The sequence below is a fragment of the Leiobunum rupestre genome, chromosome 8, assembly GCF_980474605.1.
Source record: "Leiobunum rupestre chromosome 8, qqLeiRupe1.1.hap1, whole genome shotgun sequence".
Classification (NCBI taxonomy): domain Eukaryota; kingdom Metazoa; phylum Arthropoda; class Arachnida; order Opiliones; family Sclerosomatidae; genus Leiobunum; species Leiobunum rupestre.
Window position 1 is genome coordinate 21833963 of NC_143391.1, and position 288358 is coordinate 22122320.

The 288358-nt window shown below is 39.2% G+C and overlaps 1 protein-coding gene across 5 annotated transcripts; it reads right to left on the minus strand.

Moving 5' to 3' along the window:
- Nucleotides 1-69957: 69957 nt before the first annotated feature.
- Nucleotides 69958-223398, minus strand: LOC149932749 (nephrin-like). Of its 5 annotated transcripts, none has more exons than XM_090155266.1 (23): nucleotides 223052-223398; nucleotides 132616-132759; nucleotides 99879-100000; nucleotides 96459-96522; nucleotides 92257-92409; nucleotides 89335-89499; nucleotides 87286-87576; nucleotides 85887-86101; nucleotides 84473-84560; nucleotides 84257-84393; nucleotides 82958-83114; nucleotides 82815-82873; nucleotides 82072-82315; nucleotides 79223-79528; nucleotides 78817-79095; nucleotides 77296-77604; nucleotides 76774-77061; nucleotides 75685-75861; nucleotides 75153-75182; nucleotides 74442-74587; nucleotides 73818-73929; nucleotides 73471-73649; nucleotides 69958-73136 (listed from the first exon to the last, which is right to left on the minus strand). In XM_090155266.1, exons 1-23 carry the CDS (start codon nucleotides 223113-223115, stop codon nucleotides 72846-72848), a joined length of 4020 nt encoding a protein of 1339 aa, XP_090011392.1. In that variant the 5' UTR covers nucleotides 223116-223398; the 3' UTR covers nucleotides 69958-72845. The 5 variants fall into 5 exon arrangements, with proteins under 5 accessions (XP_090011392.1, XP_090011395.1, XP_090011391.1 ...); XM_090155269.1 differs by having other exon boundaries at nucleotides 73471-73613; nucleotides 74430-74587; XM_090155265.1 differs by having other exon boundaries at nucleotides 74430-74587.
- Between the last annotated feature and the right edge of the window lie 64960 nt (nucleotides 223399-288358).

Here is a 288358-nt window from a genome sequence, read left to right on the forward strand (position 1 = left end):
ACCTATTTGTTACTACTAGTCAGCCGTTGAGTGCCACACTTATTTCTTCTGGTTAATAATAATAATAATAATAATCAGCTAGGCTAATACCCAAGGCACCACCTTAGGCAAAGACTAGTCCGATCAGTGTCATACTTAATTGTTACTTCTGGTCATAAGTTGAAAGCGCGGCGCACTCTGAACGGCCTTGAAAAACGCCAGAGGGAAACGGGCGCGTAAACCTCTATAAACAAGCGGATTTACAATGTTGGAAATTGCGTGGCTCCGTATACGCTGCCCAAAAAACCTTACTTAGAATTGAAATTAATTTGCAACTCTTGGTTATATGTAAACCACAGCTATTCAAAAATATAACTTTCATGAAAATCGGACTTAAATTAAGGAACGTTATGCCGACTTTCAGGCGGAAATATAAGTGTCACACTTATTTGTTACTTTTGGTCATATTAGAACGGCCTCCGATAAGTGGCACACTTATTTGTTACTTCAGGTCATACGTTGTAAGCATCGCGTATTACTCCGATAAGTGTCACACTTATTTGTTACTTCAGGTCATACGTTGTAAGCATCGCGTATTACTCCGATAAGTGTCACACTTATTTGTTACTTCAGGTCATACGTTGTAAGCATCGCGTATTACTCCGATAAGTGTCACACTTATTTGTTACTTTGGGTCATATTAGAACGGCCTTGGAAAATGCCAGAGAGAAATTCGCGTAAAGTCTCTATAATCACACGTATTTCCAATGTTGGAAGTTGCTGGGGGTACTTATACGCTGTCCAAAAACCTTACTAAGAATTAAAATTAAGCAACGAAATTGCAATTCTAGGATATATGGAAACCACTTAAATTAAGGAACGTTATGTCGACTTTCAGACGGAAATATAAAACCACGAACATTGAGGTCCCGTAAATAACCCAGAAAACTATACTTAAATTTAATATTTACTGATATAACCGAAGTTGTAGTTCAAATGAATCCTAACCTATCCAATAATATTTTTTTAACGTTACCGGACTTAATTTTTAACAAAATATCAACCACACAAAGCCAAACTACCGAAAATTGGGCAAATGCCCAACTTCTTGGGCTTCGATTTCAAAACTTTATGAAAGGCTATCAATGGCGATGCATGTACATTCGAACGAGATATCATTGACTCTTCTAGCCCTAACCGTTGAAGAGGTATGCACGACACGGCGGCATCGGCATCGGCATCGGCTTCACTGTACGTGAGACTAATACACAAAAATCCTTAGGATTGTGTGTAAAAAGGGGGAAGACTACAGTGGCCATTGTCTACTTTCGAGCTATTTCAAGCTGAAATCTTTTAATTTTGTATTTTAACTTATAAAATTAATATTTATGTGCAAAACATCCTCTTGTTTAGTGCCTAAAATAATTTTGACAATTTTAAATTTAAAAGTAATTAAGTTATTACGTTTTAATTCGGACCCCTGAGCTAAGCAAGTTGGGAAAGCGCCCAAACTACCCTTGAGTTAGGACCTTATATCTCGTTAACTATTAATATTATAATTATCAAAATTATTTTAAGCACTAGAGGAAGGTTCAGCCTAATAAGAAAAATATAATTCAATTGTGTCATTGTTAAAACAGAAACGCTCAGCTTGAACGAAAAAGAGGATTTTACTATATTCTTCCCCCTTAAGAGCTTGAAAGTTCTTGTAAAAAAAATTGTATTTGCATAAAAATATTTTCCCACTTAATAATTGAATTTAAAGTACCTCAACCACCGTACATCATTCTTAATAACATCCGCTTCTACATTAAAGAGATCATGTCCGTCTTGTTTTAAAAATATTTTACAACTTTAGAAAAAACGATTGGTCAGAAAATGGCTAAATTATCACGATTATTTAATTTGAAAATTGCGCCTCTAAAAAACGGAAGAGAACTAAGGTCATCTATTGATCAGATAATGAAGCTACTCGGATGATTATTGATGTTAAATGCCGACCGATTTAGTTGTCTCAGGTAACATTGATTCCGAGTATATTATTACGCTTTTATCAAAGGGGCGCTCAAACATGTCCCACTAATTAGCAGTTAATTAAAGGGGAACGGCCAAGCTTTTCCAAATATAGCCCTATTTGCTTATCAAAAGATCAACAAGACGTTCAATATATTTACACTTACCTTATTTTGTCTTGTAAAAATAGTTTTTGGCCTAAAAAGTTGAAACGCAAAATAACGCCAACTATTTGTTTTTGAATTTTCGCCGCCATCTTAAGGTGTATCGCCTGCGCCTGCAGAACCTTAGTGAGCGATTTGCGAACTATAATAACTTTTATAAACTCGCGCAATTTAGGCTTAGGTCTCGTATAACTGGAACGCGCCACGCGTGCAAAACAAATCTTTCGCGTCTTCAGCAGCGCGCGCTTTTATGTTGTTTTTCTGTTTTTTAAAATTCCACTAATTTCTTTATTTTATTAAAATTTAACCACTTAATATTTTTTTATGCGGTTTTCACCATAAATTTTAGTTTTTAACGGGCTATTTAACTGGTTAAAGCTTGACCGTTCCCCTTTAAGCAGTGTCAACCTCAAACGTTGGTCCACCTACACGTAACTTTTTTCGGTTCGGTGACTTTTGGGTGTACAATTTGTTTGAGATCCAACCAATGAAATTAGGCCATTCCGTAACGTCATTGCATAATCTGAACGGTACTCTTAAGAGAGTAGGACGAAATTATTTTTCCGAATCTTCCGCTTACGCAATCACTCAGTGACAGAGTGCCATTAAGCGATGTCGTTTTGCGCCATACTTAAAGCTATTACGTTCCTGGCGTTAGATACACTTCGTACTCTGGCGGTAATGGAGCACTCGTCAAATAGAATGGATCATTGCCAGTGAAGAAACACACCACGAAATATAAACGATTGAAATTCCCATAACACTCGATAAATAACGAGAAATAACGTAAGCCTTCGAAATATAGCAAATGTATGTAACGGAAAAATATTCCTAGTTTCGTCCAACAACAAAAAGAGAAATTTATATATTTTTTTTTGGTCCTTTTCGTTTTCGAAGGGTTAACGGCGGTTACCCGCCCCCCACTGCGAGAAAGAGAGAAGGGTCCAAGTTGGATCGAGGTCATTCGTCTTGCTTTAGAATAGGGAGTTCTTTGTCAAGAATATCTGTAAACTTTTCTGTTTTTCAGGTGTTTCCTTCGATATATATTCGCCGAATAGAAGGGTCCACCCTGAGAAAATGTTGCGAGCTATAAATGATTTCCAACCAAATCGTTCGGCTTCCTTAAAAATAAAACGCCCGGGACGGCCGAGAATATCATAGTAAATGGTGTTTCCGTCGTTTTATCATCGGATAACTTATATACATCCTCCCATCCTCCCATCTCGCGGGAGGAGCCGAAGGAAATAATATCTGAAACAAGCTATGGATCAAATGGCCAATACCGACACTGCTCTTTATAGTTCTACTGCAAACCTCTCTTTCTTCTTTTTAGCCTCGAACTTGACGACGGAGAGCGTGGATTAGAGTGAATTATGGTGTACGGTACGAACTTAAACCGCTTTCGTAATTTTTAGGTTATCGCTGAAAGGTAACTACAATATTTATACCCAAAATCTCAATTTATATCTATGGCTTAAAATATTTTCGGTGTTTCTTATTGTTAGTTGATTACGTTCTTTCTAAGAATTATTATTATTACTATTTTAAGCGCTAGAGGGTAGCTTATTTTTGCGATGGTAAAGAGTGGTACTGTAAATTGAGCTAAAGAAGACCCTTCCCAGTGAACCATTAGCGATCCTGAATCAGAATGTCCATCATTCAAGAAATCAAAATTTAAGGACAATTAATTTTGACTAGATCAAATTGATTCCCCACCACGATTTGGAAAGACGAGTGAGAGAGGGTAACAAACTTTCTGAAGCGTAATCCATAATTTAGTTTTCATATCTGCCCTCCGCCTTGGAGCGTAACGGCGAGTTTCTTTGTTTTTTTTTTGGTTCGAAGTCGTTCAGGTACAAAGAAGTGTTTGTTGGGAATGGAAAGGCGCGGAATTTGACAACCGTTTGACAGAACTTTTGATTACCAAAATTTCCTTTTTTGACAAACGATACCAACCATTTATTACGGGGCTACAGTTCTCGGTGCGAGATGAAAAGGGGAGCGCTGGACTAAACTAGACTACTTTCAAAGAACGAACATCTTCTAACGCCCACGACGCCCAAAAATGGAAAGCGAGTATAAAAAGAATCACTTTGGATAGTTGGCACCCGGCCCGAACAGCTCGCGGAAAATACAATGAACGCTACTCCTTGGAACTTGAAAGGTGGGGACTTCTCGGAAAGATGGTTTTTAGACAGATGTGTAGAAACGCGTCGGTTGCGCGCGGGGAAGATTTGACAATTCGGGCCTGTCACTGCGAATAGGGACAGCCCAGAGGTGAGCCCAGACCCCCTTCGGAATAAATCGCACTCTCCATAAATCTTCTTCCGAACAGACTGAACTAGTAAATACGGCGCGAGGACATCACGCGATAAATACATTTCGCAGTTATAGATTTAGCTTAAAATATCAAGAAACCATACGCGTGTTCTAAAATATTCAAACGGACGATTCAGATTTTCATTTCGATTTCGTTCAAATAACATTAATAACGAAACGTTGAATTTCAGAATAAATTTATAGTGTTGTAAGTCGGAAAATGTTCCGCGGAAAATTTCCCGCTCGGAAAATTTTAAAAAAAGTTTTCATTCCATGATTAGTCTAATATATTGTTTGCAAATTTAAATAAAGCGGCATTTTCGCCTCATTTTTTCAAATCTAAAAGTAAAACTAAACCTCTAGACTAGTTTAAACTGGTTAAAAATGTAACACTATCAATGTTTTTTAGTATGTTAACTGATATTAGACATTTTACATCGATAAAAAGTTAAAAACATTAAAAACCCTTAAAAAGTAATTTGTTTCAATATTTGATTTTTCCGATTTGCGGAAAATTTTCCGAGAGATTTTCTGGAAATTTTTCCGCATTTTATTTTTCCGGAAAATTAACAACACTATAAATTTATATTGCGAATTTAATCCGTTTTTTACGTCTCATTATTAATTTGGTTTCGATTCAACAATAATTTATTTATAGTTAGCCAACATGGCTCATGGTCGAATTTTGCCACGGCAAGAGAGGGGGGGGGGGAGGAAAAACGTCACCGGTGTACGTCAGTTTCTGTGAACCACTGAGATACGCGACTGATTTGATTTTGTTTATGGGGATACGGCTTACTATTCGAGCATGAGGGGGATCAGCTAGTCTAATACTCAAGGCAACACCTTAGGCCTACGTCATCTAGCGACTTATAATGCTTTTAAACAGGTGTCCGGGTTACAATGCGTAGGAGGGTGGTGGCTAGCCCTTAATGCCAGGCGAACCAGCAACTCCCTACACTCACTATTACCGCAAACCTCTACAAGTTTTTATGGAAATGGAAATTGAAGAACCCGGGGGGGGGAAACCCCTTCATTCAGTGGGTAGAGAATTGGCAAACTCAACGCGGAAGGAGTAGTTCCAAGTTTTCACCCAGTGCCACAAGCTGGGATCGAACCCGGCTTCTCTTGCTGCGAGGCGAAAGCGCTAACCACTCCGTGGAGCGATGCTAAAACGCGTCTCAGCATAGTCATACATAACTTAATACATTCTAGCTTGGTTTCACAATGGGCTTCTCACTTTATCCGTTCGTCCAAGTACACTGGGGAGTGGGTTACCCCTGGTAGTGGGCTTGAGTGAACACAGCGGAGCGCGGCGCTTAGAACACTTCTACAGGCGTCTGATCTATTTTTGACGACAATTTCGTTGCTATTGAAATATCAACGCCGATTCTCTCGTTTACGGACAACTCGAATGACGCGTTGCCTATAAACAATCCTAAGATTCTTCACGAGCTGACTTCTCAGGGTTCCATCGCGCCTTTCCATTGCTAAGAGGAAAATTTCATTAATCACTTCGGCTAGCAGACTCGCGCCTCCTAATATTTATTTCCATCGATCAGCAACCCGGTTTTCTCTATACATAACCGTATAGTACCGTATCTTATATCGGCTATATATAGCGTAGTCGGTCTCCTCAAAGAATCCCGCTTTCTCTATTAACCTTTGCTGCCGAACGCCTTTGTTTAAGCCTTGATCGATAAGCTCACGTCGCACCTAGGCGACTCACTGAAAATCGCTCGCCGCCGACGAATCGAGATTTTTTGCTTTTGCCCCGACAGAACCCCTTTTTCGCCCACTGGAAGTCCATTCCCTTTTTATACCTAGGATTTATTATTTCCCTACACGGGTCCAGTGATCTTCAGCAAGGTCATTCTCTTCCATATGCGCACGATATTTTCACGTTCCATACGTATACTGGTACCCAGCTAGTCACCAATATACATTTTTGAGATAGGTGATGTGTTCGTTACTTTATGGATTTAAATTCAACTAATTAAGTTTGAGTATAAATTACGGGAATTTTTGGTATCAAGGAAAGTTACAGAATATAACTTAAAAGGGTTTCAAACTTTGTATACATAAACGAAACCATTGAGTTGGGAATATTAATCTAGAGATCCAATCAAATCTGCTCCCCACGAAGCAAGTTTTTGAAAATTACGAATGTGCCGTCTCCTTCTAAAATGACGAGAAAACGTTATCATATGACCCGTGGCGCCATCCATTATTTTTGAAGAAAAATTTTTTGCTGGAAAACGCGTCTTATTTGAACGAACCATTGAGAAATAGACGGCGCCACGGGTAGAATGATAAAGTTTTCTCGTAATTGGGGAGCAGACGGCAGTATTCTTATTTGTTAAGAACTTGTTTCGCGAAATACTGAAATCCGACGTTTTGATTGGACCTCTAGATTAATATTCCCAACTCAATGAACGAAACAACTTGAACGTTACTAAGCTACTAGGAACAAGGCTTACTTCATTTGGTTGGCAGAATGAATTTTACTTTTCGCCCTTCCAAAGTGGTTCTTTACCGCGTTTATACATATAAATTTTACTTTTCCCCCTCCAATGTTGTTTTATCTCTTAAGATCAACGGTGTTTACATTGATGGCGATAATTAAGAGGGTTTATAATAGCCAAATTGATGATGCGATTCGTTAATTGATCATTATTTCCCCGAAGTAAACGAAGTACCATCGTTCCCTGGAAATTACAAGCAGCGTCAAGTTTGTGTATATGAACTTCATAATCACGTCGATAATGAGCGAGTTCCAATTACTGCACCACCATCTATAGGCTTTAAAAATAACTATTAGGATGGTACTTGATACAACAAAGGGAAGCCTAAACTGACGTCATACGTCACCATGGTCACGGTAATGTATGACGTCAAAGTACCATCCTCATCCGCTTTTTGATCTAACAGCGCTTCTTGTTTATAGTTCCTTTAAATATAAACGTCGTATTATACCTCCGGTCAAATGCGACAAATACTCAAGCAATAAACCGTCGCAAACGTTCACCAGAGATAACAATTACTCACAAGGAGACATCCCGAAGTGTAACCCACCGATTTTGTTCAAACTCGGGGGATTGGTAGACCTTCATGTAACTTGAGAAATCCTAAAGGGAATTTATTCAATGGGCAACCGTTTTGCCATGGCAACGAAAAATGTTTTTGACAACAACAAATGGAAATTTTCCCATTGAAAATAACATGAGATTCTGACCGATTCCTAGGACCCCCCTGTGAAAAATTTTAACAAATTTCAAAATTTCGAAAATGCCAAAAATATAAAAAATAGATAAAAATTTACAAAAAAAACCATCAAAACTGATCAACTTTGGATCAATGTGAGGTCAAAATCCCATGCTATTTTCAACGGGAAAATTTAATATTTTGTGTTGTCAAAAACATTTTTCGTTGCCATGGCAAAACGGTTGCCCATTGAATAAATTCCCTTTAGGATTTTTCAAGTTACATGAAGGTCTACCAATCCCCCGAGTTTGAACCAAATCGGTGGGTTACACTCCGGGATGTCTCCTTGTCAGTACTCCGAAATAACGACCAAGCATCGGACAACATGGACCGAGATTTCGGCTTAAAGCTACAAAAGGCAAACAAAATGAGCAAAAACGTTTTAAAGTTTGCGAAATTTAATTCATAGCAATGCTCTCGAAAGCCACAACAAACAGCGGGAGGTGGAAGTAAGGCGGAAGGGTGCGCTCTGGTCAGGAGGACCCTGCGCACTTTCTAGGGAGAATCCCTAAGCTATTAAATTAATTGATGAACACTTGCCGAGTTTCAGTGTAGGAAGTTGCCAGATAAAATGGGTTGTCCATTGTTAACGGTTTTCTTTTCATCCCGGGGGACACAAAAGGGTCCTCAAGATCCGCTGCAAAACCATCACTCACTCGTTCCTTTTTCGTGGGACCTCTCTTCCGAATACGGCCCGCCACAGCAAGGGCCGCTCTTCTTGCCTCATCTGTTTTGCTACACAGTTTAGAAAAGGTCCCCCTCCTCCAAAACGCGAGTGAAAAAAAGTCAAACCTTTTCTATTTCCATTGCTTTAGCCTATAGGCGCGATGGTTTCCTTCCCTCTCCCTACTCTCCTCCGTTTCCCCAAACAAGCTTTGCCTCTTTTTTCGTACCGAGAAAACATTTCAAAGATTGCTGGCAGCTAATGGAGTTAGCCAAGGCTTCTCTTTCACTCGCACCCGAAGGCTTCGAAGCGCTATCTCACCTCTTCCTCCTCCTCCTCCTTGTCCTCCTCCTCGCTACTTCTCTCTTTTTGGCGACTCACGCGGTATAAGTTCAGTATAACTTTCTTCTCTTTTCTATTTTCTATTTCACGGGTTATATCGAAATGGCCACCACTCTGATAGGGGGGGGGGGGAATTATTTTTCGTGAAAAATAGTCGCGAGCCATCCTTTTGGTCAGCTTGCCGGAAAATGACCGCAACACCAATGATAGATGGACCAAAGTTATATTCTTATAAAATGAGATGCCTCTGGTCATCATCTATTCGCGGATAACGGCTTTTTAAAAAAATAGAGTTGTGAAGAAAATTTCGAGCGGATATTTTTAAAGAGTTGAATGGATACTGTTCGTGGTGATAAGCTGGGAAACATTGCCAATAGCCTAGGGGTCATTCGTGAACCGAAGAAGTTAAGCAAATTTTTTGTCGATTCTAGTGAAACGCAAACATGAAACTGTTTATTTGGGATAGCGTTAATTCGGTTCCATCGCGTGACAGAAATTGAAACTAAGCAACTCTCTTTTCCGTTTCCGGGAAAGGCTTTTTTTATTTTCACAAAAAGTATTTTTCATTTAGAAGTTAAGTTGAGAAAAACAATAACACGTTCGAACGGCGCGGGCTTAAAGCGATAAACTATAACCTTTCAAGCGATATAAACAGCTTTAAAACGTAGAAACGGCAAATTTAATAAATCGTGGTCAAGAAAAAGAGACGGGAAAGCCGAACTTGACTGCCGGATTTGGTGTATTTGGCGGGAGGGCGAAATCCAATTTCGGGACCTCCCCGCGAATGTACGTGTCAGTTTTAAAGGTGATTCCAAATTGACCATTCTCGAGTAGATTCTCGTTTTTACATTTACTTTTCGTTTTGTTTCGGTCGTCCATCCCTTCGATCCTTCCTCCGAGCATCCCAGTTAAGTTTGGACCAACCCATTTCTCTTTTATGCTCGAAGTAAACTAAATCTTTCGTCAAGCCAAACGGAGAAAATTCTTCGCGGACCTGTATACGTATATACTATATAAAAAGAGAGACCCTGGTCGTTCTTTTTGGTCAATCAATAAGCCTTAGCGGGCTTTCAAATCCGATAGTTTTAGCTCTCCCTTTCCTATACCGCTCTCTCGCTCTCTATGGGTGCAATTCGTTTAAGCCGTAAGGGGATAGCGCCCCGAAACAAAATCTGAGGATCAGCCTTTTCGAGATCGATAAAACCCACTTACAGACAGAGAAAAGGAAAAAAATATATTGGTTACTATTTGGGGTCCCTTTTAGATCCGACAAAAGAGACTCATTGCAAATCATTAACGAATCGCGGGAACCGCTTGAAGCTAGGATGGCGACGACGTTTAGGAATCGCGTCGAACGACACTTTCGTCTCCGAAATCCATCATCCATACAGCTCCGTCGGTGATAAAATAGCGAAGCGGCAACGGAAATAATTAGGTCTATTAAGTAAGTCTCCCTCCCAAAAGAAGCTTCCGAACAAAATACGACAAAGAACTCTATCGCGGTGATCAAAAATTTAACGTTTATCTTTCGATCCAACAAAGAGAAAAGAGACAATATTCTCTTTCAAGATGGTATTGAGTTTCCTAGTTCTTTAAATGACAAGTATAATACTGATATTAACTTAAAAGCCTCTTTAATTTCCATAAAACTACCTAAATGTTATTTTTAATTAAACAGTAAAATTTCATCTATAATTCCGTTTTCTAAAATAAAATCTAGTTTGATCTTAGGAATAATTATTTCTCGTCGAATTAACTTAATTGATTTTGGGTAAAGTGGTTTAATTTCCATTAATGAAACTACTTACGAGTAATTTTCAATTAAGCTCTAAAATTTCACCGACGATTTCGTTTTCTAAAATTAAAAATATTTTGATCCTTTGAATAATTATTTCGCTTCGAATATTTCAAATTTTTTTAAATAAGCTCTGATTAAAGTCACTTCCTTTCGCATTAGCTTTTACACGGAGTACTCGCCATTTAATTCTTAAACTCCAAAAGTATCCTAGATCCTCCCCGCGAAAGGACATGGCACGAGAGCTTCGACTTTCTTCGAAAAAGTGACTAATTTGCATATATTTACAATTTCCGAAATCCCAAATGTCAATTAGTGGGAAAACACGACTTAAAATCTTACGGAAAATTAAGCGGGAAGAAGTAAGCCTTCCCCCCGGTAAACATGTTTTGGAAGAAAACCGGACTCTGGAAAAGTGGCAAATTTTTACGACCCGAGTTATAAGGCTCGGCGTAGGACGCGACTAGAGGAAGCAAAATGATATCGCGTACATCCCCCCGTTACAGCTGGAAAATTGTAGTTATTTAATTAGGAAATCCGCCAGCATTAAGGAGTCCTTTTCCCCGACCTTTCAACGCGTCCGCGCTATCAGCTCGAGGGTCGCCATTACGCTTTGCCACCCCGATTATACTAATGACGCTAAGTTTGTCTCGCTCGGGTCTCTCTCCGAAACCCGAAACGCGTCCGAAGCATTTCAACTATGCGAATTTAACCCGGACCTTTGGGGGTTTTTTTTTTACTATTTCTATCCAAGAACACCCACTAGTATAACTGTATACCCTGACTCATCTCGGTGATAAAACGCGGAGCTAGGAAGGGAATGAAGCGAAGGTGACGTGAAGCCTTCCACCGCAGTGTCTATTAGCACCTTCCAGCGACTACCGTCCCGAATGGCTCGTCCATCGCGGATTTCAGCGTATAATAATGGCGGCATTATTTGACCCTCGGAATAAGAGATCGCGAGGAGTGGCAATTTCAAACCGCCAAAGCCGCCGGACCAAACGAATCCGCTCGCGTCCTAAGTCGCCTCTTTAGTTTTCGACGACGATACGCATTAGCATATTTATAAATCACTCGCGGCACGACTAATGTTTCTGGGTCGCGTCTAAAATCAGTTCCTAAGAGAGGGAGCTTAGAGACACCGAGAAAGAGCGGCGCGGATAATATGCAAATTGCGGAAATAGAAGGAGACGAGCGAGGTTAATTCGGCCAACGTAGGAATTACGATTATACCCGAATAAGCGGCGAGGACCGTTGATGCTTCGGCGACGACGATTTAGAGTTCCTAGGCCTAATTTCGGGGACTCGGAATTCGCACTCGACAAAATACATATTGGTCTACGACTATAATTATGGCAGTCATAGCGAACGACGGTATTAAAATGTAAAATTGAAGAAGGATTACCATTACGAAGAGAATGAGAGAGTCTAGGCCATCTACGGTCTAGCTAAATCGCGGTTATGAAAAAAATTAGCATTTCCCGGACGCGACCATCCGCGAGGAATCAAGATTTAATAGGCGGAAAATCGGGGAGCCCAAATTCTCTAAAGAGATTTCAAATCTACCCGTGTCGTTTAAAATCCGCGCCCCGGTATTAAATCCGAGGATCATTTTTCGGCGGAATTAAATAAAGCGACCATCGTGGACGAATATAATTTAGTTCGACTAATGTTGTTGTTTTCGAATAGAGCTAGCTATCAACCTCGCGTTTATGACACCCTATAATGGGATTATTCTATAATACAATGGAATTTTGTAAAAGAACGTATTCTTCATCACTTTTCAATTTACTAAACTTTAAAAACTTTCGGTATTTTTTATTCTTAAGAATAAATATCCAGGCTTATTTCATGACGAGTTTGTAGAGGGTTGAGTTTGAGCCCGAAGGAAGAAATTGGACAAAAAAGGGGGGGGGGGGTAAATTTGCAACGGAACATTCTGATCATAAAATTAATCTTTTTACAGCCACGGATTTTCCAAATTAAAAACGAAGGCGCAATTTCGTTAGGAGATTTTTCTTTCCCCTTCCTCGCCATAATGAAAGAAATGGCCGCTAGAGGGAGAAGGGGAGAGCCTTTTGAAAACATTGCGCCGCTGTTGAGCTTGTTGCGTAGTGGGGTGCTTAAAGACCAGACAGTTTTGTTCGAAGCTATCCGGTAGAAACTCCGAGTCGTCTAGCCCGCGAAGGCGCTGTTCGGTATCTTCGGCATGATCTTTAGGCGCCGTAAGCCGCTCCGTCTGGGAGAAGGGCTGGAAACCAGCTGCGCCTCTCTCAGAAGACTCGCGAATTGAAATTAATATGGATGAACAACCCCATTTCTCGTAATAGAACGAAAGATAAAAATATTCGGCGAGCTTTTATTGAAATGAATTCTTTCAAAGTCCCATTATTGATTTGAATTTGCGGGGAAACGCCAATACACTACCAAAAACAATTAGTCCATAATTCATTAAAAATTAATCCCCAAAAGGTTACTCCGGTTCAAATCTACGTTTAATTTGTCTAAATTGCGGTTTTTAAATCGTACTTAAGAAGGGCATAGCGGTCAACTCCAATATTTAACCCTACACGAGTAACAGTGCGATGATCGAATAATTAATAAACGATATTTTGAAATATAACACTCCCTGTTGTTTTAATTATAATTTTCTGATCAAACCTTTTTTTCGCCAAGCTCTGACTCGCACTAAAAACCGAACCGAGTAGCATGTTTCACCTTGAGCATATTTGGACACTAGGGCGCTCTGAGCTTAACAAAACCTTAATTGAGCAATAATTCAGTTCAGTGATAATTTTTTCTAATTGTCATACTTATGTTTGTTACGCAACTTTTTACGTTATGGTTTTATCGTAATATTTCGTTAAAATATCAAACGTAAGATTGGCTAATACCCACTTCAAAGAGTAGAAGTAGGAGTTTATAGCGATAGTAGAAAGAAAATATAGGTGGCTCTATATTATTATAGGAGTTCGACGACCAATCAAACGATTGTCTACTTTTTTTTTTCAAAAATCTTATCGAAGGTGAGCGCGCGCTCTCTCTCCCTTCCATAGTCATATCCGTTGTATATAGGAAGGAATGGAATGGTCTTGTTGACAATTTGACAGTCCTCTTGACAGGGCTTTCAATTGAGAATGAAATCAAATATGTCTCCTCGTTGACAAACGATACGAAACCGTCCTCACCGCCTTAATTTGGCTGAACGCTTTTTCTCCAGCCGTATATCCCCGGTACCGTCCCTCTTTTTCTGACTGGGGAACTCCAGGAGCAAAGAGAGAGAGAGAGAGAGAGAGAGAGAGAGAGAGAGAGAGAGAGAGAGAAGATATAGAGGTAGAGAGAGAGAGAGAGAGAAGGAATGGAAGAATTTAGGCTGGGGGGATTTGGCCTCTTGTCGCGAAATATCACCCCACGCGCGCGATAAAAGAAATGACGAACGCCAACGATTCATTTCTGAAGCCATTTTCCTGACAAAGACTCGCGGTGCCGAAAGGGGCCTGGCACGCTATGGACGACGCAAAAGGGAGGAAAAACCTTGAACCGAGATTGGCAGCGAACCATTAATCAGAAAGAGGAAGCTATAGCACCCCCACACCCCTTTCAACCCGGAGGAAGCGACGACCCTGTTTATATTAAACATGACGGCCGATTCTCACTATCACTCCCCATTAAGAAAGAACATTAGGATAACAGACCCTCCCCAACACACATTTCCGTCGCGTTAATTCACCGAATTTATAGAATTTATCCCCCATTCCGACGGGTCTAACCAAACATACGCGGTTATAGTATGGTCACTTTTAAAGTGACATAGATTTGGAAATATCAGGCAAAGAGAAAGAGTTACTAAAAAGTATAAGAACAAACATGGGAGAGAAAGGATGGAGCAGTATGGTTTGGCGAAATGATTATAGCACTGTCACCTCGCAGCGAGAGGAGCCGGGTTTAATCCCAGCTTGTGGTACTGGGTGAAAACTCGGAACCACTCCTTCCGTGTTGGGTTTGTAGGTTATCTCCCTGCTAGTTAGAGGGGTTTTCTCTTCGGTTTCCCCTTTCCATAATGAGGTTAACGGTAATAGTAAGTGTAGGAAGCTGTTGGCTCGCGTGGCTTGAACGGCTTGCCACCATCCTCCTACGCAATTTCACCCCGCCACCGGTAATTGACTTAGACCTGTGTGCTTTCTTGGGTATTAGCTTAGTTCATTATTATTATTATTGAACCCGTAATCGGAGGAATGGTGACTGACAAATAAGGGTCAACGTTAGGTCCTTCTTCTGCGTGAAGTAGCTTGTGAACTTCAAAGGGAGAGCGCCACCAGAAATCCTTCAAGGGAGTGTCTCAAACTATGTTAAGTACCTGAGAGGGGTCGAGAAGGGGGCGAAATTTTAGTGCAACCAAAGTTACGAGGAAGGGGTTTAGACACTTAAACCCTCACCTTGTCTGCGCCACTGCCAAGCGTATCTGTGGTCTTGATGTCATCACGAAGGTGTTATAGGCCCTTCATTGTCATTGCCCATTCTACCACTGCCATCACGATGCCGATTTAAAATTTGTTGTATAGATCGAGTCCTTACTTTTTCGACATGTTTGTGCTTGCACTTCTTTAATAACTCCTTTTTCTTGCCTGAGTTTTTCAAAATTATGTCACTTTAAACGTGGCTATATTTTAACTGCGTGTGTTGGTTAGATCCCTTTGTAGAAAACCTAATTATGTCACTGGTATTACAATACGACTCCTTACTTTTTATCCGTATAACGACGAAATAGCATTGAAATAAATGAAACATACAACAAAGTGGCTCAACTTCATACACTAGGCAAGGAATAATAATAATAATAAATCATATTATAGACTCACGTTAGTCAAGCAAAGATTTTCTGTAACGAAAGTTCCATCCTCTCACTGTAGAGACCTCCATACACCATCATACAGATTGCCACATGGTCTCAGCTGGAAATTTCAAACAGTATTTTAAGTTTTGTGCAAACGCGACCATATTGGAAGAAGCATTTCGTATCAACAAATAACGCCTAATAAATATGGATATTTAGGTTACACAGTAAACTATAAGAATAATATTTAGAGCCACGAGGGAACTAAAAGAGAGGGTTGACCTTTAGATTTATTCATTTCTGTCACAACATCCTTTTCGTCTGCAAAGTCACGTGTACCCCAAAAACAGCTAGCTTCGCATTAAACTTTAAAAATTTAGTTGGTTTTGCTCGTGGATTTTTTATCAATACATTTCGAGTAATTCTTGAAATAAAAAGTGCAAGTTGGTTGAAGGAAAGGCACAGTTGACTAAGTAAACTAATAAATGTTAAGAATATGACGCATTTCGAGAAAAAATATCGAACGCTTAATCGAAAAGATTGTCGATAAACTCGATTTCTCTCACGATCTTGACAGAAGGGATTAATTTAAAAACTGTCAAGATTCCAAACCCGGCACCACACTCTATATTTTTTCCTCTGGCACAATCGAAATACTACGCTTTTTAGTCCCCCGCCTATCGCCATCTAGGTTAACCTCTGGACTAATAAACGGAGGTTATAAAGGCCCATTTCATCGCTTACTTGATGCCACTACAATTATATATTTTTTATTACCTGACGCCACAAGCATAAATATTATCTATAATTATAAATATTTTCTTTTATGACCATGGTTGACTAAATTAATAATTATTAAAAACAAAATATTATCTTTCTAATATTATTCTTTCTAAATTACGCGACTGAAGAGGGAAAGATAGGGGGGATAGGAGAAAGCAACTCGGCTTTCGTCCATCTTGGGGGAAAATGGCACTGATTAGTAATCACTGACAAAGGTTTCTTACTATAAGCTTTTTAGCATTTCCGGTTTTGACATACTTTACTCATTGGTTGCCAGGGGCGTAGGAACGTTCTAGAAATTGGAGGGGGCAAAGACAAACCAAAAGGGGTCTGGAGAATGGTTTTTAATTTTTAATCGAGTGTAGCTTCTCCGAATGCATGTGTACCTTTTACTACTAATTAGCGGGAAAAGTCGGAAATTTAAACACAGTTGAGGTTCTATAAGCTTTTTATGCTTTTAAAATGAGAATTTGAGACTTGTGAAGATTTCTACTGACCAAAAAGTTGGAGGGGGCAATAACATTAGTTGCCCCTCCCAGCAAAATTCTAGGGAGGGGCATTGCCCTCCTTGCCCCCCTGGTTCCTACGCCCCGGTTGGTTGCTAGTCGAAGTCATAGGCTGACGGAGTCAGTTTTTCCAATAATTGACGACGGTGTGACGTATCGCAACGTGTGTTTTTTGTATTGTTCTAGGTTTAGTATTTTTTTACAATTGATTAGAGAAATTATTTTATATTGTACAATTTTTTTCCTAGTCTAATACCACTTAATTGCATAATATCATCATTATTAATTCCATGAAATAGTAAAAATTTAAATATTTTAATTATCTGGATTACCGAATGAACCCCATGCAACCGAAATTCGTTGTCCATCTGTCAAAGACGTATTTTCTTCTCAAACTGGGAATTCACCACTCTTCTTAGGGTTCGTCTCACGTATTTTTGAATAAACCCTTAAGCCGTTTCCACACGATGCCTTTAGCGCGGGTTCAGAGCGGGTCGAACCCGGGATAGTCGTGTTCACACGTCAAAAAGTAGCGCGGGCCGAAACCGGACCGAGACTAGCGAAAAGTGGTGGTCTCGGCCCGGGTTCGGTGCGGCTCTCTTCGAATTTACGTGTGGACAGGAATTAGAGCGGTTTCGGCTCAGTTCTATTTCGCAGTACGTGTGGAAGCAAAACCGGGCTAGATAGAATGAAATTATGCCTTATTTAAAAATAATGAGTAAAATCAGAAGAAAATATTTTCTTCTGGTAATTATTTATTAGGCTGATTGAATAATAGTCCACAGTAAATTCCACTGTAACTTCTTAGAATTAGAAATCGTCAATCAATTTATTTTGATTAAAACTTTTAACTTAAATATTAATTTGGTATTAGTCGTTTTAAGGTAAATTAAGGTAAGACCATTTATAAGCGCCGGACTGTTTAAAGCCTTTAAGCAGCTTGTTTATTTCCCCTCCCACACCACCTTTTTTTCCACTCTATTTTTCTCGTCTCGCGTCTTTTGCGACTTTCAACCATTTCGAAAATGGCTATTAATAGCACTTTTAATGGGTCATTTTTTTGTACGACGCCATCACGTCAATGCGCTTAGCTTTAATACTTATACGTCGAACCGAAATTTACGATAACCGTCAGGTTTCTTTGCATAATGACAGTAGCTACTTTCGTCCGCCGATCAATCGTAACGGGTCGAATTACTACCTTTCACAGAACACACCGCTGACTATTGCCTCTGACACGAAGATTTTTTTGGAGCGTAGAGCCGCGAATGGAGACAATATTAGGTGGACATCTGAGGAGACTCGGATTTTAATTTCAAATTAAAACGGTTTAGGCTTACGTAAAAAAAACGAGAAAGATTGTTCGTTCCACTCAAACAAAATCACGCTCCACTTGGCCCCAATGAGATTTTAATAAGAATTTTGGAGTTTGACTATTTGCCCAAAAGAAAAGAGACCGGAATCTTTTTAATCAAGAGAATTGTATGAAATCAAATAGGCCAACAACGTAACCCATAATCGCGGTCGCATACAAAACAAACTTCTAAAATTAACAAAACGGATTTGCTTATTTTTTTCTTCATTCGCTGTATATATCCTTTTTGGCATTTCCGTGGAAACTAATTTCGCTATATTCTTTTTCGCTAAAACTTTCCGAATAAGCGTTTCTAGTTCGAAGGCTACTTTGGATTTCGGAAAGAAAAATTACCGCGGGATTACACTGTCAGCCTCTAAGGAATGAACCAAAATCACCATCGACCGCGCGCTGCGAAAGTGGGGGAAACGGAGGGGTATCATTCTCTTACCCCTGCTTTTGAGATACGCTACGTTCCAAAAGAATTATACACGTTCTTTTACCGAAACGCGCACTGATTTCACATGATTGTGATGACTTTGAGAGATGTATCTTGTTTTCATTGTGGTCCACTTACGGAGTCGCTGGGGAAAATAATTTGTGACTATTTATAAAATTACCGTCGATTAATTGAAAACAAACACTCTTGTAATGTGGAATTTGGGATTTAGTCACAAATTATTAATTTTTAATCAAATTACAATTTCTTATCTATTTCGATCCAAGAATTCCACATTCCCTAGAAATTTGGGGGTCCGTCCGCGATTCTCAAATATTAGAAATATTTAGAATGTAAAAAAAAATTAATAAATTTCAATTGGAATAAAACCAATAAACATAAATTGGATTGAAACAAATAAACTATAAGTGGAATACAAATTTATAAATATTAATTGAAATAAATATTAATAAATTTTCGCTAAATCCAAAACTCTACTTTACAGCCTATACTTTTCGACTTTCATTTTTTAATTAAACTGGACTAGGATTAGATTTATTACTCGTCGTTAGATTAACGCCTACAATTTACCAAAATAAAAGTTTAAATCTTTGTCAAAATCACCGTTGAAATTTACCATAAATAAAAGTTTCGTTTCAAATAACAATATTGTAGTTTCTATGAATTTGAGCAACGACCAAAAATTTCAATGGTTTTCGGGCGAAATAACGAAGAGCCTGGAAATTTCCAAGAAACTTCTCTTTAAAACGGTCTTTAAACTTATTATAATTCATATATATTTACATAGACGTTATACGCGGAGCAAAGCGGTATGTATATAAGCGAGTCATCGTCGCCGAAGGGTCGGGCTATATTGGGGAGGGGGGTCCTCGTTATTTGGAAATTTTACGCGCTGTCGATAAAAGTAAACCAGCATCTACTTACGGGCAAAAAACTTTTTATCAGTATTTTTCAGAGCACAAGCAAAAAATAGCGAAATATTTAAATTGAAGAAAAGCGAGTCGAAAGCCTTATACAGTCGGAATATAGGCGTTGCCCCCGCCCCCCGCCCCCGAAGAACGTTATAAAGGTCGAAGGCTGCTTTGCATTTTATAGCCGCGCTAGAGATATTTCGCCGTCGTTTTTTCAACGGGGTCCAGACTCCAGAGCGAGAAGAACATTTTGGGGCCCGGGAATGGGCGAAAGGGGGGCCCGGACGAGATTTAAAAGAAGAGGTCGCCCGATAAACGTAGGCTATTTACCAGAATTTACATTTAAAGCAAGTTTTGGAGCTCCCCTCTCCTCCCACCGCTATTATAAGGCATTGTTTGTTTCAAACGCGTACCGAAAAGTCAGATAAAAAGTTTCTTTTGGAATGGAGATAGACTGTCAATATTCTCTCCCCAAGTTAGTTTATTACCGCATCGAAAACCTTCAATAAGGCGGCTATATATTAAGAAGATACTACAATTCCAAATGGACCCGAGAAGGCCTAAAAATACAATCTACAGAGTGCCATGGACGATATTAATCTACACTAGAAACGGTACCTTTCTTTTTTTCGATTTGAATACGTTTCGTTTATTTCATTTAGGTCCGCTTAATGAGAGGTCGGGGCTGGTTAACTTTTATGCAATAGATAAAGCTCTCAAAATTATTCGTAAAATGCTTTGATCAAGTAATTTATATTTCTGTATTATCCGATTAATTTTTTGAAAAATTTGTAAAATTAATCGCAAAAACGACGTTTTTTTCGATAAAAAGCTAAAATTTTCCGAATAATACATGTTTTTTAATCATTTTCCGAAATATTAACCGGTAAATTTCTTTGTTTACATTTTTTTCCCGAAAAAAAATCAATTTAAACATGGATAATGATTAACCGTCCCCGACCTCTACGCTTAATTGAAAGATAATTTTAATGACCCACTAGCGGACACAAAATTTCCACTTTCTATTTCTCAAAAAGAACCGGGCTAATAGTTATTCGATTCGTATTATTTTAACCGTCATAATCATTTGTCACAACAATAAAGTTAAGCCTCGCACTATTTCTTTTTCGCAAGTTGCGTAAATATTTCTTAAAAGTAATGTTCGAAAAAAAAAAAATAAAGCTCGAACAATCTCCGACGCTTTTCTCTGTATAAAATAGCCACCTGACTTTCAACGCTAAAAAGGAAAACGGTATCGTTTGCGCGGACCAACACGATAAAATGAAATACAAGCGCGTCCTAACAATATCTATACCGAGGAGCAGGGGCTGGAGCGTACTTACCCCCCTTAGAAGAAAAAGCTTGTAGTAAGCGATGTGTCGGTGGTTTGTCTTTGTTTTTATTTTTTTTCTCACGAGGAGAGGGGAGGGGGGGGGTGGAAGGGAGGAGGGCCAACTGAAGACGTAAAGCCAAGCATTAGCATTTCCGAAATGAAAAATCGTGTCAGGCCCTTTTCGGAGAGACGCCGCGGCAGAGGATGAAAAAGAAGGGAAGAAGAGCTAGCAGACGAAAAAATATTGATGAATTCTGATGAGGCTTCCGCAAAAGAGCTTTGGGGGGATTTAATTCGCGAAACCTCGGGGCACACAATACAAAAGTTCCCCACGCCTTCCACAACCGCGCGACGGAAAAGAAAAATACGAGAGAATTCGCTGTTAAGGGGGTAGGGTGCGCGCAGGGTTAAAAAAAAAAATATTGTATAAATCGTATCTAGCAAGCGATTGTTCAAAATCGCCCGTATTCTATACGCGCCCGGGTTGTGGAAAAAATAATCAGTACGGGGAAAAAACGGCCAGTCTTTTGAAAGATGACAAATTAAAGTAGGAAATTAAACAAAAGAGCGGCTTGGGTAAACATTTACGAGCCATAAGTAAGTCGGAGAAACTTTATTAGCGGCGGGCCAGTGACTTAAACGCGCGAACGAAAAGGCCTCTGAGAATTATACAACACCCGCCCGCCGAGAAAAAGATAAAGAAAGAATCGTTGGAATAATAGAAAAAAACCTGAATATTTTAGCGAGGAATAATTTTAGAGCTAAAACCGAGAAGCGCCAGCTGCGATTAATATATAAATATAACATCCTCTCTTTTGTATAGACTTTGTTTCGCCGCCATTGACGCCTTTACTGCACACTATGTCTCTCTTAAAGTAGCAGTGATTGTAGGTGGTGATTTTTGTAAAATTCAGTTGAGGAGACAGGATTTCGTAGACTTCTATCTTCTATTTGGTGTTGGTCCATTTGATCGAAAAATATGTGATCGACAGTCGATCTTTATACGTTGCAATTGATCGAAATTCCATTTGATCGAATCCCATTTGTCATTTGTTTCATAAGATCGAACCTTCAAATGATCGAATACTATTTGATCGAATTCAAAAGTATTTATAGTACCAGTTAGTATGTTTTTATTTTACCGAATGTCAATATGAAGTGCAGAAGGAATAATTATGGAATAATTCATTGCTTTAACTGTATTAAGCCACAAAGATGAAGAGATTTTTACTTTATACACTATATGATGGAATTTTTTATGACATCGACGATAACGGCCCGTTGTTTTTGATATATATAAATAGGGTCAGGTTAGGTTAGGTTAGGTTGATGTACGCGGGCCGCAGGCGCGTATGCACCGTTGTATATGAGGGGTCTGACCACGTTCACGGCCCTTCTATTACTAAAAATTAGGTACAGAGTTCGTTTTTTTAATAGGTCTTTCTATTAATTATGTCCGAGATAATATTTTGTTTTCTACGTCACTGCGTTCAGGTTTTTTTCTGTATATTATTTTTCTTTAGTACAGTTTAAAGAAATAATTATTATTCATAGAGTCTACTGTATCTCATTCTGACTAGATGTTGCCTTTTCGATTTACTCCCAAAAACTAGTAGTTTTACCCTACAGTAGCTTTCGATCAAATTTCGTTCGATCAAATGCCATTCGATCAAATGCAATTCGATCAAATGGAAATTCGATCAAATGGGACCCGTTCGATCATTGGGAATCGATCAAATAGACTCAAACCTTCTATTTACAAGAAGAGCAAATTTGTCCGTAGACAATATTTAGTTCGTCTGTGTTATGATATTATCGTTGCAATTACTTTTACAAAGACGAAATAGTAAACTTAAATCGGTGTATGGCTGTACTTTTGTCGAAACAGCTAGCGTATTACCAAACCAGCTTGAACTGTGGTTGGGAATAAGTTGCTCAAAATCTTATATTTTCAGAGATTGTTTGGTTCATGGATCCTTCATTTGGAAGGCCTTTATTAGAACTGTTGGAGGCCTATTACTTTACATTAAATAGGCCCTTTCTCTAACTCAAGTAGGCCACTGCCTTTTATGTTTCTACTGTCATCTTGCAGACTTATGCTAGAGTGATTTATAAATTTTGAGTACGAAGGTAGAGGTTTTAAATCCTGGGACCATGAAGTTATACTTCTCAACCTGAGAAAATTAACTGGTGCCCTCTAGTGTCTACATTTTTATATCGTCGTGGAAAATAGAGTTATTTTTTAATTTATTATTATAATTATTTATTGTAAATGCAAATTGAAAAGATGATCTTCCCATTTTTTAATCTTTAATCAGAGCGGGGGGAAATATCCTACTTTTGTATTTTCCAGATGGCGCTACCGACAGATTTTTAGGGCGTTTCCATTTTGAAAAGTATAAGATCATGGCAACAGTGGACAATGTTATCGTACATAGTTCGTAGCTTCTTCTATGCGTTCTTAAAGGGGAACGGTCAAGCTTTAACCAGTTAGATAGCCCTATAGCCCATTAAAAACTAAAATTTATGGCGAAAACCGCTAATACATTCCTCTTATAATATATTCACATATAACATTAAGTCTTACAAACTTAAGACTGCATTGAAATCAGGTAGAAAAAATTGTCATACTGTTCTAAATAGAAAATGTTGGCGTCGAAACGGCCGTAGCGGTGTTTTTTTGTAATAAAACCTCTTAATTGTACAACAGTGGTTTTTAATTATTTTAATCTCTTGTCTATTTTTGTTGAATCTTTTAGTATGGCATTTTGGCATTTGTTACAATGTGGGTGAGTTTCAATCATTTTTCCCCCTAAATAATCAGAAACATGGGTTAGAACATGTGGAAGATGGGTAACTGATTTAGGTGGAGGCATTACATTTAAACTGTCGCAGAAATTTATTTATTCATTTTCAACTGGAGCTTCATTTAAATTGATGCTCATCAATTCTGTCAATTTTACAATGTATTTCTCTTCTACATTTTTGCAATTAGACTTGTCTGATTTTGAGAATAGTGACGAACACAAGAGCTTTCGGATTGTGTAACGAAATTGCTGGCAAGTTTTCAATAAACATGAGATTGCAATTCGCCAACCTTTAATACATGGTGGTTCTCTTTTGCAATCCAATACTTTTATCTTTGTAAACCATTTTTGTTTTTCTTTCAAAAATGATAATCCTGCACAGTCTTTTACCAGGGGATTTCTTGAATATTTGTCTGATTTAAAATTGCTGGAGTTAAATATATCGAAAAGTTCATCCATAAGTTTTATAAAATTTGCTGTTGCCAAGCACTCTTCTTTAATTTTTTTGGTCAATACGTACATGTATATTCCCATACCAACGGAATGACTAAAAACATGGCAAGCCCGTTTCACAGACATCTTCTGAAAGTTGGTTGGATTTAAATCCCTTTCTGTTAATTTTGGAGCCATTCGAAATTCTTCTACTGAATCCAGACCGTGAAAGGTTTCAATACCGTCCTAAGAAACTTGTTCCCCTTCAACTTCAAAGTCATATTTCAAAAGCATACTTCTGATAGATTTAAATAGGTGAGGAACATCTGGCATAAAAAACACTTGACTATTTTTTATTATAGCATATGGGGTCTCTTCAGAGATGTTAAGTCTTTTGAATACTGCCTGATTGTTCGCACCCTGGTCACATATCACTATTTTTACTTTAAAGCCAATTTCAATTAACATTTCTACTGTTTCAACCAAAATGTCATGAAGCGTGTCTTTTTTCATAGAGTCTTTCACAAAATAATACGAGATGGGTTGTTTCCGGTTGTTTCCAAAAATGAGTTAAACCTGACAACATGAAAACTGCAGCATGGTTGGCATATTCTGAAGTTCTACATTTATCGAAATCTTCATAGCAGGCACCACCACAGGCCCAAGTCAGCTTGAAAACCCCTAGTTGAAAAAACAAATTTTTGTTTTGAATCAACAATTATGTCAATAGTAAACTAAAGTGAAAGTACAGGAAAATAAGGTTAAAAATGAAGTATCGAGTTAGCCTAATGTAAAGACTAGAAGATTATTATTTATAATTTATTTCAAAAGTCACGTAACTCGACTCGCGAAATAGCACCGTAAATGTAGTGATGTAGTTAGATAAATACGTATATGATAATGGCGCGAGGAAAATGTATAGGAGTATGAACTCGTCAGAAATACAAATATAGCGAGTACAGCGGTACAATGGAATACGCGGAGGTTTCCAGTGTCACCAAAAGCAAACCCCTCACGAATGCCAGTCTTGGTATTGCTCAAATGAGCGTACAGTGCCCGGACGGGGAAATTATTCGTAGAAATAGAGAGAGGGGGAGCTAGGGAGTTCTTACATCGGGAACGGGCTGAAGTGGGGCGCTGATGGAAGCGCGGGGTTAGATATATTGGGAAAGGAGTGCTTTGTAAATGTTTGTCTTCGCCTATTAGATCGTCCGTGCCTTACCAGGACAGACATTTCCTACAAATAACCGCGTAGTGTCGAATTGCCCCTCGCTATATCGAGAACCTTTAAAAGGCGTTATACGTCTTCGAACGAATTAGACGATAGCGTCTTTATTTTCCCAAATCTCGTATTTTATTCGTGAAAAACGATTGGTTTTGGTTGGAAATTGAGCGGCTTATTTTCGACGGAAAAATAAAGCATTTAAGACGAGTCTCTTTAGTGGCCGAGGTATTATTAATGAGATTTTATTCGCAATTTTTCGGTCGACTTGTCCTTTCGCGTCTCGTATACGCAAACTGGCGACTTTTCATCGAAGCTTCGGGTCATGAACCGCGTAGAGGGCGCCACTTCGGAATTCGCGAGCTTCGAAGAAAAGGAAAAGGCGGAAAGGCGGTCGTCGCGGTGAAAGGGAGGAATAACTGGGTGGGTACATGGACGAAGAAAGACCCCAGAACAAACAGGAAAAGGCCAAGCGTGAAATTTCGTCTCCCAAAAGATTTAATCAACTAGGGTAAAATCTCTCTCTTTGGCTTAGAAAAAGACCGGCTGAGAGAAGAGAGAGGTCTTGTTTGAAATTGCTTCGAAGCTAGCTATAGTCGAAAATGCTGCCGATGCCCTTTTACGACGTATTCGATCAGCTGGTTCCGAAAATACAGACGGAAAGAGAGAGAGGGTATCACGAAAAAGCGGCTCATCGCCGCTAACCAGCTTCGAGTCGTTTCTTCCCCCTTTTTATCCCAAAGTTCAATACGCTAATTATGAATGAGATGTGTTCGGAAAACCAATATACTACCCCGTCTCCTACTTATAACGAAAGTTCCCATCTGTCAGCTAGAAAGAGATTCAATCTCCGTTTTAAATTCTAAATTCCACAAAAAATACCAGTCACCACCCCGAAAAACTAAAAAGCCCCATTTCTTAATAGAAATTTTAAAATATTTACCAAAAAAATAATTCTTAATATAAATTGACGTGTAAAAGTGTTCCTCGAGTGTCCTAGTGAATAAAATAATTTTTCTAAGGGCAGATCACTCTGTTACGGTTTGCCCTAATAAATAAGATTAGGAATGTAATTATGATTTAATAATTTTTAGCTTTTATACAGTCAAAGCAACAAATTTGATTTTAATCAGATTTAACCCGTCCACCTGAATTAAACGTTTATTCCCATTCGACCGAAATCCCATTCGACCAAATCCCATTCGACCGAAAGAATTTTAAAATGTAGCCCAATTGGCGGGGTGATTTGGTATTTTATTTATAAGGTATGTACTATCGAAGATCCATGTTTAGGTTAGGTTAGGTTAGGTTAGGTTAGGTTAGGTTAGGTTAGAGTTGGTTAAGTTTACTATTTCAGTTTTTTGTTCAGTTACTTTTCTTGACTAGGTGAAGATAAAAATATAATTCATGCTCATTCCATTTTATTTTCCGCTCCATTGCAAACGACTTCAGTAACTAAATTGAAAACATAGCAAAAGCCAATTTATATAGCAGCGTTCGGTCGAATGGGACACATAAAAGCGTTCGGTCGAATGGGACACATAAAAACCGCACGTTTCGGCGGAATTCGGTCGAATGGGACACCTCAAAAACCGCACGTTTCGGCGGAATTCGGTCGAATGGGACACCTCAAAAACCGCCTTCGGTCGAATGGGATATCGGTCGAATGGGACTAAAGCGAATTAAAGGCTCCAAAATCCGCTTGATTACTTAGGCCTAAGGTGGTGCCTTGGGTATTAGCCTCGATGATTATTATTATTATTATTATTATTATTATTAATCATGATTAAATGATACCAGGGTACCCTAATAATCGGAATTTTTATTCAAGCCTATTTTAGAATGTTTAGTGATGTGAGTTTTCCGGTAAAAATAAAAACAGTAAATTTACCATGATTTTTTTTAGTCAATCAAAATAATGGTTTGATGTCACAATAATGATTAAAATAGTATTTTTATTTTAACATAGCCCTAGGTTACGTTAAACCTCCTGGATAACCCCTTAGAAATACATTTAAATGATTTGATTTTCTGGTCGAATGTAAAATGTAATTGTTTCTTCTTTTATTTGAAGTTTAACAACATATTTCTGGGTGGTTTTTGCTTTATAAAAAAATTGGTTAATTTACCGGTAAAACCACTCGGTAAATTTACCGTAATATTTCCATTACCGGTAAATTTACCTGCTGACATCTCTAATAATGTTCCTTTTAAAATAGAGAGAAGGGAAGGCTACAAAAATAAATAATATTTACAGGTTTTAGTGATAATTTTGCATTTTATGTCATCGGTATAAAATAATCTTTCTTATATTAATAATATATTATAGTTTCGATCATTTGAAAAGCTTAACACGGTAATAATCCAACGGCGGTGTTCAGGGACTACCTTACCGTATACTACGATGGCGGAATTTTACGCTCTGAGGGAAGAAAGGGACATCAAAGAAGGTATAATTCAGAGTTGGGTTTTCAATTAAATACTTTAATTAAGGCCTTACATTATTCAACAAAAATATCCGGCATCACCTCGGGGGAGCTTCTTTTCTGTCGCTAGTCGTGGAGGAGCTCTCGCTGCAGTTTGCGCTTTCCGCGAATGGGATGAGCAAACACAGACTACTATATACGGAACCCTTTTTTTATATTTCGTGGCGTGGACTCCCTTTTTCCTCATCCCAGGGCGCTAAACAAATATGCGGAGTAAGCCGCGTTCCCTATAAAAGCTACTACTTTAAATACCGCGCGCCAAGTTAAGGAAAGTGGAAAACAATGTATCCCGAGTTTCACAGATAATCGATTATTTAAACAAGATCCCGTGCATCCCCACCCTCAAAAATCCCAAAGCGATTTATGTCAATTTCACGTCTCCCCTCTTCAAATTTGCTACGATGTAGAAACAAAACCGAGGAAGTGACACCTTTTATTAGCCCCCAACCTGATTAAAATATTATCCGTATCTTTCCGTTCGCTAATAAAGAGCTCACCTAATTATATGTCGCTTAAAAACTACGACGCGTTATTGATTAGCTGAATTAAAAACTAAAGATATATATTCCTTACCGGAATCATCACTTTAATCTTGGGGTGGAGAAAATGAGAGCCAACTTAAGATTATCAAGGTTCTACATAGTGTTGTAAGTCGGAAAATTTTCTGCGGAAAATGACCGAAGCCTTTTCCGTATTTTTCGAAAAAAATAAAAAAAGTTTTCATTCCATGATTAGTCTAATATATTGTTTGCAAATTTAAATAAAGCGGCATTTTCGCCTAATTTTTTCGAATCTAAAAGTAAAACTAAACCTCTAGACTAGTTTAAACTGATTAACAATGTAACACTATTAATTTTTTGTAGTATGCTTACTGATATTAGACATTTTATATCTAAAAAGTTAAAAACATTAAAAACCCTTAAAAAGTAATTTATGTTGAAATTTTTTATTTTTCCAAATTTGCGGAGAATTTTCCGCAATTCGGAAAATTTTCTAGAAATTTCTCCGCATTTTATTTTTTTGGAAAATTAACAACACTAACAATGTAAGTTCTACAGAACCGTTGCTTGAGATTATGTCTAAAAACCCCTGGAATAATCCTACGAATGAACTATATGACGACCTAAAGGTACTTCCTCTTAAAGGCCTAGGATTTCTTCTGCCTGTTTTCCTTTAAGTTTACTTCCCGCCGCGCAAATATCCTGGTGGTAGGCAACCGTGTTCTGCGGTTGGCCTACCACCAGGATATTTGCGCGGCGGGAAGAAAACTTAAGGGAAAACAGGCAGAAGAAATCCTAGGCCTTTAACTATTTATTCTATAAAATTAGATGGTTAAACTTCTTTAAAACTAGGATGGTCCGAAATGGTTGTCATCAAAATTGTGCTTATATAATACCCACTAGATATAACACCACCCAAAATATAAGAGTACCCTTGTGTAAAAAGTCAACGACTCAAAGGTACCCAGAATATTTAGGACCTAAACTTTATAACTATTAAACCATAAATTTAAAAAACGCTACAGCTTACAATGAATTCTATAGCATTGTTAATAATTGGTTTAAAACTGTTGAGTTCTAAAAATTTCTCAAAAGTCTAAATTGAATTATGTAGGTTACATTTTTATCCTCGTGGTTATCAAGGTTTAATCTAAAGCTATAAATTACAGAAAAAAAATGGGAAACCTTAACATTGTAAAATATTTTGTAACTTACGCCCCCCTCCTAAACACAAGCAAAGCTTAGCTCGGAGGGGTTGCATATTAGCAGTGTACAAAAATAATGTATTTCTCTAAATAAATCTTGGTTTTCACGTTTCCCGGATTGAAAATATTCCGCAAATCGGAAAAAAAAAATGAAACATAAATTATTTTTTAAAGGTTTTTAATGTTTTTAAATTTTATCGGTATAAAATGTCTAATATCAATGTACATACTACAAAATATTAATAGTGTCACATTGTTAATCAGTTTAAACTAGCCTAGAGGTTTAGTTTTACTTCGAAAAAATTAAGCAAAAATTCCGCTTTATTAAACAATATATTAGACTAATCATGGAATGAAAAGCTTTTATTATTTTCCGGAAAAAAGGCTCGGAAAATTTTCCGACTTACAGCACTATATTCTACGCTCACCTAAATGTATTGTTGATGTAATTAAGCAAATAACTACGAACGAGGCTTGGAATCGTAACCGTCACCGTGTTGTACCCAGCACGGTAATACTAGTTACGTAACATTGGTGGCTATGAAATATGGCACGCTAGATGTTTAATTATATTCTTATCTATCTACGGTTTAGTAGTCATCATACCGCGGCTTTAAACCAAGTCCCCCCAGGGCGAAGTTTTCCCCATCTCCTTTCTTCTCTTTTCCTCTTAGATCTTTAACGGCGTCAAAGACCCGCTCTCGGTCTCAGGCGGGCTGTCCTTCATTTATTTTAATCTCCATCTTCTTCAAATCCTTGAGTGGCGCGTGCTTCTTATGACAACTTAAACCGATCGGATTAAGTTTTCTTCCGAGTCCAGATTAATTAGGGGAGCCTCTTTCCGTTTCCCTCCCTCATCCTTCCACCCTCCCCACCCTCCAGTGTTCTTGTTAGAACCATACCACCGTCCTCCCCAAATTTACCGAGAGCCTCCCCCCTTCAGATTCTGATAATACCTAGACGCGGATAAAAAAAATCTGCAACCTCTAAAAATAGCATTAGCTCGAATAATTAAACACGTACTCATACGTGTACTAATTAAAGGGTATTATTTGATACATATTAAATTCTTATTTGGGGTGGGTACTTCCCGGTGAAGCAAACTAGAAAACTAGTGGCGTAAGCAGGGGGGACCCGTCGCTGCGATAGTTTCCCTCTTGAAAGTCAATTCAAGAAAGACGTCGTACCGTTTTAGGGAGAAAAATCACATTAAAAAATATTGTAAATTTATATTAGGAGACCCTCGCGTCAAATATCCCGATAAGATACTAAAATTTTGCACGCACCAGAAGGCTTTCATTAACGAGAGACTAGCTTTTGAAGCTTAGCTCAGCAAATTTTCTCTTCAAAAATGTCCAAGACTAAAACCCGATTTATCAATTTCCTAGTCTACGCCACGAACCAGAAAAAAATCCGTCGACTTCGTTTATCGATTGCGCCAGAGGAGCTTTGCCCTTTTTCTAACCTTGGATGCAGGCCTTGGCTGGCCGCTGGGAGAAGGACCGGATTTTTTATCCTCCTCCTATTCTCTTTCTTTCCTTCATTCCGAGCCACCCTCTCTCCTCCCGAGCCTCTCTTTCCCACGCGCGGCTAAATTTTTACCCGGCAATCTCCGGCAAAAGAAAATACAGATTCCTAAGCATCCTACATTTCTCAAATGTCATTTAAATAATTCCCAAAACTGTTATATCAACATAATCTTTGTTACACAAAATGCAGTTTCGTAACGTCTGGGGTGACATTCTCCACGTTAAATTAATTTCGTTGATAAATTAGCCGTTGTTTATTGGATAAATGAAATAGTTAACACTTGACTAAATACATCAACTGATAATTGAAACGAAAACGCGTTAATAAATGACGTATTGGTGGGAATTTAGACCACGGAAAAAACGCCTATATTAAAATCACGAAAGTTAGACTTTATATAAAGGTTAGAAATAAAAAATAAAAGAAAGTAGATCGATGGTCCAACGAGGACCGGTTCGTGAAAAAATCGACCTTTCGCGCTGTGTAAGAATTGCAAAGGCGACTGGATCTCGCTACTCTATTCGTAATCGTTTCAATAAAATCTATTTTCAGGTCACGGTCCCATCGAGGGGGGAAGGGGACGAACCAGGGACTTTCCGGGCCGCACCTTACCACATTTATAGTATTCGCGTATCGAGTTTTTTTCGGTGAGCACTTAAAGTTTCTATAAGTAGGCAGTGTTCAGGAATGCAGACCACGACTAACAAACTCGACGGAGCTATTTTTTTAAAGCGACGGGGTAAAGAAACCCGGGAAAAGGGCCTGTCGAAAAAAGGGTTACCCTCTTTTTAAAGGTTAGCGGAACTCCCAATAGAGAGCGTCACTGTTGGACCCAGTATGCCTCCTTTACAAAAAAGGAAAAATAAATTTCTGCTTATTTTAGCTGTTTTTTGGGCATATATCCTACTCCGGGGCATTAGAGTATCACTTACCCAAATAAACGCGCTCTAAAATTCGTAATAGGGAAAACACGCGGGATATACGGCATCAGTCTTCATTGCCATGAATGATATGCCTGAGTCAATCCATACATTGTTCCCTACCGATGCTACTGGCCTTGACTATAAGACGTATACCATTCACAATTGGTGGAAGCCCGGCCATTTGGATGTTCAGACGTTTCTTGTAACCTTCAACACTCGGTCCGTTTTTAACGTCAAAAAACAGTTACTATCAACACCCCAACACAACAAAAACAGACGCACAATACAAACACCCCCAACACCGCACAAACACACACCAATGCTAACACCCCCAACACAACACAAACATACGCACGATACAAACATCCCCAATACAACACAAACACACGCACAATACAAACCAAACCCCAACACACCCTCCCCAATACAGCACAAACACACACCAACACAAACACCCCAACACAGCACAAACACATGCCAATGCTAACACCTCCAACACAACGCAAACATACGCACAATAATAACACCCCAACACAACAGAAACACACGCACAATACAAACACCCCCCACACAACACAATCCTACGCACAATACAAACACCCCAACACAACAGAAACACACGCACAATACAAACACTCCCAACACAATACAAACATCCCCAACACAACAAAATCACACACCAACACAAACACCCACAACACAACACAAACATACGCACAATACAAACACCCCAACACAACAGAAACACACGCACAATACAAACCAAACGCCAACACACCCTCCCCAACACAGCACAAACACACACCAACACAAACACCCACAACACAACACAAACATACGAACGATACAAACATTCCCAATACAACACAAACACACGCACAATACAAACACTAAAACACAAACACACGCACAATACAAACACCCCAACACAACACAAACACCCCAACACAACAGAAACACACGCACAATACAAACACTCCCAACACAATACAAACATCCTCAACACAACACAAACATACGCACGATACAAACATCCTCAACACAACACAAACACACGCACAATTCAAACGCCCCCAATACAATACAATCACACGCACAATACAAACACCCCAACACAATACAAACATCCCCAGCACAACACAATCCTACGCACAATACAAACACCCCAACACAACACAAACACACGCACAATACAAACATCCCCAACACAACAAAATCACACACCAACACAAACACCCACAACACAACACAAACATACGCACGATACAAACATCCCCAATACAACACAAACACACGCACAATACAAACACTAAAACACAAACACCCCAACACAACACAAACACACGCACAATACAAATACCCTTAACACAATACAAACATCCCCAACACAACACAAACTCCCGCACAACACAAATACCCCCAACACAACACAAACACACGCACAATACAAACACCCCCAACACAACACAATCCTACGCACAATACAAACACCCCCACGCAACACAAACACACGCACAATACAAACATCCCTAACACACGCAACACTACCCGCGAATACAGCCAAGGCGACTACCGCTTCTCGTATCTCAGATCACGTAATTGGAGCGGTAATAAAAGTTGACTTTTCTAAGTCTCTCGAAACTGCGAACACAATGATAACAAACACTTTTCCCGGGTTGCCAACTGCGAACACCGTTCCAACACTTTACCCTGTGACGTCAACTGTGAATATTGTGAGTGGTTAGCACTTTCGTCTCACAGCAACAGGAGCCGGGTTTGTGGCACTGGGTGAAAGCTCGGAACAACTCCTTTTGCGTTGAGCTTGCAAGCTCTCTCTCCACTGGTGTAACACTTTTAAATATTATGCTAAAGTAATGGGGATTTTAAATTAGGGTTAAGTTGTCTAGGGTTAATTAATTAGAATAATTGAGATTAGGATTAAGTGTTACATTAAATAAATAAAATAGGGAGTTAAATGGTTACTATAATAAAATAATGAATAAATAAGAAGCAAATCAAAAGTATATACAACAAAGAAATATATTTACACGAACACAAAGAAAGTATATTTACAAAATCATGTCCGTCTCGCGGAAGATTGTCCGAGAGGGCCAAAGTCACGGCGCGCACACACATCTAAAAACCGCATCGCATCTTCTTGGTCGCGTTCTCAATTCTGTCTTTTCCTCGCTCGGGTCGGAGGTTTAACCCCTACGATGGCTATTTTCGAAATTGGTGGAAGCCTCCTTCCCGGAGCGAGGAAAGTTTTTGGCGACACCAATATAAGTTCAGGGAGTATAAAAGAATGTTACACTGGTTAAAGGGATTTCCCCCGAGCTCTTCGGTTTCCACTTCCATAAAAACGTTTTGAGGTTAACGATAATAGTTAGTGTAGAGAGCTATTGGCTCGCGTGGCATGAATGACTTGTCACCACCCTCCTACGCATTGTAACCCGGCCACCTGAATTAATGGCTTTAAAAGTCGCTTGATGACTTAGACCTAAGGTGGTGCCTTGGGTATTAGCTTAGCTGATTAGTATTATTATTATTAATTCACTAACATCCAATTTACCGAAAGTTACAATACCATCGGAAACGATGGGCATTTACCCTTAAAATTACAATGGGCAGATAAATACTTGACAACCTCAATATTGGTTTTAAAAACAAAGCGAATAGTGTATAATAAAACGGAAGTAACCCACTACTCCCAAAAAAAGAAAGCGAGAGTATTTCCAGAAAGCGAAACTCTAAGGCCCTGACCATCGCTAAACGTAAACAATGGCAATGACAATGGGAACGCCGTGCCTTATCCAGGCCTACGCCAGAGCCTGAACGGATTGTGGATACTCCGTGAAAAATCCGATCCGTCCAATCCGTACGGTTACGGTTAAGTAATCCGTAGCAATGGAAAAATTGGTAGGTTGTGGATTTTTACATCTTAAAATTTTACGGATTGGATTTTGCTTGGATTAATCTGATCCTAAACGGATTTAGATTTTCAAAACCCAATCCGTCCGTGATCCGTACACTTCGGATCCAATTCGTCCGCGGCCTTTTTTCTTCGGATATAATCCGTAAGCGTTCAAACCGTAAGAAATTTAATCCGAACCGTCCGATCCCACAATTTATATAATACAGTTTGTGAAAAATCCAATCCGTAGTATTACGGATGAATGTATCCGAATAATTGGACGGAGTGGTCGGTTACGGTTTTTCACCTCTTAAAAATTAACGCAAGAACAGAAAAATTGAAACAATAGTTACAATTTTTTCTTATCACACTCCAAGCCAGGTTCGTATAAAGGGTTGAAAAGGGGTAATTGTCGCCAAGCGCCATAAAACTAAAACGGGAGGGGGCATACTTTTAATTTAAAATAAAAATTCTGAAATTGAAAATAAAGGTATTTTAACCTCTTTTAAATTACGGAAATGTTTTTGAAGCGAGGTATTATTGAACGCGAGACATTTCTGGGCTGGCGGAGTGGTTATAGTTTTCACCTCGCAGCAAGAGAAACTGGGTTCGATCTCAACTTGTGGAACTGACAATTGTGAGTGAAAACTCGGAACAACTCCTTCTGCGTTGAGTTTGCAAGTTATCTCCTCTCTTCGGTTTCCCGTTCTATAAAAACCTGTTGGGGTTAACGGTAATAGTGAGTGTAGGGAGCTGTTTGCTGGCGTGTCACGAAGGGCTTGCCACCACCCTCCTATACGCTGAGAGGGGAGCGCGAAATGTTTTTACATTGGTCTTTTTTCGGGTTATAGTGTCTCAATGAGGTCATCAGGCAATTGTCTGCTACCCGCGGCAACATTCCCAGTAAACGACGTTGCAGTTACGTTGCCGGTGTGATTAATAATGAAATATCGTGCCTCGAATAGGAGAGTTTTGTTAAAAGTCATCAATAGTTTAGTTGATTACCGTTTGTCGTAATTTGTAAAAGTAAGTAAGTAACTGTAAATTATAATTCGCAAAGCTTTCATTTTACTGTTAGGAAGTAGAGGCTTTTTTAAGATCGAATTTTCGATTGTTGTTATTGTTTTTTGCCTATTTGCAAAATTTGTGATGGTCATTGCGACGAGTAATAACATGAGAAACATGAGTAACTATGGGAAAATATTTAAGTAGGTCCTTTCTTCACGGTGATGCCAAAAAAATACCGAAATAGCGCTTCTCGGTAGCGGCACCTTGAACTAATAATCTATATAGCAACTTCCGGGAATTTGACGTCCAATTTTGAATAACGCTATTTTAAAGCTTAATGCGTATTTAGCCACCTTAACTTCACAGATGGAATATTAACTTCAATTATTATTATTTTTTAAACTAATAGCTATTGTTATTAAAAAAACGATTACTCTTAGTTACGAGGGGAAGGGGGAGTTCAAAAAGTGTATTTTTTGCGTTACGTAATTTATGAACAGCCCCAAAGTGGGAAAAACAAAACCCAAGTATTTCAATTAGCTAGTATAAAACTGAGGTAATTCTGACCCTCTATGAATGCAAAAGGAAAAGCAACATTTTTACAATTAAATGTTACCATTCACTTTTGTGATGCGCAATATTAAAACTGTGGTGCATAATTGTGCGTAATTTGTGCGTTTGACTGGTTAACACGTTAATGTGAAAAGTACAAAGTAGGGTGGCTAGGGTAAAGTTACTCCCTTTAAAGTTGTTAATTCCTTCCGAGCCCCATGGGTGCATAATGGGGGTATTAGTGGTGCGTAGTGAGTGTTAAACTGAAAAGTGAAAATCGTACAATCATAAGTTGTATTTAATGTAATATATTAGATTTAAACGTTTATCTCATCGTCAACGTATTCACAGATAAGCCTTACTCTTAACACCTTGAATCCGCAGCCGCTGAATTTGTTGACACTTCAATCCGTTTAAGAAAATTCAATATGTGGAAGGATAAGTAAAATGCAAAACTCTCCAATTCGTAGCCATTGTCCACGGATGGATTACATTTTTTAAAACCCAAATCCGTTCAGTGATCGTCATGATTTCATTCAACCAAATCCAAACCGTCAAATTGTAATCCGTAACTGACTAATCTATCCAATTATTCGGATGTATTCATACCTAATCCTACGGATTATATTTTTTCACAGATTGTATTATTTTAAATTACGGATTGGATCCGAAGAGACCGAACCACGAACGGATTGAATCCGAAGTGTACATACCACGGACGGATTGGATCCGACTTGAATGGACCACGGACGGATCGGATTTGGAAAACCCGAATTCGTTCAGTATCGGATTCATCCAATTAAAATCCAATCCGTACATTTTTAAGAGGTGAAAATCCATAACTGATTGGATTTTTTTCCAGGTTGGATTATTTTGATAGTCGGATTGGACAGTTCGGATTAAATTACTTACGGATGGGACGCATACGAATTGTATCCAACGTAAACAGTTCACGGACGGATTGAATCCGAACCAAGTGATCACAGACGGATTGAACTTTTAAAAACAACGATCCGTTCAGGCTCTAGCCTACGCGACCAACGCACAGAATCAAAGCTACCAAAACTCAATAGTAAACTTATTAAGAAAGTGTTAATATTTTCAGTTACACCCTTACTCGGGACCTCCCATTTTGGGGACCTCTTTGAATCGGGAACCCCATTGTTTTTGACATCCCTCGGGAAGTCTCTTGCTCAGGATCTTTCTTACTCGGAACACCTCTTACTAATTACATCACTTACTAGTGACCTCCCTCACTACTTAGATCGTACATATAATGGCACAGCCTTAGTTAATTTTTAGTTAATAACATCGCACTTACTGAACCGCTCCCTAGGGATGTCATTCCTGATAGTGTTCTTTCCCCATGCCGTTTGCGTAAATATAATGAAGAAAGATCAGGTGAACAAATTTGTTATGACATTAAAATGTTTAGAGACCGTTCAAAAATTACTTTGTTCATGGAGAGGTATTGCATTCTCCGAGTCTGAGTGTGTGTGGGGGGGGGGGTGTGTTGGTGTATGGGGGGGGGGGGGTGAGTGCGTTCGAGGCTCGAGAAGCTGATGATGCATACGCCCATAGGGCTTGTGCATAGATAGATTGGACCCAAAACATGAGAGCGACTCTCGAGAAGACTCAGAGGAGAACGACATTCGACCTAGAGTTGCCTTGTGATGAATAACTAAGCTAGTTAATTGACCGAGTCTAAATAACTCCACGTAATGCTATATGCCCTCGGCTCGTATTCCAAATAAAGAAAACAATCATGTCTTCTGAAGTATTCGCGGTCCATGACCAGTCCGGACCAGCGTAAACCTAGCCATCGCCTATTGGCACGGCGTCCTCAACGGTGTCGTCAATTTAGCCTTAACCATCACTGTCAACCATCACGGAGGAGCCGACTCCGTCACCACCCTGCTCCGGGACATCAGCCAGCAATCATGATCGTCGCCGATACGAATCATAAACTCTAAACTTTAACCTGCAACTACGCTCTATCCGTGTAGATAATATTTACAAAGAAAGAACTTTACTTTAACCCCTTATGGGTCAATTTGGTTTAGTTTAATGTCAAACCGTTTATAAAAGTTTCTATTTTTTGGATTACCCATGATTCGTGTAAAATATTAGTTGATCCACTTAATCATTTTAACCTTAAATTTAGTGTGCACACGCTTACTATTAATCTCCAGTTAGTATGTTTTTCTATTGGGGTTTATGACTTCATTAAATTATAAATATTTTGGCAATCCTCTAAACTATGTTTTTATTATAAATTTATCAATTCCCCTAGACAAATTTTTCCTTCAATTTTATTACCGCTAACCCCGAATGTTAAGCCATCAGATCCAGAACCATTTTTTAAATGTGGAGTTTAAGATATGCTGATAAGCTTATTGAGACTAACGTACTCTTCTTTACGAACCCAATGTTTTATTTTTAATTGTTAATTATTACCTCTATAGCTTAGGCTTGTCTGTAAAGAACGTCACTGGTAAGGAACGTCATGTGTAAGGATCGTCACTTGTAAGGAACGCCACTTGTAAGGAACGTCACTTGTAAGGAACGTCATTGGTAAGGAACGTCTCTTGTAAAGAACGTCACTGGTAAGGAACGTCACTGGTAAGGAACGTCACTGGTAAGGAACGTCATGTGTAAGGATCGTCACTTGTAAGGATCGTCACTTGTAAGGAACGTCATGTGTAAGGATCGTCACTTGTAAGGAACGTCATGTGTAAGGATCGTCACTTGTAAGGAACGTCATGTGTAAGGATCGTCACTTGTAAGGAACGTCATGTGTAAGGATCGTCACTTGTAAGGAACGTCATGTGTAAGGATCGTCACTTGTAAGGAACGTCATGTGTAAGGATCGTCACTTGTAAGGAACGTCACTTGTAAAGAACTTCACTTGTAAGGAACGTAACTTGTAAAGAACGTCCCTTGCTAGTATCGTCCGTTGTGAGGAATGTTATTTGTAAGAAAAGTTTTTTGTAAGGAACGTCACCTGTAAAAACGTCATTTGTAAGGAATGTCACTTGTAAGAATGTCACTTGTATAAAATGTAACTTGTAAAGAACGTCATTTTTAAGGAACTTCACTTGTAAAGAACGTCAGTTGTAAAGATCGTCATGTGTAAGGATCGTCACTTGTAAGGATCGTCACTTGTAAGGAACGTCATGTGTAAGGATCGTCACTTGTAAAGAACGTCATGTGTAAGGATCGTCACTTGTAAAGAACGTCATGTGTAAGGATCGTCACTTGTAAGGATCGTCACTTGTAAGGAACGTCATGTGTAAGGATCGTCACTTGTAAAGAACGTCATGTGTAAGGATCGTCACTTGTAAGGATCGTCACTTGTAAGGAACGTCATGTGTAAGGATCGTCACTTGTAAAGAACGTCATGTGTAAGGATCGTCACTTGTAAGGAACGTCATGTGTAAGGATCGTCACTTGTAAGGATCGTCACTTGTAAGGAACGTCATTTAAAAGGAACGTCATTTGTAAAGAACGTCACTTGTAAAGAACTTCACTTGTAAGGAACTTTACTTGTAAAAAACGTCCCTTGCTAGTATCGTCCGTTGTGAGGAACGTTATTTGTAAGAAATGTTTTTTGTAAGGAACGTCACATGTGAAAACGTCATTTGTAAGGAATGTCACTTGTAAATAGAGGTCGGCGTTTGGATAAGAATTAATCCCTTTATCTTTTTTTATCCACAACCGACGATTATCCAAAAAAAAATTATTTTTTGCATGTTAAATCCCTTTCTACCCGTGGATAATATCTATAAATAAACAGCTAACCGCAATTTTTATGGTTAATCGATATTTTGGCAGTTAATTTATCTGTTTTGCCAACCTCTACTTGTAAAGAACGTCAGTTGTAAAGATCGTCGCTTGTAAAGAATGTCATTTGTAAGGAACGTCATGTGTAAGGATCGTCACTTGTAAGGAACGTCACTTGTAAAGAACGTCACTTGTAAGGAACGTCATGTGTAAGGATCGTCACTTGTAAGGAACGCCACTTGTAAAGGACGTCACTTGTAAAGAACGTCATGTGTAAGGATCGTCACTTGTAAGGAACGTCATGTGTAAGGATCGTCACTTGTAAGGAACGTCACTTGTAAAGAACGTCACTTGTAAGGAACGTCGCTTGTAAGGAACGTCCTTTGTTAGGAACGTCCCTAAGGGTCGTCTCTTGAAAGGAACGATTAATTTATTAGTATTACTTAATACAAATTTAATCATGCCTGAAAACAAGAGACAATTTTAACTTTAAATCATTTACCTTTTAATTTATATTGTTCTGAAACTAAAGCGCTGAGGAAATGCGCTCCAGACGTTTTAACGAATAACGAAACGTTATGAAGAGCTAGACGTTCACGGAGAATTACAATTTCATTTTGACGTCTATAGAAAACGTTTAATGCTTCAACTCTTGTTTTTAAAATGATACCACACATTGAAATATATAACACTGCAGTTATAAAGGAAAAAGGGGATATATAAGTAACCATATGTCAGTTTCCTACGGCCAAAAAGGGACAGGTATTTGAGAGTTTAATAAATAATTTTAAGAGGAAATATAGTCGGATGTATTTTATTTTTACCTCTCCGAGGGGACTTTGTACCCTAGGAGGGGTTATACAACCACCGTGTCAGTCTGTCTGTCTATCTGTCTATCTGTCTGTGGGTCTGTGAGTCTGCCTGTAAGGCCTGCGAACGCGTTCGCATTTTCGGGGCAAAGGGTAATCATTGCGTACGCAGTTTCTTGGATCACTGCGGTATTCGTCTTCGTATCAATTTGCGAACGCATCGGCCGGTTTTCGAACCCGAGACCGCTTGCTTGACAGGCGTACGTTCTACCACAGAACCACCGACGCTTATTACGCTTCATTGAAAAGTAGACCTTCAGCTTTATCGGAAGCGTATTTAATAGAGTATGGAATTTTGGTTTAATTGAAATAGAGCAAGATTTCGTGTAAGATTTAAATTATTGCATCGAAGAAATTATAATTTAGCGTTTTCTCTATTGATTAAAAACAAATGCGCCATCCAGGTTTCGAACCCAGGCCGTTCGGCTTGGCAGTCGAACGCTCTACCACAGAACCACCGACGCTTATTACGCTTCGTTGAAAATTAGACCTTCAGCTTTATCGGAAGCGTATTTAATAGAGTATGAAATTTTGGTTTAATTGAAATAGAACAAGATTTCGTGTAAGATTTAAATTATTTTAATATAATATGTATTTGGGTTTTAGGCAAAGGAAGGGTCGTATGTTATTTTTACTGATCGAGATAATGTTGTTTTTTGTCTATTCTTTGATCTTATATTTTTATCTTTGGTTTTTTGAGATTATTTTGTTTCCACGAAAACGTCCAGTTTTGGAGGAGACTTTATAGTGTGTAGGTCGTGTTGTTTAGCTTATCCGGTTTCATGATAATAACGTCGAAAATTCCTGTTTGTTAATGGTAAGGTGTCGCACTAACTATCCCGTCTACGGTCATTTATTGATATACGAGCTGTGGTTTAGTCAAGTGGCTTTCTGTGCTTTGTGAGGGTAAGTTTTTCGCTTCTTGTTAATACATTTTTTATTGGTGTGGATATTTGGACATCTACGATTCCTAATGCAGTCATTGCTTTCCTGGGTGTGCGAGTCATTATATGATATTGGAAATTGGATGGTATTGGTCTTTTTCATGCGGTATGTGCCACAACGTCAACAGGAAGTCTACGAGTCGTCCACTACCATCTTCATCAAGGGCGAGTGTTGAAATAAAATGAGCGTTAAAGATGCGGCAAGTATTTCGTAAGCGAGAAAAATACAAATACCCTCTATAGATATTTCTTTCATTAAAATTTGCTTCGTATTATTTACTGATAAACTTGTTCTGTAAATAGGGTAAAATTCAATTGCGCATTGTTTTAGTAAGTCTAACTCGCTGTTGTAACTACTTAATTTATAATATTCTGAATAAATTAAACTCGGTTGTTTCGTCTCAACTATTTAAATTAAAATTAAAATTTTATACCGGGCAGGGATTGAACCGAGATTACGTTTTTAGTAAATAACTCTGAATTGCGGAGATATCTTTAAGGATCGTCTCGAGAAATTGATACCACTAGGGACCATTCTTCCGAGGAGAGGTATATTTTGGCTTGCCAACTTGTTTCTAACACTTGTACGCAATTTACGAGGTTAGCGCATGCTTTTTTTTAAGTTGTGTCGTTTTTGACTGTCACCATCTAGTGACCGACGCGGTATGTATATATCAGAGCATACTAAAAACTGCATAACCATTATGAAAACCACAATTGATTTCCACCCCTAAGCCGCGTTTTGATTTAAAAAAATACATCGAAGTTTAACCAAGTGTACAAGACCAATGTACAAAAATGATCCTATGTAATACTGTTTATATTCTCAGCCTATATATAGCGGCCTATTATTACCTTTCTTTACTGATAATTGTAAACGATGTGCGGTAAAATTTTAAAACACTACATTATTAGTTACAGGTATATCGTACACGGATAGAGCGTAGTTGCAGGTTAAAGTTTAGAGTCTATGATTCGTATCGGCAAACGATCATGATTACATGTAGGAAAAGTTAAGTTAGAAGAAACCACCTATGAACTGTGCAAAGGATGATAAAATACGCGAATAAGTAGATTAGTCCATAATTAAAAAGGATAAAATAGCTAAACCCTAAACAAATTTGAAGAAATTAAAAAAACTTGCAAATAACTCGTAAAAATAGGTCTTCGAGCAAACAAAAAGACGCGAATCTCGGATCAAATAGATCTTTGAGTAAAAAACTACATAAAAACTAAATAAAATAGCCAGAAATTCTAACGGTAGACCGGTTTCGTTCTATTTGGAACTCATCAGTACCGTGCGGAAATCTGGCTGGCGACTGTTATATCGAAAAGAGAAACTAAGCCTAAACATTAAAAATTTCAAAACGCGTTGCATAGCAACGGAAAGCCGAAAAGGGGGGATGTGGTGGAGAATAGTATATATGAAAAGTTATAATAATAATAATAATTTTATTTATCAGGAGAGAAAGTGCTAAGCACTTATTGAGTCCCGAATACATACACAAGGATTATACTGTAGTAAATCCAAATAAAACTGGAAACCCAAAAACCAGAAATTAAAAAAAAAAACAAAAACAAAAGAAAATTAAAACAAAACTAAAATAAAACAAATGAAAAGAAAAATACTCAAGTGTTAGTACCAGCCACGAAACTTGTCAAGACGCGACTTAAACGCATGAACAGACGAGTTGACCTTTACTATCGATGGCAGGTCATTCCAATGGTTAACTACCCTTTGTGTAAAAAAACATCTTCGAGAGAGGCTACCACATCTCTTTTTAAAGATGGTAGGAGCTTTACGCCCTGACCATTTAACATAAAAAAACGTTTCAGTTGAGATGACATAATGACCATAAATAATTTTAAATGCTTCAATGAAATCAGTACGCAGTCTTCTGTCCTCGAGTGATAGTAGCCCCAGCCGCTTAAGGCGAGTTGAGTATGGTAAGTTTCTCAAACCCGTGACAAGCTTCGTGGCTCGCCTCTGCATGAACTCTCTCTAAATTGTCAATATCACGCGCAAGGTGAGGGGACCAAATACTGGAGCAGTAGTCGAGATGAGGGCGTATATACGAACTGTAAAGAATTTTAAAGGATTTGACACTAAAGTGTGAAAAAGATTTACGTAGCATATACAGTGCTTTCATCCCACGAGCGGCTGCAACACGACTATGAGTGTCTCCCAACATATGACCAGAGAGCATAATTCCATTACTACAGAATGTGCCTCTATTATCCATCCCCGCAACATATATTGGTGGCATGGGCTCCTGTCACCACAGTGTAAAACCATAGATTTAGTTGGATTAAAACTCATGAAATTGGAAGACACCCAAAAGTCGAGTGCGTCAATATCACTTTGTAGCGCTTGAGCATCAGTTTGACCAGAAATGCCACGACCAATTTTATTATCATCCGCAAATAGCTTCAGAAAAGAGTTCTTAATTTCAAGTGGCAGGTCATTAATAAAGATAATAAATAGTGTAGGTCCCAACACCGAACCCTGCGGTACACCACTGGTCACATTACACCATGACGAAAAGATACCGAAGTTAGAAGAAACCACCTATGGACTGTGCAAAGGATGATAAAATAAGCGAATAAGTAGATTAGTTCATAATTAATTTATGTAGTTTTTTACTCGAAGATCTATTTTATCCGAGATTCGCGTCTTTTTGTTTGCTCGAAGACCTATTGCTTCGAGTTATTTGTAAGTTTTTTAAATTCTTCAAATTTGTTTATTGTTTAACTAAATTTTATCCCTTTTAATTATGAACTAATCTATTTATTCGCGTATTTTATCATATATTACAATGTAATTAATGTAAAACTTAGTCGAAATTTCACATAAAAAGACAATGTACTTTTCATCTAATATTTAAGTAACCATAAACCCAGTAATAATTTAAATTAATATTTAATCATACATTTATTTCACACACTCACTTCAAAAGGCCGCTACACATGGTGTTTCAAAAGGTTATGCAAAAATGTTAAGGAGTTGTAGGGGGTGAGTTGAGAAGTATGCCTGTTATTTTCTCAACTCGCCCCCTACAACTCCTTGACATTTTGCAGTAATACATAGCATAATTTTTGTAAATTTGTCTTGTATTTTTTTAAATCGAAACGTGGCTTACGGGTGGAAATTTAATTAATTTACGGTGTCACTGTCAATTTCGAGGTCCACTGTTGTTCAATGTGTAGATTCGAAAGTTTTTCAATTGATGGCTTTTAAAATTCATTTTGCTCGTGAAAATACATCTACATGTTATGGTCAAAAAAGCACGCAAAGAAGGCTGTGTGCCCAAGACATGTACCTGTAGTGTCGCGCGCTAAAACGTCATTTCAAAATCCGTCAATTGGTGACCACAAGTTGCCTAATATAATAAATTCTACCTCGGATTGATTAGCAGCACGATATGATCTTCTGAATTTGGACAACTGGTGTAATAAAATAACATACCCCAAAGAGGACAAAACTGTTGTTGTCACATTTAATTGTAAAAGTGAAAACTACAAAGGGATCCTTTCTTTTTCGAAAACGTGTGTTTTGATGATGAATGCACTTTCTTTGTGATTGAAATGATGAAATCGTGATTAAAATGATGAAATCGTGATAGAAATAATTAAATGTTGATTGAAACATCTATTTACGATAACCAACGAAATAACAAAGACGAGAATGACCACTTGGGCTTCGACTCGTGCAACTAAGATATTGTAACGAGTGGATTGTGGAACGACCACTTCTCCGAGAGCCGCACTCCGCCATTAAATACAGAGATGCCAGCCGACGAAGAGCAGACCAGCCGCAGTCCCAGACCAGCTCAGATAGCTCCAAGACTTCTACAAGATCTCTCGAACACCAACGAACTCGTACCGCTGATCATTCCCGAACCGTTGACGCTGACCGTTCCTGACTCGCTCCAGCCGCCAGTTTCAGAACCAACTCAGCCAAGCACCCCCTCATCAAGTACACGTCCAATAATTCAAAGTCCGCGATATCCCCTTCGTGCACGCACTTGTAAACCAAACTACCTTTGTTAAACAATTACCGCAAGGAAGATCATTTTACTTATCAACGCAAAACCTGTCGTCGCAATATAGGTATTACAATAAACGTTTTTCGGTACAACATTTGTCGTTAAGTTGTGATAAAAATTGTATATTTTCTCGATATTTACCTGATAAATTATTATTGAACCCTTAGAAAAACAGTACTTGTCTTAGTATTTTACGAGGTATTTTATTAAAAATCAAGACTACTAATTAATTAAAATATGAAATAGAGATTATATTGATTAAATCGTGATTATATTGATTAAATCGTGATTATATTGATTAAATCGTATTTTTATTGATTTAATCGTGATTATATTGATTAAATCGTATTTTTATTGATTTAATCGTGATTATATTGATTTAATCGTGATTATATTAATTTAATCGTGATTAAAATGATTAAATCGTTATTAAAATGATTTAATCATGATTAAATTTTTAATCATTTAATCATGATTATTAGGCCACTCTTAAGCTTAATGATCTGCCCCTCGTCTTTTACACCATCTCAATCAGTTTCTTCACCGGGAAATTTTATTAAATTATAATTTTCATTGTGAGACTAAAACTAACAAAGAACGTAACAAATACAGCAGTCAAATTTTTACTCGTCTCGTGAATAATTTTAATAATCATGGATCTAATGTCGATTTTTTCTGAACAGCAACACTTAAAAATAAGAATATAATTTTAAATAACATCTAATAAGTCAATGTATAAAATGTGTGCAGATTTGTCATTTTATTTTATTTGTGGAATCTTTATTAAGACAAAATTCTGTATTATCTTGAGAATTTTTGAAATTACATGTTTTTGTTATTTATGAATTGTGCGATTATGTATTGTAAATCCATATATCTTTAACTTTAACAAACCTACAAATAACATAATAGATTTTTTTAATTTAATCAATGTTTTGTTGCTATACTGTACATGTACAATCTCCGTTGTATATTATTATATTATTAGTATGTTATAAACTCCACCGCAAGATCTACTAGATGGCTTTGATAACTAAAATTTAATCTTAAACTTCGTGTCTCAAGTTCCTACTCCGAACAAAAGCTATCTGGATAAATTACATATACGTTGCGAGTTCCTTAGTAACTAAACAATTGACAATTAATATATCTGTAATCAAGCTGAACCAAGTACAATTTGTGTGATGAAACTGTGGAAATTTGAATAATAATGTTATTTAAAGTAATATACAGGGTGTTAACTAAAAAACGATACAGAGCCAATTACTCAAAATGTGTTTTATTTAAGAATTTGAAATTTGCAGGTTTAATCGAGGGTGCAAGGGGACAAATGACAATGAAAATTTCAATGACCTTGAACCAGGTCTTCAAGGTCATTCAAATTTTATCTCAAGAACCATTATGATTAGAAGAATGGTTCCAATTAGAAATGTGTTCTACGTTTAATTTTAAGTCTAAACAGCTTTGAACTGATCTAATTTGACCAATTTATTTGTAACCTGCAAATTTAAAATTCTTACATAAAACACATTTTGAGTAATTGGCTCTGTATCGTTATTTAGTTAACACCCTGTATGTCCCTGGGTGTGTAGTAAAGTCAGAGTTCCCACACAGTACTGATGAGCCCCAAAATAGCGAAACCGGTCTACTGTTTGAATCTCTGACTGAAATTTTGACTTTTGATTTTAAATAATTATTATTAATATAATCAAGCTAACATTCATACTTAATATTTTAATTACCTTTTATACATATTTTATTGCTTTAACTTTTGAAAGCAGGTTATATAACTAGAAGCGCATACATTTGGTATTTTGCGAGGATTGGATCGTCTGAGATAAATCAAAGGCTATTTCCCGGGCCTTCTCATTTTAAAACGCTCACGTTCAAGGTACGCATGAGCTGTTTTTGCTAAAAAATAATGGTCCTTTTCAAAAAATGTGACTAGGTACTGCTTGATGGGGGAAATCGATAAAAAGGGGCCGAAGCTAAAAGAGACGGCCGGAAAGTTGAGCCTTCATAAGGAGAAAAATCTCCTCTTAGCTCTAGTTCTTTCTATACTAATGCTCGCTTCTTTCATGATGGCTGCCACATAGTGTTGCCCTATATTACTGATCACGGTAGTCCAGCCCTATTTTACTCCTTTTCACTGCGCATCTCCAGTAGCGGCGCTAAGGTTTTTTCACAGGTGGGGCTAATTATTTTGTGGCCCTTAGCGGGAACCTTGGATCTTGGATTAATGAAACACAGGGATATCACACAGAAGCAAAAACGCGGAAACGATTGCTATGAAACCTCTATTGGTGAAACCGGCGCCTAAACGGAAATGACTCTAGCGCATGCGCGATAAGTGGATCAAGGGGAGAGAGGGAGGTAAATGTAGGCATGGCGATTCTCCATCATAGCAATTGAAACGAAAAATGTGTAGCGATCATACATTTGAGTTGCTAGGGATTACATCATCAATACCAAGAAATATAAACAAACCGAGAATTTGTAGTCTGAGAGTAATTACCAAATTATTTAGGTGAAAAGAAAGGGGTGTCACTAAGCCTTGGCTCAAAATGTGAAGATGATAACGTTTGACTATTTGGCCCATGGTTTGACACACATTTCGTGCATGCGCAATGGGGACTTCCGTTTATTCGCCGATTTCCTCTGATAGAGGGTTTATAATAATCTTTTCTGCTACATAATGCAGTTTTAAGCTGAAGCGGTATATCCCTGTGTTTAATTAATCCAAGCTTGGATTGACCATATTTCGCAAAATATGGGAAATCTAAAAAAAAAATCCAGGAAGCGAGAAGAGCAAGGTCGTTTTATTGTTGCGGCTCTCGTCGTGTTTACTGGACAACCTACTGGTCTTTTATCCGACCTGGGGGGAACACGTGCGTGCCCGGGGTATTTCCCTAAATTCCCTTAAGCACCTTTGTTTCCCTTCTATTGTCCATTCAACTTTATCTCAATTTCTGCTCCCTTCCTCCCTTCCTCTATCTGTTTATAGTCTACTATTTTCTTTAATAAACGAATTTATTTTAAAAGATTATTTTTCCAGAAAAACGTTTCTTGGCCATAAAACAAATTTCTAGAGATAAAGAAAATTCATAAATTCAAATATGTGGCCTCTTAATTATAAATATGTGGCCCCTCTCAGAAATGCAGAGGGGCTAATGCCCACTTCAGCCCACCCTTAGCGCCGCTACTGCGCATCTCAGTACGTATTCAAATTAAATGTCCAAATATTCTACCGAGCGAGCGTAAACATTTACCAAGAAATTGCTAAATTAAATATTGCTTAATTTATGTATAATCCTAAAGATGTTTTTTAAAATAGTTGTGTTTAAAATGTAGATATCATTCCCTTACGAGAATGACTTAAAGGTTCAAATTTGGATACAACTGGAATCAAGACACATCCAGTTAAAGGCCGACTACATAAATCTTCGGTTTACTCTGTCTTTCACTGGAAGTAGGCCAACTGCAGTACACGTGTGCCATGCAGTCGGCCTTTAAATCAAATTCTGTTTGGATGGTATTATTTCGATCAATTCGGAAAATATTTGAAATTTCATACATAATAATTGGACCAAAATAAAAGTCATTGTATATTGTATTTTTTTATCAAAGTCAAAATTGTATCTGCCTAATGTTGGATATAGTTTAGGAATAAAATTTGATCGACAAATTTCATAAGGATTTTTCGGGAAAGTATTTCCCAGAAACTCCAAACAGCTTAAAATAATATCATTTTGTAAAGAAACTTTGTCGTTGATGTTAGCGAACTCGTTTCCTTTTCCGAGAACTAAGACATTCAGGTGAGGGTTATTTCCAGATCGAGAGAGCAAGGTTTTGATGACATCGACAGGCATTCTGATTTCTAAGGGTCTAGAAACACAAAACTCGCGTTCCATTTTGAAATAAAACTCTTCTTGCCAAAAGCGTAAAAACAATTTAATTTGCTCACCAAATGAGCCATTCCTCGCCAAAAACGAGATAAAAAATTGTAATACAATATTGGACTTCCAAAAATTTACAACTTCATTCAGCATTAATTAAGATAACCAACATAAATTTTATTAGAGGATACATTCATTATAACTCATCAGTAACCAAAACGTGATTAGTAATAGTAATGGTAATAGTTTGATATCCAAGAAATCAAATACTTAAATGGTAATTAATTAATAAAGGTTCACGATGATCTGAAGAAGAAGGTGCTGAGCAAAACGCAGGTAAGCAAGTTGGTGTGAAGAAGAAGGCGTTGAGCAAAACAAAGGTAATCACGTCTTAGTTTGCAAATGCTTGGTTTGTCACAGCTTTGATCGAAGAAGCTAATATTCATTTATCCGCAATACCAAGATATAAGTATCAGTCTTAATTAGCTTGGGTAATGACCGGCAATTGCAAAATTTTGTATTTTTAAATGAAACAACTATAATAATAATAATAATAATATTAATAATCAGCTAGGCTAATACCCAAGGCACCACCTTAGGCCCAAGTCCTCTAGCTCAGAGGTCCCCAAAAGGGTCACAGCGGTTCCGAGAACTCGCAGCGCGGTCATCTTTGTTTGTGTCAAGAGTCTTTCAAGATAAGTAAAAAAATGAGTTAGGGTTCCGCCAGAATTAGGTCGATAATTTAGGGTTCTATAGCAAACAAAAAAGGGAACCGCTGATCTAGCGACACATAATGCCTTTAAACAGGTGGCCGGGTTACAATGTGTAGGAGGGTGGTGGCAAGCCCTTCATCAAAGGTATGTAATATATCTCTTATAAGAAAAGTATTTATGTTACCAAAAGTGACATAATTACCAAAAATGTGACAATCCCTGTACTTTCGTCTATGGTATTATATCGTAGGTATATGACGATAACATCTCTACAGAACGACGAAAAATCAAAAAATACACTAGCTTTGACCAGTGCTGCTTAGTTCCTCCGTTCCTCACTACGAGGCGTTATTTGTTGGTTTTAACTTCCTTCCGTCCCCAAGGCATACTTTCCCTTATCCCCTCCCAACTTGTATTTCGCTCGTAACATTCATTAGGAAATAGGTTCGATTGACACACTTTTGGTAATTATGTCACTTTTGATGTTACTAATCAGTTAATATCATTCGTTTGACGAATTACGTCAAAAAAACTATTTTTTAATCGAGAAAATATGGTTTATAAATAAATACATATTCTTACGTAGTGTAAATTTGGCATTTTACATAGATAGTTGAAATAATACACGAGGTAAATTTTGTGCCGTGATTAGGTTGGGGGAATCTGCGTCCAGCCTGCAAAGGTAAATGTTTCATTTTAACATACTTTTATCGTAAGAGAGGTGATACACATTCTGCTATAATTAACTACATTTATAAAGTTTCCTTTAAATGAAAAAGAGGAGCTAGGGGATTTGCTGTAACGTTCGCCAGCCATTGCAGCCAATTTTCACTTATTTAAAATGATTTCCAAAGAAAAAATAAGGTGAAATAGTGACCAAATCTGGACATAAACTTGACAATTTCAAAGATTCGCTACTTTTCTGAACATAGTTATTTTATAGTTATGTTTTTTCGGGTCACTGACGTGGTCCAAATAAATGTGCACATACCCCATTTGAAATAAAATATATTAAAACACGTTAATTTACGCTTAATTAGACCAAAAACGTCCGTGGAAGACGAATCGAGATTTCATAAATCCGTTTTCGCGTTACGTCTTACATTGCACGTAATTTACGCGTGTTAGTGGAAATGGAGCCTTAGAGTACGCTCTTTTCTTTCGTTTGAAATGACTAGTAAGAGGCGAAAGACCTTCAATCTTTAAAGTACTTTGGCCGAATCCTTTTATTCTGGCTTGGTAATTGTTTTTACCCGGATTAGAATGGAGAAGAGTAAGTTTCCGTCGAGACAGTTGTCAATTTCTTTTTGCTTCTTTTACTTCCTAGACTTTCATTTTATCTTGTCACGACAGCCTCTCGAGTCTGGGGGGGGGGGGGGGGGGTAAGCGCGTCGTCGGAAATGGCCCCCCAAAATGGGTTAGAGCGCCAAAAACGCAATAAGGTTTTGACGAATTGTCCTCTAACGTTGATTGGTACGAAGGAAACAATGGAGAGAAGCGATTCCGGGCTCCAAACCCTCGATAAAACCCCGAACTCCCGGCCTGTCAATCCGTATAATTCACGGCTAGATCTGACGATCATCCCGACTTTAAAATAGAGAAGAAAAGGGCTGAGAGATACCCGAAAGAGAACAGTAACGTTCACTCTTAAATATGGGAAATATATGGAGTTTTTCTTAGAGGAAGCGCGAGAGCGGAGATGTGAGATGGCGGAGGGGTAAAAGATGGGAGAGTGGGAGTGTGGATATTTTGATAAAGAGACACTGCCGGAGAGAGAGAGAGATCGAGTAAACGAGCCAAAAGCCTTAAGGGAAAGGAGGACATTTTCCTATAGGCCATAAGATTTAACTACGAGCGCGATAAAGTACGAGGAACAAAAGCGACTTGCATGGAGTTGACTGTACGTAGGCGCAGGGCCTAGACCGCCGTTTCATCAGTTTCCTTCTGGCCAAGTGGAAAGTTTGGATATAACTAGCATCTAGGGTGAAATAAAAACATTTTTCCTCTCTTTATTTTTTGGTCTCTTCCGCGTCCCGTCATATTTAAGGCTTTTCCTCGCCATTTTTTACCTAGTCCTACAATATTTTGAAAGGGACTTTTTCGGGGAAGGGCAACTCCCAGACGACAAAAAAGAAAGATTCACGCATTTTATTATATCGGATAAATATTATAAAGTTTTCACCTATACTCAGTTTATGGTTTCCCCAAGGACCGACGAAAAACGTTGTTTTCGAAAATTGCCTTTTCAAAAATATGTTTTATTTTAGCTTCCGCGATGACGAGGAACTTAAGCGCGCGTGACAGCCCACACAAGCACCGGAATAAAATACAACGTAGTAAACACGACCGTCATTGAGGGCGATAAGAAGTGGCGCATCCAGATAGAGGAACCAAGGGCTCCGGACGCCTCTGCATAACGATTTTTTAATATTATTTTTAATCGAGCTTTGCGCAATTAATATGTAGAAAGGTATTTCCAATGTTATTTGTGGTTAAAATCAATTTTACATTTTAGCGCGCTCCGTAATAATAATAATTACTGCTTGTGCGTGCTAGATAAGTTAAGTTTTACTATTCTTACTTTAAAAGACCAATTAGTTTGGCCACCAAACTTGTCCCACTAATTGGCAGCTAATTAAACAGTGTGAACAACAAACGTTGGAACACCGTTTGGTGTACATCCCTTCCAAAAATTAAATATGCTTTTATCAAAGCAGTTTAAAGGCAGATATAAGGGGAAGGGTGGACTATATTGGGGCCTATTAAGGATCAGATAATAATGATATTTTAGATTTAGAGTTTTTTTGGGGAATAATTAAAAAAATGAAGTATATTTTAGTTTATTTCATAAATGTTTGAAAATAATTGTAGTAAATTTTCGTTACTTTTTCATAAATTGATATACAGGAAGAAACCGTTACTAACACACGCACAAAATATTTCAAGCAGTAGTCTCTTGCTTCGCTCACTCGGCGAAGTAAGTACACTTAATTATTAAATCCGAGAACTCTATTATTTCCAAGAGACACTTTTACTTAAAATAAATGGAACTTTTGTTTATTTTAAAATAAATTCGAGGAAAACAAGGTTAATGCAGTTAAGTAATTTTTTATCGATTCTCAGAGTTTTTCACTGTTTCCGAGTTAGCTGATAATATTTTAGTATGAGAGAGATAGAGAATGTGGTCAAATAGAAAGTTCGCTTACATCATTCCCATGAATATAACCTTTTAATTCTAAACTCATAAATTTTCCAATTTAAAATTTGAATGAATAATGGCAAAAATATGAACTGTGGTTAGAATAAAGAGATAGATATTGAAACAAAAATGCTTTTACCAAAGCAGTGTAAAGGTAGATATAAGGGGAGGGGTGGACTAAATTGGGACCTATTAATTATCCGATATTAATGCTATTTTAGATTTAGAGATATTTTTGGGAATAATTTAAAAAATAAAGTATATTTGTAGTCAATTTTCGTAATTTTTTTGTAAATTGATATACATATTTCTCAGATGGAAATGTATATATATAAAAAAATTAGTCCTGAAACCGTACTAGTAAATTGATAAAATATTAAATAGGCCGATAAAAATATTTCCCTAACTACTAGAGGATTTCGGAAAGGGGGTAGGAAGGGGAAGTAAGTCAGTGACGTATGTTTAACAGCAGCTCCATCTTTTTACAGATATCAAAACTATAAAAAACGTTAAAAACAAATTTCGTCTGCTGCAGTATTTTTGTGGGAAACATAAGCCTTAGCAAGAATCCGTGGCCTTACGCGAACGTTTCTTATGATTAACACGTAAATTATAAGTTAAAAATATAAAATGAATCGTCTAATTGGAATTGAGGGATCTGTTTGCCATTTTATTTAAATGCTATTTAATTTACATTTATCAAAAACATTAACAAACCTTTTCTTTGGAGAATCCATCACTTCAAACTTGCCGATTCGTTAGACTGCAAAAAAAATCGTCGAAGTTGGCCGTAAATTCCGACCAATCAGAGAAATCCTCTTTTTCGTAGGTTTACGCGGGGGAAGTACTGATGGGAAGTCTCCTCGTAGGATAATATTTTTATCGGCCTATTGTAAAGGAGTACGTGTGTACGTCCAGGGAAACTATTCAAATTCAGTTTGTAGCTAGCGCGCTTTTATACCGAAAACTATCCGTACGCCCTCTATTGGTGGTCGTCGAAAACAGAAGTTATGAACACACTTCATATTTCTGTTTTGGGAAGCTTATATTTAGCCCGGTTTTTTGTGACATATCCAAAATTTACTCGCTTTTTTGTGTAATAAGAATTTATCTTTTAATGCGTTTTAATAACATAATTATCATGGGTTTTATATGTCTTAAATTAAAATGGTATATAAACATAAAATAAATTAAACGGTTAAGGAGTTTCCAACGTTATACACAAGTAAATCTCCGTCAATAAGTTTACTTGATAATTTATGTCACAGAACTAGATTGAAATTTACAAAGTTAAGCATGTTTAATTAGTAATTTATACATCGTTTCTGTGTAATTTTTATATCATTTAATTTTAAAATACATGCTACAAATTAACTTTTGTTATTCACGAATAGTGTTTTTAATTAGAAGTTATTTTTTTTATTTTAATAGTAAAAGTAACTTTAGCTTTTATTTTAAACGCAATCTATTCCTTTATGTGAAAGCTTATAGGTGATCATTAATCAATTTTCAATGAAGAGATTGCATTCGTTGATACTTTTTGATGCTTGATATTGCATAAAAATGAAGCTGCCTTACTGCGAAACCCTTGTTGCAAAACACCAATTAACTCTTTTACCAAAAATGTTGGATCACAAAACTCATAAACTGAAGGATATTAGATTTTTTCGTTGTAAATAGATTAGTTATCGTTATTAGTCAGAACAAAAACAACAGTTCAATGCTGCGAACGGGCTAAAGTTCGATCTCCATGTATGTCAAAAAAAGGGAGGAAAGAGGAAAAATTTCGATCGAATAAGTGAAAAGGACCTTGAATTATACTGTTGACAATGAAGTAATCAGTGGCGTAAATAGCGCCCCCGCAGACCCTGTTACAGCGAGAACGCGAAATTAAATATAAAACTGAATTTATCTAAAAAAAAGGGTGAAACAATCGGGAAGGGTTCGTACAATTAGTAGCCGCGATTAATTTCTACAATAAACGAGCGAATATCGTTGGTTACAATGGTCGGAGACAGGCACCAAATTAAATAACGTTCTACTCTCCTTCACAATAAAAATGCAACTGACTCTTTATTTGATTTCAAAATAAAATCGTTCACGGTTTACATGGCGCGCGTTATTTTTTTTAGCAGCTCGCGTCTTATATTTTAAGTGCATTCGCGCGCTTAATTTCGAATATACAAACGCATAAAGGGTAATTATTTAAATTAGGGGCCCCAAACGTTTATGAATAAAATCGGTGCTATTTAAAAGGGCCCCAAGTCGTTTTTCGCGGGGGGGGGGGGCGGAGTTCCTAGTTACGCTACTGGAAGTAATGGCTCAAAATGTATCAGCTAAAGGCTACCAAAAGTAAATACATTTAAAGAGTACAAAAATAAAAAAGATGCTTTTGTGATTTAACAGGCTAAATAATCAGCTAGGCTAATACCCAAGGCACCACCTTAGGCCTAAGTCATCGAGCGACTTTTAAAGCCTTCAATTTAGGTGGCCGGGTTACAATGCGTAGGAGGGTGGTGGCAAGCCCTGCAAGCCACGTGAGCCAACAGCTCCCTACACTAACTATTAACGTTAACCTCTACAAGTTTTTATGGAAGGGAAACCGAAGATCTCGGGGGAAAACCCCTTAAACCAGAGGGGCGAGAACTTGCAAACTCAACGCGGAAAGAGTTGTTCCGAGTTCTCACCCAGTGCCACAAGCTGGGATCGTACCCGGCTCCTCTTGCTGCGAGGCGAAAGTGCTAACCACTCCGCCACCACACCTATGCTTGAGTGGACCCTAAAAATCCTTACGCAATAACTATTTTATTTTATCTGTATACTGTTCTGTAAGGTACGTCTCTTCTCAATTTGTTAGATACTGCTTTACTTTTTTACCGATTAGTTATTTATCTGCTAATGTACCTTATAAAATCGCCGTCGTTTGTAACTTTTCCCTCAGAATAAAAAATGAAATAAAAATGCTTTTATGAAAGCAGATCAAAGGGATAATTGAAGGAGGAATGCGCTTGTGCCTATCTAGGCACCGATATTGAAAAGGTTTTAGAATTAAGAGATATTTTTGGAACAACTTTAAAACTTTAATATATTTTGCTAAAAATAAAAAAACAGTAATGTCGATAAATTTTTACCATCTTTTCGATAAGTGAACTTCTTATTTATCAGACGGAAATGAATATATTTTAAGTCCATTTACTTAAATTTGAGCCTTGAAAATGGAACATTAAACTCATAATATATTAAGGGAGCTAGAAAATAAATGTTTACGTGTAAAATTATAGCATATAACATATATTCTATATTAGCTGTTACATTTTTGCAACTATAAATGAAACTAAATGAAAATGAATTTAGTGTATTTAGGAAGCTTGTTGCAGCATGTGTTACAATTAATTTTTATGCAATATCAAGCACCCAAAAGTATCAACAAAAGCTGACTCATCATTGAAAATGCATATAGAGTAGTAGGAGTGAGACATCACAAGACGTCACCAATAGTTGTTCCCGTAGATAAACAAATGTATCCAAAATAGCGGCCATGGTCAAAGCTAGTACATCCTACCTTAATATTTTATCAGTTTACTGTTACAGTTTCAAGGCTCAATTTTAAGAAATGTGTTCTAAAATATATATTTCACTTATAGAAAACATAAGACAAAATTATGAAAATTATTTTAGAACATTTTTGAATTAATGCAAAATATATAAAAGTTTTTAAAGTTATTCCGAAAAATTAAAATTTTAACGGAGGAAACATGGATTTTGATTGTTAATTAAGTTTTTCTCCTTGAAGGCCTATCGGCCGAAGTACCGCATATTTTTCCCCAATAAAGCTTAGTTTTCTCCCCCACTTCTTGGTCTCTTTACTTGTTCGCGTTTTTACTCCTCACTCTCTAGACTATTGGTGGTTCTCGTGTTTTTGCTCTAGCTGTTTAATAAAAACTGCCACTCGTGACAGTCCAACTTTTGGCTGTCATGTAAAGTAAGAGAAATTTCTGTACATTCGACATATCATTTTGAGAGTATGGAAATGTACATAGCTTTTACAGTGTTTTTCTTTAAAAATTAAAAGCAGTAAAGTCGTTTTTAATATAATACAAATCACGACAGTAAATATTACTAATGCAACTGTACATTTGGGCTCCGTAAACTTGGCCCCTCCAAACCTCATAATCAAAATTTACTTATTCCATCATCTGGCTCTCATTTTGCTCTATTACGCTCCGTGTCGTAACCATTTTGCTCCGTCTCCATTAATTACTTATTAACATTTTAATTGGGGGGGGGGGCTAAGTTTACAATTAAATAGATAATTAAATTGGCTTTGTTTTGCTCCATTATGCTCCACAAAAACCAAATTTTGCTCCACATTGCTAATCGAGATAACTAATTTCTAATTGTGGGGGCTAAGTTAACGCTTTCCCCCCAGTTCACCGATCTCTTTTAAACTTGGAATATAATTTTTTGCTCTAATGCTCTAACGATTGCACTTAGTTAGAACTTTTGCTCCATATGAAATAGGGAGTTAATTGCATTTTAATTCGGGGGCCAAGTTAACATTTGCCCCCCCCCCCCCCCCCCACCTGTTCCGATTAATATCAAAATGTGAATTCTTTAACTTCTCATCTTGCTCCGACGGCCGCTTATTTCCAAAACATTTGCTCCATTTTAAAACTGAAGTTATTCAAATTTTAATTGGCGGGGCCAAAGTCACGGTCACCCCCCCCCCCCAAATCTCTTCGCAATTCAAAACGCAAATAGCCATTATTTCAGCATTATTTTGCTCCACAGTATTTTATAAAAAAATTCATTTGCTCCACAATTAATCCGGAGATATCAACCATTTAATTTTTCAAAAATTACGTTCGACCCAAATTTATTGGTAATTATTAATTATAAATTTACTTTGCTTCGTAATATTTCGCCGAAAATTTAAATTAGATTGAATTCACCTGGAAAGTGTTTATTATGGGTGGGGTCTCTGTAGAGGCTAACGGTTAATTTGAACCAACCAATAAAAATAATAAAGTGTTAAAGAATAATCTCTTAATTTATATATACGATAACGATCAATTAATTTTTCTATAAAATTACTTAATTTGATAGTTACTTTTGGTAAAGTCAGGTAATTTTTTCAGAGTAAATTAATCGATATTACTTAATATTTTCGAACCTATAAAATCACCTAATGTGATAGTTATTTTTGGTAAAGTCACTTAATGTTTTCAGAGTAAATTATTGGATATTACTTATAAAAAAAGGTTAAAACAAGACTTTTTCAATGACAAATAACTTAAAAATTCTAATGAAATTGAAAGCGTTTAATTTTAAACTCCATTCTTCATTCTGATTAATTTAATATTAATTACATTCTACAATGTTCAACAGTTTATCTATAAAAATGATACGAACGTGTTAAAAGAAGTGCATAAAAGATTAGTTTTTTTTACAATTCTAGGTAAATTTAAAGCGTTTATTATAAAATCCTTTCTTAATTCTGTGTAATTTAATTTTTAATTGGTGGGGTCTGAATCACGTTCTGCCTAACCCATAAGCCACTTCGTGATGAAAAACTCAACTGCACATTAATTTGCTACGAAATATTCCGACGAGATATTCTAAGATATTAGGCAAAAACGCATTAACTGGAGGGGCCAGAATCACGGTCAGCCCCCACAAACTACATCGCGAAGAGAAACTAAAATACCCGTTATGTTAATCTCATTTTGCTCCGCAATATTCCGATAAGATATCAAATTGCTCCATATTAAATTCTAAGATATTATTCTAAAACTCATCAATTAACTGTAGTTTGTGGGGGCTGACCGTGATTCTGGCCCCTCCAGTTAATGCGTTTTTGCCTAATATCTTAGAATATCTCGTCGGAATATTTCGTAGCAAATTAATGTGCAGTTGAGTTTTTCATCACGAAGTGGCTTATGGGTTAGGCAGAACGTGATTCAGACCCCACCAATTAAAAATTAAATTACACAGAATTAAGAAAGGATTTTATAATAAACGCTTTAAATTTACCTAGAATTGTAAAAAAAACCAATCTTTTATGCACTTCTTTTAACACGTTCGTATCATTTTTATAGATAAACTGTTGAACATTGTAGAATGTAATTGATATTAAATTAATCAGAATTAAGAATGGAGTTTAAAATTAAACGCTTTCAATTTCATTAGAATTTTTAAGTTATTTGTCATTGAAAAAAGTCTTGTTTTAACCTTTTTTTATAACTTTTTTATAGATGAACTGTTATTACATTGTAAAATGAAGCAATTCGTTTAAAACGTTTTTGATAAAATTATTAGGGAACATATTAACAAATTAAAGGTTCGAAAATAATAAGTAATATCCAATAATTTACTCTGAAAACATTAAGTGACTTTACCAAAAATAACTATCACATTAGGTGATTTTATAGGTTCGAAAATATTAAGTAATATCGATTAATTTACTCTGAAAAAATTACCTGACTTTACCAAAAGTAACTATCAAATTAAGTAATTTTATAGAAAAATTAATTGATCGTTATCGTATATATAAATTAAGAGATTATTCTTTAACACTTTATTATTTTTATTGGTTGGTTCAAATTAACCGTTAGCCTCTACAGAGACCCCACCCATAATAAACACTTTCCAGATGAATTCAATCTAATTTAAATTTTCGGCGAAATATTACGAAGCAAAGTAAATTTATAATTAATAATTACCAATAAATTTGGGTCGAACGTAATTTTTGAAAAATTAAATGGTTTATATCTCCGGATTAATTGTGGAGCAAATGAAATTTTTTATAAAATACTGTGGAGCAAAATAATGGCTATTTGCGTTTTGAATTGCGAAGAGATTGGGGGGGGCGACCGTGACTTTGGCCCCGCCAATTGAAATTTGAATAACTTCAGTTTTAAAAAGGAAATAAGCGGTCGTCGGAGCAAGATGAGAAGTTAAAGAATTCACATTTTGATATTAATCGGAACAGGTGGGGGGGGGGGCAATGTTAACTTGGCCCCCGAATTAAATTGCAATTAACTCCCTATTTCATATGGAGCAAAAGTTCTAACTAAGTGCAATCGTTAGAGCATTAGAGCAAAAAATTATATTCTAAGTTTAAAAGAGATCGGTGAACTGGGGGGAAAGTGTTAACTTAGCCCCCCCAATTAGAAATTAGTTAACAATGTAGAGCAAAATTTGATTTTTGTGGAGCATAATGGAGCAAAACAAAGCCAATTTAATTATCTATTTAATTGTTGTTTTATCATAAGTGAGGGGGCCTATTGTACACTTAGCCCCCCCCAATTAAAATGTTTATGAGGTTTGGAGGGGCCAAGTTTACGGAGCCGTAAAGTTGACTGTTTCTGTACAAATTACAGGACTATATTCCTAATCCCAGAAATGCTTTACTGATAAACTGTTTTTTAAGATAAACTGAAAAATTTACAGATCAACAATAAAAAACAATATCACGATTGAAAGTATTTCCCAAAGGTTGTTTGAAATATATATACCAATAAAATATATATATATATATATATCCTCGTTCCGCGTGGGAAAAATCCTACAAGCAGCGTTAAATGTCAAAAGTTAATTTGATAAAGACAACTTTAATTTTGTTTTTCATTTTGAATCCAAGGATAGCCAAAGTTCCTACTGATGAGCCCCTAAAGTAGAAACCGATCTAATATTGGAAGCTCTGGCTGAAATTTCGACTTTGGTATCAATGAATACCAAATCAATAAAAGCAGTAAAAATTGCACGCTTGTCTGTGAAAAGACAGAAAAGGACGTACAGAACTCTAAAACCTTGAAAGACGGTAAAATTTACATTTGGTTGAAATATTAAAACACAGTAAAGTTAACAGAACGTTTTCTGTAATTGCGTATAACGATATATCGGTTCATTTTACATTTAATTTATCAAAATCTACGAGCGGTATTATCTGTAAATCTTTCTGAAAGTGTTTTTCTCTCAGTGAAAAAAGTAATATGTACACATCTTTCGGTTAAAATTACAGGTTTTCAATGCAGAACGAAAAAAAGACCAACCAAACCAAACCCAACCGCAAATAAATCCGTTAACGCTCACCGTCACACGGTGGTTTTGCCAACCCTTTGAGAAACTGCGAACGCAGAAATTTCGAGACACTGCGTAGGCAATGATTAACCTTTGCACGGATAATGCGAACGCGTTCGCAGGACAGACAGACAGAGGACATGGTGATTGTATAACCCCTCCTAGGGGACTTTGTCCCCTCGGAGAGGTAAAAAGGGTCTGCTTTTAGAAATATATTAATTTTACCGAAAGGTTCAGGATAACCGACAGACAGAGTTTTTTGTAGAATAGACAGAGGTTTTCTGGTATCAGGGTTTGCCAGAAACTTTCTGTAACTTTTACAGAACATTTTTATCTCGGTGTTGTTAAAATCCTCTCACCCCTTGTAGGAACTACCCCTTATCACAATATTAACTCGTATGACTTTGTTTTGGAAAAATTAGAGGTAAAATTAAAAAATAATAATAATAATAATAATCAGCTAGGCTAATACCCAAGGCACCACCTTAGGCCTAAGTCATCATGCGACTTTTGAAGCCCTTAATTCAGGTGGCCGGGTTACAATGCGTAGGAGGGTGGTGGCAAGCCCTGCATGCCACGAGATCGAGCCACAAGCTCCCTACACTAACTATTACCGTTAACCTAGACAAGTTTTTATGGAAGGGGAAACCGAAGAACTCGAGGGAAAACCCCTTAAACCAGTGGGGAGAGAACTTGCAAACTCAACGCAGAAGGAGTTGTTCCGAGTTTTCACCCAGTGCCACAAGCTGGGATCGAACCCGGCTCCTCTTGCTGCGAGGCGAAAGTGCTAACCACTCCGCCACCCCACTCAGTCTAGATGTTGTTATTTTATTTACCAATATACCAATTGGTGGAGTGATTGACATTTTAAAACAGCAAGGTCCGAGAAAGAGACTAGCTAGTATTATCCCGAAGCAACTATAAGGGCCGATTTCAGCCCCTTCTATCTCCTCAACCACTCAGAGTAGCGAGACAAGCATATCACGCTACTTGACATCAAATACGCTAGACCTTGCGCGGCCATTTTTTTTTCATGATTAAAATAGATCTTGCAAATCATGAAAAAAAAAGGCCGCGCAAGGTCTTGCGTATTTGATGTCAAGTAGCGTGATATGCGGGCTTTTCTTTGCCAAGAGTTATGAACAGGCTCATATAGAACTAGTCCATATTTATAATTTAAGACCTGGGCCATGGTTTGATTTCACTACGTTCATGGGCTGAGACATTAGGACGTAGTGTTGAGCAGAGGACTTGCCGAATTTTAACCTGAAGGTTTTTGGCCAGATTAGATTTAGCAAAATTATGTTGTGTGAGTACTTATGTTTCTTTTAATGACAAATTTTATTCCCAGGCACGGGGCTTAGCAGCGAAGGGTAATCCCCTATCTCCGTTTTTAGAAAATTTATAAATGGAACATGCAGAAGAATTTTTATTTAAATGTTAGAAATAGTAGGCATATTAAACTTTCGCTAAGATACGTGGATGATAAATTTATTGTATTTAAAAACATTAGGCCGGGGGAACTGAAAAAATATTGGATTTCGCTAATTCTGTAGATAACTCAATTAAATTTGCCTTAGAAATGAAAAATGAGGGTAAACTATCATTTTTAGAGGTTTTATTAGAAGGTAATGATCAAAGTAAAAATCTTAAATAATCCTTTTATACCTAATTTTTTTCAACTATATAAGTCTTATAGTAAAAAGATAAAACCGGGTCAAAAAACCCTATATTGGCGAAACGAAGCGCCCTCGAAAAATATATGGCTGACAATATTTTGAAGTCTCGAAAAAATGATAATCACGTGATCAATTTTAACGAACCCAAAATTTTATATAGGGAATCAAATTACTTCCAAAGAAAATTTGTGGAGAGTGTTTACATACATGATATTGGTAGTCTTCATCTCGATGATTTTAAAAAACAGCGAAACTGTGGGGGTTGTTTGATATGAGGCTCCTGTACCCTACCCGTAGAAATGGCCGATACTAATTTTCGCATGCAAACTCTTTTTGAAAACTTTACGCAAGTTTTGATATTTCCAGAAATAGTCAATAGTTTGCAAATCAGATACTAATTTGCGCAAGATTTTTGCAAAATTTTATCAGACATCGATAATTTCAATTCTATTTACCTAATTCAAAAACCTTGCGAAAAATAGTATATTTTTGCAAACTATGATATCTGAGGTAAATAGAATTGAAATTATCAATATCTGATAAAATTTTGCAAAAGCTTGCGCAAATTAGTATCTGATTTGCAAACTATTGGCTATTTCTGAAAATATCAAAACTTGCGCAAAGTTTGCAAAAAGAGTTTGTTTGCGAAAATTAGTATGTCCCGTAAAAATTAGTTGTTTCATATTAATTTGTTTTAATAAAAAATCCATGTGCTTCCTCCGTTAAAATTTTAATTGTATCATTCTCTATGGATTAAAAAAATGTATTCATTCTAAAACCTTTTTAATATCTGTGCCTAGGTAGATCCAAACTCATTTCTCTTAAGTTTTCATTTGAACAAATATGGGTCTAATAAAGTAACGTGTTCTTTTCCTATTTGTTTTAACATTTGTTCTGCTTCAAAATCAAATTACATTTCGAATATTATACTGGTTACAGAAATCACATTAAAATGATTTTATTAAATATGGCAAACTTCTAAGCGATCGACCCTCAAACAAATCCGTAATATTGTCCTTTGAATGACTTCCTATGGTTCTAAGATCGTACTTATTAGGACGTAAGATTAAATTTCAATAAATAATAATTATAAATAAATTTAAAGATAAATTATCTACGGATTTAGGCAGATAAAGTCGAAGTTGTTTAATTAAACAATTAATATGATGTTTCAATTTAAGTGATCGGTCCCTAATATATTATATTTTTTACTCTGTTGATTTTTAAACAGGACTGATACTATCACATTCAATTTGCCATTGTGTATAACTAAATCATTGTCAATATTAATAAGAGTTATAGAGGAAAGCAAATACGAGGTACCGGTAAGTAATAGAGCTGTGTCGTCAGCAAACGGTATTAATTCCACGCCAATATTTATATTTTATATCATTTATACATATTAAAATTATGGTACACTGAGGTATTTCGTAAATCAGTACACATCGATCACTGCGAGTGTTCAATATTTTAACAACTATACTCGAAATCACTGTAACGTTCGAACACTACCAAAGACGGGGAAATTTTTTTGACTGCCCCTAAGGGATTGTAAAAAAATTAGAATTTTCATAAAAATATTTTGCGAAAGATCCACGGATATATATGTATATATATATGTTTATATATATGTAAATATATGTATATATATATGTATATATATATATGTATATATATGTTTATACATTTATATAAAATCCTCATTTAAGATATTCAAATAAGGGTAATCAAAAAATATATTCTCAAGTATATATTCATTGTTTTATTATATCACTTATATGAATATGATACGCAAATTATTATATTAGTATTTATATAGTTTTATCAAAAGGATATAATATCTAAGTAAAATGTATACATTTTTCTCCGTATACTACTAATGTAATTCGCGGACACCAGAGAGGCAGATAAATCGGAAGAATATATTGGTAAATACCGACGTTCATTTTAAACCCGCAATAACATCAAACAAAAAAAGGTAAATTTTTGTGAATAGGATTAATGTACAAAAAAATTCTTTTGTGAAAAAAGAAAAGAAATTTAAAGTGAAAGACCACTTGAAAAATTATATTTTTGAGGAGGGTCCTCAGAAACGTACTAAAGGAAGTGTTACTAAATGTTAATGACGTAACGCACTAAGGGAAGGGGTCAGGCCCAGACTGGCCCGGGCGGCTAACATGGGCGCTGATATTTTCCAGCATTGTTGTGATAGTGATTGCAGTTGTAATTTTGGAAACCTTCTCCTGCAACCCTAGATAAATTTTCTACTTTCGTTTATTTAAAAATAACATATAAAATGTAAATTTTATGATTATTACGAACATGATACAGTTTACTTTCAAATGTTCATAACCTGGTTTAATAATCTTCAGAGAAATATACTATTTAAGTTACAGTCAGTACTGAGTTCTCGTAAAATATATAAACTATCTAAGCTACAGTTCAATTCTGACTTATCGTAAAAGAAATAAACTATTTAAGCTAAAGTTCAGTTCTCAGTTCTTGAAAAAAAACTATTTAAGTTACAGATAAATCCTGAGATCTCGTAAAAGAAAAAACTATTTAAGCTACAGTACAGTTCTGAGTTCTCGTAAAAGAAATAAATTATTTAAAATTCAATGTCATAACCTTTAGAGAAATAAATCATTTAAAATTCAATTTAATACTCGTTAAAGAAATAAATCATTTAAAATTCAATTTAATACTCGTTAAAGAAATAAATCATTTAAAATTCAATTTAATACTCGTTAAAGAAATAAATCATTTAAAATTGTATTTAATTCTTTTAAATTTAATTGATTTAAAATAAATAAATCGTATAAAATTTAATTTTTAAAAATAAATAAAATTGTCTAAATTTAATTATTTTTAATTAAATAAATAGTATAAAATGGAATTCTTTTAAAACAAATATACTATTTAAATTTCATACTCCCCAAACCACACGAAAATTCAAGTGTACACGGGCTTTGATGAAAAGGTAGGCTCTGCGATTTTAGTGAAACAAGGTCTGCAAGCCTAATCTTACAAGAAGTCAGGATATTCATTTAGTTAATTATGGAACATTTAGATATTAACTAGTTATTTAAGTCGAAAAATCATTTTCTAAAAAGCGTTACAACATGTTTTTAACGTAACTAGCGCCAGTTACTCCAAGCTGTTCAACCTGGAGGCAGAAAGGTGAAATTAGGCGATCCACCATAAATATGGCTTTATAGCGATCAATTTATTTCTGAATGATCCCCCAAACTTTCAAAGTCTTATACAAAATATTGAAGGTCAATAAATAAATCAAAAGTCAGAAAATCAGAACCAATATAAAACTCGTTGACACCTAAAAAAAATATCCACCTGGTTGTTGTTCACACATACGCCGCGAGGGATCTGGGCGCTGTTTGTATCTTCAAGGTAACCATGTCGAAAAATCTATTCCCTGAGGACTTGTTCAAGTAATTTTTGAGATCAAAATCACGTTTTCATTGGTAGTCTGATATAGCCATTCTCTTAACATGAATCGGGAAAAAACTATTACCTAACTAACTAACTCATTAGCCTGTATACGAGGTTTTTAAGGCCTTTAACTGTTAAATATTTTAATGCATTTATTAGTTTTTGACTATAATTTGGAGATAAATAAAAACTTTGAAGTTTTGATCAAAGGCTTAGATTGATTGTTAGCTGGTTTACTTAAAACTAGTTATTACTTTTCCGTAAAAATTAAATGCAGAAAAAGTTTCCAAATTGCGGAAAATTTTTCTGCCAAACGGAAAAATAATAATGAAAAAAGAAATATAGGCCTATATTATTTTTTAAGGATTTTTATTGTAGACTAATCTAGAGATTGGGTTTTACTTTTGGATTCGACAAAATGAGGTGAAAAAGACGCCAAATTTCAATTTGCTATTCATGGAATGAAAACAATTTTTTTTTTCAGAAAAATATGGAAAAAGGTTTCGGAAAAAAGTCATCGGTAATCTTCCAGAACGTTTTTCGAGCGGGAAATTTTCCGACTTACAACTCTGCTAAAAACATATTTCACCGCGTCGAAACCACCATAATCGATATTTTGAAGAATTAACAAACAAATTAGCCCTCTAATGCTTAAATCACACCATAAATAAACCCAGAACAATTACACAGAATTATTAAACCAGTAAAATAACTTATTTCACGAGGTACACAACAATTGGATAACCAGAAATTAGTCATATGCAGAACTATAAATTTCTAAGAAACTATAATTTCTAGCTTAATACCTTATTCTGGGCGAAGATAAAGTTTGGGAATGTAAAATCTGAAATTGTGGGAGCCTTAAGACTTAAAGTTGCCTTTAGAAACACCAGTAATACAGAATAATAAACCAGCAAATGGCTTATTTATTTGCCTTCAGGGGTAGCTCGATTTCCTAGCAAGATCACCCACATAGAATTAATTAGTCAAATGCAGTACAAGAAATTTCTAAGATATTTCGATTGTTACAATTTTTAAATTTAATATTTTATTGAGAGTTAAAAACGTTTACGCGAAAAATTGCAGATTCTGTAAACTAATTTCCTTCAAAATGTTAAACGCTATAGTATGGAAATCCATCTAAAAACGAAATATAAAACAAACGACCAAAACGATATGGATTTCGCTTAAGCAATATTTAGAATTCCTCGTCTTTAGTTACACTACAGACCATCTATTCTAAGAGGGATTTGTATCGCTGGTAGTAATTTCCATATTTTTATGTCTCGAATGTAATGCAGCTTTTTTAAGAGCAAGCCATCTTACGGCAAGTAGAGGCAGTTTTGAAGGTACAAAGACAGTAAACTATACGTATTGTAAAAGCCGGCTCGCGACCACTTTTTATTTTATTTCTTAAAATAAACAATTTTCCACCGCCATTTTCTGTTTGCTGTAAAAAAGCCGCACCAATTTTGAAACACCTTTTTACCGAGATCCTTCTTCGCGTAGGTGGTCTGTGGTTACACTATGTATCAGCCAAAAACAGCAAAATATTAACCATTTTAATGAATTAGAAGCTACAAAACGCAGTTGAACTAGTTTAGCTTATCATTGTTGCCAGTCTATAGAGTAATATCACTTCGAAGCTTGGTCCTTGGCTGCCATTTTGAGCGCGTTATTTTTCTCCGTGCAAAAAAGCGTGGGTGACGTTGCTTGACATCACACTGATACTACTATTACTATTTACATTACAATAAACCTCACGATCTTGTGACTACCATTTTTACACCGACTTAAAACAATATTTCACCTAGCATCTTTTTATTCTGTGTTTGCTAGTTGAATATAACAAGCGCTAGGTGGCGTACTCAGAGTGTATGGCATTATTTAACATTTCCGCCTAATGATTTCGGTTCAAGTATTACCAAGAATGTATTGAAGTTACTAAGAATATTGGACTACAGGATTCTGATTCCCATCCTCGCAGCCTTTGTAGCTTAAATTCGTCTGCTTTCCCATTCGAGTTTGCTATATGGTATGACCTTGAATGCGCCTTAAATGCAGACGAACTTTCTCCACAAAAGCTGTGAGGATGGTACCAGGGGTTAATGCTATGCTGAAATATTCTTAGTAACTTCAATACCTTCTTGGTATTACTGACTAAAGTATTATTTTGGCTAGGAATAATTGCAATTGAACTACTCAGAATCAAGCGAAACTACTCTGAATCAAGCGAAACTATTCTGTATCAAGCGAAACTACTCTGAATCAAGCGAAACTACTCTGAATCAAGCGAAACTACTCTGAATCAAGCGGAACTACTCTGAATCAAGCGGAACTACTCTGAATTAAGCGAAACTACTCTGAATCAAGCGTAACTACTCTGAATTAAGCGAAACTACTCTGAATCAAGCGAAACTACTCTGAATCAAGCGTTACTACTCTGAATCAAGCGTAACTATTCTGAATCAAGCGAAACTACTCTGAATCAAGCGTAACTACTCTGAATCAAGCGTAACTACTCTGAATCAAGCGAAACTACTCTGAATCAAGCGAAACTACTCTGAATCAAGCGTAACTACTCTGAATCAAGCGAAAATACTCTGAATCAAGCGTAACTACTCTGAATCAAGCGTAACTACTCTGAATCAAGCGTAACTACTCTGAATCAAGCGTAACTACTCTGAATCAAGTGAAACTACTCTGAATCAAGCGTAACTACTCTGAATCAAGCGTAACTACTCTGAATCAAGCGAAACTACTCTGAATCAAGCGTAACTACTCTGAATAAAAAAAACTAACTACTAGGAATCAAGCGATACTACTACGCAAAACTCACGTATCTCGGGCAGGATTCGAACCTGGAAACCTTCATATGTACCAGCGCCATTGGACTAAACGGCACACGTAAATATATTGAAATAACTAACCTAAATGTGGAATTATTGATATAAATAAATACGCATTGAAATAAAAAATCATATTCAGACGCTTTATTGACAATATGTTTCACTGCAGGCTTTTACAGTATAAAAGAAGCAAAGTTTTCGAGGTAAAAGTACACTAAATCCGACACTGTACATTAAAGCATACACTTGGAAGGTTTAAAAAAGAAAACAAACGAATAATGATGTAGTAACGTAGGATTCCACGCGTTTCTATTTCAATCGCGCAATTTGATTAATTTTCGCGGGCTGCGTATACTTTTTACTTCGTATACGTTAGTTTACATTATGTACGTGAAAGTGTAGAAAAAATAGGTTAAGTTACACGACATAATATTTTATTTACTTTTTTTTTGGTATTTGGCGAGTCTCCAACTTACGCGATTTTAGTTTTTAACCCCTATAAATGAACACGCTTATATTTATACCACGAAAGCTCGAATTAACATCTTTTTAAATAAAAAATTAAGTACGAATCTTTGACCGCCCGGTGGAAACAAAAATATTAATGAAACAAGTGACGAAAGAAATATTCTTTGGGAACGCGGGTGACTAGAGGCGTGTTGAAATCCACCTATTTGGAGTTCGTACTCTCGTCTTTTTTATTTTAATTTGTATTTGGTCAAACACAGAGACGGTACCACTGTTTCTGTCCTGTTTTTTTTTCTTTTTCTTCACTTCTATATTTACATAATTTATTTACAAAAGAAATTTTCACTAATCTAGAATCCTTATTCGAGAATAGACTTTTCGTTAATTTAAAGCGCCGAACACAAATATTTGAAATTATATCGGGGATAATTTTGATATTTAAATTTTGTTGAGCTTTAATTTTTTGCGCGGTAAACGGTAAATGGGATTATTTTTAAAAATATATACGTATTTAACTTAATAGTGGTAAATTGTTTATTTCTACGTAAAATATTAGGTTAGAAAAGAGAAAGAGAGTAAGTTATAATAAATTGAAACTTTTGGATTTCTTGTTGAAATGGGTATTTAAAAAAAGATTCATAAGTTAAAAAGCTAAATAATATACAAATGAAATTGGGGAAAAAATAAATATATATACGGGTCTAAGTTAAATACGAAACTCGAGTAGCCTAACGGGTAAAAAATAGATTTTTCGACGTTTTTGGGTACGACTTAAAACAATATACATCAAGTTGAAATGGTCCCATTTTTTAAGTATATTCTTTAACTTTGAAGCAATTATTATATCTTTAAAGACGCGAACAAAATTCGGAATTGGCGAACATATTGGGTTTGGAACGCCGCTAACAGAAATTGATATACAAAATGGCCGTAGCAAATTAGAACGCTTGTTTTTTATTTGTTGTCGTTAAGTTCGAAGGGTAAAACCGCGGATACCCGAATGTTATGGAACAGTTTGGATCTGTAAAGCCTTCCTCCGTTTCTTCATCCTAGACTTTATATTATTTACACTCAAGAATTTACTCTGATAAAAAATGTATACCGGCCGTTAACTATCCGGTGGTAACAATAAGGCACGGTTAGAATCACCCCTATGAGCAGTCTCGCTTACAAAGCACCATTTATTTTAGTAATTAAATTAAGTTTAAATCAAGTTTTTTTCAAGTTCGGCCAGGAAGCCCACCCATCGGCGTTTCGCGTTACGAGCGGATAAACAAAGATTTATTTCCAAGTTCAAAGTTCAGTCTAATTTGGCGAAACCTTCGTACGCGGATTAAGTAAGTAGAGCCCAAGGTTGAGCGCAATCTTCCAATTACGGGGAATTCCATTTCCATCACCGGAAATGTCGGGTTTAAGACTGCTTAGAGGCACTGTGATATTTTTGTTATCCAACACAAAAACCAAAATAATTCGCGTCTCGAATATCGGATGATCTTTCGAACTTCTTTATACGTATTTATTAAAAAATGTTCGTTTTTCAAAGTTGTCTCGTTATGGGCGGACTGAATTCGCAGGCACCCGAAAAGAAACAGATCACGAAAACCTTTCAATTTTTTTCAGTGGAAAATTAAACAGAAATCTTCAATTTAAAAAAACAAACGCTTTTTCTCCAAATAGATAGTTACTCTTCTTCTACGGTATAAAACGTCTTTTCTTTGGTAGTTTTTCCGAGAAAGGTCAGGTTTTGTGTTAATGAAAGTTAAACAAGCCAGTGTGTGGAACGGTGAGCAAAGAGTGGTGAAGTAAGAACGTCGCTTTTTTTATCTTTTGTTTTTCTTGTACTTGCTGTGGATTTTATCTTTTTTTCCCTCGTCTTCTAACATCAAATAATTGGAGCGGTGAATAAAAAAATCTTCCTTTCCATTTTTTTTTGGTAATATTAAGATATGTAAAAATTGTGGCCATCTCTTTATTTTTATTATTTAGGGGTGATGATTGTTACGTTCCCTTTTCTTGGCAAAACAAAAATGACGCTGTCGTTCTTCTAGATTTTGAAATATACGGAAATGGTAACCGGGTTTTCACTCGTATAAATTCCAAACGATACTTGGTTGTTTTGGGCTCAAAAGGTTTTACTCTTAGTTTTTCGAAACTCGAACGCGACACACTTTCACTAACAGGCCAAAAAAATAACTCTTTTTTTCCCCTAACCACGAGAATAGGCGCTTTGATAAAATTCCCGTCAAAGTCAATGCCAAATTTGAGAATGTCTCTCTACAAAGACGATCGGGGAGGATTTTACCGAAGAGCATATCGTACTCCGTTAGTGTAGATAACTCCGCAATTTATATTTAGTTTGATATAAAAATCGCCAGGTTCGTCAAAATATACTCGAACGAATCACTCACGCGCGGCGGCCGTTTCGAAGGCATTTGTTTCGGTGTGTGTTTAATTTTTGGTATAATTCGAAGATTAGTTATCGGTACATTTGGTAACTTGTCGAAGCGAATATTCGCGTAATTTGGGTGGGGTGGTTCGGGGATAATTTGATTAGATAGAAACCGTCGCTAAACGAGGTGGCCGTCCATTTCTTCGGGGATGATACCGTCCGTATGAGTCATTACCATCACGTGGTTTCCGATGTTCGGCGTTTGAATCGGCGATCCGTGGTGATTGTTCGGGTTGAAAGTACTCAGCATCGGCTGCTGAGACAAATGGTTGTTTCGCGTCCCCGCGGGACTCACTGGGAAAGGGATGTACCTCGCGTCCGGAGACATGTTGTAATGAACGTCAGCCGCTCCACTGGCCGATGTCCGGCCCGGCGGAGGGGGCGGATAGCCCGACGTCTTGCCGTAAGTCTGAGAGAAAAGATTCGCCATTAAGAAAGAGACCCGCGAGAATACGGCGACTGAAACGGTCTAGGCCTGGCTAAAAATAGTACCGGAGTCCCCGGCGTTCGTTACGACTTCGCGCCGTCGACATCCCGACGGGCTATCGGGATTTACGACGAAGTCGCGATGAACGGCTACGACTAAGGTCAGGCGCTCACTACGCTTCGTAACGTCTTCGTCCTACCTTTCACGAGCCTTCGCTTCGTAACGGAGACAATGCCTCGCGGAAGGCAGGACGGATACGAAACGGTGAGCCAGTGGGCGCCTAGCCTAAGACGTGGTAAAAAGAACGGAGACTTACGGGGTAATTATTCGTCGAGCCGTTGACGTGGTTCTCTAGGCTTTGGTTGTAAGCGTTTCTTCGGACGGCGTCGACGTAGAAGCCGTCGTCGACCGGCGGAATGCCTCGGTGTTGCTTCGGGCTGCGGTTCAGTGTCGAGATCACTGCGAACGAAATGGGTTGGGCCAAGTCAATAGCTGCTGCGGAAATAGGTTTAAAAATAACGAGCCACGAATGAGCTCTCCATGCCTGCGAAGATTTCTCAAAGGAAAACTTAGAAGGAAAGACAGCGGTACTCGAGAAAAGAGTACTTGTTACGGGAAGAGAAAGATATAAAGGGGGAAATAGACTCTTCTCTAGATACTGACCTTCGTCGGGATATCTGTAAGGGGAGTACTGGCCGATGTTTCCGTCGGGGATGTAGACTCCGTCGCCCTGATCGATTAGGTAGGTCGAAGCGGCTGGTTTACTGGGCTCCTCCTGTTACGCGCGCGGGAGATAGAAACAAAAAGCACGATTTAACGTTCGGAACCGAGTCGTTGTCTCGATAATAATAACGGCGATAAATTCGTAAACCAAAATTTGATACTGGGTTAGTGTTGTTAGACAGAGTGAGAGAAAGTGCGAAAACCCTTGTTTAAAGAACCTTCGTATTTTCCACTTTTACCTGTCGCAATTATCTAATTTTAGGTTTTTGTCGTATACTATTCGTACTGGCTCTAATGTAATCTAATTAGAAACGTTTACGCGCCGAAACTATAAGGGACTGCCCCCGCACCCGGTGCTCAAGGGTAAGAAGGGTTTTGGACAAGCGCAGTGAGAAATTTAAATTTCCTATAAATCAGTGTAGGGTTAATTAGTTCAGTTAACGGTATAATAGGACTATTATTTACCCTTAACAATTAGTATTAATCTAATTATAAGACATTTATGGTAAGTTAAAAAAAAAGAGAAGAAGAGTATCAAACGCTGGTGATCACCTTCTTTCTTACCGAATAACCTCCGGTGCTGTGTCCGTCCGAATAGGCTTCGCTCTTTTCGGAAGTGGAGCTCATGGTCTCTCCATTGACAGTTTCGTTGTAGCTGCTGGGAGCGTACATTTCTATGGTGGCCGCTTTACTGCTGGACTGGTCGCTTTCTAGAGCGAGTAAGAAGCGAGCGCCAATAAGCGAAAGATCGTCTTCATTTTGTTGAAAAGGGTGACGCGGAAGGGCGAATCGTTTATTTTTAAGTATTAATAAACTCTCCTTTGACGATATTTTTCCAGCCAAACGAAATTTCTAAATGGAAGTCCCGAAGATAGGAATTAGGAGGAAAGCCTTTTACGGGACGACATCCATTATACGACGTCTAGCCTATTAGTCTTTCATCCGAAAAGTTTTCCAAAAGTTTCGGGTTTCAGACACTTCGGCTATACTTCCATCGAGCGTAAAACCGTTAAGAACAACTTCAGTATATCTCGATGTATAAATAGAAAAAAATGCCGGAGAATACATCCTCGTATAACATCGCGTTGGACAAATACGAATTAAGAGGAAAAAATCGTCAAAGGAGATATATAGAGATCGTATTGGATATAATAACGACGACGCGCTAAAAGCAAATTGCGAAAAGATGGCTAGGCTTTAAAATAAAGGGTGAAAGGACGAGACTGTGGAGCACAACAATAAAATGAGTGAGTGTTTGCCAGAAGCCTTACTTACTTGTGCAGAGTTTGGCCAGCCTGCGTAGCACTTAGCAGCGTGCGCGAAAAAAAGAACGGGGAAATGAGGATATAGAAAAAATATTGAGGTGGTACGTATAAAAAGAAGCGCTTTATAGTGAGGAGAGACGAGAGTAGCTTTCGCTAGAAATTTCCTGTCGCGGCGACCATACAGAGACCTCAGAAAAGCCCAACGCGTTAGCGCCCAGAGCTTGTTTTTAAGAACTTTTTAACAACTCCGAGGGTAAATAAAAGGAGAGAATACCGGACCTCAGTAATAACTTTTATAACTTGTCTCTGGGACGTAAAAATGACGAGAGAACGGTGAGCCAGGGTCCCTCTCTTAACAGTTGGACGTAGCAAAGGACAGTTCGGTTCCGAGTAAAGGAGGAGGTCAAGTTTGCGCCGTTGACGGTAAACCGCGACGCGAGCTCATTCGTGGTCAGCGACACTTACTTACGTCATACGTTAGAAGGCGCGTCTGAGAAAAAGCGCGTGGTCAAGCGACGGGGAATATCTCGGCTTTCGCTTACCTTCTTCGAGCCTTTTTTTCCTGCGTTTTCGGACGAAGCAGATGACCAAAATGACGTTGAGAATCAGAAGCAGGCTTCCGACAACAGAAACGCTAATGATGATGATCCGAGGAATCTCCCCTTTACCCGAGAGCACTTCCGTGATCACCCTTTCCGTTTCGGTCACTGGCCGTTCGGCTGAAAAACGAAACGGACCAAAAAAAACCATATATACATACTGGTATAGAAAAGACGCGAAAAGGGGGCTACCAACGCGCCTGGGAGGGACGCGGAAACAATAAAAAGGGTCGTCCGCGGGCGTTAATGTTAGCCCACCCCCGACTGTTGTCCTCTGGCTGTCGCCCGATTTCTCTCGGTTCTTTTTTTTCTCCGCGACGGGTTCCTTCATCACCCAAATAAGACTGAGGACAAAAAAATGGCTCCGCAAAGGAAGCGCGCGGAGAAGAAAAGGGGGAATGAGAAAAAGGAGAAATTTTTTCCACTTTTTTAGACCTTGGTAAAGGTCGGAAGCCCTTGGTAACGCCATTACTTACAACCATTGATTGCCAGCGCCCGGTTGAGCGTTGATGGGCCCGAACGACCCGAGCGCGGCCCAGGACGTTTGACAACGCCTTTAACAGAACGGAAGAGACGAATTTAAAGCTTTTTCTCTCACGAGCCATTTCGTCGTCGTCCTCCCGTTTTCCTTCGCTTTTTGTTCTAATCTTATCTTTGGATATAAAGAGCTTTAAATGATACTGGAAGGAGGGTTGACTAGACTTATCGCGGGGAGAGAGCCCGCGAGTCTAAGGAGAGCAATTTAAGCCCCTATCAAAAACGAAAAGAGTGACTGTTAGGGACGCGAAACGGAGAGGCTCGCGAAGAGACAAAACGGTTGGCCAATCGAGTTTAACGGTGGCCAACCATTACTTTCAAATTCTGGTACAGCGGGTTGACTTTTTAGTCCGAAAGGGGAACTAAAAGCAAACCGAAATGGACGGTTATTTATGACCGAGCCCGGTAATGGATTTCGGCCTTAGTTGGCGTACTCCGGAGATAAGCGGGCTGCGGGGTTGCTACGAGATAGGTGGGAAGCGAGTGGCGAGTTACCTGACGTTCTGGCTCTAATTAAGTCCGTCGTGTATTCGCCGTCGCCGACGGAATTGAAAGCCATTAGACTGAACGTGTATTCGGTATCCAGGTCGAGACCAGTCAGCGTGTACGAGGTGTCGTTCGAATTGGGGATATCCTGGTAGCTGTACGTCTCGCCGTTGACTCTCTTGAAGCGGACGCGGAAAGACTGTTCGGCTCCTCCGTCGAACCCGGCAGTCCAATTTAAAACCACTCCGTTGTAAGTCACGTTCAAAATACGCAAGGCGTACGGCGGATCAGGATGAGCTATGGGGAAAATATTTATTAGAAGAGCCGGCCCAATCAATCGCGCGACGAATGATAGATAGCGCGCCCGCAGATCATTAACCAAGCTGCCCGGCGAAACCAATTTCCGTCACGTGCCCGCCACGCCTTCCAGGACGCATTGTCCCCGGTACCGAGTCGAGCGACAGGGTGCGTTGCGTATATGATCTGGTCGCGAACGGGGATCATTAAGTAGCCGAGGGCCGTGGTACTTACTGGTGCCGGAAAGATGAATTTTCTTGCTGTCAAATCCCAGCTCGTTTCTGGCGACGCATTCGTAATCCCCATAGTCCTTCGATTTGACGTCTTTGACGGTCAGAACGCTTTCCCAGATGACCAAGTCCTTGCCCGCCGTTTCCGTGGCGTATTTCGTCGGATGGGTTTCTTCGCTAATGGTTCCTCCTTGTCGAAACCAAGTGAAACTGACGTTGGGCGCTCCAGACGCGACGCAGGTTATTTTGGCGGCTCCACCCGGATCGCTGGCCGCTTTATCAAACTGGGGCACGTTTCTAAACGATGGTTTGTCTGGATATTTTGTTTTGCCAGGAAAGGGGTGAAAAGAAAGCAAAAATGGTCCATTGGTTACCACCGATTTATTCTAGAAATCGCGCGAGTAGGATTCATTGACATAGTTTTTGATTAATTGGTGACGTTCGCCGTTTTTTATTCGCTCTTTCAGACAGGCTATACACGAACAACGCGTAAGCGAATATAGCGGAATGCGAGGTAAGGTCGTACTCTTATACATCCCAAAAAAATAGGGTTATTTTTCGCGCGACCACCCCTATCGCGCTTACTGTACAGTGAAGAAAAATAATCGCGTCATATTGATCACCGCTGGACATCCCCGAAGGAAAAATCGATTTGGAAAAGGCTCCGGAGAAATTCTGGCGCGGGTCTCACTCGCTATACGTGGCAGCCAGCGCTATAGCTACCACCAAAAAGCGATGTCCCAAACAACCCGAAGAAGGAAAACACTAAAAATGGACAATAGAGGCCCCCGCGAAAGAATTCTTATAACACGACTCATCCATCTTCCGTAGGCCTATTTGAGTTCTTCGGCCCAAATTGTGAAAAATTGTTTAAGTTTTATTGAAGTATAAATTTTCAAAGTCCGCGTTTGATAGCTTGAATAATGGGGCCTCTTTCGTCGAGTTGGCCCAAGCCGGGAATCCCCGTACGCGCGAACGCCGTAAAGGAAAGAGCCCTCATTGATGGTAGTTTTTCCTATTCGTGAATAAACAGTTTATTCGATAGGAGGTTTCTCTTCAAACAAGACGTAACAAATTTCCTGACAATGTATATCCGAGGTAGTTTTGGGCCAGAGAATCGAGCTTGGCTGATCCCGAAAGAAAATAAATTACTTCTCGGAGCTCGGGTCAACAACATTCCCCGGAAGCCTTTCTCTTTCTCCGCGCCATCTAGTGAATACTTAATAACTCGCCATCGATCAAATAATTTACTCGAAGCCGGGGCAAAGCTACGTTTGTCTCGGGCGAAAAATTCCAAGAAAAAATTAAGCTTAAAGATTAATATCAGCCGATAATTTTTGTTCGTACGCTTCCTATCGCCCCCACTAGGATCCTTCTCGTACATAAACACATTCGTCTATATACGAGGAGCGACGGGTACTTGGCGCGTTAGTAGCGCTCTAAACGTAAACACGGTGGAGCGATAAGCTGACACGGATCAACCGTTACCCGGCGGAGAACGATACGGGAAGAGTCATAAACTTACGTCTAACGACAACGAAGACTGATTTCTCATCGGCGGATCCGATTCCGTTGATGGCCCGGCATTTGAACTCTCCGGAATCGGCGGCCGTCACGTTGTGGACTGTCAAGAAGGATTTGTTGACGCCGCTGTGTTTTTGGGTGCGTGTCATGTCGAATCCTTCGCGCACCCAGGTGACCGTGTCGTCCTTAAACGGAAGGGCGTCCACCAGGCATTCCAGCGGAATGTTGTCGCCTTCCGAAACCATCCCGGGACCAGTGATTTCTTGGATCACGGCGGCGTCTGCCGAAGGGAAGAAAGAAGAAAAATTAAATTGGCGAACGGCGGTCAAGCGGGGAAAGGGAGGGGCCGCCCTGATAAATGAAAGCGGGTAAGCGATAAATAAGATTCTTTTTCTCGGGCCGCTTACAATGTACTTGTACGTAGACCGTCCGCTGGCTGATTCCCTCTTCGTTTTTGGCAGTGATGGTGTAATTCCCCGAGTCCCCTTTCTGGGCACCGCTAATGTTCAGAATCGGCCCGTTGTAGAAGACGTGATTGGAGGAAATATCGTTTTGTTCTTGCGTGCTCGTTACGGTCGGCACGTCCTTGCCGTTCCGACTCCATGTATAGACGATATCCGATGGATTGGCCTGGGCCGTTCGATTGATCGTCGAGGAATTGCCTTCCACTATAAATTCTTCGTTGGCGTAGTCCTTCAGGAATTCCGGCTTATCTACAATCGCGGCGAAGAAAGAAGAAACCAAATTATGGCAATTGTGGCGCGTACCCGTGATCGGATCCTGTTCAGCCCTCGTAACTACCACCGCGACTCCTTCGCCGAATTGATCCCTCCCTTCAACGAGGCGCCCTGAGCCCCACTTTTCCCCGTTATAAAGTCGCTCCTACCTTCGAACCATATACGTACGTATAAAGGTTCACCATCAAACTCGATTGATCTAATTTGGTATCGCGCAAATATCTCAAATATTATCCATTTATTTTTCTGATAAACCTTTCGCCTTCTTCGCCCTAAATAATATTTTACCAACTGCAAAGTTTTTTTCTTCCATCAACCGCCATTTTTTTATCCATCCCCATATTGCGGGATGTTACGGAGATAAATTACTAGCTCGGAACCAACCTGTTAAACGGATCGGTTGTCATCTAAATTACGTCGTTTGAACTCTTACTTTACCCTCAACAAGGCGCCACCACCCTAACCCAATTTCCTTCCACGAAACCCTCCAAAATGAAGGAAAGAGAGGAACCAGAGTAAAGTGGCGTCTGAGAGTAAAGTTAACGTTCCCATTAAGATTTTTTAGGCATTTTTTAGCGGGGATAGAAACGTTAAAGACGGTTGAAAATCTATCCAGCCTCGTTTCGAGGTGGACGCCAAAATAGATAAAAAAGTGGACGGCGAAAAATTTTAAAAAGCCAGCGAGCTTCGAAGACCGCTCGCCGGAGTCGCGTCAATCGAATCCGGCGAAATATAATCGAAATTCACGAACCGAAAAATTTGTCTGGAACAAAAGAAGACGAGGAGAAAGCCTCCGTTTTTCGGGCCGTCGTGACTTAACACGCGGTAGGAAGGGGCCGATGCCCCACCTTCCCCTCTTTTCAGCCTCTTCTGGAGTGGAAAACGAATACCGAGTTGAAAGTGGAGATAAGAGAGGCCGAGAAAACCAGCGTGGTTCGGGGGCGCGTGGTGAAACGCGCGCTTCCGTAAGAAATCTAATTTCACTGGCGGGAAAATGTATTTGGAAGGTCGGCAAAGGGGGCTTATCGGGGGGAGCGAACTAATACATATTTAGAAGGGAGGACGAGCCTTCGGAATTAATAGGAGCTACTTCCAAAAAGACATCTTTTCCACGTTGACGACGCGCCACTTCCAGCCAGTAAAGGGACGAGCGTTGATGTAAGAGACGAGACTGCAGCGTGGTGGTAAACAATAAGATTTATCTTCGCCCAAGCACCATTATGGCGTGATTTTTAAAGGAAATTTCGACGCTTTTTACCTCTAAAAAGCGGCTTTGAAAGGGGTCGTAAATTCATTACGAGCGCGGTGTTTTAGGAAGGCAAAATTTCTCCGCGTTACGGGCTTTTCTTCGCGTCATCCTTTACCTCAACTCTTTCTCATCTCGCGAGGCGCTGCCTTCCAAATTCAGCCTTTCTTTCCTTGGGCCGCTGATATTTACTTCGGAGCATCGCTTCTTTTGAGCTCGCGGACGCCGAGTTGACAACCTTAAGATCTTAAATCTCATTTAGAAAATTACTTTCGCACCCCAAACTAAATTAAAAACGAAATGACGGCAACGTACTGTACTTCACGTCTACGCGACTTAAGACGTAACTCGCGATGTCTTAGTATAAACGATGCCTCGAGGTCTCTGGTTAGATCCTGGCTAGAAATTAAGTATTTTCTAAGATCGTTATTCCTCTCAAAACGACGGTGCTATGGATGAAGAGTACTATCGGGATTTGGCCTACTAAGCCTAAGTGGTTAGCATTTCCACCTCGCAGCGAGAGGAGCCGGCTTCGACTCAGCTTGTGGCATTGGGTGAACACTAGGAACAGCTCCTTCCACGTAGAGTTTGCAAATTATCTCCCCACTGGTTTCCCCTTCCCATAAAAACTTGTAGAGGTTAACGTTAATAGTGAGTGTAGGGAGCTGTTGGCTCGCGTGGCATAAAGGGCTTTCCACCACCCTCCTGCGCTGAATCAATGGCGTTAAAGGGGAACGGCCAAGCTTTTCCAAATATGGCCTTATTTCCGTATCAAAAGATTAACAAGACGTTCAATATACTAACACGTACCTTTTTTGTCTTGAAAAAATAGCTTTTGGCCCTAAAAGTTTAAACGAAAAATAACGCCAGGTGTTTGGGTTTCAATTTTCGCCGCCATCTTAGGGGCTGCCGCCAGCGGCCCTACCCCGTACGAGCGATTTGCGAACTATCCTAACTTTTAAAATCGCGCAATTTAGGCTTAGGTCTCTTATAACTGGAACGCGCTGCGCGAGCAAAACATATTTTTTGCGTCTTCAGCAGCGCGCGCTTTTACGTTGTTTTTCTGTCTCACCGACGTCTCACCAGGTGTCGCGGCGGACGCTCGCTTTTCGATTTGGAAATTTCTTTATTTTATTAAAAATTAACCACTCAATATTTTTTGATGCGGTTTTCGCCATAAATTTTAGTTTTTAATGGGGTATAGGGCTATCTAACTGGTTAAAGCTTGACCGTTCCCCTTTAAAAGTCGCTAGGTGACTTGAGCGATACTTACAGTAAACGCTTAGCGTGATGGCGTCGTGGACGCTGAGTTGCAAGATGTGATTGGCCGCCTGGCAAGTATAGACCTCGCCGTCGTCATCGGCCGATATGTTAAGTTGCAAAACGTTACGGGTGATTTTTCCGCTAAAAAGTCCATTTTCGATGGTCTCTTGGGATTTGGTGAGCATAAAGCCGTCACGCCACCAAGTGATCGTGGATTGCGGGTTACTGCTGTCCGACTCGCACGTTAGCGTCACCTAGAGGAAACGGAAACGTTAAAAAGGTCGGCTAACTCTCGGGGGATGGCCAGTAATAAAAATCAGAAGGCAAATCAATCAAATCACTAACAAGTCGAGAAAACTGCCGAACACGGTGAAACGACAGTTAGATCGACCCCTCGAGCCTACGTACGCGCTCGTACTTCGCGTATTAGCCCTACGTATTCTTTCGAGCAAAATAGGCGCGAACCATTTAAGCAGCCGGGTCTAATTAAGAAAGAGCGAACGTTATAGTCATTAAAGCTCGGTTCGTAAGAAGAAAAATGATTAGTTTCTCCATTCGTAACCGCCGCGGCGTGGATTTTACGTATTTCGAGCAAATATACGGCTTCTCTCGAAACGACGCGAAATCGAGCTAGGACCAATTACGTTAGATACGTTTAACATTAAGCGCCCGAAACCCCGGGACCAAGAAGAGTTCAGGAGTCATTAAGACATTAATAGTACTCGCGAGGTGATTAAATACGAAGATACTTACGGTTTCACCCGCTTTAGGTTTCTTGGGCTCCATTTTGATGGTCACTTTCGAGGGTGGAACTGAATGAAATATGCGCCATTATTACCCCGGAAGATTAAGGAAAAATCCTTAAAATGTCGAGACTATAAAAATTAAATATTTACAATGAACGGTGAGTTTGATTCGAGCTGTCAGCGGGGCCGGGGTGGCGGCGTTAGAAGCCTCGCACACGTATTCCACCCCGTTGTCACTCTTCTCGGAGATGATGGACAATTCGTTGGTCACCACGTTGCCATTGGCAAATACCGTCGATCTATTCACCTACGAAGCCAATGAAATATCATTCAATTTTAGTTTGTCACCGGGTAATACAAAATTTCATAAATTTAATCGAAAAAATCTATCAAATAAGCCTTTGGTAGAACGTCGCGAACGCGTACAAATAAATTTAAAAACCTGTCATTTAAAAGACGGAAAATATTCTTATATATCTTATATATTAATTTTGGTCAAAAACGGCAATATCGTACGAGTATGGCGGGGAAGCCACTGATAAAAAAATCGTATCCTATTTTTGGAAATGGGAAAACTAACAATTTTTTTTTGTGTCGCCCATCTTTTTGGCATCGTGAAATTCCAAATTTTGAATTTGGCAGAAAACCGCTTCTCGACTCGGTTCGAGAGCTATAACGTCTATAAGGTCCAGCTAGTAGACCGGGATACGAGCTTTATATCTACAAGTTCGCGTAGGGGTTCCCACCCACCCTACCGTTGTATTTGCATAGCTGAACTAACATTTTACTTTACAATGGAAACTATATTTCCTTCAATAGAAAATCCGCGAATGTCGGGGAGCCATAGCAGACGGGAAGGCGGGGCAGTTCTCGCCCGCTCCGAGCGAGAAGGAGGAGCGGACATTTATATTTAAATACATCGATAGAAAGTCAACGGCGAGGAAAAGGGCGAATAAGCAAACAAATCGGAATAAGAAAAAGGAGAAAAATGTAATATCGGAACTGGGCCCACTTCCGCCTTTCCTTATTTCACGTTCTTACTTCCTTCCAGAGGCCGTTCGTACATACTGTACGGCCCAAACATACCCCAAGCGCTTTCTTTCTCGGAAAATCGATACGGCGGCCAGGGTTTAAAGTCGGGGTCAGGGCTAGCTAACAGTTCCGGGCAGCCTACGCGAAGGGGTAAAGACAACAGCCGCGTCTTACGAAGTACAATCGCCCGTTTTCTCGTCGGGCCAACCCCGGCTGAGAACGCGTCCCCGAGAAGTATTTCGACTAAGCCAGAGTTATTTATATTTCCATATTAACGCCGTTGTACCACGAACAACGGCCGGTCCTTCACGCGAACTTATTTCATCGCGCTCGTACCGTCGGACGGACTACTTTATACTTTTTCGCCACTCGCAAATTTTCCGACTGCTCGGAATCGTGTCCGACATTTTCTTTTACCTCGACGCCGTTTTTCTTCCAAACTAAACTTGGCAGGGGATTTCCGCCGTTGCTGACGCAATTTATGCGCTGGAGATTACCGGCTCGAATGGAAGTGCCTTCTTCGTAGCCGAAGATATTGGGCGGATCTGGTGGAACTGTGCAAAGTAAAAAAAAAAAAGACCAAATATTAAACGAAAATATACGGCACGAAAATATCGAAAAATATAAGCTTACACAAGATGCTCAAAACGTGCGTTTCCACAATCGTTTCACCCAAAGGTTGGTTGATGGCGTAACAAGAGAACATTTTCATATTCCGTTCCTGTACGTTACAAAAATAAAATAAAAGAAAACTGATTACTTATAATATTTTTATATATCCTACGCCGTTAATAGCAATAAAGGTTCTGGTTAATTACTCCGAGTCACGCGCATCTGCGTTTTTTCGACACCATAAATGAGTAATTAAAGGGGTCTCGTGCCTCTCGCGCCTCTAACTACCCCTGACGAGCGCCGCAACTTCTAGTACTCGCCCTTATTTCGACTCGTCAAAGGGGTCGCGTTAGGGAGATGCCGAAAACGGCTGCGGTAATTTTTGCTACCCAATCAATGGATTAAGGGGGGCTGACGAGTAAATTTTTAATTTTGAAGTAGCGGGAGGTAGTGGGACGATGCGAGAAATGCGGAACGCATAAATCATCCGCCAAACGCAGTTTTAAATTTTATTATAATTGCGGTCATAAATAATCGGATCGTAATTTCATTAGTAAAATAAGCCCGAGTCAACGCCGCGTCGGATCATTTTCGCTCTCGCGGGCTAGAAAAAGAAAGCGGGTGCATACTTCTTGTCCAGAGCGAGGGGAAAGTTCAAAAGACAACCCCTACGACGCGACTCCCGAACGCGTAACCGCCGAACTGCCGAGGCTATGTCGCAGTCGGCAAGGTTGAACGCGAACATCAGCTTCGTCAATAGTCGGGCGCCGCGGATAAAATAAAGCCGTTCGGGACTGTGGAGCCGTGAGTTATTGCGCAATTGCTGCCGTGGAAGACTATTTTTAGGATATAGCAGTTCTTAATAATATTGAGCTGGAAAACAGCGCGCGAAGCTGTTTCTACGGAGATAAACGCAACAACCAACAATATTTATCAAAGACCTAAAACTCGGCTTAAGAGAGAGAACGTAAAGCCGCCGCCGCTTTTCGAGCCTTTAATCTGGCAAAAATAAATTATAAATCCTTTATAGTGTCAATGGCGTTACCGGGGCCTCCACTTTTGATGTTGTTTCGAAGCGGGAGAACTCCGGGCAGCGTTATTATTAAAAGGACGGCACCCACTCATTTTAAAAGCTACCGTAACTCCCTTTTTAACGTCGCAGCGGCGTATGTCGCTCCGGTTCTAATAAGATATTTATCGGCGAGGCTTTATACACCTAAGACCCCCGCATTTATTTTAAATGTCGATAAAGCGAGATTTAGGTCAAAGTCTATCGCTATTTTTCTTTCGACGGAAATGAAATTCGCGACAATGTCGTAAATAATGAAAATGGGCTATCCATAAGTTAGACGACCTACTCGTAAATAGCCACGTGAGACTTTGGTAAACGTTCTATCGGAATACGATATTGATTGTTGAGAAGGAATGCGCTTACTTGACTGGTAATTGTGACGTTTATATCGGCGGAAGTGATCCAACCACCGTCCGGATCGGCGACCACCGCGGTGTTCGGCGCTTTGACCGGTCGTCCGTCCACGACCCACGAGATATCGGCGGGAGGGTTACTCCTGGCCGTCACGCATTTCATGATAACTACTTGTCCCGATTTGGCTTCTTTGGGACCGGTAATGTAGACCTTCTCTGGAGCGACTGTACGAGAATCGGACACAAATTTGACCATCAGAGGTTATATTTCTTCGATCGAGCTCGTTTTCTTTCAGCAAATGCAATTTGTTTTTAAAGAAATCCATTGGAAACGCATTAGAAAATAGTTTTTTAGCTTTTCCCCCCAGAAAACGACGAAGAAATGGCTTTGGAAAAGCGAAATTGAGGGTCTGCCCACCACGTACCCTGGAAGTTCGTTTTCTAGCGAAGAATGGCCGAAAGATTTTCAAAAAAGAATGAACGAATCCGGTCGACGTTTTGGCGAAAATATTAGATAAAGATAGTTTAAACGATCTTTAACGTCGTGGTTTAGCCGACATTACGAAGCGAAGACGAGTAAAGGGTGCGCTATATTCTTCTCGTCTATTAGGCGCGTCCTAAGTCCAAAGCCAGATGACTCTACCGCCGCGGGTGTGTAGTGATCGCGGAGGGTTTGCTCCTAAATTATAGGCTAACCATTAAGGCTAGAATCAATGACGCGAAGTAATATTATTAAGATGTTCGCGAGTTTCAACTGCGAGCCGGCTTTGTTTTTAACGAATGTAGCGCGAAGCAGTTTGGCCCATCTCCAAATCAAGGGACACGCCTTCTCCGTGGGCTTGTAGCGCTCGCTCGTCTATTGATTTAAGAGCGGAGAGAAAGTGCTCGCGGCTTTTGGAAATAGTTTAGCCATCCGGAAAGTAATCAAAAGTAATCATCATTTTTCTCTCTTCCATTCTCTTCATCCTAATCTTTATTAAGCCGCTTTCTGTATAATTGAAGATATAAGCTCTTACGAATAAGAGGAAAAAACTCGATTAGCAAATGTTTCACCGACTTCTATAAGATTACTGATTAAAATTTACGAACCGTACGTTAAGCCTTAGAAAAAATTATTTCCTTCACTAAGGATCGTTCGAAAATCTTGTTAATTTTAAGAGTCGACAATTAACTTTTGTCGAAGAGTTTTCTAATTTAAATAAGTGATGAATATATGATCAACTGTTAACTAATAACCCAGAAATGTTCGAGCATCCTGGAATCGAAACCAAGATATTTAATCGCGTTGTAGAGTTTGTTATTAAAGATGTAGCTTGTTTTCCGATCATCAATGAAAATGCCTTTCCAATGGTTTGCTTTACACTCTTAAGTTTACGACCATAAATAGAAGGCGGGAATCGCATACTTACAATTAACGGTAAGTTTGACCATGGAGAACATGGGCTGAGGACTGACCAGGTTCTTGGCCTCGCATTTGTAGATGGCGTTGTTGTCCGAAGACAAAACGTTGAATTCCAGGGTGTTGATGGATTCTTTTCCCGATTTGGTGTAGGAGAAATCAATTTCTTCTCCGTTCTTGTACCACACGAGTTGAGCCAAGGGATTTCCGCCGCGAGAAATGCAAGTGAGTGTCAACTTGTCCTTCACCGTGACCGTCTCCCCTTCTTGGTAGCCCGTTATTTCCGGAGGTCCAGGAGGAACTAACGATACGGATAGAGAAGAATTACTCGCTGGGAAAATCCCCCATTTCCTGGCTCACCGGCAAGCCACGCGCCACACGCGTTTCGCTAAGATTTTAAGCCTGGACAAACAGCGATCTTTAGAAAAGGGGATATTACCGTCGACCTCTCAATAACGACCCGTATTTCATATTTTCGTTTCTTTTTCCTTCGTCCGCGAAGGTTCGTGGTTCATTGCCGCCACCAGTGTTCCTAAAAAGTCACCTTTTTGGAGAAAAGTCTAGGCCAGTGGCAAATAATGGAAAATTGGCAAAAAGTGGGGAAATAGTGGCTAATAAAGAAAAATTTAATTCCAAAGTTTAAAAGAGTGATTGGAATAAAATTTTTAAGAAGTTGTAAAAATTGTTAGTTTACACTGAACTTACAATTTTAGAATTAATTATTCAGAAAAATTAAAAGACTATACTAAAGTTGATCAGAATTTGACAATTCCCATGCATATATATTTGCCTTAAGTAGCTCAAATCTGAAATTTCTGTGTTAAAATATTTTTTATTATTATTTTATAATTTTCTGTGGTAAAAATATTTATTAGCCACTTTTGTCCAGGCCAAAATTTTCCACTATTGTCCACCTGGAATTTTCCACCTCGGAACACTGATTGCGGCAAAGTCCCGCGTAGCAGTACATAGACCGAACCTCTTTAAATTTTATATTACGCCCGGATAGAGGTCGGCATTTGGATAACAATTAACCGTTTGTTTGGATAATATCCATTAACAAAAATTATCCAAAAATAATCAGTTATTTTTGCCTTTTTCCCATATTAAATCGTTTTTGTCCATGGATAATATCCATGGATAAACGGTTAACCGCAATTTTTATGATTAATTGAAATTTCGCCAGTTAATTTATCTGCTCCGCCGATCTCTACGCCCGGAGATGATAATTTTAAAAACGGCAAGCGTTAGAAATTGACGAGGAAATATTTTTTTTAAATAAATTAGTTGAAAAAATGCTAAAGCCTGGGGGTCAAAAAATATAAAATGATTTCGACCCGAAGCGATATTTAACCGCATTAGGAAGTGTCTGTATCTCCGACAAAATGTTATTATAAGAAAAGTCGCGGGAGCAATATGGCTGTTTTTAGTTTTGACGCCACGAAACTTTTGTTTCCCTTTTCGACGCTATATAAATAGAGAAGGAGAACGGGATGGTTCGGTCTCTCAGTCCCCCCCCCCTCCCTTCCCTCTTTTGGTTCCGGATAAAAAAGTGAATTAGCTGCGTAAGACGAATGATGTTTATTCTTAATAGGCGGCTGATGCCGACCAGCTGGTAGACCATCGGACGGTCGCGTTTCTATTTTCCCAACGGAATTCGCCAGACTGGAGCGTAATAAAAAGGAAATAACCAGGACCTTTTCCTTTCCTCTTCTATACGAAAACGTGGGCGAAAGATACATCGTCGTTTCCACGAATTATCGCGGACTGCGGCCCGCTTCCACTAATAAAGCTGATTTAAGAAGACCATTCGAAACGGGAAAAAAATGGGTCGATGGTCTGACGCGCGTAAAGACCATCAAAGGGGTCGTGGCTTCGTACCAATTTCGCGTCGATGGTATTAAGATTATATCCGATTTAAGTAGATTGGCTTAACTGACGGCAGCCTTGTCTAGCTAGAGTCAGCGAACGTCTACTTGATTTAGCGTTTAAACGCGAGGGTATAATCTTCGACTGGGGATCTAAATATACGGTATAGCGTTGCTAGGGCTTTACTTACATTGAACGCTGAGTTGAACCGTTCTCCTGATGGGTATGGCCAAGGCTGGATGCGAAACTTCGCAAGTGTAAGAAGCCCCGTTGTCGTCCGGGTTGGGATTCAGAGTCAATGTGCTCTCCTGGTCTCGACGCTCCTGCTCGCCAATCGTGTCTTTATCCACGGTATCTACGGAGATTAATCAAATAGGAAACCTTTATACTACAAAATGGATTAAAAAATGTCCACCGAATTCTAAAGGAAGCTTCCTTTATAAGATTTCAAGAATCTTAGAAGCCACGAATCTCGGAATCAATAGAAAGCGCTTTTAATACGTGTTTCACTTACCAGTAGACTACCCGAGCTGGTTATCACCGATTTTTTTTAAACTCGGGGGTTAGGTAGACCTTATGGTAGTATGAAAATTCCAAAGGGAAAAGGCGCAATGGGCTTTAGTTTTCCTATGGCAAACGAAAATGTTTTTAGCTCTCCATTTAAAAAAGCATGGTATTTTCTCCATTAACCAAATGTTAAAATTTAAACAAAATTGATCAATTTTACCCAAAATAGGTCAAATTAATCTTTTTGGGTAAGTTTTGAAAATTTAATTTTTTCAAATTTTTTTAAGTAACGATAAAATCCCATGCTTTATTAAATGGAGAGTGTTTTTTGTTTTGAGAGATCAAAATCATTTTCGGTTGCCATGAGAAAACTAAAGCCCATTGCAACTTTTCCCTTTGGCAATTTTCATACTACCATAAGGTCTACCTAACCCCGGAGTTTCAACGAAATCAGTGATAACCACCTCGGGTAGTCTCCTTGTTAGCTGTATTCTTGAAGCTATAGAGAGCACGCGCTGCAGTCGCGATACTCTTCGGAATCTAAAACTCGCGTGCAAGTAAAGCGCTTAAAAAACTGGCGTTAGTGACGCCGATAAAAACATTTTATACTTCTAATTTTTATTGCTTTATTTTATAGAAACACCTATTCATATAGAATCGCGGGTTCAATTTTAATCCATTGTCAACGGCATCGAACCACAGCGTCGCAAAAATTGATAATTTAGTATTTTATTCCGGCACGCGTTATTAAAGCGCCTTCTAGGTAACTGATTTCGGTGACGGGAATACGGAGGGGTACCCGTGGGACCATTACTTTTAAAGCAATCGAACTTCAAAGGAATTAGGACAATGACTAATTTTTCTCAAGCCGGGTAGCGCTTGATCCCGAGGAAAAAACTGTACTGGAAGGAAACCTTAATTATGGAAATTAGGAGATGATTAAATATTCATCGGATAACGGCGGCCGTAGCGGTGTGCCGCTGTTTTCCAAATCAATTAGTCCGAGAAAGAGGATGGAGAGGGAGTCGGGTTGGCAAAGGGAAAGAGAGAGAAAGATAGCGACTGATCAGATCCCCAACGGTTAATTTGTCAGAAGAAGACCGATGAGAGGATTATAAGCGATACATCCGTATATAAGGCCAAAAACCAAAACCCAGACTGTAACTAAAGCTAGAAAAAGGGAACGTAGCTAGAGGCTCGCGTGGCCGGTGCTGGTAAGCGAAGGTCGCTTATTTACTGGCGGTATAAAAGACCAGGAAAGAAACTCGAAACAAGGTCCCTGGAATAATGCGGTGCGATCGACGAGAGGCGGTTTAGTAGACCTCCGGGGCGGATGATTAGGCCTATTCGCGATGTACACTTCCTAATTGATCCGACAAGCCTCGGCCTAATAAGACGGAGACAGCGAGGTAACGAGACGCCTCTCGGACGCGCAGACTGCGGCGAGAAGGGGACAAGGTGGATGGAAACGGCCCAGTTTTCCCTCATCATCGAGTAAAAGCCAACTCCATTTAGAACGTTAATTTTAGAGTTAACAAGGTGGGACAATCCCGTTCGGGTTGGCGCCGAGGGGAAATGGTAATTTCCAGGGGATTTAGGCCTTCGCTAACTGTCCCCGTTTCTGAGCAACTTGTCAATATTTTGCAGTTTGATCCTAATCAACGGGGTAAACTAACGGAGGAGCGCGAGAAGAACCCGGAAGCGACGGCGACGCGCGATTAAACAATTGAATTAGAAATTTAAATAGAAACCTTGTCGTTATTCAACTCCGATCTATCTTCGTACATTCCAAAACTTCAAACTTAATGGTAGTTTGAAGCGTAAAGATTTTCGACGAACGGCGTACGTTGTAGCTTCAACATCACTTAGCGCGTTGATTGGAGTTTAAATAAAGTTTCGTAGAAAGCTCTAATGTCGAAAGTGGACCGTCATCGAGTTTGTCAGCGGTAAGGAGAGGAGGCGAGAAGCTAAGTGAATTGGACGCGACGGAGACGAGCATCTCGCGAGTGCAAACGGGACTATTAGCGTCAATTAAAAAGAATCCAGCCGAGTAAACAATTCTTGGGAGAAACCCTCGTTAGGGTCCGCCCGCGGTGTTCTCGGAAAGAATCCTCCAACACGAAACGGACAAAAACAAAAGACGGATAACCGGCCAAGAAAGTAAGAAGCGAGAGAGAGAAGAGGAAGCCGGGAAGTAGAAGTGGCCTTGATTGATTTAATTCGAGATATTCGGATAAGAATTTTCCCCAGGACAGAAAAAAGAAGTTTAACGAAAAGGAGGCGCGCAACTCCCTATAAATAAATAGGATTTCAATCTACAAAGAGCTATTGATTCCGGCATTTTAGCCACTAGCGCGTTAAGAATTAAAGCAACGGTGATTGCCACGCGTAATTTACGAGAAGCTTTTAGATCAATTTCAACGAGAGCCAGTTCGCTCTCGGCTCTTTTAAGCCGATTTTCTCATTCGTAATAGTCTAGTCTAGAAGAACTTTTTAAAAGCGCGTCTCAACGGTTTGCGAAGAAAAACTACCGCTTTGAAGAAAATACAAAAAAAAAAACACCTAAAGGGTGATCCACCGTTAGTGGAAGTTGAGTTTTTCTTACCTACTCTCAGCTCGATATTTTTTCGGTACCATTTGATGGTGGCGTTGGGCTTAGATCCTCTTACGGCACACGTCAACTTGACCGTGTCCTGCTGGCGAACTTCTCTGACCGAGCCATTCTCGTGTCCCACGATTTCGACGGTTTTCGGAGGAACTGCGGAAGGAAAATAGGAATTAGTTATTTTTATCGTAATTGGCGTCATAGACGGTTGAATTAATGACAATTTTAATGACGACGTTTTAATTTAAAGCGATTAATTTAGTCGGGATTAAAGTGACGCGCGACGGCCAAGAGATAAAAGTTGGAGGAAGACGTAATCCTCAACGAGTCGTCCTTGGGAGCGGACAGGCGGGCAATTAAAATCGAGATAAAAGAGGATTGGCCAATAAATAATAGAAAGCCACGTATACATCGGGAATCCTTAAATATGGCGGGCCGAGCCAATTAAGTTTACGCCGAGTGACTCTTAATTAACGTATGTCCGAGCCCCGGTATCGCGAGTCGATGTCGCGAATAAGGGAGCGCTCTCCTAATTGCTTGTTTCCCCGTATAAGTTTTAAATATCTTTAATCTGGCGGACGCGCGCGCGCGGACGCCGGAAAAAAATGCGCGAAAGGAGAATCGGGACAATAAAAGGAATTATCGTCAAATGATACTAATTGGGGACGCGCATCGGAGCCCAAATCCGGAAGCCGCGCCGTAGCAACAGTTTAAAGCGGGTGAAATTCCCCAGGCAAGAGTAAAGCCACCGCTTCTTCCAAAAGACGACGGTTGCCCCGCGCGACTAACTAGAGACAAAGACAGGATTGATTGTCTTTTTTACTCCGAGTTCGCCTCGATACGACCTAATCGAGGGCCTCGTGACGCAGTCGGTACCCGTTTCCCGCCTTTGATCGCGCCATCAACGTCGAACCATCGATTCTAACGCGGAGCGATATGAAGGTGGGCGCGTGCCATCTAGTTGGCGCTCACTCTAATGAACTCCCCGGGGATTAAAGCTCATCGATGCCGTAGAAATGCGACTAATAAGCTTTCGATAACGCGGATCGGGGCTTCTACGGCGGCGCCAGTCAAGATATATCCGATGCCCGCGTTAATAAGGGTATCATTCGACGGAGACGAGGGACTTCGTAGCCTAAGACCGAAAACTGTAAGTCCCTTCAAACACGGTTTGTCTAGGCGACGCGTCGTTGCAACGAAAACAACACGAATTCAAATAATCTGGCCAGTGGATTAAGATAACAAACTACGCTGGATAATCGCGGGACCTTTCGCGTTTTAGCCTTGAAACTTAAGAGCGTCCGAGATCTTTTGATTTGCTACGCCTAGAGGTCGGGGATGGTTCACTTTTATTCAATAGATAAAGCTCTCAAAATTATTCGTAAAACGTTTTGATCAAGTAATTTATATTTCTGTATTATCCGATTAATTTTTTGATAAATTTGTAAAATTAATCGGAAAAACGACGTTTTTTTCGATAAAAAGCTCAAATTTTACGAATAATACATATTTTTTAATCATTTTCCGAAATATTAACCGGTAAATTTCTTTCTTTACATTTTTTTCCCAAAAAAATCAATTTAATCATGGATAATGATTAACCGTTACCGACCTCTAGCTTCGCCAGTAAGCGATTGTTATTTCGGATCCTTCCTAGTTCGATACTTTGTCCTAAGCTTTTGATTATAGAAATTGCGCTTGTAAAAATAAATAGAGAATACTTAATCAACTGTCATAAAGGCGGAAATAAGGCTCGTTCTTTGGAAAGATGGTAGACTAAATAGCGTCATCTACGCCATTTATAGTTCAAATTAAAACCCAATTAGCAATAGCACTTTCTATTGTTCGCGAGGGGATTTCAAACTAGCCAAGAGGGGGGGAAGGAACTGAGCGAAACTAATCCGCTTTAACGCGAAAGTAAATCTAAAAGAGAGAGAGTTTGCCTAGGCGACGACGTATCCGGTTCCGATTAGTCGGAAATAATCAGAGGAAGTTTCCGTAAGCCCTTCCTCATCGTGAGGCCAATTTGCAAAAGAGCAATTCTGGACGGCGGCGCCAGTCGAAAAGTGCGCTCTGGCGGCGAAGGAACCATTAATCGAGATGCGTTTGCGATTAATAGGGTTCAAAGTTTACACAACAGGTTGACTCCGCGGGCTGGTGGCCGTCACTGGAGGGGGTCGAGTGAGGGGACACCAAATGGTGGAATAAAAGCCTTACGAAGTTTATAAATGGAAAAGACCGCTCCTCTTCAAACAGCGCTTCATATTAATGGCCCCCCTCCCCCCCGAAAATGGTGGGCCACGTGAGAAAGGGTCAAAACCGAAAAGATATTTTACCAAATTTCCAAAAGGACGGGATGTTTGCTCCGACGCGCTTGTCTCTTTTGCAAAGCTCATCCGAAAACCGAGAATAATATCTCGTCCCTCGTACCGAAGCCTTTTTATTTAAAAACTACCTTTTAAATATAAATGAAGGCCGCCAATCCCCCATTAATATAGCGTCTTGCGTAACATAGGATATATATAAAACACTCCACTATAGGATCTATTTTGTAAGTGGTCGCGCCCAATTCGCGCCTCTCGAAACGAATGCTCCCTTCGTATAAGCGCCAATAAGTTCGGTCGACTCCCTCTAAAGGGGCTCCCACAGAATTTTAAATTATCCAAACACGTTATTTATTATTGTATCCCTTAAAAGCGCGTATTTTAAAGAGGGATCGGGTAAATATATGGACGAACTAGCGTTGCATTAGTCTCAATTAACATATTGAATCCCATTTTTGAATTTTACTAAATTCTTTTTCCGAAAAGCTTATCGATTCCGTCTAAGTGGATATGGTCGGAGAAAGTTTAATACTTAAAAGGATCCGCGTAGTCGGTGGTAGACTCGCTGCCGGAACATCACCCTCCAATAAAGATTTATTAGTTGCGCCTCAAAAGCATCTCCATATAATCATAACTTCCGGGGAAGGGAAGAAATCGTCCAAAGGGAGAGACAGAAATACAGAAAAACGCGGGCCCGTTATCGGATAAAAAGCAATCTTGGGGAAAACGAATAAGACGATGGCGGGGGTTGGCTCTCTTCATGAGGTTGTCGTCTGCAAAGGTTTACTTGGCGGCTCGGCCAATACATATGGAAGCGAAGGACATACATATTGCATTACCTAGAACGCTACGTTAACTGTCAGATCGAGTTTTGACAATATTCGTAGGCAAAAGCGAGCGTCGTTTTTTCCCTCCGTATTAAAGTTGCATTACAAGCGTCGGGGGAGGATCCATCGCGGCTCCGGCCTTTCAACTTGTTGCATTATGCATTTCACGGATGAAGAGCGACTGTACTTTCTTATTTGACATTCCGCCCCTTTCCGAAACGACCTTGGGCTTCAATATATTCGCGTGCTAAATAAAACTAAGTCTAGTAAAGCCTAAATCTTTTCCTACATTATCAAAATTGTTTACCCAAAACGAGATTAATTCCCTCGAAAACCGACCGTACGAAAATAGGCCAAAACGCCTGTAGAAGTGTTCCACACGCGGAACACCGGTGTTCTGGGAGAAGATAACTACCAGGGGTTTCGCCTAAGACGTTTTCTACTATGTTAAATACGCTAAACCATCGTTATTTCTCATTCGAAGTATGCTTAATTAATAATTTTATCAGAAGTTAATGAACCGACGTTATCGGATAGATTCAAATTTTTAAACGGCATTTTGGTTAACGCTGACGAGAAGGGTCCAGTTTTAGCGTCACGCCGTTGTCACCCCCCACACTATCTCTCTCTCTCTCGCGAGACGTTCCCTTTGTGTGTGCTTCTCCGCGCACGGATTTTGATAGAGAGGCTCGGAGGACGTTTCACCGCCGCTGCAGCCGTTGTCAACCGCTCTCTCCCGAGGCGCGTAGAGATTACATTTTCGAGATTTAACTAGGAGGAGCGAGGGAAGTTACATTACGGCTATTGGTATCCGATGACTTCAGTTCATTAACTTCTGATTTTATTATTATTTTCAAGGGAATTCCGAGGAGTAAACTTTCGCTTTATCTCAATAACAATATGACTAGATAAGCTGATTTCTTAAGAATTAATTAATTACGGTGCATTTAAAGAGTTCTATATAAATAATATCTGGGCGTAATATACGACAGGAATTGCCAGAGCTTTAATAATAAAGAAACGACTGAGAAAATAGAAGCGCGTTACTTACGCAAAACTTTGAGATGCGCGGAGGCCCTGATTCCTTTCTGCCTTCCACTTTTGCCTGGCGTGACCTACGAGAGAAAAAGAAGCCATGAGCTCAGACAAAGAATCGTTAAACAAAGAACATCCATAAACAAATACTAGAAAAGTTACGGCGTCTACGAACAAACGTAACTTAAGGCTATAAACGAAAGAAGCTGGCACGGAGAAGATAAATAGGTCTTAATTAATTCCAATTCCAAGGAACTTCCAAAATAACGTTTATACCTTTCTCAAAGACTCAAAATCAAATTCTTCGTCGCTACACGCACACTATATTCGTTATTTTAAACCGAAAATAGATAGTAGACCGGTTGTTCCGAATAGACTTCTCAACCGTCTGTTAAATTAAGATTTATATTAATTCTTAATATCGCACCCGTCAAATACCAAAATTTAAATATAAACGCTCTCCCACAAACGAGTTAAAACATTTCTAAAAAAGCCCACAGACAGGAGAAATCTAAAAATGGTTTATGATACGGTATCATGAGTATAACAGAAGAGACTCTTACGTCTCTAGGCGATGATCCAAATAGCTTCGGCAACGAAATGCAAATAAAACAAGAAGTTCATCCTAGCCAAGTAATTTTTTTTCCTTTAAAAACAAATGTTTAGGCTAAATGACTATACGATACCGGCGACACGTTTTTCCTCGTTATGACGTGGTCGTAGGCTATTATCGGCGTACAGACTAAACAATGGCCATATAACTAGGTTGTCTTTTATTCTTTTTCCACACGCCGACATTCTCGGAGTCTAGAAACTTTGTTTCGCGTCTTTATTGGGCCAGCTGATGAGGCCTAAGTTAGTATTTCGCGCCTTCTCCTCTTTTTCGAGATATTTGCCAAGGTTCCTCGGGCTAAAAACTAAAATAGTATAAGAACTGGGAAGGCTAGATTAGAGTCTTTCGGCAAACAGCTGAAGGCGAATCAAGCGACACAGATCCCTTTCCAGTTGCCGACTTTTACTACAGATCAAGAAGGGACCCTTCCCCTCATTTCCCAAAAACATTAGGAGAGTGAAAGAGTTAAGCTCTTATGATTACATTAGGATTAGACGAAGGAACGGAAAAGAAGTCTTTTTAGCAATTAGGCTAAGTTAAATCTTTCCCCTATTTAATTAGCTTAAATCGTATAAAACGAATTAATAACAGTTAAACATTAAGTTCTGGCAAACAAACCAGTACGACTTGAGATAGAAGTATTTTTCAGCTCTTTGTTGTTTTAACCAATTAATAAAAATTTTAGTTTCTATTGTTCATCCTTTTCTGACTGTTAAGCAGCTTGAAAATAAACGCGGAACGTTTTGTATAGATAAAAATCTAAAGAAAAGATTGAACGTTTTATAAAGATATAAATGAACGTTTAGTAGAAATTAAAAATTAATGTTTAATAAATATAGAAATGTACGTTTTATCAAGATAAAAATTTATGTTTAATAAAGATAGAAATGTATGTTTTATAAAGATAAAAATTAACGTTTATTAAAAAATTATGTTTAATAAAGATAAAAAATTATGTTTAATAAAGATAAAAATTAATGTTTAATAAAGATAAAAATGAACGTTTTATCAAGATACAAATTAACGTTTAGTAAAAAATTATGTTTAATAAAGATAAAAAATTATGTTTAATAAAGATAAAAATTAACGTTTAGTAAAAATTAAAAATGAACGTTTAATAAAGAGAAAAATGATCGTGTAATAAAGATAAAAATTAACCATTTTTAAAGATAACTAAGGATACAACGAGTTAGCTCACACAAAGCCGATTATTTTGAAAATATTCGTCGCACGGATTAGACCTATTTTTAAAACGAAACCATTTCTCTTCTGGGATGATTTTTTTAGCGAAACCACGCGTAGATTGTCTTTATTTTTCCCAAGCGATTCACTTTGCACCATTAAAATTTGAAACAATTTCTCAGAGTTGTTACAAACGATATATCAGTAGTTTCTGGAGGAAATGAAAACAGCGCTGGTGGTGTGGGAAGAAGGAAAAGAGGCTAGACTAGTTCGGTTTCCGTTTAATTTTAAATCGCTAACAATTCCTAATTACCGAAATGACTCGCGCTCCCTCTTGAAATTTATTTTCTCGGCTGGTGTTGGTCTACCGCGGCGATTCCCAGCTCTACCCCTTTCGCGCCATCGGCCTCACTTCGGTTCCACGACCGATACGATCGAAGGAGTTGCAGCTTTTACTCTTCGGAAGGGAGCTGACTCTGTTTCTCCATTGATCATGTTGGATATTACACCTAGGAGCTACTCCGAGATTACACCATCTAGCATCGTCAAAATTCGCTTTTATTTTTCGCAGCCGGCTAGAAGCAAACTGAGTTTTGGGTCAGAAGAGGGTCAATGGTGCTTGGTTGGAACTCATTAGTCGTTATTAATCTTTAAATCTGACCTTTTCATTCCTCTCTCTCTCCGCCGGTTCTCGCGACTAGGAAACACCTGTTTCCAAACAATACGCTTCCCCGGCTGTAGTTTAATATAACAAGCACCCGCGAACACGGCGCCGCCGTATCCTCTCGTTACCGAAATTTTCCTAAAAGTTTATAGACGCCGAATTAATTACTGCAAGATCGATTGGACACATTTTCAGAACAGCCGCCTTTTAATCGACAAAACAAATAGAGGCCGCTCGAATTTCAGTCGAGCAAACCTCCACTATAGCAACGGGTTCCTTTTCAATGCATATACGAAGTGTTGCTCCTTTGCCGTTTATATATTAGCAGTTTCACGCGAGTACGGTCTAAACTTACGGAATGCCCTTTGGACAAGTTTGTATGACTTTCAACCTGTCTCTTTATTAATTGTGGCTTTGTATTGAAAATTTCCGACAGACTAGTATATTTTAAAATGATAGAATTCTAAACCTTTTAAAATTAAATAAATTCATCAGGTTGCTTACAATATATTGTAAGCAGCCTGATGAGAAGACATGGCTCGAAAGCTCGTTACGTTTTTATTTTTTAAATAAACTTCATCTTTTAAACCATGTATATTTAACTTTCATCATACAATTTTACCGTGGTAAAAAATATGCTTTTTAAAATTTATTATTTTTAAAAAGCAGATTCTAAAAATATGATTTTGAATAATTATCACATTCTGAAAAAATCTTTAATTATTTATATTCGGAGAAATTTTGAAACTTATGAAATTATTTTTCTCGAAATTATCACGCAGAAAAATTTGATCAATGATTATGAAATTTACAAACTAATAATTTTTTTTATCGAAATGATCAAGCTCAGATTGTTTTTAAAAATATCACGCTCGAAAATGTATTTAACAAATTCGGAATATTTTTAAAATATTTGAAAATGATCAATCTCCGAAATGAGTTCCAGGTCGCTGTACGACTGAGAACGAGGTATTTACCTGGCATTGATAATCGGCATCATCTTCAACTTGAGCACTTTCTATGACCAGCGTGTGGACACCAGCAGACGGATCACCTTCCATGTAATATCTTTTGAAACCGGTAATAGACCGATCAAAACCTGCAATACAAAACCAAATTCAATTTAATATCCAAAATTCACTTTAAATTCCTTAAGTATAGCTGTAATCCAAAATAAATAATTAATTCAAAGTAACTTTGTGGTAAAAAAGTTCCTCAATTCAACAAGTTTAGTTAATTACGCGAAATCAAAATTTTCAGGAAGGGTAGGTACCTCGTTAAAAACTCTTTAAACAATTTCCCAGCCATTTTTCCAAAATCCTCTTTTGAAAAAAAATATACTTTTCGAAAGTCTCAAAGACGTTGGTAAAAAAAAGGACTAACGTTTCCAAGAAATATACAAAACTCCCGCGAACGACCCCTAGCGGGGAAATCATTAAGGGAGTATTTGAAGAACTTTGACAAACAGATGTTTTGACTCTCTTTCAATGGCCTCCGAATCAAACGACGAAAAAATAAATCGAAAGAAAAACATATATATAAAGTCCTATCGCCCCAAACAAATAAGAAGAAACGAATACAAACTGGAAGTTCGATTTTCGAAATAATACTTCATTTATACGAAGAAACGGAAGCATTAAGGGACTAAACACCGAAAAAAGCTAGAGAGAAAATTCCGCTCAATTGAAGACGATTTCTAGAGTGCCGTTCGGAGAGGAGCGACCGAAGATAAGTATATTTACCTCTTTACGAACCCTTTTGGGAACAGGTTCCAGGCTAAGATATTAACATAACCGTTTTCGTTTCCGGCGCGCGGTGGTTTGCTCCCATTTTTCAACGACTGTCATTTTAGCCTCTTTATTTGCGGCTCGCTTTCTTAGCGAATGAAGAATGAATCGAGCCATCTTATAAAAGAACAAAAAACGCCCGATAACGTAAAAACGCCAAAAAAAATTGACTACGGAGACTCCATCTATCGAGGATGGTAGGAATGAAAGAAAAGAGTTAAAAAAAAACCAAACCATTCTAAAGATTTCGTTGGCGTACATTTCATTTTTTGATGTATAAATAACCTATAATTTAAAAACACACCCACGCGATAGAAAGCTAAAGGGATAAAGCCTCTTATAGCGCGTGGAAAAACTTCATTTTCAACCGACTTTCGTTCACGGCCGACTGCCTTCTAAGATGACAAATGACAATACTCTATCAAGTCTTTTCAGCACATCAAACTTCCGGTCATTCGTTTTCTAAAGACGATCGCCTCAAGCGTATCAGCCCGAATTTAAATATTTTTTTAAGCTTATGACGAATTATAGAAACGAGAAAAATAGTCTATTTTATCTAAAGTCGAGGAATGGCGTATCACGAACATTGATCTCGATTATGCCAATAAAAACGTAGAAATTAAAATTTAAAACGTATTTAATTTATTGTAATCCGCGCTGTACAAACTAAAGGGATTTTATCGTGACTAATTTCAGCGAACGTTGAATACTTTATCTGCATTAATAATCAATAGTGCGTAAAGATTAATTATATAATAGTGCGTAAAGATTAATTATATTATATAGCGTAAAGATTAATTATATAATAAGGCGTAAAGATTAATTATATAATAAAGCGTAAAATTAATTATATAATATAGCGTAAAGATTAATTATATAATAGTGCGTAAAGATTAATTATATAATAGTCCGTAAAGATTAATTATATAATAGTACGTAAAGATTAATTATATAATAGTACGTAAAGATTAATTATATAATAGTGCGTAAAGATTAATTATATAATAGTACGTAAAGATTAATTATATAATAGTGCGAAAAGATTAATTATATAATAGTGCGAAAAGATTAATTATATAATAGTCCGTAAAGATTAATTATATAATAGTCCGTAAAGATTAATTATATAATAGTGCGTAAAGATTAATTATATAATAGTACGTAAAGATTAATTATATAATAGTACGTAAAGATTAATTATATAATAGTGCGTAAAGAATCATTACAATTTAGAGAAAGGTTAATCTATTTATGATCTTAACTATTTCCTTATCCAAATAAATGATGTTGAATTTACTTGGTACTTTCCGACATACAATTTATCAAACGATTACCTTGAAATAAAGCATTTTATTTGCAAACCAAGTATCAACAAATTGAATTTAATAAGGAAAATGTTCGTATAAAATGGTATATATTTTTTTATTTCAGTCTCGAGTCAGACCAGCCTACTTAATTGTAAGGAAAAATGCATTTCAAACGATTTGGAGACAAATTCGCGAAGAATTTCCCCTTCAAAGGGATCAAACGTCGGGTGAAAAGGAACGGGTTTGAATCTAGCGTTAATTGAATCTGATAAAATCGACAGCTTCGTACGTCGGAAAGATTTTCCGGAAATACATTTTCGGAAAAAAAAAATGTAATTAGGTAATTTAAAAATACCTAGTTTGCTTCCCCGGAAAGGATTTTAGGCATAAATTGGTTTCAGAAACTCCCGGGTGAAGCTTTTTATTCCGCGTTAAAAGGCCAAAAAGAAACGAAGGCCCGCAGAGAGGAGTGGAGAGCGGAGTGGAGAGTGAGAGTAATAGTGAGAGTGAGAGTGATAGCGAGAGTGAGAGTAATAGTGAGAGTGAGAGTGAGAGTGATAGCGAGAGTGAGAGTGAGAAGAGGAAAAAAAAGATTGAAGAGAGCTTTTCATCTGTTTAGGTTGAGTGAGTCTGGAAGAAATGGTAACTCGCTTTTAATGTTTTCTTGGCGAGGGCCGCGATTAGCCACTGGAGTGGAGAAACACAAAGACGAGAGAGCGACCAACTCGAAGAAGCTGGCAACGTCTCGAGCGAGGCTTTCACTTCGGAGTGACGTCAACGGGGAAATCTTCCTTTAGCCGTTCGACCTCGAAGACGAAGACCTTGTTGACGTCACTACGAACTAAAAAACCTAGGCTGAGTGAAATCCCTTTAACTCGAGAGTGTATATACATTAAAGGAGCTCATATTTCCGAGATATGAGTGGCTGTAGAGAGAACTAGACTTCGGACTTGGCAACGCGAATGTTTTAGCCACGAGAAACTTCCCAGTCTAGGTAATTGGAGGGATTTACGGAGGAAAGAATCGAAAGAATAGCGAGAGAAAAAATATATATTATTCCGCGCGAAAAATAAGTTCGGTGCCAGTAATGATTCTCCGGCGAATACAAGAAAAAGAAAGCGAAATATAGGAAAATATACATCGAGCGAGACTACAAAGCGAGGGCGAAACTTATTAAGCCGAAATTTAGACTTAACACCGTTCTTAACGGGTATATACGGAGTAAAAAAAGGGCGCGAAGAATAGAACGGAAATTAGAATTTGGGCGTCTCAATCTACCAACGCGGAGAGGTTTAGATCGGAGGAGTGATATCCTAAAGCGAAAACAAGGCACACGCTTGGCCAGCCGTAATATATACGCTATATATATATGTATACGAGAAAGGACGCTCGGGTTTTTTATCCATTCTTCATCATCCCGCGGACTTTTTGTACTAAACGCGATACAATGAATAGGAAGGCTAATACAGTTGGGCGGATCGTTGGGGATGAGAAGCCAGAGAGGAAGGAGCGACCTCGACTGATAGCCCATCCGAAGTGAATGGACGCCGACTTCACCAGACTCTCTATCCGGGAGCGGAACCTCAGGTGGATAATGGCCAATGTAGAAAAAGGCTTGATTCTAAGGTCGAAGTGAATTGGATGGAAGGCGCTCTCTCTCTCTCTCTCTCTCTCTCTGGGTTCCGCGTGTATCACGAGAGGCCCTGGATGAAACTACGGGAAGTGAATTTTTGCCAGAGGAGGAAGTTCGGAACACGCGCTCATTTCCGTTTATCGAACCGACACAAAAGGAGAAAGAGAGAGAGAGAGAGAATGAGGTGGTGGGCGTATAAAAGCTAGCCTCGGAAGGACCGGGACACCATCGCCGTTCTCCCTCGCGGTTTGAGGCCAGCTTTTAATAGAGGTACACCTACGGTCTCTCGAAACGCGGCCGGCTCGTCGATACGGACGTATATTAGAGACGAGTCGGGGGTCCTCCGCGAAAGAAGAAGCCGAAATTAGCGACGTGTAAAATGATCGATTCTAAACAGGCGCTCGACAACTCGCCTCCGTCGTTTCCCTTTGTTCCGACTCTACATTTTAATTAGTAAAATTTCCTCTATATTAGAGCCTCTAATATAAAGGAAGGGGGGATATTAGGCGAGCCGTCAGTTTGTAATAGCGCGCCTAATAACCTTACATAGGCGCGTGTCTGCGGCGTCCCGAGGGAGGAACTATTAATATTCGGGCGTGTCGTTTACGCTTCGAGTAGGATAATTGACGGCCGATGCCTATACCTTTAATACTATTGTTTCGCCGAGCGACTCCGGAACGTCTTCGGCCCGCCTTCCATCAGCCGCCGATTTCGAAGCGTCACGGAAGGCGGGACTGGAACCTCAACTCCCGGACGCCATTCATATTTTACGCTTTAGAGCGGACGATTTTTGCCGTACGACGTAACGACGAAACCTTTGTCTATTCGCGTATTATCGTACGTAGGCATTATTGTATCGGCGGCGGCTAAATGGTTTCCCGCTCGCTCCATAAAACTAAGCGGTTGTTGATGCAGTCGGAGAGACGCGCATTCGGACACGCGTAGTTCGTTCGCTCCTTTTGTTCGTATCGCTTTATCGCCTGCCTATCTCGTAATACGGGGGATGGAAGGATTTCTGAAAGGAAAACAATGGATTAAGGCTCGTAATAGGACGGCGCGAGCTTCTACAATCCCGCCCAGCCGCCGTTTGTAAATAAATTACCAGCGGATCCTCCATAACTCGAGACTCCATTGCCAAACTAGAGGGTCTAAAATTCTTAATAGTATATTCGTAGAAATGGCGCCTCTTCCACTCCTTTAAATACAGGCGCTTCGGCTTAGTGATTGTATGGAGGGGGCCCGCCGGTATTATGCAAAGCGGCGTATCTCTGGCTGGCTGTCTCCTCCGCGGGCCCGCAGCCTCTCCTAATGATACGGTATCATGTTCGCGCATTAATTCGCCACCAGCTTGCCGGGACAATTTCAGTCAATTAATTACGAGAATACGCGAGAGATCTCGCAGCCGCAATTAACAGATCGTACACGGACTTCGGGTTTAGATCTAATAACAGAAAGGGCCCATTCCATACGGCTTCCGCGGGATCTTGCCTGCCAGAACCTTCTCTCTCTTCGTCTCCGTACGTTAGAAGAGCACCCTATATTGACCCACTAAAGCGACGATATTCTTTGAACGATGTAAAGCGCATTAACATTCCAGACAGCGTCTCCTTTCAAGTAACCGTTTTAGGTACGATGCCGCGAGTGACAGCCTCGATATTGAAAATTCACCATTCAAGGTCCCCGCCATTAACGATTTGATTAATTACGTTAACACCAACCAATAAAATAACAATTGCTTAATTAACGGAAAGTTTATCTCGAAATTTACCGAGACATTGTGAGGATTTCAAACTTCGCCAAACCTAGTTACGCAATTTATTGATAGTTAAAGAGAATAAATTAACGCTCGAAGTTCGTCGTATCGTTTCGATTTAACTCAAACCACCCGTAATCCTCAATTGAAACGTAACGCACTTTTATCCCTATGAACGGAATACATTTAAATTAACATTTTAAATCCATCGTATATTTTATATATTGTTATACAGGGTGTTTCAAAAGGTTATGCAAAACATTTAAGGAGTTGTAGGGGGTGAGTTGAGAAGTATGCCTGTTTTTTTCCCACTTTCCATACGATTAATTAAAAGAGCGCCAGAGAGCTTCAAAGTGTGGCCTACTTTACTATCCCCTGGAAGTAGGATGCAACAAGCGCAAAACCAAGCAGCGGTTAAAAAGGACAAATTGAACTCTTGTCATTTTGGTGTGTTGGTTGTATATATCATCCTTTTAATTTTTTTTAAAATTTTTAATTTGTTTTTAATTTTTAAATATTTTAATTTAATTTCATTGTTTTTATTTTTGGCGCATTTTATATTTGTATTTAAAGTGCTAGCGTATTTCATTTTTATGTTTTTGACCCGCGAATACCGTAAATGGTTTCCTCCCTGTTATAAAAAGGATTTGTATTTTAAAGGGAAATAAATATTCATTCATTCATTCGCAGCAGGGACTTTAAATACTGTTTAAGTTTACTTTTTTACGCTGGTTACCTCGAATTGTTTACAACGTCCTTTTTTTACTATCACACGAACCCAAACCTTAATGTTCGCATTTCCCCGCTGCTTGGTTTTGCGCTTGTTGCAGCCTACTTCCAGGGGATAGTAGGCCACATTTTGAAAAAAAAAGGCATACTTCTCAACTCACCCACTACAACTCCTTAAAAAATTTGCATAACCTTTTGAAACACCCTGTATTTGATACATATTTATATATTTGATACATATTTATACATTTTATTTGGCAGTTCCATATAAATAAAAATTGTAAACCTCAAAAATACGAGTTTTTTTTAAATGAAATATGATTTTTTTGTAGAAAAGAAATTTTGAATTCATAAATTTCTGGTCAACATTTTCAATAAATATTATCGCGAATCTAAACGTTTCTACGTCTCATTATATTAAGCTAAACTAAATAGAAAGAGCTTGTTTATACAATAATTACCAAATTAAATTTAATGAAAAGCGCGTAATAAAGATAGCCCCGTAAACATTGCTATTAAACAACTAACATAATTAACAAAAGAATTAACCACTCGCTTTAAAATTGGATAATAATTGTCTTGAAGAGAACAATAACTGAAAGAGTTTCAACAACTTAAATGTAACAAGCCCAACATTCGAACGCCCTTATAACGATTCGCGGCGCGGTAGTTAGTTAGCGAGAGCTCCGTAAAGTAAATTTAGTCATTCGCGGGACTGTTAATTGACGTAAACAAATTGATATTACACTTCTCCGTTAAATAAGCGAAACTCCTGCACGATGTCCAAATTTGCAAACGGAAGCCTTTTCTACGAATCTTGAGCGCGCTAATTAGTTCATTATAAGGAACTGTTTTATTTAAGGTCTAGACTAAATTTAAACAGATAATACTCTCAGTTTCAATTAGAATGCACTTATCCACAGCCACCCAATCCCGAATTTGAGAATTATAGAAGGTTCAACTTCGTCCGGTTTACTGACAATTCTTCAGCACCCCACACAAGGAGAGCGCAGACCTTCAAAAGTCGTGGATTTTCTCGCGTACAGTTTTCATTGGTTAGACGCTTTAGCGCCTGCTGCCGTCGGAAGGGGAAAATTCGCAAATTGTCTTCCCCCTTTCCGTAAAACATTCAGCGTAAAGGTTGGACCAATGAAATTTGTACGCAACACTGCGTTAGCGTGTTTATAGGCTAGCTGCGTTCTCCTTGTGTTTGTTGCTCTAGGTCAAGTTTAGAAACATTCATTGTCTATAGATGAAAATCGAGCGAAAGTCACCAGGTAACTCTTTAGCATCGTCGATTGATATAAGGGTATAATTCCATTCAAAATTCCTCGAAGGAACGGTAGGTTAAGCTGGTTTTAACGGATAGGGCATTCTTCCAACTACAACAAACCAATCGAATGGGGGAGACCTATTTAAGCATTCGGAATTAAGACAGAGAAATATTTGAATTAATTTACATTTCAGCACGCGACCGAACCTTTTAGGCGCGTGCTGGGAAGTTTCTAAAATTTAGGCGTATAATTTAAACGAGGAAACAAGGTGGCGCGGCCGCAATTTCGCCTACAGAGTCAATATTTATCGGCAAACGATTCAATATGGTGGAGTACACACAAACACGGGGCCGAGAAATAAACGCGAAGAGCGTGTACACGGAAGGGAACTAGCGGGGGCGAACGCCTCTTGGCCTAATGATGAGGGATGGTCCGTAGACCAACGGAAGGGCGGTGTCTCGAATGGTCGAGCACTGGCGACACACTCGCGGCCGGAACAATTAGATCATTTCTTTATTGTCAGATCGAAAAAAGGGTGTGCTTCGCTCAAAAATGATGAAGGACATCCTTCAGTTCGCCGGACTGATGCTAATGATTGTACGATTCCATATCGTTATGTCGGCCCTAATAAGACCTTAAACAGATTAGCCAAGCTTTTCTTTATATTATAAGTATTAATCATTTGGTCATATTAGTTTTTTCATAAGTGTATAATATTGTTACATAAGTGTGACACTTCCAATTCTTCACGTGCAAAACTTTTGCGTCCGCTTGCTAACGCGTCACACGTAGCCTTTGGCAGCGCCTCGCTAGGGGGAGATTTTCTCCTTGTGATAACGTCACTCCGTTACTAGCTCTCAGTAAAATATTCAGGGCCGTGCTTAGGGGGTGGCGAGCAGGGCGGTCGCCCAGGGCCGCTAAAATTTTACCATAGGGATGTATATACCTCAAAGTGACAAACTTATGGAACAATATTATAGACTTATGGTTTTGTTAAATGATTTATGCCTTTGGGGTGTGGTTCTTTTCCCCTAAGAAATAGGCCTAAAAGACTGTGCAAATGTTGCAACCATGACTAATGAATGACAATACTGCACTCTTAAAAGAAAATGGTTTTTAATGGTATATTAAGGGTCTAAAATATATTAAAAAAACACTCTTTAGGGTTAATATATACACCCTTAAGGGTTTGTTTCTTGTCCCAAATTTAAATCTGGAAAAGGTGTATAAACGGTGTTATGTTACACCGTAAATAGAGGGATTTAACATCCGGTAGAGTGTAGCTCCCTTAAGGCAGTAGTTTAGTACTACTTTAAAGCCAGTAGTTTCACACTTTAAATTGAGTAGTTTCACACTTTAAAGGGAGTATTGTAGAGCCCTCAAGGCAGTCGTTTAGTACCCTAACACTTTAAATGGAGTATTGTAAAGCCCTTAAGGCAGTAGTTTAGTACCCTTAAACTTTAAAGGGAGTATTGTAGAGCCCTAAAGGCAGTAGTTTAGTACCCTAACACTTTAAAGGGAGTCGTTTAGTACCCTAAAAGGAGTAGTCTTTTACCCTAAAGGGAGTAGCTAAGAACACTGAAGGGAGTAGATTTATACCACAAACTGTGTAATAAAGGAACCAAAACGAAGGACAAAAGCACCCCAAACAATGTAAATAAACACCCTTAAAGGAAAAATGTTATTAAAGGTATAGAATAACATCCTTTATAAACCTGTTAGTTTGTTAAATATGAGACAAGAAAAATCCCTTAAAAGGCTGAAAATAAACCTTTTTTTAAGAGTGTGTGACAAAAAATGGGTGATTTTTCCTCGAATCTATTTAGAGGAATGAAAAAATATTTCTTAGAAAGAGAAGTGGCTCTCGCTGTTGCGTTCTTTTTAGATAATAGCGTTCGGTTTACAGCCAGTATTCGGACGAAACACTGGTTTATTTCCGAAGAATTAACGTGGCAAAAACAGGGCAATGTTATTCATAACCCTTCAAAGAGATGAAGAAGGCCGGTGTAAGACTAATATCACGCCTGCCATCTTGTTTCAATAAACTAAATTTAATACAAAACAAACTAAATTGCGCGAATGTATTACGTAAGCCTTTTGAAATATCGCTAGCTCGAAGAGAAATTTCATTACGCGGGATAAATATGGAGAACAATAAAAAATTTACGAGGCAAAATAAATAAAGGGGATCGAAAAAAAGAGGATGGTTCGGAGTAATTACCGCTCATCTTTTCCAGAAGAGACGGCTATTGTTGAACGTGAGAGAAGGATTTCGGGGCCACGAAAAAAGGTCAGGATAAGAAAAGATAGTATTTATGGATGAGGGAGTAGTATTAAAATTTCTCGTCTTCGATCGCGTCGCGGAAAGTTCCCGGAGTACTTCAAAGTTTGGTCAAAACGCAACGGGGTGTTATCCGAGGGTGGGGTGGGCCGCTTTTCCTACAACGACCCTTTAAAACCCAACTCGAGACGCATCTATTTGGCGCAAATAACAGGAAACTCGGCGGGGCGCCTATTTAAAAGCGACTGCCAAACGGCTGATGCTTACTTTAAGACTGCAGTACGCCGCAACTTTAGATCTCACGTCTAATGTCTTCCGCTAGTTTGCGGCGTTAACCTAATGGAAGTAGGATCGCGTACGCTACAGAGTCACGGTGAACGCCAATAAGCGGGAGAGAACCACGTCTTCCACTGAATTATAGTTTTCTCCTTTGGTTCCTTTTTTCTCGAGGAAGAACTTTTCACTCCCCCCCCCCCCTTTATCTCCCTCGACTTTGGTTTGGCTATTCTTTCCTGCTGGGGATCGTCAGCTCGTCATTTTTCACGAGAAAGCCCCGAACCAGCCCGAAACTGTTCTCGGCTCGGGCGATATTTTTTCTACGCTTCGTTTACAGGAGCGGCCTCCCGCGGAGAATCTCGGGCCTCTCTCGCTCCCCTTTCTCCATTGATTCCTCTTCTATTCCCCACTCCGTGTTGGTCTATCTCGATCGTGGCGCGTATAACGCCGGGATGCCCAACTGGCCGAGAAGTTGTTTAAATAAACAATGCCCCACCCCGCTATATCAAGTGACGGGGGCCGATCGGAGCCGACGATGTCGAGTCAACCGCCGTAATCTCCTAACAAGACTGAATACACGTGTTAATGCGCCTTCCACTAGTCAAAATATTACGTGTTTTATTAAATGGTAAAAACAAAATTGAAATACGAGGGTTCCTTATACAATACACTTTGAACTGAAGTTCCAGTCTGGTTGGTAGCATTTTTAAGCAGAGCACTAAGAAAACAAATAGTTTCTAAGAACACTTTTTCTAGCAATCTACTATCGCGTAAATAAAACGTAAAGGAAAGCTACGCTGAATCATGGAGAAAACTAAGGAGTCGTGTTGTAAATCAATTTGAAAGGTTTCACCGTGATGACACCGGATGAATGTGAAGGTAGGGGGCTGACATAAAAGGGGGTGTGATATCTAAGCACTGAAATTTGAATAGTTTTACATTGCGTATAGAACCAGAGCTAATCGACCTATGACTACTTTATCAAAGCACAGGGTGACCAGGGAAAGGCTTGGAAAATGTTATAGGAAAAATAGGAATTTTAGAGGCGAATTATAGGGAAATATAGGAATAGAAATAAGCGAATTATAGGGAAATATAGGAAAATAAATAGGAAAATAATAAGGTTATTACTGCATATCGGTATACTTTGACTCGAATCACCTTGAATCTTGAAAATGTTTTGTACACTGCTTTCTTGCGTTATTGGATCACTTAGCGGATTCCAAGATTTTGTTCAAAACTGGCAGTTTTTTTCACTACATGTACTTAAAAAAATTATCTCATTTTCAAAAGATCATGAAATGATAGGAAAATAGTTGAAAATAAAGGAATTTATAGGAAGGCATTAAACATATAGGAAATATAGGAAGTCTGATCACCCTGAAAGCACTTTCCAGCTAACCACGGTCAAAAGTACAAAAAATAAACACAAAAATCGAAGTAACCTATTCACATCTACAAAGAATGATTATTTACCAAAATTTTATACCAGATTTTTTAGTTAAACGTTATCTGATTTAACAGGGGGTGAGGCATGGCCGCTTCACCCGGTGTTTACCCCTTTTTTGTCGACCCCCATTCTCCCGCGAGCATCATAGAAACGTGTTAAAATCGTCCTACAGAGCGACTCCTTACTTTTCATCCACGGCTGAAAGGAGCCCTAAAGAAAACTTCGGGATATGTTTATTTTGTTTTTACGAATTCGAAATTTTTTTGCGGTTATAGCAGGCAAAACAAACAGTATATAGTTAATTTCGTCGCTTTATTTTAGTTCGAGGGGTAATTAAAAGTCTAGACAAACTGTCTCGTTTAAGGGCCTATCATAAGCGACTGACAGCGAGTCAGTAACCGCGAACGAATTATCCAAGTTGGGGGCCTTCTCGCCTCCCACGCGGTACGACCTTGACAGGAAAATATAACTCGGATCTCCCGCGTAGATATTATACGGCTAGGCGAACGAGAAACGTCAGCAGTCAACAAACCCTCCTACAGCGTCATTTTACCATCACGGGATAAGAAATAAATATGATGTATAGGTCCCAATTGGGGCTGGCAGTTTAAATTATCCATCGAAATTTAGACCTGGTCGCTTAAAATTCGCAATCGATAATAGGACGAGGTCAAACCTTTCTCTGGAAAACTAAATTTAAAATTTATTACTACTAAATAGCGGAACAACGAAATTTATATTAAGTTGAGAAATAATACGGAAAACAAACTGGTTTTCTTACAAACACCGTCAGGAAAACAATCTTATAAGTATATAAGTGCTTAGTCCAATTTTGGCAAATAACGCGGAATAAAGAAAACAAAAAGAAATTAGGTCACGAGACGGAAAAGAGTGAAAGCTCAAAGAAAAAAACACTATTCTTTTCTCTCGTCATAAGGATCACCTTTAATGGACGCGGAAGCTCGAATGACGAAGGTCAGTCGCGGGTAGGTATAGGAAAAGGCACGATCATTTGACGCTATACGCCCACGCCGTTCCATTTCCTAACGCTCCCATCGAGTATAGATGCAAAATGAAGCTTCGAGAGTCAACAGTATCATCGAAAGAAAACGGCAGACTGATGCATTAGTGCGCACCCCGGACTCCCGTCGTAACTGCCACTGCTAAGGACAAAGTGGGAGGGCGGTGGAACTCCATCGATTTTCAAAAGGGTTCATAAAAACGAACGGAAATAAAGCGAAAAGAAATCATAATGACCTCGAGTTCGGATTTATCTTTCGCTCTATTTCTGGAAACAAAATACTGATAAAAAAACCATCTTTTTCTGTCCGTCGAAAAGAGAACTCGAGGAAGATCCCTCAGTAAAGAAAATCTCCAAGCTGGTTCTATATTTTCCTCGTCTCCCGGAGGAAGTTGTCGCCAATGGTGGGATTATTCCGAGGGAAAAAATAGGTCTTTATATATATATATATATATATATATATATATATGGGAGCAAAACGTTAAAAATAAAGCGTCAAGAAGACGGATCCCCACTGTCTCCTTTCGTCCGCCGTAGTGGACGATCAGGTGGTCAACAGATGAAGGCACGTGGGAAAATGCAACTCGACACCGCAACCAAACCATACCAACGGGGCACAAACGCGGGAGGGGGGGGGGCGATGCGAACAGTCTGGCTTTATCTTCCAGCCCGCCGCTAACAAAATTCTATCAAAATGAAAACCCTCGCTTTAAACTAGATCTAGGTTGAAAGATTATTCAATTGAATAGTGTTTTTCCGCGGTTTTCGTTGAAGATGACTTAGAATGTGATAGTGCCTATATTTATGATAAATGAATTCGATTTACCCCACGGAAATAGCAACAATTTGACGAATCGTTTCTTAAATCAAAACGATTCGAATAACTATAAAATATAATACAATCTTCGCTTAGGCAATTGATCATCCTTCGAACTTCGATTTGGACATTTGGAATATTGCTTCTGACCTCCCGATAAGAAACGAGTTCGTATTGAAATGACGATTACTCCTGTCGAGAAAGTTCGTAGTAATGATAGCGATGGCAGGAACTAGGGACATCTTTCGCGATTCGGAAATAGAATTTTAAAAAGTCTCTCTTCTTCCCGGCCTTAACGTGTTCGGGTCACGACACGGAGGAGTGTACAGACGGCCGCGGAAGATTAGAAAGAGGAGGAAAGCCAGCGGCAGCGGTTCGGGGTCACACGGAGAGTGCCTCGAATCCTCGATATAGGAGGCTAGCAAAAGCGGGCTTAAAAAATACATATATATATATATATATATTTCTCAGTTCAGAGGGGCGATTCAAAAGTCAGTCGCAGACGGCAGCCACATGTTACGGCGCGTCTAACGAAAAAACAAGGAGCCGAAGAGAAAGTGAACGATGAAGGGGAGGAAAAGCCAGAGATCATATTCTCCATGTATAAAAAGCGCGCCCAAAAACGCCCGTATAAAACTGTAAAACCCAGCTGCGCCGAATCTCTTCGCTTTCCCCCTAAAACCCACCGTCTCTCGATTATAACGAAACTTAGCCGACGCTTCGGTTATTATCGGACGAACATTACAGTCTGCGAATGGCGAGCTTCGACGACGGATATAGGTTAGTAGCCGACCTCAAACCCGGCACTTTACGCTAGGGCCCGAGTTATTTAGCCATTCTTTTAATCTTCCGAGATGTTGTATTAGTCCCGCGAGGCGACCCTTACACCGACCGAGAAGCGAAATTCTTAAATGGCGAATGAAAAGGAGGCCTTCGCGTAAACTTTCCATCTAAAAGTGTATCCTCGAAGTCTTCCCAATGGCCTACGTTCGTCGCCACTTAAGCCACCACCCCGACGGCCTCATTTTGCCTTAGTTGACCCGAGAACTTTAAAAGATAGCTCGGAGAGAAGAAAAAGTTTAAAACGTTTTAAGATTAAAATATTCATTCTGTAGCGTTAATTTATCAAGAAATTCCCGTCACTGTTAATTCCAACTTTATAAGAAACATTTTCCGGGACGCTATAATTATGTTCCGAGCCGAGGCTTAACAAAGAAAAACCGGAGATTACGAGCCGAAATTTAAAGAGCCATCAAGGCGACGTTTCGCGCGCTTATGAAAATGAATCATTTTCTACTTAAGAGGCGAGGTAGACGCGAAAGATTCGGCCCTATTAGATCCCATCCTAATGGGAATGTGGCGTTGAAATTATACCCAAGGTTTGACTGCGCGAGAAAAAATTCAAAAATAGCGGGCACACGGCCAAACTATTCGGATATACCGGTAAAAATAGTAAAAAGAGAAAGCTTAAAAAGACGGTTTATGTCGACGAAAGGCTTTTAGTAAGCACCTTTACTAAGTCCGGGAACATCGCAAATTTTCTCTACTTTCTCTCTTCTATTCCACTGGCGGAACGAAAATGGCCGGCCGTTTAAAAAAAGGGAACCGCGACGCCGGTCCGAAGATGGGGTTACGCTACGGCGTCGCCATTCGCAGACTTCACTTCCCGCGCCAGTTTTAACGAGAGAGTCCAGTAATCCGGGATGCGCGATCCGTTATTCTCCGGAGAAGAAAGGGATGAGATCCTTTCGCCTAGAAATTTAGTGGAAGAAAGAAGCTGATAGCGGAAGCGCCTGTTCTAAATCATTCGCAATTTCTGCGGCGAAGAAAACGTTCTCATAAATTTAGAAAGGGGTTGTAAAATATAAGAGGCGAGTTAAGTCGCGCCGCCGATAAGGGTTCTTAGACGGGCCCGAAACGCTAGGGCCCTCTCCGTCCCTGCCCTATATCACTCGTAATTTCCTTTCTCCACCCCCAATAAACGCAAAAACCTCGCTCGAACAGTGATATTAAAAGACATTGGAGGCCGCGCCGCGATGTTGAAGAAGCAATAAAAGAAATATTCCCCCCCCCCTCTCGCTCGTCATTTTTCTCGTCTCCCAAAGCAACTTCCCAAAAAGGCGGCCAAAGTGCCGTAGATTTATTAAAGGGAATATAACCTGCAAAGCAATCATTATGGGAGACCCCTTCAATTTTTAAAATTTCCCTGTACAGTGGCGTCAAACATTTCTAAAGTCAAAGGCAAGAGCGGCCGAGAGCTACAAACATTGGTGTTCCACACCAAATACCTGAGGTTATATTCCCTTTAAGTTAAAACGCAAGGAGGCCATAGATTTATTAAGTTAAAACGCTTGTAACTAGAAGAGAACCACCGTTGGACTATGACGTGACGTAAAGAGGGCGAATATTCAACGTACAACGTCAACGCTCCTGGTGGCGAAATTCAAAACTACTAAATTGTAAAACCACAATATTATACGTGTAAGTAAAAATAGAGCTTCGGTACTATATCCCCCGCGAGTTTGGAGAATTTGATTCGCCGCATCAGCAGACACGGAAGAGACCCACGCGATGTTGCGGATATTTCAACGGGTTTTGTTTGTTTTCGCCAACTTTCATTAAATTGAAGAGAGACCCGGCGACTTTTGCGAATTGTATCTGGCAAAAATTCAATTGCGGACCGCAAACGAGAGTAGACTAGGCGACAGTCAAGCTTCCTCGAAACCGTTTGGGATTTGAAAGTCGCTCAACGGTTAAACATTTTCAACTTTTTTACCGTGATGGTTTAAAAGAGGCGTAGATCGATGGTTTTAACAAGCGAATAGCTCGAAGTTCGTTTGAATTAAAATTTATTAGATTGTTAGTGTCATTTTAAGTGACGTTATTAATAGGTTACAAAAGATTTATTTATATTATTTTCCAATTCAATTTAAAATAACCTATTTTGAATGAATTATTTCTTCCACGTTTGATACCCTAAATTTTCCTCTTGCAATAATTTCATTAAACGAAAAATCCTCTTTTGACTTGGAAATTCCCATTTTTTATCCCTTGCTATATTTTGGAGCCTTCAGTACTAATTTATATTAATATTCAAATTAATTCTGAAAATAATTCCAAATATAAGGTTTTATTTATTACAAAAGTACTTACATTTGAATAATTTTGCAAAAATATATCCCCAAAAGTCGCAAATGGATTTTTAAATTTTGACTTTCATTACTATCAAAATGACAAGCATTTTAGGAACGTATTAAAAATGTTTTTTTACATCGGTAACTCATAACCTATCCATGGACTAAATGTAAAATTAGAGTAAACTAGAACAGCCAATCAGAAAAGCTAAAAAATCCCTTTCTAGCCGTTCAAAGAACAGTTTTCTCGCGTTTTCCCTCACTTTTCCCGTTTTCCCTCTTAAATTGCATTATTTTCTTTTAGCGTTTTGGAAGGTTGAAAAATCCCAGAAAAGGGAAAATATCCCCGCACGTGGAAATATAGGCAATTATTTCCTTTTTTTAAATTACTCAATAAGACTCAATAATTAAACATTAAAATGGTCAGATTAAGTTGGTTTTGGCCGGAGGGCAATAGACGAATGGTTGGTTGCAAAACGTCCAATATCATTTAAGTATTTTGGTATTTGATATTTAAAATCTGTAATCAAACTTTTCCAGGTGCTTGGAATTTCTTCGCATTGTGTTATTTTAAAGAAAATAATCAAAATGGAAATAACGTAAGTATTCAAATATTAGTCTCAAAATTGGTACATGTATTTTTTAAATCTTTTAATCGAATTAAATGGGTATTCAAAAGGACTAATTGTAAGAACATAACATTTTTTAACCCTTACCACAAGGGCTGGAAAAGGTTTAGTCCAAGGGCTACTTCCCTTTCAATACCCCAAAAAGCATTATATGAAATATTAAAGAGTAAACTGGGTCTAAAATTAGAAATAAATTAAAAGTCGAATTGAAGTCGTTTTATAAACCATTATTTTTAACAGTGTTTTGGAAGACGTCAGTTCGGCTGATTTGATATTGTTTAGTGGGAAGGAACTTACTCTTTGAACATGAATGAGATCAGGGCCCCCACTCAAATCTTCAAATGTTTTATAGGAAAAATAGGATTATATTTCTAAAAATATAGAAATTTATAGGATTATTTTTTTAATTATAGGATTTTATAGTACTATAGACTCCATTTAATTTACTAACTTTATGCATTTAAAAACTAAATCTATATTTAGTGAAATAAATAAAAATAGAACTATTTAACCATTTTATCCCAAAAATATATAAGTAGCTAACCTTGTATAGACTAGAATGACTTTGTATAGGAGCTTATCCTACAGCTAATTCTAGTAATTTAACTGAGTGGTGGGATTTTAAATGGGTAAAATATCAAAAATATAGGAATTTATAGGAATGTTTGGGGATTTTGCTAAAAATATAGGATTTTATAGGACATTTTTGAAAATATAGGATTTTATAGAACATTTTTGAAAATATAGGATGTTATAGGACATTTTTGAAAATATATTAAATTATTGGAATTATAGGACCTTTGGGGGCCCTACAAGATTATAAGCAAGGTTAAAAATTGTAGTCCGAAACATTCGACTTGAATAAAACTAAATTTTTCTAAATAGACAGAAATATAATACGGGTTTCTACACATATTCGTTACACGTACGAGAATTATATGATATATAGACGTTTAACATTCCGAACTATAATTATAATAAGGTATATATCATTCTGTATTATTAATCGACATATTTGAGTTTAAAAATATGTACGATTATTCAAAACCGTTAATACGATATTGGCCGAGGCGTTCAAAGAAAACCACCAATTCTATAATAAATGAAGCTAAAATGGTAAATGGAAACTTTTAGACACGCTAATAAGGCATGGTCCGAGACGTCTAATTATAAGACAACGCGAAAAACGGGGAATACCAAGGTCAACATTAGATCGAATTCCTTAATACCGAGAAAAAGATCCGGTTTCCAATATTATTCAAAACGAGACGCTCGCTTTTACCTTACGAGGGAGGAGCCGAAGGAAGTTGTAAGATACGAAACGGGAGATCTGGCGCGTCGTCTCCACTTACCGATTATAAGATTTTAATAAAAAAAATTCTAGTCTAAGGATTTTTTTTATGGGAATAAAACGGGGTTGAGGAAGAACGTCAAAAAGTTGGACCCCACACCTTCAGACGCGTGGCGTACATCAAAAAGAGCCGAATTTCGAGCCGGTCCTACTATCAAATTTAAGCGAAGCGTATAACCCCAGCCCTCCCAGGTGCTCAACAATGTAAACGAACCGAAAAAGGCTTTCAAGGAGCCGAGGAAAGAGGCTTCGCTTCGGTAGAACTAAATATCGATCCGGATAAATTTTAAAGCGAGGCCTTAGATGTCAATTTGATCACGAATAATTCAACGCAGACTTCGCGATATCACGGCCTACGATAAAACCGTCTACCGTCCTTAGATTCGAATAATGGCACGTCTTGTTTGTAGGCATATTCAATAAAAATCCCAATGGGGGGAGGAAGGTGTTGGGGTCTAGCCCCTTTTCCTGGGCTGGAGATAGAAACGGGAAGGAGCGAGTGTAGGAAAAAGGAGCCCCGCCAGCCCCTTATCTTTTTAGCCCATCCGAGTTTCAAAGTACTTAGGCGAGAATGGGCGCGATATTAAGCTTCGCGAGCCGTGATAGAGGAACGGCAGCGGGAGAGAAAAGTAGGCCTTCCGCGGGGTTTTCTCACCCCGCTTATACGAAAGGGCACAATGCTTGCTTTACCCTTTTTAACTAGATTACTCGCGACTGCTTTCCTATCTCTCATCTTTTTCCTGTAAGGCAAACTCACACACACCTTTTTAGGGCCTAGAGTCCCGTTATTCTTACGTAGCCCTTTCTTTGTAGTCCGAACGCAATTAAGTATAGCAAAGTAACGCGTTCGAAATATGATAAAACTATACGCCGTTTTCCCTTTGAACATTGCCACACTCTCTCTCCGCAAAACGCGGAGGCTGGGTTCGGTTTACCGCGTGTTGATGAAAAGGAGTCATTGCGGATGGCTAAGAGAAAGGGTGAGCCGCGGGGTGGCCACGAAATAGGGCTGAGATAGGCTTAGAAAGGATAAAAAGCTAGATTAAACTATACAGCCGCGTATGTTTTCTGGTATAGGATAGGGATCTGATGGAATTGAGATTGTTCATTTAAACGAATTAATGAGCTTTCTAAAAGAGAGCTAGTGGTGTTTTTTTTAAACCCCTTATCAAAATAAGCCACCCTAAATTTTTAATTAAACTACCAGATACAGCGCCACCCCGGGTCGGCTTCGGCGGGATTTATGACGTAGATAAAGAAGGAGGAAGCCCCATTTAAGGAGTCGGGAGGAAAAAGTAGCATTTTAGGCCTAATGGTTTCTTTGGATTTCTTTCGACGATCGTCAATAAAATAAATGGAGAACGAATGAATATGCTTACTTAAAAAAGCCATTCGAAGCGAGGAGGGCGGGTTTCTTATCTGTCGAATTATACTTTAACGACCATTCTAGGTTATCCCTATCTATTTTGCATTAGTCTAATGCTGAAAAGATTGAAAGACCTTTCAATAAGTGAAACGGAAATTTCCAAATACAAGTTCGAATTTATATATAGAACGAACTTTCATTGATTTTATATTATTCATAACGTGATTAGCATAATCTTTCAATTTTATACGAAAATCGTATAGTCTAGTAACGAAACGCGGAATTCGGAATAATAAGAAGAGTATGATTAAAATATCCGATACCTCGCGTTATACGCTATCTCGACTGCGCCAGTAAATATCGGATGGCCGATAAAGCCGATAAATATCAATACGACGAAAACAATACGGCGGTTTGGATATAGCCATTAGCGTGCGTTTCAGTTTCGAGTTACTTAAACCCGTACCCGTATCGGGCCTCTTTCTAAGAAAGAGGGTTTGGGTAACGTTGCTTATAATACCAACTCGAGTTACTTTTGAAGTCTGGCGCTACTTGCGGGGTAAAGTGTACGCCTTAATAACGTCTTCGCTTTCGAACGGGACCTCTACGAAGAATCGTAACTCGACTATAGCTAGCTATTATCTCGGTTTCGGGGCGGCAGCGTATCCTAACTGGCTACTCGAACGGTATCCGGACTCGAAGAAGACGGAGAGAAGAGCGAGAGTGAAGAGTATCGCGGGTTCCTCGGAGATCTCATTACTGACGGTTGCGCCAGGAAAACGTCCGAAGTGGACGCGGACAAAGACACGCCGCTGTTGGGTTTTTGGGTAAGAAATATCCCCAGAGGAAACTGAATACTCTTTTCTTTCTTCCTCGAAGAATAATCGAGCGACTCCATCTCGACGCGACGTCATTCACCGAGGGAGGAGGAGGGGGGGGGGGCAAAAATTCTACTTTGACGCGAGCTCGTCGGCGTCGGAAGGCCATTATTTAGAGCCTTTATTTTCCATTCAAGACGGCCAATTTGGGCCGCCGGCTTTCGTAGAGACATATGTCGGTATATAGCTCATCACGATGTAAACTTTAGCCGTATTTAGAAGATATCTTTATGGAAATTTTAATATCGGCTAAGCCTCGTCTTTAGACGTTAGCCATTCGCCAGTTCATTGAACTCGTAGTCCTGGCGGCGAGAAACTGACGAAGGTAACCGAATCGTGACTAGTGTATAATCTCGAGGAATACGCTTCACCGCGGGTTATAAGGGACCACCGAGGCTTAAACGGAACTCGGTGTACGCCAACAGCGACATAATGGGAACAAGGCTCTTAATCCGGGAGACCCGTCGCGCGCGTTTCAGTCGATATTATAGTTGACCGATGCTTTGCTTCGTTAAACGCCGTCATATCTTGATCCCCAACCTTGGATTGACAACGAGCGGGAGGACGGGGCTTTGCAGTTAGGAAGACTATCGGCCCGGCGCGTAATGAAACGTCGCGAAGTCTCGGCTTACGAACCGGGCGCGGATCGGTTACGAAGTCGCGAGGAACGTCCGTCTAGAGTGGCCAAAAAGCCGGAGACTGATCGAGTCACCTTTCCGATCGACACACGCGCTTACATCCTGCGCTTGTCAATCATTTCTGGCACGGTACATCGAGTGGGCGGGCGCCCGTTACTTAACCTACAACGGTGTTCCGTGTCCTGGCGAACGCTTTGATATACTTTGACGTCGGCGGGGAACGTGTTTAGACCGAACCGTCGCCCATCTAGGGCCTCCCCGCGTTAACCGGAAATGGGAGCTGTTTTACTCGTTTACTACTCTGACCTAAATTTGTAAAGTTGCTTTACGTGTAAAACACCCGCTATAGTCGTAAATATACTTTCCCCTCATCCAACCTTTTTTCACGTGGACGGTACGTCGAATATAAAACGAATTGAAGAAATCGCCAGTCGAGGACGGAGGGAGGTGGAGGGTAAAAACACTCGACTGATAAAGAGAGAAGGGAATTGGTCAAACAAGTATAAAATGCCCGATAAAAAGAGATACGTTTCTATACTTTTTCCTCTCTCCCAGGGGCAACTCGAAAATAACGAAGTTTTCCTTGCCCGCTTTTTCACCCACCTTCGCTACAAGCATCACCGGCGACTCTCTGATACTTTTCCTCCCTTTTAAGATATTTGCAGGGTTAACTTTCGAATGCCAATAACGATCGAATCATCTCCGCAAAGAGGGAGAGATCGCCTTCCTCTCATATCTATGTATTGAAAGATCGCCTATAGAGTCGCCAGCTGCCGAAATTGGCCATAGTAAACTGGCTGGCTCTCTCGCCACCGGAGATAGAGCCAACTTCTCCGTTATCCCTCGTCGGGTAGCGGCTTCCAGGGCTATAGACATACGAAATGGTCAAATGCGTTCCGTCTATAATATCAATATTGGAATTGGCCACTCGATTGAACGGAACCAAATCGTCACTGACCACGCCCGAGGGAATTAATCAGAGTGAAAAATAATGACAGCCCAATTTGATATAAAATGAAGATGACACTAAATAATTGTCATTTGAAATTTAAAGTTTGACAATTTCGTTCAATATAATGGCTTTTTATTTAAAAGTAGTCATCAGCGTTTATACGAGAGTTAAAATGGCAGTAACAATTAAAATACAGCGAGCTTCGGCCTAAAGTGTCTGTCACCTTCTGATAGGCTAATGGTGCGTGGAAGGAGAAAACGAGAATCGCTGTGAGCGGTCAACACGGAACTAACATTTAAATGGCTCGTAAATTAACACTCGGGTCGTCCATTTGATTTATAGGGGACGCGATTCGAATCGGGGGAGAGCGAGTGGAAGGCGGTATTAGAACGGGGGTGGCGACGAGGTTGGACCACAGCGGTCACACTGTTACGACGAAAATCATTACTAATTCGGAACATTCTTCATCGCGGCTTTATTGGCAGTAAAAGACCAGCTTTTATGGAAAAAAACGAGCTCTAGAGGACCCTAACTAGAGCGCCGGCCGGGGCACCCACCATTTCCCGAGGAGCGCCACCCTGGACTTTACGATGTCGTAAACTATTAAAATCAATGTCCTCTCCTTTTTCCTTCATACGTCGGATCCGATGTATTTTAAGCGCGCTACAACGGCCGTTACCAGGATTCCCCCCACTTTCTCATCCGTTGGGAGGGGACCATAAAAAATATGTAAAATAGTTCCACACTCGAACGATTTTTAATTATTGGGTGACATTTTTGCAGAGTGCGAACGCTAACGTTTTTATTTTCAGACGTTCGAGAAAATATATCGCGTATAGTCTTATACGGAAGCGAAGTCTCGTCCAAACCGGGGACGGATACGTAAGGAAATTGCGGACGACGCCTAACTATATGGCGAAGGTCGAACGGCGAACATCGAATTCGAAGAGAGCGGGGGAAGAACGGGTGGCCAGAAATCAATCGGCGGATCAGTGACCGACAATAAACGGCCCCCTCAGAGCTCTCTCCCGAGATGCACTTTCCCTTTTTTGGCCCCTTCTTCTTCCGCTGGCTGCCGTGCCTGGTCCCCCACCCCGACTCTCTCCCTCTCTCTCTCTCTCTCTCTCTCTCTCTCTCTGCAGTGTGGCCCCTCTCAGCTGCAGTCTTCCCTATTCAATTCGTCCGTGCACCGATGCTTAGTCGTTTGCTCCGCTGGACCCAAAAATTCTTCCTTCGCTCTCTCTCTCTCGCTCTTCGCCTTCCTCCATCGCTCGCTCTCTCTCTCTCCTGCGAGAGAAAAGAAAAGGAAGAAGAAGCAGCGGGAGCGAGAAGAAGGGAGGCAAGAGAAGGAGAGATGGAAAAAATGCCCCTATCGATCGTTCTCCGTATCTGCTATAGACCAGAAGGGATTACGTCCGCCGTATACCTATATAAATCTTTCGTAACTCGTACAAAGTGTCAAAACGTATATATACGAAGAGGGCCCCCGACGGCAAGCTTACAGCTCCCAACCACCCGGACCGTTCATTTTTGGGAGCCACTTTTCCAGGTTCGAATAGAGAAAAGATACCACCCCCGACGTCCCTTCGAAATTCCAAAACTTAAGAAATTTAACGAAGACGGAACTACGGGATATACGCTCAGAAGTACGACAACCGGATGTTATGTCTAGTGACGTAAAACGGAAACGCTTTACGGAAGTTACCAAATTTCGATTTAAAAGTTTTCTAAAATGTAATAGTTTCTAATTTCCGTCGCTTTAAATATAAATCGAGAATTTGGGAAATTATTAAATAAGTACATACGTAATATATATTTAATAAAGGAATTTTAATTCCTCGAATGAAATAATATAATATTTGAAAAGAATTTTTATAGGAACCAAGCGGAGAAATGTTGATGGCATAAAGGAACAGAGGAGGATACTTGCAAAATCCCCGATATCTCGGACGATTGTAACGGGTTTTCTATAGCAATATACGTACAATAATCAGGCCGCAATTCCTCCGCAGCGTCTCGGCCGTCCGCGTTTTAATTAAAGTTGACGAAAGTTTAAACAAGCCCTTATCTCTGGTGGCCAGCTAGACCCGCGGAGCAGTTCGTTGTACGAGGCCCCCTCACAGCCCCCCCCCCCCCCCACACACACTCACTTCAGCGTGTGTATATGCAAAAGCAGCCGGCCGGCGTCCCTCTAAAACAAGAGAAAAGCGTGTCCCTTTTTGTACGTACAGCTCCATGAAAACCAAAAGCGCGCTCCGCCATATTGGGGCTATCAACTAGCCATACTCCCGCTCTCCGAACACCCTCGCTTCCCGCTTTTTCTTGATCGGACCGAGAAAGGATAAATGCAAAATAATTAGCGCACCAGCTGATGCCGGGTGGTCGCTCGATATGTACGACCGATCCGTGCCGAATATCGGATGGGTGTAAAAATATACCCCGACTACCGTCATAAAATATTTTCCTATACGAAATAAAGGGTACGCTACTAATCACCTATCTACGTGCTTTTCAGCTATGGATAATGGTTAGCTGATACTTCGATCTGACCTCGAGATAAAGGTAAAGTTTTCGCGCTCCAATTGTATCGCCTGGTAGCTCGCTTCTCCCTGAACACTGGTGTGCCGCGTGTGGAACACTTCTACAGGCGGCTGGCCTAATTTTGACCTACAAGAGTTAACGCACCGCCACCGAGAGGTCATTAAACTTTCAGGTCGATGTCGAACGGCCAGACTATTAAATGGTCACATATCGTTAATTAATCTTGGAAATAAAATCGCTTTATTAGCCGAAAGCGAACTAAGATCTCGATAGAAATGGGGGCTTTGTTTGCCAGAAAAAAATCTTTAGCTTCGCGTTGCTAGAGATTAAATCGAAGCGATATATATAATTGTTGCGGGGGGGGGGGGGGAGCGTCGAGGGAAATTAGTAGAAAATTGAGGGAGAAATCCAAGCGCTAATAAGTTAAGAGCGGCACGTGTCTCTTTGGCTGGTTTTCGGGGTCTTACTCGGGACTCGAATTGTCCGTTGTCTAGACTCGAATCTTAGCTAGGCTTCGCGAGTTAGAAAACAGGGGGATGATGCGCGACAGGCGGGGAGGAATTAACTAATAAGCGCCGAATATAATAACGGTAGGCCCGTAGATGACGGCAACTAGCGTCTCTCCTACCCCGAGTCTTAAGACTTCGCGAAAGGGTGGAGGGTTTACGGATGGAACGGACGCGTCGCCCTCCTCCTCCACGCGGTTGCTATGGAAACGTTTCAAAGAGAATATCTCCGTAGTGGTTCCTTCTGGTCCTTTGTCCCGTCGCCTCCTAGTGGTACGAACGCGATCGCTTTTGGCCTTCCGAACGGGACGTCTTAATTTTATTTCGCAATCGAATCGATGGAGTAAATACGGCGAAACTTGGTCAACTCGAAATTGCTTTGGCCTACCGTGGACCGCCACCCGATCATCGTAGGCGAACCAAAAGGTACAATATATATGACATCAGCGGCGAAAGAAAAGCGATAAAATTGGGAGTCTTAAGGGAGATGGGCGGGGGTAGCCAGTAGCGTAGGCAGACAGGCGATAAAATAATGAGACTCATTCGAAGTCGGGGTAGTTTCTCATACAACGGAGGCGATAATTAAGGTCGATTGGGTGAGGTACACCAACTAAATAAAGTCAAGAAAGTTTTAAAAAGACGCGGGAACCGCTATCAAAAATGAATCAAGCGTTTCGAGGAGAATTCAAAGTTGGGTTTTCTTTGGAAGAGTCCCAGCGGGGGAACAAACGAAGGTCGAGCGCGGGATATTCTTCGAAGAAGATTTAAGAAAGGAATTCGCCGCTTCTCCGCGGGCGAAGTCGAATGGCTCTATATAATAAAAGCGATAAATAAAAGCGTCTGGGAAGAAGGCTCATTATTGGAAGCTTAAAGAAACGCGCCATCGACGTGGTTGCTGTCCATAGATCTATTTGATTCTTGAAATAGTCTTCGTCGCCGCTTCAGCCGCGCGTCGTCCCATTAGTCCGGGGATAAACTTCGCGACGAAGAGCTGGGCGGACGCTGCCCAGACGATGAATGGTTACCTTAGCAACGGCTATTTCCCTAATACGATCTTCATCCTCCCCCTCCTCGCTCTCCATCCTCTACTCTTTCAACGAGGAACGTCGGAGATGTCGATGCCAGGAAGAGAGGATGGAGAGGAGGCGCGTATTGAAGCCCACCAAAGTGGAGGAGCGGGAGAAGAAAGGGGCGGCAAGATAGAGAGAGATGTTTCCTTGACCCCTTTAAAGAGCCATGAATGCGAGTGACATGTCGTTAGGCGAAGGGTCGCTCCCTTTCTAACGCTTCTTGAAAAAATAGCCACTAAACATAAAAGGCCAAAAGGATAAAAAATGTACTCCACTTTTTTCCTTTCGTTAAATTACGTGGCTTTTCTCGAATAGTGGCGGCGCGGGCGTCCAAGCCCACCCCTTTTTTCTATATACACTCGAGGCGCGCGCGTGCTATCAGAAACACCTTACGGAGGGACGTTTGATAGCCCGGGATATAAAAGGAGGCTTCACGGAATCCTTCTCTCGGCTGACGACAAAAAAAGGGAAAACTGAAAGGCGCGAGAAAGCCCGCCATCTATCGTCGGATCCTACAATCGCGATAAAAAGCATTTAGTGGGCGAAGCAGACGCCCCTATTAATATCAATTTTTGATGGCGATAATTTACGTTCGCGGGGACTCCCCGCTTCCCTCTTGGATAACTCGCGATAGACGCTGTTTCTGTTTTGGCTGGGCGCGATTGATATGATGGCGAGGCCGAAAAGCCCAACTGGGGATTGCGCGAGGAAAAAGACTCACGCAGTCTCGATTTAAGCCTACTCTAGCGGCGCTCAGCCTACGGCTAACTACGCGTGCTTCCAGCGGCTCGTATCTTAAATGGTTTCGTTGATATAAAGTTAGTAGGTCAGTATATCTCAAAGCCTCAATAGGCCGAATTTTGTAGTAGGAAGTCGAACTTGAGTAGGACGTTTTTGTTTGACTCTTCCGACGGCGGTGACAGGGACCTTTTAGTCGGCGCAGACTGATAAATAGCGAGGATATTATTACAATATAAAAAGGAAAGCGAGACCTCTTTTCTATTTTCTCGCGGCAAACGCTGCGATATGTTTCCGCAGTTTTTCTTCAGTCCGGAACCGCGTACGATAACTCACTGGCACTGTTAGCGCTCTTAATGGCCGTATAGCTTTCTATCTTTCCCATTCCCCATCGCGACCCCTTACTTTTCAGACCTCGTATTATAGTTAACGAGTCTCTCTACAAATATCAATAACTCAACCGTCCCGTCTAAGCCTGCTACCAACCAATTTACCTAGAAACAACTTACTGGCTGGCCGGTATTGATTTCTCCTCGAAACAAAATACGCTTCGAGATGTATAATTTGAACGGAGCCTTTTCCGAAGGCGCAAATAGATGGAATACGAATGGCGCGGACGGAATGGGGAAAAAATAGCGCGAAGATATAAATATAAGAAAAGGTACTACATCACGAATCTAATTCATTCCTACAAGACGCGTCCTGCCTTATATGAAACTTCAAAGGTGAACGAACGGGGAGAGTACGCGCTGTAGGTGCTGGCGCGAGGAGGATGATTGCCCGTCCAGAATCGCCGGCGATTTAAAGTCATCAATCATTTTCAACGCGATACTCGAGCTGGGAATTCTCGCTCTCTTTCCAAGCGCAAACTGCGCCTCGAAATGACTTGTTCTTTTGACCAAAAGAAAAGACGAAGATTCCCGCGATGCCAGACTACGCTTTGTCCTTGATCCACGCGCACGTTCAAGATCAGTCCACTCTTCGCTCGTAGGAGAAACGCGAGAGGAGCGATTGGATCGGCCTTCGATGGAACAGTCGACTAAGCTCGATGTCGGACTATAGGAGTACAAATGGCAACGCGGGAATATCTCGTATATACCTTCTCTGGCCGTGTCTGCTAGGATAAATCGCTCGGATGCTAGAGGCATTTCCTAGACACTCATATCGGAGAAATTTATTCTTCGGGATCGAAGGATATATTGACTCGACCTTCCCCTTCCAGGAAATAAACAGAAAGAAGAAACAAGGATCAGAGCCATTTGGCAAAGGATAACTACGCTCTTAAGCACTCTAACGAAATGTACGCATTGCCCCCAATTTCACCCATCCACCAACATACAACGTAAATTACGATTGCCCCATTTCGGCCAAAACACAACCGAGGCAAATATTTCAATGTTGAAAGATATTTCACTCAGTCGGGTACGTTAAAACTTACGCGAACAAAATCTTTTAAAACTCAATATTTATTAGCGGTAATCATTTTTATTTCAGGGCATTTTCGCCGATGTTTCTCGAACGAAAGAACCACGCCACGTATTCGCTTCTACCCAAGAATACCAGATTATCGAAAAACATTCGGCGGAGGCGAGTGGAAAGAACTGGCAAAGGATGAACGAGGGTGGGCCTCGAGATAACTTAAAGGAGAGAGATGGAGAGACTCGCTTTTCTTACTCGTATTTTTTGCCCCTTTTAGTCGGTTTTCGCCGCGAAGCCCAGAAGAAGCCATTCCGCATACTAAACTCGTTAGGCGCTTAGGAGGGCGAACGCGATGAGCCGCCTTTCTCCGCTCCAAAGGTTTACTGGAGCAACAGGGCCATTTTCGGTTGTCTATTTATAGAATAAAAGAGCGCTCACTTTCCTAGATAATATATACTTCGAATTAAGGATCACCTCACGGTACCGGATAAGGCCGTCGACGGTGGAGTTTGTTCGGGTTTAGCGCGGCTCTCCATCGACAGCGCAAATTGAATGATTCTTACCTTTAAGAAGGCATCACCGGAACAAAAATATTCCCCGTTCCTTTTATACGAATTAGCTCGGAGCTCTTTTTATAAGCTGAACCGCGCCGAATAATATATCGAAAGACGAATTTTCTGATTTCGGGCCTTAAAGTCAAATATTGAAGGGGGAAGATAAGGGGGGGGAGAGAACGGATTGCCAAACTCCAATGGAAGAAACAACAGCGCTCGAAACTCCGAAGAGAGCAAAAATTCGAAACGGCTTCTTCAGTTAGCTTTTAAAAACATTCCGATCAAACATATTTTTGAAACCCTGATTACATACGCCCTACGGTCGTTTCGGAAAAATAATCCCCATTGAAGTCCTTCTTTATAAAAGGGGAATAAAATACCAAAAATGCGTCTAAAGTCCACAAACTATCTTTACGCGTAACAACTATTTATACTAACTTCCGTGTGTACAGAAATCAAACGAACCGGATATAACTCGTTTCGTGCCTTCGCAAAATACCGAGACTGGAGTGTTTATCTATTGATAAAATAAAGATACGTCATTTCAATATTACTTACGCAAAGTATAGAATAGCTTGTTATTTTGATTTACCTACACTCTTAAAAAAAGGGTTTTTTAATGGTATATTAAGGGTGTAATATCTGTAAAAAAAACACCCTTTAATGTTAATTTAAACGCCCTAAAGGGATTTTTATTGTCCCAAATTAAAAACTTGAAAAGGTGTATAAAGGGTGTTATATTACCTCGTAAATTGAGTGATTTAACACCTGGTAAGGGTGTAGCTCCCTTAAGGCAGTAGTTTAGAACTTTAAAGGGAGTATTGTAGAACCCTGAAGGGGGTAGTGTAACACCCTGAAGGGAGTCGTTTGGTACCCTAAAAGGAGTAGTCTTGTACCCTAGAGGGAGTAGATAATAACCCTGAAGGGAATAGTTTTATACCACAAACTGTTAACAAAGGAACCAAAACGGAGGACATAAGCACCCCAAACAGTGTAAATAAACACCCTAGCAGGAAAACTACTTTCTAAGGTGTAGAATAACATCCTTTATAAACCTGTTAAGGTGTTAAATATGGGGCAAGAAAACACCCTTAAAGAAACCCTTTTTTTAAGAGTGTAGATTTACATCCTTTATTCGAGGTATCTTGAATTCGAACAGAGATTAAACAATTTAACCATTTAGTTATTATACTTACGTAAGCCGGTCTCCGAAGACGGAATTAAGCCGATATTTAGCAATATGTTCCTTAACTTTAAACGAATTCCAAGTAGGAAGTTTACTCGATGCCAAGAGTTTCAAACGGATGACTTTCCCTATTGCGTATACCTATTGTGAATCACCGACTGATGTCGGAGGCTCGAAATCGTCGTATTAACGGGGCGCGTAAAACCTCGAGAGAGCATTAGCGTTCAAATCGATATTTAAATTCTTAGGAGGTGTATAGGAAGGGGGGACTACATAAGGAGTTGGCGAAGCTAAAACCAATAATCCGCGTAAGTAAGGTCGACTTACATCCGCGCCACCCTCTCTTTCGAGATCTGGGAGCAGCCCATAGCGCCGTTCCAACCTTATTCAGAGTCAACGGAATCGTAATGAAATTATTGGCTATTGTTCAAATTTTACGATTGGAAAATTACCCTCTCTCTAGTTCTATCTCATTCTTTTTTTTCTACGTTCAGTTCCAATTCTTCCGATCGTTTCAATCCCTTTCCAAAGACTAAGAAGAAAAAACGCGAGACGGTAGGAAATAGAGAGAGAAAGCGCTAAATCCGGTAAAAAAGAATAGAAATAAACCGGGGAGAGGGTGGTCGAGGGGTTTGAAGAACGAAAGAGCCATTAATGGTTTTTCTTTAACTAATATCTCTCTCTGGGTGCCATTTGGATTTTTTTTGCGGGTCTCAGGGAGTGTAATTCACGGTAGACGTCTTCGATTCACGCCCGATTATCCTTAATTGCTGGTCCGTAAAAAGCTATTAAAACTGTTCATTTGTACCTGAAACCCTTCTCGCTCGCTTCCAGCGAAGTTGGGGATAAGAAGAAGTTGCAACGAGCGAGGAGAAAGGCGTAAAAAACTTTTATTCGCGCGGGCCCTCATTAGTGTTCCGCCAGCGGCGGCGGGCCTTCTTTTCGGGGCTATCGCTAATATTGGGATAGATTAACATTCCTTTTTATACGCCGACTACTTTCTATTACTACCGTCACACCAAAAACAACGCAACTTCCTAACGTACGCAGATAGATATTGGCCTAGTTTCGTCGGCGTTAAGAAAACTTCGGCATTCATTTAAACGACGTCTTTCGAATTAAAAACTGTCCTATTAACCAAGAATGTACTCGTAAATATCGGAGTCCTGATGGGGCCGGAAAAATGGGTCGCGGGGATACAAAAGGGGATAAAGATGTCTTCTCGAAGCCTCTTCCGCGTGATCTTCCAAATAGACGTTCTTTCCCCACTGGGAGTTGTTTGGCGAGGTAACTGATGAACGATGAAATGAAAGATTTGAGGTTGAAGCGTGCCGTTGCGGAATTTGGGCTATTCGTCCGGCAAGCGCGATGGCCGATCATATTTCTTTGTCAAAATTCTTCAGAGCGCCAATGTGTCTTTTCCGAGTCACGTAGATGGACTCTTCCGCGTCCGGACTTGTCCCTTCACATTTGTTTCACGGGAAAGACATTTTTTTCCTTCCTACAATTCGCTTCGAACCTTGGGCTCTGACGTTCGAGTGGTTTCGATTAAACGGGGTAGTTATCAGTTTCAAATCATTGGCATTTGGATAAATTTCGCTCAAACATTCGTTATCCAGCCATTATGGTCAGTATTTTAAAAACATACGAAATTTTCCCGAATTGTAGTTTTGACCTGTTTTGACCCCGCGGTGTGTACTGGTGCCCGCCATCTTGGAAAATGGTCGCCATAATACCTTTGTAATTGAAGGGAAGCTAAAGTCTGTTTAGGTTCTCGAGACAGTCTGAAGTCTTGAAATTTTGGTGGCCACTGCTGTAGTTGCAGTGCACAGTATACCGCCATCAAAAGGTCAAAAATATATTTTCTAACTTTTTCCCGATGTTTTGTCTATAATGGCTGTACTACGTGACAGCGGAAGACAAGACCTGTCATACTATTATCATTTAAAAGCACTATCATTTGATTAAGTAAACGCGCTGCTTAAATTTAACAAAGATAAGACGTATAATTTCCACGATTGAAACTTGACATGGAATTCTCTGGTAAGACAACGAAAACACGCGAGGACCTTTCCTTATACAATCAGTTTCTATTGGCCAAGAATTGGGTCTTATATCGGAAATAAGAAAAAACAAGAAGAGGCAGGGGTGGGTGCTAGATACGACAGTGTAGCGCGATACAAGCCTCGAGGAAAGGAATGGAACGAAACACTCCATCACGAGAGACGCATTAAAAGAGTGAAATGGACTCCTTCGGCCTGATACGAGGGGACGTTGTGTTTATATATACACTCGGCGAGCTAGTCAGAGTATATACGGTCCTTGTTCTAAGGAACCACCACCACCATCAGGGGGAGCGGATACGAGGGGAGAAAACGAATGAAACACCAACGTAGCGTCGTTGAGCTAGTGGCGGAAGCTTACCGAGAACGAATCCATCTTTGCTCCACTGCACGTTGCCCGCTTGGTTTGACACTTCGCAAAAGATCCTGACGGTCTGACCCTCGATGATTTGAGCGTCTTGCGGTCGTATCCTGAATTGCTGTTGCGGCTGCTGGCTGGCCACGGCTACAAACGAAACGGATAAAAAGAAAACGTTAGAAACGACGATTCAAGAACTCCGTCGCGTTACGTACATCCCTATAGAAGCCAACCTTCATAAATACAAATTGAGTCATTAAACAACGATACTGTATGTATAAGGTAGACTACAGTCACCAGTCGCAATTTCGTGGCGCCTACCTCGAAAAGCCTTTTCGTCGCGTATATATAGAGAGAGGTACGACTGGAACCCAAACTGGACGCTCTAAATCGAATACGATTTCGGGCCCGATGATAGATCTCATCCGTGGCGTTCAAAATAACGTAATATTTTTTAACACCTAGGCGAAAGGCTAAGTGTATATGGTGCGAAGAAACGAGGGTGGAAAGAGTTCCTAACTTCCCATATTCATAATTTTTAAATAAGCTAATCCCTTGGCTATTTATTCGGAGAGTCGCGAATAGAAAAATGGCTCGTAGCTATTAATGGCGGATCACTTAATGCGAAAGTCGCGTTAGCATTCGACACCGTTGCCTAGTATCAAGGTTGGCAAGAACGAGCCAGAATGAATTAATCCACCCTGGTTTTAACCACAGAAAAAATCCATGGTTAAAACTACTTTTTTTCTATTAAAAAATATTGAGAAATGAATTAGATATATTGAAAAAACTAAAACTTAACCTTCACTTTTTGTCGTAAGTAATGAGAGCTAGATATAAGTAATTGGAGGATTTTAAAATTCATTTTGCACGTGAAAATACGCCGCCATGTTTGGGTATAAAAGCAGGTAAATTACCCTACCATACCTCACAATGTAAAGGTACTGTCACGCGCAAAAACGTTATTTTTAAATCGGTCAATTTCAGCATTTTCGAAGTAATGAGGGATAGATATAAGCAATTTGAGCATTTTTTTATAAGTTGTTTTATCCGGATCAAACCACCGGTACAGCCTGTTTTAACCATACTGGATTTTTGAATTTTTAAAAAAGCAGTTATTTTCCCCAACCCTGCCTAGTAGAGGGAGCATTTTCCTCTTGGCACGACTATAGGCAAACCGGAAGGCGACGCGGTCTTTTACCAGCATCCGTTTGACCTTGGTCGACCTTAGCATGGCGGAGATACCAGGCTATATCTAAGGCTCGTGTCCTCATTCTTTATTTACCTTAAAATCTGGGTTTAAGCATTTTTGGTATTCTTTGACAACCACATTTTTACGTTTAAAACCCAGCTCCGGGTGTGCTCCTTAAAGTTTCCCCCAAACATAGGATCTATTCTATCTCGTTGAAGAAAGCTGCTTTAGGCGTCTGGCCGTATTAAAGAAGTTTGAAGCGAGAAATATGCAAATCCGAGATGTTGAAGCGAGGTTTTAGGGTCGACCCAAACGTGGGACTGAGGGGGAAGCGGGTTAAAGGAAGAAAAAGGGCGTAAAAATGATGGAATAGCTAAAAATTAAAGGCACAAGCGAGAGAAGGAGAAAAGCTTCTTACGGGCGAGCGCCTAAAACCGATAGACCATTATATCGCGGACGAGGAGGCAAAGAGGGAAATTTCTTTCTCTATATACTTTCAGTTCGTTTCCAGATCCCAAAATTATTTCATACATTTGTAGACTCGACTCTTTTTTTTTGGACGAAAGAGAATTCCACGGAAGAGTGAAGCGTAGGGGAGGGAAGTTAGGAGTTGGAAATGGGCTTCTATACTTAAGCGGTATCGCTAAAGGAGGAAATGAAAAGGGTGAAGTTTGAACGGGATTACCCCGAAGCAAACTCGGAGGTGATGCGTGAGTTAACTCTCTACATATCTATTGTCGGTTGCCCGGGGCGACGCGGGTGTAATAACGGGAGGAGAGAAAGGGATAGAGTCGATATAGTCATAAGTCCCCCTTGGCTATCGGCCAAAGACTAAGCCCTAGCGCGCCATTTCTAGATGAAGAGCCTAGAAAAACTTTACTTAGTCGAGTCCCGTATTACGTACGACGGGCCAGCCACGGGCGAGTTTCGTTGGATTGCCCGATAAAGAGAGGCTGATATAGACGACTTACACCCATTCGCTAAAAGCGAAGGAAGGCTAAGGAATAAATAATGCTAATGTAAACTCCGCCGGTTTACGCGAGAGGGCGAGAAAAGTGTGAGTCTCTGGCGAATTTCTATCGGCTAAATCTTTCTTGAGGATGGCGAGAGCCGAACAAGAAAGCGCCTAAAAAGCGGAAGGCGAGGAAAAAAGAGAGACAAAATGAAACAAAAACTGATTCTGTAAAGTTTGTCTTCTAAAAGTTCCGTTTTTTTATCATTTTTCCGTGATAAAGGAAGGATCCGTTAGAGGTCAAACGAGGTCGTTGCTACGAATAGCCCAGGGAAATAAGGCGAAAAATGGCCCAAACAAATTAGTAACAAGCTAATTCCAACGGTTTTGTAAGGTACTTATGCGGGGGGGGGGCATTTTGTAAGTTTACGTTTTTCGCAATTTACGCTTAAACCGTAACTCGTAGAAGAAAACTGTCAATGTACAAAACAAAAGAAAGGGGCTTTACAACTAAGTCTAACGGTACTTCAATCATCTTTCTGTGACGTACCCTTCAAAAGTTACATTTGAAAGAATCGGCATTTTGAATTTTTGAACTTTCGTGCGAGATTTTACTTATTGAATATGAAAAAAATTAAATTTGTGAAAAACAACAACAGCATTTTATTTAATCTACATATTATCAAAAAGGTCATCATTTTCATCTCCAAGAACATCTTTATAAGCATTGGTGCAAGAAACCCGTTACATTCTCCACACATCGCGGAACATTTCATGTCGTATTTCCAACATGAACACGCTTTCCCACAGTTGGATGATTTACATCCACAAAAATTAGTTCCAAAATACTATCAGGTGCTCGGGCTTTCTTCGTTGAAGTTGCCATTTTATCAATTCTATTTTTTTATAATATAATATAATTTAATTTCTCTATAAAACCGAAAAAGGGCGGAATATATGTAAAAAGAAAACTAGATTTGGGGGTGCGTTAATTAAATCGCTGCGAAAACGAACCGATATAGGAAAACCGCAAACCAGTATTGGTAAAGATCGGTGATCTACGTACGTCGAATCTATACATGGCACGTCGACCTCTTTGGGCCGTGGCATTCTGGTTCTCTTCTGGGTGGCAGCGGAGGTAGCGAGGAAAATCTCTTTATCCTCGGATCCATCCTCTCTCTCTCTCTAATGAGACGAGACAAAATGAGGAAGGAACGGGCGCCGACATCGTCCTTCGAAAGCCTCTTTTCCGGGGCCTACCGCGACAGGCTAGGCTAGCAGCGCCGCGGACGAAGGCGCTAAGCCGCTTAGAATATGAATCTCAGAGGCGGCTTCTAATTTCCTCCAAGTTCCGTGATTAGGCTGTCGTTAAAAGAGCGAAATCTCGAAGCGAAACGAGGACGTTCGAAAGAACTGAGGCCGGTCGAAAAGAACTATACCGGTCGGAGGCGGGGATGATAAGCTCGCTAAATGAGAGCGAAACGGCGAATCAATTTAACCACCTTCTAGAGCGCTGTCGGTTGATTAGACTACCTTCGTCGACGTGGGTAATATGGCGGTCCATGGTGTCGGTAGTAAGGGGTGTTTTATCTTTCCCGAAAGAAAAGTCGAGAGCCCGTGAAAAGGGGTAACGTGGCAAGATTGGATACCGCGGTGGTTGCCCCTTGGCGGTCGTGATATCCGCCACACTCCGCGAGAGGAAAATCTGTTTCGAAAATCCCTCGGAGCCTCCAGCTAGGCGGCATTTCACCATTAACCGATATACCCCCCTCTCGCGGCGGCGCCGGATTGAAGGAGCTTTTTTTATCCCGGTGTTCCTCCCCACACTCGGCCCCGCAAAGTTTGGGCTTTGCGGGATCCGAACCTCATCAAGTATAAAGAAGCTCATTACTGCCGTCCAAATAGCCTTTCGAAGGGTCCGACGGGGGTCAAACTTAGTTCGCTAGGCCGAAACAAATGACTCGTATGATGTATAGTCTAGATGCGATTTTAATTATCCGCACGCGCCTTGATTATAGAGTAAACGTTTCGGCCCATTGAGAATTACGTCTAAAGCCAGGCGCTCACTGCTCTTCGTAACGTCTCCATCCTACCTTTCACGAGCCTTTGCTTCGTAACAGGGACAATAACTTTTGGAAGGCTGGACGGAGAGCCAGTGGGCACCTAGCGTAAAGGGATTCTCCTTTCAGGATGGACTCGGTTTGGACAAACGCCGCTATACCAACTCCTTATATAACGGGGAAAAATTCGTAAAATAAAAAAAACAAATGGAAAATATATTTTTTGGCCAAAGTAAAATTTTTACTCTAGCCATCGGATGACCTTTTCTTTATTATTTGGAGAAAGAGAGAGAGAGAGAAAAAGAGGGAATTTGACGTTTTGGGGTCGGGCTCCGTTTCCGCACCCGCGTATTGATCTCCGGGTGACGCTGTTTCGCGGGATTGCTGGCGATCCGTGGCCCCCCTCCGCCGTCGTATACCCCCAAACAGGAGCCATCGCTCACCGAAATAGGGAGAAAAGTTGGCCGCGATCTTAGCGAAGAAAGCGGCTTCCCCGAAGAATAGTAAAAAAGGAGCGTCAAGGGGAAGAGTGAGGAAAACGGAATACCGTCAGTGGAGAAGAGAGGCCCGGCAGCGAGGAGGAAGGAAGATGGAGAAGGATGCGGGCTGGAGAAATATAGCGGACGACGGCGATCAACTTCCGAAGAGATGCGGCGGCGGCGGCAGGAGGAAAGACCGAAAGAGCTTTTAAAGAAAAAGGACGCGAGCTACATTTATACATACATAGAGAGAGAGAGAGAGAGGGAGAGAGAGGGAGAGAGGGAGAGAGAGAGAAGCTGACTGCTCTCTCTCTCCGTGGTGCGGCCAGCCTAACCTTGTTTGGAAAACGTGACTATAGGGAAGATGAGAACGGACCGAGAAAAGGTTTAAACCCGAAGAATGTGTTTTATCCCAGACGAAGACCGATGAACAATTTTTTCCTCGACCAAGAACTCAGTTTTCTCCTATCTTTCGCTCTCTCCGAATTTTTTTATTCTTTACTTACACGCATCGCGCTATTCTTTCAGTATTTTTTTCTTATTCGTTTGTATTTCCGAAAAGCAGAAGAGAAAATTCTCGGACCACTAGTTTTAAATCTACTTTTAAGCCCCCTTGAAACGTTACCGTTCCGGGGGTTTATATCGAAAGGACGGCAGGCTGGAATCGCGGCCCCACCAACCTCTTCTTCTTCGTTATCTCGCTTCCTTTCTCTCTTTTTTAGCTTTAGCGGCAGACGTTGCGACCAATTTTTAGCAATTGCCCATCGCGCCGAGAGAGAGAGAGCGTGTGGGGGGAGGGCAAAACGAGACTTAAAAAGTCTACGCGCCACAGACCCACGAAACTATGTCTAGCGACAAGTTAGAAAGAAGCGGCTATGGGGAAAAAAACACCAAAAAGAAGACAGTGTGTGAGAGAGTGAGAGAGCCAGCTTGTGGTTTTTAAAACCTGACCGAAATATACTCATCGGAATTGAGCCGATAGCTTAGTAGAAGGTAGAGAGATTGTCGAGAGATATTCGCGTATATGAAGGTCGAATTCGGCGAGGCGGCGTTCGACTACCAACTCGGCAACTAACCCTTTGCCTCCGTTATATCCCGAGTCTCAGAAATCCGGCGCTTGCCTTTGGTCGATAAGATGAGAATTTCGTGGCGTATAGCGAAAGGTGGGAAACTGGAAAAGAGGAGACGGTGCGAGAAAGCTTCTAGGAATCGTGGCCAGCGAGAAAGCCCGGAGGTGGGAGGGACCAAACAAAAATTTAGACCCAGACTAAGTCTATCTATATACTCTACGATAAGGAAAAGTTTTTAATGGAATTTTCGATAGAGTTGTTACTGAAATAAGAAAATAACATAAACAGCGTAATCCTAGTTTATTTTTTTATTTTGCTGGCAGGCCCGAAATAAAGCGTTGCCAATTATTGCTTTTTCTCTTTCGCGTCGCAGCCAGTGACCGTTGCCAACGTCAAAGCTTATTATGGGCCGCGCGGCCTGATTTATTTGGAGAGTGATTACGCTTTCCGAGCGCCATAATTTCGGATTAAATAAGAATTCTCGACATATAACTAAGGAAGTAACCCCATTTCCGAGTCGCAAAATCAGCCTCTAAATTCCGATCCGCGTTACCAAAGATATTCCGAAATTTATTTAATTTATTTGACATGGAAGTCGGGGAAGAAATGTTTTCCCTATAGCTTAAAATTATTTTCATTGTTTTTAATATAAAACTAATAAATCCAAATTAATATCTAAATCTATGACCGGACAATGAAAAGAAACCGAACAATACAAGTTTCACGTGGATAGGCGCAAAAATGAAGTAAAATAAATAGGAAGAGGATAAAAAAAGGGTTAGTGTTCATTAGGAGAGATAGACTTTGGGGTTTTGGCGACGAAAAGCTGTTATGACACGTTCAAGCCTCCTTCCGAAGGGTTTTCGTATCTAATAGAGCTTAAAGCTGACTGCTCATCGTATAATGCTGGCGAGTGTTAAAACTTTGAAGAAAAGAGCTTCGCAAAATAAACCAAAAAAAAAGGGCTGGAGAATTGAGAGGAAGGGAGCCGGAGGGAGGGAGGTTGGGCAGGAGGCGACCGATGGAGCGGCAGAGAGCGAAGACGATCCGGGGAGGCAGTTAATGATGTGTCGTGGCATCGGTGGGATGACATTGCGGATGACGGATGATCGAGGACGCGCCTGGCCTGACACCGCCACGGCCTCAACCAGCCAGCCCACACCAGAGAGAGAGAGAAAGGGTCCCCATAAAAATAATACCACGCCCACTCCACATTCCCCCCCCCCTCAAGCCTACTAGCATTTCTTATTCCAGGGGATATAAAACCTCGCTATACGACTCAAAACGTTATCTTCCTTACATCCGTTCAAAAACCCCATTCACAAAACTTCGGACAGGTCCACTTCATAAATGTAAAGGTATTTTCAAATTTATCTTTCTGTCTAGCGCGCTAAAGTAACGCGTTCAATTCCGCATCGGAGTTGCCATATATATCAAACAAATAAACTATAAAATGTTCGTCTATTATAATAAATTTTTTAATTTATTACATTTTAAATAAAAACCGAAATATTTCCAAATAATTTACCCATCTAATAAAACCTAAATTTCCAACAAAAAAAGGTAAATTTAATATTCGCCAATTTTTGGTCAAATCAGGCGCCTGTAAAAGTGTTCCAACCGCATTCCCGTAAGCACTATGTTACGGTTTCGTAACAGGGGCACGTGCCAACTTATTATTCACGCCTGACTTTTATTCATTATTTAATATCAGAAGTAAATGAACCAAAGTTATTGAAATAGCGCTCAGAATCGGATGGCATTTTCCTCGTGAAAACGATGAGAAAATCGAGTCAAATAAAAGCTAATTTCCAACCCCGTCTTTTGACGCGATGAATTGCACTTCGGAATGGTGGGTATATTTCTATGCATAAAAAATGGTTTCATAAAAACAAAAACGTTTTATTTCCGGCCTAGGAGCGCGAAAGATTTCAAATTCGAGGTCAAAATATAACTTCATAAGGAAAACGCCTCCAACATGGGGAGTATAGCAGTCTGATAACTTCGATTCATTTACTTTTGTTAATATTAATTATTCCAACTTTAAAACAAGGAACGAACAAACGAAACTCGAGTTAAACTAGAGTTACAAAATACGCGAATAGGTGGAATAGTCCATAATGAAAAGGAATAAAAAAGCTAAACCCTAAACAAATTTGAAGAAATTAAAAAACTTACAAATAACTCGTACCAATTGGTCTTCGAGCAAACTATGACGCGAATCTCGGACCAAATAGATCTTCGAGTAAAAAACTTATTAAAACTAAAACTAGTTAATTCAAAACTCCGAAAATAATGTATTAAATAAACACGGGCCGACTTATTGTTTCCAAAAAGAAACAATGAATAAAGAGTATTGCATCCCACGAATACGCGATTGTTAGGGAGGAACGAAAATAGAGGGACAACTATTTGTTTTAGTTTCTTTTAGTCCAGTTTCGTAACACAAAAGGACTGGTAGAACGCGAGTCCTTTAACGAATGAAATCTCCGGCTGAACCGCGTCGAAGCTGGAGGCCTGGAGGTCCTCCTTCCAGCGAGATAGACGAAGAGCAATAGCTTCCTTGGGACAACAAAACGCGAGAAATTCCGACGGTTTTATTAGTTCACCCTTCCCCTCCTATCTCGGAATTAAAAAATAAATTGAGCCCCTCAACAAAGAAGCCACGCGGGGGAAAAGGGTCGCGCTTGCTAAAATAGCGTCAGTTGGTCTATTTTAATTACGTAGCTCAATGCTTAACCGTCACGGAATAATCTCGGGAGAGATACCCGAGAACGGCCGCAAAAAAAAATAAAAAATAAACACAAACTCCAATCAATGGACAAAACGAGGGGGGTGGAATGAATTACGACGGGACCAAAATCCCCCCCATACGTCACTGGGAAATGTTTACAGGGGCCAACGGAAAAAGTTTGTTCTTGGTTAACGGTTAAAAGAAACGCGCTTTTTTATACCCGCGACAGAGAGGAGCGGCCAAACCAAAGGCTTGATGTCGAGATTGAGAATCGTGCAGACTCAAATCCCCGTGAAAATAGCAGAGTGCTCCGTGATTAAAAGCTCGACTTTCCCGCCCCCCACCTTTTCCTTTAGTTCGCCTTCTCCTTCTACCCCTTCCGCTCGCTCAGCCCCGTCTCATCATCAAGAAGAGAGTTTGAACGCTTTTATAGGTGAACCGAGCCCCGATTACCTAGAAACGACGACTTAGAGAATGTAAAGTCGACTTTACCCGCGTTCACTCGTTCCTTTAGTCGTCCGGTGGAATCGCTCGGAGCGGGGTAGCGTAAAGGAAGGAATTCTTTTACACCCTCCTTGGCGCGATCTATCGCTAGAACGGGCGCTTTTACGCCGGGAAAATCTCTATTGGCAATTAAAAGGGACGATGTCCATCTACGGGTCTTTTCTCTCTTTGGCGTCGGCTGGTGGCTTCGTAGGGCCACTCTTTATAGAAAGGAAATCGAGAAAGGTACTCAGAAGGGTCCTCTCACCGGCTCTTTTCGCTCTCTCTTCCGAAGCGATGGGATGGGACGCCTGCAACCAAAAGAGGGGTAATTGAACGAGACCGGCCGAAAATGAAGCCGATTCGGGAAAAGGCCGGCATAGAGGATTCGCCTATAGGCTAGCTACACCAGGCCGGCTGGGCCGCTTACGACGGCAAAGAGGAGGCCTCCTCCACCCTCTCTCCACTAACGGCTCTTGGAAGATTTCGTTTCCCATGATCGAGCAAATGACCCGAAATTAGTATTTCGAGCCGTACCCGCCAGAGGGAACGCGCGCATTAACAATTCGCGCGCCAGTTCCAATACGTTTTCGACCAACAGACGGAAAGAGAGAAAGGTATCTTCAAAGAGCGGCAAAAATAGCGACGCTGGAGAGGAAGAAGATGCTATTAGAGCAAAATCTAATAAAGGTAATTACTCTCTTATCGTTTTAAAATAAAGCGGCGGAACGATAAGAAGGAAAAAAGAGAGAGAAGTGGGGAATTGGAAGAAGAAAGAGAATCTTAGCGCTCGTCTTGAGCGACTCCAAAAAGGCCTCTAATAGAAACAAAGCGACCCAATATTACCGGGAAATCAAACGCTGCTTAGATTATTGGCAATCCTAGTCCGCCAAACGGAGATAAAAGAAAAATCATTCCAGGGAGGAATTTAAATTGGAATTGTTGAAGACAACGCTTGGCCAAATTAAAAAGAGCAAAGATTTCATATATATATTTATACTTATAATAGGCGTTTCAATAAATTCCGCTCTTTTTCTCCCCCCTACGAGCGTAAAATGAAATAGTCACGTGTTTATGATAGTTTTATTTGTAAGGCAAAAGTTCATAGAACGTGCGCATTTTTTTTCTTTTAGTAGGCGCGTGCGAAATTGAACGAGACCTTCTACAATGAAACTTGGACCAAGAATCTTCTGAATCTAAGGGGACTCAATGTTCCTGATATTTTGACACGGTATGCGTGGCCTAAATCGATAACTTCTCAACCGTTGGTTGTAGAGGGATAATTTTTCCACTTTCTAAATATGAACCGACCATTGTGAATTCAAAAACGCGCGAGTCAGTGCCGTAGAACCAATATTTAAAAAGTTGTCAAAAATGAGTTTTGATGGTTCCCGCCAAACTATTAATTTGTGGCGGACGAAACCGATAAATAACGAAAGATATTGGAAAATAAATAAAAGTTGCAATTGGTTTCATCGAGCTATCTATTATAGTTTTCTAGCAGAATTAAAAAGAGGGCAAAAATTTCAACTGTCGAAGACTTTTCAAACAGAGTGTACATCAGCCGATTTGAAGCGCCTCAAGAATTCTGTTCAAATATCACTAGGAGAATCGTAGTCGAGGCTTAGGCGAGAGAGTTAGGTTAGGCTTAGTTCATTAAATTCTTTAGAAATGAAATGTATTCCAGTGAATTTGATTTAAAAACCTCAGCCATACGCGGCTTACTGGTTATACCATTACTTAAACTTTTAAAGAACCAATTTCTAAAATAAAAGGTCTAAAACTTACTAAGCCTAATCATTTAACCGACAACAACGGCGCCATTTTGTCAAAATTGAACGTGAACGCTCCAGCTTCGGTACGAAACTACGCCGGAAATCGACTTCAGCGACGCCAAGTTTGTCCACATTGAACTAAAATGTATCCCTGATTTTCCTATTCCCAGTATTATCGCGTGCTTTTTAAAGCCTAAACAGTGAGTCCCTTTACATTCTTGGTTTATGATTGAAAAATGTAACTTAAAATATCACGCTTTTACAATATGTCCTGGCTTTGAACATATTTTGGAACAATATTATCATTCACTTATTCATTTGAATTATTACACTTTGAAAGTAGACGGTCACCGATTTGAGATAATTTAACGACCATTAATTAACTTATTGCGTTACATCTTCTAGAATTAAACTAAATATTAAGTTGTCTAACAATATAATTCGAAAAATAATAATAATAAGATCTATCCGTATGACGTAAATTTCGAAGTTATAAGAGTCGCGAATAAAAAGATTTTAATAATTTCCAATTGAACGTCAGTCGAGTTACGCTATACAATTGAGCATACGGACAAAAGATGGATCAGGTACAACCCGCCAAAAAACAGATTACATCGGTTTCTGTAGATAACCGGCAAGACTGCCGCATTCAGAGGCGAACTTCATCATCTCACGGTATTTTGTAAAAAGAAGAGAAGCTCCCATTTAACTGGGTAAACTCAAATACTCTAGTTTAAAAATTAGCGACGCGTAAAAGCCAATTAATCGAGGAGTTGGCATCAGCTCCACCCCTCCGCCTAATAATAAGGCGAGTTACGAAGCGGGTGACGTACAATTTGTCCTTTTTCTCGCGACTCTTTACGTTTGATTATTTCGCCGCCTATTTTTGACGTTTATCGACCATTTAGCGTCTGGTCGCCACGGCTTCATTCGCCAACGGAGACAAAGCGAAACGCGATAAAAGTTTCGTCTTCGTCTAATCGAGTTTATACGTTTCGGAACGTATAAAACGATAAAAACTTCAATATATTTCAGACGTTCCGGGAGCGAATTTTCCGTACGACTAGAAAAACCAACAAACGTTTTAGATAGGCCTAAATGGTGGAGAGAAAACTAGAAGACGCGAACGGGAATGTTTGGGAAATTCTTTCGCGAGTCCAATAAGTTCCCCAAGATGCGGCGAAATTAATTTTTACTCCCGACTCTAATTCGCCGAGTGAGAGAACTTTCTTGTTTATAGCCGTGAAGCTAAAACTTTTCTCCGCGCGTACGGCTATACAATGGAGGTACCAACCCCTAAACGAGCATCGGGTCGTGGAGGAGGGATTGAAAGACGTAAATTGTCGACCTTTATCTACATAGTTTTCTCAAAAGGGCGCTGCTGCTGTGGAGGGGGGAACTCGCGAGTCTAAGAGTGAACGGTACACGGCTTTAAAGTCGTCTTTCGTAAGCGGGGTTCGCAACCCCAAAAAGGGCGCGTTGTTGGTCGTTTTCTAGCGTTTTCCGGGATGACGAAAAATCTCCGGCGCGGGTTTAACGTTTCAAAAGCGTAATATACGTCCAAGAAGAGAAAGTATTTCGTCTTCAAAATTACGCCACTAGCGCCACACCTTTTCCGCGGGGAAAAATTGTCGCCACGCTTCTACGCATATTAAACGGATTCTGGGAAGAAACCCCGCCTGGATCGCTTTCCGAACGCGTAAGGCCTTTATTTTCGGTAACACATGGCTTCTAAGACGAAATACCGTTTCGGAAACTTTGGTCACTAAAAGGACTTTCTAACGTAGGCGAGTGTAAATATATATATATATATATATATCTACCTAGGCTACACTTCACGTACGGCGGTGCAAAGGGGATTCCGGCTGCCTTGGCCGTGATTTTGGCGTATCTATAAAAACCTAAAAGGGGACGCGTGGAGAAGAATCAAGATGCTCGCGAGAAAACTTCCTTCTCTTTCGGAATACGGGCGTAAGGAATAAAATCGATGAGAAGACTCGCTAGATAAAAAAACAGTCCAACGAAAGTATAGTAAGATTGGGGACGACCAGCACTTAGACGGGAACGTGTGTCGTAAAAGAAAACAGAGATGGGAGACCTTCGGAGTATAGTTCGGGTAGATATTTCGTGTCAAAAAGGCGGATTGATGAATTGTAAACTGGAGCTTTCCTAAAGTCATTATCTGGTTGAATAAGTTGCGGAGCTGAGTGAGAGAGAAAGTGTGAGAGAGAGAGAGAGAGAGAATCCCCGCAGGCCGACGAAGAAGCGGCGGTCCTTGATCGAAGAAAAGGAGAGCAAAAAATCGAGCTGGATGGAAGAGGGGATATTAAGATCGAAACGCGCCGAGAATACCAACAGGGTAATTTCTCAATGGTTATTTCAAAAAAGAAACTATACCGCGGCGAGAGCGAGTGAAGAATAAGACGAACCCGGTAGACTATCTTAGGAACCATTTGAGGGAAAAAATATATCTCCGTTTCATTTCTCGCTTACCCAAAGCTATAACATCCCACGCCGTATTCGCCTATATATATATTTGAGAGAAAAGTGCCCTATAAAAAGACCAGTCTCTCTGTCTCTCTTTGGATATGGGAAGAACTCGCTCGGAATTTAAGATAGGCTTCTTCGGGCGCGGAATAAAAACGGCAGATACTATTCCTATATTTAGGAACTATATCTAGGCGAGGAGAGAAAATCGTATCACTTCGGTCAAGTTTGATAGCGTATACCCTCGTAAAAGAAACGTTCATTTTTTGTTCGAAAAGGCTCACTCGGAGTCTGAACACCTCCTTAAACCATTCATTCAACGACGTATACGCGACAGGTACTATCAAGTGAAGCAAAAAAATTTCGGACACTAATTTTACGAAAATACTCGCGATGAGCAGTGTGACAGCGACGAGGGGGTGGGGACTAGGTGAGGGAGGGTTTGAAATTGATGGCGTCGCCAGGGGGCGTTGGGGTAATTTGGATGGAAGGAGAAATAATGAGCTTCCCTTTTCTATCGTTTCGAACAAGCCGTGTAACGACGGAAAATAAGATTTACTCTCCCGCTTTTTCTTCTTCTTATAGTTTTCCCCAGACAAAATTATACCGAAAAGAAGCGGGAACAAGGACGATGAGGATGTAAAAAGCGCGTTAAAGCGATTCACCCAACATGTTCCAGTCTTTAGGAGAACGGCACGCGCTCGCGAATAGATCACCGAATGCCGCCGCCTACCGTTATTACCGGATTACTATGGAAGCTCGGGAAAAATCCATCGGGGTCGGGGAAGACCCCCGGAATAAAGAAATCTAAGGGGCAGCCTTTTTTCTATTCCTAGTTTAACGTGGCGCTCTTCTCCCCAAATTTTCACACTTCGTCGGTCGTTAGTTGAGTCACACCGGACCCTAGGGTCCGGTGCGCGAACTACTCCCGGAGTAAAGAGAGAGAGTTTTTCAAAGGGAATGGAAAATTGGGATCCGTGGGCGCGAGATAGAAAGGGAACGGTGGAGAGAGAGCTCGAATTGTAGGTGGGAAAAACACGTGACTCTCCGTTCCGGAAGCCAATTTTCCATCTTGATGACGGGCGGAACTTCGCGCCGTCAACGTGACGGAACGGACGGAGCCGCGTATTTGGGAGCCGGGCCAAAGGCAGGGCTTCCTTCGTTCAACGCGCCGTAATAGGAACAAGCGGCTATCCCATTACTCGAGAATTTCGGCCGCCTTCCTATTCTGGGGGACGGCGCTCAATTGACACCCGGCAACCGCCTCCGTCCCGTCGCGCGCCCGCCTTTTAACGCGCTGTTAGGTAAGGTCCCGTTTCGTTAGCTAGGACATTAGCGCCCAAAATGACAGGGTTGCCGATCGTAGCCTACCCGAAATTTAGGAAGAAGCAATTTTCCGAATATACACAGCCCATCATCTTCTTCGACTTCATTTTTGGTCACTAGACGATTGATAGACGCATTAAGAGTGGCGGGAGGGAAAGCTACCAAGCTGCAGTTTGTAGGCAAATAAACATTTTCCGTTAAGTAACGCTCGACCTCAATCTCTCAACCACGAGCCAGAAACATTCAAATGTACTTAATAATAAATCGTTAATGTTGTTTACAAGCAACGATCGAAATAGCTTTATTCCTCGAGGAAGCCTTCACCTCCTCAAACCCTCCCCAAATCGAAAATGTTATTTAAAATTCTAAATACGAAAAGCTTCTCCCACAAGACCCCTACATATTCCCTCAACTACTTCGTACAAACTCGCGCGCGTATATCACCAACTACAAAAAAATGAGTATATAAAAAATAGGCCCGCTCGTTTACCGAAGAATAATGCGTTAGGAATTGGAAATGATTTTTTCCTGGAGTCCGTGTCAGCGCGCGTCAACACGTGTTAGGGGATATGGCTGCTGCCGTCCTGCTTGGAAGGACGAGATAAAAACACTGGCCAGTCTCGAAACGGAGGGAAATTTACTCCCAGCCGCGTGGTAGACGGGGATTTAAGCCAACGGAGAGAGCGGGAATGAAAACGGATAACGCGTGCAGCCCTCCTTTCCCCGAATAACCGTAAGCCCGTGGCAACGTACCCAAATCTGGTTAACTCCGACTTAAGCGGGGACTTTCAATACAATTGGGATAAGGCTTAGCTAACAGCTAGCGCGTGTTTTTGCGCCATGATTCCCGCCTTCACGGGCTCCTTACTTTTACAACCACTCGACTTTCACGTATTTGCATAAATATAGTCGCGACATAGGGACGCTAAACAAAAGAGCGCGTATATAAAATTGGAAGCCAAAAGGTGAGAAATCCAAGCTTAAGCAACTTCGACTGCAGTTTTATCTAGGAGCAACACACGGAGAACGCGGCTAGCCTTTAAACACGCTAACGCAGTGTTATGTACAATTTTCATTGGACGAGCCTTTACGCTGAACGTTTTACGGAAAGGGGGAAGACAATTTTCCCCTTCCGACGGCAGCAGGCGCTAAAGCGACTAGCCAATGAAAATTGTACACAAGAAAATAGACGACTTTTGACGGGTTGCGTTCTCCTTGTGTGGGGTGCGGTGTTTGTTGCTCCTAGATTATTATAGATCTGCAAATTGCAACATACTTTATCGGTACTAAGAGCAAATATTCCCAGCTATTTACTTAAAATTGCGTATAGCCACGTTTCATAATTCCAAGCAAATACAGAGGCGGTTTACGGTTGATTCGGCAGAGAACTTATAAGTCACGAAAGAGCGCGGGTTAGTTTATTCTTTCGATAGGATACAAATTCTTACAGAGTTACACTCTTGGCGCTATACTCGTATCTAAAGACGAAAAAGAAAAGCTAGGCAGAGAAGCTGGCGACTGTTGAAGGATTTCCTTCCACCTCAAATTGAATTACGCGCCTCTGAAAGCGCCGCCAGAGGGAGCCCGGGAAAAAAGAAGGTTTATTCCTTTCTTTTACTGACCCGGCCCGCTTTCGTTTTTCTGGAGGGTAGAGAAAGGAGCGTAGGTGAGACGGACCTTAATTGCGAGGGACGATCGCGCATCCGTATAGACGAAGACAAGCTCGGTTTACAGCGCAAACAACTGCCGAGATAAAGGCGCAGTCTGCTTATCTACATTCCTTATTAGATAGTCAATAAGAAGGCCTTTTTTCGCGTGGAGGGGGGAGGCTACTCTCCGCTCAACCCCAAGATATTACGTATATCCGGGGTACAAGGAAATACGGGAAAAAGCTAGAACAATGTTAGGGAAATAAGAACATTATTGGGGATTATTCTATATATTCTCTTTGCGCTATTATACCATGGCGGGATTCGGGCTTACTCCCCGAATACTGCCGGTAGAGATTTGTCGATAAGAGAGCGGAGGAAACGAAAGTAGGGTAGCGGTGGAAAAAGAAAACTAAAGGAACGGGTAACGAAGTAGACCAGGGAGAGATGGTCGTGGCCAAAGAGAACTTTTCCGCGCTCCCAGAAAAAAAGTCATCCCGGTTGATTCTCTCCCTGTTTGGGAAATCCGCCTTCGAGGGCGCATTCCGATCGATATTGATCCGAAACGTCTATGAGAGATTCAGCCCTTCTCTCTTCTTTAAAATAGGGGCCGAGGGGGGCCAAGGCGAAAGGGGTATTCCCACTGGCTATACGCCGCGGGCGGTTGTACAGCTCTTTTTATACCAGTCTTTTTTATCGTATTTTATTTTTAGATCTATTGGAAAAAAAGGGTTTGGAAGTGGGTATGTTCAATTTAAAAAAACTCCAATTTGTTTAAGTTCGTCAACCATCTCGGAGAAAAAAAAAAGTTTGAAAAAGTGTTTGCCGTAAATTTCGAATCCGGGAAAGTCCTTTAAAAAAAATAAGTAAAAAATAGGCCAGTAGCCTGTAGAAGTGTTCTAACCGCGGGGCGCCGCTGTTCGGCGTGAAGCATCCGACCAGGGTGTAGAATTTATGTAGAGGGATTAAGCGGGTTTATTTTTTACCGTCCAAACAAGAAAGTACGCTAGGCAAAAAAAATATATAATGGGTAAAAAAAACTCTCCAGAGTTTGGCGCGATTTAACAACAAGGCGGAGTTTGGGAGATAATAAAAGCAACACTAGCAACGTCGGACGAAGTAGAATATCATTACAAAAGCTAATCGTTTCCACGGCGGTAAAATATACTTGGAGTCGCTTTTTCGAGTAATGGCCGGTTGAGTTTAAAAATGAGGTTTCACCGAGCATGAAAAGGAGCGGCCAGCGACGGGCTCAAAGAGTTATTCCCGGCCCACGTAGAGTGACTTCAAAATGAAATTTAAGAGTGGAAAACGAGAGGATTTCGAGGTAATTCGCGAAAATCTGAAAGGTCATTATTTAACCAGAGAAAAGGAGTTTTCTAGAGGTACATTTTTCCCAAACGAGGACTTTCGCTAGCACACGGAGAGAGAGAGCGCGCGTACGAGAGGCGAAATTAATCACAATTTCGCCGGGTTTTTTTAGGGCGGCCAAAATAACGAACGACCCGCTGGAAATGTATCAAAAATTCAGGGCGGAGAGATTCAGTCAAGGCTTATTGTGTTTTCGCAATCGTGTTGAAAAGAAAGGGCATTAGCCGTTCCGCTCACTCCAAACCCGAGCCCAGCCCGGCTCAACATTTCTTCCTCCGACAAGTATACGTAGGCTCTGGTTCGACCACTCCTTCTGCAAAAGGGCTGTTTTAATTGCATGCATAATCAATGAAAGGGGAAACGGAGCATTTTCTTCATTTACTCGAGAATCGTTTCCTGGAAATGTTGCCGCTTGTAACGAGCGTTCGCCGCTTATTTCAATATAGAAGCTTCGAAATACACAGCCGCCATCGTTGGAATAAAGGTTTTCTAGTTACCAGGTCCCTTTCGCGACAACAAACACTATACTTACAAGGAGAGTACCCGAGGTGTTTATTGCCGATTTTGTTCAAAGTCGGGCGTAATGAGATATGAAATTTCCCAAAAGGAGACGTTGCACCACCCAATCAATTTGCCATGGCAACCGAAAATGTTTTTCATCACGCCAAACCGGCTAAACAAAACTCCATTTAAAAAAGCATGCGATTTTCTCGGTTTCACCTACAATTTTTTTTAATTTCAAAATCACGAAATGGGTAATTTGGATCACATTTCGGTAAATTTCATAAAGTTTGGGTAAATTGGAACATTTTTGGTGTAAAATAAGGAAAAAATCTTATTTTTGTTTTAAGTGGTCAAAAATGTTTCGGTTGCCATGGAAAATCGAATGGGTAGTGCAATGTCTCCTTTTGGGAAATTACATATCTCATAAAGGTCTACATTACGCCCAACTTTGAACAAAATCGGTAATAAACACCTTGGTTACTATCTTGTTAGTATATATAATTATATCTATATATAGCCTCATCTATATATAGATAATCTTGGGCTTATTAATGATTACTAGTTCGATTATTTGTTTGTCCCAAATGAGAATAATTAATAGCGCGGAGCGCTTAAGGATAAACGACGTCCATTTGTTTCGAGATATGATCAAATGTACATTTTTAGATATTTATCTTACGAAATCACCCATCGCGAACAAGGGCAAAAATTGACCTCACCCCGGCAATACCGTTTAAAGGGTAAAGAGGCTAAAACTAAAATGGAAGGTCCGTCATTTTATTTTTCATTTCGAGAGTCACGCGGGAAGAAAAGGTCGCTTTTAAATTATTCAAGAGTCTTCGCCTTTTATTACCGCTGTCAGCGAGACCGGTCTGAAAGGACGTCGCCTCTACAAGTATATAGTCCACTTTAGAAATTGCTTATTTTTTCCCTTCTCATACCGGGATCCCCGCGAGGTAAAACTCTACCAAATTAGGGTAAACGAAAACTTTCACGAATAATAACACCAAATTTAAAACGAAGCGAACAAATTTTAAATAAAAAATTAATATTATAACTTTTATCCACTTTCGGGCGTTAACATTTCGTTTTTGGTCGTAATTCAATTTTATGAAATGGGAAACCAACGATTCTAAAATGTCGTTATCAGAACGATAAATTCCAAAAAAATTCTCCCACAAAAATAATAATCATAATAAGAATAAATGTATATAATCGGCGTGGTGACATGCTAAAAAAAACCTATAAAACGAGGCGAATTCTATTGGGGACTGAATTATATTCGAACTTCACACGCAAACCCTATTTTAGAGCGGAAAATTCGCGAAAGTTTTTGAAAAGTACCGAGAAAAAAGAACTGCCATAAACAGTTTCACCTCCCTAAAACCGTTGATTTAAGGGAGATTTCCCCCGAGGCGGAGACTAGGTAATTACTTTGAGCTCCGAATTGGAGTAAAATTCAAGAGCCGTATTACGTAGACGCAGACAGAAAAGAAGAAAACGAAAGAGTCGATTAAATCAAACATATTGGTGAGACGTGGCTGGGAACTAGGCACGTCTCGAAGCTCGGACACTGCAGCCAGCGTGTCCGGCCGCGTCGGGGATAACTTTATGTATTTAGACAATTTTTCTTTCTTACCGCAACTTTCGTATCTGGCTCAAGTTGGAAACTATTTTCTCACGGTGAAGAGAGCCCGACTCGTTGCGTGAGCCGACTTAATTAGCTCGTCTAAGCAGGTTGTGTGTGTGTGCGTTTCGAGATATATTTTTTAAAGGACGGCAAACCCGGGCCAAGGTGGCTATAAACACACCTGATAGTAAAGCCACAGTTGGACGAGATTTTCCGCGTATTGAAAATGACAGCGAAATCGAATAGGGGCTTTCAAGTTATCGCTTATACTCCCCGTAATTATTAACGCGTATTTTAGGTATGGGCGGGGATAGGGTGCAGTCTGTCTTAATTTAATTTAGACAGTGCCATCGGGTAATAAATGGTAGTAAAAAAAGTTGACGCCGATCAAAGCGAGGTATATTTTAAGCCCGCCTTAATCGATGCGGTTTTTCGAGAAAACTGGTCCGCTATTATACGCGTTATTTTCATTTTTTAAAGAATTGGTGGCGAGGGGGGGGGGGGGGCTAATACGATGACATTTAAGAGGGCATTGACTATACACGTTGGCTCCAAATAATAAAGTGGCCGTTTCTACGCCTCACGACTGCGGTTTCATCGATTTAAGCTCGTCGCTAAAATAAAAAGGAAGGTGAATAAAACTTGACGGAGTGAAATATAATTTATAGTCTTACGTCCGCTGTAGGCCAGGTTTCAAGTTGCCTCTGCGGCCGTCCATACCAACATCCACCTTACGTCTATTTGCTTAATATATCCACGTTTCAAATTCCATTCATGATGTAACACGATATTAAATTGATGATAAAGCTTAATAATTAGTGCTAATTAGATCATTATTTTGGGTCTAGGTAAATTCGGTGCAAGATAAAAAACTTTTATTTAAAATATCACGTGATTTGAAATGCCTCTTGGATATTGTAAACAAACTTTAACATTAAAAGCTTCCGTGATATAAGTCAGGTTTAGAAGTAATTAATCAGGCGAAGTTTACCATATTTATATATGGCAGAAAATTATTAAAGACATAAAAAATTAAAGACATAAATGTAAGATATTATTAAAAATAGAATAGTAAATAAATTAAAGACATAAATGTAAGATATCATTAAAAAATAGAATAGTAAACAAATTAAAGACATAAATGTAAGATATTATTAAAAATAGAATAGTAAATAAATTAAAGACATAAATGTAAGATATTATTAAAAAATAGAATAGTAAACAAATTAAAGATATAAATGTAAGATTAATGAAAAGTAGAATAGTAAAGGCAGAAAAAATTATATGCACCAAATTTACCATGTACCTTGTACTGAATTTACCGTGCGGCGAATATTCTACACCAAATTTACCGGCTCCCAATTATTTCAAATACCTCTCGGAGTAAGCCGTTGTGATCCTTTGACGTATAGAACTAAGTATTGACAAACATTTAGGTCAAGGTGGCCTTCGAAATTTTAGGACTTACTAGTTATTTGGAGTTTAAACGTAATCCCAAAGGACCTCATTTTAGGATTTATGAAGCATTTAATTCACGTTTTAAACTTAAGCCGTTGCACGTTGTATCTTTGGAATCCACAAGTCTATACATTCAAAATTATAAAAATTAATTTAAAACGCGATAGAAAACGGGGGGGGAATTGAACGGTTACACTGGCATCGAAATTGAAACTGAATGTAGGTGTCGTTGTTGTCGTCTCCAGAGTTAAAGGCGGTAAATTTGAGTTAGCTATAGCGTGTTCTATTTGATTTAGCGGGAAGTATTCCCACCGGATTCGGTTAAGGAGATATAAGTGTTTCGGGAACCGTAAACAGAAAAGAGGGGTTCATAGATTGCCCGTTTATAAATAATACCGAAAGAGATTAACGGCTAAAGCGATAAAGTCTGGACGATTCTTCAACTGGTTTCCGCTAAAAGAAAACAGTCGTTAAGAGTGACGCACCAAATGGCCAGAAAGGGGGTGCCGGGGGGGGGGGAGAATGAGTCTTGAAGAATGGATGAGCCACGGCCCACGCGTTAAGCGACCCACGATGCTAATAAAATATTAAAATAAATTACGCCCCCTCTAATTAGACCAATAGATTGATTTTACCATCGAGATAAAGAAGCGAGATGAGCGCGGCATCGTAGACGAGGAGGGGAGAGAGAATGGAGTGTCGGGCGGGCAAAGTGTATCACCCTTAATGACTTTTATCTTTCGTTAATTATACATCGAGGACACGACTTAAAGGTTGTAGCGCGCTTAATAATGGACAAGGCCGATTTAGCAGTAGGCATTAAAGCCCGAGGCCCAATTTTAATTCGTCAGAGGGATCTAAGCGGCGCGCGGAAATCCGATGGGGATGCCACTTAAAGGAGCGCCGGCGGACAAACAGTGGCGGCAGGGTGGGCGGCAGGGTGGGTGGCCTTCCATCTACCGCCACCGTGACGCGATTCCGCAACAACCACCACCTAACGTCAGATCAATACAAAGGCGAAACAAATATATATATATATATATATAACCAGCGCGTGTGCCTTCGCGGGCGATTCGCGATGATAAGAAAGCAGCGTCAGCCCAGAGAGACAGAGAGTATTCGGCAACCAGCCACGACGTCCCTCAAAACAATGCAAATAAGGTATAAAGGTTAATCACGGCTAAAACGTGTCTGGAAAGCTCGAACAGCTTCGACTAAAATCTGCGAAGGAAGGAAGACGGCCTTGTGACCTCGAGACCGAGTGGAGGAGTTGATGGCGGAATATAGATGAACACGCCTGGCCCGAAAACAAAACGGAATAATAATAATAAATAAAATAAGCCTTTTTCCCCGTGACTTCGCCAGGGGGCGTTCGAAAACAAATTTAAGGGCCATTCTTAAAAGTTGTTTGAGCGTGAATAACCACGTAAACCTATACCCAATTTTCTCGTTGCCTTAAAACGGAAAGAAAAATATTGGGATAAAAACTAACAATTCCTTTTCTACAGGTAAACGCAATTTTTTATTTCTTCACGCACGCTTATGTCTACTGTTAAATAGAGGATAAAATATTTAAATTCGTTTTTTTTTACTTCCGCAATAATTCGGACCCGGGGAAAAAGGAAACAGGCGAAAGAAACGAAATTGGAAAGTGAAATTCGAAAAAAATCTGGCAAGAGAAAGGTGGCCATATTAGCCGAATTTGAGAGAGAGCAGCGCCACACTCGACGATCGATGAACCGTTCTGCGCACGCGCACGTCCAAATTTTTCCGCCCCCCTCGCTCATCCCCCCCCCCTCTTCATTCTCGACCCGATTTCTCTCGGTGGTACAACGGGGAAGCTCACCTTTAGCGGCAGCAATGTAAATATCGTCTTACTAATAATACTCGTAAAGGTACCGGGCTTGTTCTAACGCAACCCCTCTTTGTATACGGATCTTATTTTGAAGATCTTAGAGAAAAGGGAACAAACAAGTAGAGGCTTAAAAAAAAATAAACCATAGGTTCGTTAGCGAAAGCCAACTCATTTTCTTTTTCTCGCTTCTATACTCTCTGAATTTTATCTCTACAAAAAATATATCCAGGGACCATTTTAGCTTGCGAGAAATAAAAAAGAAAAGTTATTTTTTCCCATAGGAAAGAGCAACTAACTTACAGACCGGAAAAAAGGTTGTCTTTTATAAAATCGGGTTACTTATTAGGGCCCGAGTACGGAATGATCTAATGACGACGTCCTAGTTTGGAGAGCTAGTTAAGTCTACGCGGTTCAAGCATCGCGATAAATAGCGGGTAACGACGAGGGTTAGTTCGACTTTAAACCGACCAACTTGGGTGAGCGGTGTTCGATCGTCTGGGTCGAAAAAGAAAAGGAACGCGTGGGGCCGAAATCGGTATTTCCTTTGGGCACTTTTTGTTTTGGTTTCTCCTTCTTGAAACCACCAGACTGCAAAGCGGCGCTGAGAAATAGCGAGGACGCCCGAATGAAAAAGAGAACAGTCGGTGACATTTTGTCATGTGACAAAAACAGGTGAAGGGGATGTCGATTTTCAGATTTTTTATATAAATATATATATAAATATCGGGAGGCACACGGCGCGCCCCGAAAGCAGCCAAACAGTTAGGGGTTTCACTCCCACCATTAAGGAGAGGAGGTCCTCTTTTTCTTACCATTTCCCTCCCCCCTAACCCTATTTGAATAATGGGTGAAATCTGTATACGCCAGAGAACGAACAAAGAAAAGAAAAAAGGGGGAAGAGAGAACCTTTATTTTACTCCCTGACAAAACCTTCTCCCCATTTGTTGCCAACTTACAAGTTAGAAAAATATTTGCCAAACGAAAAGAGCCCCATCCCCCCCCCGTGCCCAGCCCCCCTCCCTCCGCAAATCCATCCATTAAAAAAGGAAAACAGCAAAATCTTAGACAAATGCCTATATATAGCCGAGTATTTTAGTTACGTATAACTCTCATCCATTCCCGTATAGTCGACTCTGAAAAAATTTGTTTATTTATTTTTATATTAGGTTTATTTTTTAAGACTGGGAGTTTTAGGTAAAATAGGCTTTATGAAATAAAACTATTTCGTATTACACGATAGTTCATTTTGACAGAATATTTTATTTCTCGAAGAAATGAAGAGTCAGTCTTTCCGGGCAACGGTGGATGATTTAGTTCGCCGAAAATGGGGAAAACTAAAGTACCTTTTGTAAAATAATGGGACTTTCTACTCTATTAAAGTTGCCGCTATACGCGATTGAAAAATATTTGTGAAAAACGGCTCGCAACGGTTTGGCACGCGATAAAATAATTTTAACAAACGTGAGGTTTACTTTCTACTCGTATGTGAACGTATCTAACGTCAACGTATCCAATCAACTCGTTCCAATCAAATACAGTTACCTAAAATATCAAATACCTATGAATCCAAATGTTCATATACCAATGGCCAAATTTTACTGTAACGCTTAGAAATCTAGCGTATTTAAATCCTAAATTTTATAATGCTTTAAATCTTGAATTAAAACAATAGTGGCGGTAAATTCTTTCAAAGTTAACATTTAAAAAAATTTAAAAATAGTTTTAACATTTTTTAAAGAAACAAAATTTATAATTTTGTATATGAATATGATGTGCACAGTTTATTATGGGATATGTTAAAAGGGTAACATAAATAAAAAAAATTAATAAATAAATAAAAATATCTCTAGTTTAATATGTTTAAAATAGACAATTTTTAAGAAATTTTTTAATTATTGTATATGAATATGATATGCACAGTATATTATGGGATGTGTAACACTATATTTATAAAGGCACAATTAATAAATAAAAAATATTTCTAAATTAATAATTTTTAGCCTAATTAAGTTAGGCTTTATATTTACCAGATTGATATTACTTATATTTGTCTTATAAAGCTCAAAAGTGTTAAACTGAATAGTCAATCGCTCCCGGTAGGATTAAGTTCCAAACTCGTATAACAGGCACTTACGAATTTTATGGATTATCCTGGCAAAGTTAATTGGGCATAATAGCGAAGTGCTGTATATAGATTTGACCTAGTGATATGGTAAACGCAACCTTTCAAAGCGTGGTAGACCAACGAAACTTTGTAACGTGCGCTTCTATATAGGAGAGATCTCGCGCTTTGTTCCCAAGTTGGCACAATGTATGCTAAATTATGCAAATTTAACGTTATTACCAGTTAAGTAAACCTCGGGAATTAATAAGCAAACAAATTCCAAATTAACAGCAATTTGAAGCCTTAGAAATATATTCATATATTCCACGTTATATCCTTAAAATCCTGGCGTTCATTTCTGGAATATATGCTCGAAATTTCTATAGAAAACTTTTAAGGTTAAGCTCCCGAGTGTCGTATTAAAAAGGCGTCAAATTCCACAGAAACCTTTAGACCTCTACATAGCGCAACATATTAAAGAAACTCATTTCCTAGTTTTTATATTTATTTTGGAAATATAAAAAAAATTCGTAGCTAGAGGAGAAAAAAAACTTCAACCTTTTCAAATGTATTTTCTTTTTCTTTGAAGGAATCAGTTTAATAAGAGCATTGGCGGACGCGATAGGTTCTGGGACCTCCTTTATCGAGATATTTTATATAAAAAACTTTTTATATCGTTTTCCTAAGATGTAAAAAGTAAATGGCGAGTTTAAACATAAAATATTTACGAGTTTAATCTCCAACTGTATACGACTGCGTGCCAGACTTTTTAGACGCGACAAAATTTCCTTTTTGGCCACCCGATTTATGTACGGTACGGTGAAACAGGCGACTGTAGTCTAAAGTTGCATATTTCGTGGGTGTTGATACAGGCATTAAAATTTGTAACGTAAAATTTTAGTTTTTAAAATGAGTTTTTCTCACTTTAAATATGATGTTTTGTAATTTTTAATTTGAAAGGTTTTACTTGTCTTTTTATTGCGTAATTTTCTTTTATTTTAAATGATGTTTTGTATTTTAAATTGTCACCATAGAAAATGTATGAACAATATGTTATTTTTCGAATTTAATTGATCTTGAATATTAATTATTTTATCGGAAAATACAGATTCGAAAATTATTTGTACAATAATCAGCTAGGCTAATACCCAATGCACCACCTTAGGCCTAAGTCATCAAGCGACTTTTAAAGTCATTAATTCAGATGGCCAGGTTACGATGCGTAGGAGGGTGGCGGCAAGCCCTACATGCCACGCGAGCCAACAGCTCCCTACACTAACTATTACGTTTAACCTCAACGAGTTTTATGGAAGGGGAAACCGAAGAGCTTGGAGAAATCCCTTATACCAGTGGGGAGAGAACTTGCAAACTGAACGCGGAAGGAGTTGTTCCGAGTTTTCACTCAGTGCCACAAGCTGGGATCGAACCCTGCCCCTCTTGCTGCGAGGGAAAAGTGCTAGCCACTCCATCACCCCACTTTCATATTTGGTATAGTATTCACAAAATCGTAAAGGAATTTTTTTTAATAATTATAACAACTTATTATTTAGACAAAGGTTTTTTGACCACGGAGGCGTTATTATTTCAATAAAGTCTGTTTCTGTTAAGGAATTTAGTTGGAATTTTCAATTACCAATTTTATTTCCACGAGATTCGCGTTCCAAATGGCATTTTAGAATGATATGCAGAATTGGAATAGCAGACACTGGCATAAACTTAGTAAGGCGAGCTAACCAAATCTCCATAAAGAGCGCCTATAGTTTAATTGAGCCAATTGAGTTTCAAAGCTAGCGTTACGCATTTTACCACCTAATTCCCCTATTTGAAATACGCGCATTAAACCAGTTCTACCGATTTACCGGCTTCGAGCGGTTGATTTCAGTGGGTTAAAGGGAAACGTAACCTTTGGGTTTCCATCCAGATAGTGTAAAAAAAGAACGAACAAAAAAACAAACGCGATACAGTTGGCTGAAGAGTGAATGTAGCATCAGTTAACGACCTCTTGTAAATCGTCCAATACAAACGGCGTCACCTAACAGTTCGACGAAGAGATAAAGGGAGGGTGGAGTTTGCGAAGGATAGGGATCATTACCTCCGATGGATAAGCCGAGGCTTAAACCTGGTTTAGTCGTTCCGGGGATTCGTGTTTTGAGTGAATTTGGCCACGGGCCGCAGCCCGAAGGCGTCGGAGGAGTAAATGTAGCGAAAAGCATGAATATGAATCGGAGAAGGGAAAAACAACATTAATAGCGGGATGGGCCATCTTGGATAGAAGAGCCCCGGATTCGCCAAACGACCTGACGCTAAATAATTATAATTACAGCGCGCCGTCGCTGATACTGGCTTTCGTCTGGCGCGGCGTCAACGCTTATTTTCCCTGGTGGCCGCGATGCTACGGTGGTTGGCTTCTAGCTCTATTTTCTGATAAAGCGATATTTTATTCCATTGCTACTTTTTTCCCCGGTCGCGGCTCTTTCGTGCAGCCGCGTTTTGCATAATCACTTTCTCTTAACGACAAAAAACATTAAATTAGGGTCACATTTGTTATTTGCAGATTTTTTAACGGCTATTATTTTCAACGCGTTTCCACTTAACTTTGACCTCAATATTTTTGCACAGAAATTAAGATAATTCAATTTGGGATGATCCGAGCTCGATGGTACACTAATATAAATACTGGAGTTTTGTAAAATTCGTTATTTAACTGACTGGGAACTTGTCAATTACACCGTACCGTCTAAGTCGAAAGGAATCTAAAGAGGTCAAATAGAAAAGTTGATAATATAATGCTGTAATCTACTCTTGTGAAATATTTCTCACGCGTTAATGGAAACAGTGAACCTACTCCACGACTTGATCTAATATTTATTAACTAAAGCCACTTTAATACACACTTTTAAAAATATAAATGTAGCTCCATATACGTTATATAATACTCGTTTTATTACCGATAAAAATCTGATAACCAAAAAAAATCTTTATAACAATAGGTCAAAAGCATGCTGTTTACTTTTTTCTAAAATTATATAATATTCAAAGTGTCGATATCAAAAACTATAAATTTTCAGTTATTTAAAAAAATTCTAAAATGGTTATTGAATTATGGTTTAGAAAATCTAACTACTTTTTAGAAGCTCTACATTGAAAAGAATGTTTAATTCAAAAACAAAATTAACAATTCATTAGATAATACTGCTTCTTGTAAGGCTACTATTATTAAAGTAATTAAATTATATCTGCACCACGCACAATTTTCTTCTTAACTAATGTGGATTGGGGTGGTGTATTATACCTTATTTATATCTGTAAAACCTAAAAAATGCACTAATAAATTAAATTAATAATAATAATAATTAAGCAATATTCAAGGCGGTAATTTGTACCATAAATTCTACGATTATAATGTAGACTAAAAAGAATTTACAAAATAAAAAATAAAAAACACAATATTGAAGATAGAAGCAAACAAAACTCGCGCTAGAACGAGGGAGGGGATGAAGCCGATTAGGGAGGGGTGCGCTGGGGATGTAGTTGATGGCGACGGGGGTATAGGCGTATTTTGTTGACTTCATAACCAGTTGGGAAAAATAAACAGAAAAGTTATTCCGTGTCGATCGATGCGATAGAATCCCACTCAAAGCGAGGGCCCTTTTGCCTGGAAAGTGCTTCGATGCGGAGGAGGCCTGAGCTATGTACGCCAGTGTGTTCGTAGTTTTAGAAACCTCCTAATTAATCTCTCCGAGGAGGAAACGTGACAACGCGACACGTCCAATCATAACGCGCGTTTAATCCTTTTTATATTGTTTTGTCCGTCTTTGTTCCGGCCTCGAAGGAAAACGGAGCCAATGTGGGAGCTAGGCTTTTATTTGGCAATATCTTACGCTTCCTGACATTTCTTCTTCTCTATCGCGCGCCAGAGAGAGAGAGCGAGAAATATCCGCGGGGGAAATCCAGCCCCCCTCCAGCCCCCCTCTCTCGCGCAAACCCCGAAACTCTTCGAAATGAGTGTCCTATATACTCCAACCCCGAAAGGCAAGATACTCTATTATGGGGGGATGACTTTCACCGGTTGTTAGCCTCTCAATTACGAAGAAAGGGGTGAGCGAGAGAAACGCGCGATAAAAACGCGCCTAATATTCCGGATGCGAGGCCAAATATCATTAGAAGGCATCTTCCTCGGAATCAAACTGTAAAGCAGCCGCGAACACGTTTTGAAGTTGGCCTTGAAGGCGATCGAAAGCCTTTGAAAAAAGGTAAACTATAAGGTAGGGTGGTATAGCTAGCTCGCCGGTAGCGATGGGCGGAAACCCGGGGGAAAGGATGAATTACGGGAAGGAAATTCAATCTTGAGGAAATAACTACCATGAAGATAATTCCATTTAAGGAAATACGATACCGCTTAATAAGCAGATTAGAGACAAAGGAAAAGGTCCTTAACTGGAGCTTCCGCTGCTTGCCGATATATGTACGCCGCCACTTTTGATACCCACTCCCCTAACCCGGGTCAAAAGGTAGCCTTTGTTTCGTAAGGAATCGCTGCCCACCAGCTAACACATCGATTTATTAATCAAAGTACTCTATTTTGCCCAATCAAATAGCGAGCGCTACTTAGTAGTTTAAAAATAGGCCAGACGCCTGTAAAAATGTTCCAACCGCGGCACACCCGTGTTCTAGATAAAGTGGCCTACCAGGGGCAGTTTGGCAAAACAGGTTTAAAAGTGTTTTGTAATTTCACGCTTTCAATAGTTAAAATATAGCTATCGTAACTTTCTTTTTATTAAACTTTACGTTTTTTTCTGGCCCTAAATAACTAATAAATAAAGTATTTCCTTACACAAGAAAATCCGAATAAAACTTATTTTTTATCTACATTCTTAAAATTTACGATACAAATAATAAGGTATTAAAATCTCCTACTTTAGCATCGTTGCATTTTAAAAATAATTTTTCGATCATCTGGGAAAATAAGAAATAACAAGGTATAAAAACGGTTTTTCTTCGATTGGCCTTCTAAAACCTTACGGAAAATGCCGAATATATTTGTTAAGGCCCTCGAAATCCCCCCGCCGAAAACAAAGGTTTCTATATAAGCCCTTTTTTAAATCCTCTTCTAAAGTTTGGTCTGGTATCTTACCCGTAAGGCTACTATCCGAATCTAGAGCGTATGTGAAACAATACTTATAAAACCCAAACGAAGTGATGGTGAAAATAACAGAGCAATTCGCATAAACGTGTTTTCGATTATCCCGAAAGAAAGTGAAGACGTACATAGAAAGAATTATGATAAGACGGTAGAAACCGCGCTATAAAAAACGAGATGGGAATAGGCTAGAAAGGAGGGCAGTAGAGAAATCCATACGCGTTGGAACGAACGAAAAATCCAATAAAAGCAACGAATCCCGCGAGTAAACTTGTTCCATCTCGATTTAAAATGGAGATAAACCAGAAAAACGTTTTAATGGGATGCTCGTCTATATTCGAACAAAAATCTAGAATAAGGCCGGACTGCCCACAACAACTTTCTTTTCCAAATTTCTTCAACTATTCGCGGTTTCTTATACCTGATTCTATAGTATGAAGTGGGGATGAAGTGAAGACTGCGCTTTATACGTCTAATATCCTTACGATCTGTACAACGCGAAAATTCAATCCTCTATAACAGTTTGAAATATCCTTCAGGGAGCAATACGTGATCAAGTGGAATCTTTGGAAGGGTAAAAGAAATATATCAGCGCGGCACCAGCAACATTCATTTGCATACCAGAAAATTATTTTTCCTTTTTTCGTGGATAAGGATATCGGGGTAGGAGGACCTCGCCACCGCCTAGTGGTTCCCTCGACCCAGCGCGTGCTTAAAAAGTCTCATATTTGAAGAAAATCTCCCAAAAATCTTCGTATAAGAATGAAGAGGGGGAGAAAAAACTTCTAAATCTGCGCTTCTCTGACGAGACCTCCGTGCCTAAAATCTGCATAATTCGGCTATCGGTGCATTAAACCTGGCACTGGCGTTAACCTAACAGCTTCCTCTTTCTTTCGTTTTGGCCGCTCTCTCTAAGATATTCGAAGGAGTAGCCTTCACCCTTCCTCTCCACTTTCATGGCGTTTTCTTCGCGAGCTGATGTAAAGGACCCACTAGATAACTACGTTATATTATTTATAAAAGGGAAAGGTTGAATAAATTCCGTGGAAATATTGACGTCGAGGTTTTGTTAATATATTTTAAAGGGCAAAATCCATATCTTTGCGCGGGGTTACACTTTTTTCTTTTCTTACGTTGCCCCAAATGCCGAGGTTTGAAAAAAACGCCTTATTAATATTCAAAATTTCGGACGTTCCTTCGGAGAAGGGATGGAATTTGGGTTATTTTTATATGAAAAGCGTGGCTCCGCCTTCCCTTCGCAACCACTCAAGCTTGGTTACTTAACGTTAAGCCGAAGGAGAAGGTGGCAAACCCCAGTTTCCGCCCCAACCCCTCCCACCCCGCGTGCTCGCTCCCACTTAATTCAGAGAGCGCGATAGAAAAGCAACACTCGGGAGGAGCGATAATTAATAAAGAGCAAAATTTTTAGCCCTCGGGCGTCGGGGTTTTACCAGAAAGCCAACTGCGAAGGGAGGTCGGCGCGCCGAGGGAAAGCTTACTTCCAAAGCGGCTTTACTCCCAAAATCGTCGGCCGCGTTTAAATCCTCGGATTTGAGAAATCAGAGGCGTAAAACAAAGAATCCGCTATTGTAAATTATTAAAATGATGAAACGCGTTAAAATTCTGGTTGGAATCCCAGTTTCTAAGCGAGCGAGGATGTAAGCGAGGCCCTCCCAAAATCGCTCTGAGGCGGCCTGTTTTAAAACTCGATAAAGCAGCGAGCCTGCGCTCATTTTCCACTCCCTTAATGCTATTCGTCTTCAAAAGAGTTTCCCCAAAATTTGCATTTTTGGCTTTTAAGGTCCCGCTTCGTGAAAAGATTGCCCCCGCCCTCCATCAGCGCTAAGAGTCACAATCCCCCCCCCCCCCAGAAGATAGAATTTAGCTCTCTTTCATACTTCCTTGACCATTTCCTCCGAGACGACTAGTCGGGTACAGTTTCCGTCTTCGAACTCCCCCGCGCCTTCGAGCCAACGGTACAACTAACCTTTAACTCAATCCGACTATATATATACGAACGACCAAAGTGTCTCGAGTCTATATCTAGGCATAAATATTTCGCAACTGGGCGGGAAAGCTCTTTACAGCGGGGACCAGGGGCATTGCGGCGGACTCGAAATGGGAACTCTTTCAAAAGGCTGCCTATTTCTCCGAGGATAAGGAGAGAAAGCGAGACTAAAAGCTGTACATAATTTATAAAAGTTCTCGGTACAGTTCCTGCTAAACGGGTGAAAAACGGGCCAAAGAGGAATATATCGTCGGCGTGTTTCGCTGGGCCTGTGTCTTTCAGTTTAAGTGGCTTCGAGAGAGCGAGAACCGATTGATCCGAGCGGATCTTTTCCTTTCTAGGAAACCGTTAGGACGCTATAAATAAGTTTGAATGGCGCGCGGGAGTGCCGCTCTACTTTCAATGGTTCCCGACGCCGCGCCGCAGACTTTGTCCGTCGCAAATTGGTCGGAACACAGCCGCGCCGGTCACGGATGAAACGTACATTAAATCTTTTAGGTTTTCTTTTTATTAATAAAAAATATCTCCCAATCGGGCTGGATAAAATATAAAATGGGGAGGAGAGGAAAAACAAATTAGGGAGATTGAAAGTCACGTGGAATTGAAAAGCTTGGAATTTTACTCACTCGGGAGATGGAGAGCTTTCCCTTTTTACAATTAAGTTGGTAGTCGCGGTTAGGGAAGTCACGGCCCGTCCCCTACTTAAACATTACTATCAACTGAGGTTGGACTACAGTCATTCTAGAGTAAAGTGACGAGGGGTAAAGTTGGAAGGAGAAAGCCCCTTTCCGGGGGATGGCTAACGAACCGAAGCGCCTTCTCCTTTATAACGTTACTCTAATTCTATAGAGCAGCGAGTGGGACGTGGTAAGAGACCGTGGCACCCGATATATTTATATATTCAGCGACCCCGAACACCATTTATTACCTTAAAAAGGTCAAAGGCGTTAATTTAAAGGTTAAATCGACCCGAAATATTTCGATTGAAGAGGCCAAAGCCGCAAAACCAAGTCGAGGACACGTCGGATAAGAAGGAACCGGGCGAATTATTGACACGTTCTCAGAGAAAAGAAACGAGTACAACTTTTGGTCGAAAGTTTTTTAGTTGTTGCGTAGAAAATATACTTTAGGTCGGGATTTTCTTCGCTGTTCATCTTCTCAACGGTAAAAGTAATAAGTTTTACGCTATATTTCCCAATAGTATTTTTATAACTTTAAACCTACGCAGGTGTCTCCGAAAAAAAAACAGACTTTCAGGGGCGGAACAAAAAAACTATATCTATAGCAACACCGCTGCCCCATATATAGGAAGAATGGAGAGAAAGAGGTCCGTCTGTCGAAAAAGCGTGTTCATTCCTGAGAGAGAGAGAAAGATATATAAATACATGTAGTGTTTTGATTTTATTCGGACCACTCTATCAAAACTTCACGTATCTCAGCGCCTATAGGGGGCTTGGAAAGGGTGTTCTCGCGGACAGCGCCAAGCGGAGATAGAGAAAAATAAGTCTACTTTTTATCGGCTTCAGTATTAAACCAACATAAAGCGCGCGTGGTAATCCGTCATCCATGCTGAGCAAAAGAATCACGCTCCAGCGTCACGTGTTTCTGACGATATCCCGATTTCTCTCCTCCTCCTCCTCCACCACCCTCCATATCCAACGGCGAAGACCGTGGCGCAAAACCTCCATTGAAAGTTTTTATATTTTATAGACACCGTATAGAGTGGCGAAGCGTAGAGGGGCCGAAGTTTCTCAATTTTTATTTTCCTTCCTTCGGCCTTTTAGAGCTCTAAGTTAACTGGGATTCCTTAACGCCTCAGCTCACAGCCTATATAGCTTATCAGAGTGAAAGTTGGAAGGTTTACGCTGGACGTTACTACAGGGTTTGAAGTAAATAATAACTGGCATCGAGTATCAAGAATAGCACTAGGAAAATGATTTTTAGTTTTGGAAAATGTCCTTTCGTAGAGTTTAAAAAGTAGAGCTCGGGGAAATGGATTAACTACCAAAACTTCAAATAACCATAAATAATCCGATTAACTGTTTGTTTATGGATATTATTCGCGACTATTATACTATTTAATACGCAACAAATACTTTTCTATTCGGATAATTTTCGGATATGGATATAAATTAAATGAACGGAAAATTTCTTATCCGAACGCCGAGCCCTATTAAAAGACGTTGCTAAATCTAATGGTAAACTATGTTTAATTATGTCACTCTGTGGATATCTATTTTTGGAGAGCCGTCGTTGCGCCGAAGTAATTTGATATTTGAAGTGAATGAGACGCTACAGTTCTTAATAATTTGCTAGTCTGAAACGACGTTTTCAATCAAAAGATCTGAAAATGTAATTTAGGTAATCGAAAAGACTCTTTCTTGGGTCAGTCGTTGGAAGTTTTCGGGAGAAAACTTCCCATCTTGATCTTTACTCGAACTCCGTTCAATAGCATTTCCGAATGCGGCATATTTTCCGTGTAATACGAAAGTCGGCTCTTTTCAAAAGAACTACGAGTCGTCATCCGCAACAAGCACGCGGTTGTTCAATCAAAAAAGTTATCTAACAAACCGTACCCTAACTTTCAACGTTGTAATAACCGCGAGGTAAGATATCCATTAGTGGAGGAATACGGTAGTCGGAAATGAAGAGAATCAATGGCAACCGCCTCTATTTACAGATCCGTTCGGAATTGATTAGGAGAAGAAGTCACCCACGAAGACGACGATGCCAAGCGACCATCAATAGGAAAGCGAGACATTAACCGGAAAAAAACCTATCGGAATTCCGTTGATCATCCTCTCTCTCGGGCGAAACCCTCGCGGAAAAGGCGGAACAAAATATGTCTTTTACCCAGAAGAGAAAAAACAGACTGACCGCCGAGAATGGCCGGTATTGTATATACGGCGGAGCCATTATTACGAGCAAACTGGGCTACATTTTTATATCAATCGGGTCAGTAATAGGAAAAAGAGAGGATAGCCGAGAGCGGAAAAGGCCGGAGAGCGGCAGATGTTCTAAATCTGTTCTGGGTGTACCGATATTGGCTTTCCGCGCCGATGACTACGGGAGCGCTTTACATTTTCGCCCCGAAAAAATCGCCAGAGTTTTTAGGAAAACGGGCTCTGACCAACTTAATCCAAGAATCGTCGCTCCGGAAAAAAAAGAATACATAAAAGGAGAGGGAGACCGGTACAGCGCGCTCTTATCAACGGGGAAAAGGTCCTCGGTTTTTTCTCCGCGGAAAATGGGGTCCACCGAAACTTCTTTCTTCTCTCTCGTGTCTTTGCTCCTCTTGGTCTTCTCTTCCGTGTTTCCGCGAATAGCGGAAGAATAGGGCGACTCACCTCCCAACCGGCGGGTTTGATTTCCAAGTTCTGACTCCGGCGGAAGGGGTCTCTTATCGGAGTTGCGGCCAACGTCGCCAGCCTTTAATACACGAAAGTCGAAGTACCGGAAGGACTCGGTTGGGAAGCTACTGTACCGAAAATATTATCAAAAATATGGTAAGGCTTCTCTTTATCAAAGCTGGCCGAGGGCCACGCACGGACGACTGACCTCCACCGTAAATATAGTCAGCACACGAGATTGCTCGGACGCGACCTTATAGGTTCGTGATATCGGATAACGTCGACATATTACAGTAAAACCAATCTTTACTTTGAGTTTAGAAAATGCAACTTGAAATATAATCCGTTCTTTCTACGGTATTATTGAAATTTAATCTGATTAGAATTTGGATATTCCAACTCGGATTGGACAACAACGACACGCATCAGAGGAACAGAGGCGTATCGTAGGAAAGTAGATAAGTTTAGCATAATGATGTAAATAGATTCCTCCAATTCCGCAGCCCACCCGATACCCTTTGGTTAAACTCTCCAAGACGAAGGCGTTCGAGTATCAAGTAACGGAGGGCGTCATTAGACTACAAGCGCGCGGAATTCGATTAAGTTATTTCGAGGCACGCGTGCGCATTATCATTTTTATTGGGATTCCATCAGCCAGCGACACGGACGCAATCGCGGTCGAACTGGCAAAATGTACGCGCCTTCCAAACTGCGAAGCTATTTAGATTTAACTATAGTTGGAGACGGAGGTGGCCAGGCTACTCGATTCCGCCATAATTTCCCAAAACGCTTTAATTTGGTGAGCGCAAACTGCCGCGATAATTTCCATTCGAATATTTTAATAAGACGCGAATATCAGAAATGCCGGAGCCAGCCGAGTTAGAGAAGGAAGATTCCGGAAAACGATATTTAGCTAATGAATTTTTAAACGGTCGAAGATATTACAATTCATACACCGTCGGATGAATCTAATCACATTTCACACGGCGCCCGTTCTGCCGGCCTCCCTTTATTTAATTATTTGTAAGCGACGGCCTCGGAATGCGCGTCGCATCAAGCCTTTCCCTCCGAACAATATTCCATTATTCCGTGATACGCAACTGCCCATTCTGCGCTGGATGAGAAACGAAATACGGACGAATAAATAATGAAAGGGGAATTCCCCGCGAAAGCGAAATTCGCGCGATTAATTTCCACCGAATTAGCGCGGACCGACACGCGCGTTTTACGACGTAACAAACAATTTGATAAACAATAGCTCCTTTCGCGGATAATTGTAATAGCGCAGCCGACGTAACAAACAGACATCGCGCCGAGTCGTTGGAAAGCGCGTCGAGAGGACACTCGGACGAATAGTTTCCCCAAGTTGGGTCATAGGTGGCGTGAATATTTGGCCGGAGGTCGACCTACGTATAAATCTCCGAGCCGATGTAACTAGAAATAATTATTTCAGCAGCGGCTTGACCTATTTGAGAGGCGCCACTGAATTTGACGTCTCTCGTGTTAAGTCGTAACTTTATCTAAATCGTAACAATTGAAATCTCTATCGTCTTTTGAGGGGGAAGTTGCTGGTCCGTTCTATATACGAATCCGTCCTGGTTGTTAGAGGACAAGGGGGACCTTCTAAGAAGCTTTGACTCGACTCTGTATGAATATTAACGCTCGAAACATAATTGGGCGCGCCGTCCAAGATACCTCCATTCGGTATCCGCGAGGAGGGGAGATTATAGCGTCGCTGAGACTACTGGATATAGGCGTATAAAAGGGACGCGCCGTCCGGATGCGTATATGGCTGGCTGATCGAAATTCGGATCGAGATGTTGAAATTTAATCCCGTAGAAACGCGCGCCATTCGGTCGTAGACGAGGGAATTGGTTAAGGATAAACATGTTTACTTCGACCTCTCGCCACTGGTTCGCCGTTTGGCGTTGCGAGCGGTCGGTTGGTCGAAGACGACGCTGTAGCGACGTGGGCGACTAGTGTCTCTTCGTCTTTTAAAATGGCCAGACCGACAATTGCCCGTTCGCGGAATTAACAGCATTACGGCAGCGTCTACTCCGTCGGGTTGAAGCCTCGCCTATTCCCGAAACCTTGTCAATTAGTCAAATTAAGGCTTACGAAGGATAATTTGGATTCAATGTTCGCGGTAACTGCCGTCGACTTTGTAAAATAAATGAAGGGGGGATTCAAGACAAAGGATTAACAATAGCGTACCGTAAGCCCCGCCCGTTTCGGAAAATTTTAATTAGTTTAGACCTACTGGATACTGCCTAGAAGGGGCTAAAAATAATAAAACGAACGGAGGGCCGATTTAATATTGCCCAAATTGTAAATAACGTTTTAACGTCACTTCCCGTTGACATAAAACGACGTTGTAAATAGAAAACAGCCACAATTAGAAATGGTTTACGTACGGCTAATTACTTTGGCGTAATTTCGAATACTTACGCTTAAAAACCGTTAAGCCTATTTTACCAACAGAATAGGTCTAAGCCCCTGTAGAAGCGTTTAACCAGCGTAAGTCCGGATAATTAGGCGAAGTTTAAACTCGACGGATGGCAGGCTTATCAAATAATGAAGATCGGCGGTAATACGAAAGTAACTTCGCCAAGTTCGATAGTAGTTGGGCGGGGGCTAGTAGTACCCCTTTGGGATATTATTTAAAGGGAAGGGGCCAAACTCGGGTTTTCTTCCACCGCTGGACCGAAGAAACGAAGGAGAAGGCAAAGAGGAAGATGTGTAGGCGTAGAGACGTCTTGGTAGTTAAGGTTTGGTCATTGAACAATAAGCGATTACAACTCGGATAGAAGTCTTCGTTTGACTGATTCCGTTTGGAGCTATTATCCCGGAGCCTGGAGCCAGAGAAAGATAAGGCCAAAAGTAGACCCCCATTTCCTCCCTTTTTTATTTCTCGCATTTTTTTCTACCCTATCTTTTTTCGTAACGTCCCCAGAGTCAAACCGGGAGGACCACAGCGACAAGAGGAAATCTCGGATAGAATAGAAGTAGAAAATAAAAAGACGCTTGTCAATTGGACCAAGATTATGTCAATACCTATTTTACCGGGGGACCATTAGGGCATTCCGCGTTCGAGTCCTGCCTTCTAAAGGGTTGAAATAACTGTCGGCAAGTGACTACGAAACGAGCGTTCGCTAATCATCCACTAAAATATACAGGGTGTTTCGGTGAGTTGAGAAGTATGCATGTTTTTCCCCTACAGGGTGTTTCAATTGTTTATGCAAAAATTTGAAGGAGTTGTAGGAGAAGTATGCCTGTTTTTTTTTCCCTCTTTCCTACGATGAGTGAAAAGAGTGCCAAAGTGCTTCAAAGTGTGGCCTACTAGCCCCTGGAAGTAGGCTGCAACAAGCGCAAAACCAGGCGACAGGTACTTTAAATACTGTTTAAGTTTACTTTGTTACGCTGGTTACCTCGATTTGTTTACAAAGTCCTTTTTCACCTATCACACGAACCCAAACCTTAATGTTCGCGTTTCCCTGCGCTTGGTTTTGCGTTTTTGCAGCCTACTTCCAGGGGCTAGTAGGCCACATTTTGAAGCTCTCTGGCGCTCTTTTAACTCATCGTAGGAAAAGGGGAGAAAAAAGGCATACATCTCAACTCACCCCCTACAACTCCTTCAAATTTTTGCGTAACCTTTTGAAAAATCCTGTATACTTTCATAATGCGGCCATAGATTCCGGTTTAGTTAATAAATTTATAATATAATAAGGTTAGTATATTTCCGTAGGGCTAGAAACGCGTTAACGGGCGAGTGGTTTTGCGGGGGTCACACGTTTGGCGTGATATTAAGCGTGGCTTCTAATCGATAAGATATTACGTTGTTAGTGAGGGTCCATTTTTCCACTAGAGTAACCTTAACCCTTAAGATCCCATTTCCTATAAAGACATTTAGGCTTTCCGTAATAAGGCTCTAAATTGTTGCGGAACACCGCAATGGCAGGACGAAAGAGTTCAGAGAGAGAGAGAGAGAATAGGTCGGACGCCTTCCGACTATAAGAAGTCCTAATTCAGCGTCTCTCGGCTGAGCCCCCGTCGCTTTTCCGGGCCATACTTTCGGGCCGGTTATGGCCTTTTCCTTAATGGGCCTTTGCATAAATGGCGCGTCACCGCTACTATCGCCTCTGACGTCCAACTGGCAATTTCAGACCGGCAGCGAAGCTCCGCCAGCAACCCCAGGGGCAGCGCGCCTTTAAGGGGAAACCGGAAACAAGATTCTTCCTTCTGTTAACTTCCTTTATTTTCGGTTACTTCGTAATACTCGGTTGGCAATATCTCCGCGTCCTTTTTTCCCTGCCATGGTCGAGGTCACTTCTCCCACATTACTGGCCGGTAAGATCCACTCTCCCTTAAAGCGGAATGCGCGGGACTACGATGCTTCCGAGTTATAAACCCAGAAAGCGCTCGAATAAGTATAAAACTAGAACTGACGTTACATTCGCCATCTCATATAGAGAGCGAATGTATACGACAAGCGGTCACAACCGAAGGCCGTGCGAGGGTGAAGTTTGCTTCTTTCAGTCTCAGCGTTTCGACCGTTCCGACTCGCGAGCGCTTCTCGACTGGTGACTATAGGACGACGAGGGTTGTGGAAAATTCTTTTATACAGCGACTAAGAGCGAACGGAATCATCCCGAGCTCCCAAACACTTTTTCACTTTTATGTGGCGCGCGCGGAGATTCTCTAGTGGGGGGGGGGGGGGGGAGGGCTGTCGCCAACGAAACAAGGATGCGGGGAGAGCGAGAGAACGGTAAAGTGCGGAAACCAAACACTGTTTCCGGTGGTAGCGTAATACCACCTCAACGTCGATTACAGTTCTCGAGGCCTAACATTATATAACGGGGAGTTTCGCCACCCACTCTTCGACTGCGAATCTCTCCACTTTCTCCGCATCCATACGTAGAGACTCTCTTCTGGATAGCGGAGGAAAAACGACGCTTGGAAGGAATAGAAGGTAATAGAATCCTATAATCTATCGAAGCTTTTCCCAAAATTGAGTGCTCTTAGTGAAGTCAAGTTCGTTTAATCGACTTCTGTCCGGTAAAAGGAAGTAGTTGCGCGCTGTTCTTTTGGGGATAAGAGAGAAGGCTAAGACTATGGGCAGATCCAGGCCACTCTTTCCGAACCCTGCCACTAGATGGAGCTGTAGATAGAGTACACGAGGAAGGGGGGGGGGTTAAAGAATTAAGATCGAACTGGAACAAGCGCCGAGTGATCGACAACATAATAGAGCAATTATCAATTCGATTATATTTCGAATTCTCTCCAACTCCGAAAAAGGCACGCGCGATTTCTCTTTCTGTCGATGTCTGGACCCTTTCAATTACCCAAACTCTTTGTCTCGAGTGGAATGGCCGAAGAAAGCGGTCGAGGAAAAAAAATCGGGTTATTTTCCGAATAGTTTTCTCCACCTCGCACCGACGAACGTAAAGAAGGACAGCGAGACTCGGTTAAAAAAATGGCGCGAAAAGTTTTTAATATAAAAGTCTGAGAGCGCTTTATTTGGGATCTCTCCTTTTTAACTAGTTGTTATTCCCCTGGAAAATACGTGACAGCTTGCTTATATATTAAATCCTTTTCGTGTTTTACGGGTTTTCAAAGGAGCCAGCCACCAAACAGAAACGAAAAGAAAAGGAAGAAAACGCCGACCAAGCCGGAACGAGCAACGAAAGATATACCTAATAGAAGCCGATTTAAATATTATAATGCTTTTCATATTTAAAATTCAAATGAAGGATATTTTATCCGAGGCTTTTCATTCATTATTCTGTCTTCGCGACTCCCATTTCATTTCTTTCTATGGACAAAAACCGACTTTGCTGGGAAATATTACTGTCGATCTTCCAATTGCTCGCCCAACCATTAAAGCCCGGAACCAGGAGAAAGGAGTTTCATCAGGCAAAAAATCTTAACTTTTTTCGTCGCCTTCATTCGTTTCTTTAGTTTAACACAAAGAAAGGGGGGCGGGGGAGAATCGGCTAAATATTAAATTTCCTCACGATGTAGACTAGAAAATTCCGTATACAATTTGCCATAATTAAGGTGCGCAAATTATATTACGGAAACGAAGCTTGATTTGTCAAAATTGGCGGGATTATATTAGGACATTCAAAATTGTTTTATCCGTACACGAGAAGAAAAGATTTGAATAAAAGCGACGACGTAAACAGTCAAAATGCCAGAAATTTAAAACATAAGTGGTTAGAAATTTAATCTTCCGGAACTTTAGAAAACGAAAGAAAAGTTTTATATAAATATATACGGGGGCTATTTATTTCGCTAAAGCGTGAGCAAGTTTAAAGCTAATAATCGCTTTATTTGTGGGGAGGCTTCGTTGGTCTTAAGCGGTCAGCCACCGAAAAAACGGAAACTTAAGCCTACGTCACTCACGCTTTGATATAAAAGAAATTGAAAAAGAAATCACGATAGAATGCTAACAAGAAGGTCAAGCCACCATAACAAAAGCGCAACGGCCATTTCAATCCTTTCATTCAAACCTCATCCCATTCGATTGTTGTATTAGGCCTTTTTAAAAACAAACGCAACTATTCGAGTACTTGCTGGGTGTCCCGACGGAAGTCGTGTCTATAAAGTTAGCCTAACGGTTCATTGAAATTGAAATTGTCGAAATGATTAATGATGGAATACGAACACGCTTACGCGAGTATTAAAAGGAACAGTTATACTCCGAACGTTGAAACTAAAAAATAGGGGTAAAAAGAGAAAAAGGCGCTCCGGCAAATGACCTAAATTGAGAGGACTAACTCTAAGCCCTGGTGTGTATAAACTCCCAAGTTTCTCCTCTTTTCGAGAGAGATACGGCCTAAAAGGGAACCCCCGCGAGAGGAGGATGAGCGCTGGAAAAGAAGAGTCGGTCGGTCGGAATGGATCCGTGGTCGAACTTCATCTCCCACATCTTCGCACACGTCACATCCCGTTTAGAAATTCTCCGCTTCTGTACGATGCCGGTCGTGAGAGGAGGGTGTAAATGCGTTCGAGGAAAAGGGGCTTTTATTCGAAAAGGCTTATACGATTGTGACGACGGCCGGAGAGGGGCGATCGCCGAAGGACGATGGCCGGCGACAGGAGGAAAAGGAGGTGGTCGCGCCGAAACGGGCGTCACGGCTTCCTGTCTCTGTTTGGCACTATGGCGAGCGGCGGTCAGCGGAGAATCAGCGGACGGGGGGGATGGGATTGCTAACTGACACCAACGTGCCACAGCCCGAGTGCCGTTTCCCCGGTTCCCGTTTAACACACGGCCTCCCACTCTCCTTCTCCCTCTTTCGTATCGCCTAGGAGTTTGTTTCGCTGACAGCGAGGAAAGCGCCGGAGATCAGAAAGGCGAGAGGAAGACGGGCGAAAGGATGAAAAGAGGATGGGATGAAGGAGAACTGGCCCGGCTCAGCTTCCAACGTCAGAGTCCCGCGGACGGCGGCTTACGCGCCAACACCACCAGCCCGAAAAGAACTAGGTCGACGCCTTCATCGTAATTCGCGCCTCGTGGAAATACAAACAAGAAAGAAAGAAAAAACGTCGGCCGTCACCGGACAGCTCGACCCGTAGCGTATCGTCCCTAGACCGCCTTTGATGCGAACCCGCGGCGACCGCTTCCGCGGGATAGCGGCCACGGACATCGTCTTCTCTTTCGCCTCTCTCAGCTATCCCGCAGATTAAAATTGTGTTTGGGTCGTCCTTTCCCCGCATCTACGTCTGTCTTATTACGTTAAAACTCCCAACGCGCTTATTGAGGTAGATGTAGCAAAAAGCTGCTGGCGAGAGTCGCGGCCAAAATGGTATTAATATAAGAGAACGTATCCTTCCTACGACGTGGCAGCCACGGAGCGCGAATACACCGCGCCGCTCTTAGTTAGAAACCAACTCGGCTGGCGGCCTCTTCGGCCAGATTCCGACGCCAAATTGAAAAGCTTCGGGTAGCCTAATTGGCCGAAACAAAAGGCCAACCCGCCCTCTTCCGACAAAAACCGACCGCCAAGAAAAGAAACTTATTAAAGGGCCCAAATGATAGGATAAATAAACCCAAGAAAATCTTTTAATAATCCTCTCGAGACCTTAAAGAGGATCGTCCCTGGAGAGCTGATGAGCTTCCAAAACACCGCCAGCGCGTTTTTGTAAATATTTGCCTACTGCTATAAGCGACTATCCAGATAAGAAATTCGCCCGGACTGAACCGAAAGGAAAGCCCAGAGTCTTAGGATAATAAAAGTTGAAAGTGTCACTAATGCTCTAACGCTTCGCTTTTCTAGTGAGGTTCACGATAAATAATTATTTGACCGAAACGTTCCAAAATTTACTTAACTATGAAATCTTCGCATCGTACAAATTATATTAGTTTTACCAAGAACGCGTAGAAGTAACTAAGAACTATGTAAGATTACATTATCCCCGGTTGCCATCTAGGAGCAACAAACACAGCACCCCACACCAGGAGAACGCAACCCGTCAAAAGTCGTGCATTTTCTGGCGTACATTTTTCATTGGTTAGACTCTAAGGGTTGGTTTTCACTAGCGCAAAACCGTCGTGACGGCGGGCGTGAACGCAAAAAATTTCTATTAGGCCTAACGAGGATTTCAAAAGTTAGCGCCCGCCGTCACGGCGGTTTTGCCTTAGTGTAAACCAGCCTTAAAGCGCCTGCTGCCGTCGGAAGGGAAAAATTCGGAAATTGTCTTCCCCCTTTCCCTAAAACGTTTGGCGTTAACGTTCATCCAATGAAATTTGTACACAACACCGCGTTAGCATGTTTAAAGGCTAGCTGAGTTCTCCTTGTGTTTGTTGCCTCTACCTGCCATAATGTTATACTTCTTAGAATGGAAATGTCCCTAAGCTCTGTTCGTAGCGCCATTTGGTAAATGTAAAAGTGGGATATTTTTTGACTACTCTGATTCAAAATTCAAGGAAATTTATTCAATTTTCATTCGTTACTGAAATATTATTATATAGATTAAAAAATTAATAATAAACGATAAATAATTATAATAAATTATTATTTATAGACTAAAACGTCCATGACTTTATGAATATTTAGGAGTTAGATGACGCCAGTCAATTTCCTGAGTTTTGAGAAGTATAACTTCTATTTTCATAGTTCTTAGTTACTTCTTGATTTACCCTAAGTATATCTGTTAAGACAGGTCATGGTTTTATATTAACTATCCCTGTTGAGAAGTAACGCGTAACATTTTTACGCCTATGATACCGACTTGTCTTCGTAATAAATAAATGTATAAGATATACTTCTGGTTGTAGGCAGCTAGCCTTTTCGAATGATGTAGGGTGAAGGTAATTTAAATAAAAGTCAATTCGGGGGTTGAATCCTCAATAAAGAAGCATTCATTTTAGGAAGTGAATGGAGCTTCAAAGGCCCTTGACGAGGTCGGGATGAGGTAACAAATGCCGGAGAAGCCCATAGAATAAATTCGCGATTGAATTTCAAACAGTCGCGCGAGTAAACGCGAGAGAGACTATAAATGGACCCTCGAGATCTCTATACACCGAGTTAGGAATTACCTCGCGAGCGCCAGTAGAAAATCAAAAGCGAAGATAGAGAGCGATGACGTCAGAATGGGTCGAGCACCCCGACTACGTACCCCCCTTCCACCCCGTATAGAGATCCGTAACCCGGGGTTGAATAAGGACCGGAGGAGCATCCCCGCTATACGCAAAAGGAGAAGTGTCGACATGATAAACGCCACCCGGGCGAGTAAAAGCTCGAAAAATGCGAGCGAATATTTCCCGGTCTAGATATCCAGCTCAGCCCCCGCATCAAGACCGACTCGTCGTGACCTCGATTATCTAGCGGTTTGCCGTATAATTTATATACACGTAAACTCAGGGTCGTCGTCGTAGCGAGTTTTAATACCCTAACAGCGGCCTTCCACAACCGCGGGGCATACACTAGAACGAGCGTTGGGGTAGTCGTATGATGATTGAGCACGAGGCAACTCTTCAGGTAGGCACGTACCGTATCGGATTCGCTCGTTTTACCCGGTTTTTTCTGGGCGAAAATAAAGAGCTGGACTGTTTCTTAATTTTCCCTGCTGGAAATTATCCATTCGGGCCCGTTTCAAAGGCCCGAAAACGCACGAAGAGTTTCATATAGAGAGAGATAGAGAGCAAAAGTAATTCGTGTTTCCATGATTATACGAAGTAGGGATCGAATAAGTCGAAAGCATCAACGACGAAAAGGAGCGATCCGAGAGTTTGGAAGAGGCCGAGAATGCACGCTTCCCAAAATTACATTTTCAAAGATCGATATTTTACAAAGACCGTTAGGATAAACCCGGTCGTTGCCATTCCGGGTAGCACGCGACCCGCCTTTACATAACGCTTTGACACGAGGCCGAAACGGATAGTCGATACGTTACGGAATGGTCGCGAACGCGGGACGTCGTCGACGCTTTCAAAATTAAACTCGGTCAACCTTACCCCTTTCCTCCACTAGCGGTATACGAAGGGGACCCCTTAAGTTTAATGAAACGCGCCGAACATCATTCATTTACATTGTCACCTACCGGTAAAAGACAAGTACTTTCCCCGTCTACTTCAACCATATATATTCTGGACTCGACGCGTAAATAAAAACGATAAACCTCCCGGGGTGGTCTTCCCCAGACAGGTCTGCCGCTGTTTTACGATTTAAACCCTATACGTATTTTTTAGCTATCCTTTGGTTCCATTCCATCATCCTTGCGCCGCAACCTCCCTTTCCTCCCCTAGATCGGAAGAAATTGCTTCCGGTCCTTATAAATCAAATAATTCAATTACTCCTCTTTAGCTGTCACAAATTCAAAGATAATAATACAACAAATTTCCGTTCAACCCGAATAAAATAACCCTCGAAGCGAAAGAGAAGTTCAAATAAAATATATTAAAAAAAGTAATAAAGATCTTCCAATTTAGTTTTGGACGAATAAAGAAAGAAGCCGTGATAATTTTTTTTAATTTTTTTAAACCAATTTCGCCAATTACGTAACCCGGGTATTATCTTGGAGAGAGAGAGCGCGGCTTAGAGAAACTTAGCCAATTATACTTTTCAGAGTGTTCCGAAACAACTCCGGGCTATCCATCATTATCAATATCAATTTTTCCGGGCTCCAGTGGCCCGAAGAATGGATAGAAAGGTGGAGAGGGGGGGACCACTAGTTTCTTCGCCGATCACCGAAAACATACTCCCCTAAATTCTCTTTGTTTGCCTTTATCCGGAACATTCTCTTCCAGAAACACACAAACGTCGGCGTCTGGTTTTTTCCCCATCTCAACCCCGGCCATTCTTCTACAACTCTCTCTCTCTCTCTCTCTCTCTCTCTCTCTCTCTCTCTCTCTCTCTCTCTCCCCACCATCCACTCTGCATCGTTTTCTTATGAATGAATTTCAGTATACAATGGGATGGCAATTAATGAAGAAAAGTCGAGACTCGGAAACCATTCAGTATTTTTTTCGAAGAGGGGAGCGCAAAAAGGCTAATCATTATTTTCTATTTTTTACTTCGTTATTCTTTTTTTTTTAATTCTTTCGAACAGCCTTCGGGTCTCTTAGATCCACGACTGGCGCGCGTTTTATCTACGCGGATTGCGTAAGCAGACGACGCGTCTCCGTAGGAGAAGATGACGCTACTATCTTCACGATTTTCCCACGCGTGTTACAGTTCGTAGCTCCCAAACATTAAAAATAAGAAACCTGTTAAATAAGCCGCTGGCATTGGTCCTAAAAAGAAAGTACTACGACTAGTGTTTCAGGGGTACTAGGACTCGGGGTACAACAGTTACGGAGGAGTTACCACGTCGGTTATTTATAATTGACTTCACCTCGTGGCCACCTTTGGGTTTGGCTACCAGCTTATCGGTATACGTTGTTTTAGAGCCCGAAGCGACTGACTGGCTTCGAGAGACGTCCGAGAAGAATCGGGATAAAAATCTTTCCCAGAGTTTCAATGTTTTATCTAATGTCGTATTAAATAAGAAAATCCGCGTGAATGCAACAACGAAAGTTCTTTTCAATACAGCATCACGCACGTCTCACCGTTTTCACCCCTTTTTTAATTTGATAGAACTTTAGAAAGTGTCTTGATCATAATTTAGCGGGTAACGCCCATTCGAAAAATAGCGAGAGACTATACAAAAGAAATTATAGGACTCGAAATAATAATAATATATTAAGATTAAAAAAATATATTGTGACTATTAAATGCGGTCTTTGAGGGGACAAAATTATTTTCCTTTTATAAGGAGAGCTTCCAATCGGGGCTCAATTAAAATATGGGCTAAAAGGACCGCGAGCTTTCTAAACGCATGAGCGCTTTTAATTTTGGAGCGCCAAAATATTTATCACGAAATCGCGACTTTGAGGGACCGAGCGGACAATTAAGTTAAATAAGGAGACACTTTTGACTTTCTCTTCGTTTTAAAATTTGAGCGTAGTTTTAGTTCCCGCTGCTGGTGCATGCTGTAAATGACTTTTATTGTCTCGGTCGTCCGGCGAAACAATGGGCTCCTCTGGAAACAGCCCCGCTCAAGCCGCCTTTGTTTTGGCGACGGACATATTTTATATCAAGTCAAAAACAACAATTTACCAAAGGTTAATCGGTTTATGTTTTCATGTTTTGCTCTTATAGTCATTTCGTAACAAAGGATAGTTTGTAACGATAAATCTATGATAAATTACTAATAATTATATCGCGTTCCTAAATTCGGAAAACTCGCGTTTTTAATACGTTCATTTTAACGTTTATAATTTTACTTTTATTCATTTCAGCGTATACTATTTTGCTTTTATACGTTTATCTCGTATTATTTTATTTTTATTCATTTTAGTTCGTAATATTTGGCTTATACTTTCGGTAGCGTCTAAATTTCCCAGGTGTCGTTTGAAACACTCGCTTTTCAATTTGCAAGAGTTTTAAATTGAGATAGTTCTAAAGCATTATTAGTATACTATACACGTATTTAAGGTGAAATATCCTCATATTCTTAAGAATCTCAGTGGTATTGGAACTACGAATTTTAAGGTTCCCCACTTAAGAGTTACCGCTTTTAAGTCGTAATTACATCTAAATAAGCGTAGTTCAAAATAGAAGCTATTTACTAGACATCCCACGGGCTACAAACTCCCATTAAACTTTACACTTTATCAAAAGCCTTAGAATGCGAAATCGTCTTAAATAGCGAAATATTTTCCACGATAGAAACGCCTTTTAAAAGTAAGAATTAACACGTGCTAATACGGATTTTAAATGAGATAGAAAATGTGTCTTTGGATCGAAATGATGGTCGTGATTTATACGTATTCCAATCTGATATAATGATATACTCCCGTAATCAGGCATGAAAATCTGCGCAATCCCTCGGGAAGAGCGAGAGGGGAATCGGATAGCCCTGGGGTCTCCGGCTCTAACCGTGAAGAATCGACGATAGCGAAAAGAGGTGGCGCGCGCTTCGATTTATATTCGATCTATCTCTGCGGGGGAATACGCGAGCATTCAGAGTGCGTCGCCCTAATATATAGAGTGGACAACTATATATTTCCACGAAAGATCAAAAGGGTCTTTCCCGCGCCACGCGGATTCTCGAATACCGATATCGCTGGCGAGAACCTTTAGACGAAAATTAACATTCAATTCGGAGGAACGTAATTAGTAAAATTGGCTCGTAGTGTGAAATAACATTACGTAATAAGTGTGAAATGTTAAATATATAATTAAACCCACTTACGGAAAAAAACCACCGAAGGCTTCGGATTATTCGAATATTCTATACGTGTTTACAGACGCTTTGAAAATTACAGGTTTGAAATACCGACCTCCACGAAATAATTACTTTAATAAAAGACTTCCCTGAAAAAGGAGAGAACGAATATTATTTCCATTTCTAATATCAAATTGAATATAATCAATTAATTTTGCGCAATCAAAAATAATTTTAAAGTTTGCTAAGACAAATTAGACTAAGGACGATAAAACAAAATTAAAAATATTTTTTCAGGCGATACGTTCCAACAAAAGATGGAGAATAAAAATTTGGTTCGATCAAAATGGGTGCTAGAGTTCCGTTGTCTTTTTTTTATACAAGTTTTATAAATTAAAATTGATTACAACGAGCGACCTTAATTGAAATTTAGGCATATACGGAGATCGTATCGTTGATTTAGTAAACTAGCGAGTTTCGGAAGAACGAGTATAGAAAAAAAGCAATCGACGTGACCAGGAAAACAAAAATGAAGCTGGTGGCTTAAGGCGAATTTAAAAAGGATGCTCTCTCTCTATCTCGGCAACATCAGCCTTCGAATTGTTACGAAAGGGGTTCATTAATAAAAATCTGGTCTCTCAATGCGGGCCAGCATCGATTTAGCCGCGGTTCCGGTTAAGTATGGATTTATTAAAAGGGTGCAGCGCCACGCCACGAGAAAGAGAGCGATCCTTTTTCCCCGGTGGCAGACCCCCCTTCTTTACTTTGCGCGCGCTGTTCTGTTGCGGGAAATTTTTTAGACTGATATTTTTTTTGCGAGCTAGGCTGGCTACCAATGGGCGAAGGGAAGTGCATTACATCCTTAATTTCCTTTAAATGACTAGTCATTAAGGTTCCTACAATTCCCACCCCCTCCCTGACAATGGCTATGTATAAAACAGCCTGCCAGACAAGCCGTCGCGTGCCACTACGTCGTTATACCTCTTCGATCTATGTCAATGCGAATCAGTTTCGGTTTCGGGGAGGTGCTATTATCGAATTAAACTTTATAATATCTCGAACGTACCCGGCGAAAGCGTAGCGTAAAATATTAACGGGTAGCCTCGTGAAACGAAATTCATAAGTTTAAAAGACGGTAGGAATACATTTTCATACTACAATAATGGTCTATTTGAATATGGAAACGGACAGACAACGGTACAACCCCGATAAGCGAGCCTCGTCTATGAATTTCGGGTCGATCTAAAAAAACGAATATCTTTCGTTCGGTCAGTTCGTAGGGAAAGAGATGAGGATGCGGATGAGGATGGAGAAGAGAGTCGCGGAGGATGTAGAGTGAGATGGGAAGAGGATGGAAAGGGTGGGCTCGTTCATCTAACCCCTTTCCGAGTTAGCTTGATAGAAAACTCGGTTGGAGCAAAAATCATTTCCTCGAGAACCAATCTAGCCAAAGCATCGCGACCACGCGAGCCGCGAAGAGCGCATTCGCGGAAATGAATTAGAAATTAAAAACGATAGTTGAGGTCATTTGCGGGATTAACTGGAAGAAGTGACGGGATGCCTAGATGACGAGAACAGCGAAATTTATAAACGACCCTGAAGCAAATAGAGCGTTCTATAAAATCGGTGTGGTGTGCTTTTCCCCTTTTGAGTTCGAAGGAGGTGAAGGTTTGGCCGTATTTTCGTGTGAGATAAAAATATTTATCTGGCAAACCCGTAACAAATTGAGAGCAGTCGATTTTTAGGAGTAGCGTAGTTGCTAGCCTAGGCTTCACTAATTTCCGGCTTTCCGCGCCGTTTTTCTATTTTAAATGATTTTTGTAATAAATGTATGATGACAAATAAGCAAAATACTAGTCCCAAATCCACGGGTTTAAAATGAAACTTAGATCATGAAAATATTCTTAACCTCAAACATACTTCAACACTAGTCCTAGGGTCCCTCCTACAACTTCTAAAAGGTACGTCTCTAAAATATTCATATAAAGACAGGACATAATCCGAATTTTCTTAAACCATAGAATAACAAGAGTTGTTAGTCCTGCTGAACTAACTCTATAGTCTGTATGAAGAGTTTGGCCGGTTTTGGGCTGATTTTATAGAACGCTCTATTGAAACGATCGACATAAATACTGAACTGGACAACAAAGATAAATGACCACGATGATTAAACAGTACATTTTTCAAATTAAGATTCAAATTACATTTACGGCATCATTTTTAAGTTTAATTTAATCATAGCTGTCAATAGAGTAATTCTATATCATTTTTCAGACCGTTGTGGGGCGTTTGCAGAAGGAAAACGTAGCTTGAAGAAAAATAAAAGAAAGATGATATAAAGAGGGCGGAGGGGGGTATATTGGATTTCTTAGAGAGGGTACGCGTCTGCGAAAAACGCCCTTTTCTGAGCGCGGAGATTTTGAAGGAAAACAAAACACCTGCGTGTTAGATATTCCGCTAAAAAAGCGAATCCGAGAAACCCGAAATATTTAAGTTGGAAATAGTTCCCTTCTTCATTACACGAGATCGATTTATAAAATTCACATTCAGAATTTTAAAATTTAAGTCGTTTTTCTTTTATTCATGAGTTTGAGGTTTAAGGAAAAAATCCAAAAGAGATTCCTCGACATTTTTTTTGTGTTAAATGCGATTTACCAAAAAAACTAAATACATTTTTCAAACAAACTTAATGATTAGGCCTACTCAAATTATTATAATATATATTTTTTCAAAGTAAAAAAGTTCTAATTAACACATTATTATTTATAAGTAATTTTTAAAATAAGAGAAAGCTGGCCAAGTCGATTTAAATTCAAGCCTAAGGTTATAACTTGATCAGAACGAAAATTTCAAAAAGTTAGGCCTACTTATAATGGACAATACATTTTTGGAACGAAACCGCGAACTACCAACTTGAAATACAGTCGTATTAAAGTTTTTCGCCTTGAAGGCCTATCGGCCGAAATACCGCATATTTTTCCCCAATTAAGCTTAGTTTTCTCCCCCACTTCTTGGTCTCTTTACTTGTTCGCGTTTTTACTCCTGAAATACACTAACCCGTCTATATAGCTTTCCAGAACCGGTATAATAATCCAATACGAATTAAAAATATAACAAGGTGTCAAGGACATTTAAGTACGCACAATCCTCCCGATATAATAACTATATTTTAAATATTAAATTTAAATTTGAACAAATTTCCCAACATCTTGTACATTAATTTAATAAACCCCAGAGGAATTTTATCGAAAAATAATTTTTCTAGTTTCATGGTTTTAGGAAATAAGGTAGCGAAACGCGAACACTTTAATTTAAATAAATGTTTAGACAAACCGAATTTTACGAGTTACCTGGTTTTGGAAATAAGGTAGCCAAACGCGAACGAGTTAGATGGTGCCAGTATAAATTTTTCACGAAATTTAAATATGACAATAGTGCGCAAATTGGCCAGAAATTTCACTTAATGCAACCGAACGTAGTTCAGAAATATGGTCATTACTAACTAAAAATATAATATTCTACCAAGTCACTCCTAATTTAAAAAAAAAATTAGATTTTAAGGTGAAAATCACCAAAATCACAAATGGAAAAACGATTAACTTCTTGGGCTCATATTTAAAAAACTTCTATTGGGATACCGAGGCCGGTAAATGTAGCGTCGAACTAGATATCGTATATGGTAAAGGCTACAGTGCACATGGTCCTAGTACACACAAACCCCTTAGGATTGTGTCTAAAACCCGAAATAAACCAATAAAATATTCTATTGCAGATGGTAAACGCGTAGTCGTTTCGCTAAACGCGAAATAACTGCGTTACGAATAAAATATGAATTTGCTATAAAGGCATGAAAACTATTCGAACCACACATATTTCATACGTAGTCGCCAGAAGTACGGAGTATTTTTCTGTAAGAACAGAGCAATAAAAGTGGAAACAACATTAATTCGATAGTTGTCAGTCAAATGGGGGGAGGCAGGGCTTCGTTCCGGGATGAGTGATGGCAGAAGGACCTGACTAAAATACGTATGGCCGTTTAACGCGCCGTTTAAAAGAATAAAGAAACGAAAAAGTTAATCCTTAATTATAGGGTTGTACATAGGCGAAGATTCCGGGAGAAGCCTGGTTAAATTTAATGGAATCATTTTATCAGAGCCTTTAGCCAAAATGCCCCCTATCACGCAGCTTCCTCCGCAAAACGAGAAATATTCGTTTCACATCTCCCCCTCATACATATTGGAAATCGAAAGTTGTAAAAAGCCTAAAAAGAGGGCAATTTGTTTGAAGTTTCGATAGAACAACCGATAAAAAACCTAATTCCATAATATCGGCGAATATTAAGCGCCAACAATTAAACTATTTCTGTAACTCACACGAAGAAGGTATTAAATGTGTGGGGGGAGCCAAATTACCCTCGTTATTACACCTGCGGCGCCCATTTTCCAAAAAAAAAGAGCGAGAAAGGGAACGTAACTTTTTAATCATCGCACCCCCCCCCTCTCTCTCTCTCTCTCTCTCTCTCTCGCTACAAGGACTATTTGGGGGATAAATTGGTTCCTATTTAAAGAATAAAATATGGCCTTGTATAACGACGAGTGAAGAGAGGCTTTTTTTACGAGTTTTCAATTTGAAATTCTAAGAATTAACTTCCTTTCTTTTCCCCTCAAAATACATATTTATAACACCATAAAAACCGTTAAGATATAGTTTTTTGTTTCAAAACATGGCCTTTATTGGCGCCAAAATACACGAAGTAAAATAAACTAATTAACATTACAATATTATTAATAAACATTCTTCAGGTACCATATTTATGTCAGCTTTGGTCCAGCCCAAAGGTCTTTAAAATTATCGTTAACGGGAGAGGAATATTTTCGGGACGACCTGTACCTGGACAGCACCCGCATTTTGCATCGATTCAACAGCCATCATGTATAAAAAGCACAATTTTGACTAAACTTATCAAAAATTAATTTATCTAAATTCATATACGATATTTATTCGCCCGTGATTACTATTTTTTCCCAGGAAGTCAATGGCTTAAACTAGCGGTATTTCGTGTTCTCGTATCGTTTATTTGTATGTTGAACAATTTCTCTTTCGGACGAGGAAAATATATAATAAAGCACCCGTAAGTTAACTTCACCCTAAACACCGGTTGAACATTTCCGAAAGATCCGCCCACCGTTGATAAACCGAATCTATTACCGGGGTTTTGACGTGGGACACCCGCGGTCTATAACCATCTGTTTAAATTATTGTAAGGCGTTGTTTGGCAATAGCGCGGTTCTCTTAGCAAAGAATACGGCGAGAAATGAGCGAGTTTCACGTGATATATTTCGAAGACTAGGTCGTCTATACGTGGATTAATTTTGCATAAATTTTCGAGCGAGTACGTTAGCATTTAATTAAAGGACGACGGCCGGATGAACGTAGATGGAGCGAGCGTATCTGCAATTGTAATCCTCGCGTTCGAGCCATTGTCGTTCGATGATTCAGGCCACGCGTACGAAATTCAATTGTAATTATAAAAGGTGCTGGATAGAAGCGTGGCTTCCCCGGGTAATATAAAGTATACGGGCGCCCGAATAAACCATCTAGTTCATAAAGTTTTAAGCCTTTTAGCCTTCTCCGTAAAAATATCGCGTCGAGCTTAGAAGCGCGCTTAAGATTGCAGCGAAGATAAATCCCTCAAAGGAGTATAAATATCGCGATTTTAAGCGAGGTGCCGCCTAGTGTGTGTGTCACCCCCCTGAAATAATTTTCCCTCGCGCGAAGATCTAACCGGCCGCCGCGGGCTCCACGCGACTCAATAAATAAAGTTACGCGTTAAACAACAGCTACTTGGTACTACGTCGAAGGGGGTTGATAACGGTGAAGTTTGCGGCTCCGCTGACGTCTATAGATGAGAGATGGAGTCCGGTAGCCTTTGTCCAAATAGGGAGACCGAGAAAGAGAATGGCGAACCGAAGGGAGAGAAATATATAAAACGCTCCAACACCTTGCATATAAAAGACCTTAAATGGGCCCTAGTATTGGCATTGGCAGCTATTTTAGCCGATCGAGTCCGAGCTCGCGGCGCAAAAGCGCGTGAAATGGAAACTTCGCTATATATTCGCCCTTTCTCTCCCCTCGGTGTCCAACGTGGCACGCGCAACGATGACCCTTCCCGGGGCGTTGGGAACTGGATTTCGTTTCGAGGCGACACGGTAAGAGCGCGCTTCAATCATCGTTTCCATTTCCATGGCCGCGTGAACCCGCGAGAAGGGAAAAGCCTTCTTACAGGGGAAGCCCCGTCTTCGCGTTTCCAGGAGACAGGAGTAAGGTTACGAAAGTCTGGCTCGCGTCACCTGTCCACGAGGACAAATGGACTGTAAACATTAGAGCAAAATGGTCATTCCGATTGGTCATCGATTGGCAACAGCCAGACGGTGTTAACCGCGCCAACTGGCGATCAAAGTAGCCAGAGTTAAGCGAGCCGTGGCTCGAAATAAGGCGGGAATTTTAATAAAATCAATTAGTTTCGGACGTGGAAAGTCAAATTTGCATTCAATGATAATATTATTTCCCCACAAAGTCCAAAAAAAAACACGAAGAGAGGCTTAACCAAGCGTGTATTTTTTCTTAATAGCCTTGAAAAAATATAAAATTATAGATAAAATTCGAAGAACTACGGGGTATAAAATATACTGGGAATCGATATTTAACCTTGAGAAAAATAAAATATTTGCGCGTAAACTTGGTCGTGGGTCACTGAAGTGTGAACGTAATGAATGTATTATGATTATCTGACCATCGAAGCTGCTAGTTCTAATGGGGTTTTCGTCTTAAACTAGAGCCGATAATTTTGTTATTCTAACATTGCATAACTTCGTTCGCAGCCAATTAAGAAATCTTAAATATAAAGACTAAGAAATACGGGTGCCGCGACCAGCGCCTCCAGTGGTGGAAGAATGAAATATGAGAATTTGATTATTGCGAAAATGGGAAAGGAAAACGTAAGGAGGGATGGAGAAATAAAAGGAATGAATGCTCGCCGTGCTGAATTCCAAATGACAATTAAATCCAAACGAAATTAATATTTTTTTCTCTCTCCAAAAGCACCTCTTCTCTAACTCTTACAACCCGCAAGAAAATTGGCGCGTGACTTCAATAAGAAAGTTGTTCTTCGCTATTAAAGGCTTCCGAATTAAAATTGTATGGGAAATTCTGGATAATAATTCCTCCTTTATATATTAGCCAATTAAAAACTGCGCTCAAAACTATAAACAACGACCGAAGTTTGGGAAAATGTTAAAAAGTATATATATGACCTTAATTTAACCAGCGTCTCTAATTAAAAGCCATATTTGACGATTATGTTTTGCTAGATAATAGTATCGAGGCACGAGATGTAGGTAAGGTCTACACCGGATGGCCTACCCCGATCGCTCACGTTACAAATTTAAAATAAGATACTATTTTTATCCGATCCATTGTTTCAAATTACAGGTTGGTGAACGTCTAACGACGCAACGGGGCCGGACAATCTTTAAGCTTTCGGCTACGGAAGGCCTCTATTAATAAAGGGAGGCCTAATAAAGAAGTCTGCGCGGGTCATCTCATCGGAAAAGAACAATACAATGAGAATAAAGCAATTAACACGGTCAGATCATTACCTATTAATCAAAGTAAATAGCCGTATCATTTGCTATTTCATTCTTTCGGAGTTTCGCCAATTGATTTAAACCTCGTAGTCGCTTTACCCACTACGCCTATAGCGCGAATCTATGGGAATTTAAAAAGATCGCGGATAGAACCATTAACGCCGACCACACATTCGAGTTTTTCATTCGAAATAGTCATCAGTGTGAGTCGGTTATATAATACCAGATTTATCCCTATCTTCGGCTCAAAACCTCACGCTATTCGTTAAATCATTAAGAGATGGTAACAGTGAATTAATTTTCCGATGCTTGTATACCTCCAATTAAATCCACATCAATCTTGCCATTTGACTTTTAAGAATGAGACGACAAGATGTGTGGATTGATGATGAAGAGAAAAAAAAACGATTGGAGCCAAGCTTTGGTATTAAGAAATTTCCTAATGAAGTTTTGGAGCGCGGGTAGATAGAGAGGGGTCTCTACGTCAAATGAAAGGGCGTGAATCGAAATTCCGCGGGAGTTAAATTCGTAATGACGGGTTCGTCGACAGCCTCTGGGGAAGCACGGACGAAATTACACGTGAGAATTAAGGTTATTAAAAACTCAATCTCCTCCGTGAGACTCTAACAATGAAGTTTCGATTAGTTTCGCTTTGGAGCCATTTATTTGATTCCTTACAACCCCTTTGAAAACTCGCAAACTGCACCTTCATCCGCGACTTTCTATTTACTGAAACGCGAGTACGGCGACAGTCTGAACAATATGGGATGGATGGGATAGTCCCTCGACGGAACACGGGGCTTCTTTTTTTCAAATAAGAAGTACCTGGTCCGAGAAATAACAGACTCGGAGACATTCTTTTAACAATAGATCGGCGGAAAAATGGCGTAAAAAGTAATAATTACAGTAAAAACATTTTTTAGATCGTATTTTTTCTATAGCGGGGTTTGGACTTCGCAGACTGTACAAAAGAAAACTGGTGCGGGGGGGTTGAGGGCAATTGAATCCTTTCTCGGGCGTCTGGCGACGAAAGAAAAGCCTGGCTATAAGAAAACATGGGCGAAAATGTAAGAGTTAATGTCAATAGAGCCCTTAAGCCAAAACGTTAGAAGTATACGCGGATTTAGCCATGTATAGAAAATTGGGAACATCTTTGTCGACGGAAAGAGATTTTTTGTTCGCCCACCCCTTCTTGCCTTCCATTTCCTTTTTTTTTTCAAAAGGAAAGTATAAAAAGAAAAAGAAAAAATTATCTTCTTTCATAACAGGGACGGTGAGTAATGCTGCTGGCCCCATCCGCGAAATTGAGTTTCCAGGGGAAGACGAAATAAGGGAAAAGCTAGGTGGAAAGAGAACGGCTTAAGCCAGTCCCGGCAAGGGCCCCCAAAAAAAAAGTCCACGAAAAGATTGGCGAAAAAAAAAATCGCAAAGGAATAAAAAAAAAAATGAAACGCATTAAGAAATTTCCGAGTCCACGATGTACTTCGATATTTTCAGCCCCCCTCAATTCTCGTAGTCCCCCCCCCCTTTGAATCCGAAATGACGAATCCCGGTCTCATTGCCTAATTTCTATTCTATTCCCTTTCAATTACATATCGAGCGAAAGGAATGACCGAAAATCCAATTTCGCCGACAAAGAAAATACAAACGTCGCCTGTAGGACTGTAGGTGCCTCCAATTTAGTTCCTTCTCTCTTTTCCGAAGTGACCAAAAAAATGAGGAGCGAGCGTTCGGCGGTAGCTCGGAAGAGAGCTCTCGGCGTCGCCCAAAAGTGGAAAAGGAACCGAGGAAGGAAGTGGCCTGACACCTTCAAGAATTAAACAAAAGGCTCTCCTTCCTTATCGTTTCATTTCGGAACAATTTCCTTTTAGTCGCATTTAAATTCTCTTAATTATTAAATTTCACTCGAATTAGAAACTGGTTCGTGGTCCAAATAAAATTTGGCGATGGGTTTTAATTATCACGGTTAGGATTATTGAAATATTCTAATTGCATACACTCGGATCTATAGCTCAAAATCAACGTACCGGATATAAACAATAACTTAATTTCACGCCTAAATAACTTAGAAAATATCTAACGTCAATGAGTTATTCGTACTAAGCCTCGGCACGTAGAATATTAGCGAGGGCTTATCCTTCGTTTCATCTTCCGCTTAATCATCTTTAAAGGTCTTTAACACTGATTACATTGGAACGGGTTCTTTTTTGTTAATTCGCGCGTTCTTTCACGTAGCTTAATCTTAAACTCGGGGGGCGGGAAATTTAATTAATAAAAGAAATATAAAAATGTTGGGAAGATTCGCGAGCCGTTGTTGTTCCAGATTGAGACTCGGGATAAGCGAGAATGAGAAACGACTTTCCGGAGAATTCGCAAAATATTATCTCGCGTGTCGTGTTTAAGGAACAACAACCAATAGAGATAATTCTAAAAGATATAGAAATGGTGACATAGGGTAATATTACCTATAAAAATCCCGGCAAATAACAGCTAATACACTCTTATACTGGCCTCATAATTTAAACGTCTAAAAAATCCATTCGTCTTAATCAAAAGAGATAAAAACTATACTGTCGCCATTTGAAATAAATCGTCGGGGAAAGTGCTAGGCCAAAAACTACAATCGGGGTCCCCACTCAATTTTTTTATTTATATACAGGAAAATAGGATAACATTTCTAAAAATATAGGACTTCATTAATTATAGGATTTTAGAAGACTATATATGCCATTTAATTTTCTAACTTTATGCATTTAAAAACAAAATGTATATTTAGTGAAATAAATTTTTATTAGCACTTAAAATATAGAAATTATTTAACCATTTTATCACAAAAGTAGACTAGTGGCTAACCATGTTATAACAAAAGTATACCACGGGGCCGTGGCCCTACCTATGGCTAAATCTAGCAATTCAACGGTTAATTGTGAGAGGCGGGATATGAAAGAGGCAAAATGTAAAAATTATAGGATTTTATATGACATTTTGGGTATTTTACAAAAATATTTTATAGGAGTAATACGATCTCTGGGGCCCTGAATTACTGATCTTGATTAAGATCCAAGCCGCAAAAATAAAGATAATTTTTTTATTTATGAAAAAAAAAATACGTATATAAAAACAAGGGTAAATAACGGAGAGTAAATTTTAAATATATTATCCGAAAATCAAGGTCAAAGTACGCGTGGTGAAGGTAGCGCCATTAGTATGAGAAGTGCCCCGTATTCGCAAAGCCCGCTCATCGCGTGTAAGATAAACCATTTGGAGAAGGCGATAAGATCTCTGTAGTTAAACCACCTGACGATGGACCCGCTAAAATAGCTTGGTAGAGTTCGCGCCAACCCGCCAACTCGACTTCGACTAAGTTACGAGCGAGATGATCAGTCTAAAGCGTCAAACGCGGATCGTACCTTCCCCGTAGTTCCGCTCGAACAAGTTGCGAAATCGCCTCTCGACTATAGACGCGGGGTAGGACCTCTACTACCCCCAAGAGCCGAAGTTATCTAAGAAATAACCCGAGGCTAGTTTCCCACCGTACATAGTCCATTGTCGTTGCAGTTAATAAGTGGGGCTTCTTTAAGCTAGCGCCTATACCTTGACCCTGAGGTAGCTCTCACGTTTGAGGCTGCCACGTCCGTTCACCTATCCAAGTAGCCCCTGATACGATTTATCTCTAAAATACCCCCGTTCTTTAATTCGCCCCCCCCCTCGCTTATAACGCGACTTTTATTTAGAAGCCGTACTAACAAGGAGAGTACCCGAGGTGTTTATTTCCGATTTTGTTCAAAGTCAGCCGTAATGTAGACCTATATGAGATATGAAATTTCCCAAAAGGAGACGTTGCACTACCCATTCGATTTGCCATGGCAACTGAAAATGTTTTTGACCTCTTAAAACCAAAAATCTCCATTTAAAAAAGCATGGGATTTTTTAGGTTTTTACCTACGAAAATTTAAAAAAAAATTAAAATCGGACCACATTTAGGTAAATTTCATCAAGTGTGGGTAAATTGGAACATTGTTGGGTTAAAATTGTAACAATGTTTGGGTAAAATAAGGAAAAAATCTTATTTTTGTTTTAAGTGGTCAAAACCATTTTCGGTTGCCATGGCAAAACGAATGGGTAGTCTCCTCTTGGGAAATTTCATACATCATATAGTAAGCTCCAAATTTATTTACTTACAAATTATTAACCACGGTTAGACACTGATAACTATTTTTTAATTTAATTCTTAGGTAAATTTTCCCACAGTCATCGCGCTGTCGTGGCGAGATGAAATACGAACTGTTTTTACCAATTTCTAGTAATCTACGGCGAGAGAAAAACTTGTTTATACCGTCTAGCTACCTTATCGCGTACATACTTCTCGAAATAAGAAATATAAAATGTTACGAAAAACTGTGGGAATATTTACCCACTTTTTATAATACTACCGGAGACCCGTTTTTACACTTTGATATCGCCAACGACTTTTAAACGACTTTCGAAATGGTACTTTTTGTCTGTCGTACCTATATCAAATGTAATAATCCTCCCATTTCAACACCGATAACTACAAGGAGCTTCTTGTTTTTTTTGAAGAACACGGTATCCCTCCCGTTCAATTAGATTCTTCATTTCGTTCTCACGCACCATTCAGACATTCGTCTCGCGGTATTTGCGGGATAAATATCCTTGGCGTTTTGGAGTTAAAAGAAGCTATAAATTCAAACAATTAAATAATATTTATCTATAAAAAGTTAGCAGGGATAAAGGGGGGGGGGGAGGTGCGTATGGGGAAACGAGAATTACGTACCGGTATAAATAAATTTTATCACTATGGCGCTTATCGACCTACGAGATCGCCAACCAGTTTTTCTACTCGAGCAAACCCAATTATAGCTTTTCTTTATACACAGTGTAGGACCTTGTGAGTCATAACGCCATTGTACTCGGACGATTTTTCAATGAGAAAACGATTTAGCATCGTTCGTGATCCAGGAAATGAGTATCGTGACAATTAAAGACAAAGCGAAAAAAAAAAGAACGTTTGATGTGGACGCGACAGAAAAAAAAGGAACCAGGACGGTTTGGGGGGTAAGAAACGTTTACTAAAATTAAAGGGTCGAAATCTCCATCAGGGTGGTTCGGCCCCAATTTCGAGATCAATTATAAATGATCCGAAAACAGCATTTCGTCCATTGTTCCTCGATGAGGTGGTCTGTCTTCGAGGAAACACCGAAATTGGGTTCAAGCGATTCCGCGTGCGTGCACCAAATTGTCGCTTTACGGCGGAAGTCGCTATTTTTACTCGTTGGCGTTTGAAAGAAGTTTTGGTTTACGAAGAACCTTTTTCTTAAACATAATAAAATGACTAGGCTTTGGAATGAATTAACGAGGGTACTAACAATCGCGAAACACTGCGTAAAAGCATTTTGTTCAATCAACTATAAAAGGATTTACGGATAAATTGTTCGTTTCTTTTAGTTTTTGTTCGGCGATTTAGGGCTCTAGGAGTAGACAACGACGTTCTTTGAACTTTATCCTCGAACGTTTTTGCGAATTATTAACAAAGCGCATGACCTTCGTCGTTGAATTTTACCAAGATAAAACATTTCGATCGGACTTTGACCTCTGAATTGCCCAATTATAGTAATATTATGTCTAGTAGACATATAAAACGAAATGTATACAAAGAAAATTACGCTAATAACTTCTCCTTAACATCGGTGTCGTAAATACTAGATAGCTGCACTTGAAGTACTTCAACGGTATTTTATTATATTAATAGAAACCGCCATCGAGTATACCATTTTAATTTCGTATTTCTACACTAGATGACACCAGCGTAGATATTTTGGCGCAAAATTAAAAAAAAATTATATTATTTAAGTGCTATTTTAAGCTGAAAGTTTTTATATAATATTTTAGAAAATATAGTTACACAAAATTTCAGCTTTTAAATAACCACGATTTAAATTAGATTTTCGCGGGTTTTATCATTTTTGTGATTTCGGATTTGTAAATTGATGGCGCCATCTAGTAACAAGTATATTATTAAAAATGTACACACAATGACGGTATCCCTGTAAAAGGGTCTTCTCCCTTCTTATATGCGTATTGGTGTAATATTCGTATCTTATCATGGCTGCCTTATCCATAAGGCAGACTAGTGAAAAATTTGGGGGGGGGGAGGAACTAAATATATAGGAAGAAAAATTGGGATAAAAAAAGGAAAATATATACTAAGACCAATTGGGATAAAAAAGGAAAAAATAGTATAAAGTAAATTATACAATAAAAGAAAACGGTTGTCAAAATTGTTTAAAGTGGGTAAAACCTTCAAAATATAGTTGATAACCGAAAAACATTAAAAGTAAGAACCATCTTTATTATTACATTATTGATTAAAAATATCACTATTTCGAAAAAAAGAAAATATCTAAGGATAAAATATTAAATATTTTAATTTCTTCAGACTTTTGAGTTAAAATATAGGGTATTATAGGAAATTTAATGATATTATAGGAGAAAAAAGGAAGGACGTTAAATTATAGGAAAAAATAGGAACTGTGGTCACCCTGGAATTGAAATAGAAATAGTTGTGAACATTAATGGACATTCCCTTTTCAATTGGAAATTTTCGGAAATGGAACGGTAATGGATATTCCCTTTTTCATTGTAAATTTTCGATAATGTATTTTTCACTTTTTTAAAATGATTGCTTACTACCTAAAATATTTTGTTAAGGGGGAAGAATACAGTAAAAGCCTCTTTTTCGTTCAAGCTGAACGTTTCTGTTTTAACAAATACATGATTGAATTATATTTTTCTTATCAGGCTGAACCTTCCTCTAGTGCTTAAAATAATTTTTATAATTCTTATCTTAATAGTTAACGAGATATAAGGTCCTAACTAAAGGGTAGTTTGGGCGCTTACCCAACTTGTTTAGCTCCGGGGGTCCGAATTAAATCGTAATAACTTAATTAATTTAAAATTTAAAATTGTCAAATTTATTTTAAGCACTAAACAAGAGGCTGTTCTACACTTAAATATTAATTTTATAAGTTAAAATACAAAATTAAAAGAGCTCAGCTTGAAATAGACAATGGCCACTGTAGTCTTCCCCCTTAACGATTGTACTGTTAGCTTTGGCCTGATGGTGGTGGAAAAGTCAGGATTTTCCCTAACATTCTATACTAGACCAGCCATACTGTAAAGCACCACCTTCTGTCATTTTCCTTTCCTTTATAAGCAAGTACCTAAGGAGTTTGCAGCTCCCCAGAAAATACGATATGCCTAAAATACTCCCATCATAATGACAGATTCGCTACTTTTACTTAGAAAAAGGGGTTTGGTATATGATAACCTCGGATGTCATCTATAATTTACATGATAATGGAGCTAGACTATAAGCCCTCGAGGAGTGCCGGGTGAGAAAACGCGTGAGAATGAGGATCAGGGCTCCCCAAATAGATAGAGAGACCGCAACCTCCAGCATCATCCCAACCTGGATCACGGCGCTCCCAGGGAAGCCGAGCAATTTCTTGGGCGCGCAAGTATGTCATCGCCGCTGGGAAAAGGTTTCATTATCGGCCTTTCGGAAGAAACGCGCGGGGCTATTAAAAGCCAATATAGCGTAGCCGGGCTCGAAGATAACTCTTTAATTCCATATCGATTACTTTCGCGCCATCTACCGATGACGTAGAAAGCCGTCCGGAACAGGATCGCCAACCTTCCGCTCGTATATCTCAAGGGGTACATTTTTTCCATCAAGTTTCGGGGTCTCGCGAAGGCTCGAAGGTATACGAAAGAAAATTGCGCGAACTCTCGAAAAACGCTTTCCATAATATATATATCGACTACAACGGCAGACACAACTTTGTAAAACTCCATCCAATAAACTTATTTCCAAGCTATTTTGTTCGCGAACAATACGCTTCATTGTGTTTCGTAAAACGTTGTTTATAGCGAACGCTTGATTAAATTACGATTCAAATCGAATAACGAACCGTGGAACTGGTCGCCAATATACGCGAAGAACATTATGTTTTGTTTTATGAGAAATAGATATTGTCCGTAGGGCCATCAAAACATTTGATAGCGAAACACGCCCACCAGTTGAAATTGGCTGATATTTATAGGAGACGATTGCGAACATGCAGGGTTAGAGATAAAGCCCGAGGGTTTCTATAGATTAGCTTCCAGGCAGATGGGAGGTTTGGAGGGAGGGCGAATTTAAGGTGGCTGTCACGCAGAAAAGTCTTTACGATTTAGAACGAATAAAAAAACATCCAAGGAAGAACACCTGTAACACAATGGGTTGAATATATAAAGATTGGGGGGTTGAGGGAGAGAGAGAAAAAGGAAAAACAAAACGTGTAACGTACATTCGAAGTTCATAACGGAAGGGGTCGCTGCCGAGCAGTCGCGGCTGCCTTTAGAAAATTGCTAAATTTGAAGGGGAGGATCATAATGGCGGGGACCCTGCAAATTACCGAGCCACGTCTTACAGAAAATGGAAGACCGGAAACGATGACGTCACTTTTACTTCGAGATAGCTATAATTAATGAAGAATAACGCGCTTCCTATTAAAAAAAGTAAGCCGGCTTTTTGGGCTGCTAAGCCCCCCTCTTTTCGCTTTATTGGCATGGGAACATTTTCAAGGTCTCCGTTCGCATTGCGCCAATATTTATGCCGATAGATATCCATTAAAGATAACAATTTGGATACTTAGACGCCTAACGCCATAGTTCTTTTTATAAAGTAATGTAGCTCTTACGTCATAGTCTCTTACTTTTACAAGTCTAAGAGTGCGTGCTACAGCCGCCAGAGGAATATAGCTTTTTCTAAGCGCGCGTGCGAAGAATATACTATTAAAGTCGGGTCTTGTGAATGATGTAAGAGCAACATTTTAACAAGTTGGGCAAGACCACTTTTTATTTTATAAAATCAATTATTTAGAGATTAGTTAGAATATTAAACCTAGGAGCAACAAAAACAAGGAGAAAGCAGTTAGCATTTAAACACGCTAACGTAGTGTTGTGTACAAATTTCATTGGAGGTGTCTTTTCGTTGAACGTTTTAAAATTTCCGAATTTTCCCCTTCCGACGGCAGCAGGCGCTAAAGTGTCTAACCAATGAAAAATATACGCAAGGAAATGCACGAATTTTGACGGGTTGCGTTCTCCTTGTGTGGGCAGTGGTGTCGATAAGATGCCATTATCGCGAAATCGGTGACAACGCTGTTTGGAAACGCGTGCTGACGGGGATGTCGAAATATCCGGGGTTAATTTTTTAAGGCTATGGCGAGGGTTTAAACGTCAAACGGCAATAGCCGAAACGGGCGGGAACCAGCGTTCATTATGGCGTGAAAATGGATTATCATAAGTCGACGAGTCGATTTTCAATTTCAATTAGATTTATAAAGGATCAGGGGGGGAGGATGGTGACAATGGAGACCGAAGACTTATAGCTGCCGCAGCCACGCGTACCAAAACTGTGCCCTCATTTTCCCGTTTTGTAGACGGGTCGTGCCAGAAAGGGCGAGATTGAGCGCCTATATTTAAAGCCTAATTTAGAAGCCTTAAAAGCGTATCGTTCTCTCGTAAATTCGGACCGACTATGTTGTTCAACAAAGGATTATTCCGGACGCTTTTCGGGGCTAACTCATAATGGCGTCAGGACGCGTTCCAACGTGGCAGCGCCCGCGAAAGGGGGATCCCACGTCGGGCCCTTTATCTCTAAACGCGTTTAATCTAAAACTATATTGTTAACGCCAGTATGTAAATTACCTTTTCTATCGATCACCCATCTCGTCTCTCGGCTCGCCTATATTTACACAATGAGTTCGAGCGCGCTGGACGTTCCCAATTAATTTAGCCGCGCAATTAAACTGTCGAGTCAGCGTCCAAGTAGGGGCTATTGATGATCCCCTTTCCACCACCCGACCTAGGCCCATCTCTCTCTCTCTCTCTCTCCTTCTAGGAACCCTTTCGCGGGCCAGTCTCTCCTCTCGATTCCTTTTGTTTCGGCGGGAAACAGTATACGGGGGGGGGGGGGGGCCTCTCTCTTTCAGGCGGTCCTTGGTCCCCAGCCGCCACCACCGTCTTCGTAATAGGGCAACTGGGAGGACCGTTTCCCCAAATCCGAAGGCGCAAAATCCCCATTTAGATTTCGACGAAACAATAGCTTCAGTCTATACAGGCGTCTTTTTGAGCCGTTTTAGAGTTTATACCTAAAAGGAATGGCCTCTCCAAATTTCGTTAAAAGATTAGTTAAAAGAGATTTATAAAGCTATTTGTGTATTTTGAAGGGTTTCATCCCCTTTATTTACCAAGCCCGCGGCTCTTCTAGCCTCCCAAAGTTCCAATTTTCCGATACCCCTAATATACGACTCCCAAGAGTCCGGAACGTTTAGAAATGAAATAAAAGTTCGTTTTGCTAAAACTAATTAGTAAGAAAATATCCCCCCAAAACAGTCGGAATATTACGCGTACGTGTATATTTATATATTACGTACGTAGATAAACCGGTGGAAAACGTTTTGCGCTAAATATATACGAAGGAAACTAATTTGGACCACCGCTTATCCGCAAATAGTTAGGTTTCCCCGACGTAATTGTAAACGCCCAGATAGTTTTATTCGGAATTTTAATGACGTAATTTTTAAAAGGGTATTCTCAGCTCCGCCCCCCCCCCCTTCCACTTTAACTCGTCCTTTGTGTGTCCTTTTCTCACCCCCCCCCCTCTCCACATATTCTAACTTCGCCTCTAATTGAGTTTCTCCTTCAAGACTCTTTTCGTAAATATTTACTTGCCGAATGATTAAAGATCCGTTGTCTCTTTAGCGCGGTCCCTTTGAAGACTTCTCGAGATATAATAAGAAAATGGAGGGGGCGTAAAAAGATGGAGGGGGGGTTTACAATGAACGACTTTGCGACTTAACTAAAATGTCTCGCGCATCGGAAACCTCTTCCCCCGAGAAAAAGTATAAAAGAAGAAAGCGGTGATATTAAATTTATATTTTTATTAAGGCGTACATTATTTGAAGATTCTTGTATTACCGGAATATATTTTTCTATTATATTTTGGCCGTCTTTGGAAAAATTAGAATTTCCATATTCTTTCACGACAGACACTTTTGAAAAACATCTTGGCGGAAATACGTGCTAGAGAGAAATGGCGTGATACGCTAATATCTTTCGAAATATTTTCACGAGTATGATTGCAACTTCGAAACGGGATTATCTATTTCTTTGTAAACGCGGAATACGGACGAGTTTCAAAGTGGCGCGAAACGCGGAGGACGTCTGCACGTGAAAGGTCGGTCAACAACCCAAAAAATTGCATCTCCGGCGCGCGAACTTTTGAGGTAAAACGAGAGATTAAAGAGAGAGAAGGGGTCAGATAGGGTCAGCGAAAAATATAAAGAAATACGCGCGTATGAAGCTGCTAGCGCCTACACCCATGTTTGGTCCCATAAAAAAAATCGTCCCTCTTTTAACAATTTTTTTTGAAGAAAAGCTGGATGAAAAATCGATTTGGAAAATCGAGTGTTGAGAGTGGGAGGAAATCTTAAGAAAAAAGATGGGCAAATAACGAAACAAAGGTGCGGTTAAAAGGTTAGATTGGCGACGAGAGAGAGATCTGGATTTCGGGGAAAAGAGCCAAAAAGGATTATTATCCGACGCTGAACTTTGAACCCCTTTAAAAAAAAATCCGAGAAATCCGAGATCTAAAGAATAGAAATAAAATAAAAACGTCTTGGAGATAATCTTTCAGCTTCTGACACGAGCACACTTTCGAGGTCTCAAAAGCTATCGGGGGGTCGTTCTCTCGCGTTGCCCCAGAGATGGAGTCGGCCAGTCTGCGCCGCGAAAGGCCAAAAATCCAGAAAGAGAGATCAGAACCGTTTCCGCTGGAATGCGAGGAATGGGGAATTGAAAGATTTTTGGGACAATGCCACGTTTTAAGCGCGCCCGTAACCTCTATCTCTCGGTCCATTCCCCGCCTATTTCCAACGTCCGAAGAATTGTTAGCTTTTGCCCACACGCGCGCCACGATCCCCGCCCGCGGAAAGAATGCCATCGCTCGATCTTTGGAATCCCGAAAATAAAATAACGCCTATTTAACACCGTCGAGTGATAATTTCCCCGTGTATCGCGAGAACTACAATCTAAATCAAGTCTTAAATTGGACTCATTTCTTCGATCAATTCGATAAACTAATCCGAACGAGACTCTCGTAAAAGTTGTAGTTCAACTTTTATCTCTGAAAGGTATGGAGGTACTGACATCTGTTGCTAAAATGCAAAATTATTTTACTTTTTTCGCGCTGCGCGTCGATTTCTTCAACACGCGAATAGATTCGAAAACTTCTCGTTTTGTTGACCTCTATAACATCCCCTTCCTCCCCCCTTTAAGAAGAAAAACAAAAGGTTGAACTTTGAAACGCTTATTCTAGGAAATTGGCGCTTTTGGGACGGGGATATTCGGAGCCTTTCTCCCCATTTTTCCTCCAAAAAGACATTTTACGAAAATAGAACTTTCCTTTGTTGAGCGCGTTTACTGGATATTACTTCAGCTTCGTACGTTTTCGCGTTACGTCACTACGATGGCGAGTAATATCCACGCTCGAGTCGCATTCCCCGAATTCGAGCAATACGACCGGATAGGGCGTAATATATACCCGTGATGGGGATGTCAGAAAAATGGATGGTCGCGACGGAGCGCTTTACCAGATTGAAAACCTCAAAACGACGGCGCTACGAATCGTCACGAGAATTATTTGGCTCCGTTCTAACCTTCCGCGAGGATGCCACATATCGTGTATAGTCCCGCTGCCATCGTCCTTCTTGAAATATACGAGTTTAGTCCATCCCTGAGGGTCATGTCCGTTCCCAAGTTCTCGTAATGAATCGGAGTGTCCGGAGGGATTTCACGCCATACGCTTTTGTAAAAGTGCGGCTCTATCTAACCGTACGAAAGAGACTTCTCCGTATAGACCCAATTAAAGAAAAATTAAGTTGGAATTCCAACGGATAAGCCCTCCTTAAAAATCCCCCGACGTCTCTTTTGCCAGTACTTTAACTTTCGCTTCTTTTCGTATATATAACCGAGGACAAAGATCGGCGCTTTACTCAAAGCCAAAATCGTTGTTAGACGATAGCCCGCTCTTCCCCAAAGACGTTGGTGAAGGAGTTCACCATACCAGTCCAGACTATATCAAGTAGCGGACCCGCCAGTAGCGGACGGATTCGCGATCCGAGAAAAATTTTACTTTCCTAATGAACGCCCTTTTTTAATTGCGAGTCTCGGAATAATTAGTTTAGGAGCGAAAGAAGACTATCCCCGAATAACAGAAATAAATCACGTTTAAGAAAGAGTAAAAGAGTCCGTAAGCTAGTATTCGTCGCCGTTCGTATACGGATATTATAAGAGTCACCACCCGACAGTGAAATCCGAGGTAGGAGAAAGGGTAAAATCTGAATGAATATATCTCGCTACGAGTACGAGAAGAAAGAGGCTCGTTTCTCGCGCCACCCATGATGATGCTTTGGAAAAAAGAGACGCGGAAAACAATCCTCATCAAAAGAAAGCGACATTCTCGCGTTGCCTTTCTTGACACACTCCTGGCACAAGAAAGACCGAGAGTCGAATTCGCCCGACAAGCAACCCGATTTCTCTCACTCTTTTTTCGAAACGACAACTCCGCCGACTCTCGAAAAGACTATATAGGATTCCGCGAAAGAGTAAATGAAAATAGTCGACAAAGAGAAAGGGACTGTTATTTCTTATATAATTGGATCGTTTATTAGGGCGCACACTGACGCGTGAACTTTAAACAAAAAGATTTAAAATAAACAAGCTCCAATTTAAATTTATCCGCGTAAGCGGAAACTGAGACTCGACGTGCGTGGACGTATTTAGCGAATGATATATTTGAGCCGAATGAATTTAAATCGAACCGGGAAAGTTATCTTAAGTTTCGCGAAAACGTGAACTAAAAATAAACAAAAAGTTGAAAGGTTTACGCTATCTTCCGCACTCTCGCGGGGTGTTGTCGACGCTAGAGCCTCAAAATAGAGACAAAAGCTGCGACAAAAATACGGCGAATGTTCGCGGGAGTTTCAAATTCGTCTTATTCAAGAGCGAAAGAGCGGAGGACAAAGAGACCGCCCAGTTTTGTCATCAAAATACGCCATCGCCAGAAATAGAACTCCAGGGACGACGGGGCGCCTCACTGCTAAATCTCTCGTACACTTCGTTGAAATTTTTCAAGATGGTACCACCCCGAGTCGGAAATCAACAGACAATTCCTTCAAAGGCGCTCGAGAGCTCCAACATTTCCGGGAACAGCGTATCTCGGAGACGCGACTGATAATCATAAGAGCAACTATAGGACTATATTGACCAATAGCATCTCGAATTACGGAGTTCTAACGAGATCGAGGCGTACTTGTAGCGACGTAATCTTAAAGATGGGGGAGGGGCGAGCGCTTTTGGGACCAAACTTTCATTTTAGCGGATCTTACCATATAGAGTACCAACAGGGCTTATCGATCGCTATTAAGGTTTACAACGGGTTTCAAAATTACTCAAGGAAAAAAGGAAAGAAAGTTCCCGACCACCATCATGCGCCACTAGCCAGTATACCACGACCGCCGCGGCTACCACCAGTCGCTAGCGGCTTATTCTTTTAGGGCACCCTTATAGAATTTTCCATGATATTGTGTTGAAGGAAGAAAATCGATGAAAGCGGGCGGTGAGGGGAATATGCCTTCTAACTTCTAACGGGAGCCGTGTTTGCTGGAGTGCGAAGCTAATGTTCGAGAGAAACCAATAAAAAGCCAAAGAAAAACGATATAGACTAACAGCGTGAAAGGGAACGAGACGCTGCTGCGGGGATTATAAAACTTCCCAAAAACCGAATTCTCAACTGGTCTAGAAAGTAAAGACATTACGCTAAAATATTTCGATAAAATGTACATTTGGAGTAACATTGAAGGTCATTTTTTATCAACGTAATTGTAATTGAAGAGAATGAAGCCTATTCAGTATTCTCAATTCGTTACCTCGAGAATAGAATAAATAAAAATAAGGCGCGTTCACACTAGACCCTTTGAAACCGTTTTAAAACGGTTTCGAAAGATCAAACTGTAAAATTTTGCTGTCGAATGTATTTATCGTATGGCTATTAATACAATCAACACCGAAAATGTTCAATTTTATCTTTCGAAACCATTTAAAAACGGTTCCAAAGTGTCTAGTGTGAACGCGGCTATATTGTAATATAAATACAGAATAGACACCGCCCACTACGTTTAAGTACGATAATAGCGTTCTAGTAGCGTATAAATCCGTTCTTCATTGTCAGCTTAGGACTAGTTACGCTACGCGACTTCCTGTCAAATTATCCATTTGTATCTAAATGTACTGGAAGGTCTATCTATTGTAGGCAGCAACCGAATTACACAGATTCGACAAGATCCGCTTACAGTGGCAGAGCGCATTGTTAGAGGAAAGGCACGATTCGATAGCGTACGCGGAACAATGACAGGAACACGGAGTTATCTCTAGCGGCGCCAGGGCCCTCGATTTTTTCTTCCAACTGGAGCAAAAAAGAGCGATTCGGCGGCGGTGGCACCCTTTTTGTTTCGCGGCACGCAACGCGTGGCACTAACCGCGCCGTGCCGTTTCCTTTCATTTGCCATTACATATATATTCGAGGTTTTTATTTTCTCAATAGAGGGCCCGAACAGCTGACTACACGTGTGAGAACTATCACGGTTCGAGCCTCATGGTGGCGAAAGAGCGAACCAACAATGACTAAAATCGATGAGCGGCGAAAAATGGGGAGAGTAGAGTGAGCGGGTGCGGTTTCCAAATCCGATGGAGAAAAACGCTGGTGTATAATCCCGCCATAGTCAAACCGAGTCTTAACCGATACTCGGCCCTGCAGCGTCGGAGAGTGGCTTGTTGTATTTGCTTCGCAAACTAGGCCCTCTCTATCGCCTTTCAGCGAAATGTAGTCTAATCCCGGATCACGCTACGGTTGGCCTTATTTTCAGCAGACTAAAAAGCGTTCATCGCGGCTGTTTTCTGGCGAGGATCGGGAAAGGGCTTCGGGGATTTTGTTTTTAAAGAAGGCGGTGAAAGAAAAGCGAAGTAAAGAAGCGAAAGAAATCGAAAGAAACGAGTGCTTAACGGGAACGTGAAAAACAATGCGAAAGCGAGGAGAAATCGCAACGGAATGCGAAGCCAATTTGGGAAATACCGAAGGCGAGAGGAGGTTCGAGAGGAGGTTCGAGAGCAGTCGGAGAGCAACGGAAGGATTCCAGAAACGAAGTGGACGACAACGCGTGTCAATGAACGAAAAAAATCCCAATCGTTTACTTTCTTGGCGATCGCGCATACTTTCCGAGGGTCGCCGAGAAAAGCGTCAAAAGAGGGGCCTACAACACCGCGTAGACACTATAGATTGTCGAACAAAATCGATTTACGTTCAATTCCGAGGTAACGTACGCGATTGATCGATCGTAATTAGAGGTACGTATTTACCGGGTTGACGTTTCCGAGTTAGCCACGTAGACGCAAATTCGTTAAAGATGAGGTATCGGTTAATCACAATAAACCGAGAACGACGATAATTAAATTATGTAGGCATATATCATAAATGGTTAAGACGCGAGGTAACTTTCCCCTCCCACTACGACGTCACTGACAACCGACTTAGCATTGATCGTGGCGCTCTCAAATTATTGGATTAACCCGGGCTGACCTGACTAATAGTTGGCTCAACTTTATTTTCCGTCGCTGGCAAAAGAGGCAAATGATGGATAGGCGGGAAAGGGAACAACAAAACTTTATATCGTTAAGGTCTATGGCCGGAAAAATTAAATTCCCTCCCTGGCCCGAGCCTGGTACCGGGAATTACACATTTTAGTCTATGAAATATAAAGTCACTAAAACTTCTATACCACAAGGGGGTCTCCACTAAAAGCTTTTAAAGAGCTCGAAGGTTACGACCTCTTTAAGTCCGTGACTTCGCCAGACTGTAGGCAATATCCCGAAACTGTCGCCATATACTCCCCCACTAAAAGCTCTTCACCAAAAATACTCGCCCGCCGCTAAACTGCATTCCCCCCTCCACCCCTCAATCTCGGCCTCCCCCTCACTCTCGCAGCCCCCCTCTAGGGATTCTTGATCTGAAAAATGAATGAGCCCCCAGCACGACGGCACTTTCAACGAAGATTTAAGCCCCATTTTGCTTCGCTATCTCGAATTCTTTCCTATACCGTTACTTTAGATACGTACTTTTCTTCCACCAAAATACGTACATAGTTTGGCTGTGGGGCAACCAGAGCTTTGGCTACGATTGACGGTATATGGGAGTACGGATGACGGGACTCTATAATCGATTTATAAATGGAAACGTTCGTCTTAATTTGCGGTCTGTCATTCCGTGATTCGAGCCGCGGGAAGCTCGCGTCGAGGAAAGCACGCGATTTAATAAACGAGAAGGGCGTATAAATTACTTACAAACTTTAATTCAAATTAAACGCGCTCGACCGTTCCAACAAACGCGTTATGGATATAGCTCACTCCGGGTGGCGCTCTGTCCCTTCGAACACCCGCGCGCAGCCGTCGCGACACTTCTACAGGCGTGTTAGATAGTTTAGCCTATTTTATGAATTCAATGGGAAATTGTACGAAACGGAGTAAAGGCGAATACTCGTAATTAAACCTCGCGATGTATTTAATAAATAATCCTTTCTCCCATTTATTTAAATTTACAGAAAGGTAAATATAGTAATTTCATGGGAGCGATAAAAGTCCGTTATAAGATAAGCCAAGAGGGTTTGAAATTTAAACCGACCGAAGCTAAAGAAAACAAGATGTCACGGACATTTAAGTACACACAATCCCCCCCCCGATGTATTAACTATATTTCAAATATTAAATTTGAACAAATTTTCAATCATCTTGTCCATGCACTTACTAAACACAAGAGGAATTCAATCGTAAATGAATTTCTCGAGGTACTTAGTTTTGTAAATAAAGTAGCGAAACGCGAACACGTTAATTTACATAAATTTTTAGACAAAACGAGTATTTCAAGTTACCTGGTTTTGGAAATAAGGTAGCGAAACGCGTACACGTTAATTTAAATATTGTTTTTGGAAAAAACGAATTTTTCGAGTTACCTGGTTTTGGAAATAAGGTAGCGAAACCCCGAACGAGATAGATAGCGCCTGTATCAATTGGTACGAAATTCAAATCTGACAATAGTGCGTACGTGGGTTGTGGGGTCCCGCGAATTAGCCCGAAATCTCACTTAAAATTAAAATTTCTTAATTCAAAAATGATCAGTACTAATCAAAAAATATAATATTTAACCAAGTCCCTTTTAATTTAAAAAAAATATGTAGATTTTAGGGCGAAAATCACGAAAAACCATTAAAATGGAAAAATGATTAATTTCTTAGATTACAAATATTTATAACGGGCTACCGAGGGCAAGGTATCTGCTTTCGATTGACATATCACTGACCCTTCTAGACCTAATTTTGAAGAGTTATGTGGAATTCAGCATCGGAGGCATCGGCTACACTGTACGTGGGCCCAACCAAAAATCAGAATAAAGTTGGAATTAAGAGGCGATAGAGGGGGAATTTCGCCGATAAAGGCATACTCCGGATAGGAATTCGATCAAAAGTTGGGAGCAGCGAGGAAAGGAAACGAAAGGCGGCAGTGTGGTAAAGAAAGGGTCTAAATTTTGATTCGGAGTGAGTCCTCCTATTTTAAATATACGGGAGGTGTCTCTCTATTCAAAGATAGTTGGGTCCGGCGCGACGAGAGAATATGTCGCAGAGTTTTCTGCGGCTTCGTCAGTCCGGCCCGTACTTAATTAAAACGAATTTCGCATTCAGCCTGTCGAAATCTCGTTTGAGAAATGTTTGTACGCCCAGTTCCTACTAGCGAGGGTAAGGGTGGAGAGAAGAGTCGTAGGGGACTACCGCGGGTAGGGAAAATACGCAGCTGGCGCTGCGACGACTGAACTCCGAACTAAAGACTCGTTACTGGCGACTCCCTAACGCAAACCCTCGCGCGTTAGTAAGCTATCGAGGGGATACCCGTAAGGAGTTGTAGCGGACGACTAACTGAAAGGGAACTTCTCGTAGACAGACGGAACGAAAAGAGAGCACGGCGACGGGGAGAGCGCGATTATTGACCTGTACTGTCTCTGGCGTTCGCAAATTAAAAATTGCTGCTTTTCTGAAATGAATGATAAAAGATAGCTTAAATTCTAGTTTCCGGATTTTTCATTTGGACCTCTTTCGCGGATATTTATATACGGAGTGGCCGAATAACATGTAAATGAAGCCTCTTCCGTTCGTTGACGGAATTATCCCAGTCCTTTTATGATATTTTACAAAGAACGTAATATCGGTCGAAACATTTTCATGGAAAATAAACTCCGTCGAAATTTGCATCTTAAAGAGGCCTAGACTTTACAAAACAAATTAAATTTCCAAAAGCAACGTTTGAAACCATATATTTGGGAATAGGCGAATGGGCTATCGGAGTTATCAAGTTCTCAAAAACGATCTTTCGATTTCTAGGCGCGTTTATTTAAGTGTTAAATAATATAATTGAAAATTAAATATATCTATCGTAGGAGTGGCGTAAAATGAGGTCAAATCATCAGGCGTGGATGATCAGCCTTCGAGAGTTGGCGAAGACGCGGATGAAGCGGAATGGAAGAGAATTAAGCCGTTCGCTTTTAAGTCGCGCCGATAAACCGATCTAGAATATATAAACTAGAATCTTCAAACCAGGCTGGCTTTAATGTAATTTCGCAATCCGATAACACGCTTAAATTCTCTCGCTAATTTGGCTCGGCCGCCGCTATCTCCGGCTCATCTCCATCTGCCGTTCCCCCCGCCACGTTCGCGGATCGCGTCGAGAAGTTAAGGATTCATTTATAATGCGGATAGGAATATTAGGTCCCCGCGATTTATTGACGAATCAACGATCGAGCGACGGCTCGTTCAGACGCCTCCGATAAGGTAAAGTGTGCCTTTGTTCGTCTCGGAACGAACCGTCAACCGGCTCTGGGACGAAGACGGCGTAAAGGGTCACGGAGCCGCGAACTCCTTATCAATCCGCGAGGCTTCGCTTAACAGTTCCGAAACACGCGCGACGTTTATCAAAATAGCGGGACATAAACAATACTCGAAAGGGTGATTTCGCGTCACGGCTCAGGGGCCTAATGGCGACTAAAGTTAAGCGGAAAATTTAACATCGTTCTAATTTCGAACTTAAGCCCATTTATAGAGCCCCTCTTTATTCGGGGGACAATTACTTTAGTAGAGCTATGATCCGCCGATTTGACCCCAATTTGCGGTGCCTCGAATCTTCCTTTTTACGTCGGAGCTGACAATGACGAAAAATAAAAGATAGCCACGAATCGAACCGCCTATAAAAGCTCGAAGGGGTACAATCGGTTCCTGTAATATAGGTCGGTCGGCGGGCTATCTTTAGAAACAATGACCGCTCTTCCCCCAATGTTGCCAATAATTATTCGAATTAGACCATTTCTTTTAACGCGGCTCGTCGAGCGCCAGTAAAAGAAAGTGGCCAAGAATGGTTGTCAAAATCTAATTGAATAAGGAAACTGAATGATCCGAGCTTAACAAAAAAAATATGAGACCCTAGAAGACTCTTCAATTTGGTTTACGCGGAGACAAAGGTTTAGCCTCGTCACCGCAAATTAAGGTGACCTTGAGCCCGGATCGAGTCGGATACGTCTTGATAGGGTCAAAAACACGAAACGCGTGGATTTTTGACCCATCCTCGAAGAGGTCTTTGGTATTTAATTCGACGCGATGAGCTAGGGGGGTCAATGGGGAGGGTGTCACATAGTTTCGGGAACTTTCTTTCGGGCTCCTTTTTCAGTTTAATTCGTCGGAAAAAGGACGCCGAAGATTTCGGAGGAGACGCGCCGAGGACTCTGAAGCGGAACAACGCGTTAATGAGGCTTCAATTTTTATGGAATATCAGTTTTCGTCCTGGAAAGTGGAAAAGCGGTGGTCAACCCGAAAGAAAGAGAGAGTGCTAACCTTACTTATTTCACCCAAAATTAGCGCGCCTTGTCCGACCAAGCGCGACCGTCGACGCCGTCGCTTTTAATATTAGGAAAGCGCGCACCTGTACCTAATCACCTTGGACCCCCCCACTGCCTTAATCCCAAACTCCCAATTCTTAACAACCGTATCGAAACTCATCTAGGCACGATCATTTCAGAGGGAGATGGCCTACGCGCAGGGTGAGGATTGGAAATAACGAACCGATAAACGCCTCTAATTACGCATTCTCTACGAAATGACCTTCTAGGAACGCGTCACGCCTTACCGGCTACTTCCACGTCACTCGATAAGTAGTGTAAAGTCTACGGAAGCGGAGCTCTTGGCGAAAATAGCAGATTCCATTTGGAGCCACGCGCGGAACCCACCCCGGGGCCATCGCCCATTTTTTAACGAACCGCGTAAAAAAATAATTTGACGAAGCATTCGTGGTATGAAAAAAAATATATATATGGCAAATTTCGGGCTAATGTCTAATTTGGACGATAAGTTGGAAACCCGAATCTCCCTCGCAGACAGTTATTAGAATCGGATGGCTGATTGCGAATGGAAGCTCGCTTCGAATTGACGTGATTGGCCGCGTTTACTATTACACTTTTACAAGGTAACCCATGCAGTGACAAACAGGTTAGGCGCCAGCTTACTTAATACATTTGATACAAAATACTTTCTCCAATTTCAAAAGGGGGAAGTATAGCTATTAAAGCTTGAAACCCGATATTCGTGAAGGCATTAGCCATAACAAAAAAAAATGTTGTTTGACGATATCCTGAAGTCAAAACTTCGTTTTTTCGGTCCGTTTGATAAGCAACCCCGACTAATGGCTCTTCCATTTGCCACACACTCTAAAATAATAGCCAACGTGGAGAGTGGCCATTTTGTTGGTATCGAATTTGATGAAATGAGACCAAAGGAAAATAGTGAACTTACGATAACCCGACTTGACAAGGAAAAACAAGGTGCGCGGTAAAGATTAACCTCCGAGAAGGGAGGTGGAAGGGGTGGGAGGTCAAGAGGCGGTACAGAAGGCGAACGCCGCCGCCACGGAGAGAGACCTTTCCTTTAATGGATCGTCAAAGCATAATTAATAAGTTTCGAGGTTTACTCGGGCTAGCGCGTATATTTGATATTTGACTTAATTATTTGTATTAAAGCCAGGGCTTCAAACGAGAAATCTACATAATGCTTATTCATAAACATTAGGCAAATAATGCTTCATTAACGCGAACTGCGCCAGGCTTAGTTTCTTAAGCATATTTATATATATACATACATACATGCATGCGCAGAGGCCAGGGCCCCGAAAGGGTTGCGGAATGGAGCGAGACTATGTTTTATATCGACTGACACGCTTGGATTGCGGCCAACTTTACGCTTTTCGCGTAAGGTTCTAAGGTTTCCCCCAACATGGACGTACTACCCTCCCAATAACGAAGGTTGATACGATTATAACGAGAAAGACGTTATTAATTTTTTCTCAAATCAATACGTACACTTTGTATTTAGGCATAAAATATATTTATGTGGAAATAATTTGAATTTTAAAACGGGCAAGTTTATTATTTACTAAGGAAATACCTGGAAATTTATCGACCTCGAAAATAAAATTGAGGAATACCAATTAGCGATTATTTAAAATTGTCATGGTATTATAATTTATTATTATACAATCGTACGAGACCAATTATTCCATACAGGTAATTATAAAAAAATATATACATATTTTATAGTTAATTCGAAACCTTATTAATGCGTTTGAATTTCTTTTGATTTTCGGAAGAATTTCGAGTAGGGGTAATATAAGTTTACACATACGGGAGCAAAATTTGAATATCCATCTCGGTGATAAAGGCAAAAGCAAAGCAAAGTGAAATTAAGAGCAACTTGATAAACTTGTCTTTAAGATCTAATGTTTAATTCATTTTTTCTCCATCCACGGCGCGGCAGCGACTATACGCGAGGGCTTATTAAGGCGGACAATTACGAGATGTTTTCTCGACTAAATGATTCGGGACTTAATTAAAATGATGGCGGACGGCCAAAGACGGAAGAGCGAGAGCATTATCTTCGTCGAGGCTGCTTCATTCCCTTTTTCACGCGCGCACAGTCAACTCGCTCTCTCTCTATCTCTCTCCTACTAAAACTTCCCAACCAAGAGCCTAATCGACCGGTTTGTCCTAAGGCGGGGTGGAGAGTAAAGTCTGTAAACAAAGAAGGCGCGCCTACATCTCCGATCTGGATCCCGTCATCTACTGGCTCGCTCCTCGTCATATATAAGGCAGCATCCCATGCGGAGGTCGCCCGGGCATTTACACAAAGGCACCGAAGCCGATAGGGAGGGCAGAGAAAAAAACAAGGTAAAAGAGGGCACGCCCTTAGGCTTACATAATACAGCCTGGGACGAAGGTTGGTTGGAGAACTCGGGGCCCGAAAAAAGGGTCGTACGCGGTGTCATTTTAATAGGGCCCTCTCCTATTTATTCCCCGGGAATCTCCAGGAATTTTCTTTCTTTATTCTCGGAATGGGCGGCTCAGATCGTACTCAACTCGACGGTGAACTGCAAATTAAACGTGTCGTATATAACGCCAAAATACGGTCAACTAGGTGTAATCTTTCCCCAAACCTAGGATTTGCCGCGTCGGACGTATGGTAGACTTATAAGCGAAATTAAGACAAACGTCTTTGTTTTGACAAAATATTAAAACCGTTTCGTCAGAATTATACATATTCTTAAAATACGTTTTATTTACATCTCTTTGGAGATAAGCACTAATTAAATGATATTATCTTGAAAAGAACGCCTTTAGAGACTTATAGAATTCATTTAGAGTGCAGCTAGAGTTAATCTCTTGTATACACATCTTTATTTCAGTTAAACATTAAAAGTACACATTCTTGTATTCAACAGATGTCAGGTGCTCTAATTTAGATACAGTCTTTCGCGTTCTTTAGGGGTTTTGCAAAACCATTTTTAGGTGCCATCATGGACCAAGCATCGAAGGGGACTCACTGTTCAGGCTTTAAAAAGCACGCGTTAATACTCGGAATAGTAAAATCACGGGTAATTTTAGTTCAATGTGGACAAACTTGGCGTTGCTGAGCCATATAAATATAAATGAGACTAGAAGCACAATTAGATTAAGGTGAGATGTACGAGTTAGAAGGCTGCCATGAGAGTGGAATCGCCAGATTTCTTTGTGGGAGCACGCCATCTATTTTGAAATATTTAAAGTTTCAATTTCTTTTAAAAGATGGTGCACTCGTGCGTGGATTAGTAGCGATTCCACTCTAATGGCAGCCTTCTAGCTTGCCCGTTTTCCTTGAGAATGCCGGATAGCGCAATGGTTCTATAGTCTCATTTCTATTTTTATGGTTGGAGCGTTCACGTTCAATTTTGACAAAATGGCGCCGTTGTTGTCGAATAAATGATCAGGCTTAGTTAGTTTCAGACCTTTTATTTTGGAAATTGGTTCTTTAAAAGTTTAAGTAATGGTAATTAACTATTGTGTTAAGTAAACATAACCAGTAAGTATTTTAATCAAATTAATTGGAATCCATTTCATATCTAAACTCTAAATGTTTTATGAACTAAGCTTAACTCAAGGTTCATCGAGAAAAATACACTATTGAGCCTAACCTAAAAGGTTCGTCGAGGAAAATACACTATAGAACCTAACCTAAAAGGTTCGTCGAGGAAAATACACTATTGAGCCTAACCTTAAAGGTTCGTCGAGGAAAATACACTATTGAGCCTAACCTTAAAGGTTCGTCGAGGAAAATACACTATTGAGCCTAACCTAAAAGGTTCGTCGAGGAAAATACACTATTGAGCCTAACCTAAAAGGTTCGTCGAGGAAAATACACTATAGAACCTAACCTAAAAGGTTCGTCGAGGAAAATACACTATAGTACCTAACCTAAAAGGTTCGTCGAGGAAAATACACTATTGAGCCTAACCTTAAAGGTTCGTCGAGGAAAATACACTATTGAGCCTAACCTGAAAGGTTCGTCGAGGAAAATACACTATTGAGCCTAACCTTAAAGGTTCGTCGAGGAAAATACACTATTGAGCCTAACCTGAAAGGTTCGTCGAGGAAAATACACTATTGAGCCTAACCTGAAAGGTTCGTCGAGGAAAATACACTATAGAACCTAACCTAAAAGGTTCGTCGAGGAAAATAAACTATAGAACCTAACCTAAAAGGTTCGTCGAGGAAAATACACTATAGAACCTAACCTAAAAGGTTCGTCGAGGGAAATACACTATTGAGCCTAACCTTAAAGGTTCGTCGAGGAAAATACACTATTGAGCCTAACCTAAAAGGTTCGTCGAGGAAAATACACTATTGAGCCTAATCTAAAAGGTTCGTCGAGGAAAATACACTATAGAACCTAACCTAAAAGGTTCGTCGAGGAAAATACACTATAGAACCTAACCTAAAAGGTTCGTCGAGGAAAATACACTATTGAGCCTAACCTTAAAGGTTCGTCGAGGAAAATACACTATTGAGCCTAACCTTAAAGGTTCGTCGAGGAAAATACACTATTGAGCCTAACCTTACTTTCTCGCCCAGAAAGTGTTGGTTTTACTTTTTACTTTTATTTCAAAAGCAGATGACGTTCGGCGCAAATATAGTATTTTACGGGCTTAAAGAATTTAGCAGTTTCTAAAAAAAGAAAAAATATGGATATTTATAATCAACCCATTATTTATTATCTCAATTTTCAAGAAAGTAATTTGGGATCTTTATCGTAACCGTACCCCCTAGCGGCAGATTAATCCTTCGCTGCTATAAAAGGAGTAAGAATTTTCGGGGCCCAACAATGGACGGTATATAAAACGCCCACTAGCCATCAACTTTGGCGCCGGGGGCTGTCAGTAGAAGCCGATTTTAATTAATATCTTAGCTCTTTTCATTCGCCATACGTGGAACAAAATTACATAAAGGACGGATAAACAAACAGGAATTTCCCTTTCCTGCCATCGCTGTCGATCCGGGATGGAGAAAAAGCCCAAAATCAGAGCACCACCATCATTCGAACCTTGTTTTGTTTAATAATATTTGTTCCGTTAAATTGGGCTTATTAAAATTCCCCCACGCAATGACAACATTCGTATCGTTACGCTAATAAGTCCACTTTTCATTTTTACGCATTTTTGCGGCCCTACTGTGGAGGAAGTTCGCCAAATCAGGAGGGTATAATTCATATCATAGATTTCCCATGGGTGGGTGGGGGCTTGGTTCCCCTTTATTAGAGCTTAGTATACGTGAACGTTTTATAATTACACGGGACGGGAGAAAACAGCTGCCGCGATAGCGGGTTATACAGATATATTTGTATATACACACACACCTAACACACCTCCGCGGTAATTGAATAGCGAGGCTTGGCGATGGCCCGAGGGCGGCGGCCCTGCAATAGGTACAGTCTGCGTATTGTCTTTGGCGGCTTCGAGCGAACCGTCACCCGTTTCCGATTCGAAACAATTGGTGTACGTAACATTAGTGGAGAGAGACGGGAACATCCGGGTTCACGTGAGTGAAGGGGAGAACCTTAATGTTACACTAAAATAAGCTGGAATTCGGGCGCGACATTGTCGTCGACACGGGCGTGAGAATGAAAGGAGCCAGTATAAATTGGCGTTTCGCAACGTCATCACCGCGGCTTGGCTGCTCGCTACGCGGTGAGTGGCGTTTAACGCGACGAGCGCCAAGTTCGCTTCATTTATTTTTATTGTTCGGACTGCCAAACAATTTCTAGCATCCGCCGTCAATGCCTTGTCAGCTAAATGTCGCCGGGCGAAATTCGCCAGACTGCAACGACGAGCCACCGCTGGATATAAGTGCGCGGGAAAAACGCGTTATCCATGGTGGAACACGAAGAATTACGATGGTTCCGTTCTAATGGCGCAAAGCCAAAAAAACTTTTATCAGCGCCCCGCCACGTGGGCCGCCGCGCCAGGCATTCGGGAGAGAGAGAAGGTGGACCATAATGCGCTGGCCATCTAAACCATTCCGGGGAATTATACTTTTGCGGCTGTATAAAAAGATAGCTCGATGATACCTTTTGATATATCACCCGCGAGGAAAGAAAAAGAAGCTCAGGATGAGAGGCGGAGAAAGAAGAGGTTGAGATGGGATGATGGAGGAAGGAGGAGGAAGAAGAGATGGCGAGAGAAAAGATAGATCCTATTAATAGGTTTTTTCGTGGTGTTGAAAAAATAAAAAAGGGGATACTGTTAAAAAATGTCCTCTATAATAGAAGGAAGTGAAAGGTAGGTAGGGGGTCTCGATTTCGATAACAGTTCCGGAGGGATACGACAAAAGGTTTGTCGCGTCATATTTATTTTCGACAAAATTGCGGTTACAAAGTCTCTTCGGGTCGTAATATCGGTAACGTAAAAATAAATGTTTCTCCAATTTCGTCCCGAGACTTCGGGGACGGTTACTCTCATCCGCTTAATCTCGGGCTTCTAGAAACTAGAAACAAAAATAATGGAACGCTTGATAGCGTATCTATTCTAGAAAGGGCGCGAAGTCACCACCCTGTTATTCTCGACTCGTAGCACGGGCAGTCTCGGGGCAAAAAGCGTCCGCCCGATTCCGAGATATATGCGGAAAAGTACGACACTCTGGGGCCACGAAAGTAAAACATTGGCAAACAAAACTGTTTTTGCCCCGGGAGTATAACCCTCTCTCTCTCGTTGCTATATAATGTAGTGTAGACATACGACGAGGTAGAAGGGAACGTGGGTAGCGCCCCCGGAAAGGGATCTCGCCCGCGGGTTTCAAGCCGATGAATCTCCCGCGTATCTTTTATATTCTCTCTTCTGTCAATGTACAAAAAAGACGACCATTCCGTACTCGGATATAAGGATATAAGGGACCCAGAGATAAATAAAAAATCCACTGATGGAGAAGAAAGAAGCTCAAGAGCTGCAGCGGGATGAGGATAAAGAGGGGGGAGGCGAAGGCGCGCGCGCCCGGAATAAAAAAGTTTTCCTGGCATCCTGGAAGGCCATAGAAGAAGAGAGGTGGACCAGGCGGCGGAAGGGGTCGTCCGTTTGGCTTCTCCATCCCTCAGCGAAGGACGCCAGGGTTATTAATTCCCTTGTCATCTCTCGGCACACGGAGCCTTCCATCGCGCGGAGGTGTTTATGCCCCACCGCCTGCACTCCCCCCCCCTTATTATGCACACGTGCTCGGATCGGAAAATTCCGAAAAGGGGCACCCCTCAAGATTATGGAAGAATATACCGAAGGTCGAAAGAAAGAACTTGGAAGAATATATTGGGAAGAAAACGTATAATCGACGTATTGATGCCGAAACTTTTACGTATATACTATATCAAATACTGAAGAAAAATATTAGTATAGCGTGTTCTTCCACGTATAAGAATAGAGGGGGCTTTTCTACTTCTTCACGGGCCCTGCACAAAATAAACCCGCCCTTCCGAGGCGGAAGAAAAATATACCGGAGCGCCATCTTTCGAAGGTTAAATATGGCGGGAACTTTGAAAAAGATGGAACTGCAGAGCGCTCCCAGTTAATACAACTACGGGGAGTCTTTTCGCTCGAACAACGCGGATGGATACGACTATATACGTATCAGAGTAAAGGGGAAAAATAAGGAGTAACGCGATGGGCCGCTTTTAGGGGCAGACAAGCCTGAAACTCTAATGTAATCATGTCTTTCAAGTCGTTCATCAAAGTTGCGCTCGGATTAAGGAGAGCACCCAGAGAGAAAAGAGATTCAACAACGTTACCCGGGTATCCTCATATTTGGTTATAGCGAGGATCGGAGTTCACCTACCATACGGGGCAAAGGCTAGAGGACGAAGAGTTCACCCTCTCCGGCTTTTCGTAGCAACCGCGGTTTAATCTCGAAATCGACTATAGGATATCCCAAAAGAAGGTGGAAACGTTACGTCGACCGACGTTAGATATTGGCAAATCGAGACTTTATCAAAAGCATAAGTTAAAGGCCAAAGCGTTTAAGTCCAAACGCTATAAATCAAAAGAGGAGAAAAATGGGGGCGTAACCGAGAGAGGGAAGGACCGGTACTGGTGCGGAGTATTTCTTTTTTTTTTTACTTTCTTTTTAAACCGAAAAGCTTAAACTCTTTTTTTATTTTACGATTCGCGAAATGAAATATTTTTTGGGGACGCTAAAAAAGGGATCGAGCTCGGATCCTGGATCCTGGGCGAAAAATTTAAATTTTTCCTATAGATGGCGCCCGGATAAAAAGCGTAAGGACGTATAGATTTCCTACCAAAAGGAAAAGGAGTCGACCGACCGACCGAAAAAAAAATGTTAAAATCCTATTAAGTTTTTTGATACATGAAAATTTAATAGAGATTTCAGTCAATAAACTAGTCATTCGAATGTAAATTATTCATTCTAATGGCTCCTCTCTTCTTCGCAGTCGAGTTATCGCGCGACATTTTCGGAGAACCATCGCTAAAGAAAAAAATATATCGTTTTTATATACGAAACTGGCATTGGAAACCTAGAGACCCTATTAAAAACACCGAAGCCTAATACATTCAAAGGATATATCTCGGCTCGATTCAGCCCAGCACCCGTGTAAAAGCGAAACTTAAAGGCGCTAGCTGGATGAGTTGGTTTTTTCCCCCAAATGAAAGGGGTTGATCCCCGTGATAAATCTACTCCCGAACTTGACACTTCTCGGATGTTTAAAGGAGAAAAACTGAGCTAATGCGTTTTAAATGAGCAAAAGAGATTTGGGAGTCCGCGAAAACCCTTATAAGCGGCCAAAAGCGCTTGTTATTGGGCATTAGCATTTTGTAGGTAGCCTCCGCCCTCGCGTTACCTGGCACTTAAGAAAAGGTCGTGACGTTAAATTGAGAATTTCTTTTCAAATTTCAGCTAAGGTAATTAGCGGAAGACATCCTAACCGAACACGCGAAGTATATTTTCGTCAGGGAATACGTTGAATTTATGTACAAGGGCTCAGATTTAAGCGGGACCAATTACAACCAGCGATCGAATCACCTTCAAAAACATCAGGGCGAATTCATAATTAACGCCCGCTTCGCCTATTCTTAAATTAAAAAAAATGATTGATGCTTTGACTGCGCGGGCGAAAAGCAATAACTTTAAACGATGTTAATCAAAGCAGGCCATAACCACTCCCCCCCCCCTTCTCTATTCGGTTAATTTTCAACTTTAGTTATTTAAGCCTTTGCGGATGTATCGTGTTACTAAATGACTATTCAACCTTTACGCCAATTTTAACCGTATATGAAGTGTAGTTATTTAAGCCTTTGCTGGTGTATCGTATTACCATAAGTCTATAATATTGTTTAATAAGTTTGTCACTTTGAAGCAGCGGCGGCGATCGGAAAATATTTCTGTGGGGGCCCGGGCCATTATTTTTTCATCCAAAAATGCATATACTTAAAACTGAAGCAAGAAAATGTACAGCTCTAAATTTCTATATATTTTTAAAAGTGTTCTTTATAATATCTCATCCGGCATGGATTACATTGATAATAAAAGTTAAGTCGATATCTTTAGAAAAATATCTGTGTACATGGCTAGATAATTAAGCCCTTCTTGGCCACATACTTAACGAAGGTATTTGAGGTAAAATAGGGTACACGACGGGGCGATTTTCTGTTTGGACGAATCTATCGAAATCAAAATAACTTCTGTCAAAAGACTGAATTCGGACCCAAATAAAGGCAGTGATATTATAAATTTTACCCTGGTTGCTATTTTTCCTCAATTTAATTTCTGTGGGGGCTCTGCCCTCGTTTGGATTTCCCTGTGGGGGCTCGAGCCCCAGAGCCCCCACGGGATCGCCGTCACTGCTTTGAAGAATATTTTACTAAGAGCTAGTAACGGAGTGACGTCATCACAACAAGAAAATCTCCCCCTAGCGAGGCGCTGTCAAAGGCTACGTGTGACGCGGGAGCGAGTGGACGCAAAACGGCGATGAAGCCAGCAATGAAGTCTGTCTTGCGAATAACTCTCAGTAAAACTTTTGCGTGTGAAGAATAGGAAGTGTCACACTTATGTTAAAATATTATACACTTATGGTATTACCATAAGTCTATAATATTGTTTAATAAGTTTGTCACTTTGAAGAATATTTTACTGAGAGCTAGTAACGGAGTGACGTCATCACAACTAGAAAATATTCCCCTAGCGAGGCGCTGTCAAAGGCTACGTGTGACGCGGGAGCGAGTGGACGCAAAACGGCGATGAAGCCAGCAATGAAGTCTGTCTTTTTAATAACTCTCAGTAAAACTTTTGCATGTCACACTTATGTAACAATATTTTACACTTCTGGTATTACTAAATGACTATTAAGTATTTTCAAACTCGCAATAAACGCGATTTAGAATAAGAAATGAATGTTTAATTTTAATTACTAGTCTGGTTAATATTGATTAACAATGTAGAATCTTTTTTAGGACATTGGGACAAAAGGATGTCAGCGAAAATAAACGCGGCTTATGGGAGGGCGTTAAAAACATTCATTGATTTCATAAGTAATGGCGTATCATTAACTGGGGACGGATTGAGCGTCGCCTGCTATTACGAGCTGACGGCGCGCTGCTAACGTCTGGTACTTTTCTCAAATGACTGTTATCAGGGTACGTAGTAGCCTCAATGCTCGTGCATTATATGGACGTGCCACTACTTTTAAAAATTGCGCCTATCGTATATATTTGTAACCTTTTAGAAAAGTCGATATATTCGCTCGATTGTCGCCCCCCCCCCCCGCCTCGATGGCCGGGACCAACTCTTCCCTCTCCATCTCTCTCTCTTTGGGAGGTCGAGTTCCCACCTGTCATTCAGAAGGCTAACAATAAAACGACATGTCAATGCCTTTGTAAAAATCAAATAATTAAGGAACGCAAACATCGTCGGAATGTCCCGATTTGCGCGGGATGTCAGAGCGAAATGAACGCACCCAGTTCGCCCTCCACTTCGTAAGCAATATATTTCGACACTGGTTCCCAATTTTGTGCCGAATTAACGAACGCTTTGATTTCGAATTGGGCAGGTGTTCGCGTTTTGGTCGTTAGCTAATTGGTGCAACGTCCTTTTGGCGCGTAAGAAAGGTATCTGGCGTCAATGGGGCCCCGTCCGACTCCAGACTGCCAAGCGAACGCGAGTAACGAGTCGTCGTTCCGTTCGTAACACCACGCAAAGTCAAACGTTAGTTAAAGATCCTCGCGTTAGCTGACAGCTGTAACAAACGGGGGACGAAGGGTGGAGTTAGCGCGCCCTGCCCTAGTGGAGCGATTCCAGGTGGCTTCCCAACGCGGCTACTTATAAAAGGCCATATCGTGGGCTGACCCGTATAGGTAACATCGGGCTGGATGGTAGCCTCATTTTTCCATAAACGGGGGTTACTAAGAAAGGCGGGGAGGGGGGGGATGTGGTCAGCCCACGCGCGGACCGGGTTTTGACTCTTCGATGAAATCTCGTTAAAGGCGACCAGCCTGCGCAGGTTGACTCATTTCATTATTTGGTACAGCTAAGATTTACCAGCTCCCCCCCCCCCCACTCTCATGCCTTGATATATTTCCTCCAGCCCTCCAATTATCTTTAATAAATATAAAGCGAGTAGACGATACCCTTACAAACCGAATTGAATTGAATAAACTGAAAAGAATCTAGGCTAGACTGTCGAGCACGAACGGGCCTTTTGGTTGGGGTATAATGTCACAGATACTCGATAGTAAAATGAGTAGCAATTGCCAATTAGGAAACCTAAGCTTTTCAGAGGACTGACTTCTTTTCAAGGAGTTAATTAAAATGGAAGCCGGTTCGAAAACTCTCCTCGATAAAATACGGAAGCTACATTTCTGCCACATTTGCGCGTATTTGAGTAAAACTTTTCTCTATAACAGTTAATCCAAAATAAATTCTCGGTAAGATCCGCCCCCTCTAACCACATCCCTCGCGAGAGAAAGACAATTTTCAGTTAGAAACAACTGACTCATTTTATAATCTCGCTAATTGGACTGTGTAAAAAGGCTGGGAAAAAAGTGTAGGTTCAAGGTCAAACCGGCCTATAGTTTCGCGCGTCGCGATATAATCAAGCTAATTAGTTTTATTTCTTTCTAAAATAACCCTTATTGTTTGTTATATCAACTATAGACCGGTATAACCCGATACGTAACGCTCTAAGTAAATTTACATCTCGAAAGATCAAAATAAAGAATTCAGTAAGGATACAATTTTTAAGACGTGATATTACTCCATCGAAATAACGATATTAATAACGACATACACTATACGATTAGATTACGACACTGAATAAAAATAAATGTACGTACTTTGAAGTAGCGTAGCGACGGAGACCAGGAATGTCCAAGGGTGGTTTATTCTTAACGGCCTCATCTTGCACTATCTCTGTCTAGAATGGATGTCGCGATCGAGCATCCGACACCGCAACGTAAGAAAGCGAATCCAAGTAGTTGAGAGAGATTTGTCACGAGAAAGAAACCGTCACTCTTGTCGTTGTCGGCGCGACCACCGAAAACAAAACTATCGAACGAATCGCTTCCTTGTCATTTTCATTTACTGCACGAAGAGAACGAACGAAAAAAAACAAACATACTCGAAGTTCTCCGGGCGACGCAACGCTAACTCGGTCGGAAAAAAGGCTATTAGGCGCGAACGTCAAGATATAACAATGATAACGAGAATGTAACTCCTAGCAATCGCCGAAACCCGAGACAAATCTGACTCGAAACGGCTGTAAAATCCTAAATCAAAATAAAAACAACACCGTGACCACGGTATAAAATCCGTTTATGTTTTCGGAAAATCCCGATAACGCGCCGATAAAACGAAAGGTAGTCGAAGGCGACCCGAGTCGGGGGCACGCTGGACAGTGGGATGTCGTGACGGGTCAATTAAAAGGTAAAAAGTGGGTGGAGATTTGAAACTAATAAACGCGCGCGCTTTTCAGCAAAGCTAGGGAAACTTCGGCTTGGAAGAGGTCCAAGAACTGCAGCGCGTTCGCCGGCTAGGATAGCTTCTGGCAGGAACGGAACGAGCGCTTCTCAATGAGCGCTCTCTCTCTCTCTGGCCGAGAGCGAATACGGGCAAGGCAGAGACCTCTATGAGTGGGCCGGCGAAACGAAACGAGGGAAATAGAAATATCGGAAGGGAAACGAAAACTTTCCTCACTCCCCCCCCCCGCGCCGTTTCTTACAGCGGGGCGCTCGTCTTATAATACTTCTTTTATTTTAGTATCCCTCCCACCTCGTCTTTTAGCGCCCGCGAAAGTTTAAGACGATTTTTTGCCCCGCGACTGAGTGTTTTTATTTTTGGCGCGTCGAAGGGGTCTTTAAAGGGACTGTCAACCTCGAAACTCGCCCGTAGACAGTGGCGGCGCTGGGATAGCGGCGCGGGGACTTTACGACCCCTTTAAATTGGGGACGCTCCCGATGTCCCTGAAATAACGGAGACGCTACTGGGAAGCGACTTTTGGGTATATTTCTCGTGAAGTTTTTAAACAGTCGTAAAAAGTAAAATTTTTATAGTTATTCGCGGCAACCTTCTCGTCGTTGGAACGTGCTCGTCTACCGCAACCGAGTTGGTGTTTTTTACTGGGTGCCTTTTACGCGGAGGGGCCCCCGACAGGATTTATAAAAAGAATGGCCCGCGCCGCTTTTATCAGAGCTACCGAACGCGCGTTTCTCTACCACTCTTCCTTTTATCTAAATGGATCGAAATCCTTTGGAGAGAGCGAACGTTTTGCGCCAGAAAGCTCCGGAATTCATCCTAACGCTCCTTGTTCTTTTAGTATACCCTTTATTACCCCCGAAAAAACACAGGCCGCGCGACGTTCCACCGCGCGTAACTTTGGCCCTCCCAGTAGCGCCAAACCGAGAATTTGCTCTTACTTTTATCAGGGAATTTCCCTACTGAAAACCTTTTTCTCTTCCCGACCACATTTACTCCGAAAAATCCAAAACGTTAAAAATGGGATGGCTGGTACCAGGATGATCGTGGCTGCGACGGAACAAATTTTTCTCTTTTTAATTCGATTATCGGAGACCCCAATAAACCTTTAATTTTGTTAATGAGTCTAGCACCATCCACTCTCCCCCTATCTTTAAAAATGCGAAAAATTGAAGGGAGAACAATTTTTTTGGTTCATTACATCTACGAATTATATTCCCAAAACGACTGAACCGGGGTTGAATGGTATAGACACTCGGGCAGGTGATTTCGGGAATAATTAAATCGCTCCTTCATTAGTTTTCATCCTTTTCTCATTCGCTGGAAAGAATTATTCCAAATATAGGATCACTCCTCGACCCTCGCTTTGAAATTGCTAAAAGAGAACTAGGGGTGGAGGAAATCCCTTTGTTTGAGATTTAAGAGAAAGCGGTTGCAAAGTCGATCAGATTATTATAATAACGAACCATATTCCCGTAATACACCCCCCACCCGGCGTATGCTATTGCTGGAATTAGAAAAACGTCAGGACCATTAATTTGTCGCCCCCCCCCCTCTCTTTAATTCCCGCTACAACATCTGCAATGAAATTTTAAAACGCTTCTCTTATTAATATTATGCTCCGTAGGCTGTAATGTAGAATGTCAATAAATGAAACTCCCAGAACACCCAAGGGAGGCCGTGGAGCGACGTGGTCCGTGCGTACAAAGGCACGCCGAACGTTTGACTATCTCCCCGCTTTCGTGACGCTGTCTGGTGAGCGTGGAATGGTAATTATATCAGACACCAAATTAGCCTCTGGTTTATGTCGTCTTAAAAGTCTTCGGCTAAAGGAACGTCGTTAAAATCAATGGTCTAATTATATCCCTAGATAATATTAATCTAATACCCGTATATTTGGATTTAAAATATGTCGTAAGCGATGTAAAGTATACGTTTGAAAGTTACGCGCTGTTAAAAATGACAGCTTTATTTGTATCGCACCATCAAGATAATCTCGTACAATAGAAATACTTTTATCCGGATGAAAATTTATTAAAATCCATCTTTAATAGATAAATATATAATTATAGTTATATATTAATGTAATTAAAAATAAACGCGTATAAAGCGAAAAAGGTTTACCGAACGATTCAATAAAGTTAATAGTTTAATTTTGCTATAAATAAAATTAAGAATTAAAATAATAATCATTTGCGATTTGATTGGTAACAAATCGAGAATAAAACGGGCAGTGATTTAAATGATTGAGAATTTCTTAGAGATAAGTTTTAGGAAGAAATTGATGACGGTAGGCAGATGTTTATTGGTTAGCGTAACATCTGCTCGACAGAGGGCAGCACGCCACGGAAGTCGTCGTCGAAGTAATCTTGACTTTTCCTGGGTCCGCCGGTGACGCCAGAGGGCAGCGCGGAGCTCGCTCTCGGAAAGCGAACTCCTCTCGATCGAATTATGAACGAAGAGGGCCACTGACAAGCCAGTTTTCGCACTCGATGCCCAAACGACGACGCCAAAATCCAGAAATTTGATCGCTACCTATAGGTCTTAAATCCCAGCGCTATATACGACCAATATATGTATATAAAATAGACAAAAATAGATACTTGGGACGTTATTTACGAAACGCTCCCTCGAATTTGAAATAAAATTGGGTTTTTTTTTCGTTAAAAACGCCAAGAAAATCTGCCGGAAAGAATTACTTGCCAAAACCGGTTCCGATCGAAAGTTGAATAACACGTGAAAAAAACCTAAGAGATCCAACCAGAAATCTAAGAGCCAGAACTGAGACTTTTAACCTCAGTTTATCTTTACATTATTTATTAATGTTCCGGAAAAAAAATAACCGAAATTTATCTGGTGGAATAGGAAAATTTGGGTCAATACTTTGGGAATTTAGTACGTATTCCGAACTGAGTCGAAAAATGTGAGGCTACAAAAAGTGAATAAAATATAAACTTTCAATTCGCCATTGAATCTCTTATAATATATGCTCCACGCGCTATTGATAACTTTCGGCGCTCATATTTTTCGTTTATAAATCCAACATTGTGTCGTTGGCCATAAATGACCCGAAAGATATTTCCAAGCCTTCCTTCGAATATACCGAAGCGAAGGCGAATAACTTTTACGAAACACCAACTCGGATTTAAATTATATTCAAACAAGAGAAGAAATACGAAACATAAAATTGTAAACAAAACTCTCGTGGGTATGTTTAGATTAGAAAGCAAAATTTTTTAACGTAAAAAGCTTTTCGTAGAAAGCAATTTTAACGTAAAATGGTTTGAGTGGAAACGGTAAAACGTGTCTATACTTCATTTTACGAGATAACGAATAAATAAATTCCCGAAAAACGTTTTAAAACCCTCACTTCAACTTTTAATCGAAAACTTTAAAATTACCCTCTTTTTGTTATTAAGAGTTTTTGCTCCTTCCCATTAGAACAGAATGACCTTCGAAATCCACCTTACGATATGTACTCCGCCAGTTCGCGTCGCTGGCAAGATGGTCTCTACTTTTCAATTTTCTAAATCGAGATTTAATATTTAGGGTACGTGAATTGGAGGTGAAATTTAAATTTTGAAATGTGTTCACTCTTTTCCTCCATCTACGTCCTAGCTTTTATTTTATTTTATTCGGAATTGAAATAATGATTATCAAGAAGATATATCCATGATTAATAATGCATAATCTAGAATATATAATGAAGAATAATTACAATAATCATTAATGTAGAATATATAATGAAGAATAATTACAATAATCATTAATGTAGAATATATAATGAAGAATAATTACAATAATCATTAATGTAGAATATATAATGAAGAATAATTACAATAATCATTAATGTAGAATATATAATGAAGAATAATTACAATAATCATTAATGTAGAATATATAATGAAGAATAATTACAATAATCATTAATGTAGAATATATAATGTAGAATAATCACTTATCTCTAATATATAATGAAGAATAGTCAGAAAAATCATTAATCTTTAATGTAAAATGAATATCATCAGAAAAATCATTAATCTGGAATGTAAAATGAATATAATCAGAAAAATCATTAATCTGGAATGTAAAATGAATATAATCAGAAAAATCATTAATCTGGAATAAAAAATGAATATAATCAGAAAAATCATTAATCTGGAATGTAAAATGAAGAAAATCAGAAAAATCATTAATCTGGAATGTAAAATGAAGAAAATCAGAAAAATCATTAATCTGGAATGTAAAATGAAGAATAATCATTAATCTAGAATATATAATGACGAATTATCATTAATCTAGAATATATAATGAAGAATTATCATTAATCTAGAATATATAATGAAGAATTATCATTAATCTAGAATATATAATGAAGCATTATCATTAATCTAGAATATATAATGAAGAATTATCATTAATCTAGAATATATAATGAAGAATTATCATTAATCTAGAATATATAATGAAGAATTATCATTAATCTAGAATATATAATGAAGAATTATCATTAATCTAGAATATATAATGGAGAATTATCATTAATCTAGAATATATAATGAAGAATTATCATTAATCTTGAATATATAACGAAGAATTATCATTAATCTATAATATATAACGAAGAATTATCATTAATCTAGAATATATAACGAAGAATTATCATAAATCTATAATATATAACGAAGAATTATCATTAATCTAGAATATATAACGCCGAATTATCATTAATCTAGAATATATAACGAAGAATTATCATTAATCTATAATATATAATGAAGAATTATCATTAATCTAGAATCTATAATCAAGAATTATCATTAATCTAGAATATATAATGAAGAATTATCATTAATCTAGAATATATAATGAAGAATTATCATTAACCTAGAATATATAATGAAGAATTATCATTAATCTAGAATATATAATTAAGAATTATCATTAATCTAGAATATATAATTAAGAATTATCATTAATCTAGAATATATAATTAAGAATTATCATTAATCTAGAATATATAATGAAGAATAATCAGAACAATCATTAATAAATAATAATCACGAAACAACATTGAATATTGCTGTACGAATGTATATTAAAATTCAGTATAAAAAAACATATCCTCAATTTCCCTTGAATTTAATTTTTCTGTTCACGCCCTAATTTAATTAACCCATAAAACTAAATCACGATTAGTCCAGAACTTATCACCATGATCAAAAATAAATAATCTAAAATATATACTCCAGAACAATAATTAATATAGAACTATGATTGATAATGAACAATCTAGAATATAGAACTATGATTGATAATGAACAATCTAGAATATAGAACTATGATTGATAATTAACAATCTAGAATATAGAACTATGATTGATAATGAACAATCTAGAATATAGAACTATGATTGATAATGAACAATCTAGAATATAGAACTATGATTGATAATGAACAATGTAGAATATAGAACTATGATTGATAATTAACAATCTAGAATATAGAACTATGATTGATAATGAACAATCTAGAATATAGAACTATGATTGATAATTAACAATCTAGAATATAGAACTATGATTGATAATGAACAATCTAGAATATAAAACTATGATTGATAATTAACAATCTAGAATATAGAACTATGATTGATAATGAACAATCTAGAATATATAATCAATAATAATGAATAATCTAGAATTTAAAATGAATAATTGTTAATAATCTAGAATATAGAATGAATAATTGTTAATAATCTAGAATATAGAATGAATAATGTTGAATAATCTAGTATATATAGTCAATAATTATGAATAGTCTAGAATATATAGTCAATAATAATGAATAATCTAGAATATATAGTCAATAATAATGAATAATCTAGAATATATAGTCAATAGTAATGAATAATCTAGAATATATAGTCAATAATAATGAACAAGATTATATAATCATGAATTTAGATTAATTTAAATTATATAATCATGTATTTAGATTGATCTATATTATATAATCATGAATTTAGATTAACCTAAATTATATAATCATAAATTTAGGTTAATCTTGAATTAACTATCATGAATCTAGATTAATCCTAAATTAATAATCAATAATCAAGAATTATCATAAATAATAATCAATTAAGAATAGTCATAATAATAATCAATTAAGAATAATCATAATAATAATCAATTAAGAATAATCATAAATAATAATCAATTAAGAATACTCATAATAATAATCAATTAAGAATAATCATAATAATAATCAATTAAGAATAATCATAAATATTAATCATAAAGAATAATCATAAATAATAATCATAAAGAATAATCATAAATAATAATCATAAAGAATAATCATAAATAATAATCAATTAAGAATAATAATAATAATAATCAATTAAGAATAATCATAAATAATCATCAATTAAGAATAGTGAATGTACATTAATCTTCAATGAATAATCGTGAATGTAGATTAATCTTCAATGAATAATCGTGAATGTAGATTAATCTTCAATGAATAATCGTGAATGTAGATTAATCTTCAATGAATAATCGTGAATGTAGATTAATCTTCAATGAATAATCGTGAATGTAGATTAATTTTCAATGAATAATCATGAATGTAGATTAATTTTCAATGACTAATCGTGAATGTAGAATAATCTTCAATGAATAATCATTAATCAAGAATAATCCTAAATAATCATTAATCAAGAATAATCCTTAATAATCATTAATCAAGAATAATCCTTAATAATCATTAATCAAGAATAATACTAAATAATCATTAATCAAGAATAATCCTAAATAACCATTAATCAAGAATAATAATAAATAACCATTAATCAAGAATAATCCTAAATAATCATTAATCAAGAATAATAATTTAACATGCATAGTTCTAAATAATCATTAATCATGAATAGTTCTAAACAATCATTAATCATCAATAGTTCTAAACAATCATTAATCATCAATAGTTCTAAATGTTCATTAATCATCAATAGTTCTAAATAATCATTAATCATCAATAGTTCTAAATAATCATTAATATAGAATAATCATCATATATGTTAAATGTCTTGACCCTGGTATGTTTAAAAAATTTATTTTATTAAAATCTTTAAATTTAAAAACATTGTGTCATGAGCTTTCGGTTTCGAGACCCCTTGTCAAGCGGACGTTCTATTGTACATATTGAATCATGACTAATGATTAATCTAGAATAATCATGACTAATGATTAATCTAGAATAATCACGACTAATGATTAATCTAGAATAATCATGACTATGACTAATGGTTAATCTAGAATAATCATGACTAATGATTAATCTTGAATAATCATGACTAATGATTAATCTAGAATAATCATGACTATGTCTAATGGTTAATCTAGAATAATCATGACTATGTCTAATGGTTAATCTAGAATAATCATGACTAATGATTAATCTTGAATAATCATGACTAATGATTAATCTTGAATAATCTTTAATAATAATTAACATAGAATAATCTTTAATAATAATTAACATAGAATAATCGTGAATAATCATTAATGTAAAATATTCGTAAATTATTATTAATATAGAATAATCATCAATATAGAATAAGCCCTAATATAGAATAATCATCAATATAGAATAAGCCTTAATATAGAATAAGCCTTAATATAGAATAATCATTAATAAGGAATAATCAATTCTGTATAATAATCAATAATATAGAATAATCATTAATATAGAATAATCTTTGATAAAGAATAATCATTAATAAAGAATAATAATTATGAATAATTTTATAACAATAATAATCACGAAACAACCCTGAATATTTCTATAGGCTTGTAAGTGAAAAATCAATTCTATGAAACTTCGTTGCACTGAAATTTCCAAAAAAAATGATCACGTTCTCATTGAATTAACTTTTTAACTTATTTTAACTTTAACAAGAGTCACCGTAAAATTCAAATAAAAATGACTGTCAAAAAAATAAAATAACTTGGCGTCTTTTCATTGGCATACGACCCCAAGAGGCCATTTGATATTTTTGGGTCTAAAGAGCCCTTAAATATTTAATCAGATTCTCTAACGAGGTGGCGTTGCCGTAACGAAGGAGCTTCCTTCTTTGAACAAACTACCATGAAACCGTTCCTTGACTTTCTCTCTCATTGCCATAAAACTTGGAGATTTATTAGGAAGATCTGGAAACGTGGTGTTGATCATTAAATCAGATCAAAACAGAAGAGAGATCCCATCCTCTCACTGACGTATTTTTTTTAAGCCAGCTACCAATTGAGATATTCCCAGAACGGTTTCATTCATGATTACGAGAAAAAAATATTACCCCAAAAATCTAGTAGCTATAAGATTCCATTCCATTAGAAGAATTTTTTTTTTGAAATCCCACGTCCAACTGATGAAAAATAATCACAGCACCTCTTCGAGATCATTCGTAACGATTATTTTCATCCCGTTAATGGGATCGATGTAAATGTCTGGTATTTCATCAAATTCTTAATTAGATATTAAATATAATTCCTAATCTAACTCGAGCTTGGCCCAAGATCTTAAGCATTTCGTCAAATAATGAAAATAAACTTAATAAATAATTGGTAATAATAGTATTTAGCAATAGCCAGGCTTGAATAGTAAGGTTGTTTATAAATATTTGATAAAATAGAAACAAATTCAGTATAAAATTTTAATTTTCAGGCGTATAGAAAAATAAAATAATAAGATTTCATCGATAAAAATATATTTTAGCTTCCTATACGTATGTTATATTTTTAATTTCATACTTTTTGCATTCTTTCACACTTTTTTGGTATTTTTATTTTTTGTGTATTTCTACATTTTATTTCAGTATAACATATATTTCTCAAACCTTTTCTATTGTAAGAAATGCTTGTTTTTAACGATTCATCGCAGCAACAAATTTTCTACTATTTTTACATGATGCAGAATTTTAGGGTTTTCGCAATTTCATCTTTTATCAAATTCCCAGTCGTGTTACGTAATACCAATTTCGATACTTTCCGCCAATATATTTTTTTTCCAAAGTCACATCAAATTTCATTTCGTTGTTATTCTGATTTAATAGTTCACTAAATCAGTCTTAATCCAATGAAAATATGACGTTCATATTTTTGAAAAAAGTGTATTAACAATTGGGAAATAGTGGTGGTTCTAGGGAGTAGGCCAGCTTTATTATGGCCTACCTTAAAATTTTCATGGGCCTTCCAAATCCTACTAAGGTGGCCCGAAAAATTAAAATTATCGAAAAAATTTTGGGATTTACTTTCAAATTCTTAATACTCCAATGAAATTCATTACAAAGAACATATAAATTAATATAAGAGGATAAATCGTAATTTATTTTGCAAGAGTTACTAATTAATTAAAAATCGGGGCCTACCTACCCAACATTTGCTGGTGACGCCACTGTTAGAGGAGTAGCAATATGTATTGAATAAATGTGTAACACATTTTCTAAAAAACTACCAAATTCAGTATCAGTGAAAATTATTTTTTGGAAATTATTTAAATTAGCCCAACCACGTGAAAAAAAAACCAAATGTTTCAGCAGCGAACGACGTGACATCTTGTTAGTTCTATTTTCTCCCGAAACGAATTCTTTTTTTCTTTCTGCTTAGCCAATCACTCCGCAACTGTACTTAACATTTCGATTTTATTTAATTGAATACGTGGTAGTAGTTACTTTACCTTGAATCGAAATCGAAGAGTGACCTCGATAAACCGCCCAAAAAACTAAAAGAGAAGATGGAGCGAGAGAGAAACTGAGAGAGAAACTGATGAAAGAAAAACTAAGGGACGAGAGGTAGGGGGGGCCGTACTGGGGGGACAAGAAACTTTCCGCCAACGTCCGCTCCTTTTTTTGGCGACTTTGGTATTACTCCGCTTTCGGGGTCTTTGCAGAGACTGAAAAAATAATCGTTTATATTGGTTGGTCCATTAAGGTCGGGATTCCAGTCAAAAGGCGCAAGCAAACGACGATCACACCGCCACCGTGCGGATTAAATACAAATCAAAGAATTTTAGACCAAAAATTAGAGCTGCATGGGCGAAATTTCCCGCTGATATATTTGACGAAAACACACCTTTTTATCTTTAAAAATAGCTTTTCAGTTTCCATTGAAATGGTTTGAGGAAATTAACTTGTGATTTATTTAATCCTGAATTAAACATTTTTTTAAAAAGCTTGTTTAAAAGAAGATTTTAGGCAATAGGAATAATTTATTTCATATAATTTTAATGAATTTGTTTTTGCCTTTTTTGCTGGAAAACATAAAAACCAAAATTATATTTGGGATTAAATTATTACTATTTAAAGAATTATTTATGTTAATTTTAACATACTGATCTCTTTAAAACTACATTTAATACCATATAAGTTCATTCTTATACATTTTATTTAAAGCCGCTATTTAAACCTTGTAGGGGATACGTAGCTTTATTGCGCGCAATCTACACAAGTTTGACCTTCAAGTTTTCGAGGGCGCAACTGCCTAATATGACCACGGGAAATCGTTCGAAGTAAGCAAAAGAAGTTGAGCCAAAATATTACATTTTAAATTTAAATTACACTGTTAAAAATAATGATTTATAAAACGACTAAAATTGTACTTATATTTTATTTCGAACCATTTAGGTACTAAAAGTGGTCAAATAATTTATTTGGGACTCATTTTACTCTTTCACGTTTTATACAATAATTTTTGGGGCATTGAAAGTGAAGAAGCCCTTAGACTAAACCTTTTCCAGTCCTTGGTAAAGGTTTAAAAAATTGTTCTTTTTAATACCCATTTAATTCTCTTAAACGAAGAAAAAAAATTTATGGACCAATTTCGAGACTAGTATTTGAATACTACTATTTTATTTCCTTTATGAATATTTTCTTTAAAATTAGACAAGTTGATTAGGGCGTCAAACTATGCCTACCCAAAAGAAGAAATACCGAAATATTTAAATGATATTTTACGTTTTGTAACCCCCCTTTGTTTCGCGAATACAGGGGCGCTGATTGGGCAATTAACCCTTGGCAAACACCAGCTTAATATGGCCATGATAATGATTAATTTATTGAGTCGTATTGAATAATTAAAAGAATTGGAAATAAATAAGGGCCTATAAAGAACTAAAAATAGAGTTTAAAAGGTCTAACTTCTTAATGTTTACGAAGTAAAATGGATAAAAAGTGGAAAATAAGTACTTAAACACTCCAAAAAAGGACTCAGTTTTGAGAGCAGAGGGTATAAGTATGTTTAGTGGCAAAACTCTGAATATTGGGAAAATAAAACCTTTATTTCTAACAATGTACTTGCATTTAAATAATTATTTATATATACTCTATTCTTATTTGCATACTAATTAATTTAAAGTTTTAATTCCAACTTAAAGATGTTATTATGTAAAATTTTATTTAATTATTTAATTGAAAAATATCCAATGAATAAACGCAACTTGGAAGACCAAATAAAGAATTTAATTAGCGTAATTTACTTGTGTTGGATTTTTTCATATTTATTAAATAAATTTACAACTTGATAATTCAATTCAATTCAATTCAATAAATGTTTATTTCCTATAGCATAACATGCATTAAAGCACTTTTTATAATGTTACAGGTTATAAGATTTTTGTCACGAACAATCAAAAACGTTACATGTAAAAAACAAATTGTTTACAATCTAAACATTGTCGAACAATAGAAAATGCCTAAAAAATAAAATAAAAATTACATTTTGCAATAAAGTCACAGATTTATAGGGTGAAAGTTTTACACATTGTCAAGAGAGCGATATATTTATTTTATCCCGCATTATACATTTTCAATTAGAATTTTTTTCTTTACGTTATTTTCCCATTGCCTTTTTTGTTATTGTTATATTACACCAGTATATATTTGCTAACGTGGCAGTATTATATTATTTTGTTATACTTTTAAGTTTTCGTTACATAGGTTGTGCGATTTTATCTTTATTTTAACAATTCTTCCCTATTAAGTTTTTCTATTACATTTTCATTTTAAATTTTTTAATAGCGTCATTTAGAGTTTTTTTTAAATATATTTAGATTTTTCTCGGAAAAATCTATATTGTTACATAGTGTGTTGCATCTCTTTTGAATTCGTTGTATAGGATTAATATTTTTATTTTTAAGGTCATTTGTATAGAATATATCTCTCGAGCGGGTAATTTTTTTGGGAGTTCTTAGTTTTATAGCACTTAGTAGTTCGTTACAATCTGTTCGATTATTTAATAATTTATAGGTAGTCATAACTTCATGGAAGATTATTCGATGATGTATGGAGGGTAAATTACAGTTTTCAATGACAGTTTTATATCTATAGTTTTGGACGGGATAAAAGTTAAGAGAATATAATTTAGCGAACTTATTTTGAATTCCCTCAATAACATTGTGGAGGTAAGTGCTGCAACTAGCCCATATCTGACAACAATATTCTATTCTATTAAATAATAGAATAGAATATTAATAATAATAAATAATAAATTTAATAACTAAAAATTTAAAATATTAAATTAATATTTTTTCAGATATATTTACCAAAATATTTGGCAATTTCAAAAATATATAATTAACAAGTTACCATTGTGTGAAGATGAACTGTGGTCGTTTTTTTTCCAAAAAATATTGAAGAAAAACTATAAGAAATCAGATAAATATCGTTATACAAAGTTAGCGACTTGCGCAAAATTAATCTAAAAAATATAAATTTTGTCTACGATTTTGTCTTGTGCGCAAAATTTTTATTTAAAATTTAATTGCAATAACCGATTAGTTTCGGTAGAACAGCCTACCATCATCAGGGGACCCCTGAAGATGTAGTCAAAATTATCTTCTTTAGACAGATAAATATCATTGAAAAAATTTTCACTTTCCGCAATTTCCCCCCGAAATTCGCGTGTTTTTCGCTCGTCGAACACCCAGCTTTAGTCGCCCACCTGCTTTAGTGGAAAACGTGTTTTTGGGGCTTACCACTCTATATCACCAACGCCCGTCTTCGTTTACCCAAGTGTTTTTAATTAAATTTAATAACCCTAGGTAGTGATTTATTTTAAGTAATTAAAATTTGAATAATTTGGTCAAGGCTCTTTAGGAATATAGAAAAGGCGCGGATCTTTCGATATTTCGCGCACGTTGTCCGCCATCTTAATGGACGATTTCCGTTCCTTTTAGTGAATTAACGAAATAAATTTGGTCTTCTGGTGCCACTAAGCGCCCACGTTTTTGAGAGGCATACGAAATTAGTTATCCGATAACACTAGGGCTTTTAAAATCACTTTAGGTAGGCTGGTGGGTAATTCCAGGTAAAATTTGTAAACGAGTTTTACCATGGGTCTAAGGATTTAAGTGAAAATTGGTATAAATGATACTAGACCTATATAATTATTCAAATAACTTACGTTTAGAACGTTTCAATAGCGCAAAATACCCCACTTGAAAAAACCTATGGATTACATGTTATTGTCCCTTCTGGCGAGACCTTTCTAAAGATTTATTACTATTCTTAAACATTTGATTTACGGCAAAGCTATACAGTTATCAAGAGGTATATTTTGAGTAAAATTGGAGTATAAGCTTAGGTGTACTCAAAAGAAATAACAGAAGAATTATTATATCTGTGGATCTACTTGTGTTAGATGCGTGCTCTACGACTAAAGCCCCGTTCACACTGTACAATTAATTGTGCCACTTAATTGTATCCAATTAATTGTTAGGAAGAAAATTGTATAGTGTGAACAGAAATATTGTAACTATGGTTCCAACTATTTCTGTTCACACTATGCAATTTTCTTGTTTACAATTAGTTGGATACATTTAAGTGGCCCAATTAATTGTATAGTGTGAACTGGGCTTCATTTTGTTGGTATTGGACCCATTTTTTGGTGTTTATCATAAATTTTAATGTTATAAATTTTCTTTTTGTTAAAAATATCTTAATTTCTTATTTTTAAAAAAAATTATTTTCTGAGCTTTCTAGACTTTTCCGATGTTAAACATGGCAGTGTAAAATATTTTTTTTTAATTCCAACCACATCACCCAATTCTTAGAAGAAATAAACTAGTATATATTGAATAGTATCTAAGGGGGTACCCAAATACGGAGTGCGAGTTTCTGGGGTGAAATAAATTTATATAAAAAAATTAACCCCCGGATGTTTTGGTAAACTACTATACATTGAATGAAAAACACTTTAAATTGAATGTTTATAAAGGTTAATAAAGCCGGCCCAAGGAAAAATTTATTTTACATGAAATTATCACGCGCTTTGACCAGCCGAAATCATTATATTAACAAAGGCTTCTTCTGATTACTGAATGTAACCTCTTCATAATTTAAAAAATATATTTTCGTGAACTTAACTTTTATTTTAATTTCGAATATTGAGTCAACCGGATTTCAAAATTCAAAATGAAATCAGAAAACTTTGAGTTGGTGTCAGTGGCGTAGCTAGACCTTTTTCCAACCGGGGACCTCAAAGTTTTCCACCCCTCCCAATATAGACTAAAATTCAATCTATTTATCCTCTACCAATTTCCAGGGATAGACCAACCTCTCCTTGCTAAGTTGCAACGCCACTGGTTGGTGTTATCTTTCAGCGCGGACTCCTTTGATCTTTGAGATACACTCTCTCGCGGCTTTATCAAATTTGACAGGGTAGTAGCCCCAGAATTCGGAGCGTAATTTCCAACTTCCGTATAAGTAACGTATAATTAAGTATAACATTACCTGTTAGATAGAGTATACGCGTCATTAACACGGCATTATTTTTCCGCGACTATAAAATAAGATTTAATTAGTTGAGTTCGCGAAGCCGTGTTTAGATAATATCACCCTTGGGCCTTATTAAAACGTTAATTGACTACAGCCAAATGAAATATTAAAGTGCAAAATCGTATCATCACGGAGAACGGTAAAGGCAGCCAACGAACGAGACAGAGCGGAGAGATGGAGAAGCCCACGCATTTTTCATATAATGATTACGAGCCCCGTTGCCATCACACACTAGCCAGCAGCGCGCGCTCATTGTAATTAATTTTTAGCGTCAAAAGGCCGAAATCTCTCTCCCTGTCTCGGTGCTATTTTTAGTCAGCACGCGCCCGCCTTCAGCTTTTCTTCGCGAGTCACCGAAGGTGTTTTCCCAAAGAAGATTAACAAGGCGTTTTGTAAAGCGGTCGAAACTAGCGACGTCGGAGTTGGAACCGCTTTTCGGGTGTACACTGTACACGTGCCGCAATTTCTAGTATCGAATGAATAACTGAACGCCCGAATAAATTTGGGCGGGGGGTTACCAGCGCGATATGACTCTCGAGCGCCCAGGAAGTACCGGGGCATTTTTCTTGGCAAAATGTATTTCATCCTACGCTTTAGCTTGTCGTCTTATTTCGAGCCCGCGATGGAATGTTTGGAGGTTACCCTTTGGTCATTCGTCTTTCGCAGTCTTATTATCTAGTTCAACACCTCTTATTCAACCAACTATGGGTGTATTAGATAAACTGTCAATTTCTTTTTTTTTCCTTCTAGACGCGGGTTTTACTGAAATCTCATTTTGTATTCTCCGACGAAAACCTCTTTTTCATTTTCTGTTTACAAGAAATTAGAGAAACGTGCCACGTGTTGCGATTTCGTAAATAATTTAATTTTCATATTAATTCAATGACTATTACTTCAATATAATTTTTCCCTATCGAAAGAAAATGTAAATATTGCAAAGTTTCCTCCTACTACTGAAATTACCAAAATTTTCCAAAAACTTAAGCATATTGTAATCGGCCGTGTAAAGGCTAGTTGACGCATGCGAGTGAAATTTAGTGAAGCTCAAAGCTACGACGAAAATTAAATTCGTCGCGAAAGTCTCGAAAATTCGTCAAGTGGGAACTCGGCTTTAACGTTCATCGCGAACGCGGCCCAAATCAGTCCTCTTTTTACAAGAACTCAGTATAACCGGTACCTTTCCATAATTAAAATTTATATATTATCCTTAATAGAATCTCTAAAATTTTTAAACTTTTACTAAAATAATTATTAACTTTTGTAATGTTAAGCATGTTTTAAAGACACGCAATTTTCCTTTTCTCATTTGGTACTGAGATATATTAAAGTTGGTTTTAAAAACTCAAAACTCGTAAATTTAAGACTATATCTTAAAATCGCAGCTTTGACGGTTTGTATGCCCGTTTTATAAGGCTGGTTTTAATGACCAATGTTTAAGCTCGAGTGACCATGGCTCAATAAAACCATCTTTGTAAACGAGTAAACCTACAAATTATCTCTGTTTAATATTTCTAGATTTACAGCTTACTTATTTACATAATTACGGTTTCACTAGTCTATACAACTAGATTAAAACAAAAATAAACCCACACGCAGGCAACGACTTAATCAATGTCAATTTCACCGAACATTCAGTGATCGAAACTATACGATACAATGATAATAATGATAAATGCGTATTTAATTCTACACATGTTTTTGCGTTGTCTATACGATGGCGTAGACAAAGAATATCTGGTATAACTTAATCAACGATACGGGTGCACTATACTAGATCCTTTTTGGGAATTATTATCACGGCTCAATGCAATTCAAGCATTTTTAAAAGCGCTAGCACGAAGTTAGTAACGGGCACCACAGTCCCTAACTCCTGCCGTGTACCCGTTAATATTTCGTAGGACATCTAATTTGCGTAATTATAAACTTAAATAATGAGGATGACGATCGTTAAACATATTAAGAGTTAATGTACCGGTAAATTTTGATCGTTCTAGAGCGCGTCTCAACATTCGGAGATTTGCGTATTAAGATTCTGAAAGAATGAGAAAATAGTTTCAAGGTCTTCGGAGACACGCTTTCGGAATAATGGATTTATAAATGAGGGACCAATCTGGTTAATCTAACTCGTCTGACTGATTTCTTCGTACACCCAATCGCGGAACGAATAAAAAAGCTAAACAGTTTTCACGGTTTAAAACAATGATTGACGCTATACGATACGATTATCCGTAACAGCAACCGCGATATCGTTCTCTACAATTCGGTCGACGCGAAGGAAATAATTGAGACCCGCTATTAAAACGGTTTACGATTTAACTACGATAGTCATTATAACGAACCGGTTTCATTAAACCAGAAAAGACTGAGGAATAGACCGTCACCGTAATTTTAGGACCGATAAATATATCTCGCGGAGAGTGTAGTTCAGTAGCGCCATTTAAATTTAGTTCGCGACAACTTATATTCTATTTTTTTTTAAATATTAATAAGCTTTAAATTTTCATTATCTACGCAATTGGGATATCACGTTTCTTGATGAAACTTTAAACTTTCGATAACTCGAAGAGTACAAATACAGGGTGTTTTTGTTTGCTCGAAAAAGTGATTTTTTTCTAGAAAGTTGAAATTTGTACTGTACATTATACGTGCCGGGGGACACTTTCTACCAAAATTGCATCTAAATCGAAAAATATTTTCACGTTTTTTGAAAATTCAAATTTTAACCGCTAGGTGCTATAAGAAAATTGTCCATGAGAAAATTGTAGAACGTCACCGAAAACGTACAAATAGCGTTGGCGCGAAAAAATAGACGTCTCTTTCACTGACAAAATACGACTTGAAAAAGTGAAAAGTTGGGCAAGCTAAAATAACTTTTTTTGATTTCCATTGGGAGAGTAGTGTAACTTTATGAAAGTCAGAATTTTTTTAATCTGGTGTTTAATGCAATAAACACCGCTTAAAAATTTTAGACGTAATAGGTGCTTCCATAAAATCCCCATCAAAGTCCAATATAAAGTTTGTGCTACCCCGACTGGACTTACAACTTGTTTTTCGTTATACTGCCTAACCTGTCATCAAAGTTCTGGCAACAGTGTTCGGCGGGGGGCAAGACAGTTGGAGATGATTTTATATAAAGATCTATTTTGGTAGAACGTGTCCCCCGGCACGTATAATGTACAGTACAAATTTCAACTTTCTAGAAAACATAGTTTATGAAAAAAATCACCTTTTCGAGCAAAAAAAAAAAAACACCCTGTATAATGGACACGCGTCAGTCTCGTATAGAAGGCGAGAGTGGGGCCATCTCGTGAAAGTATAAGAAATCAAAATCCTTCAGACGAGACAGCGATAGTGTTTTCCGTCTAGCTCAGGAATATTCTCGAGTACATCGTCGCGTGCTGGTTGCTAGCGTAGTACAAAGATAAAGGCTATCTCTCCGGGGCCGCCGAAGCATCGAGGGTTCGGGTTCTCTCGGAAGGAAGAGAAAGGGGTGCCGTGGCTATATAAGAGAGCCGGAGGTAGATTCGAGGACATCGATTTGTCAAACAGGTGGACAGGTGAATAGCCGGCTTGGGCCTCGCGATCCGGCGGAGGACGGTAAATAAGTCTCGTTCTGTTTTCGCAGAGACCACAGAGAGAGCGAGGGACGATATAGCGAATGATCGGCGCAGTCCTGGCGAGGAATTGACTATAAAAAACATACCAGAAGAAACGAACGTCGCTTTCTTCTTGGTAAATATATATGGGAGTTGTTTGGCCTACGCTTCTTTTTGTCTGGCCCGTGTTCCGCCGGATTCCGTCCACCAACTTCGGTCCGGCACACCCTAATACTAGACCCGCGAGCTCTCTTTTCAATACTTATTATCGAACCTGGACCGTCGGATCGATATTATTCTTTTCTATATCGAGATTAGTTTTTCTACTATCTGCCCTCATCGTATTGGGGAAATTATCTTCCCGAAACCGAGCAGACTTTACCGCGTTCCTACTTCGCTATTAAACGTTAGCCATCGCGCGTCAGACTCACGCGCTCGATACCCGACTGTCTAAAAATCGAAATTTATATCTGGTCATAAAATATTCCCTGTATACCTCGGACCACGTATCTTCGCGGTTGGAGACAATAACTTACGCGCGCTCGCCTGTCCGTTTTCGTTACGTTGCCAAATTTAGTTTTGCCTTTTCCAGAGACTAAATTGCTAAAAGAGAATAATATATTTGTTCAGCTTGATTTATTTTAAGTTACTTTACGGATTAATGAGATCAAAATGAAATCCGATATTTAAAGGAATAAATGATAAGTTTGATCACTTCCTTTAATTTTTTAAATTGTACTAATAAGATATTACTAACTTTGAAGCTTAGAAACAGTTGTATATTTAGTTCGTTTATTACGTAGAAAAACAAATTTCAACCGTAATAAAAATTCGGAGATAATCTAAAGTACGAAATTGCGAACTTTAATTTTCAAAATAAAAGAGAGGTCCAACAATTTTAACGAAATTAAAATTGGGTTTTAATCAAAATGACAAATAAAACCCAATGTTAAAGTCTCTCTTATATAAATTAAAAGATGACAATATAAATAGAATTTAAATAAACTGTTCAATTCGAGAGAATTATAAGGGTTGAAGTCCTCTGCCTCGTATCTACTTGATGATTAATAATTCAGTACACAAGGAGGGGGGTAATATAATAATGGTACAACGAAGCGCCCTCATAAAACATTCAGGACTAATTCCTTTCTGAGAACAGCCCGAAATTAATTCAACTTGCATAGAAAATACGCCGAAAAATTTGGGTGAAAGCTTTTTTGCTTTTGTATTAAAATTTTGTAGCAAAATGGGCTAAGTAACGATAACAGAGCTAAATATTTTTTAACTATCAAGAAAATACGCGTAGGGTGAACGTATAGATTAAACAGTCTGTACGTAATAAAGCCGCGTCTGTACTTCTACAAGTTCTAATATTGTTTATTAAAACTTTAAAAGAAAACTTCGTTCAATAAAAAAAAATTATTTTGAAAAAGGTTTGTGGTTTCTTTATCTGAAATTTCAAGAATGTTTTTTTTTGGAATACGAAGGTTCCTGGAAATTCTAAAAAAAAAAAGTTCTATTAGGGCCCAAATCACCTTATCGGAGGCGCTAGGCACACTCGATAATATAATGAAAAATCGAGTTTGAGGCAAAAACCCTTGAGACATAAGCGCGTGTTGTAGTCTGGGTTATCCCTCATCGCACTTATCCATTATTCTACAAGAGATAAAAATAGAGAGGCAAAAAAGAAGAGAGGGAAATACCGCTAACGAAGGGGTGGAGATTCGTCCAGTTGCTTTGTTATAATTTATTGTCTCGGGGACGTGAAATGATTGCGCCCGTTCCGAATGAATGATTTAGCAGACGGGGATAAAAACGAAAAAGTCCGCTTAGCTTCACCCGATTCTGTCATAGCCGTTGTTTCAAAATTTGAATAAATAGAATTGTCTCCTTGTACTAGTCACCGCACCCTTCACCCCCAAAATATCGAACGTCTGTTAATAACGTAAGCCCATATACCTTTTTACGCCGACCTACTAGAAATCAATTTTAGTCCGTATCACGAGTGTGGGACTACGGGGTTCGTCCCGCTTTTGATTGTTGTAACGGGTAAGGTTGACTTCGAGTGCGCAAACATTAATCTTAAACCAACTATATATGTAAATTATTAATTTTTTATTGTAACTATACTTACCGTACTAGCGTACGTAATGTTTCAATCGAGCATTAACTTAAACGTAGATACGATGTATCAGCCGTAAGCCACAACGACTCCTCACATTATTTAACTATATAAAGAAAACGTACAAGCGGCTGGTCTTAATCAAGCGCTTAGTTCCTGAACAAACCCCATTTATTAAGATAATCTAAGAATAAATATTTAACATTTATAACGCGCGGGAGTTTCAATGAAAAACAAGAACAACAAAAGTCGATAGAGTTCAATTATGTTCGTTGAATTTTAAGTACTCTCTCTCTCCAGCGAAGTCTAAATAGAGAAAAAAAGAAAGGTGGAACGGGATTGGTCTGGCCCTATAAACACGCGAGCCATTGATTTTATGATTCTAAGAGACGCTTCTGTCGATGAAGAAAAACATCGTCTTCCACCGCAAGCTCGTCTCCCAGAATTGAAGAGGATTGAAAGAGGCAGCAAGGAGGAGAGACCATTATCGATTCCGCTCAAAAAGAAAAATCTTTTCTTTCGAGATCCCAGCGCGTCCCTCCCACTCGCTTAAAAATTGCTATTTTACATGTAACAAAGCAGCAACCCCTTTATTTTTTACCTACAGGGGGTAGCACCCGCGGAACAGGCGGTAGGCGATCTTCATCACTTTTTTCTTATACTATCTATCGGGTTGCCCGTTCTTAGATCACTAGACAATAGAAAGAGAGCGATTGTTACCCTTGCGGCGTCTTGGTTCAAGCTATAGAGTAAGGGTTGTCTCTAGATACTTTGGTTCAGGTATGGGAGTTGGTTAAGAGGGGAAAAAACGATGAACAGGGTGATATGATTAACTCCCTGCTTGCCATCGCTGAGGACCATTTATCAACCACAATCTTGCACCCCGTATTAGACCCATCTTTTGTCAAACAAAAAAGGTGAAAAAATATCTGCCACTGAAGTCCTTTTTTTATTATATATATATTTTTTATAAATTTCCTTTCTATTAGGGTGCTCCTCTGCCTTCCTTCCTTCGACTAACGTAAGCGGGGCGGAATTCCGTCAGGAAATTGGAAATCGACATTAAGAAATAAATCAGTTTACCGTCCAAAAAAGTGCTTTTTTTATTGGCCCATCGTAACTACTAGGGGAATATAGATTTTTGCAGCCCTACACGCTCCCATATCCACTTATCTTTCTAAATAACATTTTCTCTTCTTCAAAATAAAATCAGTTAACAACTATACCAATATATCGGACATAAGGCTACTTGTAGAGATGTATGTATTTAAAAGTGGTCGAAATCGAAATTTAAAGATCTTCGGGTTCTATCGCGTCATTAACCGGCCTTCTCGCCAAGGACGCCGTAGTACATTTCTTTTCTCATCGATGAATTGAAAATCCCAGAGGTCAAGCCAATTTTCAAAAGAAAAAATATGAATCATATCTCTCTGCCCGTTTAAAAATAATCTCGGCCTTTTTGGCCATATTTTCTTAGATCGACTTAAAAAGTCAAAGATGCTTTTATATCGGAGATTTGTTCAAATACTTCGAGGGATTTCTAATGAAGTGCGCGGAAAAAGGAACAAAAAAAAACAGAAAGATGATTTGAGAAATAAAATATTTTTCCGAATACGCCCATGCATTTACCCCCCTTCGAGATACCGCAAAATTCGAAATGCTTGGTGGAAAATTTAAGTCGATTCCTCGAGGGAATCATTGTAGCTTACATCTGATGCGTTTTCCGGAGTACGAGCGAGCGCCGCGGAGTACAAAAAGGGAAAAAAATCTGATTTCGGGGGTTTAAAGTTTGATAGGCTTTAGAGTTCAGATCGGTGGCGGGCCGCGTTGAGTGTCTCGGAGAAGTTCGCCACTTAACGCCGTCCTCCGGAGATTCGCGATGAAGACGAAGTTCCCTTTCAACACGGCAAAGACACACTTCCAGGACGCCGCATATACATTAGCCGCGGAGTCATTAGTTATTCCCAGCTCGAGCCCCCCGCCCCCCATTTGCCCTTCGCCCTCTCCGCCCACCGCCGCTACTCGCATCGCCGACCGAAGATAAAAGGAGTCCGCGCGAAGCCTTGGCGAGTAGTTCGATCTCTTTATTGGAGGATACCGTTAAGCCTTCGCTAGTCCACCAGAAAATTCGAACTGTCCTGGGATGGCCACCTCTGTATTACGCTACTAGTACCTCGGCGCTGCTAAAGTGGGCCGTAGTCGGTAGTTATTGAGTAGTGATACGAACGGAAGGGAGAGGGTAAAATCCGTCACCATACTTTCCAGGTGAAACCAACGCGTAAGAGTGGTAGCTATCCCAGTTCTTCGTCTTAATTTACATTTGAAAGCGAGAGAGTATGGCAAACCGAAAGCTACGGCGGAAAAAATTCCGATCCCCGAGAGTTTTCAAAAATACGGTGGCTCTCGTTCGTTCTTTTTTTTTCCTCTTGGCGAGCTCTGGGTTTTAAAGAAACATTTCCTAATCTCCGTTGAGAATCCCGAAGAATATAAGAAGAAAAGCTCTTTCTTCATCCCAGCGCTTGAGTTCTCTTTACATTCATCTATATAGTACCGTAGTAATAATACCAACTCGAGATAGGCAGAAATACCTCTTGGACTTCTCTATCCATCCTCCCCCATTCTGGACAAAAAATATCTCGGACTGGAACCGCGGGTGATGTTTTAACACCATCAGTTCGAGGGATTATTATTCGGCAACTTAAAACAAGATTAAGGCAGAGAAAATCTCGATTTTTAAGTAGATGGGATTTGGACGTCGCGATGGTCGCGAGGCGAACCCGAGACATTGTCTTTGGATTTCGCCAGCTCCGACGAAGGCGAGGGACTTTTCTTTTATCTTCGAATAAAAGGATCGAAATGGGTCGCGTGAATATTAATGCGGAAACGCGCTTTTAAATTACGTATACGCCAGGAATTCTCGATTCTCCATCCACACTGACATTTGCAATCCTTCGCTTTAGAAATAAAAAAGGTTTAATTTTCGATAGATTTAATTTAAATTTAAGCAACTAATTTTATGGCGGTATTAATTGCGTACCATTTTTATCCTTTCATTACCTAAAAGTAAAATAAGACGGTATAGATTTTCCAAACATTTAAGCGAAGGAGTATTGAGGGCCAAAAGCGTGGGACGTTGCGAATACTTTAAAAGTTGCGCCCATAAATAAAGGAGAGCTCGGATTAATTCATTGTGAAGGAAGATTTAAAAGCGTCCATCCACCCCTCTTTACCTCCCACCCTAGAAATATATGCCTTAAATTAACCGTTAACCTTTGTTTCTATATAACTAGTTCGATTCTTATAAGGGTACCCGGTCCTACGTGTATATAGTACGTCACCGTTAAAACAAAACCACGTAACTTGAGATACGTGCTTTTGTAAAAATTTACATATTTAGATTCTACACCCCAATTTACGTATATAACATTAAAAACATTAATAGGTTGCAATTGAATTTCATTTTTTAAATCGATAAAACATTTAAACGTATCTTTCATATTCACAACGCATTTCGCGCAAAAACACGTATCTCGCTTATTTTCAGCTCCTATCTCATTTCATGACACAAAAATTTCTCAAAATTCCCCTTTAGCAAAATTTTTTTAAATTAAAATTCTCATAAATTCAATATTGAAACGAAATTATTTAACTATAAAATTAACTCACATGTAAAAACCTAACACGTGATTTCACAAGTCCCTGCAAAATTAAAAAAGGCCACCGAAAAGATACGTGGTTTTGTTTTAATGGCGACGCGTAGGTATAAGCGTACCTGGTACGCGTATGCCCTTCCTTATACAGATTACTATTCATTCCAGAGATAAGGACCTATCCAATTTAAGTTTATTAGTATTTTTGGTTCATCTTGGGTATTCAGACAGATTTTAATGAAAAACTATACAAAATAGTTCGTAACCTTTCCATATTCTAACTTTATAACTTAAACACCAGACTAGAACGGGGTTATCATTCATCTAAACGAAAAACAGTCAATGAAATAGCTCAGACTAAAGTATAATGTAAAGGTGGACAGAGAGGACGTAGAAGAACAGACGGCGAGCAAGATAAGAAAACGATGAACCCCGGTTGAGCAATTACTCAACTTAAAAGTGCTCCTCCTTGAGCCATAAATGAACGCCGATTGAGCCTAACTCGCCATTTCTTTGGTTTACTTTTATCTACCTTTTTTCCCCCGTTTACAGGGGCCTGGACCGGAAAGAGGAGGTGAGGGGGCCATAGGTTTGAAGCTGTCAAACCGAATGAGTTACTATATAGTTTAAAGACGAAGATTACGTAAGAGAAAGCGGCCTGCAGAAGAAACTTTGGTGTCTCACCTTCACGTACGAAGAGACGACGCGCCGAAACCGGTTAACGAGACGAAAGGTCGTGTTAAAGACCAACGAAAGGGTCACGGTGAAGGTATCACTGAACTTTTATTGATGAAGAAAAGGAAAGATGAATCAATAAAGGATGGGCCATCCTCCGATCTCCCTCTCTTACCGCGTGTAGGACGCCCCACGCAAAAGGAACCCCCGAATAAAATTGAACAAGCGGCCCACACGACATCCCAATATTTATGGTTGCGTATCGGAACAGCTTTATTTTCCCCCGGCCTCAATAGTTCGAACAGATAAAGCCTATACTTTATAGATCTACCCAAACACTATCTTCATAATGAAGTCAGCTGCCTTGTCCCTACGCAATCGCATCATTTTTTATTCCTTCATTTACCTCACGACAAACCGAGTTGATTTTTGCGCGGCCTTCTTCCAATTATTAGTTGACAACCATACACCTTAATTTGATTATACATTAAAAAAATAATCGATTTCTACTTGATTTTCGCTGGACGAATATATAGTTAGGACACGTTTTCCATTTGTTTTACACTGATAATTGGACTTTTCTATGTTTTCATTTTTGCCCCTAAGCGCTCTAACAATGTAGATTAGATGACGGTTAATTCCAAACGCGAGGAGATGGTACAACCTGTACGGCACGCTTTAGGTATAACTCTCTTTATATTTCCAGCGTGGAAAACGATAATGGGTGTCCCCTTTTACGCTCTTCTGGGGGTACGTCTTATAGGTACTTTGGAAAGTTAACGCAAAGACACGCGCCAACGATGGGCGAAGAAAGTGGGATGAAAAATAAACGCCTCCGAAGAGTACAAAAAATAGAAAAATTTAAAACTAGTTTTGGTATTAAAAAAATACCCGGCTATGTTGTTTAAAAAAAAGAACGTAACACTTACGAATTGAAATAATCCTAAAGGAAGAAGTACCCCATTATATATTTTGCTTCTCTATAAAACTGTCATGAAGAGGTAATAGTTTTATAATATGGAAATCATTCAGACTTATTTTTGAGGGGTTTAAATTGTAGTTTTTCTAAAAACCCGGTACTTATGGTCGAATGGTTTGCGATAAAACTTGATTTTCTAAATTATAATAATTATGATTTCTATCAAATCGAACTAATATCAGTTATCTTACGTTTTTGACTCGAATGTAACATGAATATTTTAAATTATACAGATTGTAATATCGATAAAATCCAATCAATATGTTTTCTTGCGTTTTGGCTGGTTATATTAAGCATCGAATAAAATATGATTTTCTAAATTATATATATATATATATATATATATATATATATAGTGATTTAGATCTAATCGAATTAATATAAGTTACCTTACGTTTAATTTTACCAGCTTAGTACTAATTATAAAGCCTTAAATATAACGTTATTTTCTAAATTGTAACGATTGTAATTTCTATCAAATCTAATTAAGAAGCCTTGAATATAACATGATTTTCTTAATAAAAACTATTGTAATTTCGATCTAATCGAACAAGTTATAGTACGTTTTTGCTGTTTTGACGTAATTATAAAGCTTTAAATATAACATGATTTTATTTGTAATTTCTTTCAATTTAGGCTTTATTAACCTTACCAAAGTTTTGGATAAAATTTGATTCAGAATATTAAATCAAAAATTATGACGACCGAAATTCGACTTATATCGAAAATAATAGGAAATGTACCATATTTTATCAAAATTACTAAGGCTTAAGAGTTCAAAATTACTATGTATAAAATTCAAATAATCCGATTTGATTACAATTATTTTATCAAAATCGACTTGTATTCGATCTAGATGCGTCTTGGTTCTAGTCGGATCCAAATTTGGTCATTGGATCCAGTCAATTTGGTAAAGTTATAAGCCTCGGAAACCGAGATAAAAAAGATATCAAGGTCAAATAATATAATATTCCTACAGCCTCGCTAAAATTAATTTTAATAATTAACCACAATATAGCATGGTTTATTTAAGGCTTTTAAAAAATTAACGACTCTACATGTCACCTCCCATTTTTCCTTATTTTCCACGACTCTTTTTCTTAGCTGTGATTATTAATTTATTAACGACTCGGTGCGATATTAGACGGGTACAATTAGGCGTTAGAAAAGATCGTGTTTTATCAACGGCGAAATAGCCTTTCTCACGATATTAGACCTTTTAGAAACGGAAATGGTTCCACTTAAATATCAATCATACATTCTGATTAAACAAAACGCGTCATTTACGTGGAACTCGAAATAATAACGTTGTATTTTTAATTAGAATAGGAAATCAATTCGAATGATATAATTCATGGCCTAGAGGTTAAAGCATTTCAACTCTCGCGAGTCCCATAGCGTCGCGTAGACCCATTACGGAGGGTACGGGTCCCTCACCCCTCGCGCGTAAAAATACGGAGAGGCGACCATTCTGGTTCACGAATAATTAGTAGGCCTCTTTCGTTTTAATATAAATGACTCGGTTCATCTTGCCAGGGGCTATCGAGAGCGAATCTTGACCCCCTGTATGTCTCTTTATAACACTTAAAACCTATTTCTTTTTAGCGTGTTTCGGTATATATATATACGCTAGACCGAGGTGGAGGTTTTCCGAGCAGGAACCACTGCGGGGCATCTTCCCTCTGGTGGCCTACAAGTAAATTGGCAAGACGAGCGTTAATTACACGCGGGGAGTCAATACCCAGAGCTACAACGAGATTAAATAAGAGAAGTAAGGACCGAAGAAAAAAACTACTGGTTCGAAGCAGGTTATACGGGATAGAGGAAAAGTTTATTTTTACGTGACGAAAAATCGGCCGACGCCGCCAATGTTTTGATTTTTATTTCGAAATTGTGGCTTGATACGAATAAAATTTATTGGATCATCTCGAGGCTTGTTAAAGTAATTTAAATTCAGCTAGTAAAAAAAAATAAAGAAAACGAGACCATTTACGTAAATAGAAAATCGAAAGTTGTCTATCCGAAAGCATTAAAGTCGAGGAATTTATAGGCCATTATACTTCGAATTACTCAATTGCTTCTGGGAAATTGTCTCGTACGTAGAATAATAAACAAAAAATATTTAGAAAGGAAAAACATTGTTTTAAGCTCATATCGAGAACGACAAGCGACTTTAGTCGAGTCGCGAAAAATAAAGGTCAAATTTGGAGTGACACATTGTAAGCGAATATAAGGAATCTTGTTTACGAAAACAGTAACGAATGGAGAGGGCACTTTAACGTACGATCAAAATGTTATTGAAGATCTCGTCCTACAGGGGTCGTCGAGCGGCGGGTTGAGGGCCTTCGAAGTGGACGCTTGGGCGGTATTTAGACATCATCAGGCCGGGGAAACAACCATACTTGGAAAGTGACTGGATCTAGGACAGAAACGGGGCTATGTTTGAATAAGGAGGCCCGAGAGCCGATGGATGATGTGATTACGACTGGTGGCTCCCCTCTCTTACAGCGGCGTCCACTCGCATCGCGGGGGCCCGGGAATGATAAGGGTGTCTCGCTGCAGACACATTTTTCTCCCTCCACTTTTCCAGAGAAAGACTAGTGGCTTTGGGGTCCCTTTTCTGGGCGCAACGGTAGCGAATCTCGGGGGACTTCCCCATCCTACGGCCTCGCAACGTGTCCATACACTATTAGCCTTTGCATTTCACCGCTCCCCGCCATTTCAAATAGAGCGATTCTCGAACAAGGACCCATCTTTAATTTAAGGCGAAACGAGGGACGATGTAACGGCGGAAGAGCCGCCTCTTATTCGTCAATACCGGAGAGAGATTTCTCACCCGCATTTTCCGCCCAAGAATCCGCCACCCCCGCCCAGACCGTCTCAATCCCATTCCGACGAGCAAATGGAACCCTGTTTTAGCTTGAGCTTTTGATTCCTGCGAGATTTTGCCAGCGATGAGAAGTAGGTCTGCAAAAATCCGCCCTTTCACGGAAAACTACATCCGCCGGGTAACCGACCGGAGCTAAATTCAAAAATACGATACAAACTTTACCCCTTCCCCCGTCTATACCGTAGATGTCAGCTAGCGATCGTTTACTCCAAAGTGCCGAATTGGTTTCCGCGGAAGCGAAATCCCCAAAGCCAGTCTAAAAGAATATACTTTAGGTAGCTTTGGGAAATGAAGATATAGAACTAAGGCTTACGTACTACACGAATTTTGGAATTTTTCCCTCCCAAATGCCGCCACTCTATCGAACTCCAGGATCCCGATCACTTTTCCTAACATGAAAGTGAAATAATTTCTGGGGCTCTTCGACCATCCGCGACAACGCGCTCGTATCTCTAATAGACGGTTCCCAAAGTTGTCATCTTCGCCATGGGAACTAGTCGCATCTCTTGTATAAATTATAAAGTAAGACACATGTCTTTTTCTCTCCAAACAAGCGAGGACACCCTTAAGATAACTAGAGGATAAAGCCGCTCGCGTTTTTCAAGCGACGGAATTTCAGGCATCGCCATATGGGACGTTTCCTGCGGAAACCACCGTATAAAATAGGACATAGCACGTTTTTCCGCGACATTGGATACGAAACACTTGTACCCTAAAAATCCCTAAACATCCCCCCCCCCCCCCTGCCGTGACTCCCTCCCTCCATTTTTGCTATTTAAATATTCTGATAATTTAACTCGTTTACGTGATTTGTGATTTATCAAATTAAGTTACGGTTACTTAAGCAGCTCGATAGTGAAATATGAATAAAACATTCGAGTTTATTACCCTCTCAGAGTTCCTCCCCAATATCATCTTTTCACTAGATTTTCGAACTCGCGACTCGGGTCTTTAAGCTTACCCTTACTTGACGGTTAGACCGAACGATATTTTCGTTACATTCCTCCTTTTAAGGAACTATTAGGTAACTACCCTCGTAAATATTGCGGGCTATTTTCTCCGTTGAGGCGCTGATTGAGCGCTTAGCGCCATCTGTTTTCTCCGCATCAAACTATACGGTTTTAATTTTTTTTTTCCTCAAGGCAGGGTAAAATTATCGTCACGTCGGGGATAATCTTTCGTTGCTACGAAGGGGCGAATAGGACCGGGGGAGGGGGGCAAGGCGAAGAGGCTTAATTTGAAACCTCCTCGAAGACGTCCATGCGGAGATACGAAATAAAACCTTGTTTTTTATGCCTTTCGTGTCTCGCCTAAAGCCCGCGAATAATGTTATGGCTATAGCTAGACTAAGGCAGGCTGCAGTAGGCGAAGAAGTTGTCGGTGGCTGGTAAGAATAAGGGGTTCACTGTGCGTCTGTCACGAGGCTTTATTGACAACACACGTGCCGCGCAGATGTAGGTTTTCGTCTATCTCCATATTTTAGAATTGGGAGGACATCCATCGACGGTTAGAACGAAAATGTATCCAGACCAGATGTAAAACTGGGGTTGGCCTCGACTTCAACTACATTTTTATAGTTCGTACTATGCCGTACGCTCCGTCTTTCTCCGTTTAAGAGGGCCTCCCAGAAACTTTCCTACATATTTCTATCGTAATAATACAAGCGGGAAAACATTCTAGGTTTCGCAGTTTGACAAGAGTTCGAATTATAAATAATGGGGCCGCTAGCGTACGTATTTTAAACACGTATTTAAACAGACATTAGGGAACGCTGTTAATGCGTCATTTCGATCCGTGCCGTGCGGAGAAACAAACTCTCTTTGATACTATATTCTAGAACTGGGATGACCTATTTAAAAAATCGCCATTTTGAGAGACGAGATTGCCTTGTTTTATTATAAGATTTCAGTATATTTTCTAGAGAAATATTAAGGTTTCGATAGTTTTTTTGAAGGTAAAATAACCATTTTGTAGGTCAAGATAGAAATTTTTAAGAGATAAATAGCCATTATTATGGTCAAGATAGTCATTTTGGAGGTAGAAATAACCATTTCGAAGGTCAAGGTTGTCATTTTGAAAGTCGACATAACCATCTAGAAGTCCAAATAGCCATTTTGAAGGTAGAAATAGCCATTTTGAAAGTCGACATAACCATTTAGAAGTCCAAATAGCCATTTTGAAAGTCGACATAACCATTTAGAAGTCCAAATAGCCATTTTGAAAGTCGACATAACCATTTAGATGTCCAAATAGCCTCAAAATAAAACTCATCCTTTAAAATTAAACGTACGGTATTATTACATTTAAAACATTAAAGGGCTACAGAATTGTTTGGATTTCGAAACTAGGGCTTGAAAAATGTCAAATTATCATTCGCCGGATCTGCTATGATGAGGCAACGGAATGGGACGAGCCAATGATTCTATGACTCTTTAAATTAATTAATAATCAATTAGATGTTACAAAATTAAAGTAGTTATTTTCCAGTGAAGTTGACTCAAGTCAACAGACATTATATACGTATATAGTATAATTAATTTTCACCAAATTCGTATTCATTTTAATAAGATCAAAGATACCTCAAATGTGAAGGGTATGATTGCTAAGTAACGAAGCTAATGGATTAAAACAAGAAGTCGGAAGAGAGCGCGATCGTAAACTAGAGAAACCCGGCATAAACTCTAATACTAATTACGTTCAATTAGGGCGGAAACCTCAATAAGTTTACATTGCAATGACGCGAGCCACCCCCTCCGATTACGCTAGCAGCGAAACCGTATGAAAGTGAAAGGGTACGGAATGACGGGGGGATAAAGAACAGGCAGGAGGGGACGACTCCCAGTTGGATTTTGGGGTGTGCCAACCTTTTACACGCGGATCGGTGACCAGTTAATTTTATAAACGACAAGAGAGCCAGGGAAATAAAGCTTAAAACCAGCAATTCATCAAAGCCAGAATTCGGTTTTTCTCTCTTTTCCTCTCTCTCTTTGGAAGAGGGAGCAACATCCGGACGATACTTCGCTTTCCCGGCTGATCCTTTGGGAGCTTAAAAGCAGCGGCCCGCTAAATTCCTTCGGTTTTATTTTGAAGTGTCCCTTCAATTAATAACAATTTCGCGCCAGCGTCGCCAAGCTCTCCTCGCACCACCCCGGACGGTCACCTTCCGCAACCCGAGAGCGCCCGCTATAAAGAGTGGACAATTACCCCCTTTTCGAATAGATTAAGCGGGGAACGGGCCTAACTGAAAGGTGCGCGCGCGAGAGAGAAAACCCCCCGTTCCCCTCCTCTTAATCCCGGGCTATTCAGCATTCATTATCTGTCGCAAACTTTTCTCTCCAATTTTTCTTCTTCCTCTTGTTCTTTTTTATTATTTAATTCTTCCCTCTCCTCTCTTTCCACGGTGCATTCTCTCCCAACTGGTGCAGAGAAAGATTAGGAGCTCCGACGCTTAACGAATATTAAAACCGAAGGGCTTAAAAGAAGGAAATATTCCTTCCGCTCCTGCTCTAGGAGGAGAAGCTGTTTTTCCATTTTCCGTCAAACAAATGGAAAACGCTGTATCCGTTTTGTCGTTAATTTGCGTTTTTGATTCATAGCGTGTTCGTCTTTAGTTATTTTCGTCTCGCCAAATCGTGTCTTTCCACGCGTTTCATTACCAGGCTACCGAGGCCATAGCCACCCGTAAAGTCGCTTCCTCAATTGTTTTCTATACCGGTCAGCGGCGTGACATCCGCGCCTCCTAGCCGAGAACGTCGGTACTTCGCGCACCCAATAACGTATTAATAATATAAACCTCGATTATAATAATAGTCGGCTCACGAACCTCGTGAAATATTATTTTTCAAACACCGCCTTTACCTGGACGTTGCTAGATAGCGAAGAGTATAATGGACCCTAGCGTTAATTAAAGCGTCAGGTGAACCCCGATTGTAGATAGTCACGGTCGATCGTGCCTCTTTAGGCTAAAGGGGTTCAACGTGGCAAATAAAGGATCGGTTGATTCAATGGGAAGCGGGAATCGAACGAGGCTGACGATATTTCGATTATTCTAACGTGGTTGTTGTTTTCTTAATAGGGATGGAAGGCTGGCAGATCGATTAAGAGATATCGATAATAACGAGCTGGAAGTACTGTCTATAGCGAAAGGGGCCCGCCACGATTCAATAGGGAACGTTGGCCATTAACGGGCCGCGAAACGGACCAATTTGCATTTTGAACCCCCCTTTTAACTCAATTTGGAAATTTATCATTCGTAGAATCTATTGTTGATTAGCACGTATGGCCTTATGAATAAACTAGGTTGGTTCAATAAGTCGTAGAAGGTTTGTTCCACTATCTCTGATATAGATCGTGTACAAGTTAATTTAATTACAGACAGGATATTAAATCTGTTTAAATATGATCGAGTTATGATAAATGATTATTAAATTTGATACAAATTAAGGGGAAGTAAAAAAATCGCTTTATTGTTATTCTCGATTTAGATACATTTGCGGTTTTATTAAAGGGGAACGGTCAAGCTTTAACCAGTTAGATAGCCTTATAGCCCATTAAAAACTAAAATTTATGGCGAAAACCGCATCAAAAAATATTAAGTGGTTAATTTTTAATAAAATAAAGAAATTTCGGGAAATCGAAAAGCGCGCGTCCGCCGCGACACCTGGTGAAGAGTCGGTGAGACAGAAAAACAACGTAGAAGAGCTGAAGACGCAAAAAATATGTTTTGCTCGCGTAGCGCGTTCCAGTTATAAGAGACTTAAGCCTAAATTGCGCGACTTTAAAAGTTAGGATAGTTCGCAAATCGCTCATACTGGGTTAGGGGCGCTGGCGGTAGCCCCTAAGATGGCGGCGAAAATTCAAACCCAATCACCTGGCGTTATTTTTCGTTTCGACTTTTTGGGCCAAAAGTTATTTTTTCAAGACAAAGAAAGGTACGTGTTAGTATATTGAACGTCTTGTTAATCTTTTGATACGGAAATAAGGCCATATTTGGAAAAGCTTGGCCGTTCCCCTTTAAATTGAAAATAATTTCCACGAGGTCATCGTTCTTCCAGTTAAGCTGATTTAAAGCTTTTTGAAAATGAAACATTTCATCGAGAATTTTGCAAAACAAACGTTTGAACAAAATACCCTTTAGCAGATTAGCGACATATTTCGAAAGTACTTGAATAATTTATGGATTTCATACCCACTTAAACCCTGGAGATATTTTTATTTTATCTTTGAGAGAGCCCTCGAAGACGCTATACCACGCGTACGAAAATATGGACAAGTATAAGAGGAATATGGATATCATCGCGTTCTAGTTCCAGAAATGGTTCGGTACTTCAGAGTCGAGACGAGTCTTTGCTTTGAGTGATTTATTATTTTAGTTGGCTGATCTCGAAATTTTGCTGCTTTATTTCTGTCAACAATCTACTTTCCGGAGGCGCAGCCAGCACGTGTGGAAAAATCTCTCTAAATTTGTCTTCATCTTCGACAGATTGGACTCGGAACCGAGTACTCGCTCTACGCCGAAAAATGTAAACAACGGAGTTCATTACTACCGACATCTTGCGAGAGAAAAAAAAATGTCAAAATCGCAGATTCTCGACAAATGTGGATTACATTCTGTTTATAGCCACCACATTTTACTACTCGTCACGGAAATCTGGTCTTAAAATAAAACTATTGGAGAAATAAACATTAAAATATAAATCTAAGCAAAAATACGTTCAAAATAATTTCTAACATAAAACCCGAAAATTTAAACACAAATTTATAAAGTTAAGTTAACATTTTAACCTGGTTTTGTAACTTTGACCAGTGGCGTAACCAGGATTTTGGTTCGTGGGGGAGGGGCATTCACAGTGGCGCCGCCAAGTAAGTGGGGCTCCTATTTTATTTATTTAAATATTAGAAGGTATTTTGGAGCCTCTTTTGCATTTGTTAAAACTAGCAAAACATATATATATATATGTATATATATATATAATAGTTAGTGTAGGGAGCTGTTGGCTCGATCTCGTGGCATGCAGGGCTTGCCACCACCCTCCTACGCATTGTAACCCGGCCACCTGAATTAAGGGCTTCAAAAGTCGCATGATGACTTAGGCCTAGGGTGGTGCCTTGGGTATTAGCCTAGCTGATTATTATATATATATATATATATATAATTACCTGTCGAACCGTAGTACTTTATTAAAAATCAACAATGAGGTTACACAGGTTTCGTGCGACGTCAGGTGTGGTGTGACTCAAGGGTCATCATTGGGGCCATTACTCTTCAACATTTACATTTCAGACATTCCACATTTAATTTAAAAAAAATTGCAACTAGCAGACGACCATAAACTGAGTAGGGAAATTATTACCTCTGACGACTGTAAAGTACTACAAAATGATCTTTATATATTAAACGAATGGTGTCCAAACAATAACATCCCAATAAATAATGACAAAACCATAATAGTTTCTTACACGTGTAAGACCAATAAAATTGTTTACAATTATAATTTACATAATAAAATTTTAAAAAGACAAGATAATGTTAGGGATTTAGGTGTATTATTTGATAGCAAACTTTTGTTTACGTCTCACATAAATCACGTTTTAGTAAAAGTAAATAAATTGATAGGTGCCTCGTACAAAATCTCAAATTAAACAATTAAAATCAATCCCTTGCTTCATCACATTATATAAATTGTTGATAAAAACTTCTAATACTTATGGTTCTGTAATATACAGTGGCACATGTAAAACAAATCTGAAAAAATTAGAAAATATTCAAAAGAAGGTTTACCACTTATGCACTGTTATCAATGCATATTCCTATAAAAATAATACTATGAACTTAATTTATGAACAATATCTATAGAAATATATCATAGAAACCATTATACATACTTTAAGTAAATGACAGGTTTTTAAACAACTTACTAGTGTCGCGTTCTGTGTCCAGAACTTTTACATTGTCTAGTACTTAACTCTAATCTAAGATGTAATAGAAAAGAAATACCTTTTTTGAATTAAATTTGACTAACCGCATCATGTCTGTATTTAACGAATGTGGAAGTAGTAATGATATTTTTCATAAATGTATCGCCACAAAACATATCGAAATAACGTTTTAAGTTTAAGTTTTAACATATACAAACATTTTATTTTAATTTTATCTTTGCGTAATTTTTAATTTCTATTGTTTACCTTCCCAATATTTTAATATAATAGTTTATGACGTAGGCTTTTATTGAGCACATTATTATTATTCATTCTATACTAGGACTGTATTAAATATGTGACGAGTTGTTTAAATCATTATGTGTTATAGCTTGTTGGAAATTTCTGTTTTATGGCACAATAAACTCAATTCAATTCAGTTCAAATCAATATAAATATATATATATATATATATATATGTATATATATATATATATATATATATATATATATATAGATATATATATATATATAAATAAGCCAGTTGAGGTACATTAAGCAGTTCAATTATGCACAGTAAAAATAATATATATATACATATTTATTTATTTATATATATGTACGTGTATATTTATATATTTTTATATGACCTTTGATAGCAAACTTTCATATTCAAAAATCAAAAATAAAAGGTAATCAAATATTATATATGTCATTTCGGATATCAAAACAATTGAATTCACCGTTATGGCTCATAACGTTGTATAAGTCCTTATGAATTCCTGTCTTGTTGTACAGTTCAGTATTATACTCCAATGCTTGTGAATCCAGTCTCTCCAATTTAGAATCAGTGCAAAAGAAATTTATTTATCTATACAAAAATTTTAATACTAACTTTAACTGCTCTAAATAAATTGAAACTCGACTCCATTAAAAGTTGTCTAGTAAAAAATGATATTAATTTTTTACCTTAAAGACCGATTGCAGCGAGATATTGCGTAAAATACATTTTCTGGGATCGAGAAATTGATATTATATTAAGCTTTCTTAAACAGTCTTTTTCTGTTTGAGCTACATGCTTATTAAAGATTAATTTTCTATCTAAGATCACACCCAAATCACGAGTGCTGTCAACGCGTTGTATTACTTTATTATTAACTTTGTATTGGTAGCTGAAAGCTGTGGTTTTGCGTGTAAAGACATTAATTCGGATTTTGAGTTATTTAAAGGTATTTCATAATTTTTACTCCAAGTAACAATGCACTCTATATCTTCTTGTAATTTCTTCGAGTCCGATATAGAGTTAATGTTTCTAAAAACCTTAGAGTCGTCCTCGAATTGTTTGAGATTAGAATTATAACTTAAACAGCTCTCAATGTCATTTACATATATGTTAAAGAATAGAGGGCCAAGGGCCGATCCCTGCGGAACACCTCTATTCGATTATATAGAAATATATATATATACATTTATATATATAAATATACATATATATAAGTAAATAAATAAATATATTTATATATATAAATATACATATATAAATAAATAAATAGATGTATATAAAAATATATGTATATTTATATGTATATATAAATGAATATATATAATGAAATATTATTCAAATATTTTGTATTTTTATAATTAAAATTTGAACGAAATAAGCAATAATTGCATAATTAATCATAACAATACTGACAGCATCCTCGCAAATACTGCAATATTGAATCTAAAACTGTACACAAGCGCGCCTATAATTTCGCAAACTTGGTACAAAACAATCTCTATAACGAAGAGAGCTCGCTTCCCAAGGAGCTGCAGCCATCTAGCGGCGAAAGTCCGAACTAGTCTCACGCTCGAATTCGTTCGTATCTTCACGAAATAAAAGACTCTTTGATAGCAAAAAATTTTTAAACATGATAATGTATTCGGAAACCCGTTATACGGCAAAAATAATTGAGTAGCTCCGGGCGTTACGACAAAATAATTTTCTACGAGTGTAAACAGGCATGAAAAGATGAAAACCTACATTAGATATCAGCTTTCGGGTTACGAAAAATATTCTGGCAGATGAAACGGGTTGAGAGGTACAAAGATAAATGAAAATGGTTTTGAAACGGGTTTGTTGTTTCATAGCTCATTGTGATGGGCTTCTTTCCCGTCACGACCCGCTCATCACTCAACCTAGTTTCCTTATTAATGATCAGGCGAAGGCACTCTCCTTCAAAACAAACTCTTCAAGAATTCACGTTTTGTTTCGCCTTCTAGCCCGTGATGAGTTTTAAGACGAAATAATCTGAAAGGGACGCTCGTAAGTTAAGTAAATTATATACGCGAACTGGATGGTTGGGCTAAATAACTAAATTATTTCTTCATCCCAGATTTAATTTGTTATTACGGATCTCGAGCGTGGTCGCCTTTCTTTTAGTGAAATCGGAGTTTACTTAGGAAATTACTCTTTTAAAATGCAATTTAATACAACGAAATCATCTCCTATTCATATATGAGGGTTATTTTAATATGACCATAAGTAATATAGTAGCTAAAGTATGACACTTATCAATAATAATAAAATTATTATTTATTTTGCAAGCAACCACAAAGTCATAGATAAAGTGTGACACTTATTATTAATAATAATAATATTTATTTTCCAAAAACTTTGCAAGCAACCACAACATAATAGATAAAGTGTGACACTTATTAATAATTATAAAAATAATATTTATTTGGAAAAAAGTTTGCAATCAACCACAACATAATAGATAAAGTGTGACACTTATTAATAATAATAATAATAAAAATAATATTTATTTGGCAAAACCTTTGCAAGCAACCACAAAGTCATAGATAAAGTGTGACACTTATTATTAATAATAATAATATTTATTTTCCAAAAACTTTGCAAGCAACCACAACATAATAGATAAAGTGTGACACTTTTTAATAATTATAAAAATAATATTTATTTGGCCAAAACTTTGCAAGTAACCACAACATAATAGATAAAGTGTGACACTTATTAATAATAATAATTATAAAAATAATATTTATTTGGCAAAACCTTTGCAAGCAACCACAAAATCATAGATAAAGTGTGACACTTATTATTAATAATAATAATATTTATTTTCCAAAAACTTTGCAAGCAACCACAACATAATAGATAAAGTGTGACACTTTTTAATAATTATAAAAATAATATTTATTTGGCCAAAACTTTGCAAGCAACCACAACATAATAGATAAAGTGTGACACTTATTAATAATAATAATTATAAAAATAATATTTATTTGGAAAAAGTTTGCAAGCAACCACAAAGTCATAGATAAAGTGTGACACTTATTATTAATAATAATAATATTTATTTTCCAAAAACTTTGCAAGCAACCACAACATAATAGATAAAGTGTGACACTTATTAATAATTATAAAAAATAATATTTATTTGGCCAAAACTTTGCAAGCAACCACAACATAATAGATAAAGTGTGACACTTATTAATAATTATAAAAATAATATTTATTTGGAAAAAAGTTTGCAAGCAACCACAACATAATAGATAAAGTGTAACACTTAAAATAATAATAATAAAAATAATATTTATTTTGCAAAACCTTTGCAAGCAACCACAACATAATAGATAAAGTGTGACACTTATTATTAATAATAAAAATAGTATTTATTTGGCCAAAACTTTCTAAGCAACCACAACATATAATTATTTGGCAAAGTGTGACACTTATTAATAATTATAAAAATAATATTCATTTGGCAAAAACTTTGCTAGCAGCCACAACATAATAGATAGTGTGACACTTCTTAATAATAATAAAAATAATATAAATTTGGAAAAAAGTTTGCAATCAACCACAACATAATACCAACTATTATGAAATTAATTATATTTTAAATAAAATTTGAAAAGTAAATTTACACTAAGAATTAAGAATTATAATTTATGAAGAGCTGTTGGGTCGAATGGCATGAAAGGCTTGCTACCACCTTTCAAAAGTAGTTAGATGACTGGGGCTTGTGGTGGTGGTGCTATGTCTGGGGTGGATTTAGGCATCGGCAGACCAGGGCCCCGTTCATAAAAAAACAAAAAACAAAATTTAACTAAAAATTAAAAACTGGTAAATGAGTCGCCACAGCTAACCCAAATTTGGGTAGGTCTCAAACAGTGTTAGTCCAGGGCCCCCAAAGTTAACGGTCCACCCCTGTGCTATGCAAATCATTACTTGGCTAATGACAGACAACCCTCTACAAGTTGTGAGTACTCTTTGAAGCTTCCAGGTCAAGGGTTATTGAAACTCCAAAAACTTTCAAATCGTAAATATAACACTAAATAAATTAACATTGAATTATTGAAAAGGAGCATAATAATTTACTATTATAAACTCTATATTCTGTTATGAAGATAAATATGTTCGAATTTGAGACCTAAGCCGTAAATATGTTTTGGAATTTTGACTTCTGATACACAATAACGAAATTCTTAATGATCATACTTATTTTTATAATTTAATTTACAATATGACGAATCTTCTTTTAAAACGAGCCTTAACTAAATGTGGTAACCACCTTAAAAAATCTACCGTTTCCAACGAATATTAGGTTATTTTTCTTATTTGAAAATGTACACTTTTTAAGCGACTACAACCATTTCTTGGCAAACATACCATGTCGTATATTTTTCCCTTTATAGGGAAATAAATCTTAGTTTGACCCGGGAGATTTAGACCTTGGCTTTACGGGCCCAAAAAAAAACCAAAAGTATTCCTCGCTTTTAAAAACTCGCAAATCGTGTTCGTGTTTGGCACCACCCGCCCTTATTTGTTCCTCGGGTTTCTTGATTATAGCGAAGACACCCCGTTGTTATTACCTCGTGGCCCCCACCCGGCATACCGCTTCGTGACCTCTCGAAAGGGGCCTTTCACCTCCGGGACGACCTCTATCAAGCAACCATGAATCCCGCCAAGAAGAGCAAAGTTTATTTCGCGAATAACTTTAAAAAGAAAAAATATATAAATTTAACCAGTATAAGTGCCTAAATTTTGAAACCTTTGAGCGTGTAATTTTCCTCATTTTCAAGACAAACGATTTAACCTTAAGCATTTTGGTAACTTTTACATTGTTCAAGTAGATAATTTCGCCTTGGAAAGTTTTTAAGTACATCAGCCTATTCCGATTTCAAGATTAAATTTTGGACCCTCCGCTTTTGTAAATTAAGTGGATCTACGCGAAGTGTTTTGGAGGGGTTGAAATTACCGCTTTGTTTTCTTCCCTTCGAAAACAATTTGGAAACGCGTTAGCGCCCGGCTGGCGGAAATCCCTTTGAGGGGGGTGGACTGTAAGCTCACTTCTTCTCATTAGCCGTCCCTTTCTTAATGCTTTTCGAGGTCCATCGAAAAAGCTTGACCATCAATTGGCGCGATTTCCGGACGTTGATGAATCTTTGCGAAATGGAGCAGGTGATGGAACAAGCGCAATCTATATAAGCGAAAAGCGCGCCTCTCCGGTATACCATCCTCCGAGGAGGTCTCAATCTAGGCCCGGTTAACGGCGTATAAACATTTATTACCGCGGATAGCGTGGCATGTTCTATGTCTGGCGAGACTGGTCTGACAGACCCCCGTAAGAGTTTTCGTGATCTACTCGAATGAAAAGGGACGGAACAGGATTTTGATTTCGCCGTCAGAGATGGGATAATGGGGTCGAGGGTGACCACCGCTGTTCGCGAGGAGGGACGCTTAGAGAGGTTCAGACTTTACCGGCTTGGCTGGCTCGGACCGTACTGACAAGTGCCTCGGCACGGAGGATGGATGGAAAATATAATAATTTTGATCCATCGTGTTCCCTCTCTTTCACCTTCGTAGATCTTGACGCGCTGATCGGGAATAGATTTGATTTCGCGTGAAACGTTAATTAGGATTTTCTCCCCACCTTTCTCTGGCATGTTCCATGACGGCTTCATCAAACGCATACGCGTTGGCCCCACACTCCCCTTTCACGTTATTTGGTTAGAGCAAAATCGACATGCCAAGCTCCAAATTTCGCCACAAATATAAACTACGAGTTCTGGCTTTAAAGATATTAAGTTTGGATAAACTAGACCTTTAAAGGGAGTATGATCTTCCATATTTATAATGAATCAACGTATTTCAAATTTCTGTTACTAGGTTTAACGTAAAAAATGTCCTCATGGTAAAAAGGGGCTTCAAAAGAGGTGACTTTAGTTACGCCACTGGTTATATTTAGACCACCCCGCTATTTAAATTTCAAAAACGCGTATAAACGCAGAGCCGTAGGCCTACTTTCAAGACAAAAATATAGCCCAAAAAAATAAAACCTTAAAATTTAAGGTTAGAATTTTTTGATTAAGTTTGGATAAACTAGACCTTTAAAGGGAGTATGATCTTCCATATTTATAATGAATCAACGTATTTCAAATTTCTGTCACTAGGTTTAACGTAAGCTAAAAGCGATTGGCGCTAGTTACGTTAAAAACAAATCGTATCACACGTGTTAACAGAAGAGTTTTCGATTTAGTTTATACTACCTTTAATTGAATTAATAAAACTGGTGATTAAAAACTGTGACCTAAAAAAATATGAGTGTTGTAATCAGTGGCGTAAATAACGTCCCCGCTAGGCCTGCAGCGGGGGTGGGTCCCGAAGAAGGGCCCCAAAAATTCAAGAAAAAATAGTCCTCATAGTAAGAAGGAGCCCCAAAAGTGATTTCGTGGTTTGGTCCCCGAAAAGAAGTGCATCTAAAAGATTCCAGAAAAAAACTATCCTCGTGGTAAAAAGGGGGCCCCTAAAGATATTTCGCGGGTGGCCCCCAAACAAGAAGGCCCCATAAGTATTCCAGAAAAAGGGTCCTCACGTTAAAAATGATCAGGCCCCAAAAGAAGTTTCACGAGGGTCCCCAAAAAGATTCACGAAAAAATGATTCACTAACAAGGAGACGACCCGAGATGTTACACACCGATTTTGTTCAAACTCGGGGGATTGGTAGACCTTCAGGTAACTTGAAAAATCCTAAAGGGATTTTATTCAATGGGCAACGGTTTTACTATGGCAACGAAAAATGTTTTGACAACATAAAATGGAAATTTTCCCATTGAAAATAACATGGGATTTGGACCGATTACAAGGGTCCCAAAAATACCAAAATTATAAAAAAAAATTTAAAAATTGACGAAAAAAATACATATTGATCAATTTGAACCAAATGGGTGAAAATGAACCGATATGGCTTAAATAGGAAAAATTTCAATTTTATGTTGCCAAAAGCATTTTTCGTTGCCATGGCAAAACCGTTACCCATTGAATAAATTCCCTTTAGGATTTTTCAAGTTACATGAAGGTCTACCAATCCCCCGAGTTTGAACGAAATCGTTGTGTAACACCTCGGGTCTTCTCCTTGTAAGTAAGAAGGGGCTCCTGAAGAGATTTCTTGGGTGGACCGCCGAAGAAGAACGGCCCTAATATATTCAGGAAAAAAATGTCCTCATGGTAAAACGGGGCTCCTAAAGAGGTGACTTTAGTTACGCCACTGGTTATATTTAGACCACCCCGCTATTTAAATTTCCAAAACGCGTATAAACGCAGAGCCGTAGGCCTACTTTCAAGACAAAAATAGCCCAAAAAAATAAAATCTTAAAATTTAAGGTTAGAATTTTTTGTAAAACAATTGTAATTTTGAAAGCTTTCGCGATAGCTAAAGTACCGGTATATATATATATATATATATATATATATATAATCTATTAAAAGTAATTAGCGATCATTAATAATTACGGAAAGACACTCCTTTCAAGAACTGGTTGGGGCAATCGTAGGAGAAAGTAGCGGCTAATATTTGGCTCACGTTCGATTTTTCTCTATGTAAGCTTATCGGTATCTTTTCAAGTTCAAGATTTTTAACACGCGGGCTTTCGACCTTTCTTCTAATCCCCCGATGCACTACGCTGGCCCCTGCAGCATTTCTCTACTTTTTCTAGATTTTTTTGGCCGATCGTCAACGAGTTTAAAAACCAAAAGATCGTGTTTCGAATTTATATCCATCAAATTTCAAGAGAAAGCGGTGGCTCTAAGCGAAAATACATACATTTATCGCGTAGAAAGCGCAGCTACGGGTAACATATAGGAGGCGGCCGCTGCTGTACGTTACGTCGCTTTCCATTTTTAAGACGTGTTTATCAAGTTCCCCCGTCGCGGTTACCGCCTTAAGCCAACTTTTCCTCTCTTTATTTTTGGTTATCAAGATCATAACTCGTATAGCGGGCCCAATTTTCACTTCTGATGGTTCGAGATAGGTCCTCAAAAACACCCCTGCTTCGATAACGTATACGAAATGTAGGTTTTAAAAGGAACAGAACGTTTTCAATTTTTGCGTCAAATAAACCCTACAAAGGCTTACGTATTCTCTTATCCGTTATTTTTCTTTAGCTAGATGACATTTCAAATTGGAGAACTACATTGAGCGCGTGCATATTCTTCAATTCGTATTATCTCTCACCCCGCGTCCATTAACCGTAGAAGCACGACTTTTCGAAGGCGTACATGTTCAACTTTCGCATTTCGCCTTGACCTTCATCGCTAACATGGCGACCTTTCACTTCGTGAATCTCGCCATGTTGAGTCACGAAGTCTGCGAGCCTCTTAGAAAGAAGTTAAAGTTAGATATTTAGCGCTTTTTTCCAAAAAGAACCCCAAATTATTATACCCCCGCATTCTCTTGTACAACTACTGATGGTGAGACTTCGAGAAAATCCCAGCCGAGTTGAGGGTCGAAATTCTTAAGACCACCGAAGAAGCACGCGTCTTCCAAGATATTTGCCGTTAAATTGATTCGATATCTTAGCTTCGACTCGATCTGTGTGTATTTTTATAAGAGAGGTGTATGCATAACTTTAATATACATTACGTGAGTGAATAATAATAAGATTGAATTAATTTATTCTTTAGGAGGATGACTACCAAGGAGATTACCCGAGGTGTTTATTGCCAATTTTGTTCAAAGTCGGGCGTGATGTAGACCTATATGAGATATAAAATTTCCCAAAAGGAGACGTTGCACTACCCAATAAATTTGCCATGGCAACCGAAAATGTTTTTGACCACTTAAAACAAAAACAAGATTTTTTCCTTATTTTACCCCAAAAATTGTTACAATTTGACCCCAAAAATATTCCAATTTACCCAAACTTGATGAAATTTACCTAAATGTGATCCAAATTACCAATTTCGTGATTTTAATTTATTCTAAATTTTCGTAAATCACCGAGATATTTACAACAACCCCTATGACCGTGAGAAGATAGCCGGAGGACCAGTGGCACAACCACCCAATGTTAGAGAAAGTCACAAAGCCCCCATCTACATTTTCGACCACATAATCTTCGTCCACGTCAAACTATAAGAAGGCCAGGACGTTTACAACCATGAACTGAACAGTTTCGCTAAATATCATTTTTTTTATATCAATTGTATTGTTTTATTTCATTTCGCAAAGGGAGGGATGTAACATTCTCTGTTTACTTAAAAGCTTGTATTTCGGACTATCATAACACATGTAAAATTATTTAAGAAAAAAACGAGTCACGTGAGCGCGACAAAAAAAGAGCGCGTGGGAGAAATTAGAACGGCAGAGTGTGTATTAAAAAACTCGGGACTGTGGAAACGTTATTAAAATTCATTAAACTTTATACTCAGGGTATTCCTCATTATAGTTAAGTAGTAGTCCAAAGCATTATTCTAATATTACAACGGAGACACGATAGGACCCTGTGAAACCGAGAAAATTCCATGCTTTTTTAAATGGAGATTTTTTTTGTTTTAAGTGGTCAAAAACATTTTCGGTTGCCATGACAAATCGAATGGGTAGTGCAACGTCTCCTTTTGGGAAATTTCATATCTCATGTAGGTCTACATTACGGCCGACTTTGAACAAAATCGGCAAAAAACACCTCGGGTACTCTCCTTGTAAGTGCTCCAATCCACTTGACGGTCTGCCAGCACGCTCCTCCCCTTAACAATCAATCAAATCACCCTGGTATCTCATTGGTTCAATAAAACTAATGTCTTCCGACGCTATTAAAACAGAAGCGCGTGACGTTTCCTCTTCAACCCTCTTGTGACAGAGAAAAACTAGAGTATGGTGCCCGTGTACCTTCCCAACATAACCTACGGTCACACGAGTTCTTAAACCCAGTTTAAGTCGGTTTTGATTGCCAGTTTTGAACAATGAATTTTAAAGGAGCCCTTAAACCTAGTTTAAATTGGTTTGAATGCCTGTTTGGTCCAATGGAATTTTAATACCTTAAACCCAATTTATGTCGCTCTGAATGCCAGTTTTGACCAATTTAATTTAAAGGAAACCTTAAACCCAGTTTAAATCGGTTTGAATGCCTGTTTGGACCAATGGAATTTTTATACCTTAAACCCAGTTTATGTAGCTCTGAATGCCAGTTTTGACCAATTTAATTTAAAGGAGACCTTAAACCTAGTTTAAATCGGTTTGAATTCCAGTTTTTAGCAATGGAATTTTTATACCTTAAGCCCAGTTTATGTTGCTCTGAATGCCAGTTTTGACCAATTTAATTTAAAGGAGACCTTAAATCTAGTTTAAATCGGTTTGAATGCCTGTTAGTACCAATGTAATTTTTATACCTTAAACCCAGTTTAAGTCGCTCTGAATGCCAGTTTTGACCAATTTAATTTCAAGGAGACCTTAAACCCTTAAGTCGGTTTAAAAGTCAGTTTGGACAAATGAAATTTAATGGAGCATTGAACCCAGTTTAATTTGGTTTGAATACCAGTTTTGGCCTGAAATTCAAAGAAGACCTTAAACCCAATTTAAATCGGTTCTGAATACCTATTTTAGACAGTGTGTCAGAATTTATAGCCCGGTGTACCTAGTAACAAAGACCATACCACCGGAGGCCTATCATCATAGTGCCCTACGCCAGCGTCCCCAAGCCCGGACAGGTGACAAATCCAGCATGGGTAGAAGAACCCCACTACTGATGGTCTCACCTTTGACGCAAGCCACTCAACCCAGCAGAAGGTGCAGCAATGGGTGGACCAATCCCCACTTCGCACACAGCAGTGGGATTTAGAATGGATGCTATAGCAACTCCAGCCGACACCCTACCTAAGAAGGTAAGGAGCCAAACCCTTTGGAAAGAGCTCCGAAAGGGAAACGACGAGCACACAGCAGCCCAAGTAACCCGGCACAGCTGGCACCAGAGATCCCGGTGGGCCCCAAAAGGCCGGGAAACAGGACCGCCGTGCCCGCATATGGAGGCTCGCCGCCCCACAGCAGGCTACCCAATCTGCCGAGGCGGCCAGTTTGCCTGGACCCTCTCCGTTAGCCTGAACCGAAGTTCAGTATCCAGCCCAAACCTGACCGAAGTCGGAGGTGGAGATAGGACCATTTGATCAGAGCTAACATCTCCCAGTGCGCCACCGCCCTTATGGGTTACAAGAGCCGGACCCCGACTCCCCGGTAAAGCCACCAGTTATTGCACACTCTAACCCGTTTAGGGCCACCTATTTTAGACAATGAAATTTTAAAGAGATATTAAACCCAGTTTTGAGTCGGTCTGAATACCAGTTTTAGCCAATGAAATTTAAAGGAGATATTAAACCCAGTTTTGAGTCGGTCTGAATACCAGTTTGGGCTGATATAATTTATAGGAGATATTAAACCCAGTTTGTGTCGCTCTGAATGGCAGCTTCGGCCAATGAAATTCAAAAGAGACCTTAGTCCCAGATTAGGTCGGTTAGAATGTCACTTTTGACCAACGAAATTTAAAGGGGCCTTAAACCCAGTTTAATTTTGTTTGTATGCCAGTTTTAGCCAATGAAATTTAAAGGAGACCATAAACCCAGTTTGATTCGGTTTGAAAGTCAGTTTCGGCCAACGAAATTGAAATGAAGTAGCCATGAAACCCATACGAAAATGGTTGACTAAATTTTAGAAATTTAGTCAAAATTTGATCAAAAGAAGTGGTATTTGATTTAAATGTAATTTAATCAAATATTTATTATCAATTTTTGATCAAGTGTGATGATCAGAATATGATAAAATTTAATGTGATCAAATTCAATTTGATCAAATTTTGAAAAAAGGGTAGATGATCAAATACCATTTGATCGGAATTTGATTAAATTGCATTTAATAATATTCTATTTGATCAGAATTTGATCAACGTTTTCTTGCTCAAAAAACATTAGATCAGAATTTGATTAATTTTTATTGGAATTTGCAATTTTTTTACTTGCTAGAATAACATATCATAATTTGATAAAATTTTACTATTATTGATATCAACATTTCATTAGAAATATATCCCTTACGAAAATGGTTGATCAGTAGAAGTGTTATTTGGTCGAAATATAATATAATCAAATATTTTTTTATCAAACTTTGGTCCTAATTTGATCAAATCTTGCAGTTCAGGTTCGATCAAAGTTTCATAAAAAAAAGTGTTTGATCAAATTTTGATGAAAAAATATTTTATAAAATTTTATGAAACAATATTTGATTAAATTTTGATGAAAAAATATTTGATAAAAAATTTATGAAACAATACTTGATACAATTTTGATGAGCAATGTTTGATCAAATTTTGATGAAACAATATTTTATAAAATTTTATGAAACAATATTTGATAAAATTTTGATGAAACAATATTTGATAAAATTTTGATGAAACCATATTTGATAAAATTTTGATGAAACAATATTTGATAAAAAATTTATGAAACAATACTTGATACAATTTTGATGAGCAATGTTTGATCAAATTTTGATGAAACAATATTTTATAAAATTTTATGAAACAATATTTGATAAAATTTTGATGAAACAATATTTGATAAAATTTTGATGAAACCATATTTGATAAAATTTTGATGAAACAATATTTGACCAAATTTTTATGAAACCATATTTGATAAAATTTTGATGAAACAATATTTTATAAAATTTTATGAAACAATATTTGATAAAATTTTGATGAAACAATATTTGATAAAATTTTGATGAAACAATATTTGATAAAATTTTGATGAAACCATATTTGATAAAATTTTTATGAAACAATATTTGACCAAATTTTTATGAAACCATATTTGATAAAATTTTGATGAAACAATATTTGATAAAATTTTGATGAAACAATATTTGATGAAACAATATTTGACCAAATTTTTATGAAATAATATTTGACCGGTCCAATTTTTGATAAAATCATTTGATCAAAACTAGATCAAACATTTTCGTAAGGAGTCGCTTACACCCCTAAGAAAATAAATAAATTCTTGACAATAATAAGCTGTTGAAGATTTCAAATAATATGGGTCAATAAAGAGAGAGGATATATACTCGACATCAGACGAGAAACAGAGAGAAAGCCCAAATGTATATATTTCTAAATTCCGATCATTTATCATTTCCTAGTTTATATAGATTCACGGAGAAGACAAGAGTTGTCACTGGTTAACCAGCGTCTGTATCCGAAATAATTCGAAGCTTCCCCAGCCGGGGAGCTTACCAAACCGGACCTGGCACATGCAAAACGAGGCTTGCCGGGGCTTCCGTTATAGCTTCTTCGACGGCAGTCAAGGATAGGGTTGAACACCAGGAAAATAACAAAACGGGAACAGACAGGAAGAGATTAGGTTGTTCTACGAAAGAAAGTGACACGAAAGAAGATCGACCGTGACAATTTTATACACTCTTATAGACCACCGCGTCTTGTCTGGGATTTGCAGACCAATGCGAATACTTTTATACTTCCATATAGAATAAATACCCTTCCCTTAAGTACTCAAAGGCTATTTTTTCACCTAACATCACTCAACAAAAGGTATATTTTGAAATATAGCATTCTAAATTAGCATAAGCTGAAAATACAGTGAAAAATAGCGCGCCTGAAATCGAAAACATATAAAATGTAAAACCACTATATAAACACAAACGATAAATCGAACCCTATATATTTCTGAGTTATCGTTTCAAATCCTTTCTTTATGTCAAGATTTCCCAAAGCGCCATTTTAAGAAAATACAAAACTTTAAGGCAGCAAATCGTGATCGTAGTTTCTTGATAAAAACAGCACTTTTTCTGTTGCATTAATATTTGATGTAATACATATTTAATTCTTAATTCTACGTTATAGAAGTATCCTACAGACCTATATTCGGCGTTTAATCTAGTCTTACGCACCTGGACAGAGTACCGACAACTTTTAATGATAGTTTCATATTCGCAGCTGCAACGATTCACAGAATCAATTCCCAAAATGAGACCGGCAATCTCGTGGCCAAACCGAAGCCAAAACTAAAACTACGGCTGCATTTATTCTTCGAGCGAGCTCACGTCTTTGGATGACCGGATATTGCTTTTCAATTCAAATTATTCGGCAAAAGCAAGATTGTTTTTACCAAAAAAATACGGTCCTTTTTTCGACATTAATTCACAAAATTAGATCACGCTAGCAAATCGTAACTTTCACTGTTTACAAATGTGAACAGGATCACCTACGCACCACCTGCCCAAAAGACGATTTCCTGACTAGCCAATTTTTTTATCGGTAACAAAACCAGTATATATCAGTGTAGTCGATGCCACCGTATCCCACATAACTTTCCAAGAATTAGACTTAGAAGGGCCAGGGATATCTCAATCGAAAGGAAATATTATGCCCTCGGTAGCCCGTTATGAATTTTGGAGATCGGGGACCCACAAGTTGGTCATTTGCCCATTTTAGTGCGATATGGCGATATTCAACTTTAAATTTATACTATTAGCGAATAAGTAGATTAGTCCATTAGGTAAGGGGATAAAAAAGCTAAACCCTAAACCAATTTGAAGAAATTTAAAAACTTACAAATAGCTCGTACCGATAGGTCTTCGAGCAAACAAAAAAACGTGAAACTCGGATCAAATAGATCTTCGAGTGAAAAACTAAATTAAATTAAATCTATACTGTATACTTCTTTCAAAATTAAGACGGACTTGGTTGAAAATTATATTTTTGGTTAGTACTGATCATTTCTGAACTACGTTTCCGGTTGCATAAAGAAATTTTAAGTGAGATTTCTGACCAATTCGCGTGACCCAACACCCGCGTACCAGCTTATTGTGATATTCGAATTTCGTGCCAATTGTTACAGGTGCCATCTAACTCGTTCGCCTTTCACTATTTCAAAAACTAGAAAAATTCGGTTTGTCTAAAAATTAATCTAAATTAACGTGTTTGTGTTTCACTACCTTATTTCCAAAACCAGGTAACTCGAAAAATTCAGTTTTTCTGAAAATTAATTTAAATTTACCTGTTCGTATTTCGCTACCTTACTTCCAAAACCAGGTAACTCGAAAAATTAGGTTTGTCTGAAAATTAATTTAATTTAAAGTGTTCGTGTTTCGCTACCTTATTTCCAAAATTGGGTAACTCGAACAATTCGGTTTGTCTGAAAATTAATTTAAAGTGTTTGTATTTCGCTACCTTATTTCCAAAATCAGGTAACTCGAACAATTCGGTTTGTCTAAAAATTAATTTAAATTAACGTGTTCGTCTTTTGCTACCTTATTTCCAAAACCAGGTACCTCGAAAAATTCGGTTTACCTAAACATTAAAATAAATTGAAGTACTCGAGTTTTGCTTAATTATTTCCAAAACCTGGTAACTCAAAAATTTCGTTTTATCTAAAAATTAAAATAAATTAAAGTATTCGAGTTTCGCTAAATTATTTCCAAAAACCGGTAACTCGAAAAATTCATTTTCGATAAAATTCCTCTTCTGTTTATTAAGTTAATGTACAAGATGATTGAAATTTTTTGGAAATTTAAATGTCCGTGACACCTTGTTTTTTACATGTAATAAAAAATATTTTATTGAATGAAAGCGAGTGAGTAGTGACTTGAATATATCAATTATGGATCTTAAAATATTTTATTATTTATTATTAAACAAAAGAAACTTACGTTATGTTTATAAAAAAATTATTAATTTCGGGAAAAAATATTTTTTTTTTAACAAAGATTCAGAATTATACGGACGGTCCACTGAAGCTCTCGACAAAATGTTAATTTATAATTTGAGTCGTTGTTGCAGTTTCTAGGCTGTATCAACTAAAATTGATTGCAATATGTAAATTAACATGGTGATATCTGCTCACGAGTGATTAGCGCGCAAATTTTCAGCTCTTCTAGGTAACGCTCTCAAACGCTAAAAATTAACTGATAAACCCGCAACCAAATTTCGAACGCTTTTCGACAATATTTACACAAATAAATCCGAACAAAGCCAATTCAAAGGGAATCGAATGTTTGAAATTGCGCATGTTTTCGAAAAGGTAGACGTAATTAATATAATCACGTTTTGAGAAAAATGATATAAGCGAAATCGCACGCCATTTCACAGACAGGCAATAGAAGCAAAGTATAGTTATCACGATAGCCAATATAAGTAATATCCGTGGGTAAAACGTCGATGTCAGTCAGTACCACGAAGTGAAGGGGGGATTGTAATCAACGCGATACGTTGCAGTTATATTCCGAGGCCTCTCGAAAAACCCCTAAAAAATATCGAAACTATCGCGTATAGACTGTACCATCTCCCTCCGCCCTTATATACGGTGACAAGTTACCCCGGGGCTAGTTTACGAAATGAAATCTTTCCCGGGGCCAAATGAGGATGCTCGTCGAAGCGGAAAATGTCTTTGTTGATATTAACGCGATTCAGGTCGCTTTTCCAAAGAGCCACACTGGCATTGGCGAAGAGCAGCTTATCTCTGGGGATATCTAAAAACATGTTGCTTGTGGGTTTGCTCAAAGGCTGCGTATCCATTAGAAGCCACATTATCATTCGACGGAAAATAATGAAGAAAGCTTCCGATTATTATTATTCTTCTCTCGAAAAAGTACCAAAAAGAAAGTCCGTATATTCCGACTAAGAAAGAAAATGTTGAATAAATAAATACGTTTTTGGTTTATCACGTTCGCACTTTACGAAAAAGAAACGCATCCGGGAAATGCTGGTTTTTGGTCGATCTATCGTTCAATATTAATAAAAAAATATTAAAGATGTTACAATTCGATAATCGAAATTGATTAAACCAAAACACTTTAAATAGCTTCCGTTCGAACCCTCATTTAGTAGTAGTCGAATGCTGATGTGTCTAAGAACTCAATTTTCTAGCACGCGCAATTACCCTCGAGATGTGGCTGTAGACATTTAGCCTATATATATATATATATATTTTTTTTTTTTAAGATGGCAAAAAGTGACGCGAGTAATATCAACACAGGTGGCCTAGTAGACCATTTCCGTTCTCAAAGAATCTTTGGAGTTTTGAGAGGGTAAAAAAACAGAAAATTGATGGTCAGGCAGCGAAGCGTGAATCGACGTTTCGAAGCTCTTACGATATGCCATCATCTATCCGGCAATTTCAAGGTAGCTTGGATTTAGCCATCAAAATTATACGCTATCAAAAATGAGACATACAGGCGGCTCCAAATATAGCGATATTGAAATTTGACAAGACGACTACCAGCTTATATTTTTTTAAATATTTTTTAATTACCATATTTAAATTGTCTTTCCCGATTAGTTGCTAATATTTCGCTATCTTCATATGTAAAATAACGTTTTGATCTTACGAATAAATATATCAAATTTATTTGGTCGCTAAAGGCGTTATCCAAACATCGATATAAACATATTAGTTCGATATCGACGCTTCAGGTGAGTGACCGGAAAACCCTCAAGGTTCGAAAACGCATCTCGTCGCCTCGTTCGCGACTTCGATTTCAACTATGGAGACAGAGTCGCCATCTCTCCGAACGAATCGTAATTAAAACCAGTTTTCAAGTTCTATCTACACTGGGACGATAGCGGAAATCGAACCGACTGTGAAGGGATCAAGGACCATTCGATACAAAACCTGTTAACGCTGAAGTAAACCAAATGCGCGAGTTTCAAACAAACCGAAGAATATTGTAGATTCGTAGAGAACGTTTATATTTAATTTAGCCCCACCGAACCTGGAACTTAATTAAATTTTCACTCGCATTTTAGGGTACAGTCTGATATTTAATCTTTTAATTTAGTCACCCCTTTGACTAAATAAAGGAAACTATGGGGACCTTTTCAACGTGGTATTTACAGGCGCGAAATTCTCGAGGAATGAAATAGAAAAATTTGGGTAAAAAAAGTGGTTTAATATATGAGAGAACAAAGAATAGAATTGAATAGAATTGAGACGCTGTAGTGGGATACGTTTCTTTATCATTGTGGGATTCTTTGGCGAGGGGGCGGCCAACCAAATAGGAAGGAAGAGGGTGTGAATTCGTAAAAGCGAGTTGGGGCGAAGGGAGGCGATACCGCCTTAAAATGTCTGGCGCAAAGCCCCTGAATAATTAATTAAAGAACACGCTTAAAAGGCGGCCCGGATTTTCTCACTTTGGCATACGCTAATCCCTTTAAGATATTCCGCAAACACGTTTAAATAGAGAAACGACGATTCCCGGGCCAAATATACGGAAGTAATGCAGTGGCTTGCACCCCTTTTCATACGCCACCCGCCGCACGGTATTGCTATGTAAATGGGCTCTCGCCCAAATCCCCGCCCGTTTTGCCGTTGTCCGAAAGACCGAAACTAGTCGACAAGGACGGTAAAGGCGAGGACGGAGGTACGGTAAACGTCCAATATTCGGCGGATGTATAATTGAGCCGTCGTTTTCGGAAAACCGACCGTCTCTTCCCATTCAGACTAAAATTTCAAAGACTTCGTTCGAATTAACATATCGGTTCTCGTAAGAATTTTTAATTCCCATTGTGAAGACTTGTTTTCCCCGCTCAAACATCAAATAGACTATGCCGAGCTCCTAGAGACCAAAATTAAACATCATCTGGCTTTTCTGGCAATTCTAAACGCTAGTGTTTTACCTATTTATCGATAGTACCAAGTGAGGTTTGTGTAGAAATATATTTTTGATTTGAATAATTTTTTCCGACTACAATTTGATTCTGTATATTCCTATTGTTCCATTAAAGACGAGACCAAATCCATTTTATTTTTTCTATTTAAATCCTCGGAGGATTACGAGTTAGGTTTGGAGGGGTCTTTATTCATGAGACACCACCAGTTGACAAAAAATATATATCGAAAACCCGGAGCTTATTGAACAGGGGGTGATTCCGTTTATACGGATGAAGACAGTATATTAGGTTAAACCCATAAAAATCCTACAGCCATAACGCGTTTTATGGAAATATGGTGGGTTTATCTAAGACTTATATCGGCGCCCCTTCGAAAAAATTGGCTTAACAACATTTCGAAAAGTCCGCGTTGTTTCACTGCTAAGTCTACGAGTATAGTTAGTCTACGCGAAGGCAGGTGCGTTGGATAAAGTCCCCAGTTCGGTCTTTATCAACATCGCGTGACGACGCCTTCGAAGCGGGCTGACTGGTGAGGTTGGCGTCAATTACATCCCTCCACAAGTCCGTCCGTTTTACGCTAATCCGCGAAGGTGGTTGGGATCTCCCGGGTTATTAGGAATGTCTCGAAACACACGGAGCCGGGCCTAAAGCGAAATGGGGGCTGGATTACACTTGTAAAACCTTGTCGGCTCATTATTATTGACCGGCCCGCCGACGGATTACGCGCGGGAGGAAGGGAACGACATCCATTATTATATCTGGCACTGGCAACTTCAAACTAGCAACCGAGCGTTACTACACCGTACCATTATACATCCATATTGTATAATCGGAAAGCGGAGCCCGCCTCGACTTCCCCGAAATACTCTAACTGACAGTTATGGACAGATTATGGACAACCTGGTGTGTTTGATTGCCGTCCGCGAATCAAGCTGTTAGTATTCAGTGGCCAGCTTCGCCACACTACACCGACGCGTTAAGCCGATCCCCAGACGTCTAAAATACCTCATCCGGACCTCGGTCCAATGACGTCATCCCTAAGATTTCCCCAACGTAATGATTATTACTGGCTCGAGCGTTGACCGATTAATATTGGATCGCGGATGGTCTACAACTCCAGTCGGACAGAAAATGATTCACTTTCTAGTACAGGGTTGCCACACGTCTATAAAGTCGGGGAATTTTAAGAATTTGTAAAAGGTCAGGGAAAAGTCAAGGGATTCGATTTTCTCTTGACACTTTTTGAAAGTAATTTTACTCTAGATCTATGACAAATTCTTTGATTATCATTTATTTCCTTGAAAGTTTGGCTAATTTTTTCATCATTGCAATAACCTTTTTATTGAAATATAAGTCCAGTTAAATTTATTATCTTCTGATAAATGTAAAATATAAAAAAAATTAACCTTAAAAAGTCAGGGAAAATATCTTAAAATGAACAGGGAAAATATCTTAAAATGGTCAGGGAAAATATCTTAAAATGGTCAGGGAAAATATCTTAAAATGGTCAGGGAAAATATCTTAAAATGGTCAGGGAAAATATCCTAAAATGGTCAGGGAAAATATCTTAAAATGGTCAGGGAAAATATCTTAAAATGGTCAGGGATAATAGCTTAAAATGGTCAGGGAATATATCTTAAAATGGTCAGGGAAAATATCTTAAAATGGTCTGGGGATAATATCTTAAAATGGTCAGCGAAAACCGGGAATAGTCAGGGAATTTTAATCTGAAAATTTTGTGGCAACCCTGTAATTTTAATTAATTAAATTTTATTTTTTATTTTATTTTTTTTTATTTTATTTTATTTTATTTTATTTTATTTTATTTTATTTTAATTTATTTTATTTTATTTATTGATGCACAAATATATAACAGGAGTATTACGACAAACTATGGCATCTTCCCGTTGCCACATAAGCAAAATTGCTTGTGCGTGGCTGGGAACATAAATATACAATTTTTAAAGAATACTTTTTAGTATTAGCCCATTAAAATGTTGGATTAACTTAATCTCTACATCCAGAAAATTAAATAAATAATAAATAATGTATCGAAATTTAGAGGTTATTTAATTCAAAGATTTCGCTATCGACAGGGAGGATGAAATATACTTTTCAAACGAGAATAACCCGAACTTCAAATATAAACTACATTGAGATAAACTATTCTCATTTATATTCGAATAAGATTCAAAATGTAATAATCGAGCGCGTAAAGGAAGTGAAGCGAGTCTGGTTTGGAATTTAAAATAGAAACGCAATCGTAAAACGGAAAACATTTAATACAATCTTAAAATCTAATCTAAAAAAAAATACAATGGGGATTGTAATCGGGGATTAACCGCGTACAGTTTCCGGTAGAGTTAAATAAGGAGAACAGGAAGCAGCGACCATTAAACTAGACGCCGTAGCCTCGAGGCTTTGTTTTAAGGTCTATGTCAAATCACTTACGGTTTCGTTCACCCGCACAAACGTGCCTAACTTTCTTTGGTTTCCTTACAATCATCGCGATTACTCTGCATATTACCGAAATGGACGTGCTCAAAAATAAGGGCAACCAAATTTAAATGACGGGTTTCTAGCTGGGCTCATCAAAAGATATTAATATCATATAATAAGTAGCCGAATCCACGGAAACATAATTAACATCATTATTTAATAGACGGCTGTGTTCTGGTCATTTGAAAACTAATTTTCATATTAAATTTTAATGTATTCCTATATGTATCAGCTGACCAAAGGAAAAACCTAGTAAGCGCCATATTTTACAATTTGAGATATATTTCATTTTCTTTATTTTGATTAAAATTATTTCGTATGGTACTGTATACGAAATTTTTCTGTTCAGTTGAAATTGGGTGTGCAATTTGCTATTGTAATTAAATTTACTACCAACTCGAAATTTTCCAAATTGGCCTTTACTAGGTTTTGTCGATATTATTGAGGGACGTAAGTAACTTATTTGTGTATTTCACGAAACAGCCTAAGAGTATTCGTACGTACTGCCAATTAAATTTTAATCCACTAAACTTTTAGTTCTGACAAAATAGCGTGTCTAGTCTATATCAAGCTAACAACCAATGCCACCTCTAGATGATAATTGACAGGGAGCGTGGTCGAGGGGTAAGGTCTCCGCTGTTAAATAAACATTAGGTTTTATCCGAGAATTACACGCGAAGCGGGTTTCTAACGACTAAGTAGAATCCCTCAGACTACGGCTGTTTTCCAATTCAAATTTAATAGAATCAGAGGCTAGCATTCCGGCGAGGCTGAAATTTGCGTAAGCCCTTTTTGGAAATAATAATCCCCCAAATTTGCTATACCCAGCTCGGCGCGAGGGGACACGGTACAGGGCGTCCGTTTAACAAGGATTCAATTATTATGTAAATCTTTTCCTCGACGCTCGTTCAATTAATAAGCGTGGGTAGGAAAGGCAAAACGCTTTCAATTACTTCACCCTATTTGGTTACTTCTCCACCAGACAAGGCTATTACTAACATTCGATAATATATACCGTACCGAGACTAGTCGTGTGGAAACCCGACTGGCACAGTTGCACCCCCTAACGGACGTTGTCAGTGTATGAAGTAGCTATTGTTCAGGGGATGGAGAGAGAGAAATTAAGATGGTTGACGCTCTTCAGGGTGAGCCCAGCCTTTGCGCTAGAAATCGGTTCAGAAACACGCGTTATCTATACACTGTAAGGCGTTGCCCTTGGCAACCTGATTCTTTGTTTCAGCAAAACTAGCGAGCTTAACGCCTGAACGAGAGCGGCACGTTGCGGTGTCGGTGAGTGTGTGAGTGTGTTATCGGCCGTTCGCTTCAAAGGCGCCAATTTCGCTGATTACATAAGCCAGGTTCACACTTACCGCTAAAATCGCTTCGTCGGTTTGATTAGAATCGTTTTCAAAACGACAAGTAGGGGAATAACATTCTAAAAAAAAAGTCTGGTGTTTCAAAAGGTTATGCAACAATTTTAAGGAGTGAGTTGAGAAGTATGCCTGTTTTTTCCCCATTTTCCTACGATGAGTTAAAAGAGCACCAGAGAGCTTCAAAGTGAGGCCTACTAGCCCCTGGAAGTAGGCTGCAACAAGCGCCAAACCAAGCAGCAGGGACTTAATATACTGTTTAATTTTTTTACGCTGATTACCTCGATTTGTTTACAAAGTCCTATTTTACCTATCACACGAACCCAAACCATTATGTTAGCATTTCCCTGCTGCTTGGTTTTGCGCTTGTTGCAGCCTACTTCCATAACCGATTGGAACACCCTGTATAGTACACGTGATTAACTAATTGTTTTGGGATACATTTTAGTATTTTGAAAATTCTGGTCATAATTTGAAATTACGTTAAGCCTGGGCTATACGCTAACCGGGGTGAAGCGATCCAAGAATTATCGTCGACGGTCAAAATTGGGTTTTAAGCTCTAGTGTGACCGTGGCTAAACTAACCTCAGTTTCTTGTAACCCTTCTTCGTTGTGTATACGTCGCGTTATCAATATTTGACGAAGGGAAGCCAAAACTACGCAGTTTATATTTGCTTTAAAGTATACGTAAACTAACAAACGGTCCAAGCTTTAATGTTTATCCCATATTCCACGAATTCGCCACGAATCGTATATTTAAAGTTGCGCGGTCAATGGTATTTTGAGCTACAAGCTACTCAATTCGAGTTACTAAAACTCACAACATAGATACGATAATCCGGAGACCTAAAATCAGGGCAATAGTGTAAACGTATACAGTCAGAGAGACAAACATAGACCTAATTAGCATAAAATATTAACAAAGGCGTACATATATTTCGACGTTGGGTCCGTATCAAGGTTGTCTGGTAATTGTTATACGATAAGCGAGCGGAGTTCCGGGCTCTCAAATCTGGGTTTCCGCTGTCAGCCATAATATAAAGATTGTTTCGGGGGGGGGGGGTAGTGTTATTTTTCTTTCGTTTTAATCTTTTGGCTCCTGAGAGCTGAGAGACCTTGATTAGCTTGTCACGCGATTACACTCCACCATTTCCCAACTTCAACGTGCTCACCTGTTCGAAATTGGGACCCCCGAATAGATGACGGTGCGCTGGGCCTCTCGTTCTTAGGAAACGTTACGTCAAAACCTACGACGCTGATATGCCCCCTGCCCTTTGCCCCCCCCCTCTGTTTTTTTTCGGATGCAATTTATCGAGTCACGTAAAACTAGACGTCGCGATAAGCGAGAATAGATGAGAGCCTTTCCAGCGAAAAACTTTTTTTTCCCGAGAACGGTAAACGTATATTCTGTACAGAGAATGAAAGTAGAAAAATAATCAACCAAGGCTATTTTTGAGTTAATTAGAACTATATAAGAAAACGGTTATCGTGGTTTAGGCTTTGTTCGGATTAGGTTGATCAACCGACAGTATAGAGGATAATTAATTTCTTGATTTTAAGGATTAAGCTAGTTCTTTCAAAGAGGATCAATTCAGTGTCGTATAAACTGTACGACTTTTTTTATGCAAACCACGCCTAGATCTAAATCCTGCAAAAATCAACCACACCCCACGTACGAGCGTCGAAACTATGCCGTATTAACGTGATAATTAATGTAAGGACTCTATTAGATTAATATTTTGTTAATGGTTATCTAAGCTTAACCGTTAAGAGAAAATTAATTATACAGTGTGATAGATATTTTGAAATCAAATTATAGCTAAATTTTATTTTAAGTTTTTTAATTTCTTGAAATTTTTTTTGCGTATTTTTCTATTCTTATTTACTTAAATATATCAAGTCCCTAACCAACTGCCTCCTACCGTCTGGTTTACGCACTTATGTAAATTATTATTAAATAATATATTGTCATTATTTTAAATATAAAGTTTCTTAACTAATGACTTAATGTCTATTTTTGACAGGTCTCTTAAACAAAATTTAAAATGATTTCTGGTCATTAAAATTTACGTTATAATGGGAACACATCCTCTGATATTTTTCAATCAAATGCTTTTTATGGCGTTCGTTTTTAAAGAGAGTTGGGGGTTGGGGCTCTTCTATCTCACGGTTTTATCTTCTCGTCTTTGCGTGAACGCTAGCTGCAACGTGTATAATATCTAGACTATTCATTATCTAAAGTAGGCTTTAGTTTATTTATAAAAAAAAATTATCAATTTCTTTTCCCCAGTTGTGGATATAGAGATAGCCGAAGCAGAAAACCTGAGAAAGACAGTTTCACCTGAGGGCCCGCGGGCGAAATGGTTTAGCTGTCAAACACCAGCCTCATTTTTTGCTTTGCTTTTTCCACGAGACTAACCCGATATCATTGTTTTTTTTTTAACTATTATTTTTGCACGGATTTGGTTTCAGTTTTCCTCGCAAAAAATTAATTTTTTAAATTAAATTAAATGGGTTTACTTTCTTATTAGTCTGTTAAAAACGCCGCAAAATACATTATTAATTAAACGAGTTAATTAAATAATCCAATTTCGAGAATGTACGTTAAACAATAAATAGTTGCGTTAAGTACACGGATAGCTACGACAGATTAACTCGAAATTAATTAATTAAATTATAAATAAAATGTTTCGATAGATTTCCACCAGGTGCCGTTAAAATGCAGGGCACTACGACTAGTTATTTAAAGACCTAGCCGCGAGCGAATAAAATAATGTCTTGGACCGTCACGTGAATATAAGGTGGAGGGGGGGGACGTCAGAGTGTCGGTAGGGGGCAAAATGATCGTGTTTTCGTGACTAGAACAGGTAGTCGAAATTATGGATAAATTATTTAAAAACGGTGAATGTTCAAAGCCTCAGGCATTGTAATCGAGTAAATTCCCCTCTTCGCCTCGCTTCGTTTCCCCTTCGAACCTAAGGACCCCTCTCTCCGCTAATGATCATTAAGTTTCGACTAATTGCGCGATTCCGGTGCTACGACAAACAAAAATTGACTCAGCATTCATTATTCATTCGGTTTTTCCCCGAAATGGTGCTCGAACTTTTAAGTGTACGTGACCCCGGCAATTTTTTTTTCAAAGTGATCGAAATGCTTTTAGACAATCTTAATAATTAGTCCACAGCACTGACGTTTCCAGCGCCACTCAAGTTCTGCGGTGGTTTATTTTAGTTGAACACGCGGGACCTAACTTTGGAGACATTAGCTCTAATTTCCGATAAATACCGTAATACGTGTAAATTATTACCCCTGACAGGAAATATAAATATAACCTCGAACATACCTTACAATTCAAAAGAATTGCAAAAACGGTTTAAATATGTCTTTACGAAACACCTGGTAATTTTTTGCGCTTTCACGGGTGGTTGAATAGAAGACGGTAAACAATGGGACTAGAAAAATTAAATCGTGCTCACCGACTATTAAAAGGGGAGCGAATTTGAAACTATCGGGACCATGAAAGTCCTTGATACGTCCTTGCTAACAATACCGTAATCAATTTAACAATTTAATTATATAAACTAAAAAAAACAGAACGATCAAAAAATAACCTCAGGAAAAAAAGAACGTTTATATCCTGAGAAACTATATAAGATCATTGTTCTTTGATATGGCGTGCGTAAACCTGGAAGGGGAACTTGAATACGAAACAAAGATGATTATTATAGACGCCGAGTCAATGTCTCGGAACGTGCCTCCGGGCTTGTCATTTTTTACGATGATTCGTCGTCTCGTCTACAGATGGCGCCAAAGTTATTGTTTTAATCCGATATCGCTAAATTGCTCCTTTAATATTCCAGTTTCACGCGTAGCGTATAAGTATAACAATTGAAAACGGTGATGTGTAGAAAATCAAAGTTCCTGATTCAATGTCTGGAACACTCCGCATAGCGCACCAGCGTGTCATTTTACACGCGATCGCGTCTTTAATCAAGCAAAATAGGCCTATACGGGTGATTCTTTTGTTGAATAACGCTCTTGTGTCGTTGATTTTTGCGGGCTACTGGACACGCGGACAGTCTGGCTGGGAATGAAATCATGGGCATTCCTCTACGCGTTAAACAACGTTGGGTCGGGAAATTCGAGTGATAGGAGAGAGGAGAAAGAGAAAGTGAATGACCAGTGGCCGATTCTCAGCCGACCTCTCACACGTGTCACGATGTTGGTCAGCGCTTTGTCGGCACCGCGTTTCGGCCCTCCACATTGTTAAGTCCTCGTCCTGTTTTTCCGGCGGGGAGCGAGCCCCACTTAAGAGTCGTAATTACGGCAGCCAGACCCGCCCGGAGAAGCACCCATTTCCATTAGAAGAGGGTGAAATAATCTTTCCAATGACGACTCTCGGCTTCTACATACAACGAGCGAGCGAGCGAGGGAGAGAGTCCAGCAACCGAGACGCCGGGGTTACGGCAATTGGGTGACTGTGTCTTTTTTCGTCCAAATTCAGTCGAAAGCGAGCTAGCTAGGAAGGCCATTCTCTATCCCATTACACGGTTCCGTTCACATTCCAAACCGAGCACCCCGCATCCTTAGAATTCAATCGGTTTGTTCCAACAGACTGGATTCGTTCTCTACCCGTTTCCCTCTTTCTACAGAGTGGAAGGATCAGTACCACCTCGCTCTTACTCGGCTCGGAAGGCCATCCTCGTCGGGTAGCTGGGTGTGGTACTTTATTTCTCTTACAAGTAGCGAAAGAGATATAAACAAAACTTGAAGTGCCGCCGAGTTGTTACCGTAGTAAGGTTCTAGGTTGGAGGTTTTCGGAAGTATAAATTGGAGGGTCGAAGGCGTGAATTAAGGACCTATAAACGCTGGCATTAGTCGCCATCAACGAAGACCCGGTTTAATTTGTATCCTTGCCAAGGCGACTAGAAAATTTGGGGTTGCCGACGTGATACGTTTGCGAAAAGAATTAACTATTTCTTCCCAGTAGCGCGTTTACGCCGTAGATAAAATTTAAATTAAATCAATCTCTTTTTAGATAGATTCTGACGATAATTTAAGTCACGTATCAGCCTACAATTATGAATATATTTTTTAATAAAATTCCTTATAATTATAGGTATTAATTTTAGACTAAGCGTTAGTGAATATTTCGCGGTAAAATCTGTAACTGCACCCTACCAGCGTCTCCAGTCTCATTATATTTATCGAATTGCCCAGGTAATATAAGTTAATACAGATGGACAGTAATTCAATGAAATTTGAAAAACGCGAAAAGGTATAAAAGTCTATCAATAAACGGGGCAAAAAGCTAAAACTTAGATAAATTTGGATAATTACAAAACATTAAACGAAACTTCGAGCATAAAATAAAGACGCGAAACAACGGACCAAATAATCCTTCGAGTAGTAATCGAAATAAAAATGATGGAAATTAGCCAGAATTTCGCACTGTTTGGAATTCATCAGTACTGTGTAGGATATCTGGCGTCCGACTAACAAACCAAATTAAAAAGCTAAGCCTAACATTTAAAAATGTATACCGAAAGCCGAAAGAGGGATGGTCTTGGAAATTTATAAATTTCCGAACAGGGCGAAACCGGTCTACTGTTGGAAATCAATTCTGGCTAATTTCCATCATTTTTATTTCGATTTCTACTCGAAGGCCTATTGGTCCAAGTTTCGTTTAAAGGGAATATAACCTCAGGTTTTTTGATGTGGAACACCAACATTTCGACCATTTCCCGCTCCCTCCTATGGCTTCAGATATTGTTGGCACTGGTTAGTGATTTCCCGCCAAAATTGTTAACATAAAAAACATAAAAAAACCTTAAATAAGAATTGAGGTTATATTCCCTTTAACGTTTTGTAATTTTTCCCAATTTATCTAGGTTATAGGTTTTTGGCCCCGTTTATTGATGGACTTTTATACCTTTTCGTGTTTTCCAAATTTCAGGCAATATAAGCCTCTCAATTGAGGTATATGGATCAGGGCCATGTTAAAAAAGGTCTTTGTATTATTTGGGTCTACCCCATTTGTCTGGCTGCAAGGGGGCAAATTCCCTATCTGCCCTCTTTGATCTGATCCTGTTATTGGGAATAAACTAATTAGAGCTATACCGAGAAGATTTCCTTCATTTTTCTTCGTTTAAGAACCACCAGACTATATTACGTA

Bases quoted from the DNA above. Each gene is read 5' to 3' on its own strand.
- LOC149932749 (XM_090155265.1), bottom strand. From the start codon at position 223,115: ATGAGGCCGTTAAGAATAAACCACCCTTGGACATTCCTGGTCTCCGTC. The intron at 100,001-132,615 runs GTAAGCTTCCGC...TTTGTATTGCAG, and splicing joins CAAAGATGGATTCGTTCTCG to GTTTTGATCGGTCTATTACC. The intron at 73,650-73,817 runs GTCAGTATCTAG...CTATTTCCGCAG, and splicing joins TTACAGATATCCCGACGAAG to CAGCTATTGACTTGGCCCAA.